This window comes from Bufo gargarizans, chromosome 1 (assembly GCF_014858855.1).
Source record: "Bufo gargarizans isolate SCDJY-AF-19 chromosome 1, ASM1485885v1, whole genome shotgun sequence".
Lineage (NCBI taxonomy): Eukaryota > Metazoa > Chordata > Amphibia > Anura > Bufonidae > Bufo > Bufo gargarizans.
This window is the reverse complement of record NC_058080.1, coordinates 459,912,097-460,200,454: the sequence shown is the minus strand read 5'-3', so window position 1 is coordinate 460,200,454 and position 288,358 is coordinate 459,912,097. Positions and strand designations below refer to the sequence as shown.

At 44.4% G+C, this 288,358-nt stretch overlaps 2 protein-coding genes and 1 pseudogene across 3 annotated transcripts in view; 2 read left to right on the top strand and 1 right to left on the bottom strand.

Annotated features, from left to right (window-relative positions):
* The window catches only part of ZFAND5 (zinc finger AN1-type containing 5), an 18,975-nt gene extending 9,405 nt beyond the window's left edge, over positions 1–9,570 (top strand). The window contains exons 3-6 of the mRNA XM_044272967.1: positions 2,915–3,026; positions 4,038–4,135; positions 5,706–5,831; positions 7,557–9,570. Coding sequence (XP_044128902.1) covers positions 2,915–3,026; positions 4,038–4,135; positions 5,706–5,831; positions 7,557–7,705 — 485 coding nt within the window. The 3' untranslated portion in view covers positions 7,706–9,570. The remainder of the gene's footprint in view (positions 1–2,914; positions 3,027–4,037; positions 4,136–5,705; positions 5,832–7,556) is intronic.
* A 45,189-nt stretch (positions 9,571–54,759) lies between these two features.
* Positions 54,760–198,631, bottom strand: GDA (guanine deaminase). Of its 2 annotated transcripts, XM_044272948.1 has the most exons (14): positions 198,450–198,631; positions 131,245–131,333; positions 118,155–118,326; positions 116,886–116,973; positions 115,619–115,724; positions 110,919–110,946; positions 90,198–90,305; positions 75,281–75,388; positions 73,848–73,945; positions 70,449–70,516; positions 70,065–70,316; positions 68,254–68,372; positions 62,366–62,393; positions 54,760–55,129 (listed from the first exon to the last, which is right to left on the bottom strand). In XM_044272948.1, the coding sequence occupies exons 1-14, from the start codon at positions 198,555–198,557 to the stop codon at positions 55,059–55,061; spliced, it is 1,443 nt and encodes a 480-aa protein (XP_044128883.1). In that variant the 5' UTR covers positions 198,558–198,631; the 3' UTR covers positions 54,760–55,058. The 2 variants fall into 2 exon arrangements, with proteins under 2 accessions (XP_044128883.1, XP_044128892.1); XM_044272957.1 differs by lacking the exon at positions 90,198–90,305.
* Positions 132,510–133,838, top strand: LOC122925198 (annotated as a pseudogene).
* Positions 198,632–288,358: the final 89,727 nt, after the last annotated feature.

The following is a 288,358-nucleotide window of genomic DNA, read 5'->3' as shown; positions in this document are numbered from 1 at the left end:
GGATCCGGCCTTGCGGCAAGTCTTCAGTTTTTTTGGCCGGAGCAAAAAGCGCAGCATGCTGCAGTATTTTCTCCGGCCAAAAAACGTTCCGTTCCGGAACTGAAGATGTCCTGATGCATCCTGAACGGATTTCACTCCATTCAGAATGCATTAGGATAATCCTGATCAGGATTCTTCCGGCTTAGAGCCCCAACTACGGAACTCTATGCCGGAAGACAATAACGCAGGTGTGAAAGAGCCTTTACTCTTACCTTCAGGGTTTAATGATCTAAGTTTTTCTCTCCTTCCCAAATAAAATTGTAATGTGCTAACACCAGTACATTTATCAGTTATTAATAACATACCGTTACATTGGGAATCTATATATAACAATCTATAGAGTTAAAACCATTCTATCTAAGGCCACTTTGACATGTGCGTTTTGAAATCTGGCAGGGAGTTCACCGTACCCAGCATAGCCAGATAATGCCTTAAACTGCCGAATCCCCGTAGACTAAAGTGGGGTCCAGCTGCTTTCAGACGGACAGTCTTGCACGCGCAACTTTTTGTCATGCTGAACATTTCTGCTGGAGAGAGGTCAGATCCTATTGTATTCTGTGGCCGTGTTCCACCTCGGTCATGATTTGAGAACATCCCACAGAATGAATACCTGTGGTAAGTCCTGATGCATTGACACTAGTGATATCTGAAAACCATGACCAGTAGGTGGGTCCTGAGGACTGGAGTTGAGGAACCCTGGTCTGTGGGGATCAGGTGGTTGGAGGCATTATCTGACTATGCTGGATACGGTGAACTATGCAAATGTAAAAAAAAAAAAAAAAGCCTAGATGCTAAATATACTAGATATTATCAATAATGCTGTCATATCGTAGGGTTCTTTTACACAGGCAGATATTCTGCCCCATAATGAGCTGATCGACTACATCAGCATGCTGTCAAACAAGGATCTTTGGTGCTGCAATCGCCTGACAAGCGAGTGTTTTGTCGGGTGATCAGCGGGACGTTTACATGGTGCAGTGGTCAGGTGGGTGAATCTTCCCAATTATTGGCCTGTGTAACAGGACCGAACCTGTCAGCATTCCAGGCATGTTTGTATATCCTTGTAGTCTCCATATTATAACAAGTGCGTAGCATCTTTTGAGAACTCTGCATTTTGTCCTGTTCTTCCTAGAAATGTATGAATACGTTGACCTGCAGAGCCACTGTCAGTGCTGATGGTACCAGACAGTGGAGAGACGCATTAACCCAGTTGTCAACTTATTCTTACATTTATAGGAGGAGTAACATGAGAATGGAACCACGGTGTAGGGTTCTAAAAAAAAGGATTCAGCATTTAAAGGGAACCTGTCGCCTGGCTTTTGGGTATAGAGCTGAGGACATGGGCTGCTAGATGGCCACTAGCACATCCACAATATCCAGTCCCCATAGCTCTGTGTGCTTTTATTGTGTAAAAAAAACAACTATTTGATACATATGCAAATTAACCTGAGATGAGTCCTGTCCCTGACTCCTCTAGCGTACAGGATTCATCTCAGGGACAGGACTCGTCTTAGGTTAATTTGCATATGTATCAAATCGGTATTTTTACACAATAAAAGCACACAGAGCTATGGGAACTGGGTATTGGGTTGCTAGATGGCCACTAGCACATCCGCATGTCCTCAGCTCTATACACAAAATCCCGGTGACAGGTTCCCTTTAACAAGAATACAAGTGTTTACTAAAGCATAAATGTCAGAAGTGTGTGCCATGTTCTCTTACAGGCACAATTTCAGCTATAAAATTTTTCCATAAATAGTATGGGTGAATATATAAGAAACTTTGTAATATATCTTGTTAAAGAAAAATGATTCGGTCTACTTTTTTCAGGCTGCTGTGCGCTTTCCTGCTTTTAACATTGACGTCTATGGAGAGAGGCGGCTGCTGGATGAGACTGTTTCCCTAGCTCTGCTACATGTCGCATTTTTGACTCCACCATATCTAGTAGGATAGGGCTCTACCACTGTTCAGAGTGAGCTAATAAATCACTTGCTAGCTGACAGCAGCCCCCTAATATCCCCCCCACCCGCCTCTCTCCATAGACTTGTTTTGTCTGTGAGGCTGAGTGAAGGGAAGAAAGAGGAAGCATACTTTACTAAAGATATATTACAAAGTTTCTTATAGTCACCTGTGCTATTCATTTTCTGAGGACTTGTTAATAATTAGACATACACTGTAGGCTACTTTCACACTTGTGTTTGGTGCGGATCTGTCATGGATCTGCACAAACGGATCTGTTTGTATTATCTTTAACATGGCCAAGACGTATCTGTCTTGAATACCATTGAAAGTCAACAGAGGACGGATCCGTTTTCTTTTGTGCCAGATTGTGTCAGTGAAAACAGATCTGTCCCCATTGACTTACATTGTGTGCCAGGACGTATCCGTTTTGCTCAGTTTCGTCAAATGGACACCAAAACGCTGCAAGCAGCGTTTTGTTGTCCACCTCCAAAGCGGAATGGAGGCAGAACAGAGCCAAACTGATGCATTCTGAGCGGATCCTTATCCATTCAGAATGCATTAGGGCAAAACGGATCCGTTTTGGACCGCTTGTGAGAGCCCTGAACGGATCTCGCAAACTGAAAGCCAAAACGTCAGTGTGAAAGTAGCCTTTCTATGCAAGTGAGCTTGGTTCTTTTACCCTTGATGGTCATTACTCAAATGCTGTTTCCTGTGGTAACTGAGTGTAATGAGTGAGCACACGTAAGCTAATGACGGCCTTTTGTGCTCCCTGTAAATGGTGTTCTGGATTGTGTGATAATCATTGTAACTGATTCAGTAGAGCGGGCCATCCATTCTAGACTCGCCACTCACGTATGCCAGGAGATGTGAACTAGCAATGGCCTGAAGAATGTGCCTTATTTGTTTCATCCAGGAGCAGCCAGTGGTTCAAGTAGTCCTACCGCAGAAGCTGCAGCCATACAGAGAGTAGAAACTGCATTAAACAACTGTGAGAGCGATGTTGGCAGCCCTACTGACAAATCCAGGTAAATGAGGAAACCTTCAGTCTTCAATGTGAGATAACTGGTGCCCACAGATGACAATGGACGCATGTAGCCTTGACCAGCGCAACGGGCATATCTGCAGTCTGCTTAACAAGCTTCCCATGTCAGATACTGTACAGCCTATCGCAGTGTGTGACATACTGTATAGCCTTCATCATTGTAACATAGGCTACTTTCACACTCGCGTTTGGTGCGGATCTGTCGTGGATCTGCACAGACAGATCCGCACTGATAATACAAACAGATCCGTTTTGAATGGATGCATGCGGTTGTATTATCTTTAACATCGCCAAAACTGATCTGTCTTGAACACCATTGAAAGTCAATGGGAGACGGATCTGTTTTCTATTGTGCCATGTTGTGTCCGAGAAAAACAGATCCATTCCCATTGACTTGCATTGTGTGTGAGAACGGATCCGTTTGGCTCAATTTCGTCAGACAGACGCCAAACGCTACAGGCAGGGTTTTGGTGTCAGTCTCCAAAGCGGAATGGTGACTTAACGGAGGAAAACTGATGCATTCTGAGTGGATCCTTTTCTATTCAGAATGCATTGGGGCAAAACTGATCCGTTTTGAGCCGCTTGTGAGAGCCCTGAACGGATCTCACAAACGGAAAGCCAAAACGCCAGTGTGAAAGTAGCCTTAATTTATGTAAATCTGCTTATTCATTATTCTCTAGAAAACAGTTCAGTTTGTTTGGGCTGCTCCTGTGTCTGTGTTTCAGCTTTTGAATGTAAAAAAAAAGAGATGTCTTACCAATAGTAAGGAACTGGAAGACGAAGTTGTCTAGTCAGTGAATAACCTTTATTGCATGGCACTGGAAACTCATTTGAATGAATGAGTTTTGTCTTTACAAATGTTGAATATATTTTCTTAGCTTCTCCAGTTTCATACACGTGATGCATCGAGTCCAGTCTGTCTCTCTAAAATCTGCCAATTTGAATGTGGCTACAGGACATTTCCTTTCACCTAATTCTACCCTTTTCCTTTTAGGAATGTCGCTGCTTTACCCGTGACCCAGCAAATGACAGAAATGAGCATTTCAAGAGAAGATAATGTGACTTCTCCAAAAACAGAATCCTTTGAGCCAGGTATGTTTCCAGTTTAGATCATGGCTTTGTCCCAGTGTTCATGGGCAGTGTTTACTATGTAATATCCTCAGACCTATGCTATAGGAAAGGCAGGACCTCATTGCAAAGTGACTTTACTCTATAGCAGGCATGGCCAACCTGTGGCTCTCCAGCTGTTGTAAAACTACAATTCCCACCATTCCCTGCTGTAGGCTGATAGCTGTTGGCAGTCTGGGCATGCTGGGAGTTGGTTTTGCAACATCTGGAGAGCCTCAGGTTGGCCATCCCTGCTCTACAGATTCCTTTGCGACTCCAATGCAACTAGATAAACTGTGGTATACAGTTTTAGGCTACTTTCACACTAGCGTTCGGGTTTCCGTTCGTGAGCTCCGTTTGAAGGAGCTCACGAGCGGACCCGAACGCAGCCGTCCAGCCCTGATGCAGTCTGAATGGAGGCGGATCCGCTCAGACTGCATCAGTCTGGCGGCAGTTCAGCCTCCGCTCCGCTCGCCTCCGCACGGACAGGCGGACAGCTGAACGCTGCTTGCAGCGTTCGGGTGTCCGCCTGGCCGTTCGGAGGCGTGCGGATCCGTGCGGATCTGTCCAGACTTTCAATGTAAGTCAATGGGGACGGATCCGTTTGAAGATGCCACAATGTGGCTCAATCTTCAAGCGGATCCGTCCCCCATTGACTTTACATTGAAAGTCTGGACGGATCCGTCCCAGGCTATTTTCACACTTAGCTTTTTTTTGCTAATATAATGCAGACGGATCCGTTCTGAACGGAGCCTCCGTCTGCATTATTATGAGCGGATCCGTTCAGAACGGATCCGCCCGAACGCTAGTGTGAAAGTAGCCTAAGCTACCCTTTTTAAATTAAAAAGGTTTTCCGAGACTTTAATACTGATTACTTGTCCTCTGAATAGGTCTTCAGTATCTGATTGGTGGGGGTCCAACACCCATGTTTGAGAAGGCAGTTGCACCTTGCCCTTCTTAGCTTTCCTTAGGCAGTGTGACATGTTCACCAGTCACGTGGCCAAGGCACAGCTCAGCCCTTTTGAAGTGAATAGGGCTGAGCTGCAATACGAAGCACAGCCACAATACAATGTACAGTGCTGCGCTCACAGGGTGGCCCCCACTGATCAGATACTGATGACCTATCCAGGGGATAGGTTGTCAGTATAAGGGTCCATTCACACGACCTTATCTGTATTTTGCGGATGAGAACATCCTGCCCTATGATAGAAATGCCTATTTTCTGCAAAAACGGACAAGAATAGGACATGTTCTGTATTTTTGCAGAATGGAAGTGCAGATGCCGACAGCACACAATGTGCTTTTGTATCCCTATTAAAATAAATGGGTCCGCATCAGTTCTGCAGAATTACAGAATGGATGTGGACAGAAAAGATAGTCATGTGAATGGGCCTTTAAAGTCTTGGAAAACATCTTTAAATCTGACCATTGATTTGCAGTGGGGCTCTGTCTAGCCCAAGGTGTCTCCTCACAGGGAACAATAGACTATAGGAGTATGATGCATCTGATATATAAAAGTGCCTGGAGTAATATATTTGTTTTATATTAATTTCAGTTGTGACTCAGCCAAGTGCTTCAGTATCTCAGCCCAGTACATCTCAAAATGAAGAAAAAACTCCAGAACTCCCCAAACCAAAGAAGAACAGGTGTTTCATGTGCAGGAAGAAGATTGGACTTACAGGTATTCTACTTTTTGCCTCCATATCATTATGCAGCAATTCAGATGTCTCTATTTGTTTATTATGTAGAGAAAGTTACTACAAGACACTAATGTACTGTGCTTTTCAATATTGTTCCTTTGCTGTCTGGATTCATTTTTCAATCTCATTAGCCACTGCTCTTATCCGTTACAACTAGAATTGCGCGAATCTATCTTCGAATCAGACTTGAAGTCTATTTGTTAAACTGTAATGCTGTTTCTATACAGCATTAAAATGTATGTGCTCTGTGTAGGGAAAACTCTGGCTCACCTGAAGTTCCGCGTGACTTCGGTATTTCTATCTGCCTATTTATTTAAAAACATTTTAAAATAGGAATCTGAAGTCAGCCATGGTACCAGCCAGTGCCAAAGCCCATTTCAGATTCCTTTTTTTTAGAATGTTTTTAAATACGCAGATGGGAATACCGAAGTCATGCAGAGCCAAAGTTTTCCTACACGGAGCACATACATTTTAACCCTGTACATGGAAACAGCATTTCAAAGTTTAACAAAACTACTTCAGATCTATGATCCGAAGCTTGATTCTCTCAGCCCTAGTTACGACCATTGAGGTGGCTGGGAGCTACTTGCATATGCATGCTTCCACAAACCTGGCCACCGGAGAGGCTTCCTATATTGTACAAGCACTGTGTCCCCTCCCCCCAATGCTGGATTGCAGGGTGGTTGTAACCCCTGGATGTACAAGCAGTGTATAATGTGTACATAAGTGACTTGTATTAACTTTCTCTACATGATAAATGATCTGTGGATAGGTCATCAATAGAAAATACCCGGACCACTTCTTTTAAAGGGGTTCTGCAGTTTTTTTTAAACTGATCTATCCTCTGGATAGATCATCAGCATCTGTCTGTGGGGGTCCAACACCCAGGACCACTGCCGATCAGCTGTTTGAGAAGGCAGCGGCGCTACTGTAAGCGCTGCTGCCTTATTAAACAGCTGTTCGCAAGGGTCCCGGTGTCAGACCCCTGCCGATCAGATGCTGATCTATCCAGAGGATAAACTGCAGAACCCCTTTAAACTGAATGGGTCAACTTAACACCCGTCTTGTGTAAGAGGTGTGTACACCCCAGGGTGGTGATTGACAGGCTACTGTGTGAATCCAGCACGTTTTAGAGTAAAATATGGTAATTCTTTAATGTGGGAGTCTATCAGGAATTTATGCCTAAAAAGCAGCATGCATCTGACAGGTTCCCTTTAATTAGCCCAAGTCTCGCCTCCTATACCAAAGCGACAAAAAAAATCCATGTAAGGGGTCGTGCATGCAGCCATAAGTGTTTTGTGGTCTGTAAAACTGATCCTGGCCAAGTGCATGCAGTCATTAATCTTCTGTAGAAATGTCTTCTCCTTGTATTAAAAAAAAAACCTATTTTGCGGGGGCTACAGAAGGTACACGCACAGTGTGCAGCCCCATTGAAGTGAATGGGTCCACATCTGATGCTCAAATAAATGCAGATCGGGTGCGGACAGAAACCACAGTCCTATGCATGAGCCCTAAATGTGTTGCTGCACATACATGTGTAGCTCCCACATGCACTTGTGCCATATCTAAAAGATGAATGGGTTTTGTGTGTTGTGGCATGGATTTAACAAAAAGTAGGTTACCTAACTGCTGCGGCAGTCGGCTGGCTGAATACTCCCCCTGTTCTACTTTACCTTTTTAATGGACCATCTCTTTTTTTTCTTTAGGTTTTGACTGCCGTTGTGGGAATCTGTTTTGTGGACTCCATCGTTACTCTGACAAGCACAACTGCCCTTATGATTACAAAGCAGAGGCCGCAGCAAAAATAAGGAAAGAAAACCCTGTTGTCGTGGCAGAAAAAATACAGAGAATATAAATCTACTATTTGTGAAGACTGACTTTATTACATAATTTTTTTTGGTTCTGATTTTAATATATCCTAGGGAAACATTAAAGAGCAGATGCATGTTTTTCTTTCCGATAAACTTTTTTTTTTTTTTTTTTGTGATGTCTAGTTTATTTTATTTTTTTCCTCTATTTTTATAGTATGTGTTGAGTGTTACAGGCAAAACTGAATGAATAGATGATACAGCCCCTCTTACCCCTTTTTTTTTTTGTGTTCCTGAGCTTTCAGAACTTGGACGTCTCCGTACTGGTTTCACCCCTCTTAGTGGAATGCATTAGGAAATGCTAACTGAATGTGCCAAAATGTAGGTCTAAAATCCGTACGGCTGCAGCAGAGATTACCAGTATTTAGTCTGGACTGTGAGCTCTGATGTGTGTGCACCACAGCTGCTTTTTTTTTTTTTTTTTTTTTTTTTTCTGTTTTCTTACTGAATGACTGCGTTCTTTCACCATTAGTATAAAGCAGGGATGCCCAACCTGCGGCCCTCCAGCTGTTGTAAAACTACAACTCGCATCATGCCCTGCTGATAGCTGTAGGCTGTCCGGACATGCTGGGAATTGTAGTTTTGCAACAGCTGGAGGGCTGCAGGTTGGGCATCCCTGGTATAGAGCATAGTTAAAACATGGCCACATGATTTATTAGATTTGTTTTATTTTTTCTTGATCTTGCCTTTTAACACTTACAATGAGCAATACTTTGTTTAGTATTTGACACTGGATTTTATTATACTTCAGTACATTTGGCAATTTAACAGCAGTTACTATTTCTGTGAAATAAGTATATATAAATTATTTTTTATTCCCCCCCCCCCCCCCCTCCTCCTCCAAATCTCCGTTTTCCAAAACCTAGGTTGCAGAGCATCGAATATGCGTTTGTTAAGCTATTGTGTTCTGATAAGTCATGGCTGTTTTGGTGCCCTGGTATTGTAATCCTGCAGGGTTTTAATGTGTTGTGAACCCTACAGTGCCTTTTCTGTTTGCCGTTGTTATAACTGAGGCAACCAGAAATTCTGGATGTGCAGGTTGTCAATTAATCCCAGCCCGAACTTTCAGTCCTTTGAAAACAAGAACTTGAACATTAGCTTGCTGCACACACCATCCTTTTTGTGTCTCTTGGATTTAGTAAGGTAATCTAATGGCTTGTACCCATTAAATGGAGGTTTTCCTATGTGATTCACTTGCACAGATTTGCATGAAAACCATACCTTACTTGGCTGCTGTAGATCCTCTTATTCTTATATAGGGTTGAGGTGTGTGTTTCATGTTAGTTCTTCCATGAGTTCTGCCAGGAACCACACTATGAGGAGCGGGGGCTGCTCAACTTTATAGTTTTCAATTGTAATTGGGTGTAGGACTGTAATTTTCTTGGTTTTCTTGCATGGGCTGCATTATCTACAGCTTTGTACAAAAACTACTCTAGAAAAGACAGTAAACTTCACTGATGCTTGTCTGGTAATATCACTTCTGTGTTATAATGGAAGGTTTGTATGAGACTTTTAAAATTTTCTTTGCTCTTTAGATGAGAGTTTTTTTTATTTTATTTTTTGAGTAGTGTTGTGGTATTGCCTGTTCTCATCTGTAAATAGTTTGTATGTATGTTCACTTACGTTAAGATTTGTTTTGTGTTCTGCCCTCAACTCATTTTACTGTTCCCAAGAATCAGTTTTTCTTTTTTTCTTTTTCTTTTTTTGCTCTACAACTTGTATTTCTGTTCTGAGTTACTAGATATGCAAATGTGTACAGATAGTTCATATTTATGTATTGCACATAATCCTGCTATTCAGCATTTATGCTATATTGTATTATGTAAATAATAAAAATGTACAGAGGGAATCATGTCTGTGCCATTGGCTTGAATCTTGTAAAGTTAGTGACCTTTTTGGAGATTCAGTGAAACATTTTTATTCTAATTTCTTGTCACCATACAGAGATGATGAAATAACATTATTTCGTAACTATGCCATGCTTTGTCGTATGTTTGCTTTTAAAGGGGATGGCCTATCACTAGGATAAGCCATCAGTGTCAGGTGCCAGTGCCATCTCCATAATGGGAGGGCCCCCCCAAAGTGAACAGCCACTACACTGGCACGACCAACCTGCTTTCGCTGCTATGGGAGTTCCGAAAATAGCGCTGATGTGCGTTCTCCATTCAATTCTATGTTTTATTTTTATTTATTTTTCCCCTCACCCATGCGACTAGGACCTCCCATCCAGGACAGGACACCTGAAGAGAGAAAATGGTTTACACCCCCACCACACCTCAGTTCAGGTTTCCTGTCCTCCATATAGGAGTTTCCTGAGGAGCTCTGGCTCCTACCGTTGCTTGGTTCTCACCTCTGGAGGCTGGGGAAACCGTGGCTACTACACTGTAAGGGGACCTATCCCTGACGGCGTCAGTCTCTTGGGGGAGCCACTGTCTGAGCCTGCTCTGCCTTCTCCCAAGCCTCATTGGGGAACTGCTGTGGCAGTGTTCAGGCGGCTCTTGGTTCATTGCAGTGGGGTGGGCATCTGGCTTCAAAGATGGCGGCGCGTGCTTCTCTGGTATTCTCAGCATGCACGCTGGGATTGCCCCTTCCGGCTCAATTATGTCATCTCCAGGCCCTGGGCCGGAAGAGGTGTGGGCATCTTTTATGCTTTGGATTAGGCGTTTCTTGGGCCTAGGGTTTAAAGAAGCCGAGGCGCGTCTCATAAATTGGCAGTAGGAGAAGGCTGCCAGCCTTGTGTGCAGGATCTGGGTTTCCACTAGTATGTCAGAACCAGGTGATGCAGGACGCCGACGGGCTATCTGGCTTAAATCATGGAAAGTGATCAGGGTTCCAAGTCTAGACTTTGCTCTCTTCCATGTGAGGGTTCTAGGTTGTTTAGTTCCTTGCTTGATGACATCCTAGAGAGGGCCTCAGATAAGAGGGGGTTTCCCGGTTCCTCAGAAAACTTCCTTTTTTTTGTAAATACCAGGCCAGGTTTAAAAGACATAGGAGTAGGCAAAATGACGGGAGAAACGGGGAGACGTTTCCTAAAAGATCTTATATATTTTTTTGTCCTCTCCACATTTGACCGGACCAGGCAGTGAAAATTTCACTGTGCCTGGCCCTGTCAAAGTGCAGAGGTTGAGGCAGTTGCAGGAAGAGCCAAGCCTCCAGGTGTAACACGACGCCCCCTAATTTCCATGTATTAAAGCATTTCTCTCAGTAATGCAGACACGTATGAACATGGGACCAACACAGATGCCTTCAGCTGCCAAGCGCACATGCAACAGGTCAGTCATTTTTATAGGTACAGGCCCTCAAAGTGATTCCAAATTTATATATTGTATTTTTCGCCCCATAAGGCCCCAATAAGACCACTTGGAACTGAACCAGAGTTCAGGGATTTTTATTTTTAAACAGTAGAAATCAATTTTATGAAGTTATGTAAAGTCTTGCGAGACTTGGCGAAGTAACAACTTCAGCTCATCGGAGCCATTACATTCTAAGGGTTCACTCACGACCATATAAATGGATCCGCATTCATTTCAATGGGGCTCGCAAAAGATGTGGACATTCAGGAAATCGCCTTGTGTGATTTATTTTATTTTTTTAAGAATTTATTTGTCTTGCAATGCTGAACATAAGTATTTGAACACCTGAGGAACAGCAAGAATTCTGGCTCTCAAAGACCTGTTACTATGCCTTTTTAAAAAGTCCACCTCTACTCATTAATCTAACTTAGTAGCACCTGTCTGAGCTCTTTAAATACTCCTGTCCACCCCACAGTCAGTCAGACATAAACTACTACCATAGGCAAGACCAAAGAGCTGTCAAGACACCAGAGACAAAATTTGTGGGCCTCCACAAGGCTGGAAAGGGCTATGGGGCAATTGCCAAGCAGCTTGGTGAAAATAGATCAACTGTTAGAGCAATAGTTAGAAAATGGAAGAGGCTAAAGACTACTGTCAGTCTCCCTTGGACTGGGGCTCCATGCAAGATCTCACCTCGTGGGGTATCACTGATACAGAAGTTGAGGCATCAGCCCAGAACTACAAGGGAGGAGCTGGTCAATGACCTGAAGAGAGCTGGGACCACAGTTTAAAAGGTCACTGTCGGTAGAACACTTTGCCCTCATGGTTTCAAATCGTGCATTGCACAGAAGGTTCCCCTGCTCAAGTGATCACATGTCTAGGCCCGTCTGAAGTTTGCCAATGACCATCTGGATGATCCGGAGGAGACATGGGAGAAAGTCATGTGGTCAGATGAGATCAAAGTTGAACTTTTTGGTCTAAACTTCACTCGTGTTTGGAGGAAAAAGAGGGATGAGTTGCATTCCAAGAACACCACCCCTACTGTGAAGCATGAGGGTGGTAACATCATACTTTGGGGGGTGCTTTTCTGCGACGGGGACAGGGCAATTGCACTGTATTAAGGAGAGGATGAATGGGGCAGATTTTGAGCAACAACCTCCTTCCTCCAGTCGGAGCATTGAAGATGGGTCGTGGCTGGATCTTCCAACATGATAACGACCCAAAGCACACAGCCAGGATAACCAAGGAGTGGCTCCGTAAGAAGCATATCAAGGTTCTGGAGTGGCCTAGCCAGTCTCCAGACCGAAATTCTATCTTTGAAAGGAGCTGAAACTCCATGTTGCTCAGTAACAGCCCGAAACCTGACAGATTCCCTTACGTCCAAACCAGTGGCACAGATGGGGTATTCTGCCCCTGTGGACTGGTTAGGACAGGTGGAAGTTTTAATGAAATTAAAAACATACACACACACACCCCCTCTCTCCCCCAATAAAGAGGGGGCGTGAACCCCAGGCCCTTGTGTTTTTTTTTCTGTCCTTTGGACAGTTAGGGGAAGTGATGTCACCTCCTCCACAGCCCTGCCGATAGCAGGCAACTTTTAAAACTTCTTCCCATATGATTTATGCGGCGCATTTTTTAGCTTTGGGGCAAGTTGCCCTACAACTTTTTCTCATATAGGGGCCTGTATAAGGCAATTTTAAGTTTTATGATAAGGTTAACCCTGCCCCTTCCGGGGCGGAGCCTAGTGTGTTTGGCGCCAAACAAGGCTATTTAAAGCTGGTGTTGCGCCAAGCTCAGTCTCCTGGAGCGCAGATTTATCGGTTTAACCTTGAGACTTTTGTGATCACTTGCAGGTTTTGCTTTCTTGCAAGTTTCTTGCGTGTTGCAATTAGCAATTCAAACCTTAGGATCTTCTGGGTAAAGATCCTGAAGCTTGCTGTTAATTGTCCGTTTTTTCCTCAGAATTTCACGGTTTATCCCTTCTTTTGTATTGCAGCCATGTCTTCTACCGGAGACGGTGACCGGGAGCCCACCAGAAAGAGTGCTGGCAAGAGGTGTCATCTGCAGTGCAATGACTGCCAGATTGTGCTGGAGGACAGCTACGCTTTTTCCAGATGCCCTCCCTGTAGGGCCAAAGCACTCCCCTAGCAGGAACCGACGGTCCATGACGTTGTCGACGGGGTTAAGGGCTACATGGAGACCAACCTTAGCCAAATGAACGCTTCTATAGAGGAATTGAAGCATGCCTTTGTCTCCAAACGCCAACGTCCTTCCTCTCCTCACCGGGCGATGGAAGTATCGGGGGCTCAGGATGTAAGTGAAGGATCGGCCTCTTCCTCCTCTGAGGACGAGGATGGCTTTGCTTATTTTTTTTCCTCCTGAAAAAGACCAGCGGCTGCTAAGATCCATCCGGTCCGGGGACCAGGACGTTGATCCGGGGGAAGCCTCATCTTCCGCCTCTAAGGGGCCTAGGGCCTTTAAAGTGGATATTTCCCTACTTTCAGTAATCAAAACTGAATGGAAAAAAAAAACAGAGAAGGGTCCCATATTGACCAAGAGATTCAAGGCGGTTTTTCCTGTAAAGAAGGATCAGGTATCATCCTGGGGGCCTGTCCCAAAGGTGGACATGGCTATTTCCAAGCTATCAAAGAGGACTTTAATCCCATCGGACAACGGATCAAGCCTCCAAGATCCGATGGATCGGAAGGCGGTTTGCGCCCTTAGGCGAGTTTATTCTTCAGCGTCTGCCTCAGTCGCTATTGCGTCTGCAGAAGTGGTGAATTTTCTTAGGTCAAGGTTCGCCCGGATACAGTTTGACCTGGACCAGGGGGTTTCCAGGGATGACATCTTGGCCTCTTGTAAGACGGCCAGTTTAGCCATCGACTTCTTGTGTTACTCGGCTCCGCAACAATTGAAGTTGGCGTCCAAGTCCATGGCGATTTCAACCGCGGGCAGGTTGGTCATATCCAGGACCAATGGGTCCTTCGCATTATTTCTCAAGGTTACCTTGTGGACTTCAGCAGTCCGCCCGCAGACAGGTTTGTCCAGACAAGGTTACTTCCCTGCAGGAAGCAAAGGGTTCTAGAGAGCTATGTTCTAGAATATCTTCAGAAGGGGGCTCTAGAGGAGGCCCCCCCCCCCCCCCCCCAGAGAAGGGAGCAGGTATCTATTCCCCAGTGTTTCTGGTACCCAAGAATACCGGAGGATGATTATAGATCTGAGGTACTTCAATCGTCTTATCAAACGAAAGAAATTTCGTATGGAAACTATCCAGTCAGCGATCAATCTTCGCATGCCGGGGGATTTCCTGGCAACCTTAGACCTCAAGAATGCTTATCTCCATATTCCCATCCACCCTGGGTCCAGAAGATTCTTAAGGATCGCGGTACAGATCGGGGGTCTTAAAACATTTCCAGTTTGTGGCCCTCCCGTTTGGGATTTCTTCAGCCCCACACACTTTTACCAAGGTGGTGGTGTCCGTGGTGGCCACTCTAAGGCTTCAGGGTCTGAGTATAGTTCCTTACCTGGACGATTGGCTCCTCAGAGCCCCTTCCCAAGCGATCCTGTCCCAACACATTCAACAGGCTGTTGCCTTCCTTCATCAGCTAGGATGGATAATCAACTGGGACAAGTCCCAACTTCTGCCAGCCACCTTGGTAAGGTTCGTGGTGGATTCAGTAAAGATGACTATTCATCTCACTCCCGAGAGAAGGCGATCCGTTCAACTAACAGCCTGTTCTCTCTCCGTACCACGAGAGGTAACAATTCTAACATTGATGAAGATGTTGGGACTAATGTCAATAACCGCAGAGGCGGTTCCTTGGGCATTATGGCATCTGCGTCCGTTTCAGTCCTCAATTCCGTGCACTCCCTGTCTTACCATGCCCGATCCTCTCTAAGATGGTGGTCTCACCTCGAGGACGGCAAGTCCCTGATCCAGCCCTCTTGGATCATACTTACTTCAGATGCATCCCTAGTAGGCTGGGGAGCTCATTTTCTGGACAAGACAGTCCAAGGAACTTGGACACCACAGGAGAAATCATTGTCATAGAATCTCCTGGAGATCAGAGCAATCAGACTAGCTCTTTTTCATTTTGCTCCCTTCATTAGAGGGAAAGCAGTGAAGGTACAGTCAGACAGCATGACCACTGTGCTTTATATCAACAAGCAGGGAGGCACGAGGTCACAAAGTCTCCTGAGAGAGATAGGGGTGATATTGGTTTGGGCAGAACTGAACCTCACCCACTTATCAGCCGTTCACATTCGCGGAGTTCACAATGTGATTGCGGATCGCCTGAGCCGAGGTCTTCCAACCGGAGAATGGTCACTTCATCCAGAGGTCTTCAAGGAGATAACGCTCAGGTGGGACATGCCAGAGATCGATCTCATGGCAACGAGGTTCAACACCAAGGTGGAGAGGTATTGCTCCCTTTACAGGGAGGACAACCCGGTGGCAATAGATGCACTGTCAATCCCATGGAGGTTCAGGCTGGCCTACATCTTCCCTCCAATTTCCTTGATACCAAGGGTCTTGATGAAAATCGGGCAGGACCAAGCGTCAGTCATCGCCATCATTCCATACTGGCCAAAGAGGGCTTGGTTTACCCAACTCTTCCAGATGAGTCGGGGTCAATTTTGGAGGCTTCCCCCAGAGAGAGTACTGGTGTCGGGGGACACTCAGATCTCCTCAAATCTTCAGATGTTCAACCTGACTGCCTGAAGGTTGATCAGTCCCTTCCAAGGATAGAAGGGCTTTCGGAGTCTGTCTTGAGAACCTTAGAGCACTCCAGATCGGAAGCTACTAAGTCCTACTCAAGGATTTGGAGGATTTTTTCATCATGGTGTTCTATGCATCAGCAGTCATCCACTGAAGCTTCCATTCTGGCAATTCTTCAATTTTTGCAAGACGGGCTGGACAAGGGGCTGTCCCCTTCTACCCTCAAAGTGCAGGTTTCAGCAATTTCAGCCTGTCTCAACAGGTCTATTTCTCAAAAGCCCCTCATTAAGAGGTTCCTGAAGGGAGCTTCAAGATTAAAGCCTACAGTGATTAGACCGGTCCCTGTGTAACAGTCCTACAGGCTCACCTGTGTCAGAGGACCGCTGGCTGGAGGTAGGAGTGGAGCCCAGTGGCAAGGACCGCAGGCAGATAGTAAGCGTGGTCAGACAATCCGGATGGCAACGGTGGTAGCAGTTCAGTAGGTAGGGATAAGGCAGAAGAGTAGTCGGTAGGCAGGCGGTGGGTCAGGGCAGGCGGCAGTAAGCGTGGTCAGACAATCCGGATGGCAATGGTGGTAGCAGTTCAGTAGGTAGGGATAAGGCAGAAGAGTAGTCGGTAGGCAATTCCTGGTCAGCAGTGGACTTCCAGCAGTAGCAAGAGCAACAGATGAGGAGAAGCTTGATCAAGGCTCAGGAGCTCAATAATCAGCAAGCTAGAGTGCAAGGGGCTGGACTTATATAGGGAAGTACCAGGTGTGGGGAATCAAGGGTGATGAGCAAGGCTTGGCAAGACTGAGGTTAACTAATAGGTTTCAGGGAGGAATGTCCAGAGAGGATGGTAGCCTAGTAAGCAGGGCTACTGCCTGGGATGTGGCTGGTCACGGGTTCGAATCCCGACAGTACTGCCCCCCCTTCCAAGGTGACCTCCGGGCACCGCAGGGGCAGGCTTACCGGGGTGCCGTTGGTGGAACTCTTTTACCAGTCTGGGGGCGTGGACATTCTCTTCTGGCTCCCAGGAGTTATCCTCGGGAGGGTAACCCTCCCACCCAATTAGGTATTGTAGTCTTCCCCGGTGGATCCTGGAGTCGAGGATCTTTGCGACAACGTATTCTTCTTCACCCTGTACCCTCACAGGTGGTGGTGGGGGCGAGTGGCGGCCTGTGAAGGTGTTCTCCACGTATGGCTTGAGGAGAGAGCAATGGAAGACAGGGTGCACCCTAATGGAGTCCGGAAGGTCGAGCCGGAACGTGACCTCGTTGATTTGTGCGGTGATCCGGAACGGACCCATGTATCTTTGGGCAAATTTTTTGGAGGGGACCTTCAATCTGAGGTTCCTGGTGGACAGCCATACCTTGTCTCCCACATGGAAGCCCGGGGTGGGTTTGCGACGTCTGTCTGCTCCCTGTTTAAAGCGCCTCTGGGCAAGCTGGAGGTTGTCTATAATGTTCTCTTGTGCCTCCTGTAGGGTTGTTAGGCGTTCGGCCACTGCTGGGAGGGTGGAGGCAACGGGTAGGTGGGGAATGAACACCGGGTGTGAGCCTGTGTTAGCAAAGAAGGGGCTGTGCTTGGTTGAGCTGTGCTCAGCATTGTTGAAGGCGAACTCTGCCGTGGGGAGATGATCAAGCCAGTCATCCTGCAGGTGGGAGCTGAAACAGCGTAGGTATTGCTCTAGGGTCTGATTAGTTCTCTCCGTCTGCCCGTTTGACTGAGGGTGGAAAGCAGAGGACAGGTTCACTTTAACCCCGAGCGCCAGGCAGAAGTTCTTCCAGAACTTTGAGGCAAATTGTACACCTCGGTCGGAGACCACGTCGTCCGGGATCCCATGCAGCCTGAAGACCTCTCTGAGAATAAGATCGGCCGTCTGTTTGGCTGTGGGTAGGCCTTTGTAGGGGATGAAATGGGCCATCTTGGTGAGACTGTCGACCACGACCAGGATGGTGTTCATCCCTTTTGAAGGAGGAAGGTCTACCACAAAGTCCATGGAGATCGAGCCCCAGGGGCGGGAGGGAATCGGGAGAGGTTGTAACAGACCCACGGGAGAGGAACGAGGAGTCTTATTGCGGGCACAGACCGTGCACGAGGAGATGTACCTCTTGATGTCCTCCCTGTATGTTGGCCACCAGAAGGAGCGGGAGAGAAGCTCCTGGGTCTTTCTTGTGCCAAAATGGCCGGCCACCTTGGAGTCATGGTTGAGTTTGAGCACTTCGAGCCGTGCGATTTCTGGTACATACAGTTGTAGGTCCTGATGAAACCAATGACCGTTCTTAAACGTAAGGCTGACATTGCCTGTGGGGTGGGAGAGGAAGGGGTCATTTTCATATCCTTCTTTGATTGTGCCCAGGAGTTCTTTAGAGTAGGTGGCCCCTACGACCCTTCTCTCGGGCAAGATGTTATTTTGGCCCTTGTTACTCTGTGAGGGCTCGGAAAACATTCTGGAGAGGGCGTCAGCCTTGCCGTTTTTTGATCCAGGGCGATAGGTGATGAGATAGTTGAAGCGGGAAAAGAATAGGCTCCATCTGGCCTGTCTGGCTGAGAGTCTCTTAGCGCTGCGGATGAACTCGAGGTTCTTGTGGTCAGTTAGTACAATTATGGGGTTGGTGGCTCCCTCCAGCAGGTGTCTCCACTCGGAGAAGGCATCCTTGATCGCCAGTAGTTCTTTGTTCCCGATGTCATAGTTCTTCTCAGAGGGGGACATCTGGCGGGAGAAATATGCGCACGGGTGTAATAGCATCCTCTCCCCTGTCCGTTGTGACAAAACTGCCCCCACCGCAGAGTCTGATGCATCCACTTCGACTGTAAATGGGAGCTCGGGGTTCGGGTGGATTAGGATTGGGGCAGAAGTGAAGAGGAGTTTCAACTTGGTGAAGGCCTCCTGGGCCTCGGGTGTCCAGGAGAAGGGGACTGCCTTCTTGGTGAGTTGGGTGATTGGTGCTATGACCTTGGAGAAGTTCCGGATAAACTTCCGATAGAAGTTGGCGAAGCCAATGAATCTTTGTATCTCCTTCTCGTTTTTTGGAACGGGCCAGTTCATCACAGCTTGGACCTTCCCCGGGTCCATACTTAGGCCCTCTGGGGAGATGATGTATCCGAGGAACTGAGTGGTGGTTCGCTCAAACTCGCATTTCTCTAGCTTGATATAGAGAGAGTTCTGTCTGAGCCTCTGCAGTACCCTGCGGACCTGTTCGCGGTGCTGCTCGAGGTCTTCAGAGAAGATCAAGATGTCGTCCAGGTAAACGACTACAAACAGATCCAGCATGTCCCTGAGGACGTCGTTAATGAAGTGCTGGAAGGTGGCGGGAGCATTGCAGAGTCCGAAAGGCATGACCAGGTACTCGAAATGACCATAACGTGTCTGGAAGGCGGTCTTCCATTCGTCCCCAGGGCGGATTCGGACGAGGTTGTAGGCCCCTCGAAGGTCGAGTTTGGTGAAGATCTTCGCTTCCCGGAGTCTCTCAAGGAGTTCGGAAATCAGTGGGAGCGGGTACCGTTTTTTTACGGTTATGTCATTAAGCTTTCTGTAGTCTATGCAGGGACGCAGGGAGGAGTCTTTTTTCTCTACAAAGAAAAAGGGGGCTCCCGCGGGAGAGGTGGAGGGCCGGATGAACCCCTTCCTCAGGTCCTCGTCCAGGTACTCTTTCAGAGCCTTGAGTTCAGGCTCTGAGAGGGAGTAGATACTGCCAAAGGGTATTTCGGCCCCGGGCAACAGTTCTATAGGGCAGTCGTAGGGTCGGTGTGGTGGCAGCTTGTCTGCGTTTTTCTTGTCGCAGACATCCTGGAACTCGCTGTATTGAGGGGGTAGCAGATCCTTGACAGATAGTTTTGAGATGGTGGAAGGACGGGTTTGTGGGAGCAATTTAGCGTGCAGAACTCGGACGGGAATCGTATGCAGCGGGTTTCCCAGTCCACCGAGGGGTTGTGGGTGGCCAACCATGGGATGCCCAAGATCACTGGGAACTTCGGGGAGGCGATCAGAGAGAAGTGGATCTTTTCACGGTGATCTGGTTCTATGAGGAGTTGTAGTTCGGTGGTCTCGTGAGTGGCCGGCCCCGAGGAGAGTGGGGATCCGTCGACGGTTTCCAGGTCAATGGGGGCTGCCTTGATTGTCAGTGGAATATTCTTTTCGCGGGCGAAGGTTAGGTCCATGAAGTTGCCTCCCGCCCCGGAGTCTAACATCGCTGAACAGGGGAGTTGTCGCCCCTCAATCTCGATGAGGATGGGGACGATGAAGTGGGATCCATGAGCCGCCGTGTTGTTATTTTCAGGGGCTGCTGGTGGGGTTGGAGTCTGTGGTTGCTCCTTTAGTTCCGTGACGGCAATAGTCTTTCGGATCTTATGAGGACATTTGATGGCAAAATGACCCGGCTCCCCACAGTAGAGGCAGAGGTTTTCGGCCAGCCGTCTCTCCTTCTCAGCTGTGGATAGAGACCTACGTAGAGCGTCGACCTGCATAGGTTCAGTTGCTGACCGGGGGTCACGCTGGGCGGTGGAAGAGAAGGAATAAGTGGGTCTGTGGTCCAAGGACCAGAGTCTTTCTTTCTTCCTCTCGGAGAGTCTTTGATCTATCCGGATGCATAACTGAATGAAGTCATCCAGATCGTCCGGGGCCTCAACTCTGGCGAGTTCGTCCTTTATTAATTCGGACAGGCCTCGCCGGAATTGGCTCCTCTGTGCCGCTGGGTTCTAGGTGGTGTCCGTGACCCAACGGCGAAACTCAGCGGTGTATTCGGCGACGGAGCGTCTCCCTTGCCGCAGACTATGTAGTCACGCCTCGGCTGTCGCACAGCGGTTGGGGTCGTCGAAGACTTGGCTCATTGCGGTGATGAAATTGTTTAGGTTGTTCAGGAGCTGACTGTTAGTCTCCACGTATGGTGATGCCCATGCTAATGCTTCATCCGTCAGGAGATTGACCATGAATAGCACCTTCTTCTTCTCGGTGGTGAAGGGGGCCGGGTACATCTGAAAATAGATGCGGCATTGGTTTAGAAACCCCCGATACTGACGTCTATCACCGCCGAATCTTGGTGGGAGTGGCATGCGGGCGTCTGCAGCCGTGCCGCGGACGTCCAGGAGTTGCCTCTGTAGTTCAATAATCTCGCTCTGTTGGCTTTGGACTACGACTTGGAGCTGGGCAAATTTCTCCTGATATGTAGTACCAAATTCTTGAAGTTCAGAGACCTGCTTACGCAGAGTGGCCATTGCGGACTCCATAGTGTGGCTGATTCTGTAACAGTCCTACAGGCTCACCTGTGTCAGAGGACCGCTGGCTGGAGGTAGGAGTGGAGCCCAGTGGCAAGGACCGCAGGCAGGTAGTAAGCGTGGTCAGACAATCCGGATGGCAACGGTGGTAGCAGTTCAGTAGGTAGGGATAAGGCAGAAGAGTAGTCGGTAGGCAGGCGGTGGGTCAGGGCAGGCGGCAGTAAGCGTGGTCAGACAATCCGGATGGCAACGGTGGTAGCAGTTCAGTAGGTAGGGATAAGGCAGAAGAGTAGTCGGTAGGCAATTCCTGGTCAGCAGTGGACTTCCAGCAGTAGCAAGAGCAACAGATGAGGAGAAGCTTGATCAAGGCTCAGGAGCTCAATAATCAGCAAGCTAGAGTGCAAGGGGCTGGACTTATATAGGGAAGTACCAGGTGTGGGGAATCAAGGGTGATGAGCAAGGCTTGGCAAGACTGAGGTTAACTAATAGGTTTCAGGGAGGAATGTCCAGAGAGGATGGTAGTCTAGTAAGCAGGGCTACTGCCTGGGATGTGGCTGGTCACGGGTTCGAATCCCGACACCCTGTTTGGGATTTATCGGTCGTGCTCGGGGGGGGTTATCATCTCCCCCCTTTGAGCCCCTAGAGGAGGTGGAATTCAAGTTCCTTACCTGGAAGATCACCTTTTTGTTGGCCATTACCTCTGCAAAGCGAGTTGGGGAACTCCAAGCTTTTTCTGCGTTTGAACCTTATACTAGGTTCCTCCAAGATCGGGTGCTACTCAGATTTCTGCCTACCTTTTATTCCAAAGGTGCCTTCGTTTCATAACATTAACCAGGTGATTTCCCTGCCGACTTTGGCTCCACCCCCCTCCTCTGAGGAAAGAGGGCTTCATACCCTCGACATTTCGAGATGTCTTAGGATTTACCTGGAACGCTCCAAGGTATTTAGGAGAGATGAAAACCTCCTTATCCTCTTTTCCGGTACCCACAAGGGGAGGAAAGCCTCTAAGCCCTCCATCAGTCGATGGATTAAAGAGGCAATTTAGGAGTCCTATATGTCTCAGGGTTCGGAGCCTCCTAAGTTTCTAAGGGCCCACTCCACTCGGGCAGTAGCCACTTCATTTGCAGAGAGAAGCTCGATTCCATTGGATATGATCTGTAAGTCGGCTTTTTGGAGTTCTCACTCCACCTTTATTTCACACTATAGAGTGGATTCTAAAATTCATAGCTATTCCTCATTTGGCCGGACAATATTAACTTCCGCCAGGCATGAGTACCCTCCCATGGGGGTTTCTTCTTGCTAAATCCCCATCTGTGCCACTGGTTAGGACGTAAGGGAATCGTTAATTTCTGGCGATAATTTGTTTTCCCTTAGTCCTAACAGTGGCACACAAATATACCCCCCTTAGTTATACTTTAAAGTTGTTATTTTTTTCTACTTGTAACTACACAAGGGCCTGGGGTTCACGCCCCCTCTTTATTGGGGGAGGGAGGGTATGTGTATGTGTTTAATTTCATTAAAACTTCCACCTGTCCTAACCAGTCCACAAGGGCAGAATACCCCATCTGTGCCACTGTTAGGACTAAGGGGAAACAAATTATCGCCAGAAATTAACTATTTAGAGGAGATCTGTGTGGAGGAGTGGGCCAAAATCCCTGTTGCAGTGTGTGCAAACTTGCTCAAGAACTGCAGGAAACGTTTGACCTCTGTAATTGCAAACAAAGGCTTTTGTACCAAATATTAACATGGATTTTCTCAAATACTTTCAAATACTTATGTTCAGCAGTGCAAGACAAATTAAATTCTTAAAAAATCATACAATGTGATTCCTGTTTTTATTTTTTTTATTCTGTCTCTGAGTGGGAGTGCACCTACAATGTCAATTTCAGACCCCTCCATGATTTCTAAGTGGGAGAACTTACAAAATCGCAGGGTGTTCAAATACTTCTGTTCCTTACTGTATGTATATGTATATGTATAAATATATATATATATGTATAGTGACACAGTGAGCGGTTTGGTCTGGGAAAACGGGTATTTTCCTCCCAGCATGGGCTGATTTTACAGCCAGGTGAGGTCAAATGCCGGACCGGATTTTAAATGCCGGTCCGGGTTTTGGCAGCACCTGGCTGTCCTTAAATAGGCAGCTGCGCTCAGAAGCCATGTCTGTGTTAGAATCTGGGAGCCTTGTGTCTGGATGAAGGCTTGCTACCTGTTTGATGTGAAAACGGGTTGGTGCTAGTATCAGCAAGGATTCTGAGGCAGAATTGCCGTATGGTGTGAATTACCACCAACACAGCAAGGTGACTTTTAGTTTGATTATGACGGCTTGTTTTGTCCCCTTCCAAAGAACTTGTTGTTGCCTTCATACTGCGTCCGCTAATCCTGTCTACCAGAGTGAGTCCCCACAAAAAATATATATATATAATTTTTTTATTTTCAAATTAGGAAAAAGGGGCAATTTGGATTTTTAATTCTTCAGGGGTTTCTTTCAGATTTTTACATTTTATTTTTTTTTTTAAACTGATTTTTACTTGCGATAGTTGAAGGGCTTCTACTATAGACTGCAATGGGTTGTCTGTGGTAAAATTACGGTGTTCTTATAAGCTGAATAGGAACTTTGCTATGGAAGACATGGAGTGTTCTCTTGCAATCTCGTCACTGGGGAAACTGGTCAACGGGAGCAGCCTGCTCCTGGTAAATGACCACTCAAATGCCGTGGTTGCGATTCACTGTGGCATCTGAGGGGTTAAATGTTTGTAATCAGAGTTTTCTTTGAACACCGAAACTACGAGTAGATGTTTGCTGTATAACACAGCAGTCACTGGACGGCTTTGGCGCCCCTTCAGCTCCTGAGTGGGCATCATGTTGAAAGCTCCAAATCCCAGTGTACTGTACATGTCATGCCATCTGAATATACACATATACACTAGCAGAAGGACCTGGCTTTGCATGGGTATATTTTATCCATTTAATGTTTCAATTAACAGTGACCTCCACAGTACCCCCCTCCTTTAAAGGGATTCTGTCACCAGAATTTAGGCCTATAACCTAAACATATGGCGAGGTCCGTACTAATACACGGAATCCTAAAGTGACCTTATCAAATGCGCCTGTGGCTCTATAATCATATAAAACAGGTTTATATAACCTGTCACTCATGTCACAATTGTGTCCAAGGGGACGTCTCACGATGCAATGTGCCCGGCTGCAGCCATCTCCTTTCAGTGCCCAGCGCCGCCTTCTGAATTGAAATCGCCGCCCTCCTTTTCATTAGATCCGCCTACCTCAGTCATCGCCGCCTCTCTAACGTCCGCTCTCCTCAGGCAGATCCCGCGCGTGCGCACTAGGTATCCCCTGATGCGCCCGTGCGGACTCCTGGCAGCGGCCTCGTTATGCAAAGTGCGCATTTTTGTGTAAAAGTTTGTGACTACTGCAACCACTGGTAGAATTCAACAGGGAAACCTGGTCCATGCAAGGTGCCCCATCATTCCCGTATACCTGATCTCTGAGCAGGCTTCACTAGTGCTTTGGGCTCATAACTGATCCAATAACTGAAGTGGGAACTTGGCCTTAACAATATTTTAGTCCAACTTTCAATTAACTGTTGTTTCCTGAGCCCATTCAGTCATTTGCAATGTGACAATTTTACTGTAAGTAACTGGGAAGCTACTTCAGAAGTGACATTCAATATGGCTTCACTTCCTGTTATCTGTACTATAATTTTTCTGTGGTGCGGTGGGGTGGAGAAAACACAATTTTAAGGGGCCGTTCACATAGCTGCGTAGTTTCTGTCTCCCATTCATTTAAATGAGGCAGCGCTGGGGGTCGTGGAGCAGTGGCTTAAAGCGGGCTGTCCTGGATTTTTACTAACTAAGGGCTTGTTCACACGAACGTAAGGGCTCCGTGCCCGAACTGCGGACCACAAATTGTGGTACGCAATGCACGGGCACAGACCGTGTGGCAGACGCATGTGGCTTGAATCACTTGAATGGGGTCTGCGATCCGTCCATTCCGCAAAAAGATAGAACAAGTGCTTCTGTGGAGTTCTGTTTCGTGCTTCCATTTCGTTCCGCACAACATCTCCGGATTTGCGGAGCCATTCAAGTGAATGGGTCCGCATCCGTGATGCGAAATGCACACAACTGGTGACCCGTGTATTGCGGAACTGCCGTATGCAGCCCGTAGCACGGGCGCGGAGCCCTTACGGTCGTGTGAACAAGCCCGAATGGTCATTAGTGTCTGATCAGTGGGGGTGCGACACCCCACACCTGCACCGATCAGTGCCATAACTACACAGATTCATCCATTGTGTAGTGGACTGATTACTGCAGCCCTGCTCTCAATGTGAACGAGAGCAGCATGACCGTAACCATCTCTGTCCACTACACAATGGACCGAGGTGTGTAGTTTTGGTGCTGAAACTACTGTGAAAAAGCTAATCATTAGAGTGTGTAGTACTTTTCGACCCCTGCTGATTAGATATTTATAAACTTTTATTTTTAAATTTTTTTGCTGTGTAAGGCCAGTTTCACACTGGCATTAATGGTCCAGACAGGGGAACAGCCTGTCGGATCCGTAACTACTGTGTGTTGCCAGAAGTCCGTCCAGCCCCATTCACTATAATGGGGAACTGGCGAAGATCCGGCTGCAGCACTGCAAATATGGCGGCCGACAAAAAACAAACAAAAAACAGCTGTGTGCAGCTCTTGAACAAGAACCATCTTTGAAGACGCGACTTTCGGAGGTTTGGAAGGAGTTAAATAAAGGTATTGTCCAGCTTCAGGAGGATCCTCCTTCAATAAAGCTAACAGACCCCACGGCTCTAGTTCTTCCATCCAGGCTCTGTTTACACAGCCATAGAGGTGACGTAACGCTGACAACCCGTGACTACTGAAGCCAATCACTAGCCTCGTCTAGTGCACTGACTGGATAACTGGAGGGATCTGTCAGGTAAGTGCTTGCCAGTTTTTTTATGCAAGTGGATCCTGAGGATTGTCTGCTTTCAGGACCCCTTTAACTCTGTGTGGGTTGTAATGGTGATTATCCAGTATCGATATGGTATGCAATGTTTACTGATCCTTTCTAATAAAGTTGAATTAATTTCAGAAAATTTTGTTTATCGTATCTTTTAAGGGTTAAATATATGGAAATGTTTCCAGTGGGCAGACTCCATTTTAAAGGGTTGTGTCACTTCAGCAAATAGCATTTATCATGTAGAGAAAGTTAATACAAGGCACTTACTAATATAACGTATTTTTCGCCCCATAAGACGCACCTAGATTTTAGAGGGGGACAATAAGAAAAAAAATATTTTTCATCAGATTTTAGATCAGGCCAGCAATCAGACCCCCAATGTTCGTCAAACCTCAGCTTACAGCCCCACTCAGACCCCCATGTTAATAAGACCCTCAATCAGACCTCAGATCAGCCGCCAATGCCTCAGATCAGCCCCAACCTTCAGCCATATGTCAGCCCCCAGCCTCATGTCAGCCAGCAGCCATCAGCGCAAATGAAACAAATAAAAAAACACATATCTCTTCTGCTCCTGGACACCACCGCTCCTCACCGCCTGCGCTCTCTCTTCCTGCCGCGGCTGTGCTGTGACGTGATGCGCACATCGTGAGGTCACAGAGCACCCTCATGCTGTGCGCAGCCTGCACAGCGGACAGCCGAGGACCAGGAAGCGGTGAGTACAGAGCCTTCACCACTTCCGGTACTAATGAGCGCTTCCATAATGGAAGCGGCTCATTAGTATTCGCCCCATAAGACGCAGGGGCATTTCCCCCCCCACACTTTTGGGGGAAGGGGGGGAAGGTGTCTTATGGGACAAAAAAATCAGGTATTGTTATCATCCATATTGCTTCCCTTGCTGGCTGGATTCATTTTTCTACCACATTATACACTGCTGGTTTCCATGGTTACGACCACCCTGCAATCCAGCAGCGTGGCTGTGCTGCATACTATAAAAAAAGCTCCAACGGTCCAGGTCAATAGAGAGACCGGCATATTTTTTTTTTCCTATAGTGTGTAAGCATGGCCACCGCTGCTGGATTGCAGGGTGGTCATAACCATGGAAACGAGCAGTGTATAATGTGATGGAAAAATGAATCCAGCCAGCAAAGGAGGCAATATGGACAATCAGAGTACATTAGTAAGTGCCTTGTATTAACTTTCTCTACATGATAAGTGCCATGTGCTGAAGTGAAACAACCCCTTTAAGGCTGTGCTCCGGTGATTGATCTGGCAGACAGAGCTGCTGTGCCTACATAATAAGTAGGGTGCATATGGATGTCCAGGTGCAGAAAAAGCTTCCCAATTAATGATGCGTCTAAAGGCTGGGTAACTCTGAAGCATTGTAGTCTCTGTAGACAGTTTGGATACTGACAAGTAGTGTTTTATTATCATCTGTTACTGTACAAAGAGCAATTACCAATTTGTTAATCAAAAATTCAGTTCTGCAGCAAGGTAATAGTGTAACTGTAATTGACCAGATTTGGAGAAAAAAATAAATAAATCAAAAACACTTGTAGCAGAAGCCAATTTTGTGCCATTTTTTTTTTACCTAAATACTGTTTGACCACTGGTGTTTTTTATTGGCAATTTTTTTTTTTTGGGCATGCCTCACATTTTTATATATGTACCCTCCTGTAATGTTACTTCCTATGTAGAGCAAAATGAAGGAAATGCATTGGTACCCAAAAAAATGCCACACAAAAACGCCATTAACACACAGGCACCTGTGGATGTCTATGGGACAAAAACACAAGAAAAGGAGGGGAAAAAATGCCAGACCCCAAGCACACACTTCAAGACTTAGAAAATGGCACTACAAAAATGCATGTGCTGTGTTTAATATTACCTACAGACCAGATAGTATGGCTTGAACGCTCAGATTTGATCTGTTTCCCACTTTAAAGGGTAACACTGATGTTTTCATTTAAAAAAAATCTATTTTAGCATATGTTACCCCTGCAGCAGCATTATGCATAAAGAAATCTTTTGTTTCTTTACTTACCATTGTTTTCCTTGAGTTTTTCCCTTAGTTATGGCTGTTTAAACATTTACAATATGAGGATCTTCTCAAGATGGCTCCTCTGCCAGTTCTCTGAGGCCAAAACTGCTTTCCCTCACTTGCCATACACACTTGCTGTAGCTAACGGCTCCCTGCCAGCCAATCAGATTGGGTTACTGGGAGACTTGCCTCCTCCCTCTGAAGCCTAATGCAGGCCTGCAATGTGAAGGACCGCCCCTCTGTCTTCTGTTTACATTAAGTTGGGAGACAGACAAGCCCTAGTAACAGTCTTTTAAGGGAGCAGTGGAAAGGGACAGAGGACATTAATGAAAGCTGTTATTATAAGTTAATTACAGATCTTTTGGCAATCATTGACAGACTAACTCAGTTATACATGCCTAGCTCTAATAAACTAGCAAATAAAATAAAAAATTTTACCCTTTAAAGCAAGTTATCGGAAGATGGTAATGAGGACCCTTACCATAATGTCAATGCTCTCTACTGCACTGTCTATAGAGACAATATAAGAATACACTACCTTCTGATTGGCCACAATTATTGCCTCTTAATAATTGTCATGCGTCTGTGTGCCAGCTAAGGAGCGGGTGTAGATTTCCACTATAATCTATGCTAAAGTCAGCCTGGCTGTCTTTTTGGAAAAGTGGCAAGCGGCGCTCTAAACCCCAAAAATGTCTCAAAATTTTGCATTACCGTGATATGCTCCAAACTTTGTGACTTTTCACAGCAATTTTTCTGGCATACAGAGGATAATGTCCCCTTAGGTTCAAGGGTATGGCTTCGATTGACTCTAATTGAAAATAAAAATATAAATCGGATTTTATTACTGTATATAGCCTGTTGAAAATCTGAGGTTACACATTTTAAGACAGTTGTAAATGTACAGTATACTGACATGCCAGTCAAATGTATGCCAAAAGGGCATTCTCTTGGCATGCTTTTGGCTAATGATAGTCTCTTGGCGCATTAGGATTTCTCAGTAAACCTTGAGGCCAAACAACCCCTGACACTAGCCTCAGAAAAATACATTCTCAGGGTGGGGAGATTGGGACAAGTTTCAGCGCAGTCACCTGGCCTTTACAATACCTGAATGCTGATCTTTAGACTGCAGATTTGACACTTGATGTCTGTAGGACATAGTAACAATGCACTTTTCTGCCAGGGAACAGTTATTAATTCACGATAAGAGGAGGAGAGCAAGGCGATCGCTAATGACTTGACATTTTGTATTTGACTCGTACTGTAGAAACTAACAATTCATGCTCTTATTCAGAGATAAAGGCCTTTCGTTTGACATCTGGTAAATGAATGGAGTAAAAAAAAAAAAAATTGCTGCCAGAAACGGCCCAAGCAATGTGAGAACTGGCAACTCTCCATCTGAAGCTGGAAAAGAATAAACCCGCTCATACAGGGCAGGCTTGGCTCTTTCTACACTTTAGGTGGTACTGTAAAAATCTTTTTAAAATACTATCTTAGGGCACTAACATACTTTTAAGTTCATTTTTCTCTTCAATTACTATCCCAAAATAGCTGTGGATTTAAGGAGATTGAAGACAGTAAAACTTAAACAAAAGAAAGTTTTCTTGAGATATGGCAGTTTTTACACTGGCCACTACCACCTCATTTAGTCATTGGCTGAGCTGGCAATTCTTGTGTGTCGAGACCAGGGAACAGTGGGCAGTGGGGTAACAGGAGTGGCAGAGAATCAGTGAGGTATGTTTTTTATTTTATTAGTTATTACTTAACATTCCCCATATGTCTACTTTATGTTGGCATCATTTTGTAAATGTAATTTCATTTTTTTAGGACGTTAGAAGGATTAGAATTTTAAAAGCAATTTTTAAAATTTTCAACAAAATTTCCAAAACCATTTTTTTTAAGCACCAATTCAGTTAAAAAGTGATTTTGAGGGGCTCACGTAATGGAAACCACCCATAAAAGACCCTATTTTAGAAACTACACCCCTCAAATTCTTAAAAACTGATGCTACAAACTTTGTTAACCCTTGAGGTGCTCCACAAAAATTAAAGGAAAATAGAGGTAAAATTTAATATTTTTATGTTAATCAATTTTTTCTTGCAACACAGCAAGGGTTAACAGCAAAATAAACCTCAATATACATTTCTCTCATTCTGCAATTTACAGAAATACCCCATATGTGGTGGTAAACTGCTGTCAGAGCACATAGCAGGCACATGGTAACCCTACAGTGGAAACCCTCAAAAAGTGACCCCATTTTGGAGACTACACTACTCAAAGAATATATTAAGAGGTGTACTGAGCATATGCTGTGAAGATACGAGATGTGCAGCACCTGAAACTACGGATACTGGAAGCCTGTGCTAGCATTTCTCCTGCGGTGTTGCATTGACAATCCAACACAATGGGCAGCACATTGAACACATTTTATAAATGGTCAGAAACTTGTAAATAACTCATGAAAGAATAAAGTTACGTTAAAACCAAGCACACCATTGTTTTTCTTGTTGAATTCCAAATAAGTTTGATGTGTCACATGACCCTCTTCCTACTGAAAAAACTAAATTTGGATTCAAAATGGCTGACTTCAAAATGGCCACCATGGTCACCACCCATCTTGAAAAGTTCCCCCCCCTCACATATACTAATGTGCCACAAACAGGAAGTTAATATCACCAACCATTCCCATTTTATTAAGGTGTATCCATATAAATGGATAGTATTGCTGTCATCATACATTTGTCATGAAGTGCATTTCTTTGTAAGTAGTTGGTACAATGACATTGTACCATTCAGATGCCACGTTCATACATGATTGCGGCATCTGAAATAAATAACACTGTGTAAAATAAAATTAAAAGAATTATACTTACCTGATCCATTTGTTCACGACAGGCAGGCTGCCACCATTTTGCTTGGAGATCTGACGCAAAATCTCGTGCAAGATCTTCAATCAAGATGGTGGCAGCCGGCCCGTCGCAAGAAAATGGATCACGTAAGTATGATTTTAGTTTTAGTTTTTTTACATTATTTCAGTTTAAATCAATTCGCTACCACGAAGCATGAGGAAATTCGGCTTTGCGGAAAATCAAATTTATCCTGAAATTCAGATTGAAGTCCATTTCGTGGACTTTGATCTGCTCACCACTAGATCCATCCTAAGTAACAGCCCACAATTGGACAGCAGCCCCTTCTTAGCTAAGTGCAGGGGCAGAGTAGTAAGATAGAAAGAGGTGAAAACCATACAGGCAAAACCAGGACCGGATCAGGATCCAAAATCAGATACAAACAGGCTTGGACTGGCCCACGGGGGAACAGAGGAATCCCCCCGGTGGGCCTCTGAGCAGGGTGGGCCCCTAATCCCCCACTCCTTGCACAAGTGCACATGGCACAGTAGACTTACTGCATTACATATAGGTAGGCAATGTATAGCATTTGAAGTAGCCTAATTATATAAAAACTGGGTAAATTATATAACAAACTACCTAATGCATTATTATAGATGCATCAGGTGGCAAGATGACTGGTAGGTACAGAGGCAGGCCAGCCAGTAGTATCCTTATATCCGGGATCTACCTTCTCAAAGTCACAGCAGGGGCCCCCATAATCAATCTTGCTGCTGTGTGAGCAGACATTATTTGCATGTAGTTGCACAGTGGGCCCCCAGAACAAATTTTACTAGTGGGCCCTAGAAACCCCAGTCCGACACTGAATACAAATAAACAGCAAAGAAAGACCAGGAGAAAATGTCAGAGTCAAAGTCATCAGGCAAAGGGTAGGTCACAACAGCAGAGACGAATATTGGGAGGTCACGTCAGAAGCAAAATCAGTAATCAGAAGCAATGTTAAAGAAACTGGCAAAGGTCAGTGATCCAGAGTAGCAAACACACAACTATCTAGTGAGGCTTAGAAAACCAATCACAGTCAACTGTGGGCAGCAGCTACCTGTTTAAAGGGGTTCTCCAGGAACAGAAAAATGGAAAATACTTAAATATTATTTTATAATAAATATATTCACAAATACCTTTCATTACTTAGAATGGCTTGTTTTGTCTAGGGAGCAATCATTAGGAGAAATAAAATGGCAGCCGTCCTATCAGTACATACAAAACCTGTTCTAATCACACAGGAGGACAAGTTACTTCACCATAATGAGCCATAGTGCTGCCTCATCCTCCTCTTTGCTCTGTTTATCAGGAAACATGATCCTGAATACATGTGAATCTTTGTGAGAATGGAGATGATGATGAGGAGGAGGAGGAGGAGGGCGAGGTGTGGCTAATGAGCAGCAGCACTTGTTTACAGTCTCCATTACCAAAGCAACACATTACCACAGCCTGTCCTGTCCATCCTCTCTGTACTTCATGTCTCCTCATGAACTACATTTTCCAGAGAATTAGCTAAAGTTCTTATCATCTGTATTCAGCATCATAATCCCTGACAAGCAGAGCAGAGAGGTGGATGAGGCAGCTCTTTACCTCAGTGATGTAAAGTGACTTGTCCTCATGTGTGATCAGGACAGGTTTTGTGTGAACTAAAGGGACAGCAGCCATTTTGTTTCCCCTGATGATTGCTCCTCTGACAAAACGAGCCATTATAAATAATGAAAGGTATTTGAGAATATATTTATAATAAAGCAATATTTAAGTATTTTCATTTTCTTAATTATCGGAGAACCCCTTTAAATAGCCCATCTTAGGAAGCATGTGACAACGACACACAGCCTAATTGGTCCGGCAACCTGGCTCCCTGATTGAGCAGCCCCATTTTCAGAGGAGCTGGTTGCTAAAGCAACAGAGTGACTCTGGTGCCTTATTGCGGCCGCACGCGGTAGCGCAGATAGGTAAGTGCGTGACACATAGTGACCCAGAAAATCAAATTAACAGATCACTTTTACTGCACAGGGAATGCTGTAAAATGAATCTAATGCCGTAAAACTATGGTGGAATTGCTAAAAAAAATTTTTTTACCAAGTCCACCCCATATTGTATTTTTCTAGCTTCCCATTACATTGAAGAAAATATTAAATAGTGCAATTAGAAAGTACAAATTGGCAATGGCTATGTGAATAGAGAAATAAAAAAAAGTTATAGCTTTGGGAAGGCAGGGAGTAAAAAACAAAAATTGACCTGGTCTTTAAGGGGTTAAAGCATGATTTAATAGATATTCATAACCTATCCTTAGGATAGGTCATCAATATCAGATTGGTGAGGGTCCGACACCCTGCATTTCCACCCATCAGCCGAAACTAACACAGAAAATGGTTCCGTAGTGACTGTTCCGGTTACTGCAGTACAGCTCCAGTCGGGCTGCTGCAAACAGCACTGTTCACTGTGTTCGTTTCTGCTCCGGTGGCTGTTGCAAATAGCTGATCGGTGGGAGTGCTAGGTGTCAGACCCCCACAAATCTGATATTTACGACCTATCCTAAGAATAGCACATCAATGTCTATAACCTGGAAAACCCCTGAGGTTCTGCTCCAAAGACTGAGATCAGAGAAAACTCTGATCTCAGTTGCTTAACTCTAATATGCTGGGATCAAAGCAAATCGCTGTATACAAGCGGAAAGCAAAGAAGGGACTCAGGAGAGAGTAATGGAGGTCCTAGGATGAGTAATGGAGGTCACAATATGATGGGGGCCTAGGCAATGGCTGCTTTAGTCTTAATCAAGCCCAGCCTCCTCACACATAGTATTTCCTTGACTTGATTTCCAGTTCTGAAGTAAATAACATTGGTATTATAGAACATAAAATAATACGTTTCTTTTATTACTTGGATAATTATAAAGCATCCACTCGAACCAATGTTTTCTTTTTAATTTGGAGAGATAAAAAGAATACATTAGAAAAAGACTCTGCGGTACCCAAATGAATAGAAGTCTACTGACGGCAGCATAGCACACGTGCATATTTATTGTATTCATGAATCAGTTATGTCAAAGTTTTTATGGATAATAAAATCGCTCTATTTTAGCAAGACTTTTTAATATTAATGCTGCTATTATAGAAAAGACCTGCTGTTCTGCTGATTATGACTTTACTTTTTATTTGGAAAATCTGTTCCACACCGGCTTAGCGCCCCCACTTCATGGTGTCTGTTGACAGCTATTTGCTGCGGACATTTTATACAGTTTTCCTTAAAAGAAAGTAATAAAAACCACATTACACTTTCTTATGGTTGTCAGCTAGATTTTAGAAATTAATAAATGCAGTGTGACAATGTAAAGGGGGCATGAGTCAATTGAGCAGCCTGATGAAAATTCCTTTGTGCTATGTCAGAGACCAGGGAGAACATGTGGGCAGCTGGCTCGCTTCCATCAAATATTTCCACTCCTTCTGGGTGAGTCTCAGAAATTAAGAATTACATCTCATTACATTCCTATAGCTGCACAAAAAAGTTTTTCACTGTACATTATCAAAATGAGAGATGAAAAAGTGACAATTGTCACCTCCATAGGGCCCACTACGACTTGCTACCTACAATATCTCCTCGATATTGCCATCATAATGGATGTCACTTACAGTAGCTCCTATGGCGTTGTACACACAGTGCCTTTCAATCGGTTGTCAGGTTTCAAGTCGAAATGGAATAATAATGAGCAATACAATAAAATAATGAAAACAATCAATGCTTGCCAACTAGATCCAGCAGTGCCACTCCCATTCTCTCTGAAGGCTTTGTTTACCTGGCTGCAGCAATGGCATCATATCAACATGTCACTGCTTCAGATCACTGGCATCAGCGGTGAGTTTCATTCATTCTTAGATTCCCTAATATTTACTTTGCAATCTGCCCCATTTCACACTTTTCTCATGTGGATGAAAGTGTTGAGCGAAGTGAAGCATCCGAAGTTGCTCGCACTTTATGGTAACTAATCAGTTTTCCATAAAATGGAGGCTGCATGTGTTACAAAGTGAGAGTATGAAGCCCAGGAACGCTAGATCACCCAGAATGCCTTGCAGCCAGCCAATCCGCAGATAGCCATCCCCTGTGATGTCACAGCCCTATAAAACCCTCATCCCGTGAGGTCTCCGCTATTGTCCTGTCAGCTGAGCATAGGGAGAGATGTGGAAAGCACTCATGTGCTAGGGACAGTGCTGCTGAAAACGATTAATAGAAGAATATTAGAGAGGGAGAGTGCAGGGAGACTTATTATGTGTCAGTTTTATTTATTCCTACATTTATTTATTCCTACATCATCCATAAATGTAATTTAATACCAATAAGATGGAAGTCTTTATAATTCCAGTGCCAGTGTGCCAACCAACACCATCCAGTCTGCACCCCTTAGGCTACTTTCACACTTGCGTTCGGAGCGGATCCGTCTGGTGTCTGCACAGACGGATCCGCTCTTATAATGCATACGATGGGATGCGTTCAGAATGGATCCGTCTGCATTATATTTCAGAAAAAATTCAGACGGATGGTTAGTCAGACGGATCCGTCCAGACTTTACATTGAAAGTCAATGGGGGACGGATCCGTTTGAAATTGAGCCATATTGTGTCATCTTCAAACGGATCCGTCTCCATTGACTTACATTGTAAGTCTGGACGGATCTGTTTGGCTCCGCACGGCCAGGCGGACACCCGTTCGGGTGTCCACCTGCTGAGCGGAGCGGAGGCCAAACGGTGCCAGACTGAGGCATTCTGAGCGGATCCGCATCCACTCAGAATGCATTGGGGCTGTACGGATCCGTTCGGGGCCGCTTGTGAGAGCCTTCAAACGGAACTCACAAGCGGAACCCCGAACGCAAGTGTGAAAGTAGCCTTAGAGTGGGCCAGGTCTTATTGAAGACCATCCTCATCTTTTGCTGGCTTTACTTCTTCCAAATCATACTTCAAAGTCTCCATGTCCTAGAAAAGTCAGTAAGATGCAGAGAGAGGAGGATCTGGATGATCCTGAAGACATATTCTCATCAATATTAGATGATGTGGAAAAGGAGGAAAAGCAGCTGGCAGAAGAAGCCAGCAAGGGAGCCCACCTGTAGGGCAAAATATTCTGTGTTTACTGTCAAATAACTTGCAGGAGATTGCAGGCCAGATCAGCAATAATGTACATAGTCCCCCCACCCAACCAGCCAAACCCCATACCAGCAACAGCCCCTGTTTAAAGGTGCTGCGTGACCATTAACAATGAAGAAGGACCATATAGTGTGGTCTTCATTATTAAAGGCAGCTGCAGGCTAATTGGCAGCCCGGTTCTTCAATGCAGCATGGTCGCTTCGTGTGGCCGTACCCTAAGGCAGAGTGGCCTGGGTTTACCTGATTTATAGCAATTCATGACAAAATAAGTCGTCATGAATCAAGTTTCTTGGCTAACTTAGGAAAAGATGCTGAATGGAATTGTTCAAATCTTTGCTCATCTCTAGTGGATGATGCAGAGAGATATCTCCCAAGAAAGAGAACCATCTCACCAGTGCCAACTATTAAAATGAAGACTATTTAGAAAGTTATTTAATTTTGTATTTATTAAGCTAATGAACTCTATACAACACCCTTCTGTCATTGCCCCCTTCCCCCTGCTCGCGAAGTGTCTGTCTGGCTGCCATAGTCACTGAAACTCAATTCATTGTGCCCGATATGATGACTCTTGTGTGTTTACCAACCAAGTGTGTGAATGTCACTGCTGTTTCAGGACTGCTGAGAAAAAGCTGTGGCACCCTATTGAGCTTTCACTCTGCTGATCGTTGTACCAGAAGAAACCTCACCAATCATTCACTGATTAAGTTGTTGCTCCAATGACCTGGTATACCCCAGACTTCTTTAACTATCTAACAAAACCTTTTTATTCATTCTGGGACATGTACTGTTAGGTCTGATGTAAGGCACCAATGCATATGAAGACATCACAGGTATGAAATGCCTCATGTTTCACTCTTAAGGCCACATAATGGGCTGTGATGTTAGAACTGGTGAGCGCAGGTGAATGTCACTAGAGGTGCCAGCACTATAAATTAATGGCTAGGACCTGCAGCTGTTGTAGCTACACCCTTAAGCAGGGTAGCCCATACTCATAGCTTGATGTTTTCCTTTTAAAGTGTATTTGTAATTTCAAAAACTGTTTAACATGTCACAGTGACATGTCAGATGTTTTGATCAGTAGGGGGTCTGGGTGCCGAGACCCCATTGATTGCTTAAATGAGGATACAGAAACGCTCCGCTCAGTGCTGTCTCTCTTCACCAGCTGAAAGAGGGTTCTGGGACAAATCAAAATCTTTTTGAAATGACAGCTACACTTTAGGGCTTTATACTGTACTAGACATTAAGCCCGTTACAATAACAGGCGCTAGAACAGTAGTGCATAAACATTAGTAGGAACAGTCTATATTAAATGGCAAGGAAACTTGACCACACTGACTGGTGGCTGTGGCTGGTGACCAAGACTGGTGGCTGTGGCTGAGATTGCTGGCTGTGGCTTGTGGCTAGGACTGCTGGCACTGAGTGCTGGCTGTGGCTGAGACTGCAGACTGTGGCTGAGACTGCTGGCAGTGGCTGGTGACCAAGACTGGTGGCTGTGGCTGAGATTGCTGGCGGTGGCTTGTGGCTGAGACTACTGGCACTGAGTGCTGGCTGTGGCTGAGGCTGCTGACTGCGGCTGAGACTGCTGGCACTGACTGGTGGCTGTGAATGAGACTGCTGGCTGTGGCTGAGACTGCTGGCACTGACTGGTGGCTGTGGCTGAGACTGCTGGCTGCAGCTTGTGGCTGAGACTGCTGGCACTGAGTGCTGGCTGTAGCTGAGAATGCTAGTGCTGACTGGTGGCTGAGACTGGCGGCTGTGGCTGAGACTGCTGGCACTGACTGGTGGCTGAGACTGGTGGCCGAGACTAGTGGCTGTGGCTGGTGACCGAGACTGGTGGCTGCGGCTGAGATTGCTGGCTGTAGCTTGTGGCTGAGACTGCTGGCACTGAGTGCTGACTGTGGCTGAGACTGCTGACTGCGGCTGGTGGCTGAGACTGCGGCTGGTGGCTGAGACTGCTGGCACTGACTGGTGGCTGTGGCTGAGACTGCTGGCTGCAGCTTGTGGCTGAGACTGCTGGCACTGAGTGCTGGCTGTAGCTGAGACTGCTGGCACTGACTGGTGGCTGAGACTGGTGGCTGTGGCTGGTGGCACTGACTGATGGTTGAGATGGCTGAATGACATGTTCATATAAACCTCAGGATCAAGCAACAGGAAGGGTTAAAAGAGTACATGACTGTAATAAAAACATAGTAGAACCGCGCTCCAGTGGTTCCCCAGATGTCTATCATGGAAAAAACCCTTTTAGAGATGGCACAGCAGAGACATCCCATGCACAGCTGAGGACAGTGAATAGCTGAAGCGGTGACCTGTCAAAGAACATCATTACTACAGCCAAGAGGATGACATCAGCAGCAGAAGGATCGGCGCACAGCGCTCAAAGAAACAAGGAAGAAAACAAGTGACTATCCATTGATTTGTTATTTTAGGCTATATTTGCCCAAGTTTTTATAGAACTGGAACAACCCCTTTAACAAATTACTTACTGAATTAGTGACTCATTATTGTCACCTCTCAGGAGATGCTGTAGAACCAAACAACTGCAATTAAATTGTTACATTTAATAAATATGTATATGCATTTCACGTCTTAACCTTATTTACATGGGGCAGTAGCAAAATAGAAATCTCTAAAGGCCCCTTTACATGGACAAATGATCTGGGCAATTATAGGAATAGAACATTCCTAGGAATGCTTCTTCCTTATAATTGCCCTGTGTAAAGGTGTCACTGACAGCATGGCTGATGTGGTCACCTAAATCATCATTTCTGGGCAGTAGATTGTGCTATGTAAATGGGGATCTGCTTCCCAGAAACAATTATTCTCTATGGGGATGACATGTAAATGCAGTTTTCATCTCCTCTGATGAGGAGGCAATTATCGGGAATGAATGGATCTTTCTGGATAATTTTCTGCTGTATTTGCCCATGTTATCGGCCATGCCTTCACATGCGGCAGATCTTGTAACGAAAAATATATCAACCTGAAAAACAGTTCCATTCATATGAATGGGGCATGCAGAAATCTTGGGTTCAGGGGTTGGGATCACTGGATGATTCTCTGTTACTGTGGTGGGCCAGTTTTTGGAAAAATGGAAGCCATGTGTAATGACCGGCGTCACGCACAGGGAGGAAAAGGGAAAGCCCTGCCCAAGGGAGAGGGAAAGGTGGTGACCCCTGACTCACCTTGCGGCTGGCACCTGACTGCCCTGACGTCCCTAGACGGGTTCCTCACCCGTGCGGCGATCACGTGCCTAAACCCTGGCTTTCCCTAAAATGAGCCCTAGATAGTGGGATCGCTAGTCCGCACCACTGACACTAAGAGGAAAACACCAGGGAGAGGACAGACAATACAGACAAATACATAAACCCAGTTGGGCGACCACAGCAGACCACAAAGGTCCAACAGGGATCCGGAGGGAAACGTTCTGGACCAACAACCAGAGAACGCAGGAACACAACTCCAGTGGGTCAGTATAGAAGTCCAGGCAGGAAGCTCTATATCTGGCAACCACACAAGTGTGAGAGGGGAATATAAGGAGGTTGGGAGTGCTGGACAAGGAACAGCTGAGGAGAAGGAGCTACGGATCCCTGAGTGAGCCAAAAAGGGTTTGTAAAGCAAACCCAGAAAGCTACCATAAGGAAAACAGCCCTATCTTACTACATAGAGCGCGCAGCCAACCACTGCGACTTCCTGACCCCGGGTATAAGAGAGTCAGGTGTGGTTCTTGACACCCTCGTTACACCATGATTGCTAGTGCGAACAAGTATTATTTTTTTGTTAATATTTTTATTAGCAGTAGTTTTAGGCTATGTTCCCTCTGATGTCAAAGCTTTTGTTCATGCTAAATGCTATTATGATGTGTCAGGTCCATGGGTGTAGCTATAGGGGGTGCAGAGGTAGCAGTCGCTACCGGGCCCAGTAGCCTGAGGGGCCCAAAGACTCTTGTGCCGCATAAGAAGACACCTAGTCAAGTTACACCTCTGCCTGAAGAGAAGAGGCTAGGTCAAAATTTTGGAATTGGGAAGGTGGGGTGCTGTTTCAGTTTTTGCCTCCGGCACCATGAAGTCTATGTGCTTCGCTGCCTCTCTCCACAAAGCACAGAGGGAACGGGGGTCCAAGCTGAACTCTTTCACCAGGGCCATGAGCCTTTACTACGCCCCTTAACAGATCCAAACAACTGCCAGACATCAATGACTTATAATGGGGTCTGCTGGTGGTCTGCCCAAGATTCTATAGTTTTGACTGCACTATTCACACATGACTTCACACATGAATTTGCTTTGGTGTTTATTATCACAAAAAAATCCTGTGTTTTATGAATCTATGAGTGGAGTTTTTTTTTTCTTAGGCCTCTTTCACACAACCGTATTTTTTTTCCGTTTTGCGGGCCGTTTTTTGCGTTCCGTATACGGTCCGTATACGGAACCATTCATTTCAATGGTTCCGCAAAAAAAACAGAATGTGTTCCGTATGCATTCCGTTTCCGTATTTCCGTTTTTCCGTTCCGTTGAAAGATAGAACATGTCCTATATTTGGCCGCAAATCACGTTCCGTGGCTCCATTAAAGTCTATGGGTCCGCAAAAAAACTGAATGCATACGGAAATGCATCCGTATGTCTTCCGTATCCGTTCAGTTTTTGGCGGAACCATCTATTGAAAATGTTATGCCCAGCCCAATTTTTTATATGAAATTACTGTATACTGTATTTGCCATACGGAAAAACTGAACCACAACGGAAGCAAAAAACGGAACAACGGATCCGTGAAAAACGGACCTCAAAACACTGAAATGGACATACTGTCGTGTGAAAGAGGCCTTAACGTGGGTGAATTGTGTTTCTTATGGCTTTTTTGAAAATATCTTTTTGGTTTTGCCTCAAAAGATGCACCAATAAAAGCTATAAAACATTAATGTAAAAAATGGAAAACACCTTTAAAAATAAGCCTAAGGCCTCTTTCACACGAACGTAAGGGCTACGTGCAATACACGGGTCACCAGCCGTGTGCATTCGGCATCACGGATGCGGACCCATTCACTGGAATGGATCCGCAAATCCGGAGGTGCGGAACGGAAGCACGGAACCCCACAGAAGCACTCTGTATTGCTTCTGTGGGGTTCCGTGTTCAGTTTTGTGCTTCTGTTCCACAAAAAGAAAGAAAGTGTTCTATCTTTTTGCAGAACGGCCGGATCGCGGACCCCATTCAAGTGAATAGGTCTGCTATCCACATGCGGCTGCCCCACAGTCGGTGCCCGTGCATTGCAGAGTGCAATTTGCGTTCGTGTGAAAGAGGCTTTAAAGAGATAGAACACCGCTGTGAACACAGCGTTAGAAAGTCACCTGGTTAGATACGCTGTCTAGTCTAACCTGTCATTTTGGTCAGGTTTTAAGGTACCTTAGGCAAATTGGTTTTAGGGAACAGTAAATCAAAGTAAACCTGCTTCCTGCATGTGTTGGAATGTGAAATAATTACGGTCATTCATTTAATAGACGACAGTTTAGCAGCTACTCCCTTAATGCACAAATTAGTTTGATAGGTAAAGAAATAGCTGTATAATTATAAGCTTTGATCATAATATCATGGGGATCATTAAGAATGAGGTTTGTAGAGAACAAAAAAAAGTAACAAAAAAAGTATAAATTAGACCTACCTAATTGTTGTCAATCATAAACCTTTTCAAATTCAAACATAGTTTTTTACATTTTTGTTGCAAAAATGCCAATTCCAGATGTTAGCTGAAAGGGAATGGGAATTATGAAACACAGGACACACAAGTGTTTCTATTATAGTGGCGTTTCTGTAAATTGCAGGGCATTTTTTGTGTTAATGGCACTCTTATTTTAACGTGGCATGTTGTAGCAATTGTAGCAATGATGGTTTTTTTCAGGCTTTTTTCAAACCTTTCTCTATAGAAAAAATAGGCAACTAACACTTGAAGATAAAAACGCTACAAAAAAAAAAAAAAAACATAAAAACAAATGTGATCTTTTTAGCAGCAAAAAAAGCCCGTGAAATAACCCTAAAGGGATTATCTGGTTTGGACAGCCTCTCTTCAGACAGCAAACTCTCAAACTGAAGGCTGGTTGAGGATTTACTGGGAATATAGAACTTATTGTTTGCCATAGAATAAGATAGATAGGATATACAGAGACAGAAAATAAAATTAGGTGAGCACAGGTTACCTGACGTGCTGTCAATGTACCGACCTATTGCAGACAGCAGAGGGCAGTGATGAGCAGTAAAGTAGGGAGGCAGCGTCAAGTAGAAGAAACTGCATGTGTGCCATACGGTACATGTGCTGCAGATAGAAATAACGTAGTCTTTTCCTGTGATCATGTCTGTAAGAGGAAAAAGGATTCAAAATTAGGTATCTGTCAAAATGTCTGTATCTGCCAGGTGTTAGCCAGAGAGAGCAACAGCAATGCACAGGGAGATCAAGCATGCTGTGCAGTTAAGGTCGCCACCTTTCCCAACAAAAAATAGTGTCCAAGTTTACTCGGTTAAAAAGAGGGTGTGAGTTTGGGGTCATGGTGATATTTGGCACTAATGGTTTGATCATATTTAGAATTTTTTAAATAAAACAAATTTTCCTGTTGTTTTTAAAGGGAATTGCAGTGACTTGATTACATGTCCTCGGGTCACTGCACAACCCCTTTAATCTAAAATGCTGTGTCAACCTATTGTGTGAACAGGTATAATGAATGAATCAATCTTAAGTAGAAGATAAGTCCACCTTGCGCTCCCTACTGGTGGGTCTGTGAATAATCAGTAGAAACTGACTCCGCTGCTAAGTGTCGGAAGGAGCTGTTGTCCTCCTTCAATTTCAAGATGAAAGGAATACTGAAGTCACCCAAAAGGTAACGTAGGACACCAGCGCTGGAATAACAGAGCCCAACCACTGCCACTTTCTATGTCTGGATTAGTGCAAAAGTATTGGTATGAGGAGGAGAGGAAAGGGGCAGATGGTGGGATTGGAACGAAAAAAAATATGTAAATATATGGTAGAGAGAGAGGCTGCCTGATGCACTGGTCTAGTCTGTTATATTGAGTTCAGGGAAAAAAGGCAGGTTCAAGCAAGGATAATTCTCACAGTGTGCGGTGTATAATACAATGTATAATTTATACCTGATAGGATCCTACCTGATGACAGTCTGTATTATGTCCTCTCCGGTTAGTTTCTTTCTTTTTAAAGTCCAATAGATGTGCTGTAAAAAGTCCGTCCTGTGTGCTCACCTTCTAGCACAGACGCTGCCCCGGCCGGAAGCAAGCGTGGTGCGAGGGAGCTGGTTGTTACCGTCGTCCTGGAGACCACTGCGGTGACGTCACCTGTATAGGTACTGTAGCCGTCGTAGGACAAAAACCTCCAACGCGTTTCGGAGCCTATCGGGCTCCTTCGTCAGGGAGTGGTGAATGAGTTCTAATGGTGAAGATAATAATCACAAAGCCAAGAAAAAGCCATCCGCTCCACCAGGGGTGTTGCTAGGGTCTCAAAAGATCCGGGGCCCAAGCCCCAATGCATATGGCCCAGTTCTCTAAGTCCCCCCCCCCCACACACACACACACACACCCCGCATTTTGCTCTACTTGCTACTTCTAGGTGTAGGTCTTCTCCGTCATCATCTTCTCCATTTGGTCCGTACAACTTCTTTCAGCCGCGCCTCGTCTGCAAAGTGTGACACAAAGACATCTTAGGTTCCTCACATTTCTAACATCATCACCACAGCCTGAAGTCCCCACTGTGTTATCCTGCTGTTTGCTGTACCCCCCAATATCCCCAAATACTATCCTGAAGAAAAAGGAGTGCCCCCCATAGCAATAGTGCTCCTCATAGTCCCACCAATAGTAATTCCCTCCTAGAATGCTCTCATTAGTAATATTGCCCCCTACAGTGCCCCCAACAGTGATAATGCTCCCCAAGAGTGCCTCCATTAGTAGAAGATCCCTCCAGTATTAATAATACCCTCACACAGCCCCCAGTAGAAATTAGGCCCCCCTATTGTTCCCCCGGTGGTAATAAAGCTATCTACAGACCCCTCAGTAGTAATAAGGCCCCATAGTGCACTCAGTAGAAATAAGGCAGATCTATAAGTCCCTCCTATAGAGCCCCACGTAGTAATAAAAGTGCCTACAATGTCCCCTGGATTTATAATACCCCCACAATGCCCCGAGTATTTATACTGCCCCCTACTGTTATAATGCTCACCCTAAAGTGCCACCAGTGTTTATAGTGCCCCCTGCATTTATATTCCTTCATCCACCTTACAGTCCCAGGTAAATAACATCACACCATCTCTCCTGCCCCCTCCAAAATGCAGTCCTATGTAAATAACATCACTCCCCTCCCTTCAGCCCCTCCAATATACAGTCCCATGTAAATAACATCACCTCCTCCCCAGCTGCCTTCAACATACAGTCCTGAGTAAATAATATCACCCCCTCCCCAGCTGCCTCCAACATGCAATCCCATGTAAACATCACCCCCTCAACATTCAGTCCCATGTAAATAACATCATTCCCCTCCACCAGCCACCTTAAACATACAGTCCCATGTAAGTAACATCGCCCCATCAACATTCAGTCTCATGTAAATAGCATCACTCCCTCAGACCCCTGTAACATTCAGTCCCATGTAAATACCATAATCCCCTCTCACAGCTGCCTTAAACATACAGTCCCAAGTAAATAGCATCACCCTGCCCCAGCCCCCTCCAACATTCAGTCCTATGTAAATTACATCACTCCCTCCCCCAGCCCTCTCCAACATACAGTCCCATGTAAATAACATCACTCCCTCCTACAGCCACTATCATCATACAGTCCCATGTAAATAACATGACCCCCTCCCCAGCCACCATGAACACACAGTTCCATGTAAATAACATCCCTCCCTTCAGCCCTAACATACAGTCCCAGTTAAATAACCGCAACTCCCAGCATTGTTTTGTCTCTCCCTTCACTTACCTCTCCTCATGTAGCAGACATCACCACAGCTTCTTCCCCCAGGACATCACTGCCATCCTCTCCTACACTGGTCACATGATGGTGACATCATTGCAGGTTCTTCTCAACCACTGCCTGTTTTACTTGGTCACATGACCTGTGATGTCATCACAGGTCCTTCAGCTCTTCCAGTGCATTAGATTCATTTGTACAGTTGTATCTAGCAGGCAGGCAGGAAATTCGGGGCCTGGGACAAAAGATCAGGGACTTAGCAACGCCCCTGCCCTTTACCCATTTCACTGCTGCCCCTGAACCATGCATCCCTAGGCAGGAGCCCAGTTTGCTCTTAGGATACTTTCACACCAGCGTTATTCTTTTCCGGTATTGAGTTCCGTCATAGGGGCTCGATACCAGGAAAAAAAAAGGCTTCAGTTTTATCCTAATGCATTTTGAATGGAAAGCAATCCGTTCAGTATGCATCAGGGTGTCTTCCGTTCCATCCCTTTTACGGTATTTGGCCAGAGAAAATACCGCAGCATGCTACAGTCAAAATTCTGGAACACTTGCCAGAATGCCAGATCTGGCATGAATTCCCATTGGAATGTTTTAAAGCTGGATCCGGTACCAAGTGTTCCGGAAAATCTGCGCATGTGCAGACCTTCAAAAATGCGAAAAAAATAAATACCGGATCTGTTTTTCCAGATGACACTGAAGAGACAGATCCAGAATTTCAATGCATTTGTCAGACGGATCCGCATCCGGATCCGTCTAAAAAATTATACCCTTTTGCATACGGATTATCGGATCTGGCATGCAGTTCCGTCGCTGGAACTGCCTGCTGGATCTTCACAACGCAAGTGTGAAATTACCTTTAGTTTATCACACTGGTTTGCTCTGTAAAAGTAATAGAAGACAATGGTTTCTCAGTCAGTGAGAGAAAAATGACTGTTCTGATGTAAGCCTTCTCCATCTGTCCTACCTTTCTAGTGATGGTTGCTATTACCGCAGAAGTGCTCCACAGGTTTTACACTAACAATCCAGTATGGACTGGAGGACAGTGTAAGTGTGGGTTCACATCACGTTTTTCTCATCCATTTAACGTATACAAAAACGTATACGTTAAATGGATGCCTCAGATAGACACCATACACTGGCATCCATTCACCGTAGAGTTCCATTGTAAAAAAAAAAGTATATGTTAACGTATAGTTTTTCTTTTTACCGGATTCTGCATGATAGAAAAGTGTGGTGTGCTGCGTTTTTGTATCCTTTTCTTTTCCAACACATACGTTAAACAGTTGGGAAAAACATGATGAGAGCCCACCCTAACATGGAGTCTATACTGATACGTATGTGACTAATCTGATACTGTTACCCAGACTTTTATAAATGTCTGGATTGTGGTGTCAACAAAACAGCCTCATTAGGCGCAGAGGGGATTAGGCGACGAGTGGTTGTCATCACATTGCTCATCTGGAAAAAAAAAGACCCCCATATGTGGCCATCAGAGAGATTACATGCAAAAAAGCCCCTGTTAGGTTTTGCTCACATACTGTATGTAGTGGAGGATCCGTTGGGAGCTTCCATTGCAGATTCCAGCAAAAATATGGGACAGAAGAGCGTAGCATGCTGCATTTTCTTGTTAGGTAAAATGCTGGATTTTCAAATGGAAACCAGAGCCTATTAAAGTCTCTGCTTTGATTTGGAAGAGTTGGTGTGTGGACCTTACATGTGTTCCTGCTTATCCATTTTCTATAAGATAAGTTGTACTGCTCTTTGTATTTGGTTGTTTCCTTGTGCTTATTTTTTCTAGGCCTCAGGGAGACACTAGTTCGTTCACCTGGGAAGGAACCAGTAGTCTCATTCCCTGTCACTACCTCTAGGGCATTGCAGGGCTCCTAGGGTGTAGGTTCCGGCGTATGTATTTTGCCACCTTCAGGGTCTATACATACTGACAGGAGTCAGGGCCAGTTCTAGGGGTTTCCTAGGAGGTGACCTTTCCCCTCTCCCTAGCCTTGAGGCCTAGTTCTTTGTCTTTTCCCTTCAGTTGTCATTCTGGCGTCCCTCCCCTCCCCATTATTTGCGACATTATCACAACCACCCATAAAAAAAAACACGCCATTTTGCAATGGATCCTATTTCTGTACTGGTCGGACAACTCCAGGGGGTATCTGACCTCCGCACGACTGTCTCACAGATCCAGAGACCACAGGCGGCTGGTTCCAGCGGGAACCAGGCCTGCCCTGAACCCAAGGTGGCTCTTCCGGACAGATTTTATGTGGGACGTGACAATTTTAGTAGGTTCAGGGAGTCGTGCAAATTATATTTTAAATTGCGTCCACTCTCTTCTGGGGATGAGAGTCAAAGATATAATCATTTCTTTGCTAAAAGGTGACGCTCAGTCTTGGGCTTTTTCGTTGCCGGCTGGATCACAGTCCCTCCAGTCAGGTAGATTAATTTTCCAGAGCTCTAGGGCTTATCTATGATGACCCAGATCGGATCTCCCTGGTTCAGACCAAGTTGCGTGGCTTACGGCAGGGAGGGCGTTCTGCGGCAACCTATTGCTCTGAATTTAGGAAATGGGCTACGGATACGGAGTGAAATGATCCAGCTCTCCGTTGTCAATTCTGTCAAGGGCTTACCGAGAGCCTGAAGGACACGAATATCCCGAGTCATTGGAGGCGGCTTTGTCCCTTGGTGTACGTATTGATAGACGATTGAGGGAAAGATCTAAGGTTCCTCACACTCAGGACGTACTATCATATAAGGTGGCAGCCTCTTCCGACACTTTGGGTAAAGAGACACTTCCGCAGACTTTAAAGATTCATAATGTTTTCCACAAATCATTACTGAAGAGATATGTCGAACCTGCTGAGCCGTCCTCCCTGCCACCCCCTCCTGTCAGGGTGGACGGTAATCTCAAATTTCAGATCACCAGTATAGTGGACTCCCGAATTCTCCGTAGATCCCGCCAGTATCACGTTCACTGGAAGGGTTACGATCCAGAGGAGAGAATGTGGGTTCCAACAGCCAGTCACGTTAATGCCAGTTGCCTTGTGAAAGCCTTTCACAGGGCTAATCCAGATAAGGTTGGTCCTTGGTGTTTGGAGGTCACCCGTAGAAGGGGGGGGGGGGGGGTACTGTCACGGTACCTTCTGTGACAGAGGTTAGAAGATCTGAGAAACTGACTGCACGTGAGGTTAACTGACAGTCTCTTTGATCTAAAATGACAAATTACTGGAAAAAGTGTACTTTTCTTCATCATGACCCAATTCTAATACATTTTATGAAACACCTGTTGGATTTCACTGCCCACTTCAGCCACAGGTAAATACTATGAGATGCACCACCTCTTACAAGAAAACAATTGTGCCATGTACTTACATTAATGTATGATACGCCATGTTTGAAATGTAGCGGGATAAGTTACATATGTGCTGTGTGAGTCTTATACTGCTAGGGTACCAAAAGGGAAGGTACTGCACTAAGGAGGGTAAAGCACCCTATGTACACAGGGCCTGGATATAGTTGCCTAATGGTGGGAAATGTCGCAGGAAGTCTCTGAGGCAGTTATACATCTTGGGCAGGATTTGATGGATATTGTAGATTTACTTCACTGGTAAAAACATACTGCATAAATGGGATTTAATATACTGTATAATGCATTATGATATAAATATATGCTCTGTAAATTGCTGTGTTATAGGCATGTGTTACGGATCATGTATACAGATAATGGTCGTGGAACCATTGTCCATTTGATATTGGGCCAAACCCAAATTATTCTGGTGCCTCCCCAGTATTCACCTTCTATACAGGAATGTGGACTTTGCTGAAGGTTAGAGACAAGACCACTACCTCCTGGGATGGTCTCGGTATACTTGGCAGCCGACCTTCAGACTCCGGAACTGTGGTGCAAGCACCAGGACCACAGGCATGGCATGATACAGAACCAGAGCACAGGCAAATCCAAGAGAAACACAAATGCAGGCAACAGACAAGACATAGACCACAGGCAGATTAACAAATCAGGAACCCAAACACACAGACTATATGCACTAGGAGACAGGGATTACAGAATGGACTAATGAAACTAGGACTCTGTACAGGCATAGCAGACTTGGCAAGATGGACATCAGGAACTGGAACATAGTTCAGCCATAGCAGATATGGCAGAACATGCACTAGGACACTCAGACAGACTGAAGCTCCATAAACACTAGGGCAGTGGTGGTGAACCTATGGCACGGGTACAAGAGGCGACATTCAGAGCCCTTGCACCCTGGAAAAAGTCTATGGTGTACCAATATGCCTTACACTTGTCCTGCAATTCATCAGCGCAGGCGCACTATGAACCGCACAGGCAGCTCACTGAATGCAGACAGGCTTTTATAGTTAAATGGTAAAGTACATTGAAGATATACTCAGGTTGGTATTCAGGTTAAATTGATGTGTTGGCATGTTGCGGTAAATAAATGGGTTTTGGGTTACAGTTTGGGCATTCGGTCTCTAAAAGGTTTACCATCACTGCACTAGGGCACTTGCTATGACAAGGACACAGACAGATTCCAAACTGATCAAGGCAAGACATGGTACAACAGACAAGAAAGACATGGCATGACATGAATGCAAAAACTTGGCAGGTCATTGCACTCAAGAAACAAATCCAAAATTTACACAAAACTCAGGAGCTAATAAAGCATACTGAAACAAGCAAAAGAGGCATTAACCCCTAAAAGGCACACAGAAGGAAATACAAACACAATAGACCTCTTCACACCACAAGTATCCACAGCCAGTACGCACCATATGGCATCCAGCCCACTCAGCATACAGTGGTACACCGAGAAGTATTTGTGGCGAGTACACACAAGACAGAGATGATGTGCACTACCATACCGACATATGACCCTAGATACACAACTATGCATCACCGAGGTTAAGCTGCCATCTATTGACCAACTGCATTAAAGTTTTTAGTCATCCGATTTGATTCACATAAGGTCATTATGCTTTGATGTTATATGGAGTGCATATGGCAATGGGATTATAAATCGAACTACAAGAAATCCACATTTCCATAAACAGGAGTGCCTGAGAGTGAGATGAAGCTGTCGCTGGAAACAAAGTCAGCATAATTCATCCAAACTAGCAAGATAGTGGAGGTGACTGGTATTAGTAATAAGGGTACAACACGTCAGCGACTAAATAGGGCATCATTTTTACCCCAGAGCAGGGTACTTGCAAATTGTTCTTTTTTTTGTTATTTAATCTGTTCATACTTTGTATTATGCTTTGTATGTATTCCCAAAAGTGGTCCGTAGGTGGCACTGTTTAGTTAATTATACCCTGACTCAGCAGAAGAAATTAGGCTGCCCATGATCTCAAAGCTGTGCGTATTAGTAAGGTATTCGCTGTTTATGGCTGTAGACTTTGTTGCTTGTGGAAACATTAACCGTTATCAGCACCTTTCACACTTATATAACAGTTTGGCTGACCGTTTGATGACATGCATACCTTGGTTCGTAAATTGCAGAGCAGATTGTGAGACTTTTTCCACGTGTATGGTTTGTAGTCCCTGGTGCCTACCACACTTTCTTGCTATGTGTGTGGATAGTTTGCAGTCTGGGATGCCTACCAAATTTTTTAGAGTTTTACATGTCTGTGATCATCTTGTAAAGGTTGCAAAGTGTTTAGAAGGAACTTAGGGGGGTATTATCTCTCCTTAGGAAGAGAGCGTCTAAATCAGTGTGAGGAGACTTATAGGCCATACTCTGGAATTCTGTGAGGAAAGGGATGCAAATGAGCTCTTAACAAGCTCTGCCTCTAATGCCACCAGATGTAAGGCAGCTATCCTATAAAAGTCAATGTTCAGCTCTTTAACTAAGCCTTGAGACATGACTTGGATATTAAATAAGCGAGCACCTCATCTGCAGACAGCTGTTTCGGGGTGATTGCCCCTCATCAGTGCAGAGCAGAGAGTATTGGCTTGACTGTGTACTCTTTGCTCTGCACTGATGAGGGGCAATCACCCCGAAACAGTTGTCTGCAGATGAGGTGCTGGCTTATTTAATATAGTCATGTCTCAAGGCTTAGTTAAAGAGCTGAACATTGACTTATAGGATAGCTGCCTTAAATCTGGTGGCATTAGAGGCAGCGCTTGTTAAGAGCTCATTTGCATCCCTTTCCTCCTAGAAGGAACTTAGGCACTACTACTTCTATTATCATCATTGTTGCTGCCTGCCTAAATGCAGCTATTGGGAAAAGACTGCATTGTGACTTGCTATCATTGGATGGACTACAACTCCTAGTCTGCACTTTAGTAAGGAGAGACTTGTTTATTCTCTACAGTTGACCTGGTTACTGACTTCAGCATATGCCAACCAGTGCACAAAAAAGAAAAAAAGAAAAAGGGAAGAAATGTCATTAGGACATAGTAAATCAGGAATGTCACTTAGATGGAACGTTTAGTGTTGACGTCAACTAAATAGTGACTTGATGTTAAGTAGAATTTCAATCATAAATGTTCCCACTTTGTGGGGAAAATATCAACCGATTGCAGGTATATATACTTTGTAATAAAACTTGATAGTTCCATCTAAGTGACATTCCTGATTTACTATGTCCTAATGTCATTTCTTCCTTATTTTTTTTCTTTTTTGTCCTGAACAACATTTCAGTGCACTGAATTTGTATGCATAGTTTACCTAGTGGTTTTCCTGTTTGTGAGATAACCTTATGCATACTGATCAATCTACAATTGTGTATCTTTAGATATTATTGTTTACTTTTATATCCAGCTTTACTGTATTACATATATTCAGCGTACACTGAACACCTTATATATCTTATTTGCCCACAGCACTGAATATATTCAGCTTATTTATAGCCTTGTACCCAGCCTCCGTTTAGAACTTATTTTAGTGTCCCACTAGGTAAATGTGGGCACTACACAAGGGTCAATTGGGCCACGTTGTTCCCCTCCTTCTGTGGGACAGGGTCATTGTATTTTATATGATGCTTTTATGTGTATTTTTCCTGTTTTCACCTGTGCCAGGCCTGTTAGGGGTAGTTCCTCCTCCTAGACAGTAGAGGGAGCTAGGGAACCCCTTAGTATATATAGTCAGGTCCAGCTCAGGGGGAGTCAGTCTGTGTGTAGTCAGAAGTCAGTGTGGACTTTAGCCAGAGGACAGCTGAGGAGCAGCTTCTGACATACAGCTAGATAGCCCAGGCTGAGAAACCAAGTTCCCTTAAAGGTGCAGTGCAGAGCCAAGTTGTTTTCCAGCCGAACAGAGAGCTGAAGGGCAGAAGGATATTCTACAGCAAGGAGACATATACCAGAGGAAGGTTTCCTCTACCCAAGGATAAAGCCAGCAATAGGGCATACGGGCCTTGGAGTAAGTCAGACAGGAACTGAGGAAAAGTGCAGCCTGATCTGTAAGTGTTATTCCCTCTGAGTATCTTGCAAAGACTTTGCCTGCCGTTTTATATGAAGCCTGCCTGTATTCAACCTTTTTACATGTGGAACCAATCAAAGACTGTAAATAGTTGAACTGTTTCAGTAAAAGGATGTTCTGGTTCACTGCAACTTGTGTTCCTCAATTATTCCTACAATAAATTGGTGTGCCACCGTTACCGGCACTGGCGTCACGAACTTAAAGGGATCTTGCCACCAGCACATTAAACCTGCAACACCCAGGGCACCTCACCTACCATCCGGCCTGGTCCCTATACATAGAGAGTGCCCCAGAGGACCCCTGTGCCAGCCTCTCCATCACTGCTGTACACCTGCCCAGGGTATACATAAAAACTGTGAGTACCAAAAACACCCTCGGTTAGTAACTACCCCTGTGACCTCACCATTCGCCTCACCCTGCAGGGCTGCGTACTGCATTATCACTTTTACTTATTTGCAGCACCCAAGTGTATTTAGCTTGCATATAGCATTCTAATACATACCATTTTTATATATATAGCACTTTAGTGTATCCAGCCTGCATACAGCACTTTAGTTCTTGGAATCTATCAGCTATTTACCCAGCTACAGTAATATATATATCCAGCATGCTCACAACACCTGACTATCAACTATAAAATCATTTAACCAGTCTATCAAATAGTTTTTATACCAAAAGTATAAATAAATACATTTTTAAATACAACAACCTATTTCAGTTTATACCAGATGAGAGTGTGCCACCACAACTACTTTTTTACTGTTTAATTAAATACCCCAATGTCTCTGACTAAGGCCTCATGCACATGGCCTGGCGGGTCCGCAATACTCGGGCACAGGCAGTGTGCACCCCGCATCACAGACACTTGACTGGGTCCGTAATCCCGGAGATGCGGTGCGGAACAGTAGCATGGATCGAAATCCCATTGAAGCTCTACGGAGTATTTCCGTGGTGTTTCTGTCCATGCTTCAGCACCGCAAAAAAATAGAAGCCTGTGCACTCTTTGTGAGATGATAACCGCTGAGTCTGTTGCCTGTCAATAGACTGTTGTAGCTATAAGCTTGTTGCCCCATGAGACACTTGTAAAAACCTATAGTGGGGGTTGGGAGTGTGGCCAGGGGTTTGGCACTATAATTACTGAGGCCACAATGGGGGTAAATTGTACATAAGGGGGGAACTAAGAGGGCAATTACTTATACTGGAGGGCACTATGGGGAACATTCTTTATAATGGGGGATCTTTGGGGGACTTTTTTTTATACTTGAGGGCACTATAGGGGTCATTCTTTATACTGAAAGGCACTATGGGAGCCATTCTTTATACTGGGGGCACTATAGGGGCCATTCTTTATACTGGGGAGCACTAAGGGGGCCATTGGATGTCCAGGAAGCAATACGGGGACATTATGTATACTGAGGACACTGCAGGGGTTACATGCACACGACAGTAAAAAACGAATGAGTGATGGATGTTTATTTAACAACCATGACAAGTCCATTTTAAGAACAATGGTAGTCTATGGGGTTATTTACAGAGCTGTTTTTTTTTTATGGCTAGTGAATAACGGACGTAAAAGAATAGGACATGGTCTATCATGTCCGTTTTTTAACTGACAGACAGAACCACACAATTGAAGGTTTTTAGGGTTTGTTTCTCAGAAAGGCATCAGTAAAAAAAAAAACGGCAGTTAACAACTGACAGTTTAGGCTACTTTCACACTGGCGTTTCTGGGTCCGCTTGTGAGATCCGTTCAGGGCTCTCACAAGCGGCCCAAACTGGATCAGTTTAGCCCCAATGCATTCTGAATGGATAAGGGTCTGTTCAGAATGCATCAGTTTGCCTCCGTTCCGTCTCCATTCCGCTCTGGAGGCGGACAACAAAACGATGCTTGCTTACAATGTAAGTCAATGGGGACAGATCCGTTTTCACTGACACAATATGGTGCAATTGAAAATGGATCCGCCTCCCATTGACTTTCAGTGTAAGTCAAAACAGATCCATTTGCATTATCAGGAATAAAAAAATAAAATACAATTTTTGTTCATGGTAATGAAAACGGATCCGTTCTGAACGGATACAAGCGTTTGCATTATAGGTGCGGATCTGTCTGTGCAGATACCAGTACCAGACGGATCCACACCTAACGCAGGTGTGAAAGTAGCCTTATCTGTTTTTAACTGATCTTTTTTACTGTGCATGCAAAATGGCCCTTAAAAACTGATAAACCGCCAGGAAATGAATCACACACTGATGCAAAATGATCATGAAAACTAACATTTTATCTGTTTTAATCATCTTTTTTTTTTTTTTTTTTTTACTGTTGTGTGAATATACCTTAAAAATTACTCAACCCCCTGAACTAGAAGCCATTGCCCATGAGGAAAAATAATGCATACAATAATGAAGACAAATGATAAAATATTATTTATTGACTTATTTGTGTGGTATTATCCAATTTAGAAGTAGAGGATTTCAGCCTTTGTTTTGCTATGAAGCATATCTATTGGTTATTTTATATTTTTTTATTTTGTTGTGAAAAAGAAAATTAATGCAATATAACAATAATTTGCAGACGAAAATATATAATAAGTCTCTGATCTGTAAATATCTCCTTTAAGAATATTTAAAAATGTGTATAGAACAGTAAATTAATATTTTAATAAAAATTTATTATTCTTAACTCAAATAAACTGTTAGTTTAATTCTAGTTATTGCTAGTAAATGGAACCACACATCTTCCAGCCACATAAACAGCTTTGATGTTCCTGTCGTCACCTAAAGAAAATAAAAAATGATAAAGTAGACAATTCATGTGAAAAATACAGCAATTAATTCATATCAGTCATAGAACAATAATATTACTACATTGAACAATGTCCAAAAGTAAATTACATTCCCATCTGGCATAAATGAAAACAACTATACTACAACGTGGTTGTCTGAGATAATCAAAAATCCTGGTAAAGCCTTCCAACAGCTTGAAATAAATCATGTTATACTTACCCCTTTCTCCAGCACTGCTCTCTGCAGCACTGGTCCATTCTTCCTGCTGTGGCTTGTTTATAAGCTGCAGCGATAATGTGATGGTATATGGCATTTGACTGCTGCAGCCAATCACTGTCTTCAGCAGTCTACCACTGAGCGCTTGAGCAGTACACTTCCACTTCACCAGCATGTCCATTTTCGAGCAGGTGTACTGCATGTGACTGCTGCAGGAAATCACTGTCCTTAGCAGTCACATGCCATATATGCTAGCAACGCTGCAGTGGCCAATGTACTGAATGCAGCGGTCACTTGTATGTAGTGGAGTCCAGCCTTACCTTAGCTCAAATTATGTTACAGACTTTAATTCCTCATGAAACAAATTCAATACAATATTGCAAAATACTACCAAAACCATGTACAGTGGTGCTTGAAAGTTTACAAACGCTTCAAAATTTTCTATATTTCTGAATATATTTGACCTGAAACTACATCAGATTTTCACACAAGTCCTAAAAGTAGATAAAGATAGCCAAGCCAAATAAGTGAAAAATAAAATATTACACCTAGTCATTAATTTAATGAGTTAAGTAATCCAAAATCGCATGTCTGTGAGTGGAAAAAGTATGCAAATCTTTAGGCGACCTGTTTTATTTAAAGAACAGCGATTTATGAAAGTCTGATGTTCAAAGCACATGTTTGTGGAAGCATGAATGAACCAGTGGCGTAACTCTAAGGGGTATAAGATGAATAATGACATCCCACCCCTAAAACAGGCGTAGAAAATGATGAATGAGACAGGCCTGCTGACTCGTCCCCTTCTCTGCCCACATCACACCCACTTTTTTAGATCTTTGTGCCACAATCTGATGTTCAAAAACACACCGCACCGTCACATGTGTTATGCTTCCAAAAATTGTCCCTTATCGTTATGGAAAGGGTACAGATATAGTGGCATGCGGACGCAATAGTAGAGGCAGCAGAAGCAGCATAGCATGGAACATGCAAGGCAGTCGGCTGTCTATGGGTAGTAGTAGTAGTAATAGTAGTAGTGGTAGTAGTGGCAGATGCTTCGCGTTAATAGTCGTGGCCATGGCGATGTCACTCTGAAGTCACCTCTAAGTCATCCTGCTGCGACTGAGAGGAGGAGTGAGCCAACAAATCAACAATCTCATCCTCTTTCTCCTCCATAATATTGTGCCTTTCAGAAGCCAGCAAAGACAACATTGGCCTACTATGACTAATACTTCTGGCCAGATAGCTGGTGCTGCTACTACCCACATTCTGGGTCTTTTGTTTGGAACCTTTCAGTAGCCCTGACATATTTTGGCCTCAGAAAATATTGTGTGCTACCCTGTGTATTGATGCAGTAATCACATATATGATGGTTTTAATAATTTCAACAATCCCCCCAAAAAATTGACACTGTGTGGAGATAGAAATTAAGGTAAACGAATTTAGGCCTACATTTGTTAACGCCTACAGGTAAATTGCCCTAGCCGGTGTACTGATCAGCTATATGCTGATTTAATTAAATTCAACTAGTCCCCAAAAAAGTTAGACTGAAATGGAGGATTAAGGCTCCACACTCAATTTCACTTTAACATTAACAGGTAAATTGTTGCCCTAGTCTGAGTACTGTATTAGTTTACTCATCAGCTATATGCTGGTTTCATTAAATAGAACAAGTCCCCAAAAAATTTAATTCCAACCATGTGGATATAGAATAAACGGAAACGGATGATTGAGGCCTGCCTGATGCTCAATTTCACGTTAACACTCACAGGCAAACTGTTGCCCTAGCCTGGTGTCATGTTCTAGTGAGGATCAAACCAACCCCTAAAACATCTCTCAGGCATAATACACCAAAGCAGGGAGAGACAAGTCAAAGACCAATACGAATACTTTATTCACAGATACTAGATAACAGATACTGGTCACACCTCCAGGATGGTTCCAGTGCACTTGGCCTCTTACCTGCAGACTGATGGTGCAAGCACTAACGGTACACAGAAACAAGGACTGGAACCCAGGCACACAAACTGGAACCCAAACAACCGCACAGGACATAGTTCAGACAAAACAATGGCAACCAGAACACAAGCAGATGCCTGGACCCAATGTGAAGCAGATGAACGGCGGTCACAGGCAGAGCTGCTTACACAGACAGACAAGCAGATGCCTGGACCCCATGCGGAATGACATATGGCGGTCACAGGCAGAGCTGCCCACATAGGGAATCGGATGCCTAGACCCCATGCGGAATGACAAATGGCGGTCACAGGCAGAGGTGCAAATAGACTAGATGTTCTCCCTCCGGAGAACCCAAAAGCCCTCTCACCGAAGGCATAGACTCATACTAGCAGATGCCTGTTCCCCATGCAGAGTTAGTCCATGGGTGAACAGACAGAGCTGCACACAAGAGATAGAATCAGACTAGCAGATGCCTGATCCTCATGCAGAGTTAGTCCATGGGGGAACTGACAGCCACACAGACAGGGCAGATAAACTATCCCCAGGTCAGGTGCATAGCTCCTGCACCCAGCGAAGCTGGAGACAGACTGACTCAAACCCACAGCACACAGGATGTTATAACAGGGTAATTAGGTCATCGAACCATCCAGCTAACACATCTAGAAAGAACAGGGAACGTTAACCTCACCATAACCGAGACAACAGGGAGGGGAGCATGCAAGCACAAGGAGCAGTTCACACACAGGCTGCCGCAACTACACATAGGTCATAGCAACCAGCCTACATAGAATCCACCCCTGCCACAACGCCAGATAGCTATTAAAGCGAGTACGTACAGCAACCCGTGACACAGTGAATTACACTGTGACACTTGTGTACTGTTGTACTAATCAGCTACATGCTGGTTGAATTAAATTGAACAAGTCCCCCAAAAAATAAATTCAAAACAAATGGACAATTAAGGCCTGCCCGATTCTCAATTTCACATTAACACTCACATGTAATTTGTTGCCCTAGCCTGTGTATTGGTGTACTGATCACCTATATGCTAGATTAATTCCATTCAATGACAACCCCCGCAAAAAATTGGAACTCTGTGTGTGTGGAGATAATAAATGGATTAAGCTCTAATATTTTGTTCTCACTCACTGATTTATACTGTTTTTCAAACACTTTTTTTTTTTAATATGTGAGATAACCTGACAGAGTTCTCACTAGTATTCTATATGCTATGCTAGGTTGATGGTAGAACACATGTTGTACAGTTTTCACTTAATGCATCCCCGACCCCCAAAAAAGGATTTCTGTGAAAACAGGGGAAAAATTTAAGGATTTCCTTGCAAGTAGCTGCTTTTGAGGTTTGCAGCAGCTGCAGTTGTTCTAGCAGGCACAGCCAACCCTAGATCCTCTCTTCTCACTCACTGGCTGACATGTTCCCTGCCTCCCTATTCTACACACAATTCTCCTTCTTCTTCTTCTTTGTAATTTTAGCCTTTCCCTTCAATGACCCTGGCAGTACAATATAATTGAATTGATTGATTTCTGACTGTCCATGAATTACTCGTTTTTCTGGCAGACACTGCTACACCTAACCACCTTCATTCACAGTTCAGCACAGAGTGGCATTCTGCTTGATAAGCTAGGGCACCTCCCTTGTGCTCTTGCTACCTACTAAGTCCAGCTACCTTGTTCCTATTATCTGTCTCCCTCACTTAGCCCTTTCTTCTTTCACCCACAGATTGGGCCCCATCCTTTCGATACAGGTTTGATTCCTTGTAGTTTGGGTCTCATTGCGCAGCAAAATAGCTAGAAGGAATAGTATTTTATATGTGTTCTTCTCACATCTGTGTAGAAAGTAACGTATCTTTCACATGTCATATTTTAACAGCCTCTACATACCCTTCTGACAATAATGGAGCCCATTGGGTTTTCAGCACCTTATGCAACAAAATAGTGCAGGTTGCTGCTCTATTTTGGCTGCCATTTTTTACAGAACCTCTGACAAAGTCTCCAAGATGTAAATAGAGGCTAAGACCTTGTTTTTTTTATTTTTATTAATGTGTTCACTGGGGGCCCATTCAAAAAGTTTGCTATGAGGACTTAATTTTGCTAGTTACTCCCCTGGTATGAACAAATTAGATTTCTGAGCATCTCAGAAGTTGAAGAGCTGTTGATGCTCATCAGACATTATCCACAATCAGAGAGATGGTGTACAAATGGATGAAATTTAAGACCATTTTTGCAACTTCAAAATGGTACTTTGGGTCCCATGTTATAAATATGGTAACAAAATTACTTAGATAGCCTAAAGGAATTTCTATTAAGTATTAAATTCTGGTAGCTGCTTATGGCCTAAAACTAACAAATAGGTAGACACTCGCCTTTTAAATCATTCCAAATTGTAATGGTAAGGTTGAAAGGTGAGTAGTTACCTTTTTGTTGCTACACTAAATGGACAAAAATATTATGACACCTACACATTATAGCTACAAAAGTTTTTGTAACATCCCATTCTAAAAACATGGATATTAATATGGAGATGGTTTTCCATTTGCTGTAAAAACAGCTTTCATTCTTCCGGAAGGTCTTTCTACAAGATTTTGGAATGTGTCTGTGGGAGATTTTTCTCAGTTATCCAGAAGATAATTTTTTTAGGTCAAACACTGACGTTGGATGAGAGGACTATTCTCACAGTCTCTGTACAATTTCATCCAAAAGGTGTAGGGTTGAGGTCAGGGCTCTGTGCTGGACAGTCAAGTTCTTCCACATCAAAGGCACCCAACCATGAACCTTCATGGACCTTGATTTGTACATGGAAACACAGTCACAGAAAAGGGCCTTCTTCTAACTGTTCCCACAAAGTTGGAAGCATACAATTGTCCGCAATGTCGAGGTATACTGAAAACTTAAGATTTCTACTAAAACTAAGGAGCCTAGCCACCAAACCTTACAATAGGCACAATGTACATAGGCAGGTAACTTTCTCCCGGAATTTGCCAAACCCACACTCAACCATCAGATTTCCAGATAGAGAAGCGCGATACATCAGTTCACAGAACATGTTTCCACTGCCTCAGAGTCCAGTGTCAGCGTGCTTTACACTGCTCCATTTGATGCTTGGCTTTGTGCTTGGTAATGTAAGTTTTGCATGCAGCTGCTTGGCTATGGAAAACCATACCATGACCTCCTGGTGCACAGTTTATGTTCTGATGCTAATGCCAGAGGAAGTTTGGAACTCTCCAGTTATTGAGTGAACAGCACGTGGATGACTAGAGATGAGTTAATTGATTCTATTTTAGAATTTTTGGCAATTTAATTTGGGACAATTTTAGGAGAGAGAGAAACCAGAATGTATCAATAGCTTCCACTTTACAACAATACCACTCACAGTAAATGGTGGAAAATCTAGGAGGAAAGAAATTTCATGAACTGATTTGTTGCAATTGTGGCATCCTAATATAGAACCACACTGGAATTCAGTGAGCTCTTTCGAACAAGCCATTGTTTCACAAATGCTTGTAAAGGCAGACTGCATCACTACGGGCTGAATTTTATACACCTGTGGAAATGTGACTGAATGAAACAACTTAATTCAATGACTGTCACGACCCTTGGTCATGGTCGTGACTCCTTGGGAGCCGCATGCAGTTGCTCGCGGTTTGGTGTTGTGTCAACCGCAGCTGGGGGCACTTAGTGGTTTGCCTCAGGTGTGGTTGCCGCGGACTACAGGCATGCGTGCGGTTGCCCTTGGCAACGTGTGTTTGTGTACACTTCCTTTGTCTGTTTGTTGTGCACGAGGTCATGTTTGTATGCACTTAGACACCTCCCTTCACTTGCAGTTGTCCACGGCAACGTCTGGTGTTGTGTGCATGTGGTGGCAGTGTCTCGGCCTGCTGGCTGTTCTTCAGGACACGGTTGCCACGCATGCCGTTGCCGGCGGTAACAGGTGAGTGTGTTTGTGTGCTTTTCCCTTTGTGTGGCTTCACTACCTTTCCTGGTGTTGGAAGGGTTAACTTCCTTCCTAGTGTGTGTGAACCCTGGGTGTGTCTGACTGTGGGTGTGGCTACTTGGCCCTATATAGCCTCAGTGTAAGGCAGTAGTCAGAGAGGGTGCTTCAGCCATGCTTGCTGGAGACATCCTCCTGCCAGTGGGGGCCACCCTTCTGGTCATAAAATATTGTTACCAGGTGTTAGCAAGGTGTGTGTGGGGTTTCCTTATTATTGCAGCTTATGGTCCTGGGTTCCTGTGTGATGTCTGGTGTGTGCTGTGTTCGTTGGTGTTCTGAACTGCAGCACCTGCACATGGGTTCCAGGCTTTGTTGTCTGTGGCAGGTGAGTGATGTGTTGGTTGCATTTGCCTGTCACAGCCATAAGTTGTTTCTGTTCCCCTTGTAGCTTGGCCACTTTAGACTCCTGTTTCTCCGTGTCCAGGAGGAACGGGCTGTCTACCCAGCTCCTATCTCAGGGAACGACGGAGGGTCAGTAGGGATCCGAGGTTCCTGAGTATGGGCCCTCCTACCTTTAAGGGCGGCCCATGCAGCTAGGAGTCAGGGTCAGATTAGGGAAGCGCTAGGAGGTGACCTGCTCCCTAATTCTGTGGTTCTGGCCAAGTAGCAACCTTACCATCACCTGGCACCGCACGGCTGAGGGTTTTCCCCATCCTCAGCCATGACAATGACTAGGAGTTGTGTCCCAATACTTTTGTCCATAGAGTGTATTTTTTGCCATACTCAGATATTGTTCCAAATCAGTTTTTTTGTCATTCATTCTTCTTTTTTCAGTATGCTGAGAAATTATTTTTCACTTCAAGGGGTTTTCTGGGCTTCCTGTCTGCTGTTGTCTATGGCAAAGACCATAGACCACAGCAGCGAGCAGAAAGAGAGAAGGGAGATGGAACGTGTGCACCGTGTGCACGTCTCCTCATACAGGTAATTGGCCGGGGTGCCAGGTGTTGGACCCCCGCTGATCTGATATTGATGTCCTGTCCCGAGGATACATCATCAATAGTAAAAGCCCGGACAACCCCTTTGAGTTAAATAAATATTTACATACATACCAAGGTAAATGAATCGTTGCAGCACTTCCTATAAAACAAAATGAGAAATTAAACGAAAATTACACTTTGTCAACAGAATATTCTTGTTTTCGTATTCTTGAGTTCTAAATGCATTCCTCTGTGACAGGTGGTGTTTTCTTCTACTTTTACATTTAAGACTGCAGTAAATTCAGTTAACAGGGAGGCATTGTAGATGTTTAGCAAGAAGTCATAGAAATAGAAGACATTAGACCATGTCGGACAGTGGAATGGAGCTAAAATGCTGTCTGTTTCCAAGGGCAAAAGGCAGAATTTTGCAAGGAGCTATGATAATAAATGATGACATCAGTATTAGATTTTACAAAGCACTCCAATCACTAAATGCAACACCCCTTACTGGAGCTCCAATGGGTCAGCCTGCATTGCCCCCTGATAGACTTACGTTCTTTTAACTTGTTTAGGACGTAGGGCGTACCGGTAAGCCCTGATGTCCCGATCCTTATGGACACAGGACGTACCGGTATGTCCTATGTATTTCCGATCACCGCCGCTCGGCGGGCGGTGATCGGAACCCGCGGTTTGCTGTGTTTACGGGTTATTCGGGTCTCTGGGGACCCGATAAGCCGGAACAGGATGGTGATCGGTGGTGTGATAATACACCACCAATCACCATCCTGCGATCCTGAGAGGTGATGTGACATCACCTCTCAATATCGCCTGCTATTGGTCGGCACGGCGGGCGAGAGGTTCAAATCATCGCAGCGCTCCTCTCTTCCTGCACGTGTCTCAGAGCCAACACCCCCCCCATCTGTGAAGAGATCAGGATACAGCCAGCACCCCATCTGTGCCCCAGCACCCCCAGGTATTTAGGGAAAGGCTAGGGACAAGTTAGATTAGGAAGGGATATTTAGGGAAAGTTAGTTGAAAAAAAATAAATCAAATTTTTTACTGATTGCATCACCCTAAATCGGGTGTCTGGGGTCCACAGCACAGTTGTGTGACCCTAGACTCCCCAGGGGTGCTGCAGCTTGCCCGCTTGCCCCCCTGCCCCCCCTCCACAACTTTTTTGGGGTGCAAGCATTTTTTTAATTTATTTTTTTGTGCATACACTGACTGTGGTCGGCACTCTTAGCGCATCACACACCCCACCGCTGATCAACTTTGGACGGTTGATCAGCGATTTAGACATTTTTTTCTATATTTTTTTTGTTTTGTCTGTTAGCTATAGGGCAAAGTTTGTGAACACCTGTGCCCCCACACACACGCACACTGAATAAAGATTTACATACACGCAGACACACACTCCCCTATGGCCCGCCGGATGTTCTCGGCCGAGGAGGCATACGCCCAGCTTGCCTCCGACTCCGAGAGTCCCAGTGAGGACGAGGATGACCCAACTTTCCTTTTGTCATCCGCGTCCTTATCATCATCTAGCGATGATGATGAGCCCCCCAGAGACGCCGCCAGGCGGAGCAAGGGGACCACCATGCTAGGGACCCTGTGGCCCACCCTAGTACGAGCAGCTCTGGGACTTGTACTAGTTTTCCGGCCCACCAGTTAAATCCACCGGAGCCCCCTGCCGGTGAACTTGTCTGGTGTACCCCAGAGCGTTTTGAGCCCATGATTCATGATTTTGTAAGCCAACCAGGAATCCAGATTTCCACAGTGGGCTTCACTGAATACAACTATTTTAGTCTTTTTTTCAGTGACCACTTTGTAAATCTAATGGTAGATCAAACAAACCTGTACGCCCAACAGTTTGTTGCTCAACACCCGGGCTCCTTTTTGGCTAGGTCCGGTGGCTGGACCCCGGTCAGTGCAGCCGAGATAAGGACATTTTGGGGCCTCATGCTGCACATGGGCCTAGTCAAGAAACCTAGTGTCAGGCATTACTGGAGTGGGGACGTCCTCTACCAGATCCCATCCGGAAATGCCTGCATTATACAGATAATGCAGCATGTCCCCCCCCCCAAGGTGATCCTGCCTATCACCGCCTGTACAAAATCAGGCCGGTCATCGATCACTTTGGGGCCAAATTTGTACAGTGCTATGTACCTGGAAGGGAGGTCGCGGTTGATGAGTCTCTCATTGCGTTCAAGGGGAGATTCCTTTTCCGCCAGTATGTTCCCTCTAAGCGTGCGAGGTATGGCGTAAAGCTGTACAAACTTTGTGAGAGTACCTCAGGGAACACTTACAACTTTCGTGTGTACGAGGGGCGAGATTCCCGTATTCAACCCCCAGAATGTCCCCCCACTCTAAGTGTTAGCGGGAAACTTGTGTGGGAACTCTGCACCCACTGCTAGATAAGGGTTACCACTTGTACGTGGAAAACTTTTATACTAGTATCCCCTTGTTCCAGTTCCAGATCCACGTCCGCTTGTGGGACCGTGCGGAAAAATCAACGTGGCCTCCCTACCCCCCCTTCCAGTTACCTATCCCCAGAGGTGAGACCCGTGCCCTTACCAGTGGAAACCTGTTGCTGGTAAGGACAAGAGTGATGTCCTTGTACTGTCCACAATTCATGGTAACGGCATCACCCCTGTCCCTGTGCGAGGTACTGCAGAAACGGTTCTCAAGCCCGATTGTATCGTCGACTACAATCGGTATATGGGAGGAGTTGATCTCTCTGATCAAGTCCTCAAGCCCTATAATGCCATGCGCAAAACCCGGGCATGGTACAAAAAAGTTGCGGTCTACTTGGTACAGGTTGCCATGTACAACTCTTTTGTACTATCCCGAAGCGCTGGCAACACAGGGACATTCCTTCAGTTCTATGAGGCAGTCCTCAAGGCCCTGATCTTCTCTGACCAGAGAGCAGGCCGGAATACCTCAGGAACTGGAGGCGCCCGGATCGTCCCTGGCCAACACTTTCCAGGTGTGGTCGCCCATACTGGAAAGAAAGGACGTACCCAAGAAAAGTGCAGAGTGTGTCACAGGAGGGGGATACAGAAGGACACCACTACACAGTGTGACACGGGCCCCGATCATCCGGGCCTCTGCATTTTTGGTTGCTTCAGGGAGTACCACACTTCCATGGAGTACTAAATTTATATCCCAATCGGATTAAAAAACTAAAACAAAAAATGTTTTTTTTCAAAAATATTATTTAGTAAACCTAAAATAAATTTAATAAAGTTGACATATTAGGTATCACCGCATCCGTAATAATCTGCTCTATAAAAATACCCCCTAACCCCTCAGATGAACACGGTCAATTTTTTTAAAATAAAAACGGTGCAAAAAAAAGTTTGTTTGTCACCTTACATCACAAAAATTTTAATAGCAAGCGATCAAAAAGTCATATGCCCCCCAAAATAGTACCAATAAAACCGTCCTCTCACCCCGCAAAAAATGAGCCCCTACCTAAGATAATCGGCTAAAAACAAAAAAAAAATGAATCTTAGACTATGGAGATACTAAAATGTTTTTTTTTGTTTATAAAAAGATAATGTACCGTAGTGTAAAACATAAATAAATAAATAAAAAGTAGACATATTATGTATCTCTGCGTCCGTAAGAATCTGCTCTATACAAATACCCCCCCTGACCCCTCAGATGAACACGGTCAAAAAAATAAAATAAACTTTTTTGGGCAAATTTTCCATTTTAATCCATTTTTTTCCAATAACAAAGCAGCCAATTAACAGCCAAACAAAACTAAATATTTATTTCCCTCATACTGCAATTTACAGAAACACCCCATATGTGGTCCTAAACTGCTGTATGACCAAACGGCAGGGGCAAAAGGAAAGGAACGCCGTATGGTTTCTGGAAGGCAGATTTTGATGGCCTTTTTTTTTTTGGCACCATGTCCCATTTAAAGCCCCCTGATGCACCCCTAGAGTAAAAACTCCATAAAAGCGACCCCATCTAAGAAACTACACCCTTCAAGGTATTCAAAACTTATTTTACAAACGTTGTTAACCCTTTAGGTGTTCCACAAGAGTTAGGCTGGGTTCACACGGGCGTGACGGATTGGCTCAGGATGCGTTCAGGGTGCGTTCAGTTAAACTCGCACAATTTTGCAAGCAAGTTCAGTCAGTTTTGTCTGCAATTGCGTTTAGTTGTTCAGTTTTTTTCCGCGCAGGTGCAATGCGTTTTGATGCGTTTTTCACGCACGTGATAAAAAACTGAAGGTTTACAAACAACATCTCTTAGCAACCATCAGTGAAAAACGCATCGCACCCGCACTTGCTTGCGGATGCAATGCGTTATTAACGCATCCCCATTCATTTCTATGGGGCCTGTCCTGCGTTACAAACGCAGAATATAGAACATGCTGCGATTTTAAAGCATTGCAGAAGTGATGCGTGAAAAAAAAACGCTCATGTGCACAGCCCCATTGAAATGAATGGTGCCGGATTCAGTGCGGGTGCAATACGTTCACCTACTGCATTGCACCCGCGTGGAAATCTCGCCCGTGTGAACGCAGCCTTATTGGAAAATTTCTGGTAACCTTGCCTCACAAAAATGTAATATAGATAAACCAAAAATCATATGTACCCTAAAAATAGTCCCAACAAAACTGCCACCTTATTTCCGTAGTTTCCAAAAAGGGGTCACTTTTATGGAGTTTCTACTCTAGGGGTGCATCAGGGGGGCTTCAAATGGGACATGGTGTAAATAAACCAGTCCAGCAAAATCTGCCTTCCAAAAACCATACTGCGCACCTTTCCCTCTACGCCCTACTGTGTGCCCGTACAGTAGTTTACAGCCACATATGGGGTGTTTATGCAAACTACAGAATCGGGGCAATAAATATAGCATTTTGTTTGGCTGTTAACCTTGCTTTGTTACTGGAAGAAATTAATTAAAATGGAAAATTTGTCAAAAAATGTAAATTCTCAAATTTCATCCCCATTTGCCAATAACTCTTGTGCAACATCTAAAGGGTTAACAAATTTTGTAAAATCAGTTTTGAATACCTTGAGGGGTGTAGTTTCTAGAATGGGGTCATTTTTGGGTGGTTTCTATTATGTAAGCCTCACAAAGTGACTTTAGTCCTGAACTGGTCCCTAAAAATTGTGTTTTTGAAAATTTCTGAAAAATTTCAAGTTTTGTTTCTAAACTTCTAAGCCTTGTAACGTCCCCAAAAACTAAAATGACATTCCCAAAATAATCCAAACATGAAGTAGACATATGGGGAATGTAAAGTAATAACTATTTTTGTAGGTATTACTATGTATTATAGAAGTAGAGAAATTGAAACTTGGACATTTGCAATTTTTTCCAAATTTTTACTTCTTTTTACGAGCGTCATGAAGTACAATATGTGACGAAAAAACTGTCTCAGAATGGCCTGGATAAGTAAAAGCGTTTTAAAGTTATCACCACTTAAAGTGACACTGGTCAGATTTGCAAAAAATGGCCTGGTCCTTAGGGTGAAATATGGCTGTGTCCTAAAGGGGTTAAAAGCAGCCCTATGCATCTATCACTGTTAAACCGTAGATTCCATCCAAAATGCATTTTCAAAAGTTAGTCATCTCATTGGGAAGAAGAATGATCCAAACAAACCAAAATCATAGCACGTTGCTAATAATGACCAATGTCCACATGCAGTGGAGCCAGGAGCTGTTCCCATTTATGATCCCAGCTGAGTTACTAGTGAAAATATGTTTAGAACAGAATTTTAGGGTAACCTTTAGGCGTTTAACAGGGTTAGATGCATGTTACCCTAGGGACCATACCTCTACCACTGGGGTTAGGTGCCAGTTCCTCCCAGCTTGATGATGGAAAACAAAATGCATGTGCGATCATGATCCTATGTTGATTTTGGTACAGATGAGTCTGTTCAATGAGCCTTTAACATTGTCCGTGACTCTTTTTTTTCATTTTGGCTGATCATTATAGCGTAATGTTTTTTAACTGGTAGAAATCTACAATAAAATATACAAATATTTGAATAATACCTCTGTAGAGATAGGAGTAAATACTTCAAATGGGCTGTCTTTAGCATCATTGTTGATGAGTAGTGCATCAAATTCCTTGCCAACTTCAAAGTTCCCTGTTATGTGGTCAATGCTCAAAGCTGTGAAGAAATTGTGAAGGTTGCAAGAATCTTACCCAACATTATTTAAAACATAGCAATATACTGCTGAATAAATATATGATCTAAGAAAGAATTTCATGCGGAAAACATGAAAAAGTGTAGACAATGCTTTAAAACCGGCTTGTGGATGGCAAACAGGCAAATAGAATAGTATTAGGCTAGTTTCCTATATAATACATATAGGAGTTTATGTATTAGGCTAGTTTCACATTTGTGGTAAGAGAGTAACCCTGGGTTCACACCTGAGCGTTCCTCAAACGCGCGTTTTACGCGCGTTTTTGTCGCGCGTTTTTATGCACGTTTTTTGTAATAGTAAACGCGCGTTTGACGCGCGTTTGTGTCATTGACTGCAGTGTCCTATGGCCACAAACGCGCGTCAAAACGCCCCAAAGAAGCTCAAGTACTTGTTTGAGTGTCGGGCGTTTTACAGCGCGTTCGTACGCGCTGTAAAACGCCCAGGTGTGAACCCTTCCCATAGGGAAGCATTGGTTTTCATGTCTTAAGCGTTTTACAGCGCGTTTGAACGCGCTGTAAAACGCTCAGGTGTGAACCCAGGGTAAGAGAGCCCTCTGGATCCTGCATTGCCAGACGGTTCTGGAATGCTCGCTGGCCCCATTTACTATAATGGACTCCAGTTGAGATCCAGCTGCTACCTGACAAATATGCAGAGAATCAACCAGACAAAACATGCTGCAAATTTTAAACCAACCTTAGAGGTTTAGCAAGCAGCATTGTTTACTATTTTTTTATATACATTATGTTGTGAACAAGAGAATTTTGCTACTCATTAATATACTTTTTTAACGCAGAAATTTTCTATTGTATTATTTTTATTTTTTACTCCCTGCCTTCCAGGAGCCATAACTTTTTAATTTTTCTGATCACATAGCCGTATGAGGGCTTGTTTTTTGCAGGACAAGTTGTAATTTCTAATGGCAACACATAATATTTCATATTAGTGTGACGTGGGAAAAAAAAAAAATCCAAATAGGGGGGGAATAAAAAATAAAAATAAACGCAATTCCACAATTTTTTTTATGATTATTTTTTTTGGGATGTTTCCTACACAGTAAGGTCTCATGCACACAGCCGTTACCCGGCCGTGGCATATTGCGGCCCGCAAACAGGGTCCAAAACCGGAGCTGCAGTGCGTAACGGAGGCACGGAATCCCACAGAAGCACTATGGAATGCTTCCGTGGTGTTTCTGTCCGTGTCTCCGCACCGAAAATAAAAATAAAAAAATAAATAAAAATAATCTAACATGGTCTATTTTTTTGTGGTGCTGACGGATAACGGACCCATTCAAGTGGTCCCCAATGCAAATTGTGGTCCCCAATGCATGGAACGGCCGCACAACGGCCGTGTACATGATGCCTAAAACTGATATGTTAACCTCAGGGTTAGTACGATTAGTGCACTACAAAATTTTTAGCATTTTTCTTATAGTTTAATACTTTTTCAAAAAGTAAAGCCCTGTGTAAGGGTTCATTGTGGGGTGTAGTTTTTATTGATACTCCAGCTCTAGAGCACTGCCCCAGGATTTTTATCAGAAAAAAACTGAGCTCCAACCTCTATAAACATATCTAAAAAAAATTATCAGCACAAAAAAAGTACAAAAAATTATTTCTGGGTAAAGGGTATTCAAGTTGTCTGTTAAATGGTGAACTTACCTTCACTTCCTCCAAGAGTTGCTAGTCGGAATGCTTCCTTGTAAGTTAAAACGTGATGACTATTTTCAGTTTTTATTGGGTCATTTTGTGTATCTCCATTTATTCGATTTGGTGTAATCTTTCCTTTCTTCTTGCTTTCTATAACATTATTGTCCTGTTCTCTTTTTGATCTTTCCATGAAAAGAATTTTTGAAGTTTCAATTGCTTTCCGGATAGTGTCAAGTAACGATATGGAATACCCACCTGCAATATCTAATGGAGAGATTTATATTTTTATCTGTTTTTACAATAATTCTTTCATGTCTGCATAAAGGAAAAGATATAAATCAATGTCAATAGTATATCTTTTAGAATTTCCATAAAAATCATATCTAGGACCCTTACCAGTCCCAAGCCCCACTTTTACTTTATGATTTAGAGCATTTCGAACATCAAGGTGACCACTGCACAATCTGAAAGAAGCAGAAAGGATATATGAATAACTTTCCCAGTCAAAAGTTCTAGCCTTATATCTTGCTAAACTACATTCTTGCCAGAATAGAACAAAGCTGGGGCTAACAAATATACATTTTTCAAAATGACAATGTCATCATTTTAATACAAAAAATAACTATGTACCAATTTCCTCCCTTGCTGTAAGGGCTCGTTCACACAAACGTGTGCTGCCTTTTGCCCTATTGTGGACCGCAATTTGCGGTCCACAGCACGGGCATGGGCTTCTCACGTTTGTGTGAACGAGCCCTAAGGCCTAGTTCACACGAACATTTTTTTGCGTTTTTTTGTGTTCTATATACGGTCCGTATACGGAACCATTCATTTCAATGGTTCCGCAAAAAAAACTGAATGTGTTCCGTATGCATTCCGTTTCCGTATTTCCGTTTTTCCGTTCTGTTGAAAGATAGAGCTTGTCCTATATTTGGCCGTAAATCACGGATCGTGGCTCCATTCAAGTCAATGGGTCCGCAAAAAAAACGGAACACATACGGAAATGCATCCGTATGTCTTTCGTTTCCGTTCCGTTTTTTCTGAACCATCTATTGAAAATGTTATGCCCAGCCCAATTTTTTCTATGTAATTACTGTATACTGTACATGGCATACGGAAAAACGGAACAGAAACGGAAACACAACGGAAACAAAAAAACGGATCCGTGAAAACCGGACCGCAAAACACTGAAAAAGCCATACGTTTATGTGAACTAGGCCTAAGGCTGGGGATGTGTGTCTCATGACATTGCATCTAATGATTTTCCATGGTGTCACAGTGCGACACACAACATGTCATGGCTGCGACGCAACAATCGCACTCGTAGACAATGCAAGTCAAGTGCAACTGCGACTTGCCTGCGACTTTGTGACTTTCATACTTAAAATTAAATTAATACTTTCTGTTTTCACAGTTAGAAATTGAAAAAATATATACTTTTGTTGTTGATCACAGAATTTCTCATGAAGTCTTGAGGCAAAAACTACAGACAGATACTTACACCAATCTATAGTTTACTTAGGGTGCTTCCACACTTTATTTATTTTTGGGGTGGCGTTGTTCTGGCTTGTAAAAATTGCCATGTAATTCCTGCATTGTTTACAAGCATGCATTTTTTAAACAATTTTTTCCTATATAGAAGTCTATGCCTATTCCTATACACCTAAAAAAAAGGCCACAACAAGCTTCAATTAAAAAATAATAATAATAATAAAATGGCTTAAAACATAACTACAAAAACACAGTGGGGAGATTTATCAAAACTGCGGCAAGGAAAAACTGGCTTAGTTCCCCAGATTCCAGAGCTCTTTTAGAAAATGAAAGGTGAAATGAGATTGGTTCCTATGGGCAACTAAGGCTGCTTTCACACTAGCGTTCGGGTTTCCGTTCGTGAGCTCCGTTTGAAGGAGCTCACGAGCGGACCCGAACGCAGCCGTCCAGCCCTGATGCAGTCTGAATGGAGGCGGATCCGCTCAGACTGCATCAGTCTGGCGGCGTTCAGCCTCCGCTCCGCTCGCCTCCGCACGGACAGGCGGACAGCTGAACGCTGCTTGCAGCGTTCGGGTGTCCGCCTGGCCGTGCGGAGGCGTGCGGATCCGTCCAGACTTACAATGTAAGTCAATGGGGACGGATCCGTTTGAAGATGCCACAATGTGGCTCAATCTTCAAGCGGATCCGTCCCCCATTGACTTTACATTGAAAGTCTGGACGGATCCGTCCCAGGCTATTTTCACACTTAGCTTTTTTTAGCTAATATAATGCAGACGGATCCGTTCTGAACGGAGCCTCCGTCTGCATTATTATGATCGGATCCGTTCAGAACGGATCCGCCCGAACGCTAGTGTGAAAGTAGCCTAAGCAAGTTGTCCTTTACACCAGTTTCGATAAGTCTCCCTCAGTGTTTTAGGGTGTTTTATAATTCCTGTTAACCATGTTCTTCTGACTTTTTTCCCCTATAAAGATGATGTTAAAACCCAAGAAAAATACCAAAAGCTTTAACAATTAAAAAAAAACACCAAAACACCACCTAATTAACAAAAATGCTAGTAGCAAAAAAGAAAAACACTTTTGTATCCTGCGAACACAACAGATGTAGCCTGGGTTTTTACAGCAAAAAGAAAAAACACAAAAAAAACACAAAATAAAACAGCTGCTAAAATGGAAAAAAATGCACTATACTACATTACCATTAAAAATCTGTGTGAACCCACCCTTAGGGCTCATGCAGAGGACCATAGTCTGTTTTGCAGTCCGGAAAACATGTATACCGGCTGTGTGCGTTCCGCATTTTGCAGAACGTAGCATCCTGCCCATAATAGAACTGTCCTATCCTTGTCCATAATGCGAACAAGAATAGAACATGTATATTTTTGCAGGGCCACAGAATAGAAATACGGATGCAGACAGCACACGGTGTGCAGATCAGATGCGGACAGCTCATGGTGTGCGGATCGGATGCGGACGAAAAATACGTTGATGTGCATGAGCCCTTATAGTATGGCAAGCTACAGGAAAATTGCAGCGAACGTTCTTCTTTTGCAGATTGCCTGCTGTAGTTCACGATCACTAATAATTTATTCATATTCGCATTCCCCATGTAATAATTCATTCATAACTCCTAGTAGTAATAATAAAGTAATGGCACATCACAGTCATAAGAATAGATGCTCCGTTATTGTTGTTTAAGGGGGAATGCAAGTAGTTGATATGACATACATGTCAGGGTAAGGGCTCATGCACACAACCCTACTGGCTCAGTGCCCATTCTGCAGACCGCTATTTGCACGGTCACCGGTCGCGTGCACTCCGTATTGTGGTGCGGTCCCATTGACTTGAATAGGTCTGCGATCAGCAAGATATGGCAAAAGATAGAACATGTTTTATCTTTTTGCTGTGCAGAGGCATGGACCTAAAAGCCCATGGAAGTACTTTGTAGTGCTTCCGAAGGCTTACAATCCGTGCATCCACTCTGCAAAAGATAGGCAAAGTCCTATCTTTGGTCAAATCTTGCAGATAGCGGACCCATTCAAGTCAATGGGATCGCACCACAATTTGGAGTGCATGCGACCGGTGACCGTGAAAATAGCGGTCTGTAGAACGGGCACTGAGCCAGTACACTTGTGTGCATGAGCCCTTACCCTGACATGTATCTTATAGCAACTACTGTTTACGGGCCACAATACTAGCACCACAGCCATACGGTCGTGTGCATGAGCCCTGAAGTCCTCTTTAAATGTTTAGATTGAATTATATTACTTATACATTGCTTGTAAATTCCATATACTGAAATGAACTTACGAAATATTTGAATTAGGACAATGGGATATTGCCGTACCCCTTTCTCTAAACACATGTAGCTCCTCATTGGTCAGGTAGCAGCCGTGAGCCATAACTGTCTAAAATAACAAACCAAAAGGAAAAGAAAATGTATCCATAATATACATATCAGGTGGCAATGACTACACTATATTGATTAACAAACGAATACTCTTTTTCAGTAGCACAACACAATGGAAGAACACAATGGCACACTTTTGACTCCACTTTCACAAACTGATGTGCGTGGTGCAAATGGCCATAAATTCCAGTGCAAATAGCTAATAAATATGTTGTACTTTAGATATACTATTTTTGGTAAAATGCTCCAAAAGGGGTAAAATGCAGTTATAAATGTGAGATAGTGTTTTGACACCCTTACTGAAGCATTGATAAAAGTACCAAATTATTATTTAGACCAGTTAGGACCACACCAGGAGCCAGTGGTAAAATAGCATGCCCAAAAAGAGGGAGTGGTGTGGGACGGCCCCCAGGCTAGTCTCATTTATCATTTTCGATGCCTGCTTTAGGCCTCATGCACATGACCGTTGTGTGCATCCGTGGTCATTGTGCCGTTTTCCGTTTTTTTTCACGGACCCATTGACTTTCAATGGGTCCGTGGAAAAATCGGAAAATGCACCGTTTGGCAGCCGCATCCGTGATCCGTGTTTCCTGGCCGTGAAAAAAATATGACCTGTCCTATTTTTTTCACGGCCAACGGTTCACGGACCCAGTCAAGTCAACGGGTCCGTGAAAAATCACGGATGCACACAAGATTGTTATCCGCGTCCGTGATCCGTGTCCATTTTTTCCTATCATTTTAATGGCAAACTTGACTTAGATATTTTTTTCAATTTTCATGTCCGTGGATCCTCCAAAAAACAAGGAAGACCCACGGACGAAAAAACGGTCACGGATCACGGACCTACGGACCCCGTTTTTGTGGACCTTAAAAAAAAACGGTCGTGTGCATGAGGCTTTATGCGTGGAAAATAGTCAAAATTTAAGCCAGCAAGGAAGCTGGCATAGATTTAGACCAGCCTTGGATGCACCGAAGTAATGTAGAGGCCAGCGCCTCTTCATAACTTTGGCGGATCCACCGCCAGCGCACGTCTTAATAAATTCCCCCTAAGAGTTGCTGTACTTTTCCATTACAGTAAAGATATTTTTGGCATCAGTTGGTATTACTCTTCTTCCTTACAAGAGTCTATTTGATTTATGCTATCAATGAGTAATGCTTCACACTGAAATAAAATTGAGAATTAATAATTAAACTGTAGCTTTACTTGCTAATTATCTTCAGTTAACTGAACTACACCTATCAAATATTGCATTGCTATTTGGGTAAAAATGACGTTAAGCGTTGTGGGGCAGTTAACCCAGAAAACAGGAAAGGAGACAATATTTCGACTTACCTTATTTGTCAGAAGTTTATTTCTATTATACACCTCAGTATAATTTTTGTAATCGGGAAACAGTTTCAGGACCTCTTTAATTTCTGCAGGACTCTCACTGATGTGACTCTAAGAGACAATTTAGAAACTTAACAATTGGTGAAAGTGTAGCATCTTTATAAAATTAGATAACTATTAGGCCTAGTTCACACAAACGTATGGCTTTTATAGTTTTTTGTGGTGCGTTTTTCACGGATCCGTTGTTCCGTTTTTGAGTTCCGTTGTGTTTCTGTTTCTTTTCCGTTTTTCCGTATGCCATGTAAAGTATACAGTAATTACATAGAAAAAATTGGGCTGGGCATAACATTTTCAATAGATGGTGCTGCAAAAACGGAACGGATACGGAAGACATACGGATGCATTTCCGTATGTGTTCTGTTTTTTTTGCGGACCCATTGACTTGAATGGAGCCACGGAACGTGATTTGCAGCCAAATATAGGACATGTTCTATCTTTCAACGGAACGGAAAAACGGAACTACAGAAACGGAATGCATACGGAACAGATTTCGTTTTTAATGCGGAACCATTGAAATGAATGGTTCCGTATACGGAACACAAAAAAAACGACCTGTACATTCGCAAAAAACAACTGTTACGCCCAAGGATCACAGTGGGATCACATTGTAGCGATGCTAGAGTAGAAATGAATGAGGTTGCTGCAACCACAACCCCAGAATCACAAAAAATTGCAGTGCTGAGACCCCATTCATTCCTATGCCAGCATCATTACGCCTCATTCACTCATCAGTGATATCCGTCAATGATTGTGAGCCAAAACCAGGACTGGAGCCTCCACAGACATAAGGTATAATGGAAACCTCTGCTCCTGTTCTGTGTTTAGAGCTGCACCTGGTTTTGGATGGAAATCACTGACCAAACACTGAGGTGTGAAGGAGGCATTACACTGCTTTCCCGCTGTGATCCTTGGGTGTGACAGCTGTTGCATGAACAAGATCACCGTATAGCCGAATCCTAAAAATAATGTAATTTACGCTGCTTTCACACAAGCCATGCCAAACAGGTGCTATCTGAGTTTAGAATAAACAGTACATGGACCCATTAAAGTCAGTGGGAGTTATTTATCAAGGGACTTGCAACCGGGAAACAGGTATACATTTTGGAAGAAAAACTACCCCTGCCAGGGAAATGCCCCTTATTTATGACAAGTTGCATGCATTGCCATACATTATCTGAATCTTATAGCAACTTAGAGGGGAATCTAAGGCCATAAGTCACTGAGAAAGGTGCACCACAATGAATTGCAACTGACAACACTGGCTAATCCCTCAAGCTGATGTTAAGAACTGAGACTTTAGCCAATGTATTCCTGTTACTGTCAAGGTATCTCAGTGTGGCATGGGTTCCTACCACTAGACTACCTACGGTGTGTGAACACGGTCTGAGAGGTGCTAAGATACAACCTACAGCCAAGCTCCCACATACCTCCATAGTGAGATCCCTCATGTAGCGGGAGAGATGATAAGGCTGTGAGCCCCACCTATAACAGGCCATGTGACACAGGCTACCAGGTGCAACAGAATGCTACCAGCAGTACGCAATGGCACATTCTAAACATATCAAGAAAAATAACTGAAATAAAGTGGCCTGAGGCTAGGTCTACACGACGACATTTGTCGCACCAATGTCGCGCGACAATTTTTATAATGGCAGTCTATGGTGTCGCACTGCAACATGCGACATGCTGCGACTGCGACGCGACAGTCGCAGAAAATCCATTCAAGATGGATTTTTCTGCGACTGTCGCGTCGCAGTCGCAACATGTCGCATGTTGCAGTGCGACACCATAGACTGCCATTATAAAAATTGTCGCGCGACATTGGTGCAACAAAATGTAGCGCGACAACTGTTGCGCGACTTTTTGTCGCGCGACAAATGTCGTTGTGTAGACCTAGCCTAAATGGGAGGAAATGCTCAAAAAACTCAAGCACTGTGGTGTGTTTATAACCGGGGGAGCAATTCCTCCGCATGTGATCCGTCGCTAACGTCAATCCCCAGCAAAAATGCATACAATGGAGGATGTCGGCAGTGGACCACATGCACCACAATGGCATCCTACACAAGATGGGATAATGTGTGGATGCAAATATAAAAATACATAAATCACTGCGAAAGGTCCACCACAATGATATACAACTGACAACACTGGCTAATCTAAGGCCACCATAAAAAGCCAGTCTTAGTAAATGACCCCCAGTGGGTGAACTCACATATCTCATATGTTTTTTTCCACTAACCATCTGACAGATCTGAGAATATCACAACGTGCTCTATTTTGCTAGTTTTTCACATTGGACTTGTCTATTTAAAGAAAACATATCAACAAAAATTTGATCTGCCAGTTAACCCCTTAAGGACCCTGCCATTTTTCACCTTAAGGACCCAGTCATTTTTTGCAAATCTGACATTGTCTTCTTATGTGGTGATAACTTTAAAACGCTTTTACTTATCCAGGCCATTCTGAGATTGTTTTCTCATCACTTATTGTACTTCATGACAGTGGTTAAACTGAGTAAAAAAAAATGAATTTTTATTTATAAAAAAATTGGGAAAAATTAGCAAAATTTCCAAATTTCAATTTCTCTACTTTTATAATAGATAGTATCACCTCAAAAATGTGTTATTACTTTACATTCCCCATATGTCTACTTCATGCTTGGATCATTTTGTGAATTTTATTTTTTGGGGACCTTAGAAGGCTTAGAAATTTAGAAGCAAATCTTGAACTTTTTCAGAAAATTTCAAAAACCCACTTTTTCAGGACCAGTTCAGGTCTGAAGTCACTTTGTGAGTCTCACATAATAGAATGTTTTTTTGACATCATGTCCCATTTAAAGCCCCCCTGATGCACCCCTAGAGTAGAAACTCCAAAAAAGTAACCCCATTTTGAAAACTACGGGATAAGGTGGCAGTTTTGTTGGTACTATTTTAGGGTACATATGATTTTTGATTGCTCTATATTACACTTTTTGTGAGGCGAGGTAACAAGAAATAGCTGTTTTGGCACCGATTTTATTTTTTGTTATTTACAACATTCATCTGACAGGTTAGATCATGTGGTATTTTTTTAGAGCAGGTTGTCACGGACGCAACAATACCAAATATGACAAAGCATTTTTGAAAAAAAAAAGATTTTTTAGTGTCTCCACATTCTGAAAGCCGTAGTTTTATTTATTTTTTGGGTGACTGTCTTGTTTTGATTGGTACTATTATAAGGTGCATATGACTTTTTATCGCTTGCTATTACACTTTTTGTGATGTAAGGTGACAAAAAATGGCTTTTTTTTAACGGTATTCACCTGAGGGGTTAGGTCATGTGATATTTTTTATAGAGAAGGTCATTACAGACGTGGCAATACCTAATATGTATACTTTTTTATTTTATTTAAGTTTTACACAATAATATCATTTTTGAAACAAAAAAAAAATCATGTTTTAGCGTCTCCATATTCTGAGAGCTGTAGTTTTTTCAGTTTGGGCGATTATCTTAGGTAGGGTACCATTTTTGTGGAATGAGATGACGGTTTGATTGGCAGTATTTTGGGGAGCGTATGACTTTTTTATCGCTTGCTATTACACTTTTTGTGATGTAAGGTGACAAAAAATTGCTTCTTTTACACCGTTTTTATTTTTAAAAAATTACGGTTTTCATCTGAAGGGTTAGGTCATGTCATATTTTTATAGTGCAGGTTCTTACGGACGCGGCGATACCTAATATGTATACTTTTTTTATTTACTTAAGTTTTACACAATAACAGCATTTAAAAAAAAAAATATATATATATATATATATATATATATATATGTTTTAGTATCTCCATAGCCATAGTTTATTTTTTTCTGGGCGATTGTCTTCGGTAAGGTCTCATTTTTTGCGGGATGAGGTGATGATTAGATTGGTACTATTTTGTGGGGCATACGCCTTTTTGATCGCTTGGTGTTGCACTTTTAGTGATGTAAGGTGACAACCCAAAAAATTTTTGCACAGATTTTATTTCATTTTTTGGACGGTGTTCTCCTAATGGGTTATGTCATGTGATATTTTCATAGAGCTGGTCGATACAGATGCGTCGATACTTAATATGTCTACTTTTCTTTTTTTCCCTATTTTTTAAAATTTTTACAATTTTACAAATTTAAGTCAATGGGTCAGTGAAAACAATACTGCACAGAAGCCATCCATGTGTGGACCTTTTTTCACTGATGGAGTGTAAGGCTGAGTTCACACGAGCGTGACAGATTTGGTCCGGATGCGTTCAGGATGCGTTCAGTTAAACTCGCACCATTTTGCAAGCAAGTTCAGTCAGTTTTGGCTGCAATTGCGTTTAGTTGTTCAGTTTTTTCCGCGCGGGTGCAATGCGTTTTGATGCGTTTTTCACGCGCGTGATAAAAAACTGAAGGTTTACAAACAACATCTCCTAGCAACCATCAGTGAAAAACGCATTGCATCCGCACTTGCTTGCAGATGCAATGCGTTATTAACGCAGCCCCATTCACTTCTATGGAGCCAGGGCTGCGTGAAAAACGCAGAATATAGAACATGCTGCGATTTTAAAGCATTGCAGAACTGATGCATGAAAAAAAACGCTCATGTGCACAGCCCCATTGAAATGAATGGGTCAGGATTCAGTGCAGGTGCAATGCGTTCACCTACTGCATTGCACCCGCGCGGAAATCTCGCCCGTGTGAACTCAGCCTTAACAGGTGTGCAATCCAGTTTTTCTCCCTGATGTGAAAAACCGATGACATATTGATGCCACACTGAGGGAAAAATATAGTAATTGAACGCAGTCGCAGAAAAAAATTTAAAAGATTGGAACCTGCTATGGGATTTGCGAAATCGGTACACAGACTACAAGAAATAGATGTGTGCATGACCCCAAAGCAATGTGCAATCAGTGAAAAATACAGATAACATAGGGAAAAACCCATTGTGTGCATGAGCCATTAGACAACTGGCTGGAGAAGGACCTTCCCTTTCTGGGATGTCTGCGGTAAGACAAAAAGAATGCTAATGTCTCGTTCACATCTCCGTCCAGCAGATCCTGCCCGATGGATTCTCTAATTGACTGCCAGATCCCCATAGACTTTAATGAGGTCCGGTGGCGATCTGGCAGCTTTCTGGCATAAATGCTGTTTTCAGCTAGACAAAAACCATGGCATGCAACGATTTTTGTCCAGCCAACAGATGGCATTTTTGCCGGATCAGGCAGCCAGATCTGCTTGATGTAGATGTGAACGAGGCCTAAGCCTGAACCTTTGGCAAGCTCGGGGGCGGATTGGGAACTTAAAGTGGCCCTGGAAAAAATACTAAAAGTGTCCCCGTTTTGTCCAAATTGATGGAAGGGAGGGCCAACACAAGTAGGCAGGGCCAGCAATACCATAAATGCGGCACATTATAACACGCCAACAGAGCCAAATATCACAGTCTATCACAACATACTGCCAGCAGCACAAAATACATCCCCATAAACTTCCACTGGCCGGCCATGAGGAGGGCTCAGACGGCCCTCTTGGGTATCGGCCCACCGGGAAATTCCCCTGTAAGGTCTATGGATAATCTGCCCCTGCTTGAACTTCTCAGTTTCTAGACGAAAATGGAACAGATCAGCAGGGATTAACCTTTGTGCAGGATTTCATAGCCTTTTATTTCAGCAGAAAATCCTGCAGGATGACAAACTCCGGAGAAAGATTATATCCTGTTTAAGGTTCATGCACACAACTATTGGCTGTTTTTATATGGTTTCCAGTGGCTCAAACCTCACTTCAACACAGTACGGTGCACACTCCAACAGACACACCCCTATGTCTTTGTGTGAAAAAAATCTATATTGTAAACAATAGCTGGTTGGCACGCAATATCTGGGGTTGCATAGATCACTCCATTTATAGTTCTTAAACTATCTATTTTAAAAAAAAACTCTAAATATGCATTATTAAACAACAATAAAACAAAATATCCAATACTGCGCAGTATTCAATTAGACCACCAGGTGTCACTTTGGTATTTTCTATAGATGGGTTTATCTAAGAACAATATTCCTAAAAACAGTTATATTATTAAAAACCATCGTCCTCCATTAGTTAACTCCTTGTTGTCTTGCATTCATAATCTTTGCTTAGTGGTCAACAGCGCTAACAAACTTGCATCACTTGGTAGTCAGTTAGTATTGTTAGTCTCTTTGTTACATACAAAGTGCAGAAAGTGCTTGAGACACACTTGTTCGTTTCAGTACGTTGCCCACTCCTATGTCTGTGCTGGGCTCTTAGCCGATGCTGCAATCTCCTCTCTCGCTCTGCTCTGCTCCAAAACAACGAGCAGAGCGAGAGAGGAGATTGCAGCATCGGCTAAGAGCCCAGCACAGACATAGGAGTGGGTAACGTACTGAAACGAACAAGTGTGTCTCAAGCACTTTCTGCACTTTGTATGTAACAAAGAGACTAACGATACTAACTGACTACCAAGTGATGCAAGTTTGTTAGCGCTGTTGACCACTAAGCAAAGATTATGAATGCAAGACAACAAGGAGTTAACTAATGGAGGACTATTATGGCTTTTAATATTATAACCATTGGCTGTTTTGCAGTCCCCAAATTGTGAATCCGCAAAACACGAATACCTGACATGTGCATTCCGCATTTTGCGGAACAGATGCGGACCCAAACCACACTTCAGTTATTTGGTCAGTTATTTCCATCAGTTAGGGCTCGTTCACACGAATGTATTTTGCATTCCGTATACGGGTCGTTTTCTGCGTTCCGTTTACGGTCTGTATATGGAACCATTCATTTCAATGGGTCCGCAAAAGATGCGGACAGCACTCCGTTGCTCCGTTCAGTAACCCCACAAGAATTATGAGTCCTGTCCTATTTTTTCCATTTTGCCGACAAGAATAGGCATTTCTATAATAGGCCTCCTGTTCCATTCCGCAAATTGCGGAAGGCACACGGGCGCCATCCGTGTTTTGCGGATCAGCAATTTGCAGACCGCAAAAAACGGCACGGTCGTGTGAACGAGCACTAATTGTGAGCCAAAACCAGTAGTGAAGCCTGCTCAGAGATAAGGTATAATGGAAGGATCTGCTGTTCTGTATATTTGACCCGCACCCGATTTTGGATCACAATAATTGATGGAAATAACTGACCAAATAACTGAAGTTGCACATTTAGCCATTTCCGTCTTTTTGAAAAAAAAAGTCCTGCATGCAGTAAGTTTGAACTCAGCTCAACTTTTATTCATTTATAGATTTACTGTTCCTTTAACCCCTTCAAGACCAAGCTAGTTTTTACCTTCAGGACCAGGCCATTTTTAGAAAATCTGACATGTGTCACTTTATGTGGTGATAACTTTAAAACGCTTTTACTTATCCAGGCCATTCTGAAATTGTTTTCTCGTCACATATTGTACTTCATGACAGTGGTAAAATTGAGTCCAAAAAATTGCATTTTTATTTATAAAAAAAATTAAAAATTTACTCAAAATTTTGAAACATTTCCAAATTTCAATTTCTCTACTTTTATATTAGACAGTAAAACCTCCAAAAATAGTTATTACTTTACATTTCCCATATGTCTACTTCATGTTTGGATCATTTTGTGAATGACATTTTAGTTTTTAGGGACGTTAGAAGGCTTAGAAGTTTAGAAGCAAATCTTGACATTTTTCAGAAAATTTCCAAAACCCACTTTTTAAGGACCTGTTCAAGTCTGAAGTCACTTTGTGAGGGGAGGGGTTGGAGGGGTTAAAAAAAATTATAAAAAATATAACTCACCTCATCCACTTGTTCACAAAGCCCGACTCATCTTCATTCTTCTTCTTTGAGGACCTGGGAGGAAAAGGACCTTTGGTGACGTCACTGCACTCATCACATGGTGATGGACCATGTGATGAGCGCAGTGATGTCACCAAAGGTCCTTTTCTCCCAGGTCCTCAAAGAAGAAGAAAGAAGACAAGCCAGGCTGCGCGAACAAGTGAATGAGGTGAGTTAAATTTATAAAAAAATTTTAACCCCTCCATCCCTAATTTACTTAGCATTCTGTATTAAGAATGCTATTATTTTCCCTTATAACCATGTTATAAGGGAAAATAATAAAATCTACACGACCCAAACCCGAACTTCTGTGAAGAAGTCTGGGTTCGGGTCTGGATACCAAACACACATTAAAACGCTTTGCACTTGCGTGAAAAAATAGCGCATTTTCCCGCGACGCACCCGCATCCTATCTCGCCATCACACACGACGCCCGTGTGAAAGAGGCCTTAGATTGATACTATTTTGGTGGGGAAACACCTTTTTGATCGCTTGGTGTTGCACTTTTAGTGATGTAAGGTGACCAAAAATTTTTTTTAGCACTGTTTTTATTTTACTTTTTTGACAGTGTTCACCTGAGGGAGTTAGATCATGAGATATTTTTATAGACCTGGTCTATACGAATGTGGCGATACGTAGTATGTCTACTTTTCTTTTTTTAATTTTTTTTTTTACTTTATTTTGAAAAAAGGCAGCTTTTTTTTTTTTTTACTTGAAACGAAAAAAAATTATTATAAAAAAAAACTTTTTTTTGCCACTTTATTTTACTTTTTATATTTGTCCCACTTTGGGACTTCGCCTTTTCAGGGTTTGATCCCTGTTTCAATTCAGTACAATACATTCTGTATTGTACTGAATATTTTTGTATTGTACTGAATTGAACTATCAGCGCCTCACACAGAGAGACGATGACAGTTGCCTAGGAGACCCAGCGCTCAGGCTGGATCTCCTGGGCTTCCGTAGGCTGGCAGCTCCAATGCCTGTGTAAGGCATCGGGGCTGCCATGGCAACCATCGATCCCCTGCCAGCGCAGTGCGGGGGAGGGCGATGGAGTCAGAGGGAGCCCCCTCCCTCTGTATACCCCGCACATGCCGCGGTCAGCGCTGACTGCCGCATGTGAAAGGGTTAATCCGCCGGCATCACTGCACACAGGGAAGGGGTTTAGTTCCCACTGATTTAAAGGGCTTTTTCGTTTTAGAAAATCCTTTTTGTTAGAAGGGTTCCCCTGGCAACAAGTTTTTGAAGGCTAAGGAGTTTTTCATTGTTCATTTCCTTCCTAATTGCAATTTTCTAGAGTCATAATTAACAATTCCCTATCATTTTGCTTCTGCAGAGTGCGGATAACTCCTTCGCCTAGATGCTGTGCTGCTGAATTAAAAAAAATCCAACAGAGCACTGCTCCTGTCTCTGATTACTCTCTTCCCTCCCCTCCCTTCTCCTATAGCCCCTTTACATTGCCCGATGCTCAGGCAGATTACAGCTAACGAGCGTTTGTACAAGTACTCGTTAGCGATAGTCTGCTGCTATAAAGGTGCCCAATTAGCTGATAAACAGGTGAAACGCTCATTTATTGGGTAATAGGAGGGGCAGACTGACCATTCGGGCATGGACCGAAGGCCCGCGGCCACTAGGGGTCCCGCTCACTCCTGCAGCCAGAGGTCGCAATAACTTTTACTCAGTGGCGTAATAAGGGGGGAGGCGCGGGGGGGCGGTCTGCCCCAGGTGCTGGCTCTTACAGGAGTGCCAGAAGCAATGAGCCTTCCATCAATATTGATGAAAGCGCTCATTGCTGGAGCGCACCGCTCAGCTCCCTGCGCTCCTCCCCTACTTCAGGCCGGTGGAGCTCTAAATGGTAGAGCAGGAAGACTTCTCCCTGCTCCACCATTCAGCCTGCAGATACGGATCGTGCTGCCGGCCTGTGTAGGTGGAGCCTGCAGACTGCAAATCTGAATAAGCCCGCCCCCACACAGTGCTGCGGGGCAATCTGTGCCTGTAGGGGGGAGAGAGGACTGTGAGCTTTAGGAACCGTACAAGGTTAGTAGTTACTGTGTTTTTGTTTTGTTTTATGTTTTTTTTTAACACAGAGGGGGCACAATGGGCATTTCTTCTCTGGAGGGGGCACAATGGCATTGCTAATGTGAAGGGGGCACAATGGGCATTACTGTGAAGGGGCACAATGGGCATTATTACTATGAAGGGGCACAATGGGCATTATTTCTGTGAAGGGGGACAATGGGCATTATTACTGTGAAGGAGGCACAATGGGGATTATTACTGTGAGTGGGGCACAAAGAGGGCATTACAACTGTGAAGGGGCACAGAAAGGGCATTACTATTGTGAAAGGGCCACAGAGAGGGCATAACTACTGTGAGAGGGGCACAATGAGGGCTTAACTACTATGAAGGGGGCACAATGAAGGGATAAGTACTTTAAGGTGGCACAATGTGGGCATAATGACTGATAGGGGGCACAATGTGGGCATAACTACTGTTGGGTGGCACATATCTGTACAAAACTACTGTGAAGGTTGTATAATGAGGGCAATACTACTGTGAGGGGGTACGATTTTTTAAAAAGTATTGGGGGGCAGAAAACAGGACCCGCCCCGGGTGCCAAACAACCTAGGCACGCCACTGCTTTTACTAAATAATACATTTTACTCCCTGGAAAAAGTCCCCCACATTCATCAGCGCAGTGAGCACTGTGAACAGCACGGGCAGCGCAGCGATGCTGCCTGTGCCTGAAATAACCAATAACTAAGCTTGGAGCTTTGTTATTGGTTAGGTATTTGGCGATACAGGTCGGGTCAGGCAGGAGAAGCCGGCGAGAGCTGGAAGGAGGAGGGGCCGACTCCCGGAAGTGGCTGTATTAAGGAGACCGGGGCACGCTGCCCAAGGGCATTGGGGAGCCGCGGACTCATGTGACTGGACTGGTCTGAGAGAAAAGCTGACCCTGTGACCCCCCGGCCGTGTTTTTGTGGCAGTGAAAAGCCCGGCCTGTCAGTCTTCAAGTAAGTAATTCCCCCCTCCCCAATCATGGTTCCGTCCAGTTTCACAGTTCTCTGCTCCCCCCTCCTCCTGTCACTCCACTAGTGACCCTGCTCCCCCCTCCTCCTGGAACCCCACTAGTAACCCTGCTCCACCCCCCAACTAGTGACCCTGCGTGTTCCTGTATAAAGAGGAGCCTGGCTGGAGTGTGGTGAGGCCTAGCTGTGTGTCTGTCCCTGTGTGTGTGGGTCTCTCCCTGTGTGTGTCCCTGTGTGTGTGTCTCCCTGTGTGTGTCTGTCCCTGTGTGTGTGTGTGTCTGTCCCTGTGTGTGTCACCATCACCATGCCCACAGTGTTCCTATGTCTTGACGCAGCTGCATCAGGATGTTCTGTGCGGGGCAAGAAGAAGAAGATGGAAAAGGAGGCAGCGCCGCCATCATGGAGTCCGTGGGAGAGACACAGGGAGGCACACTAAGGACGTAGGTAACACTACCACATTATCAGGACTAGTGTTATCTGTGTTTTCACATAGGACTCCAGATAACACTACCACATTATCAGCACTAGTGTTATCTGTGGTTTTACATAGGACTGCAGGTAACACTACTACATTTTTGTACTCAGAGAGTACACTGTATAGGGGGGCCACTGAGACTTTATCGCCCAAGGGCCCACATGAGCCTGGAGCAGGCACGGTGCGATATGTGGGGGTTGCTGTGTGTGGGTGTGGCTTGCCCGGGGGGCGGGGGCCCCATGAGTTGTCAGTCCGCCACTGGCCACTGCTGCTGACAAACAATGATTGTGTATGGGGACAAACTATGGCATTAGCAATCACTCCCCATACTGATGAGCAAGCGTTTGTCAAGAAGGAAAACTTCCTTCCCGACAATATTCTGCTCCATCAGGCTATGTAAAGGGGCCTTTAGTGTCATAGATAGCAGTAGGAAGTTGTATACAGCTGATGTATTCGGAAGAAGATATCCAAGGAGGACAGCTAAAACATGCAGTCCTGGCCAAAAGTTTTGAGAATGACACAAATATTAGCTTTCACAAAGTTTGCTGCTAAACTGCTTTTAGATCTTTGTTTCAGTTGTTTCTGTGATGTAGGGAAATATAATTACACGCACTTAATACGTTTCAAAGGCTTTTATCGACAATTACATGACATTTATGCAAAGAGTCAGTATTTGCAGTGTTGGCCTGTCTTTTTCAGGACCTCTGCAATTCGACTGGGCATGCTCTTAATCAACTTCTGGGCCAATTTCTGACTGATAGCAACCCATTCTTTCATAATCACTTCTTGGAGTTTGTCAGAATTAGTAGGTTTTTGTTTGTCCACCCGCCTCTTGAGGATTGACCACAAGTTCTCAATGGGATTAAGATCTGGGGAGTTTCCAGGCCATGGACCCAAAATGTCAACATTTTGGTCCCCGAGCCACTTAGTTATCACTTTTGCCTTATGGCACGGTGCTCCATCGTGCTGGAAAATGCATTGTTCTTCACCAAACTATTGTGGAAGAAGTTGCTGTTGGAGGGTGTTTTGGTACCATTCTTTATTCATGGCTGTGTTTTTGAGCAAAATTGTGAGTGAGCCCACTCCCTTGGATGAGAAGCAACCCCACACATGGATGGTCTCAGGATGATTTACTGTTGGCATGACACAGGACTGATTGTAGCGCTCACCTTTTCTTCTCCGGACAAGCCTTTTTCCTGATGCCCCAAACAATCGGAAAGAGGCTTCATCGGAGAATATGACTTTGCCCCAGTCCTCAGCAGTCCATTCACCATATTTACTGCAGAAGATCAATCTGTTGCAATCCTACAGGTTCACCTGAGTCAGAGGACAGCTGGCTGGAGGTGGGAGCCCAGTGGCAAGGACCGCAGGCAGGTTGTAGTTGCAGGAAGTCAGGCAGAGTCGTAATCGGTTGGCAGGCGGTGGGTCAGGGCAGGCGGCAGTGAGCATGGTCAGACAATCCGGATCGGGAACGGTGGTAGCAGTTTAGTTGGTAGGGACAAGCAGAAGAGTAGTCGGGGACAATGCCGAGGTCGGCAGCAGTCGAGTTTGTAGCAGTAGCAACAGAGGAACAGCGGTAGATGCAGCAGGATCAAGTCCAGAAGAACAATAACCAGCGGGGATCTGGTGCAAGAGGCTGGGCTTATAAAGAGGAAGTAGCAGGTGCAAGGAATCACAGAGATTAACAAGGCAAGGCTGGAACAAGGTAAATCAAAGAGTTCAGTAGAAGGAAAAGTCCAGAAGGGTTGGTAGTCTAGTGGCTAGAGCTACCGCCTGGGACATGGCCGGTCACAGGTTTGAATCCTCACACAATCTGTCCCTGATTTTTTTGGGGGAGAGAAGTGGCTTCTTTGCTGCCCTTCTTAACACCAGGCCATCTTCCAAAAGTCTTCGCCTCACTGTACGAGCAGATGCACTCACACCTGCCTGCTGCCATTTCTGAGCAAGCTCTGCACTGGTGGCACTCCGATCCCGCAGCTGAATCCTCTTTAGGAGACGATCCTGGCGCTTGCTGGACTTTCTTGGACGCCCTGAAGCCTTCTTAACAAGAATTGAACCTCTTTCCTTGAAGTTCTTGATGATCCTATAAATTGTTGATTGAGGTGCAATCTTAGTAGCCACAATATCCTTGCCTGTGAAGCCATTTTTATGCAACGCAATGATGGCTGCACGCGTTTCTTTGCAGGTCACCATGGTTAACAATGGAAGATCAATGATTTCAAGCATCACTCTCCTTTTAACAGGTCAAGTCTACCATTTTAACCCAATCAGTCTGACATAATGATCTCCTGCCTTGTGCTCGTCAACATTCTCACCTGAGTTAACAAGACGATTACTGAAATGATCTCTGCAGGTCCTTTAATGACAGCAATGAAATGCAGTGGAAAGGTTTTTTTTAGGATTAAGTTAATTTTCATGGCAAAGAAGGACTATGCAATTCATCTAATCACTCTTCATAAGATTCTGGAGTATATGCAAATTGCTATTATAAAAACTTAAGCAGCAACTTTCCCAATTTCCAATATTTATGTAATTCTCAAAACTTTTGGCCACGACTGTAGAGCGGCACAGCACAAAACAAAATAAAAAAATTACAATGAAAAAGCGAATTAAAAAGGGGCGCGCACACCTCCACAGAGGCAAAATCCAAATCCTCACCAGATGACAGATAAACAAGGAGAAGACAGCACTCCAAAAAAATAGAAGCTTTATTTACCCAATGTCAGCTATTGGCTGAATAAAGCTTCGATTTTTTGGGCGTGCTGCCTTCTCCTTGTTCATCCATGGAGGGCAGCTCACACAAGCTGTACATAGGGAGGAAAGCACACAATAAATGAAAATAAATGGAGGAATGAGGATTGCAGTCTAAATCTTCGTACAACCTTTGTACAACTCCCAGGTGTTCCTCTTTTGGAGGGACAGACCCTATTTTTGACCCAAGTCCCTCTGTCCCTCTTTGCTCCTTAAATGCCCCTCTTTTTCATCTGAGGTATAGAATTGCATTATTACATTTACAATATTGATCCAGAATGTGTTTATCTGGTTCCTGTCTATATATTAGACCATACCTTGTATATTATTTGATTATTTGATGCAATTTGGATTTTAGAAATTTCTATATTTGATCATTTTTGCATTATTGTATGCTAAGAAAATTATTAAATTGTATAAATATGCAGGAAAAATGGATCTTTCACACAATGAACCATAAGTGTCCCTCTTTGACGGTCCAAAAAGTTGGGAAGTATTCAAATGTGTCCGTGGCCTTTCATTTCCATCACAAAAGAAATATAGTATTACAGGTAACTCATCGAAATCAGTGAACTGCCCATGTAATGCACAGAGTGCTGGGTCCTCAAAAGGAAAGAGACGTTCTTTGTCGCCATACTTTGGTTTCATATAATTGATGGATTATAATGGATGTATTATGATTCCCTAAGGGTATTTGAAGAGGGTTTTCTAAACCAAACAACACCATTGACTACATTCTGATGAATTTGACTGCAAAAATACACGTATTGTATCCTGTAGTTTACATACTTATACCTGTATATGTAGGTCCTGCTCATCAGCAAACTTGCCAAGCTCCTTCAGTAACTTTTCACTGCAGGATATTGCAAACCGAGGAGTTATAATGGGTTTTACTCTGTTATGCTAAAAAAAAAAAAAAAAAAAAAAATAAAAAAAAAAGCCACAAAGATTACATTATTGAGATAATTACGGTATATAAAGAAGGTTAATTTGAAATGATGGGGTTGTCAGAATCTGTGTGCGTGGCATGCTTGGTATTGAGGCTTCATGGTTTTCAAATTGGCTTTATTTAGTCCCCCTTAAAAAAACAATGGTAGCAAAGTTGAGCATACATTTTTAGTATATAGCACATGGAATAAAAACTAAAATACCTGCCCATCAAGACTCTAACTAAACACAAGCATTTTTTTTTTCACATACAGTATAGAGCCAAAATTTTCAATTGAGGAAAAACACATCTTCTCACAAAATCCAATGTTTCTTTATTTCAAAATATTAAAAGCATCAGGAAGTCAAATACAGATAATGACACATTTCCGATAGATCAACCCGTCCTATTAATCATATCCACAAAGTCTGAACACAAGCACAACTTGAAAACACTAGTCCTTCCTTATCACAGTTTAGTGCTGCCATCTAGTAGCCTGAACTGGGATATACTAACAATGAGCCTGAAGGGATTGAGTTTAAAACAATGCTTTAGTTCCTCACATTTTTATGCAATAATTTTGTTCAACCCACTGAATTAAAGCTGAAAGTCTGAACACCTGCATCTGAATTGTTTTGTTCAAAATCCATTGTGGTAATGTACAGAACAAAAATGAGAAAAATGTTGTCTCTGTCCAAATATATATTGACCTAGCTGTATATTGCAAATTAAGAGCAATCATACCATATAATTTCTTCAGAACTCGTCTAGATAAAATCCAAAGTTTCTTCATTTCAGAATATTAAAAGCATCAGGAAGTCAAATACAGATGATGACACATTTTGGATAGATCAACCCATCCCAAAAAAAGCCACAAAGATTACATTATTAAGATAATTACGGTATATAAAGAAGGTTAATTAGAAATGATGGGGTTGTCAGGATCTGTGTGCGTGGCATGCTTGGTATTGAGGCTTCATGGTTTTCAAATTTGCTTTATTTAGTCCCAAAAAAACAAAACAATGGTAGCAAAGTTGAGCATACATTTTTCAGTATATAGCACATGGAATAAAAACGAAAATACCTGCCCATCAAGACTCTAACTAAACACAAGCATTTTAATTTTTTTTTAAATGCCGAGGCGGAATTTCAGTCCCAGTCCGGCGCTGTTGACATGCATTTAGGGCCCAGCCAGAGTCAATCTCATACTAAAATACAGTATATTTCCAGGTATTCCTCACTAGAGATGGCCTTGCGGTTCGCCCGGCGGTCGTTTTGCAGCGAACTTTCGCTGAACATGCGAACATATGGAGAAATTCAGGCCCGCCATATTCTTTTACATTATGAAGAACTTTGACCCATGACACATCCATCAGGTGGTACAGGACAGCCAATTGAGACATTTCAGCACATGGACATACCCCCTACCTTATAAATAAATCTGATCTTGCCGCCATTTTACATTCAGTGTTTTGCCAGTGTAGGGAGAGGTTGCGGTGTGGAGCAGGGACAGACTGTTAGGGACACCAAACGCTAGCTGATAGGCCTACGAAAGTCATTTTAAGGACTGGTATAGGTGTGCTATCTATATGTGTGATACACAGAGGGGTGCGATATACTTATAATATACTTTTATAATGAGTCAAAAAAACATAGATCTATATAGTGATCACCTGGAAGTCAGGGGCCTAGGGGCTAGGGGCTTACTAGGGCCATTTTTATATATGGTAAGGTTCCGGACGGGGTCGCTCTTATCAGGGCGGGTGGTCTGTGGTTAGGCTATCAGGGCCAGAATAGCACCCCCCTGTAGGGCAATATAAGGGACAGTTTTTTGCCCACCCTGTCCTTCAATACCACATCATCATCTAGCCCAGGGATAGATGGTTTTTGCTTTCCCTCCAGGATTCATGAATGTGCACTGGAACCCCCCGGATTGTGGTAGGACATATGGTTTCTGATTTGGTGCCGCTGAACACCTGATTTAGTGCCGCCGAGCACTTGTTATTGCCTACCACATCCATGCTTTTTGCTTAAAGGGGTTCTGCACTTTGTTTTAACTGATGATCTATCCTCTGGATAGATCATCAGCATCTGATCCGCGGGGGTCCGACACCCGGGACCCCCGCCGATCAGCTGTTTGAGAAGGCAGCGGCTCTCCAGCAGCACTGCGGCCTTCTCACTGTTTACTGCTGGCCCAGTGATGTCACGACTAGTATCAACTAGCGTGGGCGGGACTAAGCTCTGTTCACTTGAATGGGTGCCGGACCCCGGCCGATCAGATGTTGATGATCTATCCGGAGGATAGATCATCAGTTAAAACAAAGTGCAGAACCCCTTTAACTTTAATAATTTTATTTATTTTCATTTTGAGGGATATCTTTTCCATTCACACGTCCGCAAAATGAGTCCGCATCCGTTCCGCAATTTTGCGGAACGGGTGCAGACCCATTCATGTTCAATAGGGCCGGAATGTGCTGTCCACATCCGCATTTGCGGATCCGCATACGCATTTGCGGATCTGCACTTCCGCATCTGTGCTTCCGTTTCCGGAAAAAAATAGAACATGTCCTATTCTTGTCCGCAAAAGTATATACCAATATATTTTCTTTATAGTGCATTTGAGTACTGTATGGTGTATTTGCGCATGTGCGTACGCGAAAATTATATTGCCGATATTTTGCATTGAAAAAAATTATAAATGGAGATCGCAAATTCGAATAATACATCTGGTATGTCACTGTCCATGTTGTGGGACTATTTGTGCACTTCTAATAATTATTTCTTGGCTGCAAATATGAGCTGAAGGTTTTTCAGGTTCGCCTGCTATTAAAATGAATGGGACCCGTGGCAAACTTGCAGTTCGCGAACATTTGATCACTATTCCTCACTCTTCACCTCCTGTAGTAGTCCAGCTCTCAAGCTAATATCACGTCCTCTCTGAAATTGAACCTTTTAAAAGCTGAATTTTTGCATTCTACATCAACTAACCTACCTAAGGCCTCTTGCACACGACCGTATGGCTTTGGGCTCATGCACATGAACGTATTTTCTATCAGTGCCCGTTCCGTTTTTTTTTTTTTGCGGACCGTATACGAACCATTCACTTCAATGGATCCGTAAAAAAAACTTAAGGTACTCCGTGTGCATTCCATTTCCGTATATCCGTATTTCCGTTCTGCAAAAATATAGAATATGTCCTATTATTGTCCACATTATGGACAAGGAAAGGACTGTTCTATTAGGGGCCAGCTGTTCCATTCATGTGCATGAAGCCTTTTTCAGTATTTTGCAGTCCGAAAGAATACGGATGATGTCTGTGTGCATTCAGTGTTTAGCGGAACGGAACAGCTGGCCCCTAATAGAACAGTACTATCCTTGTCCGTTATGCAGACAATAATAGGACATGTTCTACCTTTGAACGGAACGTAAAAACGGAAATACGGAAATGGAATGCATACAGAGTACCTTCAGTTTTTTTGTGGATCCATTGAAATGAATGGTTCCGTATACGGAACGCAAAAAAACTGAATGTAAACGGAAAAACGTTCGTGTGCAAGAGGCCTAAGGCCTCATGCACACGACCGTTGTGTGCATCCGTGGCCGTTGTGCCGTTTTCCGTTTTTTTTCACGGACCCATTGACTTTCAATGGGTCCGTGGAAAAATCGGGAAATGCACCGTTTGGCAGCCGCATCCGTGAGCCGTGTTTCCTGGCCGTGAAAAAAATATGACCTGTCCTATTTTTTTCACGGCCAACGGTTCACGGACCCATTCAAGTCAATGGGTCCGTGAAAGAACACGGATGCACACAAGATTGGCATCCGTGTCCGTGATCCGTGGCCGTAGGTTAGTTTCATACAGACGGATCCGAAGATCCGTCTGCATAAAAGCTTTTTCAGAGCTGAGTTTTCACTTCGTGAAAACTCAGATCCGACAGTATATTCTAACACAGAGGCGTTCCCATGGTGATGGGACGCTTCTAGTTAGAATACACTACAAACTGTGTACAAGACTGCCCCCTGCTGCCTGGCAGCACCCGATCTCTTACAGGGGGATATGATAGTACAATTAACCCCATCATATCCCCCTGTAAGAGATCAGGGCTGCCAGGCAGCAGGGGGCAGACCCCCCCCCTCCCCAGTTTGAATATCATTGTGCGGCCCCCCCCCCTCCCCTGTTGTTAACTGTTGGTGGCACAGTGTGCGCACCCCCCTCCCTCCCTCTATTGTTTTAATACATTGGGGCCAGTGTGCGCGCGCCCCCCAACCCCCCCTCCCTCCCTCTATTGTTTTAATACATTGGGGCCAGTGTGCGCGCGCCCCCCCAACCCCCCCTCCCTCCCTCTATTGTTTTAATACATTGGGGCCAGTGTGCGCACCCCCCCCCCAACCCCCCCTCCCTCCCTCTATTGTAATCATCATCGGTGGCAGCGGAGTAGAAGATTTTCATACTTACCTGGCTGCTGGCTGCTGCGATGTCTGCGTCCGGCCGGGAGCTCCTCCTACTGGTAAGTGACAGGTCTGTGCGGCGCATTGCTGTCACTTACCAGTAGGAGGAGCTCCCGGCCGGACGCAGACATCGCAGCAGCCAGCAGCCAGGTAAGTATGAAAATCTTCTACTCCGCTGCCACCGATGATGATTACAATGGGGGGAGGGAGGGGGGTGGGGGGGTGCGCACACTGGCCCCAATGTATTAAAACAATAGAGGGAGGGAGGGGGGGTTGGGGGGGCGCGCGCACACTGGCCCCAATGTATTAAAACAATAGAGGGAGGGAGGGGGGTTGGGGGGGCGCGCGCACACTGGCCCCAATGTATTAAAACAAGAGAGGGAGGGAGGGGGGGTTGGGGGGCGCGCGCACACTGGCCCCAATGTATTAAAACAATAGAGGGAGGGAGGGAGGGGGGTGCGCACACTGGCCACCAACGAGTTAACAACAGGGGAGGGGGGGCCCACTGGCCACCAATGAGTTAAAAACAGGGGGGGGGGGTCTGCCCCCTGCTGCCTGGCAGCACCTGCCAGGCAGCAGGGGGCAGTCATGTACACAGTTTTTTTGTATATTCTAACCTGAAGCGTCTCCATCACCATGGGAACGCCTCTGTGTTAGAATATACTGTCGGAAATGAGTTTCACGATGTAGCTCATATCCGACAGTATATTCTAACATAGAGGCGTTCCCATGGTGATGGGGACGCTACAAGTTAAAATATACCATCGGATTGGAGAAAACTCCAATCCGATGGTATAACAGAACTCCAGACTTTACATTGAAAGTCAATGGGGACGGATCCGTTTGAAATGGCACCATATTGTGTCAACATCAAACGGATCCGTCCCCATTGACTTGCATTGTAATTCAGGACGGATCCGTTTGGCTCCGCACGGCCAGGCGGACACCAAAATGACTTTTTTTTCATGTCCGTGGATCCTCCAAAAATCAAGGAAGACCCACGGACGGAAAAACGGTCACGGATCACGGACCAACGGAACCCCGTTTTGCGGACCGTGAAAAAAAACGTCCGTGTGCATGAGGCCTATACCTGATATTTTCCCCTCAGTTTTTGGTGCTACCATAACTCCTAGGCAGTTGTCTCACTGACACTGATCTTTCTTTTGCCTCCTGTATACAATACAAGTACTTGCCTGCTCTTGATGCAATCATCTTAACCCTTTCTATCCCAGGCCAGTTTTTGCAAATTTGACATGTGTCACTTTATCTAGTAATAACTTTGGAACACTTTTACTTATCCAATAAATTTTAGTCAATATAATTCACCTTTATTTGTGAAAAAAATCCAGAATTTACCAAACATTTGGAAAAATTCACAATTTTCAGCATTTCAATTTCTCTGCTTCTAAAACAGAAATTGATACCTCATAAAATATTTATTACGTAACATTCCCCATATGTCTACTTTATGTTGGCATCATTTTGAAAATATAATTTTATTTTTTAGGACGTTAGAAGGCTTAGAATTTTAAAAGCAATTAAGAAAATTTCCAAAACCCACTACTTACGGACCAGTTTAGGTCTGAAGTCACTTTGTGGGGCTTATATAGTAGAAACCACCCATAAATGGCCCCATTTTTTAATCTACACCCCTCAAGTTATTCAAAACTGATTTTACAAACTTTGTTAATCCTTTAGGTGTTCCACAAGAATTAACGGAAAATTGAGATGAAATTTAACTTTTTTGGCATATGTTCCATTCTAATCAATATTGTCCTGTAACACATCAAGGGTTAACAGCCAAACAAAACTCAATATCTATTCCCTGATTCTGCAGTTCACAGAAACACCCCACATGTGGTGGTAAACTGCTGTAAGGACACATGGTGCAGAAGAAAAGAAGAGCCGTATGGTTTTCGGAAGGCAGATTTTGCTGGACTGGTTTTTAGACACCATGTCCCATTTTAAGGCCCCCTGATGCACCCCTACAGTAGAAACTCCCAAAAAGTGACCCCATTTTTGAAACTACGGGATATGGTGACAGGTTTTTTTTGGTATTATTTTGGGGTACATATCATTTTTGATCACTCTATATAAAAATTTTTGTGAGGCAAAGTAACGAAAAAAATGGGTGTTCTGGCACAGTTAAAATTTTATTGTTTTTTACAATGTTGATCTGACAGGTTAGACCATGTGCTATTTTTATAGAGCAGGTTGTTACAGACGTGACAATATCAAATATGTCTACTTTCTTTATTTGTTTTACTTTTACACAATAAAGCATTTTTGAAAAAAATATGTATTTTGTGTCTCCATTTTCTGAACACAATTTTTTTATTTTTCTGCTGATCGTTTTGTGGAGGGGCTCATTGTTTGCAGGAAGAGTTGACGTTTATATTGGTATCATTTTTGGGTACATATGATTTTTTGACCATTCATTATTACACTTTATCGGGCAAGGTGTTTTGGCACATCTTTTATTTATTTATTTTTACAGCCTTAACCTGTGGGGGTAGATCATGTGATATTTTTATAAAGCAGGTCGTTACGGACATGGCAACACCTAATATGTATACTTTTTCTTATTTATTTGTTTTACACAATAAAAGCATTTTTGAAACAAAAAAAAATATGTTTTAGTGTCTCCATAGTCTGAGAGCTATAGTTTATTTTTTTGCTTGGCTGATTGTCTTAGGCAGGGTCTCGTTTTTTGCAGGATGAGGGTATGGTTTGATTTTGGGGGAATATGCTTTTTTGATCGCTTGGTGTTGTACTTTTTATGATGTAAGGTGACAAAGAATTGCTTTTTTGGCACTGTTTTTATTTTATTTGTTTTACAGTGTTCACCTGAGGGGTTAGGTGATGTAATATTTTTATAGAGCTGGTTGTTACGGACACAGCGATACCTAAATTTTTTTTTTTTTTTTTTTTACTTTAAAACAATACATTTTACCTCAAGTGATACCACCTTCCTATATGCTTCTACTCAGGGTTTACAGTATATATTTTACCTCAGCAGATACCACCTTCCTACATGCTTCTGCTTCTCAGGGTTTATACATTTTACCCCAGCTGATACCACCTTCCTACATGCTTCTGCTTCTCAGGGTTTATACATTTTACCCCAGCTGATACCACCTTCCTATATGCTTCTACTTCTCAGGGTTTACAGTATATATTTTACCTCAGCTGATACCACCTTCCTACATGCTTCTGCTTCTCAGGGTTTATACATTTTACCTCAGCTGAAACCACCATCCTATATGCTTCTGCTTCTCAGGGTTTACAGTATATATTTTACCTCAGCTGATACCACCTTCCTACATGCTTCTGCTTCTCAGGGTTTATACATTTTACCTCAGCTGAAACCACCATCCTATATGCTTCTGCTTCTCAGGGTTTATACATTTTACCTCAGCTGATACCACCTTCCTACATGCTTCTGCTTCTCAGGGTTTATACATTTTACCTCAGCTGATACCACCTTCATACATGCTTCTGCTTCTTAAGGGTTTATACATTTTACCTCAGCTGATACCACCTTCCTACATGCTTCTGCTTCTCAGGGTTTATACATTTTACCTCAGCTGATACCACCTTCCTACATGCTTCTGGTATTCTCTATGGCTGGCTTGAGGGTTTAATTTAATTATGGGCTCCTTCCACAGCTTCATCAAATTTTCATTATAAACTTAAAAAGGCTTTTAGTGGATTTACACCACACAATTGTCAGTCTGATTATAGGGAACAAACTTTACAACGAATGCTCACTCCCAATAATCTGTCCATGTAAAGGTATGGCTGATCACCTGATGAATGAGCAAAATGTTCGTTCATTGGGTACATTTATCATTTATGCAGCACATTAAATCATTGTTTCTGGACAGCGGTTCATCCGCTGTAAATAGCAATCTGCTGCTGAGAAATAATGAATCTGTATAGGTACCAGCAATAGCACTAGCCATCACTCATCCCCATACAAGAGGAGGTAATTGCTACATGTAAATGCAGCTCTTACCTCCACTGACGAACAGGCAGTTATTGGGAAGGAATGGTTCCTTCACGGTAATTGCCTGCTCATTCGGTGCTTGTAAATGCTCCTTTCGGTTTTCTTGGTTTGTGCACTTTGTAGTCTACTTTGGCCTTGCCACTTTGCCAAGAACTTGTTTTCTACTGTGGCACTAAGATCGTGACTTTGGGGTACATTTATCAAATATGGTACTAAAAGGAAAACTGGCTTAGTTGCCTATAGGAACCAATCAGATGGATCCTTTCACTTTCCAAAGTTTTCCGTAGCACCGGTTTTGATATGTCTCCCTTTGTCCTTAGGATTGAAGTTCCTGATTTTAGCAGGCTGATTGTCGACGCTGTGCCTCTTATGTCCTCTGCAGGGTTGCTTTGCAATGGGCATCACTATAGCGATACAATCTTACATTTGTGCTACATGCTCTGTTACACTTTTGTATAGAGGAGACTCTGTTTCCTATGTTTCTTTGTCTATGCCAAGCAAACCCCATGAATAATGACCACAGACTAGAGATGAGCTAATCGAAGCTGACAAAGTGGAATTCAATGCGAATTTCAGGAAAAATTTGATTTGCACGAATGTGAATTTCCTTGCGCTTCGTGGTAACAAATCACATTTTTCCTAATTTGGCTGCTGCACGTGTGAGGACATGGAGAAAGGAATTGTGAAAAGGCGGGATCACCCATACTGACATGCATGCAGCCAATCAGCAGCCAGCCAGCCCTGTGATGTCACAGCCCTATAAATACGGCAGCCATCTTAGATTCTGCCATTCACCAGCGTACCTAGTACAGGGAGAGACGTGTCTGCAGGTGCTAGGGACAGGGATAGAAAAAACGTCATTGTGCTAAAAAAAAAACTATTTACAAGTGCAGGAAAAGATTATTCAAGGTGTAGGGAAAGTATAGGGAGGATTCATTCCACTGCATTTCTGTTGTACAGGGTTCAGTCGGGAAGATAACAGCCTAGGTAACATTCCTATTACACCTTGCAGCACTGACTGGGCACCCAAATGGCCATTATATAGCTCTGTAATTCCAGCAAACCGTTCTTATTAGGGAGCAGGTGCTGTTTGATACAGCCATTAACAGGGTTTATTACAAGGAAATATTTATGCGTTTTATTTGCCCTTGTGCGGTGCAGTTATATGTTCTAAAGCAGGCATGCTCAACCTGCGGCCCTCCAGCTGTTGCAAAACTACAACTCCCAGCATGCCAGAACAGCCTACAGCTATCAGCCTACCGCAGGGCATTGTGGGAGTTGTAGTTTTACAACAGCTGGAGGGCCGCAGGTTGAGCATGCCTGTTCTAAAGCATTTTTTGGCTTGTAATATTGGGAAAAAGGGCTTATTAGCCGTTGTGTAGTGAAGTGCAAAACTTACAGTCCTTTTTGTAGTGCATTAGTGGCAAAAGTAAAAGATATTTTCTGCCTAGCTGTGCACTTATCTGTTTTAAAGCCATTTTTTTGTGTGTATTACTAGAAAAAATAAAAATATATTTGCCGCTCAGCGGTGCAGTTATCTGTTTAAAAGCAATTTTTTTTGTGTATTAGTGGAAAAAGGAAAAATATCTTTGCCGCCTAGCGGTGCAGTTTATCTGTTTTAAAGCCCTTTTTTTCTTGTATTAGTGGAAAAAGGAAAAATATCTTTGCCACTCAACGGTGCAGTGAGATATTTTACAGCCCAGTTTGCCGTGTATTACTGGCGAAATGCAAATATATTCGCCTTTCATAGTTGCACTTATCTGTTGAAAAGCCTTTTGTGTAACAATAGAAAAAAATTAGGGCCTATTTGCCGTATTTTGCCACAAATAAAAAAAGGTCACACACTCTAATATTTCGTTGGACCGCCTTTAGCTTTGATTACGGCACACATTCGCTGTGGAATTGTTTTGATAAGCTTCTGCAATGTCACAAGATTTATTTCCATCCAGTGTTGCATTAATTTTTCACCAAGATCTTGCATTGATGATGGTAGAATCTGACTACTGCGCAAAGCTTTCTCCAGCACATCCCAAAGATTCTCAATAGGGTTAAGGTCTGGACACTGTGGTGCCCAATTCATGTGTGAAAATTATGTCTCATAATCCCTGAACCACTATTTCACAATTTGAGCCCGATGAATCCTGGAATTGTCATCTTGGAATATGCCTGTGCCATCAGGGAAGAAAAAATCCATTGATGGAATAAACTGGTCATTCAGTATGTTCAGGTAGTCAGCTGACCTCATTCTTGGAGCACATACTGTTGCCGAACCTAGACCTGACCAACTGCAGCAACCCCAGATCATAGCACTGCCCCCACAGGCTTGTACAGTAGGCACTAGGCATGATTGGTACATCACTTCATCTGCCTCTCTTCTTACCCTGATGCGCCCATCACTCTAGAGCAGGGTAAATCTGGACTCATCAGACCACATGACCTTCTTCCATTGCTCCAGGGTCCAATCTTTATGCTCCCTAGCAAATTGAAGCCTTTTTTCTGTTTTGCCTCACTGATTTTCTTACGGCTACACAGCTGTTCAGTCACAATCCCTTGAGTTCCCTTCGCATTGTGTGTGTGGAAATGCTCTTACTTTCACTATTAAACATAGCCCAGAGTTCTGCTTTTGTTTTTCTTCGATTTGATTTCACCAAACGTTTAAGTGATCTCCCATCACGATCATTCAGGATTTTTTCCCGCCACATTTCTTCCTCGAATACGATGGGTCCCCACTATCCTTCCAGTTTTTAATAATGCGTTGGACAGTTCTTAACCCAATTTTAGTAGTTTCTGCAATCTCCTTACATGTTTTCTCTGCTTTATGCATGCCAATGATTTGACCCTTCTCAAACAGACTAAAATCTATTCCGCGACCACTTTTGACATGGTTGTTTAAGAAATGAGAAGCAACTCATTGCACCAGTTGGGGTTAAATAACTTATTGCCAGCTGAAAGATAATCACCCAAGCAGTAATTATCCAATAGGAGGCTCATAACTATTTGCTTAGTTAAATCTAGGTGGCAACTTTTTTTTGGGACAGGCAGTGTATTTTACAGCCCAGTTTGCCATGTATTACTGGCGACCAACTCCTTGCTCCACCACGACAGCTTCCACCCACGAAATGTGAAAAAAGCCGTACCTTACGGACAGTTCATTGAGACAAATAAACAGTAGGGATAGTGGATACCACAGACAGGCATCTGATTTAAAACAACGATTATTGGAGAGAGGGTACTCAGAAAAATCACTCAATAAGGATATGAAAAGAGTAGAGGAGGGCTTCTCCCAGAATGAACTGCTTATGAGCAGCAGTTATAGATACAAACAGACTAAGACTAATACTGGGGGTGCAAGGTTTGCATTCTCCTTTAAATACAGTCCCATGGCAGAGCGTATTCGCTCAGTAATACTCAAGAATTGGGACATTTTAAGGAGAGATGCAACCCTGAGTGAACTCACAGAACAGAAGCCACTCTTATCTTTTAGAAGAAACCACACGATCAAAGACAGACTTGTGAGAAGCAAGTTTCAATCCACTAAAAGTAATAATTGGCTCAAGAGTAATATACCAAAAGGGAATTTTAGATGTGGCAGCTGTTCACTATGCCCCCACAATTCCCAAAAGAAATATATCGAGTTTGCAGGCACCCAACATGGAATCAATAGTTTCATCAACTGCCGGAGCACGTATGTGGTGTATTTACTACTGTGCACCGGCGGGCGATTCTATATTGGGAAAACAATCAGGTGCATGTTTGAAAGAGTGAGGGAGCATTTCAAATCTGTGAAAACAGGAAAGGGTTGCCCTAGATTTATAGATCATATAAGAAATGCTCATGGAGGTAACGTGGACTGTATCTCTTTTACAGTGCTAGAGATTGTATCCGCCCCTCTGCAGGGAGGGGATAGACACCACCTCCTCCTGCAGAGGGAAGCAAGGTGGATTTTGCGGACCCAAGCTCTGGGTGAGCTTGGATTGAATGATAGGAATGATCTAAGCCCTTTCTTATAGTTATATGTTATACACATTATTGTCATATGGAAGTGTATTGCCCGGTATTTATAGTTGTCATGTTACATGTATACATTTTTGTATCTTTTCATTTAACCTTCAACGCGGGCGCAGCCTTGTTGTCTGTTACCATGACAACGGGCAACGCCGGCATTTAAAAGGGTGACGCGAATGTACTTGCTGACGCACAGCCCGAGGAAACGCTTGTAGCGCGAAACGGCCGTCGCTGTTTGATGCGTGACCAAGAATTGTCTGCCCCCTGCTACATCTGATTTATGGAATAAAAGTACCGTAATTGTTTCAACACACTGGTGAGTGCCGCTGTACATTTCTTCTCCTACATTGTGATTACATGCACCTTACTTACTACGACCAGCTGTGCACCACCGTCAGTGTGTATCCTCATCAGCCCTGAGAATCGTCTGGCTACTCTTGCGGATTGTTTGTGTGGCTGTGCCGCCCCTCTCTTAATCTATACAAATATATTAGCCTTTCATCGTTGCACTTATCTGCTGAAAAGCGTTTTGTGTAAAAATAGAAAGAAATTAGGGCCTAATTGCTGTTCAGCATTGCAGTGAGATATTTTACAGCCCAGTTTGCGGTGTATTACTGGCGAAATAAAAAATATATTTGCCGCCCTGCTTTACACTTATCTCTTGAAAAGCCTTTTGTGTAACAAAGAAAAAATTAGGGCCTATTTGCCGTTTAGAGGTGCAGTGATATATTTTACAGCCCACTTTGCCGTGTATTACCAGCGAAATACAAATATATTCACCTTTCATCGTTATCTCTTGAAAAGTCTTGTGTAAAACTAGAAAGAAATTAGGGCCTAATTGCTGTTCAGCGGTGCAGTTATATGTGGTGAACCACTTTTTTCTTTATGGACCTAATTACGTATTGGTGAAATTTGTTTAGTGAAACAGGCTGTTTTTGGGAAAATTGATGGCTGCAAGTAGACTTTCTTCTGTATGAACCGAATTCCATTATCCTGTAATTAGTGAAATTTTTTATTTCAACCATATTTTATTTGGAAAAATTGATGGGTGATTGTACACCTCCTTTTGCGGTATGGACCGAATTATGTCGTCGTGGGTCCTGCAGTAAACATAATGAAGACGCTGATGACAACACACCAGCAGACTTTGCTATTCACAATTAACTCAAGCAGCTTCACTAGGTTGTAAACATTCATGTGTTTTTATCTGCTCCGTCTGCATTCAATCTCCACAGCACACAAGACATGACAGGACAGCCTCTGCTTTGGAGTCCAAGTCCAGTTTCTTAAGATCAGGAGTTCCATCAGAATTGTGCGTAACAATCTTGCTCCTTGTGCAAAGCCATAACAAATGGACTCCATAGGCATACACATCAGAGGAAGCTGAAGCTGGTTGCCCCAATTTTAATTCAGGAGCAGTAAACAGCAGGACTCAAATAGAGGTGGCTGAACTCCACTGCTCTGTATCTCTTGTGAAGTCAATGTCTTCAGCAATACCCCTCTCACGATTTACAGCAAATACATTATTTTCATGTAGAGAATGAGATTCAAGAATTATGTTGGAGGCATGTAGTGTATGCAAGCCATGTGCGACCCTCTCAATTAAGGGCCTACTTGCTGTTCAGCGGTGCAGTTATATGTGGTAAAGCCCTTTTTGCGGTCACATTTTTTATGTGACACTGGGCTTTTCTCTGAAAATGTATGGGTGAATGTACACCTCTTTTTGTGGTATGGAACGCCTTCCTTAGTGGTGAAATTCTTTATGTGACACTGTCTTTTTTCTGTAAATGTATGGGTGAATGTACACCTCCTTTTGCGGTATGGGCTAAATTACGCAGTGTTGAAATTTTACATTTCTAAGTAAACACCGCTGCTCTGTATCTCTTGTGAAGTCAATGTCTCAAAATATGCCCCTCTCGCGAATTTACACCAAATACATTATTTTCATGTAGAGATTCAAGAATTATGTTGCAGGCATGTAGTGTATGCAAGCCATGTGCAACCCCTCTCATCACTCTCAACCTAAAAGCCAAATGTTCTTGTTTACCTGGACTCAAAGGAAAGGACAGAGATCCACTGGCTCTGCTCATACAGATTTCATCAAAGCCTCCACTCACCAAGGCAAGCACAGAGGACTGTATTATGTGGTTGGTTCTGCGGGACATACACAGAGGACGATCTATTGGAGGTGTTAACAAAGACATTTACTTGCCTCCTGCTCTTCCTGTATAACAGCTCTGAGGCACTCACAGCTATTGTAGAGACGTGGTACCCAAAAAACTTTGACTGTTGTTTGGGTAAGCTGGTAATCAGTTCTCAAGACCTTAGATGGCTAGCAGCGATGTGGACCAGGTATGACATGTCTGGATCAGTGTCGCCTACTGAGCTTGCTTTCTTTATGCCCGTTGAACCTTGCATGGACATTTGTTATGCAATCCACGCAGAGGACTTCAAGACTTTATGGAATTATATTCATAAATCAAAGGACGAGGTCACGTTGGAGGAAGTGGACAATTTATTCCAATGTATTTACTCGCATTTCTTCAGAATCCACTTATCAGCAACCCAGCTCGTCAAGGTGACAGCATTTGTGGCATCAGCGTGTTGTGAAGGAAAAGTGAAGTTCTTCAGTAAGGACTACCTAATCTGAGTGCTGGGATTCATCACAGAGCTGGCCATCAATAACATCCAGTATTGAACACATGGATGACTCTCATCTCCGAACTTGTCCACAATGTTCTGGCCCCCCCCCGGACATCTTACATGCCTTATAGATGATCCCTGCAGTGCTTACTATATGTTATACAGCTTCTTATCATTATGTTACAGCAGCTGTAAGACCTGCACATACTAAGGCTTATTTATGAAGTTTTTTGGGTGTTACCTATACCGACCAGTTACCTTCGGGCTGTGATTATGTAGCCTGCACTGTAGAAATGAGCTGGAGTTGGCTTATTTGCTGGACTGTCCTCCAGTTATCAGCCATAACCCCATACATTTATTGATCCGTATGCATTACCATCTTGGTCACTCCAACACTGGTCGTCAATCCATTCTTGTTGATGAAACACTTTGTTTTTCCAGTTTATCTTTTAAATCTTGTGGTTTTGCCCCTTCTATGTTGCATTTTATGTGTATCCTGTTTGTTAAATAAATGCAGTTTTTTCTCCCTCGTTCAAAAATAAATAAATTGGCTTGTGATTTGGTAGCCAAAAGCAGGTGTGGGTACAAACCACAGAAGACATGCTATTATTCCGTTCACGTGTCATCTCTGTTTTGGATCCAATCCTGTTTTTTGGCATTAGCAATACTGATGGCTTTCTGACCAAATGGCTGACCAAGTGAAGGCAGATGCTCCACAGACAGGATCCATTTTTTGGGGGTTATTGTTCTGACGGATCAGAGGAAGGGCAAAATAATCAGTCAAAACAAACTTACTGCTGACACCTTCTCCATTCTGTCGGGGAGCTCTACTTGTATGTGTTTAATAGAAAAGGGTCTGTAGACATCTATGTGGAATCAGCTGTTGGCGGTTTAAAAGGAGTGCGCTAACATTGAACTGTAAGGCCGAGTTCATACTTGAGTTATTTGGTTAGTTTTGGCCCCATGACTGCCCAAATAAATGAAGTGTGCAGTGATTCTAAGAGAGACCCTTGTCATCTGCATGTCATACTGACTCACAGTATTATTTCACTACCAAAGCAGACTCCCTATGCGTGTTACTACAAGGCACAGTGTTCTAAACCACTATAAAGGCTCTCTGCAGCCAGGAAATAGATGTTTTTTAACGTAATTCGCTGCAAATTTATTCGGATCGAACCACATTTTTCCCAAAACATTCGGCGAATCGGCAAATTGCATTTTTGAAAAATTCACTCATCTTTACCACAGACCAACTGAAAAGCAGAAAAACATGCAGAGGCTTGGCCAGGCTGTAACCGGATAATCGAGAGTCTCTGCTTTCAGCTTTGCATAGCCATTGACATACTACTCACTGAGATCCTAATATGCTTTGTGAGGTTCAGTTATTATATAGGGAGCAAGAATCTCTGCCTATTCAGCAGCTGGGAGTTTGTGTTTTTTCAGCAACAAACAGGTAGACCTTTATGTCATCATCAGGTGTCATCTTTTGTAAGATGTTGGATAGTCCTCCTCGTGTTAAAATTGACCAGAGAACTTTCCTCCATGTTTTTTGTTTTTTTTTGTTAAGCCTTAATAGTCTCTATAGGCACTGCAACTGTTCCAAAATCAAACTTAGGCCACATTGTCACAACCGTGTTTTGCATTCTGAAAACTGCAAATCCGCAAAACATGGTTACTGGCTGTGTACATGCGGCATCACAGTGCAGACCAATTGGCTTTAATGGGTCCATGCTCTGAATGTTCTGGCTAAGTATAAGACATGTCCTACCCCTTGTGGAGCGTCCGCACGGATGCAGAAGCGGACCACAAAATGGATGAAGTTTTTCAGTCTTCACAACAAATATTTTGTCAATCTGTTGATCCGAACAACATGCCTGCACCCTTTCCCAATTGTTGAAATCTTTGGATGTGGGGTAAAGTCCAAACGTTTTTAAGCATACAAAAGAGAAAAAAGTGGTCGGCACATCAACACCATCAGAGTCCAGTTCAGCAAAGGGCAACACAAAAGGGCGGTGCTCGGTGGTAAAAAAAAAAAAAAAAAAAGCTAATGTGAATATAACTGCTTTTAGACTATCTAATCTTAGTTTGCACTTTAAGTCTGCTTCACTTTATATAGAATTTACAGATTTACTGTTCACACTTAGATTAGACAGTCTAAAAATGTGCCAGATTTATTAATGTGGATGATGCAAGATGATTTCTAGCGTCAGATCTCATGGGATGACGTTATGACATTCGTGATGTCATCGCGCAAGACCCAGAGCAGGGGAGTATGGTGATGTCATCACAACTGCCTACCTAAGAGCAGAGGAAAAGCAGAGTAAAGAGTGGAGTACAAATGGAGTGGGGCAGGACATTTTACAGAGGGGGTCCATTCTAGAGATGGGGGCCTTTCTATGGATGGGACCATTCTATGGAGGGAGTCCATTCTACAGGGGGAGCCATTCTACAGAGGAAGGCCATTATACAGAGGAGGGACATTCTACAGAGGACCTGATAATAACCTTAATACAGTTCCTATGTTTGTATGTTAAAGACAGGGGCAGAGTTATTTGCAGTGACTTCATATTTGGATGCCTTTAAGATTCATTATATAATGTAAGGTAAGTCTTGAACAATCACAGCCAGCCTCACACACAGCAAGAGTTTTGACCAATCACAGCCAGCCTCACACTCAGCCTGTGTGGGAAATTCCCCTAGCAGGAGCTGCTAAAATCATTACACCAGAGGAGAAATGCTGAACAGACATCCACTCCACTAAGAGCTATGTTTTATGGAAGCAGAGAGGCCAAAAAAGGTATTTAAAACAGTTATATACACTCACCTAAAGAATTATTAGGAACACCATACTAATACGGTGTTAGACCCCCTTTTGCCTTCAGAACTGCCTTAATTCTACGTGGCATTGATTCAACAAGGTGCTGATAGCATTCTTTAGAAATGTTGGCCCGTATTGATAGGATAGAATCTTGCAGTTGATGGAGATTTGAGGGATGCACATCCAGGGCACGAAGCTCCCATTCCGCCACATCCCAAAGATGCTCTATTGGGTTGAGATCTGGTGACTGTGGGGGCCATTTTAGTACAGTGAATTCATTGTCATGTTCAAGAAACCAATTTGAAATGATTCGAGCTTTGTGACATGGTGCATTATCCTGCTGGAAGTAGCCATCAAAGGATGGGTACATGGTGGTCATGAAGGGATGGACATGGTCAGAAACAATGCTCAGGTAGCCCGTGGCATTTAAACGATGGCCAATTGGCACTAAGGGGCCTAAAGTGTGCCCAGAAAACATCCCCCACACCATTACACCACCACCACCAGCCTGCACAGTGGTAACAAGGCATGATGGATACATGTTCTCATTCTGTTTACGCCAAATTCGGACTCTACCATTTGAATATCTCAACAGAAATCGAGACTCATTAGACCAGGCAACATTTTTCCAGTCTTCAACAGTCCAATTTTGGTGAGCTCGTGCAAATTGTAGCCTCTTTTTCCTATTTGTAGTGGAGATGAGTGGTACCCGGTGGGGTCTTCTGCTGTTGTAGCCCACCTTTCTTTCCCATTCTGACATTCAGTTTGGAGTTCAGGAGATTGTCTTGACCAGGACCACAACCCTACATGCATTGAAGCAACTGCCATGTGATTGGCTGACTAGATAATCGCATTAATGAGAAATAGAACAGGTGTTCCTAATAATTCTTTAGGTGAGTGTAATGTTCCTACTGTTAATATAGTGATCAGAACTGTATAGTGAACCAGTTATATGTGTGTTTACTTACAGTTCCACCAATTGCAAACTACAAAGTTCACAATCCAAATTCAAATTCCATATTGCAATCCAAATTGCATACAACCATACCAGATCATACTCAACCAATCTGCAAATAGTTACTGCTAACTGCATACTGCAAATTGCAACCAAATTCAGCAAGTGAACTATTAGTTAGACCTCAGATATACCTCTCAGAGAGATCATAAAGTGCTTAAATAACTTAAAGTGAGAGTACAGATACTCAAGAGAGAAATATATCCACCATTTTATGTTGAATGACAAGATTGAACAGTTGAACCACCATCTTATGCATACTGCCATTTTGTGATACTTTATTGAACACATGTTTTGTACATGGACTATCTGCTGCGGAGGCGGAATTGTTATATGAAGAAAAGTTGAAGTTAATAAAGAAGTTATTTCAAGCATTTGGTGTGCTCTTTAAACCTACTGTTTCCATAGAACGGCGCTAGAGGAATTACAGAGTAATAGACAGTCTGGTTAGACTAAAAGTCAGAGATATCAAAATTCTTCTAATGCCACAGCGCAAAAGGCACTTCATAGTGCTGCGCCTGCCACATTCTATGTACTCCAGTGGGGGGCATCGTACATACTACAGAGTGGTTCATTCCATATACTACAGAGGGGCCATTCTATATACTACAAATGGGGTAATTATACTACAGGGTAGGGGTGAGAGCATTATACATATAAGCACTACAGGGTGCATTATAATACAGATGGCATTATACATATGGGCACTACAAGGGCAATTATAATACAGGGAGCACTGCAACAGTGCATTATAAATACTGGGGCCACTATAGGAGACATTATTACTACTGTGGGCTGTATAAGGATGGCTTATAGATCAGCCTTATTACTACTGTGGGCTCTAAAGAGGTGTCTTATAGAGGGGACTTGTTATTGCTGGGAGCACTATAGGGGAACTTATTTCTACTAGTGTCCCAATGTGGGCATTATTAAGATTTGGGTGCTTTAATACTTGGCATAATACAGAGGGCATTACTACTAATGGGGTTGCTGTAGGGGGCACTATTACTATTGGGGGCAGTCTGGGAGCACTAGTACTATGGATGGACTATCTGTATGGTACTTTAATACTGTATATTTGGGGGCATTGGGGAGCACAGTAGGCATAGTATTGGGGGTAGTAGCAAAATGAAAATATTGGGGCACCAGGAGGGGAAGGATGATAAAAAAGTGAGGAACCTAAGATGTCTGTGTGTCAAACTCTACAGAGACAAGATGTGGCTGAAATACTCTACATCAGAGGAGACATTACTGTATGTAGGATGTATATGGTGCTAGAAATGCTGGGGCCATTTCAATTTTCACCTCAGGAAGCAGTAGGCTAGAATAGGACCTGATATTGCTAAGCAATCGCCTTGCCCTGATAGTAATATGACAGAAAGAACCATGATAGATAGATAGATAGATTACATCAATTGAACTTTCTATTTGTGCAGGGGGCTAAATATGGAGTTTTGTATGGGGCCCCATGATTTCTCCCAATGTGGAGTGAATGGAAGTGCCAGGTCCTCTCCTTTTATTTTTAGGGGAGATAAGCCACAGCCAGAGATATCTTGCAGCAGTTTACTCCATTCCATTCAGGACACATTCAGGATTTACCAATAACACAAAAGCCAAAATAATATTTAATATGCTTTATGTGGCATACTCACTTTTTTCTTTTTCAGAACGTCAACAAACCTGTGAAAATATAACGATACATAGATTTACAATTTTCTTTCAAACTCATAATCTACAGTAATACATTTATATTCATTTTTAGTCCATGGTTATCATAAAAAAACATATTTAGGGTTGGCTGATTCTATCAAAATCAACATTAGGCCAGGGACACATGACGAAGCCGTAAGGTGAAACGCGCGTCGAGGTTGTGCGCCCAGGGTCCGACCGTCCACTCACCACCATGTCCTCAGGTACGTTCTGAGTTAGTATCGTTTCACACCGTTGCTTGGGACTTCTGTATACATCCATAGTGAGTCCCTCAACACACCCATGGTGCATATTATCAAGATTCTTACTTCTATCCGAGTACTTGTTATTTCCATGGTCTGCTTTAATTGTTCAAGTACTGTGTGTAGTGTGACAAAGCTCTTTTGCTTACCTGGTATGGTCATTTGCATGATTTGTGCATAGTCCTACTGCGGTGACACTACATCTGGCCATCCAGGTAATCCCTGAGCTTTTACTATCATTAAATGGACTGTACCTTTCTGTGTGTTATAACCCACAGATACATTGGTGTTTTTGTGGTACCTGTGACCCTGCGCTTCTCTGTATCCTTGCATTATCTGTAGTTGTTCCATCCTTTATACTTTATAATAAATTTATACTTTTATACATCATTTCCACTTGTTCGTTTTGGTTTACCTTAGATGTTTTATGAGTGGTAATCGTAGCTGTCTGGTTGACAGGTGGCCTTCTGTAGGTTAATAACAGGGACACATGTAACAGAAAATCCATTGGGGAAAAAAAATGCACAAAAAAACCCACATGGATTAGATGAGGTTTTTGCTGCAGAAAAGCCAGCATATTTCACACTCTCCATTGAGAAGAGTAAAATGCGCAAGAGAAATCCGCTGTATTAAATGACATGCTGCGGATTACAAACTGCAATACTGCATTTTTTCTGCCTGTTTTTTTTTTACGCAGCATGTGGATGAGAATTCAGAAATGTATCCACTGTGCTGATACTATAGGGGGGTGGGGAACCTTTTTGCTGTCGAGGGCCATTTGGATATTTGTAATTATAATTTGCGGGCCATACAAAATTTTGGCTCAAAATCACTGATGGAAATCACATACCAAACACTGACTGTATGAATAAGGCCCCATGCACACGGCCGTGTTTCACAGCCGTGTGCGGGCCGTGGAACCGCGGCCTGGATCCCTCCTGAGAGCAGGAGCGCACGGCGTCACTGGTTGCTATGACGCCGTGCGCTCCCTGCTGCCGGCACAGTACAGTAATACACTGGTATGATCTATACCAGTGTGTTACTGTATTGCGGCGGCAGCAGGGAGCGCACGGCGTCATAGCAACCAGTGACGCCGTGCGCTCCTGCTCTCAGGAGGGATCCAGGCCGCGGTTCCACGGCCCGCACACGGCTGTGAAACACGGCCGTGTGCATGGGGCCTAAGACATGACTGTGTGCAGTGTCCCGCATCTCTCTTCACCTTCTCATTGCATTTTAGTCCTCTTACAGCTGAACTTCAAAACTTGAACTTTCATCACTGATGAAAACTATTTACATTTCAAAATTTAGGTTTATTGGACCCAATAAACAGTCAGAATGACTGACTGTCAAAATGTCAGCATCACTTGGCAATCCTGTGTAATGAGGCATCCTCTTTCTTTTAGGCTAGGTCTACACGACGACATGTGTTGCGCGCCAATTTTTATAATGGTAGTCTATGGTGTCGCACTGCGACATGCGACATGCTACGACTGCGACGTGACAGTCGCAAAAAAATACATCTTGAATGTTTTTTTTTTGTGACTGTCGTGTCGCAGTCGCAGCATGTCGCAGTGCGACACCATAGACTACCATTATAAACATTGTCGCGAGACATTGGTGCGACAAAATGTCGCCCGACAAATGTCGTCGTGTAGACCTAGCCTCAGATCCAAACCAGCATCTAACTCAGGGCTCAGGATTAAGCTCAAGTGATTGAGGATTGAGCTCAAGTGAAGGGCCTTCTGAGCTCATTTGGATTAGATCCTCCCGTGTAGAAGTATGAATTGATTGCATACTTTTTATTTAATTCTGTTTTGGGCAGATAAACCTTCGTTCACATGGGATTAAGTTCTGCTTTTCAATATTACCATCTTGGGGTATATATAATTTATTGATCAACTTTTATTAAAGCAGTTCTCTGGGCTTTTAACATGCTCGCTGCTGCTATGTCTATGAGCAGCGCTCATGAAGAGATACGGGAGGTGGCACTTGCACACAGCTGATCGGCAGGGGGTGTCGGGTATCAGACCCCACCGATCTGATATTGATGATCTATTCTGAAGATAGGTCATCAATATTAAAAGCCCAGAGAACCCTTTTAACCCTTTCTTTGGGGAATAAAAAAAACAAACAAACAAATCTTTCCACACCTACCACTTCGAGCACCGATGGGGGTTGCATAGCATTATATTGATTTATGATGCTATGTAACCCTGACAGTTCTGGATTTAACACTGACATAATGCTGTCAGTGTTATACAATACATTCCAGAAATGCAAAGGTTACATAGCATCATAAATCAATACAATGCTATGCGACCCCGGCAGTGCTGGGAGGTCAGGATGGGTGTTCTCGCTAACACGAGCTGCGAGTTCAATGTGTGGACCTTGCTCATGTGAAAGGGACCTAAAAGGAAATATATAATGAAGGCAAGGTTGCAATAAACCCAATGTTTATTGTTTCCTTATGTGTCCTCCTGCTCTTGTCCAACCATTTGTCTGTGTATACAGGACCTCCTTCTTCTCTTGTTCCTTGGTTCAGCCCTTCTGTGTTCCCTGTGGTGCTTTATGATCCCTGCTTCACAGCAGCCTGCTGCATGATCTTCGGTAAGGGCCTGTCTCCTGTGATCCGGCCTCCACGTTGTCTGCACTGAAGGTAGAAATCTTCAGAGCAGCGTGGTCTCCACAAGAAGAGGCAAGGAAGTGTGCCGTGAAGGGAGGAAGCCGGGGAAGGGGAACAGCACAGGGACCTCCTGATAATGTATACGTTATAGTATACAGTCAGACTACCCAATTTACTATGTGGATGCCGAAGTGTTTAGGAAGGCAGAGTATTGTACTTGTGTACTCACAAGCTTGCCGTCCTCGCTTCCTGTTCCTCGCTGGCTGGCGGGCTGGATGTCAGGGGATTGGTTCTTCTAACAGATGTGCCTAGCGTGGTGCGTCTGCTGAAGGAAGTTTCCTTAAAGCTGCAGCGCATCGGTGGGACAAGTCGCAAATGGCGAGAAGACTTTTAAATTCCTGGTCGCATTGGCGAGTCTGATACCCTATACTGTGCCCCCTACTTTGTACTGTGCCCCCTGCCGCATACTGTGCCCTATACCCTGCACTATTCCCCATAAAAAACTCAGTAGGAGGCACAGTACAGGGATATAAGGGGATACCCCTGTACTGTGCCTCCTAAGCTCTACTATTCCCTCTTATACCCTATACTGTGCCTCCTAACCTTTACAATGCTCTCTTATACCCTATAGTGGGCTTCCTAACCTGTGCTATGCCCACTTATACTCTGCATTGTGCCCCCATACCCTGTACAGTGACTCTAGTCATAACATGTATTGTGCCCTCTTACACTCTATACCAGGGATGCCCAACCTGCGGCCCTCATACTGTTGCAAAACTATAACTCCCAGCATGCATTGACAGCCTACAGCTATCAGCTTACAGCAGGGCATGATAGAAGTTGTAGTTTTACATCAGGTGGAGGGCCGCAGGTTGAGCATACCCCTGATCATATACTGTACTGTGCCCCTTATACTCTGTTATTCGGTCACTGTATGGTGGTGTTATCTAGTCACTGTATGGGGTGCTATCCAGTCATTGATTGGTGGTGTTATCCAGCCACTGAATGGGGGTGCTATCCTGTCACTGTATGGGGGTGCTATCTAGTCACTGTATAATAAAAAATAAAAATCTTACTTGTGTGTATGGCAAAACGGCCTGATGTTAAAAAAAAGTTATAGCTAAAAAAAAGTGTCAGTTGGTCAGCAAGGGGGAAAAGGGGGGAGGCGGGCACACAGTTTGCCTGTATGTGGCTCTGAAATTCCTGATGGCAGCCCTGGTGCCACTTGACTTACTTTCATATTCAATTAAGAAAATACAGATTTATGACATTAGTGAAGAGCATTCTGGTTGCTTCAACCACAAAATGGACTTCGGTAAGTCGGTAAGTCACATCAGATGCTGGGTAAAGTTGTAAAACCAGAATCTGATTTGAAATACTATACTAATCCTAAATACATATAGTAAACTATCTGTAAAACTTATAGCTTTCATATATTTTTGATCCTTTGGTCATGATAGCCTATAATTGCTCTAAAGCACCGTCTATCATAAAGAAACCAGAGACTTGTAATTTCGAATTTAGATTTTTTTTCTTCAATTCAGTGTAAAGTCATTAAAGTCCTATATGGTCAGAGAAAAACTGTTTTTGTTGTCCATAGCAGCCTATCTTTGTTTTACATTATGCTGTGCTGTGATTAGGAAAAGATTTCTTTTACACAGTTTTCATAAATCTACCTCATTGATTTAACTATAGTTATATGAATTTTACAGCAGTTCCACTAAAACATTTGACCATCTCATAATCAGCTATAGAATAGGCAATGTTTTTATAGTACCTTTCTGTTTCCCTGATAGATTCTTCAGTAGTTTCACTATATTTCTCACATATATCATTACGATCCATGCAAACCTTTCCAATAAATGCCCTTTGACCATACTGACCTGTGGGAAAATAGAAGAAAAAACTAATATTCATTATCTGCCCATTTTAGCCCCTTGTGAGGCATGCCTAGCTACAAAAGGACATCTAAATTCAAAACCTCCAAATTCCAGCACTCTGAACTGTAAACTATGCATGGTACGATGATGGAGTTTGGTACTACAAAACACTAGAATAAGCCTCCAAGGAATGCATGATTTACCCCACTTGTATTGGACCATCAGTGGTCAGCACATCTGGAATGTAACTGTGACCCTTATCACATTCTTTCTTCCAACTGCGTTCTACAAGTCATAACTTTTTTGCTTTTTCTATTCTCATAGAGGGCTTGTTGTTTTTTTGGGGAAAAGTTACATTCACAATAGCACCATTTAACTTGCCATATCTTGAATTGAAAAACAGGAAAAAAAACTGAACAGGGTGACTGAAAGCAAAGAATACAATTCCACCACATTTTTTGAGGGGTTTTGTTTTTGTGGCTTTCACTGTGCTAAAATAAAAAAGACAAAACAACCTTATTCCGCATGTCAGTACAATTACAGAAATACCATATTTAGTTTTTTATTAATTATTACTATTTGATATTTAAATAAAACTTTTGAAAAAATGTTTTTGCCTCGCCATATTCTGACACCCAGAACCTTTCGATATTTCTGTCCTGTGAGTAGGGGAACATGTTTGATCAAAGGGGGCCTGACTGTTGGGACCACTAGCAATCAAGATAAGGGGGTATTGCAAGTGTCGCCACACTGCTCAACGAGAATGGAGTAATGGTGCACATGTGTGTCCTCTGCTTCATTCACGTCTATGGGACGGCCACAACCACTGCACTTGGCAGTTCCACAGAAGTGAATTGTGTGGAGGATGCATCAAGGCTTCATTCTCATGGGGCAGTTTGGTGGCACTTGCATACCCACGTTCTTGTGATCTCTGGGGGTCCCAAGCGATCAAACACTTATCCCTTGTCATGTGTATAGGAGATAAGTGATATTAGTGGCACAACCCCCTTAATAGTGGTACTGACCAGAATGTCTCCAAGATCATTTATAAACTGTTGATAGGACCCATTACTCTTTTTTGTGGCACTTCACCTAGAATGACTACCTCAACTTAACACGTATGTGAACTGAATAGAATTCAGAAGGTAGAAATGGAGTTCTTACTTGCAATGTCAGCCAGCAAGATGGAAGCATCGGTATGTATGGTAGCAAAGTAACAAGCTGTTGTTGTGCCATTTCTCAACGTTCTTCTCTTAAAAAACAAAACAAAAAAACAATAATGCATTAACATCTCAAAGCATGATTTCCAGGAATGTCAACATCTATAGGGTATGTATTAAAGAGTATAATATACAGTACATGTATTGATAGATCTCAGCAGATGTTATAAGTTACAGTATTTTGTAACATATTTTATGAGGTAGTAAAGCTCCATTGAGCTCCCTCTAGTGGCAGCCTTGTGCTTCAGAAATGTATGCATGTGACAAGTCAGTGAACCCATAAAGAAATATCTACACACAAGAAACAGGCCTGAGAACTCTATCAGAATATAGCATTAAATAACTCTGGGTAGGCTGGCACATTAATTTATGTAATTAAATGTACATTGTTCGCAGCAGCCACGTGCCTGTATGGAAAATTATCACTAGCAGGGGCCGTCTTTATCCCCCCACAGACCACGCAAATATGTGGGGCCCCAGAGATCACAGGGCCTCTGCTATGCACTACAGTCAGCTGTATTGGGGGTAATATAGGGGTGCCTCATTACTACTGGGGCTTTAGTAAGGGTATTATATGGAGTCCTTATTACTACTAGGGTCACTATATGAAGGCTTTTTTTCACTACCGGAGGGAATACTGGGGACCTTATTACTATTAGGGGCGCTACAGGAGGGGCTTGTTACTACTGGAGGCACTGTGGTGGACTTTACTACTACTGGGGATTTTATTAATACAGGAACAGATAGAAGCTAGCTGATGGGGCAACTTTGCTTAGGGTCCCCAGAATGCCAAATCTGCCCCTGCTTGTAAACAAAGATCAGCGGACAGCCATTGAAGCATCAAGCAAGAAATTTAAAAGCGGAGGTGTGTTTTTAATTTTATTTTTATTACATTTGCTGCTTTTTGGACAACACCCATAAGTTCTCTGCCAGGGGACCGTGTGAATAATTCTATTGAGTTTGGTTGTTAGAGGTCAAAGTGAGAAAATACCAAAATATTTTTTCTATAGGTGAGAGTCTAATGTAAAATTAAATCCATACAAAGTAGATATGATTTATAGGTATTTTCTATACTAAATATTGCAACTACCAATAAAATTGAGAAGTACAGAAGAAAGCTCTGATTTGCTCAGTTGCCCAAAAATAACCAATCGTACTTGCAATGTACTGAAGCAGTTAAAACATAGAAAATACATTACTTAAGCAGACCTACCACGACGGCATTGTATATATTCCTAGCAATTTCTACATCTGAGAATATATCTTCTGTTGGAAATGTAGTACATGCCAGCCACTCCAGAAGAGGCCTTTCCATTCCTGTTCCAATAAACATATACTGGGGTGCATGGATATGGGTATCAATCATTCCTGGCATAAAGAATTCACTAAAATTATAAAGCATGATACATTAATACAAAAAGGACCTGAGTTTTTGACCAGCTTATCAATAAAACTGTAGACATTAACAGGGAGTATCATGGAAGTTTTTTTTTATTACCCTCCCCTTGTAATATTGGAGAGGGGGGCAGACAATTATCTCTATGATGGAGGTTTTCTATGAAGCTGGCCATACACATTTGAAGCTGAAAGCATCAATTTCAGCTGTAACAGTCAACCATCTAATAAATACGGGGGGGGCTTCCTGATTCTCCCTCAATGGAAGATGTCAGGGACGAGAAGAATCATGCTGGTGGATTTTTAACATTCCTGACCCTTTTGTTCTCAGGGGAGATAGTTATGAGGCGACATTGTGGCATTCACAATCTCTGATAGTTAGCAAAGGCTAAATGACAGCCTTGGTTGCCACCTGGTCAGTAAACCTGGTCTTGAACCCAGGACCTGCTGTATGGAAGGCAGTGAGCCACAGGGTCTGACTAAAAACCTCAATTCTTCACATGCATAGTGTACTGATATCTACAGACAGATCTCTATATAGTAACTGCAAAATCTTTAATGGCACCAAAAAAATTGCAATGACCACATTTTTGGATTGCACTTTATGAAATAAATGTCACAAAAACATCCATGATAGGAGCCGAAGAATGATTATTATAAAGCTGTGTTTCCATAAATTGAATGCCACCTGATGGACCTCACTGACTATAATAGGATTTGGTTTCCATCAGTAAACCCAGCATTTTATGAGACAAGTGTTACATGCAGCACTATTGTCTCATATTTCTGAAGGAATCGGCAATGGAGGTTCCTCCAATACAAATGTGGACAGAATCGAACATAGACTTGTGTGCATGTAATCAGTCAGATCATATTTGCTCTCTGGTGGTCACATACATATAGGAGTAAAAAGGTGATCGCTCGCTCATCTAATCCCCTCAGCAGATCATTAGGCCATTTTACTGATACCGCAACCCAGACATTTTCCAGCGTCCAGATCACAATGTCAGATTAGTGACACTGAACACACGTCGGTGACGTCTTCATGTTACATTGTCTTCCTGTCCATACTAGATCTTTAGGGTACAAATGCAGATCACTTCTGTACCAATACCCATTACACACTGCAGTAATAGTGATAAGGACTATCCCTAGAGAGGAATATTAAATATATTTCTGACAGAGAAGGTTTCCGCCAGTCAGAACATTTTCTCTCACTGAATGTCACCATAAACAGACTGCGCAGACTAACCAGTTGGAGCTTAGGCAGTGTAAAATGCCAGTTTTAGGCTCTGATTTCCATAGTGGAGATCAGGGCCTGAAATCTCCATTTCCCCCTTTGTGCTCCTGATGTCCCTTTGTGCCCCTGATGCTGATTGTTCCCAGTGTTCCAAATGCTCCCTGTCCCCCTGTTGCTCCCATGCGATCCTCCATATGTATGCAATTGGGGCTCAGGAACAGAGCAGCCGCCATCAGCAGCGAGTCATCCAGACTTGCCATGTATCTAAGCCTGATCAGACCCTGAGAATCTGATCAGGCTTAGGGCTAATTCACACGAACGTGTGCTGCCCGTTGCCATATTGCGGACCACATTTGCAGATCCGCAATACACGGGCACCTTTCCATGTGAATTCCGCATCACGGATACGGACCCATTGACTTCAATGGGTCCACAAATCTGGAAATGCGGAACGGTAGCACGGAACGGAACACTATGGAAGCACTACAGAGTGCTTTCTGGGGTTGCGTTCCATGCCTCCGCACCGCAAAAAGATAGAACATACTCTATATTTTTGCAGAACGGAGGGATCGCGGACCCATTCAAGTGAATAGGTCCACGATCCCCATGCGGCTGGGCCGCGGTCGGTGCCTGTGCATTGGGGACCGCAATTTACGGTCCACAGCATGGGCACAGGCTTCACACGGTCGTGTGAACGAGTCCTTAGTGTCAGTGTAAAACTAACAGTACTATCCTCTGTCATAGAAGCGTATAGCAGGGTATAGTACAGCCATCAGCCCCACTAGATCTTGAAGAAAAAAACTTGCAAATATGAAAAATTAGAAAAAAAATACAATTTAAATAAATAAAATAAAAATTTAAAAAATAAGATAAATTGCCGTTTCTCTTATTCACTAATTTATAATTGCTTAAAAAATAAACTACACGTAATTGGAATTGCAGTGTCTGTAACAACCGCATCTATAAAAGTCATGTTACTAATCCCGTGTGGTGAATTCCATTAAATTTTTTTTAAAACAATGACGAATTGCTGTTTTTGTTAACTCACCTCCCCCAAAAAATTGTTATAAACGTGATCAAAAAGTCATATGTATCCAAAAATTATTTCAATAAAAACTACAGCCCCTCTTTCAAAAAACAAGCCCTCCCACAGTTACATTGGTGAAAATATATAAATGCTATGGATGTTAGTATATGGCGATAAAAAATATAATTTATTTTTCATACAAAAGTGATTTTATGCTGAAAAAGTAGTAAAACATAAAAAACTATATGAATTTGGTATCTCCATAACTGTATCAACCCACAGAATAAAATTATCATATTAACCACTTAAGGACCACAGGTTTATACCCCCCTAGTGACCAGGCCCTTTTTTACAAATCGGCACTCCACAACTTTAGCGGTTTATTGCTCGGTCATGCAACTTACCACCCAAATGAATTTTACCTCCTTTTCTTCTCACTAATAGAGCTTTCATTTGGTGGTATTTCATTGCCGCTGACATTTTTACTTTTTTTGTTATTAATCGAAATTTAATGATTTTTTTGCAAAAAAATGACATTTTTCACTTTCAGCTGTAAAATTTTGCAAAAAAAACGACATCCATATATACATTTTTCGCCAAATTTATTGTTCTACATGTCTTTGATAAAAAAAAATGTTTGGGCAAAAAAAAATGGTTTGGGTAAAAGTTATAGCATTTACAAACTATGGTACAAAAATGTGAATTTCCGCTTTTTGAAACAGCTCTGACTATCTGAGCACCTGTCATGATTCCTGAGGTTCTACAATGCCCAAACAGTAGAAAACCCCCACAAATGACCCCATTTCGGAAAGTAGACACCCTAAGGTATTCGCTGATGGGCATAGTGAGTTCATAGAACTTTTTATTTTTTGTCACAAGTTAGCGGAAAATGATGATGATTTTATTTTTTTTATTTTTTCTTACAAAGTCTCATATTCCACTAACTTGCGACAAAAAATAAAAAATTCTAAAAACTTGCCATGCCCCTCACGGAATACCTTGGGGTGTCTTCTTTCCAAAATGGGGTCACTTGTGGGGTAGTTATACTGCCCTGGCAATTTAGGGGCCCAAATGTGTGAGAAGAACTTTGCAATCAAAATGTGTAAAAAATGACCGGTGAAATCCAAAAGGTGCACTTTGGAATATGTGCCCCTTTGCCCACCTTGGCAGCAAAAAAGTGTGACACATCTGGTATCGCCGTACTCAGGAGAAGTTGGGGAATGTGTTTTGGGGTGTCATTTTACATATACCCATGCTGGGTGAGAAAAATATCTTGGTCAAATGCCAACTTTGTATAAAAAAATGGGAAAAGTTGTCTTTTGCTAAGATATTTCTCTCACCCAGCATGGGTATATGTAAAATGACACCCCAAAACACATTCCCCAACTTCTCCTGAGTACGGCGATACCAGATGTGTCACACTTTTTTGCTGCCAAGGTGGGCAAAGGGGCACATATTCCAAAGTGCACCTTTCAGATTTTGCAGGCCATTTTTTACACATTTTGATTGCAAGGTACTTCTCACACATTTGGGCCCCTAAATTGCCAGGGCAGTATAACTACGCCACAAGTGACCCCATTTTGGAAAGAAGACACCCCAAGGTATTCCGTGAGGGGCATGGCGAGTTCCTAGAATTTTTTATTTTTTGTCACAAGTTAGCGGAAAATGATGATTTTTTTTTTTCTCTTTTTTCCTTACAAAGTCTCATATTCCACTAACTTGCGACAAAAAATAAAAAATTCTAGGAACTCGCCATGCCCCTCACGGAATACCTTGGGGTGTCTTCTTTCCAAAATGGGGTCACTTGTGGCGTAGTTATACTGCCCTGGCAATTTAGGGGCCCAAATGTGTGAGAAGTACTTTGCAATCAAAATCTGTAAAAAAATGACCGGTGAAATCCGAAAGGTGCACTTTGGAATATGTGCCCCTTTGCCCACCTTGGCATCAAAAAAGTGTCACACATCTGGTATCGCCGTACTCAGGAGAAGTTGGGGAATGTGTTTTGGGGTGTCATTTTACATATACCCATGCTGGGTGAGAGAAATATCTTGGCAAAAGACAACTTTTCCCATTTTTTTATACAAAGTTGGCATTTGACCAAGATATTTTTCTCACCCAGCATGGGTATATGTAAAATGACACCCCAAAACACATTCCCCAACTTCTCCTGAGTACGGCGATACCAGATGTGTCACACTTTTTTGCTGCCAAGGTGGGCAAAGGGGCACATATTCCAAAGTGCACCTTTCGGATTTTGCAGGGCATTTTTTACACATTTTGATTGCAAAGTTCTTCTCACACATTTGGGCCCCTAAATTGACAGGGCAGTATAACTACGCCACAAGTGACCCCATTTTGGAAAGAAGACACCCCAAGGTATTCCGTGAGGGGCATGGCGAGTTCCTAGAATTTTTTATTTTTTGTCGCAAGTTAGTGGAATATGAGACTTTGTAAGGAAAAAAGAAAAAAAAAGAAAAATCATCATTTTCCGCTAACTTGTGACAAAAAATAAAAAATTCTAGGAACTCGCCGTGCCCCTCACGGAATACCTTGGGGTGTCTTCTTTCCAAAATGGGGTCACTTGTGGCGTAGTTATACTGCCCTGGCAATTTAGGGGCCCAAATGTGTAAGAAGTACCTTGCAATCAAAATGTGTAAAAAATGGCCGGTGAAATCCGAAAGGTGCACTTTGGAATATGTGCCCCTTTGCCCACCTTGGCTGCAAAAAAGTGTCACACATCTGGTATCGCCGTACTCAGGAGAAGTTGGGCAATGTGTTTTGGGGTGTCATTTTACATATACCCATGCTGGGTGAGAGAAATATCTTGGCAAAAGACAACTTTTCCCATTTTGTTATACAAAGTTGGCATTTGACCAAGATATTTTTCTCACCCAGCATGGGTATATGTAAAATGACACCCCAAAACACATTCCCCAACTTCTCCTGAGTACGGCGATACCAGATGTGTGACACTTTTTTGCAGCCTAGATGCGCAAAGGGGCCCAAATTCCTTTTAGGAGGGCATTTTTAGACATTTGGATCCCAGACTTCTTCTCACACTTTCGGGCCCCTAAAAAGCCAGGGCAGTATAAATACCCCACATGTGACCCCACTTTGGAAAGAAGACACCCCAAGGTATTCAATGAGGGGCATGGCGAGTTCCTAGAATTTTTTATTTTTTTGCATAAGTTAGCGGATATTGATTTTTTTTTGTTTTTTTCTCACAAAGTCTCACTTTCCGCTAACTTAGGACAAAAATTTCAATCTTTCATGGACTCAATATGCCCCTCACGGAATACCTTGGGGTGTCTTCTTTCCGAAATGGGGTCACATGTGGGGTATTTATACTGCCCTGGCTTTTTAGGGGCCCTAAAGCGTGAGAAGAAGTCTGGAATATAAATGTCTAAAAATGTTTACGCATTTGGATTCCGTGAGGGGTATGGTGCGTCCATGTGAGATTTTATTTTTTGACACAAGTTAGTGGAATATGAGACTTAGTAAGAAAAAACAAAAACAAAAACAAACAAAAAATTTCCGCTAACTTGTGCCAAAAAAAATGTCTGAATGGAGCCTTACCAGGGGGGGGGGGGTGATCAATGACAGGGGGGTGATCAATGACAGGGGGGTGATCACCCATATAGACTCCCTGATCACCCCCCTGTCATTGATCACCCCCCCTGTAAGGCTCCATTCAGACATCCGCATGATTTTTTACGGATCCATGGATACATGGATCGGATCCACAGAACGCATGCGGACGTCTGAATGGAGCCTTACAGGGGGGTTATCAATGACAGGGGGTGATCAGGGTAATCAGGGTGATCACCCCCCTGTCACTGATCACCCCCCCTGTAAGGCTCCATTCAGACATCCGCATGATTTTTTACGGATCCATGGATACATGTATCGGATCCACAGAACGCATGCGGACGTCTGAATGGAGCCTTACAGGGGGGTTATCAATGACAGGGGGTGATCAGGGTAATCAGGGTGATCACCCCCCTGTCACTGATCACCCCCCCTGTAAGGCTCCATTCAGACATCCGCATGATTTTTTACGGATCCATGGATACATGTATCGGATCCACAAAACGCATGCGGACGTCTGAATGGAGCCTTACAGGGGGGTTATCAAGGCCCGGGGGTGTGCCGGGTAATCAGGGCGATCCCCCCCCTGTCACTGATCACCCCCCCTGTAAGGCTCCATTCAGACATCCGCATGATTTTTTACGGATCCATGGATACATGGATCGGATCCACAAAACGCATGCGGACGTCTGAATGGAGCCTTACAGGGGGTTATCAATGACAGGGGGTGATCAGGGTAATCAGGGTGATCACCCCCCTGTCACTGATCACCCCCCCTGTAAGGCTCCATTCAGACATCCGCATGATTTTTTACGGATCCATGGATACATGTATCGGATCCACAGAACGCATGCGGACGTCTGAATGGAGCCTTACAGGGGGGTTATCAATGACAGGGGGTGATCAGGGTAATCAGGGTGATCACGCCCCTGTCACTGATCACCCCCCCTGTAAGGCTCCATTCAGACATCCGCATGATTTTTTACGGATCCATGGATACATGTATCGGATCCACAAAACGCATGCGGACGTCTGAATGGAGCCTTACAGGGGGGTTATCAATGACAGGGGGTGATCAGGGTAATCAGGGCGATCACCCCCCTGTCACTGATCACCCCCCCTGTAAGGCTCCATTCAGACATCCGCATGATTTTTTACGGATCCATGGATACATGGATCGGATCCACAAAACGCATGCTCACGTCTGAATGGAGCCTTACAGGGGGGTTATCAATGACAGGGGGTGATCAGGGTGATCACCCCCCTGTCACTGATCACCCCCCCTGTAAGGCTCCATTCAGACATCCGCATGATTTTTTACGGATCCATGGATACATGGATCGGATCCACAAAACGCATGCGGACGTCTGAATGGAGCCTTACAGGGGGGTTATCAATGACAGGCGGTGATCAGGGTAATCAGGGTGGTCACCCCCCTGTCACTGATCACCCCCCCTGTAAGGCTCCATTCAGACATCCGCATGATTTTTTACGGATCCATGGATACATGGATCGGATCCACAAAACGCATGCGGACGTCTGAATGGAGCCTTACAGGGGGGTTATCAATGACAGGGGGGTGATCAGGGAGTGTATATGGGTGATCACCCGCCTGTCATTGATCACCCCCTGTAAGGCTCCATTCAGACGTCCGTATGCTTTTTGCGGATCCGATCCATGTATCCGTGGATCCGTAAAAATCATACGGACGTCTGAACGGAGCCTGACAGGGGGGTGATCAATGACAGGGCGGTGATCAATGACAGGGGGTGATCAGGGAGTTTATATGGGGTGATCATGGGTGATCAGGGGTTTATAAGGGGTTAATAAGTGACGGGGGGGGGGGGTGTAGTGTAGTGTGGTGTTTGGTGCGACTGTACTGACCTACCTGAGTCCTCTGGTGGTCGATCCTAACAAAAGGGACCACCAGAGGACCAGGTAGGAGGTATATTAGACGCTGTTATGAAAACGGCGTCTAATATACCTGTTAGGGGTTAAAAATTCGGATCTCCAGCCTGCCAGCGAACGATCGCCGCTGGCATGCTGGAGATCCACTCGCTTACCTTCCGTTCCTGTGAGCGCGCGCGCCTGTGTGCGCGCGTTCACAGGAAATCTCACGTCTCGCGAGATGACGCCTATTGGCGTTAGTGTGACCTGGGAGAGCCGCCGCGATGACGCCTTTCGGCGTTAGCGTGGCGGCAAGCGGTTAAATATACCGCATGAGGAACCCCATAAAAAAATTTAAATGAAAAACACTGACAATTGCAATTTTTGCCCACCTCACCTGCTAAAAATGGTATAAAAAGTGATCAAAAAGACATATGTACCCCAAAATAATACCAATAAAAACTACAGCTCGGACTACAAGCCCTCACACAGTTGCATTGGAGGAAAATCACTATCTGAGAAATTCTAATTTAGAAAATCACAAGTGTTTTAAATTTTTCATTTTATTTTTTTTTATCCTTAAAGGTAAACATATCACCTCAAATTCACCACTAACATGAAGTACATTGTATCACAAGAAAACAGTCTTAGAATTGCTTGGATAAGTAAACATTTTCCTGAGTTATTACCAGATAAAGTGACACGTCAGATTTGAAAAACGGGGCTTAAGCATTTGGTCCAAACTGCATTTTGCTGGAAGGTGTTAATAAAAAATGGCAGAAAACTCAAAATATGATCGAACCATTGGAATCAACACCCTGTGTTAAACCGTGCTCCAAAACCAAACCCACTTTTTACTCGTACAAACTTGGCCAGTTTTTTATTTCCATTTGAAAGGGTGGCAATGCTAATGACTACCGATGTGGAAGATGTAATTGTAACCATATTGGTAGTCATCCACAAACTAACGAATGGTTGAATTGATAACTCACCTGTGATTTAGACTTTTCCTTTTTTTGCTCAAAATGCCTTATGACATGCAACAATGACAGCATGGAGAGACAAGAGATGTGCAGTTTCAGCCCAAAGAAAGACACTATAGGCTATTCCCAGATAGATCTTTTGGGGTTATGTAACACTTAAAGGGGTTGTCTGGGTTCAGAGCTGAACCCGGACATACCTCCATTTTCACCCCGGCAGCCCCCCCTAACTTGAGCATCGGAGCAGTTCATGCTCCGGTGCTATCCTTTGCCCTGCGCTAAATCGCACAGGGCATAGGGATTTCCAAGAGTTCTGGTGACATACCGGGCTCTCCATGGGGCTGCCAGGAAGCCCGGCTACGTCACCGGCATTGATGGGCAGGCTTTATCGCTGCCCTAGGCAGTAAAACGGCTAGGTCAGCGCTAAAGCACACCCATCAGAGCCGGTGACGTCACTGAACACAATGCCGGGCAGAAGCTTCCGCCCGGCAGTGTGTTATTGTAAACAAAAGAGCCCGTAGCCTGAGCGAACTAGCGCAGGGCAAGGGAGCGCATCGAAGCATGAGATGCTCCGATGCCAACATCAGGGGTGCTTCCTGGGTAAAAATAAGGGTATATACCCCTTTAATGCTTTTTGATATTTGCATGACACATAAATTCATTTTCGGTCATCAGCACCCCAATTTGTGTAAACAGGAATGTGCTAACACACAATCTGTATGGGGATCAATGATTGCACTAGCAAGCAAACGTTCAGCCCATACAGAAGGGATAGTGCATCTGGAAAGTCTTCAGACCAGTGGCGTGCTAAGGGGGGAAGGGGAGGTCCAACCCTGGTGCTCACTGTCAGAGGGGTGCCAGAGTCCAGAAGCAATGAGCGCTTCCATCAATACAGATTTAGATTTAGGTGTTTTTTTTTTTGTTGCAAACTCCAGGCAGGATTTCATGTGTATTTTACTAAGGAGGGGCTTCGCTCTGTTGCAGTGTTGGTTAATCTTCTGGAAGTTTCTCCCTTCTGCACGCAGAATCTTTTGAGGTCAACCAGGGTGACCATTAGGTTCTTGGTTAACTCTCTTCACCCCTGATCACTCGGTTTGGTGGGGTGGGCAGTTCTAGGAAGAGTCCTGGTTGTTTCAAAACTTTTTGCATTTAAGAATTATGGAGGCCACTGGGTTCCTGGGGACTTTCAGTGCAGCAGAAATGATACCCTCCTTCAGATTTCTGACTCTACACAATCCTGTCTGTGAGCTCAGTTATGCATTGTCAGCTGTGAGATCTTATATAGACAGGAGTGTGTCTTTCTAAATCATGTCCAATCAACTGAATTTACCACAGATAAATTGTGTCATAGCAAAGGGTCTAATTACTTATATCCATGCATCATTTTAGTTTTTCTTTTTTAATAAATTAGCAAAAATTTCAATTTTACGTTCTCATTATGAGTACTGATTGATGTTCGAAAAACATTTTTTTTTATTTTAGCACGAGGCCACAACATAACAAAATGTGAAAAATGTGAAAGGGTCAGAAGACTTTCCAAATGTATTGTATATAATGAATGTCAGTGACTGAGGGATGGTGAGAACTGTCCATTAATTAACCCTTTCATGACCAAGGGTCATTGATGCCCCAGTGTCCAGGTCAAAATTAACAAATCTGACATGCGTCACTTTATGTGGTAATAACTTTGGAACACTTTTACTTATCCACGGCATTCTGAGATTGTTTCCTTGTGACACATTGTACTTCATGATAGTCATATATTTGTCAATATAGTTTACCTTTATTTATGAAAATATCCCAAATTTACCAAAAATTTAGAAAAATTCACAATTTTCCAAATTTCTATTTCTCTGTTTCTAAAACAGAAAGTGATACCTAATAAAATATTTATTACTTAACATTCCCCATATGTCTACTTTATGTTGGCATCATTTTGGAAATGTCATTTTATTTTTTAAGGACGTTAGAAGGCTTAGAAATTTAGAAGCAATTCTTACAATTTTTAAGAAAATTTCCAAAACCCACTTTTTAAGGACCAGTTCAGGTCTGAAGTCCCTTTGTGGGGCTTACATACTGGAAACCCCCATAAATGACCCCATTATAGAAACTACACCCCTCAAGTTACTCAAAACTGATTTTAAAAACTTTGTTAACCCTTTAGGCGTTCCACAAGAATTAAAGGAAAATGGAGATGAAATGTAAAAATTTCACTTTTTTGGCAGATTTTCCATTTTATATATTTTTTTTCTTTAACACATTGAGGGTTAACAGCCAAACAAAACTCAATATTTATTACCCTGATTCCGCGGTTTACAGAAACACCCCACATGTGGTCGTAAACTGCTGTACGGGCACACGGCAGGGCGCAGAAGGAAAGAAATGCCATACGGTTTTAGGAAGGTAGATTGTGCTGGATTGGTTTTCTGAACACCATATGTTTTTTATTTTTCTGCCGATCGTCTTGTGCAGGGGCTCGTTTTTTGCAGAAAGTGTTGAGGTTTTTATTGGTACCATTTTTGGGTACATAGGATTTTTTGATCATTCATTATTACACTTTATGGGGCAAGGTGACCCAAAAATTAGCTGTTTTGGAACAGTTTTCATTTATTTATTTTTACAGCGTTCATCTGAGGAGTTAGGTCATGTGATAATTTTATAGAGAAGATCGTTACGGACGTGGCAATACCTAATATGTATACTTTTTCTTATTTATTTAAGTTTTACACAATAATAGCATTTCTGAAACCAAAAAAATGATGTTTTAGTGTCTCTATAGTCTGAGAGCCAAACCTTTTTAATTTTTTGGGCGATTGTCTTAAATAGGGTATCATTTTTTGCGGGACGAGGTGACGGTTTGATTGGTACTATTTTGGGGGTCATAAGCCTTTTTGATCGCTTGCTGTTGCACTTTTTGTGATGTAAGGTGACAAAAATAGCTTTTTTGGCACTGTTTTTTTAATTTTATTTTTATGGTGTTTATCGGACAGTGTCCATCATGTGATATATTTATAGGGACGGTTGTTACCGACGCTGTGACACCTAATATGTGTATTTTATTTTATTTTTTCATTTTTTTTATAGGAAAAGGCAATGTCTTTTTTTATTTACATTTTTATTTATTTATTGATTTATTTTTACTTTTATTATTTTCACTTTTTTTATCAGTTCCCTCTTGGATCTTGAAGATCCAGTGGGGCTGATAGTTGTACTATACTTTGCAATACTCTTGCATTGCAAAGTATAATACTTCCAGATTGCCTGTAGGTGGCAGCACTGGACGCCTTTGCCATGACAACCGGACGCTTTTGCTCCCTCCCTCTGTTAACCCCATGGATGCCGCAACCGCAGCATCTATGGGGTTACAGGAGAGTGTCAGCATAGAGCTGACACTCTCTGCTGATGGCGGCGGCTCAGGAATGGAGCCGCCGCCATCACACACAGAATGGGGAATCGGGGGCAGCGCTGGAAGGGGGGGGCGGGGGGGGGTACAGACTACAATGGGGCAGGAGGGCGGCTAGAAAATTAATGCATGGGGCTGGGAGGGGGCGGATCGTATGCCAGGAAGGAGATGAGCAGGAAGGAGATGAGGGCACAGATTGGTGGGGCACAGATCGGGGGGGGGGGGCACAGAGGGGCACCATGGACTTAGAGCGGCACAGATTGGGGGGGGGGTTATGAGGAACACTATCGGCTTTCAGGCTCTGATCTGCATACAGGGCTTTGCAGCGCTTGGATTAAAGAGCTGCCAGAACGTATATATACGTGGTAGCTGCACGGAATATGTGCAGCTATCACGTATATATACAGATTGTGGTCGGGAAGGGGTTAATTAAAGTCCTTGAATCTCTCTACCTGTCAGAGTAAAATTCTTTTGTGAACACTGGCGACGAGCAAAGTTTTTAAAAATTCTATTTGGCTGCTTTGCTGGTTTTTACAAAAAAATTGGCTCTGTGACGAATTACTTTGTCATGAAGCACTATGTTACTCAAATGGATGAGGTGAGTATGATTTTTTTTTTACCGCCATTTCAGGGAAAATTGATTCATTAACACGAAGCACTGGGAAATTCAGCTTCACAACAAATTGAATTTTCCCTGAAATTCGGATCGAAGTCCACTTCGCTCAACACTAGGGAACACCTTTGCAAAACTGTTATAACCCGTTAAAAATTACAGATATTTACTTCTTGCCAAGTTCTTGAATGTTGCTTTCATCAAATCCCCACTTCTGAGCCAATCTTGTCTGATTCTGGGCATCTTCAAAGAACAAAATCTGTAAAAATAAATAAATAAAGAAAAACACATTAGGCATATGAACTTGTGGCATTAGTTTCAGATTATTTTTTCTTTCTTCTACATGGATAATGATCAATCTGTAGACCACATTTTTATTCTGTACCTACATATCTAAATTAAGTGTACACATTCCTAAGCACACACAAGGCTGAATATATAATATTAATGTATATTTTTGATGAAACATACTTTAAAGTGAATGTGCCGCCTATATTTTGTTCTGCCAGTTAAAAGGAGGGTGTAGATCAGCTTTTACAATCACCTATTGTGAATGTTGGATTATGTGTTATCTTTGTGTAGATGATATCTGTCATTGTAATCCTATCTGTGATGATAATGAGATAACTGCTGAAAAGTGATCTCTACATAACAAGAAGTGGTATATTATTAGACTTAGTGGCCTGTGCAAAAAAGCAGGGTTTTAGGATTATTTTTATCTAGATACTTACATGGAAAATTAAAAGCGTTTTCCAAGTCTTTACAAACGATGAACTTTCTTCAGGAGAGGTCATCAGTATCTGATCAGTGGGGGTCCGACATCCAAGACCCCTGCCGATCAGCTGTTTAAGAAGGCACCAGTGTTTCTGTGAGCGCCGCAGGCCTCTTTTAGTTTACCAAGCACAGGGCCATAACATTGTATAGAGGCTGTGCTTGGTATCGCAGCTCAGCCCCAATCACTTCTATGGGGCTGAACTGCGCCTAGGCCATATGACCACTGATCATATACTGATGACCTATCTAGAGGATAGGTCATCAGTTGTAAATTCTCTTAAAAACCTCTTTAAATATCACGAAAAATTATTTAAAAATATATAGTTTAGCATAAAAACTTGATTTAAACAGAAGGTCATATTCTGGTACATTCCATTTAAGAACTTGCACTTGTTTGACCACTACAGTGCAAAATGAACCTAGATCTGTCATGGTTAAATGCTGTACTATCTGCAGGCATTATGTTATAAACCAGAGCCGAGGAGCTCAGAAGATTAAAGAGCACCTGGTAAAAGGATCAGATACATATATAGAAGATTATAGATTTGTAGAAAAAGCTTCTATATAGCTTTTAATTTATTATTAAATCTATCTGATCTAATACCCTACTACTATTAACCTGAAGGGTGCTTTCACTCAGTGGTTGACAGCCTTTGTATTCATGTATTCTTTAAAAAAAAAAACAGTAACAGAAGGCTATAAAACTGTTACAACGGGGAAAGAGAAAATCCCCATTAACCTCATGGACACTGGTCATTTCAGCTCCGGGAAATCCATCACTACCAGGCACCTGACCTAAAAATGCGGTGTAATCCATAAGAGAACTATTGAGAAGTTCAAGAAAGAAGCAGCTGAGATGCCCAGGTGTTGGACAGATTGACAGTTGAGCAGAATGTGATCTCACCATTGACATTTCCCTATAGAAGTTTGATACGGGGAAGTACTACATTACCATCACTGATGTTCCTGGGCATTGTGACTGCACCAAGAACATGATCACTGGCACCTTCACTGATGGACTGCCATGTGCTTATTGTGGCTGCAGGTTTAGGGGAGTTTGCAGCTAGAATTTCCAAGAACGGACAGGCTTTTGAGCACGTCCTTTTCACTTTATGTTGATAGGCAAACAGCTCATCATTGTTCAGTGTATGAACAAGATGGATTCCACAGAACCTCCAAACAGCCAGAAGAAGTTTGAAGAAGTAACAAAGAAAGTTAACACCTACATTAAGAAAATTGACTACAATCCAGCGACAGTTGCTTTTGTTCAAGTTTCTGAGCTGGAAGCTAGCAGTAATATGCCATAATTCAAAAGCTGAAAAACTGAAAAGAAAGAAGGAAATTCCAATGGATTTACTCTTCTAGAAGTACTGACCTCAATTATTCCCCAACCACTAAGAAAACCCTTTGCATAATCCTCTGCAAAATGTTTATAAGATTGAAGGTATTGGAAGACTTCCAGTGGAAAGAGTTGAGACTGATTTCCTGAAGCCGGGAATGGTGGTAATATTTGCACCAGTAAATGTAACCACAGAAGTAAAATCTGTAGAAATACATCATGGAGCTTTACTGGAAGCTACACCTGGAGACAACATGAGCTTCAATGTTAAGAATATTTCTATTAAGAACATCATGAGAGGCAATGTAGCTGGTGATAGCAAGAATGACAGCCAATGGGGGCTGTCACTTTCACAACTCAGGTAATTAGCAGGTAATCACTCAGGCTTGGACACCCTTAGAAGTTTGCAGAGCTTTGCAGAAAATGGAGGACAGCTTCAGGAACTTAAAATCTGGGGATGTAGCCATTATTGAGATGGTTCCTTTGAAACCAATGTATATGGAGACCTTTGCTGAATACCATCTACTTTGCCAGTTTGCAGTTTGTGATATGAGACAAATTGTGTCTGTTGGAGTCATTAAAGCTGTGAGTAAGAAGGCAGAAAACACTGCTATGATAGTAAAATTTGCATTGAAAGCTACCAAGATGTGATGCTTCTCATTATGTAAGAAAGCAACTTATTTTTGCTGTAGATACCTAGTTCAACAAGAGCTGATGAGTTTGCCCTGAAACACCCCTATCACTACTGAGCCCTATCTGCAGTGGAATAGCCACCCTGTTATGAGTGATCCAGCTATCAGTAACCTAAGTAGATGACCTGGGAGGTTCCTGTGGGTGGACTGGAATCTGTGTTCACTGGGTGGCTGCTGGCAGGTGGAGCGAACAGGTCAAGTAGTCATACTAGCTTGGGTCAAAAAACAGAGAGGTCAAAAGTAAAAGCCAAAACCGTATCAAAAGTCAATGTCAGAAACAAGCCAAGAAAAACCAAGAGAGACAAAAGGTAAAAAGATGCAAAGGCAGAAGAATGGTCACTGAAAAGTCTGGGGTCAAACACAGTAGTGGAAGAGAAGGCAAAAGAGATGAAAGAGCAGTTGGGGAAAAAGCTGGGTCAGAAGCACAAGAATGCTCACTGTACCTTACAGAACTAACAACACAGGAACCAAGTGGCACGTGCAATAACTGACAAAAAGCAGTCCCAGGTGCATCATTACATAATTTAGCCTAATGTCAATCCCCTGGTCCAAATAGCTCTGAGCGTTAGTGTTTATCTTTATTTTTTGTTTTAGATGGTGGACTTTGTCCTGATCCTGCCTTGCCCCTTTTTTTTATACGTCCAGCCGAGCCATCTTGTGTTCTAAGGGTTATATACTCTCTGATATAATCTATCTGCATCTGTTATTACTAAAGTCTCGCGAGACCATTTTAAAACAGGAATCTGAAGTCAGTACCTGACTGGTACCTTAGTACCAAACTCAACTTCAGAACCAAGGGGTACATTTATTAAAAGCAACGTTTTAAACACCAATCTTAATAAACCCCTAAGCTGGCGGTGGATCCGCTGAAGTTATGAAGAGCTTCCTAGCTACCTTTTTCTATGCCTAAAACATTTCTGTACTATATCAACTTTACTACAAGCACTTACAATACTCATAGCCAACCCCACATCCTACATTTGTTAAGGATAACAGGGGTGTATCTGAACTTTTCTTTTGTCTCTATTCTTAAAAAGCAGTCCCAGAGCAGGATTTAGAGTATAAAGCTCACTGATTGGCTCTCGAGCCAAGTCTGCTTCTTTGCTCCAGAACAGGTAAACTAATCAAACTACACCATTTCCTACTGTTACAGACTGTTACAGATATTTGGTGCAGATGGAAAGGTATTTTGTGCTGCATTGTGGTATCTGGTGCTGCTCGGGGAGCTATTTAGTGCTGCAGAGGAGGTATTTTGTGCTGCACTGTGCTATGGTATTTGATGCTGCTGGGGAACTATTTAGTGCTGCAGAGGAGGTATTTTGTGCTGCACTGTGCTATGGTATTTGATGCTGCTGGGGAACTATTTAGTGCTGCAGAAGAGGTATTTTGTGCTGCACTGTGCTATGGTATTTGAAGCTGCTGGGGAACTATTTAGTGCTGCAGAAGAGGTATTTTGTGCTGCACTGTGCTATGGTATTTGAAGCTGCTGGGGAACTATTTAGTGCTGCAGAAGAGGTATTTTGTGCTGCACTGTGCTATGGTATTTGAAGCTGCTGGAGAACTATTTAGTGCTGCAGAGGAGGTATTTTGTGCTGCCCTGTACTATAGTATTTGAAGCTGCTGGGGAATTATTTAGTGCTGCAGAGGAGGTATTTTGTGCTGCACTGTGCTATAGTATTTGAAGCTGCTGGGGAACTATTTAGTGCTGCAGAGGAGGTATTTTGTGCTGCACTGTGCTATGGTATTTGAAGCTGCTGGGGAACTATTTAGTGCTGCAGAGGAGGTATTTTGTGCTGCACTGTGCTATGGTATTTGAAGCTGCTGGGGAACTATTTAGTGCTGCAGAGGAGGTATTTTGTGCTGCACTGTGCTATGGTATTTGAAGCTGCTGGGGAACTATTTAGTGCTGCAGAGGAGGTATTTTGTGCTGCACTGTGCTATGGTATTTGAAGCTGTCTTAGCTGTATTAGCGGAAGCTCCACCCAAAACTTTGTTTGAATACTGTACAGAGATTCAACCCCTTTAGAACTGGCGAAAGATCCACCGAAGCTATGAAGAGGCCGGCGCCTCTTCATAACTTCAGAGGATCCACCGCTAGCTAAGGGTACTTTCACACTTGCGGCAGAGAGATCCGGCAAGCAGTTCCGTCGCCGGAACTGCCTGCCGGATCAGGCAAAACGTATGCAAACTGATGGCATTAGTAAGACTGATCAGGATCCTGATCAGTCGAAAAAAAAATGCATTGAAATGCCGGATCCGTCTTTCCAGTGTCATCCGGCAAAACGGATCCGGCATTTATTTTTTTCACCTTTTTTTCAGTCTGCGCATGCACAGACCGGAAGGACGGATCCGGCATTCCGGTATTCTGAATGCCTGATCCGGCACTAATACATTTCTATGGGAAAAAATGCCGGATCCGGGAATTCAGGCAAGTCTTCAGTTTTTTTCGCCGGAGATAAAACCGTAGCATGCTACGGTTTTATCTTTTGCCTGATCAATCAAAATGACTGAACTGAAGATATCCTGATGCATCCTGAACGGATTACTCTCCATTCAGAATGCATGGGGATATGCCTGATCAGTTATTTTCCGGGATAGAGCCCCTATATCGGAAAAGAACGGAACTCTGTGACGGAACTTTATGCCGGAAAAGAAAAACGCAAGTGTGAAAGTACCCTTAGGGGTTTATTAAAACTGCCATCTAATATGGGCACTGGCCGTGTGCACATCGTATCACGGATGCGCACCCATTTATTTCAATGGGTCCGGACCCATGTTCTATTTTTTTGCGGTGCGGATGGATCACAGACCCATTCAAGTTGAATGGGTCTGGATCCGTCTGCAGCTACAGCACGGATGGTGCCCGTGCATTGGGGACCGCAAATTACTGTCCTCAATTAATGGAACAGCTGGCACACATTTGTGTGCATGAGCCCTAAGGGACAGCTATATTATTTGCAACTTCTGAAAAGCATTTCAGATCCATGACTATAGTCCACACTATCTTGCTTTTTATGATTTGCCTTTCAGAATACAGCTATTAATAACATTTCAGAAATGTCATTTAGGCTTTTTTGAGTGTATTCACACATGCAGAAATGTTGTTGCAGTAATGTCGGAGATTGTTTCATTCATCTGAAAGGGATTTGCAAAAGTCCATGCACAGGATGCAGAAACAAGCCTATTCTGCCATGTGTGAATGTTTTCTTACACTAAGGCTACATGCACACAAACGTTGTTTGTTTCCGTGTCCGTTCCGTTTTTTTTGTGGATAGGATTCATTTCAATGGGTCCGCCAAAAATGTGGACAGCACATGGTGTGCTGTACGCATCAGTATGTCCGTTCCGTAGCATTGTTACAATGGATCCGCAAAAAAAAAACAGATGGCATACGGATGTCATTCGTTTTATTTTTGCAGATCCGCAATTTGCGGACCGCAAAACACATACGGTCGTGTGCATGTAGCCTAAGGTTCATCATAAAAAAAAAAAAAGCGGAGCGGCATTGATCGTGCGCACGGGAGCGCACAGCATCATAGATTACAATGATGCTGCGCACGTGATCTTATGAGTGTTGGACAATAGTCCCACGGGCGGCCCGACGTGCACAGCATCATTGTAATCTCAGAGGGCATCCGGTCGTGTGCAAAGGCCCTAACCATGATTAAGCAATCAGGTTAGCAGATCTATTTATGTTTTATGTTATTCCTAAGTCATTATTCACATCAGTGACTCACAGCATGTGCTGCCCATGTTAGGGCTCATGCACACGATCGTTGGATGTTTTGCAGTCCGCAAATTGCAGATCCGCAAAACACGGATTTTGCGGAATGAAACCTCCGGCCCCTAATAGAACAGTCCTATACTTATCTGTAATGTGGACAAGAATAGGACATGTTCTATAATTCTGCAGACAGATGTGCTGTCCACATATTTTGCAGCCTCATTGAAGTGAAAGGGTCCATTTCAGATCCACCAAAAAAGTAGATTGGATGCAGACCACAGTTGTCTGCATGAGCCCTTATCCACAGACATCACAGATATCCTTTTTCATGACCATAGGTCAGTGGAAGAACAATGGAAGCATACACTGTTTTGGTCCATGTTATGGACCAAACAAGTCCACTGACATCTATGGGTCCATGAAAGCTACATGCAGAACACAGTTGGCATCACTGTATTGTTAGTGGTTTTTACTGAACATTGGTAGGAGATGCTCTGGAAATTCTCTTTTCAATACTGATGATACATGGAGGGCAAAAGACATACATATGAACCAAACAAGGACCTGTCACGGATGAAACACTGAGCATGTTATCACATTGTCACCGAGACAGATATGTGCATAGGGCCTAAGAATTATGCAGTTATAGAGTATTATGTTTTAAAAAAAATGTAAAAATATGTGCCAATTATATATATATATATCTATATACTGTATATATATAAATATTGTTGGGTTTCGCTCTGGTAGATAGGGTAAGTGGGCGCAGTACAGAGGAAAATATAAGTTCTTAACTCAAAACGTCAGTGTTTATTCACACTTGAGGCAATTGCACAAAACAGCAAGTAGCTTTGCAGTCTTGGTGTTAATTCACACACAATGGAAAGTTCATATAACACAAGTCACCTTGATGGCAGTTCTGCCTCCAGTAGTCCACAGCAGGCTTTAGGGGGCCTGTTTCCCCAGCTTGCGTCTCTCAGCTCTCCTGCACGGCACAAAGCCTCAGATCCCCAAAACAGAGACATCTCTGCTATGCCCAGCTGCCTATTTGAAGGGGTTGTCCGGGTTCAGAGCTAAAAGCCCGCCCATCAGGGCCGGGCTTCCTGGCAGCCCCATGGAGAGCCCGGTTCGTCACCGGAACTCCTGACAATGCCTTTGCCCTGCACAATTTACTACAGGGCAAAGGAGAGCATCGGAGCATGAACTGCTCCGATGCTCAAGTCAGGGGGGCTGCCTGGGTGAAAATGGAGGTATGTCCGGGTTCAGCTCTGAACCCGGAAAACTCTTTTAATGACAGCCAGGTTCTGCCAAAACCCGGACCAGCACTTAAACTCTGGTCCGGTATTTGACCTCACCTGGCTGGAAACCAGCCCAGCCACACATGCTGGGAGGAAATACCTACCTTGCCAGACACAAACCCTCACTGTGTCATAATATACTGCACACACAACAGTTTTAGGCAGGTGTGGAAAAAGTGCTACAAAGTAAAAACACTTAAAAAATTGAAGTTTAGTTTTTTTAGTTTATTTTTATCCGTTAACAAAATGCAAAGTGGAAGTACAATGGAGAAATCTAAATCAAATAAATATTTGTTGTGACCACCCTTTGCCTTCAAACAGTATTAATTCTTGTAGGTGTACTTGCACACAGTTTTTGAAGGAACTTGGCAGGAGGTTGTTTCAAACATTTTAGAGAACTTATCACAGATCTTCTGTGGATGTAGACTTTCTCAAATCTTTGTCTTTGCCTCTTCATGCAATCCCAGACAGTCTTGAAGTTGAGACCAGGGCTCTGTGGGGGATTTATAATCACTTCCAGAATTCCTTGTTCTTCTTTATACTGAAGATAGGTCTTAATGACATTGGCTTTATGTGTGGGGTTGTTGTCCTGCTGCAGGATAAATTTGGAGCCAATAAGACACCTCCCTGATGGTATTGCATGATGGAAAAGTATCTGCTTGTACTTCCCAGCATTGAGGGCACCATTAATCCTGACAAAATTCCCAACTCCATTTGCTGCAACTAGAGATGAGTGAAGTCTTGAAAAATCGCTATGTTAAAACCCAATTCAGCCTATCAATCAATGGGACCATTTTTAGCAGCCGCTTAGACAGAAGTGCACCTATCTAACGACTAATATGGCCTTGATACCACCACATGATCACTCTGGGAGAGCGCAGTGACATCATCACCCTCAGCACAGGTTCTTCGGTAGGTCTTTTTCAATCAAGAGAGGAGCGGACTGCCTCTGAGTGAGCAAGTGGAGGAGGTGAGTATTTTTTTTCCCGTTCTTTCTAAGACAACTCAATTTTAGGAAAAATTATTCGTTACCATAAAGCACAAGGAAATTTGGCTTCATTTAGAATCAAATCTTTACTAAAATTCAGACCGAATTCCACTTTGGATGCTTTGCTTTGCTCAACACTAGCTGCAACAAATAAAAGAGACATCATGCTTTCTTCCCTTTGAAATTGGAAGATGTCCAGCAGTGCCATCAGCTCCAAACTGGTGGAAACCAGTGGGACCCAGGTACACCCATCTACTGTTCAAAAATGTCTGTCCAGAAGTGGTCTTCATGGAATAATTGCAGCGGAAAAAGCAATGCCTTTGGTGTGGAAACAAGGCCATGCAAATTAACCTATGCATAAAAACATAGGAACAGGAGTTCAGGAAAATGGCAACAGGTTCTCTGGACTGAAATTTGACATATTCGTCTGTAACAGAAGGCAGTTTGTTAACCAAAGGCCTGGAGAGTGGTACAATAAGGATTTTAAAACACAGGCATATACTTATCCTTTATGCAATACCCTCAGTGAGACATCTAATTCGCTCCAAATGTATTCTGCAGCAAGATAACGACCCCAAACAACCAATATATATACTGTATATACAGTATCTCACAAAAGTGAGTCCACCCCTCACATTTTAGTAAATATTTTATTATATCTTTTCATGGGACAACACTGAAGATATGACACCTTGATACAATGTAGTCAGTGTACAGCTTGTATAACTGAAATTTGGTGTGCTCTTAAAATAACTCAACACACAACCATTAATGTCTAAACCGCTGGCAACAAAAGTGAGTGCACCCCTAACGAAAATGGCCAAATTGTGCCCAATTAAGTGTGTTAAATTTGGTGTTATTGCTCTCACACTCTCTCATACTGGTCACTGGAAGTTCAACATGGCACCTCATGGCAAAGAACTCTCTGAGGATCTAAAAAAAAAAGAATTGTTGCTTTACATAAAGATGGCATAGGCAATAAGAATATTGCCAACACCCTGAAACTGCATAATGGTGGCCAAGACCATGCAGTGGTTTAACAAGACAGGTTCCACTAAGAACAGGCCTCGCAGTGGTAAACTAAAGAAGCTGAGTGCACGAGCTCATTGTCATATCTAGAGGTTGTCTTTTCAAAATAGATGTATGAGTGCTGCCAGGGGTGTACTCACTTTTGTGAGATACTGTAGATATATATATATATATATATATATATATATATATATCCATAACAAAAGGTCAGGCAGCACTCCTTAGTATGCAGCTGAAGCTGTAGCGGTGCCCGCAGTGATCCCTCGATCCAGGACCAGCAATATAACACAGAAAAAACTGCGGCACTCCTTAAAGTAGAAAAATGTGCAATTTATTCACACATGTCAGCAGAGACAACGTTTCGGTTCTCTCTCAGAACCTTTTTCAAGTCAAGTGAACATAAAAAGTGCATATGTGCATATATAAATACATCATCACTTGGTGCCTAATTGATTCAACAACCAATGCAATAGCAGTGCACTCCCCTTGGGGGTAAGCTACAATTCATGTGGTCAATTCCTAAAGTTAACATGGATACCAATCTATCCTAAATACATGTAGGTGAAGTTTTAAAAAAATATATATTTCATTGAAATCCTCATAATTGCGTACAGGTGCATATAATAAAGTGAACAGTGCAATTAAAATCATGACTGTAATACCTTCTCAGAGCAAGTTATGGAGAGAAATATCGGGAAAGGCGTCTTCACTTGTATGGAGGCTCGCGCCACTGTTCCGCGTCTGCTACTCCCCACTGCGCATGTGTCAATCCTTCTTCCCTCGTGACGCCGTACATAACCACCCTGCGTCACATCTAGGCGGAGTCCCACATGATGACGCTCGATCGGCCGCCCCAGCACTATCCCCGCACGCGCTGCGTGCGACAATAGGCTGCGTCAGTCGCACCGAGCCACATCACTGGTCTATAACCGCCATCTTAAATCAGGGCATTCATCTGGGCAAAATATTACAACTCTGTTTTCCCATAGTTCTTCTCCAAACTTATATTCCGCCATAGGCAACAGTCAACATAACATTTTAAACAATGCCTACAGACAATTAAGCCACATGTTTAACATGAACATGACCATAGCTTCTATTAATTCACTATATACAGTATACGATACACATCAAATCACAGGACTGTGAAGTTGAGATTAACTGACCATTTCTCCCGTTACCCTAAATTCAACGTTTAGCCCTTTTGGTTTCAAAGTATCTAGTCGAAAAATCCACCTGAGCTCAATTTTCTTTAATATATTTAATCGATCCCCTCCTCTCACCAAAGGTTTAACGTGGTCAATGACCATAAATCTCAAGTCACTCTCCTTGTGATTTTTTTCTACAAAATGTTTCGATACAGGCAAATCAGTTCTTTTACTCCTGATGGACTGTCTATGGTTATTCAACCTGGTCTTTAAATCACATGTCGTTTCACCGACATATAGCCTTTTGCAAGGACACCACAGTACATATATCACCCATGACGAATCACAGGTGAGATAATGCCTTATGTTAAAGATCTCTCCCGTGTCTGGATGTGTAAACCCTGATCCTTTCACCATCAGTTTGCAGTTCACACATCCAAGACACGGGAAGGAGCCCGTGCGCCTTGTCTTCAGAAACGTCTGTCTTAATTGTCCCTTTTCTGGTACTCTGGAGTGTACAACCTTGTCCCTAATGTTCCCTGCTCTTTTGTATGCCATCATAGGCGGATTCTTAAAGGCTGCAATATTCGGGTGTCCACTATTCAGTAGCCCCCAATGGCGCCTCACTATATTTTCAATATTAGGGCTCAACTCATTATATGATGATATAAACGGCAATCTATCATTCGCCTGTCTTTGTTTGGGGGCCAACAGCTCCTCTCTTGAAGTTTCTCTAGCTCTGTCCGCATGTTTTTTCACTAACCTTCTAGGGTAACCCCTATCAACAAAGGCTTGTTCCATCTTATTCATTGCCAAATTCATGTTCTCTTCCTTATCAACTATTCTCCGTACCCGGAGTAACTGACTGAACGGTAGAGAGTCCACCATCCTCCGTGGGTGACCACTTGTAAAATGCAATAATGTATTCTTATCCGTGGATTTAATATTCAAATCCATATGCAGCTGATCATCCTCAATATATACCTGTGTATCTAGGTACTGCACCCGGTCAGCCGATGCCGTTAACGTAAATTGGATCTCTCCTATGAGAGATCCAATTTACGTTAACGGCATCGGCTGACCGGGTGCAGTACCTAGATACACAGGTATATATTGAGGATGATCAGCTGCATATGGATTTGAATATTAAATCCACGGATAAGAATACATTATTGCATTTTACAAGTGGTCACCCACGGAGGATGGTGGACTCTCTACCGTTCAGTCAGTTACTCCGGGTACGGAGAATAGTTGATAAGGAAGAGAACATGAATTTGGCAATGAATAAGATGGAACAAGCCTTTGTTGATAGGGGTTACCCTAGAAGGTTAGTGAAAAAACATGCGGACAGAGCTAGAGAAACTTCAAGAGAGGAGCTGTTGGCCCCCAAACAAAGACAGGCGAATGATAGATTGCCGTTTATATCATCATATAATGAGTTGAGCCCTAATATTGAAAATATAGTGAGGCGCCATTGGGGGCTACTGAATAGTGGACACCCGAATATTGCAGCCTTTAAGAATCCGCCTATGATGGCATACAAAAGAGCAGGGAACATTAGGGACAAGGTTGTACACTCCAGAGTACCAGAAAAGGGACAATTAAGACAGACGTTTCTGAAGACAAGGCGCACGGGCTCCTTCCCGTGTCTTGGATGTGTGAACTGCAAACTGATGGTGAAAGGATCAGGGTTTACACATCCAGACACGGGAGAGATCTTTAACATAAGGCATTATCTCACCTGTGATTCGTCATGGGTGATATATGTACTGTGGTGTCCTTGCAAAAGGCTATATGTCGGTGAAACGACATGTGATTTAAAGACCAGGTTGAATAACCATAGACAGTCCATCAGGAGTAAAAGAACTGATTTGCCTGTATCGAAACATTTTGTAGAAAAAAATCACAAGGAGAGTGACTTGAGATTTATGGTCATTGACCACGTTAAACCTTTGGTGAGAGGAGGGGATCGATTAAATATATTAAAGAAAATTGAGCTCAGGTGGATTTTTCGACTAGATACTTTGAAACCAAAAGGGCTAAACGTTGAATTTAGGGTAACGGGAGAAATGGTCAGTTAATCTCAACTTCACAGTCCTGTGATTTGATGTGTATCGTATACTGTATATAGTGAATTAATAGAAGCTATGGTCATGTTCATGTTAAACATGTGGCTTAATTGTCTGTAGGCATTGTTTAAAATGTTATGTTGACTGTTGCCTATGGCGGAATATAAGTTTGGAGAAGAACTATGGGAAAACAGAGTTGTAATATTTTGCCCAGATGAATGCCCTGATTTAAGATGGCGGTTATAGACCAGTGATGTGGCTCGGTGCGACTGACGCAGCCTATTGTCGCACGCAGCGCGTGCGGGGATGGTGCTGGGGCGGCCGATCGATCGTCATCATGTGGGACTCCGCCTAGATGTGACGCAGGGTGGTTATGTACGGCGTCACGAGGGAAGAAGGATTGACACATGCGCAGTGGGGAGTAGCAGACGCGGAACAGTGGCGCGAGCCTCCATACAAGTGAAGACGCCTTTCCCGATATTTCTCTCCATAACTTGCTCTGAGAAGGTATTACAGTCATGATTTTAATTGCACTGTTCACTTTATTATATGCACCTGTACGCAATTATGAGGATTTCAATGAAATATATATTTTTTTAAAACTTCACCTACATGTATTTAGGATAGATTGGTATCCATGTTAACTTTAGGAATTGACCACATGAATTGTAGCTTACCCCCAAGGGGAGTGCACTGCTATTGCATTGGTTGTTGAATCAATTAGGCACCAAGTGATGATGTATTTATATATGCACATATGCACTTTTTATGTTCACTTGACTTGAAAAAGGTTCTGAGAGAGAACCGAAACGTTGTCTCTGCTGACATGTGTGAATAAATTGCACATTTTTCTACTTTAAGGAGTGCCGCAGTTTTTTCTGTTATATATATATATATATATATATATAGTAGGAAAGCGCAAGGGGCCGTCATTGACGGAAGATATGTGTCACCGAGGTTCCTGGCCTCAGTGAGGTAAGAGCCGGTAATTTTAAGTGTCAGCGGCAGCTAGTGCTGACTGACACTATTTGTTATTTAGTGTGGCTGTAAAGCCGATCCGGGGCGGCTCTTACTGGGAGCAGCCAAAGTGCAGGGTGGGTGGCTGTTCCCCACGTTCCAGGCTGGGTTTTGGTTAGGGATATAAAACCCAGCCAGCAGTCTCAGCTGGGTGTGGATTATCCTCCATTTCACAGTGAATCTGTGGAGTCTCTGTGGTTTGAGATCTGCATGATGTGTGCCGTACTAAAGGGCTGAGAGCCGCATTGCTGGGAAGCAGGCCCTAAAGCCTGTTGGGGACTGCTATTGCCAAAACCGCTGACAAGGTGAATGCTTTTTGTTCTGTGCATTTGCCATGGTGTGAATGAACACCAAGACAACTAACTTTCATTTTTGTTTATGTGTGAATAAACACTGCATTATTTAAGTCAAAGACTTTGTTTTTGCCTCTGTACTGCGTCCGCTAAGCTGCCTACCAGAGCGAATCCCCACAAAATATATATATATATATATATATATATATATATATAGTAAGGGATCGCCTTCTTTCAGGGGGTCACTGTCATGGTCTTACCTTCTTACTGTTCTCCTTCGTTTGACATGTGCTGGCGGCCATCTTGGTTTCTGGGTTTCTTGTAGCCTCCCACCCTGCGGCTTCTCCTTCCCACTGGGAGGAGCTGGATGCCTAGCTCATATATATAGGAGGTCTGTGGCTTCAGTTCCTTGCTTGGTCCTCCTGTGTTCACATGCTTCTAAGACTGCTGCTGCTTCTGGTTCCTGATCCTGGCCTCGTCTGACTACCCCGTTGGTTCCTGATCCTGGCTTCGTCTGACTACCCTGCTGGTTCCTGATCCAGGCTTCGTCTGACTACCCTTCTGGTTCCTGACCTCTGTCTACGCAAGACCCTGCTTCGGTTTAGCCATCCGTTTGGACTTTTGCTTACAGCTTGACTTTCAATAAAGCCTTCTTATTTCCACCTATCTCTTGTTGTACGTCTGGTTCATGGTTCCATGACATTAGGACCAAGCCATGAATTTTGACGGTACAGGGCCATCCTCGCTACCTACGCTGGTTGCCAGACTTGATCAGCAGGATCACCTGTTGGGTCGGTTCGCTGTGGCGTTGCAAACCCTGCTTGAACGCACGGCTCATTTCGCTTCCGTTGCCGATGGGTCGGTTGTCGCTCCTGGGCCCGCTCCTACTGCCGCTCCGGTTGTTGCGCCAGAGTCTACTCCGACACCTGTTGCTGCGCCTGCGGTGTCTCGGGGTATGACCGGTTCTGCCCCCCTTCCACAGCGCTTTGGGGGAGAGCCAACTCAGTGCCGAGGTTTCCTTAACCAGGTGGGCATTTATTTCGAGTTGCTGCCACATGCCTTTCCCACTGAGAGATCAAAGGTGGGCTTCTTGATCTCGCTGCTCTCGGACAAGGCCTTGGCCTGGGCCAGCCCTTTATGGGAGAACAACAATCCGGTGGTTGCCGAGTTTTCCGGTTTTGTTGCTTCTCTTCGGAAGGTATTCGATGTGCCGGCTCGTGCTGCCTCTGCTGCGAAGCTCCTTATGTCCATCAGACAGGGTGCACGATCCGTAGCCGAATACGCCATTGAGTTTCGTACCCTGGCAGCAGAGGTGGGCTGGAATAATGAGGCTCTGGTCGCTGCTTTCTCTCATGGTCTCTCGGATGCCTTGAAGGATGAGGTTGCAGCTAAGGACCTACCAGTGGAGCTCGAGTCTCTTATTTCTTTCCTGATTTTGATTGACACCAGACTCAGGGAGAGACCTTCCTTTAAGGAGAGCCTGCGGAGGTCTTCTAACAGATTGGCGCCTACGTTTGCTGTCCCACCCGTGCCTCCCTCTCCTCCCACGCCTCCTGGGGATGACTCGTCTGGGGGTGAACCCATGCAGCTGGGGTTTGCTCGCCTGTCCGAGGGGGAGAGGGTACCCCGGAGACGCGAGGGCCGATGCATGTACTGTGGTCTCGGTGGGCATTTTCGGTTGGCATGTCCGAACCGTCCGGGAAACGCTCGCACCTGAGATCCTGTCGGGGGCAGATCTTGGGTGGAGTCTCCTCGTCCCCGGTTTCACGTGTTGACAAACCGCTGATCACTGTTGTCCTCTCCTGGGTCGGGGGCTCGGTGACGACCCAGGCGTTGGTGGACTCTGGTGCTGGTGGTTTGTTCATTGATAGTGTGTTCGCTGCCGCCAATTCCATTCCTCTGCAGCCTCGAGGTTCCCCACTGGCTCTTGAGGCGATAGACGGCAGACCCCTTCTGCCGCCACACGTGACTCATGAGACCCTTCCAGTGGGGATAGCCATTGGTGCCGTTCACAGAGAGTCGGTCTGTCTCCAGGTGATTTCGTCTCCACACTACTCGGTGGTCTTGGGGTACCCCTGGCTCCAGAAGCATAATCCGACTTTCGATTGGAGATCGGCCGAGATCCTCTCGTAGTCACCGCAGTGTGGGGCTAGTTGCATCCATGGGCCTGTCAAGTTGCTGTGTACTTCCTCGGACTCTCTGTTGCCTCCTGAATACGAAGAGTACCGGGATGTATTCGATAAGGTGCGCGCGGTTGCCCTACCTCCGCACCGCCCATACGATTGTGCCATAGAGTTACAATCTGGTGCCGTTCCTCCTCGTGGCAAAGTCTATCCACTGTCGGTAGCGGAGAATGAGGCCATGGAGGAGTACGTGAGGGAGGCGCTTTCACGCGGACACATTCGCAAATCCTCGTCCCCGGCAGGGGCTGGATTTTTCTGTGAAAAAGAAGGGCGGTGAGTTGAGGCCTTGCATCGATTACAGGGGTCTCAATCGCATCACGATCAAGAACGCTTACCCGATACCCTTGATTTCCGAGCTGTTCGATCGCCTCAAAGGGGCCACGGTCTTTACCAAACTCGACCTGAGGGCGGCATATAACCTGGTAAGGATCAAGGCGGGCGATGAGTGGAAGACCGCGTTTAACACCAGGACCGGTCATTATGAATCCTTGGTTATGCCCTTTGGGTTGTGCAATGCGCCCGCAGTCTTCCAGGAATTCATCAACGATGTTTTCCGTGACCTGTTGCAGCAGTGTGTGGTGGTCTATTTGGATGACATCTTGGTATATTCTGAATCCATGGAGGCCCACATTATGGATGTCAGACGAGTGTTGCAACGGTTACGAGAGAACAGGCTGTTCGGTAAGCTTGAGAAATGCGAATTTCACCGATCCCAGGTAACCTTCTTAGGTTACATCATTTCCGCTGAGGGGTTCTCCATGGATCCTGAGAAGGTTTCGGCTGTCTTACAGTGGCCCCAGCCCAGTGGTCTCCGTGCCCTGCAGCGCTTTTTGGGCTTCGCCAATTATTATCGGAAGTTCATCAGGGACTTTTCTATGCTAGCCAAGCCTCTCACGGATCTGACCAGGAAGGGCAGTAATTTCCAGGTCTGGCCGCTCGAGGCCATCCGAGCTTTTGAGGCTCTAAAGTCCGCCTTTGTGTCGGCTCCGATTCTGTCGCATCCCAACCCTGGGTTGCCCTTTGTCCTCGAGGTGGACGCGTCTGAGACGGGAGTAGGCGCCCTTCTGTCTCAGCGTAGAACACCAGAGGGTCCTCTGCTTCCTTGTGGGTTTTACTCCCGGAAACTGTCTTCCGCGGAGTGCAACTATCAGATTGGTGACAGGGAGTTATTGGCCATCGTGCAGGCCCTTAAAGAATGGAGGCACTTGCTCGAGGGTTCGGTGGTTCCGGTTCTCATCCTGACGGACCACAAGAATCTGACCTACCTTTCTGAGGCCAAGAGATTGACACCACGTCAGGCCAGATGGGCTCTGTTCTTGTCACGTTTTAATTACGTGGTCTCCTACCTACCCGGTTCCAAGAACATCAGAGCGGATGCCTTATCACGGCAGTACTCCGAGCTGTCCGGGGAGGAGTCGATTCCGACTTCGGTCATACCTCCGAATCAGATCCTGGCCGCCATTCGCACCAGCCTGACCTCTCCCCTGGGTGAGCAGATTTTGGCGGCTCAATCTGGTGCTCCCTCTGGGAGACCCAACGGCAGGTGTTTTGTGCCTGAGGAGTTGCGCACTCGGTTGTTGCGAACCTACCATAACTCCAAGGCCGCGGGGCATCCTAGAAAGAATCAGCTGTCCTGGGCTGTTTCACGTCTGTTCTGGTGGCCTTCTCTACGTTCCGACATCGCCGCATATGTAGCGGCATGCTCCGTTTGTGCCCAGAGTAAGTCCCCTCGGCACCTTCCGTTGGGCCTTTTGCAACCCGTAGCCACCGGGGAGCGCCCATGGTCACACCTGGGGATGGATTTCATTGTGGACCTCCCTGCATCCCGAGGCCATACGGTCATTCTCATGATTGTGGATCGGTTTTCCAAAATGTGCCACTGTGTTCCTCTCAAGAAGTTACCCTCTGCACAAGAGTTGGCCACGATTTTCGCCAGGGAGGTCTTCCGGTTGCACGGTTTGCCCAAGGAGATTGTGTCGGATCGGGGGAGTCAGTTTGTGTCCAGGTTCTGGCGCGCCTTTTGCTCCCAGTTGGGGATTCATCTCTCTTTCTCCTCGGCCTACCACCCTCAGTCCAATGGGGCCGCAGAACGATCCAATCAGGCCTTGGAGCAATTCCTTCGTTGCTATGTCTCCGATCACCAAGACAATTGGGTTGACCTCCTGCCTTGGGCTGAGTTTGCCAGGAACACGGCGGTGAACTCTTCCTCTGGGACGTCTCCCTTCATGGCCAATTATGGGTTCCAACCTGCCGTGTTACCGGAGGTATTCTCTCCCCAGGATATTCCGGCTGTGGAGGATCACCTTTCCGTCCTACGTGCTTCTTGGGTACAGATCCAGAGGTCCCTTGAGGTCTCTGCGCAGCGCCAGAGACTCCAGGCTGATCGCAGACGAGCGCCCGCTCCTTCCTACCAGGTCGGAGACCGTGTATGGTTGTCCACCCGCAACCTCAACCTTCGAGTGCCCACTCCCAAGCTGGCGCCTCGCTTTGTTGGTCCCTTCCGAGTGCTTCGCAGGGTAAACCCGGTAGCCTATGCCCTTGCGCTTCCTCCTGGCATGCGGATCTCCAACGTGTTTCATGTCTCCCTGTTGAAGCCATTGGTGTGTAATCGTTTCACTTCCTCGGTTCCTCGGCCCCGTCCGGTCCAAGTGGGCAATCGTGAGGAATATGAGGTGAGCAATATCCTGGACTCACGCCTGGTCCGCGGTCGGTTGCAGTTTTTGGTCCATTGGTGTGGTTATGGTCCAGAGGAGCGTTCCTGGGTTCCCTCCGCAGATGTCCATGCTTCTGCTTTGCTTCGAGCCTTCCACGCACGCTTCCCTCAGAAACCGTTCCTTACTCCGCGGAGGAGGGGCCCTTGAGGGGGAGGTACTGTCATGGTCTTACCTTCTTACTGTTCTCCTTCGTTTGACATGTGCTGGCGGCCATCTTGGTTTCTGGGTTTCTTGTAGCCTCCCACCCTGCGGCTTCTCCTTCCCACTGGGAGGAGCTGGATGCCTAGCTCATATATATAGGAGGTCTGTGGCTTCAGTTCCTTGCTTGGTCCTCCTGTGTTCACATGCTTCTAAGACTGCTGCTGCTTCTGGTTCCTGATCCTGGCCTCGTCTGACTACCCCGTTGGTTCCTGATCCTGGCTTCGTCTGACTACCCTGCTGGTTCCTGATCCAGGCTTCGTCTGACTACCCTTCTGGTTCCTGACCTCCGTCTACGCAAGACCCTGCTTCGGTTTAGCCATCCGTTTGGACTTTTGCTTACAGCTTGACTTTCAATAAAGCCTTCTTATTTCCACTTATCTCTTGTTGTACGTCTGGTTCATGGTTCCATGACAGTCACACTCACAGATATTTTCACGGACATCAGGATTTAAGGGCCAAACTGTGTTTTATTGCGGCACATCCGTGTAAACAAAACCAGTTTTACAAAGTAAACTCCTGCCCGGCTGGGCTCTACCTAAACAGAATGATGATTTCCCTGACTCACCTATAATCTGAGATTTATGCTCAGGGTCTCAGGCTCCAAGCCTCAGTCAGTCCATAGTCTTGTGGCCCCTCAGTCCCCCAGACTGAGACCACCCACAGAGCCTCTGCTCCAGGTTCACACACACTTCCCCAGACTGACACACTGGGGGTGGATTTATGCCAGACTGATTAGGGTAGGCTTCACCTGCACTCACCTCAGGTATGAGGGAATACCCGTGCTGGAAGTGTGTGGACCGGCAGCTCCCACTACCAAGCCTAACTGCCAGTCCAATTAAAATCCAGCCCAGAATACAATGTAAACAAAACTGTCTCAGCAAACTATGCTTTGCTGACACCACTGCACACTTCTGGATTTTAGTTATCTCACCCAGCTGAGGTATCTGGGTGAGATATACACGCTCTCCTGCACTGTACACCTTGCGACTATATATGTAAACTCACAAAGTTGTGACAATTTATAATAAGTGTAACTTGTCAGCTTGGGAGATAGTTGAGTGGATAGACAGAGGGGAGGAATATGCTGGGTGTGTTTCTATTGTCCCATTGTTCTATTGTCCCATTGTGTGTTTAAATGGTGATGTCTGTCCTGTTGTCTCCACATGTGTATTGGCGATTTCACTTTGTCCTGCGAGATAATTGGATTGCTCCTCGGTTGTCTCCAGGGCAGAGAGGAGGAAACCATGATGCATTGTGGGGATGTGTGGTGTCTGTATCCTGAATTGCTACATATCTGCCCTGTGTCGCAGTCTCCCTTCTGGTCCCCTAGGGGCGTGAACGATCCATCTCTCCTCCAAACTTTGATGCGGCCATCATTAGTACCAAGTCAGAACTTGCTTTCATCTTTGAACACTATTGTTTGCCATTGATGGCTGCCTCAGGGTTTGTATGAGGGTTGGAGAGTGCCTACAGCTATCATGCATAGGGCGGAGACAAACAGGACCGACACCAGGTGTCATGGTGTGGAGCACCATTCGCTACCATGGCTGTTTCCATCTGGTATTCATAGAGGGAAAATTGACCGGCCTTCAGTATGTTCAGGACACTGTGGAAGTCAGGCAGTCAGGTGGTAGATGGCAGCTACTCTTTGTGTCAATAAGGCTTCCAGTCTCACTGATGTCACACGTCAGTATTTTGGTCAATGATTTCCATGAGTGATTATGAGTCAAAACCAGGTGTGGCTCTAAACACAGAACAGGTGCAGATCTTTACCTTATACCTAATGTCTATGGAGGCTCCAATCCTGGTTTTGGCTCACAATCACTGATGGAATTCACTGACCAAAACACTGAAGTGTGAATGAGGCTTTATGGTGCAAGTGATGACAGACAAGATGTCACACCTCTCGTCCACAGTGGACTGAAAGCAGACAGCGCTGCAACTGAAGTGCTTAAAGTCGGCGCTGTAACTGAGCTGCTTAAAATAAGTAAGTGTCTTTCTTTTTGTATACATATTTCACCCACTATTTAATTTTGATTTAGGGGTCGGACAACCCCTTTAAGTTCCAAATGTTTATTACTTTTAATGCCCAGTAAAAGAATTAAGAACACTTTTAATGCCGTAAACATTAGGTTTATTGTACGTTTTAGGTAAGCTCAGTTTGTTTGCTTTTCTGCTATACAAATCAAACTGAATTTAAGCTAAACATGTCTTATTCATTTACCTTCTTCATTATACAAACCTGCTGATAGCAAGGTGACTGTGGGACCAGGGACAAGCTGTATTTTTAATGGCACCATTTAGGCTACTTTCACACTTGTTCGGAGCGGATCCGTCTGGTGTCTGCACAAACAGATCCGCTCCTATAATGCAAACGATGATATCCGTTCAGAATGGATCCGTCTGCATTATACAGTATTTCAGAAAAAAGTCTAAGTCCAATTTGTAGTCAGACGGATCCGTCCAGACTTTATATTGAAAGTCAATGGGGGACGGATCCGTTTGAAATTGCACCATATTGTGTCAACGTCAAACGAATCCGTCCCCATTGACTTACATTGTAAGTCTGGACGGATCCGTTTGGCTCCGCACTGCCAGGCGGACACGAAAACTCTGCAAGCAGCGTTCGGGTGTCCGCCTGCTGAGCGGAACGGAGGCCAAACGGAGCCAAACTGATGCATTCTGAGCGGATCCGCATCCACTCAGAATGCATTGGGGCTGTACGGATCCGTTCGGGGTCGCTTGTGAGAGCCTTCAAACGGAACTCGCAAGCGGAACCCCAAACGCAAGTGTGAAAGTAGCCTTAATTTCCTATATCATATATGAAAAAAGGGAGACAAGTATGTGTGGGGTGAAATTGAATAAAAAAAGGAATTCCACCAGTGTTTTTTGGGTTTGGTTTGGATTACAGTGTTCACTGTGTGCTAAAATTTAGGTGATACCCTCTCCCCCAAACAATCCCAATTAGATCAGGAAGAACATACTGTGAGACAGTGACAGGTCTCACGCAGGTTAGAGGCAAGGAAGGGGTGGATAGTTCGGTCCACACCCCTATTCCACCACAGGTGAGACCAGCTGGAAGTAATCAGGCTGGCACAATCCAACTCCCAGGGTGTCAGCAAGGGGGGAGTGTGTTGCCTGTGCACAGAGGCCTGGAGGCTCTGTGTGGTCCAAGCCAGGAGGGCTGAGAGACCACTATTCCCCATGTGTGCTGAGACACTGGACTGGAAGCAGTGGGCGTACTGTGTTCTGTACAGCCAGGAGGCTGTGGGACATTGGCTGAGAAAGCTGCTTGTGTTCACAGGGTGTGAACAGGGACTTAGGTGAGTCAGGAAACTCTGTGTTAGTTAGAGCCTAGCCGGGCAAGTGTTTATTATTTTATGTGGATGTCACATATGTTAGATGAATCTGCGACTTCATGATAACCTGTATTGGTTGGAGTGTGCACAATAAATGCACGGTTTGGACCTGAAACCTGGTGTCCTAAAGTCGTATCTGTGAGAATGACCTCCAAATAAGAGGCGATCACTTAAAATTGGTGTCGGATGCGGGCAAGTTGTCCATGAGAGAAGGGCAACGGTCGGTTGCTAGGAGCAACGATGAGAAAGAGCAGGTGCTGCTGAATCCTGCTGTTCTGGAGTTAAAGGGCTGGAAGCCTGTTTGTTCAGTGGAGCATGGGCTGCTCATGCTTTTGTGGACTATTTTGCTGTAGTGCAAGTAAAACTGTAGTGAATTAAAGGGCCAGTAGCCCAGCAAAAGTGGACTTGTGGCTGAAAGTTTTTCCTGCTACCATGGGTCTCGGGGAAGAGCACGTCCGGCGGCGCTGGCGCATACAGCAGGCAGAAGAAATGGCCATAGCAATTGGCTACACTAAAAAAAAATTGGCGAAATTTGATTCAGAGCGAGAGGCTTTGGAGGCGCACTTGCAGCTGGCCTTGAGAAATGGGTTCTCAACACTGTATGGACCCTGTACAAAGTTCCAAGAGGTTGGTGGTGTGCCGGGGCTATCGGGGAGAAAAGCAAAGATATGCCGTTGCCAAGGGCAACCGTCGGGAAGATAAAGAGGGGGAGAGCGGTTTGGCTCTCAGGAGGTCAAGTGTTCCCTACCAGTGGAGACAGAGTCCTAGAAAGGATGTGCCGAGGATCTGCGAGGCAGTTTCTAAGGGCGACCAACCACAACAACGTGTGGCTGTCCAGCAGTTATGGAGCGGAGCAAGTGGCTCATATTCTGCGGCTGGAGTATCCTTGGCTCCCAGGACTGCTAAACCCGTGACATCGCTGGGTAAGATTGTTCCTGTTATTGATTATGTGGCAGACCCAGTGACAGTGAGCCGGCGGCAGTTGATACCTGTCGGGCCGGTAGGTGATAAGTCGCGGAGGCAAGAAACTATTGCGAAAATGTGTGATAACATGGAAAAACCTGTGTCTGAACAGGCGGGTAAGCTTGTTGTGATTGCTCCCTTGCAGGAATCTGCAGGGGAGAATGTTCTTGTGTTACCCAAAATGCCCGGAATCAAGGCTAGACATGGGATGACAAGGATCCGGGATCCCATGCTTGCCTGGGTAAGAGGTAGCACAATATTGAAACCTGAGACTGGTAAAATAATAAAGGTGCTGGACAGTCGTGCGGATAAGGACTATCCGCTGATTTTCACTGAGCGTGAGACTCCAATGAGAACAGGGACTTATGAATTTGATGTTACAGATACGCTCATGCATGAGGGAGTATTGGGCCATGATATCTGTTTGTTGCTGTGGGGTAAGGTAGACACTTCTGCAGATAGTGACGAAACTCCTGCAGAACCTGTACCTGTCCCTTTAAGTGAGGATCTAAGGGAGCTGCACTTTGACCTGAATGGGGAAAGAATATTGACCATTGGAAACAATGGTGCTGGTCAAGTCCCCTGGTGGTAACATTTTTAAATGATGATGAAACTTTATTTTCTGCAACTGCTATGTTTCATGAAGTGCGATATGACTTAATCAAAAGGTTTGAAGACATGCATATAAGTAGTGTGGAGCAAAGCCCAGCTCCAGCTCGGTGTTTGAAGGTGCAGGAAAATATGGTCGGGTAGAGGGTGCACCGCACGTACCAGAGGTGGAAATGCAGTCTCCACAATATTGGTTGGTTACTAAGGAAGTGTCCCAGGTGGGGATTAGCTCATCGGTGCCCCTAGAGGTCAGAATTAATAATGACACGAGCGGTATAGGTGACATGTGCTATGACCGATAGCAACTCAGAGAGTGAAGCTATCATGTCAAGGTCCTGCGAAACAAAGGTGTTTACTAGTAGCGACCAGACAGTTATATCTGACGAGATGAGAATTAAGTCGGCTGACATCAGCCTAAGGTCTGAAGCCCATATCCAGACAGTTGTAGGTGACCTGACTCGACAGTACAGCTGCAAACAGGAGGATGCTCTCCCTCTACCTCAGAGCCGAGCAAGGAGCAGCTGGAACCAGAGGCCCAAAAGCGGGGCACTTCCCACAAGCTTGTGCAAAAAGCTGAAAAGAAACTGCTGAAAAACATGGAGTTGGTGGTTCAGCGCCTGGAGAAACAGGGTGTGACATACAAAAAGGTGGAGAAAACCAAGAACAAACTTCGGCGAGGATTGGATGATCTGATGGTGGACCTGGACCACCAGAAGCAAGTTATGTCTAATCCAGCATAGAAACAGGAGAAGTGTGACTGCCTCCTAGCTGAAGAGAAATACATCTCAGCTCGATATGGTGAAAAACGTGACCAAACAGAGACTGATGCTTGGGAAAAGGAGACCAGGGCCCTCTCATTGGCTAGAGCCCTGGAAAAAGCGCTTGAGGAGCATGCTGAATTGGAGAGGCTGAACAAGCAACTCAGAGCAGAGACGGAGAATCTCATGAGCTTAAAAGATTGGTTGGAGAAACCTAAAGAGGAGAGTTCTCTGGAAGATGTCAAGAAGCCAGAGCCTGTTAAAAATGGGACTGGAGAGGGTGGCACTGTGGTGCTGGCTGTGGCAGAGAAGATGGAAGATGCTTCTGCTAAACCAGTTGATGGGGCTGATGTGGATGCCGAAGACCACAGACCCGTGGTAATGTGTAGCCTAGGCCTGGAAGACGTCCCCTCTGCATACAAGGCCTTCCAAATAGCCAGCAGGCTGCTGGGGAAGAAGTACGAGGAGGTGAACGATCAGTTTTCGGATCCGGGCTATTACAATAGTCTGTATCTCCTGACTCCTCCACAAAAGGAGAACAGTGTCCTGGGTGAGCCTCTGGAGAAAATAAAGGAGGACGAGGAGTCTGCTGAAGACCCTGGTGCCTCCTGCCTCGATGAGAAAGAGGGGGAGGGGTTAACAGGGCAAGTGTATGGTGCCATGTCCGAGAAGGAGGTCAAAGAGACTGGAGACTTCAAGAAGACAAAGACTGAAAAAGTTAAGGCCGATGTGTTGGTTGACGTGAAGTCCCCAGGTTCCTCAGAGACCAAAGTTAAGCCAAAGGGAGCCGCGGCCATAGTGGAAAAAGCCACTAAAGAAGCAGAGGTCTCTAAAACTGCCATAGTAGCTGGGGTAACTACTGCTGGAAAGAAGGAAGAAGTGACCCAGATGCACGTAAAAGAAGCAAGTAGGGGCAAGCATGCTCTGCTGAAGGAGCCCTGCAAAGCAAAGGAGAAAGTGTCTGGATATGACCATGACTTGGAACAGTTCAGGCAAGAGCTGCAGCAGTCCAAGAAAGGACGTGAGGTGCATGTACAAGAGCCAGAGGATCTAAAAAGAGAGAGAGATCAAAATATACGACAGCGCATCATTATCACTCAGGAAAAAGTAGGAAAAGAGTATCTGGTCATGAGATGGGCACATGAGGCCTTAAGGCAGTTTCAGTTAGGCAAGATGTTGGTTTTGGTGATAAACCAAGCGCTGCTGGCATGGGTCTGGCAGAACAAAGGGAAGGTACGTGTCACCGAGGTTCCTAGGCCTCTGTGATATAAGAACCGGTCATTTTCTGTGTCAGCGGCAGCTAGTGCTCGCTGACACTGTGTTACTTAGTGTGGCTGTAAAGCCAATCTGAGCCGGTTCTTATTGGGAGCAGCCAAAGAGCAGGGTGGGTGGCTGTTCCCCACGTCCAGACCAGGTGGATGCCCTCTCACCAACCTCCCGTGGTTATGCAGGTGTTCACCCTCACGGGCTTGAACAAAGGGGGGGGATATGTGAGACAGTGACAGGTCTCACGCAGGTTAGAGGCAAGGAAGGGGTGGATAGTTCGGTCCACACCCCTGTTCCACTACAGGTGAGACCAGCTGGAAGTAATCAGGCTGGCACAAAGCACCTCCCAGGGTGTCAGCAAAGGGGGAGTGTGTTGCCTGTGCACAGAGGCCTGGAGGCTCTGTGCGGTCCAAGCCAGGAGGGCTGAGAGACCACTATTCCCCATGTGTGCTGAGACACTGGACTAGAGGCAGTGGGCATACTGTGCTCTGTACAGCCAGGAGGCTGTGGGACATTGGCTGAGAAAGCCGCTTGTGTTCACAGGGTGTGAACTAGGACTTAGGTGAGTCAGGAAACTCTGTGTTAGTTAGAGCCTAGCCGGGCAAGTGTTTATTATTTTATGTGGATGTCACATGTGTTAGGTGAAGCTGCGACTTCATGATAACCTGTATTGGTTGGAGTGTGCACAATAAATGCACGGTTTGGACCTGAAACCTGGTGTCCTAAAGTCGTATCTGTGAGAATGACCCCCAAATAAGAGGCGATCCCTTATAATACTTTTGGACTGGCTCTCCTCCCCAGCAGCTCTTCGTCTTATAAAGCAACTGTTGAGTGTAAATGGTTCAAAGGTTCCCCACAAGTTCTCTTTCAGATACCACTGGGTGAACTGAAAGGCTTCCATAAACTTGTCAATTTCAACTCGTGACCGATGTTTAACTATAAATGGTTTCAATCTAGTGAAAAACTTTTTAGCCTGAGATTCCTTATGTCTGGTTGTATCTATAAGCTCCAGGCTCAGTAATTTTGGGGGTTGTGAAGTAATACCTGCAATAGAGGGAGCAGAAGAAAAGAGCCAGTTAAGATATACCTTTTTCACCATCAATAAAATGAGGTGGATAAATGGGGGGACTCCATGCTATTTATTCTTCTAACCCACATGGTGCATTGATACAGACTTGAAGATCAGTAACATAAGGTCACGCGCTAATTTTATTTTGCATAGGTTATCGATATATGCAATCACCTGATCCCAGAATTATGTGATATGCCATGCCACATAACTTAAGAGGGGGTACCACATCTAGGGCATGTAGTCAACTTTTGATGGTGAGAGGGGGATACTGCAGGGTTAAACCCATATATAACAAGTGTGCTTCCCCCCTGTTCTCACACACTACATGTTTATAGACCAGTTCCTAAACTGTTAACATCCTGTCAGGGGCATCGGAAGAATCTAAAAGAGTAGCCCATTCTTTTTTAAAACAGGGAAGAGGGGTACATTTTTAACAGATGATCTTGGAGAGCCAATTCGACTTGCCCAATATCTCATCAAAAGAACTGGTAGCCATCTCTTTATCTATCAACCGCAGTTGTGTACGACAAAAGGATGAAAATGCATATATTGCAGGAATTAAAGGGAGTCAATATAAATAAACCAACTCTTTGAAGGTGTACCAGCGAAGTTGTTCTTTATTCATCAATTGCAGGGGGTGACCTACCCCTTGTCTTTTCAACTGGAAAGAGCTTTCTCTTAGGGTTGCAGGGGCTCAGGGTGATCCCCAAAAGGTACGTATTTGGAAAGCAAGAAGGACAATTTGAAGAGCCTCCTGATCTTCTTCCATCTTGCTCTAGTATCTATCAGAATAGTAGATGTTTTACTGAATGAGGTAAACAAGTGTTATTGTGTATAAAGCAGAGATTTTCAATTCCATGGGACAGCTAATGCTGTTTCGAGTGGGAGCCAGGAATAAAGGCTTGTCTTTTCTTTGCAATTTCATTAGGGTTGTCCTCAAACAGGAGAATTTTAGCCCCTCTGAACTCCAACAGTGTCGTCCGGCGGCAGAAGGCCTGAGTGTCACCACATTGTCATTGTAGTCTAGGAAATGCATGATGACTTGCCTAGGGAAATTGTGTTTCAATGACTGGGAGCATACTTCATTTGGGGAATTGGGAATTGGTTAGGTTAGGGTCTAGCCCCACTCTGTGCTTCCTTTCCCCAGGACCGCAGGTAGATCTTCTTTGCAGAGTTGTTGTAGATCTCCAGGCTCCACTTTTTCATAAATGCCCACCACCTGAAGGTTTTTGCACCTAGATCTATTTTCTAAGCTAACAAGTTTTGCCAGTATACATTTGTTCTCAGAGACAACCCGGGTTAATTGGGCCAGCAGAGCTGTATTTGCCTTAGGTATTGAAGGACCAGTGCCTTGGGTGGCACCCTGCAGGGGGCACCAGCCACTAGTAATAATAATGACCCTTTTTTTTTTTTTTTACAACCTGTCTCTTGCCACAGGCCAGAGTTTCTATTAAATCTCATGTATTTTCTGTGAGGTGTGGGTACATGTCAGTAAGACAGAGCAGATAGAGAAAAGAGCAGTCCACTGCAGGGCAAAGTGAGTGCTGGAGCTCCACTAATCTACACTCTTTTCACACTGCACATACATAGCCCAGACCAAGGAAGAAACACCAAGTCACACCACCCTCCCGAAACACAGCCACAGAAAGCTGAAAGCAAAGTTGTTTGTGTACTCACTGGAGCCTCTGTATGTTAACCCCTTAGTGACCACTCACATTTTTTTTAAATTACATTCCAAGAGCTATAACTTTTTAGTTTTTTCATCAATGTACATGTATGAGGTCTTATGTTTTTCAGGACAAGTTATAGTTTTAATGCACCATTTTAAGTACATGTAATGATTGATTCAAGCAAGCTGTTTAGCTAAAATCCCCTTTGTTTACGTCATTAAAAACGTGTAATAGTGGTCACTAAGGGGTTAATGCCCATAATAAAGGAAGGAGGGATCATGACAGTCTTCTGTCTGTTCTACTCCACTGTGATTAAGAGAGGACATAAAGCTCCTGTGATCACTCAGCAGTCAGAGCAGCCAGTATCTATGCAGCCATGTTATCACGACCGGCGTGCCGATCACATACGTGACGCAAAGGGAGGGAAAAGGAAGGCCATGTCCAAGGGAGAGGGAAATATGGTGACCCCTAACTCACCTTGAGGCTGGCACCTGACTGCCCTGACGTCCCTAGATGGGTTTCTCACCCGTACGCCGATCACGTTCCTAAACCCTAACTGTCCCTAAGATGAGCCCTACGTAGTGAATAGGGCAGTGGGAACACTAGTCCGCACCAATAACACTAAAGGGAAACACTAGGGAGAAGACAGACAATACTGACAAAACATATAGTCCCAGTTGGGCAAACAACCAACAGGGATCCGGAGGGTAATGCTCTGGTACGACAACCAGGGATAACAGCAACTCAGCTCCAGTGGGTCAGTATAGAAGTCCAGGCAGGAAGCTCTATATCTGGCAACCAGAGAAGTGGGAGAGGGGAATATAAGGAGGTTGGGAGTGCTGGACAAGAAACAGCTGAGGAGAAGAAACTACGGATCCCTGAGTGAGACAAAAAAGAATTGCAAGGCAAACCCAGAAAGTTACCATTAAAGCGCTTCTGTCACCCCACTAAACTTTTTTTTTTGGGGGGGGGGGGTATTTATAATCCCTATCCTGCGATATAGCTATACATTATGTTATTAATCATTTTCATTCTGTAGATATGTAAAAAAACGTACTTTTATAATATGCTAATTACCTGTCTACCAGCAAGTAGGGCGTCTACTTGCTGCTAGCAGCCACAAAAAAACGCCCCCTCCTCCTGTTGATTGACAGGGCCAGCCGCGATCTCCTCCTCCGGCTGGCCCTGTCAGCATTTCAAAAATCTCGCGCCTGTGTTGATTCTGCGCAGGCGCTCTGAGATGAGGAGGCTCGCCTCCTCAGCACTCCCTCAGTGCGCCTGCGCCGATGACATCACCGAAAGAGAAGACGTCATTGGCGCAGGCGCACTGAGGGAGTGCTGAGGAAGCGAGCCTCCTTATGCTGACAGGGCCAGCCGGAGGAGGAGATCGCGGCTGGCCCTGTCAATCAACAGGAGGAGGGGGCGTTTTTTTGCGGCTGCTACCAGCATGTAGACGCCCTACTTGCTGGTAGACAGGTAATTAGCATATTATAAAAGTACGTTTTTTGACATGTCTACAGAACGAAAATGATTAATAACTGTCACAACCAGACAGCTGAGAAGCTCTGACAGAGGCCTTTCAGAACCTCCTCCTTGAGTTTCTGTGTTGTGGTATTCAGCTCCTCCTCTCGTCAGCCTCTCTCAGCTGTCATGTGTTGGACTAATTGCTTCCCTTTAAATTCTTCCCCAGAAGGCTTTTCTGGGCGGCTTATACTACTTCCTGGAGTGTGTGTGCACGCTGACTCTGTCCTCCTGTTTGCTTCAAAGCTAAGTGTTGTACCTTTATCTGTTATTATCTGTTTGCTGGATCCCAGGTGACCCTGACTCCCTCCGTATCTTGTGTAGGGAGCCGGTGGTCGTGTCCCCTCACTATTGTAGGGTGCTCAGGGCTTTATAGTCAAGGTTCGTGGATATGCAAACCTCCACCATTCGGATCTTTGCATAGGCTGAGCAGCCAGGGAAAGTGCCAGGTCTTCTGCAGGGGTCTCCCTTGGTTCCTTCGTTTTTGGATCCAGCGAGTCGTTTATACATGTTGCTTTGCCTTGTTTCCTGTACACCGTCCGTGACATTATAAGCCGCCATAACCGTCTCAAGCATGGATCCGGTTTCACTTTTGGCTGAACGCTTCCAGGGTCTTTCATTGGAGGTAGCTGATCTCCGTAAGACTTTTTCTCAGCTTCAAGTGACCGGTTCAGCTTGCGTTCATGGAGTTTGTTCTGAGCCTAAGATCTCGCTCCCGGATACGTTCTCCGGGGGTAGTGAGAATTTTGTGCGTTTTAGAGAGGCTTGCAAACTCCATTTTCGCCTTCTTCCCCACTCCTCTGGTGATGAGGAACGGAGGGTGGGGATCATTATATCGCTGCTCAGAGGTAACGCTCAGTCCTGGGCCTTTTCGCTGCCGGAGGGGGTACGGCCTCTCCGTTCAGTGGATGAATTCTTTTTAGCCCTGGGTCAGATATATGATGATCCGGATCGTATTGCTCTGGCTGAGTCTAAACTACGTCTATTATGCCAGGGTAAACAATCCGCAGAAATATACTGCTCAGAATTTTGGAGATGGGCAGTTGATACTGGTTGGAATGATGCTGCGCTCCGAAGTCAATTTTGCCATGGTCTTTCAGAGGGATTGAAAGATGCATTTGCCTTTCATGAGAGGCCTATTTCTTTGGACTCTGCTATGTCTCAGGCCGTTCGTATTGACAGGCGTCTTAGAGAGAGAGGAGAGATGTCTCCTTCCTGTCATACGCAGTCCCAGGACAGTGCAGTGGTCCCGCTCTGTGCGCAGGGGTCTCAGTCGCCGTCAGCCCCTTCTGAGCAGGAGCCCATGCAGCTGGGGTTGATTGCTTCTGACAATAGAAGATTCAGCTTGCATGGGAGGGTTTGTTTTTGTTGTGGAGGTATAAATCATTTGGCAAATATTTGTCCCTCTAGGAGATTCAGGCAGTTTTCTGGGAGTAATAAAGAAACAAACAGGAAAAAATCTTTTAAAAATGTTCCGTCTGTTACTATTGGCAGGGTTGAGGCGGAAATTGAAGGTTTTCCATTTGCTTGTAGTTCCCGTTTTGTCCTGCCGGCTAGGGTGGCGCTAGAGAGCAAGAAAATTTTTTGTGAGATTTTTGTGGATAGTGGAGCAGCGGTTAATCTCATTGATAATCAATTTGCGATAACTCATGGTTTCCAGGTGCGCACTTTGGGAAAGGATATTCCTGTTTTTGCTATCGATTCCGCTCCACTTTCTCAAAAATCATTAAAGGGCATAGTTCACAATATCTGTTTAATTGTGAGTGATGCTCATGTTGAGGATGTGTCATGTTTCGTCCTTAGCGGTTTACCCACCCCTCTGGTGTTGGGGCTGCCCTGGCTCACTAAGCATAACCCCACCATTGATTGGCAAGCGAGGCAAATAAATGGTTGGAGTGACTTTTGCAGAGAGAATTGCCTCATGACATCTGTTTCTGAGGTTGCTACTAAGACTGTACCATCTTTTCTCTCTGAATTTTCGGATGTCTTCTCTGAGAGTGGAGTTCAGGATTTGCCCCCGCACAGGGAGTACGATTGCCCTATTAATCTCATCCCAGACGCCAAGCTGCCTAAATCTCGTTTATACAATCTTTCCCAACCTGAGAGGATCGCTATGCGTGCTTATATCTCTGAGAGTCTGAGAAAAGGACACATACGACCCTCGAAGTCACCTGTTGCCGCTGGTTTTTTCTTTGTTAAGAAAAAAGATGGTTCTTTGAGACCTTGTCTGGATTTCAGGGAGCTGAACAATATCACAATTCGTGACCCTTATCCGCTTCCTCTGATCCCGGACCTATTTAACCAGGTTGTTGGGGCTAAAGTCTTTTCCAAATTAGATTTAAGAGGGGCATACAACCTGGTCAGGGTCAGAGAAGGTGACGAATGGAAGACGGCCTTCAATACCCCTGAGGGCCATTTTGAAAATTTGGTTATGCCTTTTGGTTTGATGAATGCCCCAGCCGTTTTCCAGCATTTCGTGAACAGCATTTTTTATCATTTGATGGGAAAATTTGTATTGGTGTATTTGGATGACATTTAGATTTTTTCTCCCGATTTCAAAACTCATAAGGAACATTTACGTCAGGTCTTGCTCATCCTGCGGGAGAATAAATTATATGCGAAACTGGAAAAATGTGTGTTTGCGGTTCCAGAAATTCAATTTCTGGGGTTTCTTCTCTCCGCTTCTGGTTTTTGCATGGACCCTGAGAAGGTCCGCGCTGTGCTTGAGTGGGAGCTTCCTGAGAATCAAAAGGCACTGATGCGTTTTTTGGGCTTTGCCAATTATTACAGGAAGTTCATTTTGAATTATTCTTCTATTGTTAAACCACTCACTGATATGACCAGAAAGGAGGTAGATTTTTCTTCTTGGTCAGTAGAGGCGCGTAAGGCTTTTTCTGATATCAAGGAGAGTTTTTTGCTTCCGCTCCCATCTTGGTGCAACCTGATGTTTCTTTACCCTTCATAGTTGAGGTTGATGCTTCTGAGGTGGGTGTGGGGGCGGTCTTGTCTCAGGGTTCCTCTCCTGCCAAATGGCGACCGTGTGCCTTTTTCTCAAGAAAACTCTCCTCCGCAGAGAGAAATTACGATGTGGGAGATAGGGAATTGTTGGCCATCAAGTTGGCTTTTGAGGAATGGCGCCATTGGCTAGAGGGAGCCAGACACCCTATTACCGTATTTACTGACCATAAAAATCTGGCCTACTTGGAGTCAGCCAAGCGTCTGAACCCGAGACAGGCCAGATGGTCGTTGTTCTTTTCTAGGTTTAATTTTGTTGTCACGTTCCGCCCTGGAGTTAAGAATGTGAAGGCAGATGCCCTGTCACGTTGTTTTCCGGGAGGCGGGAATTTTGAAGACCCGGGTCCCATTTTGGCTGAAGGTGTGGTGGTCTCTGCTCTTTTTCCTGAATTGGAGGCAGAGGTGCAGGCAGCCCAGTCAGAGGCTCCTGATCTTTGTCCTCCTGGGAGGTTGTTTGTGCCTCTCGCTTTAAGACACAAGATTTTTAAAGAACACCACGATACGGTCCTTGCTGGGCACCCGGGGGTAAGAGCCACACTGGATCTCATCGCTCGGAGATTCTGGTGGCCTGCGCTTCGTAAGTCGGTTGAGGGTTTTGTGGCAGCCTGCGAGACTTGCGCTCGTGCCAAAGTCCCTCATTCACGGCCATCAGGTCCTCTCCTTCCCTTACCCATTCCTTCCCGTCCTTGGACACATCTGTCCATGGACTTCATAACGGACCGGCCTCGTTCCTCGGGGAAGACTGTGATTCTGGTGGTGGTGGACCGTTTTAGCAAAATGGTGCATTTCATCCCTTTTCCTGGTTTGCCCAATGCTAAGACGCTGGCGCAGGCATTTGTTGATCACATTGTCAAATTGCACGGTATTCCTTCAGACATAGTCTCTGATAGGGGCACGCAGTTTGTTTCCAGATTCTGGAAGGCTTTCTGTTCTCGCTTGGGGGTTCGGTTGTCATTCTCTTCTGCTTTCCACCCGCAGTCGAATGGCCAGACAGAGCGCGTCAATCAGAATCTGGAGACATATCTGCGTTGTTTTGTGGCGGAGAATCAAGAGGATTGGTGTTCTTTTTTGTCCCTTGCTGAGTTTGCTTTAAATAACCGTCATCAGGAGTCCTCTGATAAGTCACCATTTTTTGGTGCATATGGGTTTCATCCACAGTTCGGGACTTTCTCGGGAGAGGGGTCTTCTGGTTTACCTGATGAGGACAGATTCTCCTCGTCTTTGTCATCTATTTGGCAAAAGATTCAAGATAATCTAAAGAGCATGAGTGAGAGATATAAGCGTGTGGCTGATAAGAGACGTGTGCTTGGTCCGGACCTGAATGTTGGTGATCTGGTGTGGTTGTCTACCAAGAATATCAAATTGAAGGTTCCCTCCTGGAAGTTGGGTCCTAGGTTTATTAGGCCTTACAAAATCCTGTCTGTCATCAATCCTGTTGCATACCGTCTTGATCTTCCTCAGACTTGGAAGATCCATAATGTTTTTCATAAGTCCTTATTGAAACCTTATGTTCAACCCATTGTACCCTCGCCTTTGCCTCCTCCTCCGATTATGATTGATGGGAATCTTGAATTTCAGGTCTCTAGGATTGTGGATTCTCGTCTTGTCCGCGGTTCTCTTCAGTACCTTGTTCAGTGGGAGGGGTATGGTCCTGAGGAGAGGATGTGGGTCCCAGTGACGGACATTAAGGCCTCTCGTCTCATCAGGGCTTTCCATAGGTCCCATCCTGAGAAGGTGGGTTCTGAGTGTCCGGAGTCCACTCGTAGAGGGAGGGGTACTGTCACAACCAGACAGCTGAGAAGCTCTGACAGAGGCCTTTCAGAACCTCCTCCTTGAGTTTCTGTGTTGTGGTATTCAGCTCCTCCTCTCGTCAGCCTCTCTCAGCTGTCATGTGTTGGACTAATTGCTTCCCTTTAAATTCTTCCCCAGAAGGCTTTTCTGGGCGGCTTATACTACTTCCTGGAGTGTGTGTGCACGCTGACTCTGTCCTCCTGTTTGCTTCAAAGCTAAGTGTTGTACCTTTATCTGTTATTATCTGTTTGCTGGATCCCAGGTGACCCTGACTCCCTCCGTATCTTGTGTAGGGAGCCGGTGGTCATGTCCCCTCACTATTGTAGGGTGCTCAGGGCTTTATAGTCAAGGTTCGTGGATATGCAAACCTCCACCATTCGGATCTTTGCATAGGCTGAGCAGCCAGGGAAAGTGCCAGGTCTTCTGCAGGGGTCTCCCTTGGTTCCTTCGTTTTTGGATCCAGCGAGTCGTTTATACATGTTGCTTTGCCTTGTTTCCTGTACACCGTCCGTGACAATAACATAATGTATAGCTATATCGCAGGATAGGGATTATAAAGACAGAGCGCACAGCCACCCGCTGCAACTTCCTGACCCCCGGTATGACGTAGTCAGACGTGGCTCTTGACACCCTCGTGACACATGTCCTGTTAGTTGGTTTCCAGAAGGTTCTAATAGTGTTTGTTCTGATGTTTCAATATGCCGGGCCCAGACCGCAGACCGGAAGCAGAGCCCGACCCCTGTGTCTGCCGCCCGCCGTCATGACCGATGCAAACAGCCCTGAGAGGACTTGAGGAGCCGCAAATACTGGGGGTAAGAAGGGGCCAGGCTGTGCCTACATGTGACTGTGCGGGCTGTCAGGGTTATGTAGTGTATATTATTTACATACAGTCCTATAAATTTTAAGACTGTATGTACACTAATATACACTACATAACCCTGACAGCCTGCACAGTCACATGTGGGCACATCCCTGGCATCCAATATACCGTATTTTTCGCCGTATAAGACGCACTTTTATCCCCCCAAAAGTGGGGGGGAAATAGCAGTGCGTCTTATACGGCGAATGCAGCTTATCTAGCGATTTGCGAATTTTTGTGCGAATTTTTTGCGCAAATTTTTGTGCGAATTTTTTGCGCACATTTTTGGCGGAGTACTTACAACTACAAACGCTCGCCGAGAGGAGGGAGGAGGCAGGCTTGGAGGATGGGCGCTGGTGTGTGAGTCATACGTCACGCGCCTGCGCCGCCCACTTTATGAATGAAGCAGCCGGCGTGGGCGCATGACGTATGACTCACGCTGCCAGCGCCTGTCCTCCCGGCCTGCCTCCTCCCTCCTCTCGGCGAGCGCTTGTAGTTGTAAGTACTCCGCTCATTATGCAATTATGCACATAACTATTTACTATTAGACATACGATTATACAGTGAGCGGGGCCCGTGTAGTAGAATAGTCACTGCACGGGCCCCGCTGTCATTATAAAGCCCCGCTGTCATTATAAAGCCGGCCCCCAGCCCTGTATTGAGGGTCATTCACTGCAGGGACACTTATGGAGGGGATCTGTGGATGACACATAGCATAAGATGCTATATATGTGTCATCCACAGATCCCCCCCATAACTGTCATACACAGAGACCCCAATAAGAGCCACCCACAGATCCCCCATAAGTGTCACCCGCAGATCCCCCATAAGTGTCACCCACAGATCCCCCATAAGTGTCACCCACAGATCCCCCATAACAGTGCGTCACCCACAGATCCCCCATAACAGTGCGTCACCCACAGATCCCCCATAACAGTGCGTCACCCACAGATCCCCCATAACAGTGCGTCACCCACAGATCCCCCATAACAGTGCGTCACCCACAGATCCCCCCATAACAGTGTCCGTCAGCCACAGATCCCCAGTAATAGTGCCATCCACAGACCACAATTAGTTCAAAACCCACCAAAAGCACACCTTTTGGTTCAAAATATTTTTTTTATTATTTTCCTCCTCAAAAACCTAGGTGCGTCTTATAGGCCGGTGCGTCTTATACGGCAAAAAATATGGTATATCACAGAGAGCTATACTGTGCAGTATAGCTTATAATGCACAGTATAGCTCTCTGTGATATGTATTGGATGCCAGGGCTGTGCCCACATGTGACTGTGCAGGCTGCCAGGGTTATGTAGTGTATACTATTAGTTTACATACAGTCTCCAGTTTACAGTAATCTCCAGGAGTGGCATCGGCTGGGCAAATCAGCTTCTAGGATCTGGGCTCCATGGGCACTCTGTACCCTCACATGCTTCTTTATGCATCACAGCAAGGAGATTGGGGCAGTTGACAGCAGGGCTCTGGCTGGAGGTAGCACTTTGTGAAAGGTTGTCACACAGGTTGTCAGGGGCTGGGAGTGGAGAACATTTTGGTGTGTAACCTGGTGTCACTGTGCTGTACAAAGGACCTGCTGGGCATGGTGCCTCCACAGAGGGCAGGGAATCAGATTGACTGAGGAGGGCTTGTACTTTGGAGAAGAATATGTTGCTTCATGTGACAGAGCAGAGGAATCGCACAGAAGAGTGTGTGGATGAGGATACGTCGTGTCTCCAGGAGCTCTGCCCCTGACATCTCCAAGTGACAGACCCTGCTGGACCCCCCTGGCACCCTGCACACATTATAAATGCACAGTATAGCTTTCCCTGATATGTATTTGATGTCAGGGCCATGCCCACATGTGGCGAGTGGCGGTGCATTATACACAGCAGCACGGTGTCCGGTACTCACAAAGACGTGGTAGACAAATGACCAGCCCCGGGGTCTCTCCAGCACGTTGCACAGGTAGTTATGCAGCCTCCGGTACTTCACGTTCCTCCGGCAGCTCTGGCTGCTGTTGTACGACAGCGGCTTCCCCAATAAGCTCATGCGAGCTCCCTGCTTCCCACGGCGGCTCTCCTGCAAGCCCCCTCCTGGTCCCACACCGCTGCCCCTGCCAGTGTCACCGGTGCCCAGGAGAAGCAGCCCATCCCCTCTACTGGAGTTCAACAGCACCCTGTTGCCCCGACTCCACATCTTTCGTGCCGTAGTAACGGTCCCTGCCCCTGCCTTTACCTCCAGAGCTGCTTTATATCCAGAGCCCAGAGCCTCCCACATCACCTCCACTATGGTTGCGGGACATGGCATCACCGGCGTGGGCACAGAGGGCTCTGGGTGCATGCACAGAGCAGACCTGGGGACAGGGTGGCAGCGCTTCCTGGCTTCAGACTGTCAGATCTGATCACAAGTTGGCACCAGCCATACATACAGGAAGGCTCTGTGTGCAGGGTGCCAGGGGTGTCCAGCAGTGTCTGTCACTTGGAGATGTCAGGGGCAGAGCTCCTGGAGACACGACGTATCCTCATCCACACACTCTTCTGTGCGATTACTCTGCTCTGTCACATGAAGCCACATATTCTTCTCCAAAGTACAAGCCCTCCTCAGTCAATCTGATTATCTGCCCTCTGTGGAGGCACCATGCCCAGCAGATCCTTTGTACAGCACAGTGACACCAGGTTACACACCAAGATGTTCTCCACTCCCAGCCCCTGACAACCTGTGTGACAACCTTTCACAAAGTGCTACCTCCAGCCAGATCCCCGCTGTCAACTGCCCCAATCTCCTTGCTGTGATGCATAAAGAAGCATGTGAGGGCTACAGAGTGCCCATGGAGCCCACATCCTAGAAGCGGATCTGCCCAGCCGATGCCACTCCTGGAGAGTCCCTTGCTGCTCTCTGTACAGGAGGCGACAGTGATCACACAGCTCTCTGCATCCAGCATGCTGCTCAGCCTCCACACAGGCAGCTCCCAGCAGTCTACTGTGCCTTCCTACATAGAAGCCTGGAGGTCACTTCCAGGCAGCTGAAACTCCATGCATGATGGACAGAGTGGCTGTGAGAAGCTTGGAGCCCACCACCTCCAGGCAGCTGCACTTCAACAACTTTTCCAGGAGAACCCAGCAACTCTGTGACAGCAGGAAGGGGTTGCCAGTCACTCACTTGTCCCTGTGCAGCCTGCAGCTCCAGTCCTTCTCCTGGTGCTGCTGCTGACATACATTCAAGGGGGACAGAAGGGGAAGGGGGTGAGGAAGAGGAGGACAGAGGGGGAAGGCCAGGTACTTACAGGAGGACTATATCTGAGTATAAATTAAAGGGGTTGTTCGGGTTCAGAGCTGAACCCGGACATCCCTCCATTTTCACCCAGGCAGGCCTTCTGACTTGAGCATCGGAGCAGTTCATGCTCCGATGCTCTCCTTTGCCCTGCGTTAAATCGCGCAGGGCAAAGGCATTTTTTGAAGATCTGGTGACGTGCCGGGGCTCTCCATGGGGCTGCCAGGAACCCCGGTGACGTCAACGGCACTGATGGCTGGGATTCAGCGCTGCCCTAGCCAGTAAAACGGTAATATGAACAATGGGGTTCTACAAAAGAGCTATTGTGGGGCAAAGTTCATATTCGTGTTTACACACGTGTTTTAAAATGAATGCTTTCCCCTTTTATAAACAAGTAAATAATGACGCAATGCTGTGGGGCTGGTGTGCAACTTTTTCCAGGGCTGGTTTTTATCCCCAGTCCGGCCCTGCACTGGAGAGTAGGCACAGATGTCCTGTAAACCATATATAATGTATAAAATGCAGCAATGCCATGATCCAATATATCAATGTCTAAGATAGATTTTTCACATTTCTTCCACCTGTCACATTTTGTGGTTTGTCCACATATCACAGGACAGTTTCTCAATCTAACATAGTAACATAATTTATAATGTTGCAAAAGACATATGTCCATCCAGTTCAGCCTATTATCCTGCAACCGTGATCAAAAGTTGACTCTATCCTGCAGTACTTGGTCAAGGGTATGTGTTAGTGAAAATGTTTTCTGCCAGTAAAAAACTGATAGTAACACATACCTGTTTTTCTAATCTTTTTTTTTTTTTTTTACTGATTGTAGATTTTTTTTATTCTATTTTCTGAACATTATTATTAGAGATGAACGAATTTCTCAAAAATTAGACTCGGTTGGTTCGCTGAATTTTCCAAAAAGATTTGATTCGATCCAAATTTATTTGTGGCGAATCACGTTAAAAAACAACTGTTTCCTGGCTGTAGAGAGCCTGTATAGTGGTGTACAACACTGTGCCTTGCAGTAACACGCATAGGGAGTCTGCTGTGGTAGTGAAACAATACTGTGAGTCAGTATGACACACACATGACAGGCGTCACTCTTAGAATCACTGCACACTTCACTTATTTGGGCAGTTACGGTGCCAAAACTGCCCAAATAACTCAAATGTGAACTCTATGTTAGCGTCAAGAAGAAGCGCACTCTATTTACACAGTCCTCAGCTGATTCCACATAGATGTCTACAGAACCTGTTCTATTAAACGCTTATACAAGGAGAGCCCCCCGACAGAGTGGAGACGCTGTCAGCAATAAGTTTGTGTTGACATCACTGATTATTTTGCCCATCCTCTAATCGGTCAGAACAATAACCCCCAAAAACTGATCTTGTCCGCCTTCACTCGGTCAGTATTTTGTCATTAATCTATCAGTATTGCTAAAGCAAAAAAAAAAACAGAAGTGGATCCAAAACAGAGATGACACATGAATAGAATATTGTACCCACTCCTGCTTTTGGCTACCAAATCATAAGCCAATTCTGATGGGACCATACAGGCCTTACAGCTGCTACATAGACAGGATCGATTGTGCGTCTCATTTTTCCTTCCTTCTGACAGATCAGAAGAAGGGTCAAATAAATGATGATGTCAACCAGGCCAAAAAGGTAAAATAGTAAAGTGGCTGCCGCATGAGGAGACTACAGAGTGGTGAGGTGGACACAGCATGAGGAGACCACAGAGTGGTGATGTGGCAGCAGCATGAGGAGACCACAGAATGGCCCAAGAGACATAGTGTTAAGGTGGCAGCAGCATGAGGAGACAACAGAGTGGCTCAGGGACATAGTGTTGAGGTGGCAGCAGCATTAGGAGACCACAGAGTGGTGAAGTGTCAGCAGCATGAGACCACAGAGTGGTGAAGTGGCAGCGGCATGAGGAGACCACAGAGCGTCCCAGTGACATAGTGTTAAGGTGGCAGCAGCATGAGGAGACCACAGAGTGGTTGAAGTGGCAGCAGCATGAGAAGACCACAGAGTGTCCCAGTGACATAGTGGTGAGGTGGCAGCAGCATGAGGAGACCACAGAGTGGTGAGGTGGCAGCATCAGAATAGTAGCTGAAGCAGGTAGCCAGAAGAAACAGGTCTCTTTTGTCGTAGTGTCGGTGTAGCACCATGAAAGATCTAGTCTAATGCATCAGGCATTGGTGTTTGAAAATCCTGGCTGATCTACGCCTGATTAATTTTCACAAAGGTCAGTTTCTCTATATTTTGGGTGGACAGGTGAGTTCTCCTTGGGGTAACTATGGCCCCCACCGCACTAAACACCCATTCTGATGCCACACTGCAGGCCGGGCAGGAAAACTTGTCCAGGGCAAACTCTGCCAGTTGTGGCCACAAATCGAGTTTGGCTACCCACTAGTCCAGGGGATCTTCGATGTGGGGTAGCAGGGTGCACTCCAAGTATGCCACAACCTGCTCTTTCAGGTTCAGACTTCAGGAACCGATTTACAACCAGAATGAACACGTGCGCCATGCAGGACGCATGGCTCAGTCTTCCTTGACGCAGTGCCGACACCATGTTCTTCCCGTTGTCAGCCACCATTGTTCCTATTTTGAGTTTTCGAGGATAAAGCCAGGATATGATTTCTTGATGAAGGATGCGGAGCAGTTCCTCCCCTGTGTGACTCCGATCACCCAGGCAAACTAGGTGCAGAACAGCATGACACCGCCGTGTCTTGCACATGTGGTATGCTAGTGCGGCACTGTGAATTGTCCCTGCAGTGGAGGTTGAGGACATGGTAGAGGATGAGGAGTCAGAGGCGGACATTGTCGCAGGACCAATGGCGTGAGAACATGGAGGCGGAAGCGGCATCACCTGGCTAAGTTGCTGGTGTGACTGCATAGGAACCACATTTACCCAGTGGGCCGTAAAGGACATATATTGTCCTTGCCCGTAGTTACAGCTCCACATGTTGACGCTGCCGTGCACTTTGGCAGACACCGACAAGCTCAAGGACTGGTCCACCTTCTGTTCTTCATATGTGTCCAGGGCTGGTACTGCCTTTTAGGCAAAGAAATTACGGCTTGGGACTCTCCACAAGCTGTCAGTTCTCTGAAAGGTGCAGAGTCCACCACTTGGAAAGGAAAGGGCGGGACTGCAGCACCAGCAACTTGGCCAGGAGCACGTCCAGCTTCTGCGCCGTTGGGTGAATGCACGCATACTGTTGTCTCTTGGCAATCGCTTCGGTGATCGATTGCTGACGGAATGACTGACAAGGGGTAGGAGGAGCAGGAGCATCAGAACTAGCAGATGATGGGAAGGACAGACAGCTCACTTCGGCTGAGGTGGTGGAGCCCTGACTGCATGAAATTGGGTGCTTGCCACTGGGTCATGCAGTGGTTGCTGCGGCAGGCTGGACCACCACATCGGAGCCACAGTTCTTCCAGGCCACTTTATGGTGACGCTGCATGTGTTGACGCAGGGCCGTGGTGCCAACATTGGCACTCTGGCCACGCTTCACCTTCTGCCCACAAATCCAGAAAATGGCGATGTTCACCTCTTCCGGCAGCCTAACAAAAAATTGCCACACCTCCAAGTATGGCATTTTCACACAAACACTAAGCGCTGACTGCCTGCTACCGCAGCCTCCGTGAACCACTGCATCGCTATTTTACTGGCCGGTAGGTTCCTGTGCTCCCACTGCTGCCACCCTGCTGACTCACAGCCACACTGCCACCCTGTTGGCTCAGCAGCTGCCTCACGAGCAAGCTGCCACCCTCTTCTCCTGATGATGAAGCCCCTTCTTCACCCGCCTCGCAAGTGCGATTGGCTACATCATCATTATCCGCTACCGTCTGCACATCACTGATGTTCCCCTCAATAGTCTCAGGGCCAGGAGCCTGACCTCTCGCAACACCTGCTCCCACACGACTCTCTTCATCACTACTTGCCCGCAGATGTCTCCTCCAGATCTTGGCTGGGCAGTAGCTGCTGACTGTCCTCTAGTAACTCGTCCTCTTTGTAAAGTAGAGCCAAGCCTATAGCATATAATACTCCTCGCGCTGATGGAACTGAAAATGACAGAGGAAGGTTCAGGACAGGTGGGGGTAGGTGCTCCCAGGCCATGCCAACTAAGCGTCGTGTCAGAGGAACCCACTCTTGGCTGGGGGTGTCTGATGTCACTTGCAACAAACTCGAAGACCGAGTCATCCATTCAAGCTCCGCTTGGTTGCTGGTCAAGACACGACCACTGGATGACACTGGGAGCTCAGGCCTCTCGCTGGGACTCCTGCTGCCACCCCCACTTCTTCTGCTGCCTGTGACAGAACCATTTTGGCCACTGCCCGTTCCCTTTGAAGGGCCTGTCAACTGTCTGTCTGACATACTGTTGCATAAAAGAATTAAATTTAAATAATGCCACCCTAAAAAAAGCTGTAGTACAATGTTATTTCATAGCTGAATGGCAATTAAGACATATATATATATATATATATATATATATATATATATATATTTTCCTCTGATTAATAAACTCCCCACCCCCAAAAAAAACACAATATACTGCAGAATGACAATTAAGACGTATTCTTTTTCCTATTTCTACACCCCAAAAAAATGAAATATAACAATCACAATTCACTGCAGAACGGCTAATGGGACGTACGGATCTTTCCTATTAATACACCTCGTAAATGGCTGTAGTACAATGTAACTTCACCACTGAATGATAATTATGACATAGATTTTCTCCTTTTTTTTCCTATTTCTACACCCCAAAAAAGAAATATAACAATCACAATTCACCGCAGAACGAGTGATGGGACGTACGTATATTTCCTTTTCCTACACCACGTAAATGGCTGCAGTACAATGTAACTTCACTGCCGAATGGCACTTATGTCATATATATATTATTTTTTTTCCTATTAATACACCCCCAAAAAAATTAAAACAATGTAAAATCAACGCAGAATGGCTAATAGGGTGTACGTATCTATCCTATTAATACACCCCGTAAATGGCTGTAGTACAATGTAACTTCACTGCTAAACAGTAATTATGACATATATTTTCTTTTTTCCTATTTTTACACCACAAAAAAAATAACAATCACAATTCACCGCAGAACGGGTGATGGGATGTACATATATTCCCTTTTTCTACACCACGTAAATGGCTGTAGTACAATGTAACTTCACAGCCGAATGGCACTTATGATAGATATATATATATATATATATATATATATATATATATATATATATACAGTGTGTGTATATATATATATATATATATATATATTTTAATTATTTTTTTCCCCCATTAATACACCCCCCAAAAAAGTAAAACAATGTAAAATCAACGCAGAAAGGCTAATAGGACGTACATATCTTTCCTCGTAATACATCGTGTAAATGGCTGTATCACAGAATTTGCACCCCAATCACAAGCAAGGTTTGCTGGAATTAGTGATGTATCATATAGTGCAAACAACCTAAAAGCAATTTGGATCCCCAATAGGTAAAGCAAGGTGTAACAGAATTGCTCCTATTGCACCCTGTTCTCCATTTATAGCATAGATAATGCCTCCTTATCTTTTTCCTACACTTTGACTAATCTTTCCCTGAACTTGTAAATCTTTTTTTTTAGCACAATGAGGTCTTTCCTACCACTGTCCCTAGTGCCTGCTGATGTTTCTTCTTGCACTAAGTACACTGGAAAATGCCAGAATCCAAGATGGCTGAGGCTATTTATAGGGCTGTGACATCACAGGGGCGGGCTGGCTGCTGATTGGCTGCATGCATGGCATTCTGGGTGATCACTCATTCTCAGAGTTCTTTGCTCCATGTCCTAACACGTGCAGCAGCCATTTTAGGAAAAAATGTGATTCATTACCACGAAGCGTGAGGAAATTCGGATTTGGTGTGAATCAAATGTTTCCTGAAATTCGGATCGAATTCCACTTTCTCAACTTTGATTCGCTCATCTCTAATTATTATGGGAATGCCATCTTGCCTAAGATGTTCTTAACATCATTTAGAAAGCATTAATAATAACATTACTTTACGGCAGCCAGATGGTCCATAGACACAATGGTCAGGAGAGGACCTAATTGCCTTCTATGGGAGAGTTTTCTAGACATGCTCTATGATCTGAGGTCATTGTACAAGGAAAGATTAGATAAGATTTGAAAATCAATTATTGTGAATGGTAGATCCTGCCTTATCTATATACAGAGGTGGTATCATTACAGGCAGGATTCCAATGACAGATAAGTAGATACAGTGGCATGCAAAATTTTGGGCACCCCTGGTCAAAATTACTGTAACTGTGAACAGTTAGGTTGAAGATGAAATGATCTCCAAAATGCACTTTTTAGGATGAAACACACTTTTCAACATTCTAAGCAAAACCAGTGTGTTATTTTGTATTGTGCTTTTTCATGGGCGTATAACATTTATATCTAAATATCCTAATTATATTGGATTATATAAGAGGCCATATTGTGATATATTCACATTTTCGTATGTATTTTAAAGTTGTCTGAAATGGGTTCATGGAAAGGACACAGTTCATATAATTTCTTCTCTGTCGATGTGCCAGTCTAAGAACAGTCATTCTTGTCTCCTTATAGATTTATGACTGAGATAAGGATATTCTCTAGTCTAAATGCATCTGGTACTAACTTATCCCTACGTTTTAATGACTATTGATGAAGCAGAAAAACTGTGATATATGTATACACGTATAGTGAACTTTAGTTTTTAGTATAAGATAATCAATAGGACACATGAATTGTTCTATGTTTTTGGATATTATGAAGGATGTCAATGAATCTATTATCTTATATATTTATTACTAGGAACGCATACAATCCTAAAGCATGACGAGAAGAATTTTAAGTGTAAACTTTGTTAGTAAGATAGTGTTATTTTAACTAACAATCAATCAACTGTTGGAGTAACAGAGGAGACACACGTCTGTGATAGCACAAGGTACATTATATTCTTATCAGTACCATAAATTTAGTAGCTTGTGAAATGTCTTAAATCGTACCCAAACCTCTGTGTTTTAATTGGTATATGTGTCAAAGATAATCCCTTAGCTGATTTAGGAATCCTTTTGTGATGTGTATGGAATGTAAGACGAAATCAGACCTGAACATTTAACCCTTACTAGTATGATGCTAATAGCTTATGCAACTGCAGTAGCCAGACCCGCAGGGTATTGCGATTGTGAGGTCACAGTTACCGGGCAAGAGAGGGTTACTCACAGTTTTGTAGGAAAACCCTGGGCAGGCATACGGCAGTGAAGGAGAGGCTGGCACAGGAGACCTCTGGGGCACACTCAGTATTTTGGGACCAGGCCTGATGGTGGATGAGGTGCCCTGGATGTTGAAGGTGTTTAATGTGCTTGGGGCAAGGTCCCTTTAAGAAACGTGACACAAGTGCCGGTAACGGTGGCACACCGATTTATAGTTGTAGAAAATGAGGAACACGATGGTATGGTGAACCAAACTTTTCTTTACTGGTGAAACAGTTCAACTTTGTACAATTGGGTGTCAATACAGTTCCATATATCAGGTTCACTTCACAAGCAGGCTTTCACAATAATGGCAGGTATACTCAGAGGGCAACGACAACACACTCAGATCAGGCTGTACCTTCTCCTCAGAAATAGTGTACACTGTTCATTAGAACTCCTGTCTGCTCTTATCCCAAGGCCCGGATGCCCTAATACGGGCTTTATCCTTGTAGAAATCTTCCTCCCGTATTTATCCTTGCTTTACTCTTATAATCCTTCTGCCCTTCAGCTTACTTGGTTAGCTGGTACACTGGCTCTGCTTGGCTTGTGGGAACTGCAGGTTTCTCCCAGGAGGCAAACTCTTCTCATGGGGTGACTCTTCTGAGTTAACATAGGCTCAGGGGAAACTTCAGGCAGGCTAGACTTCTGCACTAGCCTCGTGGTGGCAACTAGAAGCCTGGGCTGTCTAGCTGCATGTCAGGAGGGGGCCCTCAGCAGATCTCTGGCTGGTACTCTCTCACCTCTGTCTTCACAGACTCCTGACTACAGACTACTCCTCCCTGTCTGGGCCTGAACATTTATACTAGGGGCTCTCTATCTCCCTCTAGTGTCTAGGATGCTACACTACACCCTAATAGGCCTGCTGCACATATCACAGGGGAACAATATACATAAAAGCATATAGAAAATACATTAAAATGGACGGTTAAATATACTGCCACTGTCCCTCAGGAGTAGGAGTACAACGTGGCCCAATTGACCCTTGTGTAGTGCCCACATTTGCCTAGTGGGACACTACACAATAGTGCCACCTAGGTATAAATAGGTAACATTGCACCAATAGTTGAAATGCATTTTGGGTGATATAGTGACATCACAGTCATTATCATATGTACACACCTAACCAACATTGATTGGAAAACTTCAAGTTAGGTAGGGGTGTCTAACTGATAAGTTTGCGATCATAAACCACACACACATGAAGGGGGAGAACACAGAAACACAGAGAAACAAAGAAAGAAAGGAGAGACCCCAGGAGAAAAATCCCAATGACCAGAATTTACTTTACTTCTATTATGTGTAGTATTGATTGAAATATTTGGCCTGATATTTAGTAACTCCCCGCTTTAGTGTGGATGTATAATGTTAAAAGTGCTACATCAATATTATCATTATTCAGCAAAGATGCATATTACTGAATAAAAGATCTAATATTGATATCGGAGAAATTCTCTGATTGGAATATTCAATTCCATAGCCAATATCTGGCCTGATAATTTATAAGTTGTGTAGCAATACTACCCGTTATCCGAGATTGGTCATAGTTTGAGCAGAGCAAGGGTTCGTATCTGTCCTCATCACTATTGAGCTTTATATCGCATAATTGTGATCGAGCTGGTTGTATTACATTTTGTTTGAGAGGTAATATGGAATGTTGGTATTCGTGTTAGAGCCATCTAGTGGTGAATTTAGGGCACTGCATATCACTGTGTTATTGCATATTATTGAGTTTTTTTTCTATTGATTAAGCTTTGATTGTGTTTTAAGTTATCGTATAATACATCATTAAAATTTTTGCATAGATGCTTGTACCATATTTTACAGATTTTACAATATAATTTAAATTAACGACGATCTCTTTTTAAGGTGTAATATATGTCCACCTCCAGGATCAATTCCCTTTGAAATTTTCTGTTGATCCATTCTTTTATATAATGCATTTGCTTTATATCCCCGACATTTGGTCTTGTACAATGTTAGAGTGGATAAAGGAAAGGAGTACCTTTCAAAAGTATGGGAACCCAAGGAGAATTGAGTACTCAGATAACTTTGACCAAGGTCCCTACATGTGGCTGCTGCCTGCTGATCGCGGACGTTTAACCTCTATTGGAGTCTATGAGAATAGCAATCCAATGATTACTTGTTATAGTTCCCTATAATAACTATAAAAAAAAGTGTGAAAAAATGTTGTTGGTTTTTTGTTTGTTTTTTAACTTTCTTTATTAAATTTCCAATAATAACAGCCAAATAATTTTTTAAACATAATAAATAAATACATATATATATATATATATATATATATATATGTACACATATATATTTATATTACCTTCATTTTCAAACCTCATATAACCCAACCCAGACCCCTCCCCATCCCACCCCCAGATGTGTCCTCCTTCGGCACCAGTCCTCCGTAACCCGACCGAGGAATGATGTAGAAGGATGGAGAGCGAAGGCAAATCTATCTATTCCAATTTCTCCAGATTTTACTCCATTTTATTTCAATATCTCTTTGCTTATACAGGATATGTTCGTATCTTATTGGTATCTACCAATTTTAACCATGTATTAATACTTGGAGCCTCTCGTGCAAACCAAGAGCGTGCTATTAGGAGTCTTGCCAGGAACATTATCTTAAGCAGAAGATTTTTTTTATATTGATAACAAGTCAACCTGGCAAGATCCCCCAATACCCAAAAATCAACCATAAAAGGAATCCGCACATTCAATTTTCTCTGGATATAATCATAAATAGACCACCAATATTTTTTCAACTTTGGGCAGGACCAAAACATATGCAAATAGTCTGCATCCGGAGCCTCGCACCTAGGACAATTGGCATGACTCCTAATACAACAAAAACAAAGACAGGTGCACTCTGCGGTCTTACTAACCCTCGTAATGATGTAAAATTGAGAATTAGCCAACATATCCTGCTTGGAGGACATGTCTGAGCCCGAGCACTGCGCCAAGGTCTCTCAAGTAGCTCGGGAACCTAACGCTAAACCTACCTGGGCCGTATGGGCAATACCAGGAGCCAGTGGGCGAATTACAGGTGCGCAAGGTCCAACTCAAAGCAATCTCCCAGTAACCTCCAGCATGTGACCATGCGTACAATGGGAGGAGGCAGAGAGCTCTGAGCCCCACCCAAGACTGGCTGATATAGCCCGGGCCTCACATGTGCACCAGAATGCTGCCTGTGGATGGAAATTAAGGCACATTCAAACTAGGAGTTTCTACACCTCCAAAAATTCTAAATACAAACTACAAATCGGCGTGATATTAAAAAGCAGGAAGTGCTCAACCCCATATGCAGTGGTGCATCTATACCGGGGGGGGGGGGGGGAGGGGGGGCAGATCCTGCACTTGCGGCCCGTTGCTAATGGCAATCCCCAGCAAAAATGCATACAATGGAGGATGCCTGCAGCGGACCACAAGTACCACAATGGACATCCTACACAGGATAGCAATGGTGTGGATGTGATAAGCAATCAAAATAACATAACAAAAACAAAGACAGGTGCACTCTGCGGTCTTACTAACCCTCGTACTGATGTAAAATTGAGAATTAGCCAACATATCCTGCTTGGAGGACATGTCTGAGCCCGAGCACCGCGCCAAGGTTTCTCAAGCCCGGGCTATATCAGCCAGTCTTGGGTGGGGCTCAGAGCTCTCTGCCTCCTCCCATTGTATGCATGGTCACATGCTGGAGGTTACTGGGAGATTGCTTTGAGTCAGACCTTGCGCACCTGTAATTCGCCCACTGGCTCCTGGTATTGCCCATACGGCCCAGGTAGGTTTAGCGTTAGGTTCCCGAGCTACTTAAGAAACCTTGGCGAGGTGCTCGGCTCAGACATGTCCTCCAAGCAGGATATGTTGGCTAATTCTCAATTTTACATCAGTACAATGGTTAGTAAGACCGGTTCGGGTGTCGCATCCGCACTTTTCCCTTTTCGAATATTGTCCAGGGCTGTATGGAACCGCTCCAAATTTTCAAGTTCCCTGATAGTTTTCTCCCGGCGGGGAAGCTCAGGCGACGGGTAAGGGCTTACCCTCTTCTCCAAGACTGTGGGCTGCCAGAATACATTCGGGCCAATGAAAGAGCCCCTTTCTTGGAAAGTGTGGCGGGCCGGTTGTGGGGAACGCTCCGGGTCGCGTCCCGGCTGGCAGGCTCTTCTGGCTCCTCCCAGTCTTCTGATCGCGGCTTCGGACAGGTCACGGCAGTTGCGTAGGGGCCTCGCAGGCCCTCGGCAGGGGTGAACTCTACCTCCTCTCCCTCACGGAGGTTATGTAAATGTTCGGGGAGGTAGCTCCGTTTGACAGATCTGCGATTCACATATAGATCCATGCCGGTCGCATAGTCCTTAATGAAACCGAAGCCTCGGTTCTTGTCGAAGGCCACTACCAACCCCATTCTACTTTCCAGGCGGGGTTGGTTGTCGGTGTGGAGTTCATATACATTCTTCGCCAATTCCTCAAAGTAAATTTTGGTTCGAGTAGTCTTTTTAATCGCGGCCTCTCGCACTTCTGCCATCAGTGCAGTCAAAATAACATAACTTCTGCCATCAGAGCAGTCAAAATAACATAACAAAAACAAAGACAGGTGCACTCTGCGGTCTTACTAACCCTCGTACTGATGTAAAATTGAGAATTAGCCAACATATCCTGCTTGGAGGACATGTCTGAGCCCGAGCACCGCGCCAAGGTTTCTCAAGCCCGGGCTATATCAGCCAGTCTTGGGTGGGGCTCAGAGCTCTCTGCCTCCTCCCATTGTATGCATGGTCACATGCTGCAGGTTACTGGAAGATTGCTTTGAGTCTGACCTTGCGCACCTGTAATTCGCCCACTGGCTCCTGGTATTGCCCATACGGCCCAGGTAGGTTTAGCGTTAGGTTCCCGAGCTACTTGAGAAACCTTGGCACGGTGCTCGGGCTCAGGATATGTTGGCTAATTCTCAATTTTACATCATAACGAGGGTTAGTAAGACCGCAGAGTGCACCTGTCTTTGTTTTTGTTATGTTATTTTGACTGCTTATAACACCCACACAATTGCTATCCTGTGTAGGATGTACATTGTGGTACTTGTGATCCGCTGCAGGCATCCTCCATTGTATGCGTTTTTGCTGGGGATTGCCATTAGCAACAGGCCACAAGTGCAGGATCTGCCCCCCCACTCCCCCCCCCCCCGGTATAGATGCACCACTGCATATGGGGTTGAGCACTTCCTGCTTTTTAATACCACGCCAATTTGTACTATGACTCCTAATACCACATCTCCTAAGCCATCGCGGAGTAACATACAATCTATGTAGAATATTAAACTGCACCAAAACGTGATTAAAATTATGTGAAACCACTTTAAGATCCTGAAATACCTTCTCCTGATCCTCCACGCGAGTCATTGAGCAATCATTTTGCCAAGCCCTCTGACCAGGATACAAAATATCACCAAATCGTACTATAAGTAAACTTTTATACAGTTGAGAAATCTTCATCCTTTGCACCAAGTTCTCTACCAATTCATTAAATTGTTTAAAAGCGTGAATTTCAAGCCAATTTTATTCTTTAATATAGTGCTGACCTTAACTGTAGGTACCGGAACCATGATAGTTTGTGTACATTTTGTCTTTGTGATAATACCATGAATGAAACTATATCCCCATTTCCTACTACCTGTGTCAAATACAAAATATTACCTTTTTGCCAATATAAATCTCTATTTAATTAAGCTAAATTTTGAAAATGCTTATTATGCCAGAGCGGAGTACATCCAAATGAGCCTTTCACTCCATACCAGAGTCTGATCGAACATCATGACTTCATAAAGAGGTTCCTGGCGGATTTAAATTCTCTATCGGAGTTGGTCAATTGACCAGTCTCCAATAGTGTGAAAAAGTTGTCATAAGGAAATCTATTAACTAAATACTTACAGAGTGGGCTATCAGTCCACTCACGAAAAAAACTGAAATGTGCTGCTAAAAAGTAACCCCTGAAGCAGGGGAGGTTAACTCCTCCTCTCTCCAAGGGCTTATACCAATGCTCTAGTTTAAGTCTTGCGTGTTTCCGCCCCTAGAGTAGATCCCTAATCATTCTTTCTATTTTAAAAATTCTATCCCCAATCCAAACTGGAGAGTTCTTAAAGAGATATAATAACTGGGGGAGAACCACCATCTTAATTAAGGATACTCTGTCAGCTTTCGATAAAGGTAAGCAAAGCCAAGTTGTTATTTTAGATCTTAGCTTGTTTATCAATGGAATCAAGTTGAGCAGGATAAAGTCTTCCACCCTTGGAGAGATTATAATTCCTAAATACTCAAAGGAATCAGCAATTTTTAAAGTATTAATCGTGGCTTCAATTTGGAAAAACGGGTTATCTAAAGGCATATTCCTATTGTCCAAGGGCATGAAAGTAGTTTTTTCCCCAGTTTACATCCAGACCCAAAACCTCTCAAAACTGATGTTTCATTTGAATAATGCTCAACAGCGTGAATTGTGTCTGCTGCACATAAAACAAAATATCATCTGCGTAGAGAGAAATTCGGTCTACGATTCCTAGTATCCCGAACCCCAAGATCCTAGGGTCCTGTCTAACTCTAGCAGCCAAAGGCTCAATATGAATGTAAACTAAAAGAGGAGAGAGCGGGCATCCCTGGCGAGTGCCTCTAGTTAAAGAAAAACTTCTTGTCAGATGACCATTTATATTCAATCTTGCAGTAGGATATCTGTACAGAACTTTTATCATATTAGTAAACCTAGGGCCAAAGCCCATCTTATGAAGCACTCTCTACAGGAACGATGTAGATGTAGATTATAATGGGTCCCTTTCTTAGGGATAAAACCTGTTTGGTCTGGGTGCATAATTGATGTCATAACAGTAGATAACCTCCTGGCCAAAATATTAGAAAAAAGTTTAACATCTGTATTAAGAAGAGAAATAGATCTATATGACCCCAAATCCTTAGGGTCTTTACCCTTCTTTAACTAGGACCATCCCTCCCCCACCCCCTCAGCCAGACCTCCAAAAAGAAGAAAAACAGATTTTAAACATTGCTCCGATCTAGCTAGTCAGTGGCCACTTATAAATAAAAAAATAATAAAAAATATAAAAATTCAAATCACCCCCTTTCCCCAAAATAAAAAAATTATAATAATACACATAATGGGTATTGGCATGTGAGAAAACACCCATACTATCAAAATATTAAAGTATTTATACCATACGGAAATGAAAAAAGTGCCAAAATGGCCGATTTGCCATTTTTTATTTCTCCTCCTACAAAAAATGAAATAAAAAGTGATCAAAAACTCATACACACCCCAGAATGGTATCCGTGACAAGTAAAGTTGTCCCCACAAATAATGAGCCCTCACATGGCTCCGTACACTTAATTACAAAATGTTTTAGGGGTCAGAAAATAATGATAAAAAAGGGGTTTTTTTTCAAGTTTTTTTTTTCAGTATCAAAACGCAAGAAAAACTTTACATATGTGTTATCACCAGATTTGTACTGATGTGGAAAATGAAGAGTTAGTGTACACGGGAAAAAAAATAACAAAAGTAAAACTGTGGCAGAATTGAGTTTTTTCTCCAATTCCATCCCATTTGCAAAGTTTTCCCCACTTCCCACTACATCCTATGCAATATTAAATGGTGTAATTAAAAAGTACAGTAATGGTGCAATTAAAAAGAAAATTGCCTCAGGAGCTTGTTCATAATCATTAGTAGGAAAGGCCAGGTGATGCAAATTTAAAAGTTTTATAAATACCCCAAATCTTCTAACTTTGTTCCAAAAAACAGCAGCCATGGGTTCTTCTAAGCAGCTGCCTAGTGCCTAAAGCTCTAATAAAATGGTTGAGACCCACAAAGCAAGAGAAGGATATAAGAAGATAACAAAGCTTTTTCAGGCTGACATTTCCTCAGTTCGAAATATAATTAAGAAATGGCAGTGAGGTTCAAGAGAAGATCTGGAACACCAAGAAAAATTTCATAGACAGCTTTTCGTAGGATTGCTAGAAAGGCAAATCAGAACCATCACTTGACTGCAAAAGACTTTCAGGAAGATTTAGCAGACTCTGGAGTTGTGGTATAAGTATATTGTTACTACTGTTCAGCGACATCTGCACAAATATGGTCCTCATGGAAGAGTCATCAGAAGAAAACCTCTTCTGCGTCCTCACCTCAAAATTCAGCACCAGAAGTTTGCAAAAGAACAACTAAACATCGAAACAAGTCCTGTGGACCGATGAGGTTAAGCTATGGCCACAAAGTATGTTGGGAGAAAAAATGTATTTCATCAAAAGAACACCTCTCCAACCATTAAGCATGGGAGTGGATTAATCATGCTTTGGGGGTTGTGTTATAGCTAATTGCACGGGGAACATTTCACAGGGAGGGGAGAATGGATTCAATTAAATTCCAGTAAATTCTGGAAGTAAATATAACACCCACTGTAAAAAAGCTGAACTTCAAGTGGATAAGGATACTAAACCCCAGACATGGTATGGTGGTTTTATCCCATCACAGTATGCTAGTATGGTAGTGTTATCCTGTGACGGTATGGTGACATTCTCCTGTCACAGTAGGGTGGTGTTATCCGGGAACCACATAGTGGTAATATTTGGCTGTGTAAATGTTACTGAGTGGCATTTACATTGATCAATCATGACACTAATAATTATTTTTACAGTATCACAATTGATAGTAATGATAAATGTTGTCATTAATCATCTCCTTTGTTAATTCTAAGCGTTTATCATCATGATTGCTCAGAAATGATCCAATCACGACAATAATTGCCTAGTGTACATGTGCTTGTAATGGAGGCATATTCAACATGAGCTGTAAATACAGCCCTGTGAAACAATAACTTTTTTTTAAATGTCACCCTAAAATAATGCATACTGTTATGTAATAACATCACCATACCATGCCTGGATAACACCAATACAGTATACAATGCTTGAATGACACCAACATACCACCATACCATGATGGGGTAACACCACTATATCATGACTGTATAACATCAGCATACCATGCCTGGATAACACCAATATACTACCATAGCGTGATGGCATAACACTGCCATATCATGCCTGGATAGCACCACTATACTGTTCCTGAATAACACCACCATACAATACTGAATAACACCAACATACCACCATACCATGATGGGATACCACCACCATAGCATGCATCGATAACACCGCTATACTGTTCCTGGATAACACCACCGTAATGTTCATGGATAACACCAACATATCATGCCTGGATAACACCATAATACCACCATACCGTGATGGGATAACACCACCATACCGTGAGAGGATAACACCACCATTCCATGCCTATATAACACCAACATACTAGTATACTGACATCCTTATCTTTATAAGTTTTATTGTCCTGATGAAGGGGGCAGTCCGCCCCTGAAACGCGTAGACCTTTTGAATAAAAGATTACCTTTATGGTAACAATTTAATTACGGAGTCCATCTTCTGCATCAGCGCCGCTTGTAATTTGGTCTGATTCTCTCCTTTCAACTATACCTGTGACATCTCTTTTGACCGTGAGCGACGGGAAAAAGAGCATAGACCAAGGCAGCAGACGCAGATTCAATTCCCGTAAACTGGACGGGATCTTTTTCCAGTAAGGCTCAACATAGGTGTTGTGACTCATCACAACCACGCATGGTAAGCACAATCAGTGTATTATTGCATTATTGTCTGTAAGGTTCCACACACGAGGCGCTGCCTCCTTCTCTTTTTTTCCTTTTCTATAGTATACTGACATGGGATACTACCACCATATCATGCATGGATAATACCACCAAACTGTGACAATATAACACCACCATGCCATGCCAGTATAACACCAACATACTAGCTAGCATACTGTTACGGGATAACACCATACTGTGACTGGATAACACAATTCCAGGTGACCATATGAGGCACTGTATTAGGTATTTTGCCATGTATGGCTATTTAAAGGGGTTGTCCATTTCCGACACTGATATTAGGACCCGCTGCTAGCTCCAAAATGGGGCCCAAAGTGAGCAAACTATGTAAGCACAGCCACCCTTTATTCACCACTATGGGAGTTCGGAAAGTACCTGAACGAGTGCGCTTGGCTATTTTTGGAAGTCCCATAGCAGTGAATAGATGGTGGCTGTGCTTGCATGCCAATCATGACACCAATAATTATTTTTCTAAAATCACAATTGATGTTAATGATAAATGTTATCATTGATCGTCTCCCTTGTTAATACTAAAGGGGATGTGTCATCAGAAAATGACCTGCTGTTTTGAAATCATTTTTGATGATTGTTTTTTAAATTTTCCATGTCACTTTTTATATTTAAACTACAGTGTAAAACCAAAAACCCTGCAGTTTTTGCACTGCCCACGATGTCTACTAATTGGCGCCTCTTCTTGGTTTGTACAGATCACTTTACTGCAGTTATATATTATTCTAATCCTGCCTGTAACGCTACCACCTCTGTGTATAGATAAGACAGGATCCCCCATAGAAGTCAATGCGGTCCCCTCCTGACCATTGTGTCTATGACCCATGGGGCTGCCATAAAGCAATTTTCTTGATGTTTAGTTCACTAATGCTGTTAAGAACAGCTCAGGCAAGATGGCCGCCCCCATAATCATGTTAAGGAAATAAACTAAAAAAATCTACAATCAGAAAATAAAAACTGAAAAAAGTATATGCGTCACTATCTGGTTTTAACTGGAAGATAAAAAATAAATTGTTGACACAATTCCTTTACTATTTATTATTATGATTGTCAGATAATAATTGCCTATTGTAAGTGTGCTTGTAATGGAGGTATCTTCAGCCTGTAGTGCCTAGGGCAACGTGAGCTGTAAATATGGCCCTGTGAAACACTACATTTTTTATAAATGTCACCCGAAAATAATGCATACTGGAAATGGACTAAAAAGATAACAAGGAATTTATACGTAAATCCAACAAATTCATGGTATCATATAAGGGGTCTATGTAACTTCTTGCAGCTGGAGTCTTTCTTTGACCCCCTTTGCATGCAGTAAACAAACAGTTCATGGTTTTTTAGTTAGAAATTATTAACTTTTATAATCTGGACATGACATACCTTGGTTGAAAGAATTTTGTCATATTGACTTTGTTCTGCTGTACTTTGCTTAAAGTGCAAAATAAGTTGACATTCTCTACAGTTCAAGAGAAGACACTATAGCTAAAAATACATTCGGGTAGCTTGTTTCCAGAGTCTGGCGCTTATCATGTGTTCTTGGTTTATGAATAGTGCACAATTAATATGAACTGCTCCTAAACTCTTTTCTGTCTTTATTATGAGATGCTTTAGATTACAGTATTTCTTTCATTGTCCGTTCATTGCCAAGTATAGTAAGTTATTCTAGCTCCTGATGATGGAAATACAAGCAATGTTATTGAAGTATACCATGGTCACTATGTAGTGTGTTGGTGCTGTCTGGCAGGTTGCAATGTCACACGTAATCTTGTCTTTCATAAAAGCACTCACATAATTATTTTATTCTTTGGTCCATTTGCAAGGAACATGATGTATCTAGTAGTTAAGGTAATCTGCTTACCTGCCAATCTGCAGTGACTTTATTAGTGAGGTATGAGGTTGCTCCTGGTCCTCCACTGTTTCTAAGACTCTGAGGTATTGGTATAATATGGAGTGGGCTCAGGAGCTGAGCCCACCCTATACAAGCAGGTGTTGGCTGTGTTATACAAGTGACATGTAGGTAGTGGAAAAACAGTTAATAGGTAATCACCGTTTCTGGTCAATCACAAGAAAAAGCAACAATCTCCTTGTAAATAGATATGCAAAGAAAAGGGGGGTTAGTCAGCACCTCCCAATGCGCAGGTGCACGCTGCCATGGCTGAAAACAGAGTAAAAAAAAGGGGGTAATGCAGCAGCACCCTGCTAACCAGATAAAGTACAATAATGCCATAGTCACAAAAAATATTATAGTTCTAATGCTAAGCTTATTTAAAAAGTGAGATGCTTGGCAAATGCATTTTGTACAAAACCATCTGAGCCCGTCTGCCAAACGTCAAGGCGATCTCTGTAAGACGGGTCCTAACACTAAATACTACCTGTTATGCGCCATAATGGCCGCCATAAAGTTCAGGAAGTGTTGGATCCACATGAATGCTGGGTCCACTATGCCTTTTACCATTTTTGGTGCCACAATGGCCTCCATTACTTACAAGGGATGCAGTTACCAACATGCATGCCGAGCCCACTCCATACCTTTCCTTGTGCCAGACGGCTTCCAATGAATGTAGTGAGAGCAGGCCACAGATTTATACTGAGACTGATAAAAATCAGCCTATGGGGCAGACAGGCTAATCAGGAGTGCACGACTTGCTAGGCTTTTTTTTGGTGCTGACTAACCCCCTTTTCTTTGCAGATTTACAGTGTTGGAGTTGTGGCACTCCAGTGAGTCGTGCACTCATGATATTGCCTTGATGTTCGGCAGACGGGCTCAGATGGTTTTGCACAAAATGCATTTGCCAAGCATCTCACGTTATAAATAAGCGTAGCATTAGCACTATAATATTTTTTGTGACTATGGCATTATTTTACTTTATCTGGTTAGCAGGGTGCTGCTGCATTCCCCCCTTTTTATCCCCTTGTAAATAGATAGATACGACACAGTGAAATAGCCCACAATGTTATTATCTGTGGAGAGTGATGTCAATAGACAATACCACATAAATGGTGTCCAAGCAAAGGTGATGACCCACAACAAATCAGCAAGTAAATAAATATGTGAGTGAAAAATAGGGTTACCGAGGCTCATCGGTTGGGTACTATGGACAGAGGTGCACTGTCAACGGTACACCCCAAAAAAACGTGTAAAATGGAGTATATAAAAAGATATAAATGTGACAGGCACACTCATCAGAGGCGACGTGGAACACAAGAATACGTTTATACTAAATACACCATTTTATTAAAATAAATATGTAAAAACATGTACTTATAGGCTATTGGGTTACGGTAACTCTTCACCTTTCAACATATAAAGTAAAGTAAAAGTAAAATAAATCCCTCCTATATAAAACGTAATACATAAAAATTATGCATATAAAATATTAGTACAAAAGTATACCAATTTCTATTTGATAGATTAAATAGATAATGATAACAATGTCCCTGTTGAGGAAAGGTTCAGTGATATGTAATGACGGAGGTACCACAAATGCCAAATTTGGTAGTATGTATAGTATAGTTTGTCAACATTTATGGTAATTGTTCCTGGAAAGATCTTCCTATATACTTTTATAAAAAGGATTGTTACGATTTGTAAGAGTTAATTTGCATATCTTGAAAAATTGTTGTTGGTGATTAATACGCATTGCTTGTTTTAGGTGCTGTTGCTGTGCGTAGCGATATATCAATCGGTTGTAGGACCTAAATAGGCCGAATGTATAGACCAAGTATATGTTTCATAAAACAGTTGCTAGTAGGGTAATACTGTGAATGTTGCACGATAGTTGCTATATATATATAATAATATAATAATATAGTGGCAGTGCAATATATATTGCTTATGTATTCCTGCCACTCTTTAGCGAATATATGGTGATTGGGATATTATATTGTTATTACCGTTGCAAAGTCACTGAAAATAATGGTAACACATGTACTCGTGTTCATTTAGTACATTACCACTCCGACGGTATGAGGCTTCTCACGACAAGTCTGCTTGTTATGGTTTTGCTGCCTTCCGTGTCTCATAAAGAGGTCATCTGTCTGCCTGGTTAGTGCATCTTGTTCACTATCCTTTCAGAGTGGATGAAGGACCTGTGATTGCGCTCTGTTTGGCGTCCCACGTGGGTATTAGATGTAGGTGTGGCTTGTCTTCCTCCCGTTCGGTCCCTGTACGGCAGGCACTTCAAAGAGGACTTACCTTGAGTTTTTTTTAAAATAGGGCAAAGTCCTCTATAATGGTATATGATAGATGAATATCTTATAAAAACCAAACGCGTTTCGGAGCTTAAACCTTGCTCCTTCTTCAGTGGCTAATCATATATTGACATGTTACAGGTAGGTTGGCCTGACGAAGCACAAGTTAGCGCAAAACGGCTGTCGCCGCCAATTTCATCTGTGTACATCCGCACGTTATGCTCTAGCCCAAAGATTTTATACATGAATGAATAAAGCATCGTTTTATCTACACTGGTGAGTGCCGCCTTTTTTATTGTTTTCCACATGGTTACTGTACCTATTTTTCGAGGCTGTGCACCACTTCATGTGTTCTTAAAGAGACAGGTGGTTGAGGACCTGGTGTATATGTTAGTGACGCTTGGCAGTGCCGCCTTATCTTCTGATTTCTCTACTATTGTCTATATAGGTAGGTTTATATATACTTGGCTTTAGGTAGTGACTGATAATTATGTTGGCATCAAGTTAATCCCGTACTGGATTTTTCAAGGTGGTTATTTCTTTCACAAAGTGTGTCTTGTTGTACAGTTTTTAAAAGAATGACATATAGTATAATGAAAGGAGAGGATACCAAAAGTATAAACACCATAATAGAAACTAAATACATGCACAGTACTAAAAATAATATAAAAATCATGTAAAAACGCTTGGAAAAACACAAAAAATACGTCTGCATTTCTGGTGCGTTTCGAATGTGTTTTTTTCAAATTATTACATAAAATAATTCACTGTAATCTATAGATGTATATGCCATAATATAATTTATGAGATAATTTGGAAGGTGAATATCAAATATTATAAGTATTGATAGTATTGATAGTATTTTAAATCATTCATGTAGGATCAATTGGCAGGAAGTACTGTCATTATGGGGTATTGAGGGCAGAATTATGAGGAAGAACTTTTTTTTTTTTTTTTTTTAGCACACGGCCACAACATAACAAAATGTGTAAAAAACGGAAGGATCTAAAGGCTTTCTGAACGCACTGTATATACTTGTAGAATACCTTAGAGTTTGCTATATGTTTCACCCCACCCATAGTCCAATAAACTCAGCAAATAATACATGCTACATTAAGATTCACACCACAATCTCAGAATTTCGATTGATATTGACATTTTCTGTTGTTGAATACAGTCTTTTAAACTTCATTGTTTATGGCATACATTCTGTGCACACCTAAATTACGCAACAAATAAGTATTGTGTTAATATGGCCTTTGACTCTTGCCAAGGTGTAAATATGCCTTTTGAGTCTTGCTGAAGTCACTGTTATATGACTAAGCATTTGTTTAACTTATAGAACAAATGTCATATGCCGGCAACCCAAAGCAGACCTCCGGGACATCATGCAAACAGGACACAGGCAAAGCAGAGCAAGGACCCACAGAGAACTTTATTACAAGTGTAATAAAAGCACAGGACAGTAAGCAGGTAGGCAATAGTGGTAGCACTACCACAGACCCAAGTGCACCGCCAGACCAGAGGAAAAACCCAGAGAGCAGAGAGACAGTGAGCCCTGTTCTTCATAGAGCCCCTGGTGGTGGGGATTAACTGGTCAAGGGCTCACTGGTCTCACCTCCAGTAAGGTCCCGGTGCACTTGGCCCCTACCTGCAGAAACCACGCAGGCACAAGCACCAGTGGAACAGACAGCAAAAGAACTGGAACCCATACAAACACAGCACATGGAACAGACAACAAGACAAATGGGAACAGCACAGAAGCAGGTGCCTGGACCCCAATCGGGATGGAAGAATGGCGGTCTTAGGCAGAGCTGCACACAGACTAGAGATTACACAGACAAGAGATTCACACAGACTAGAGATCCTCCCTCCAGAGAACCCAGGGGCCATCTCACAAAGGCAGGACAAACACGGGATAGGAACAGAAGCAGAAAGGAACTACAGGCAGACAAGAACAGACAAGCATAAGCAGTAGGCACTGCCAGGCAGGACATGGGACAGGACTACAATCAGAGGCAGTTTAGCACTGCCAGGCTATCAGATGCAGTAGAGCACTGCTAGGCTTAACAAGAAACAGACAAGGATAACATAAAGATCATACAGGACAGATACAGATCAGACAAGGACATAACATCAAACACCATCATAGAACAGGTAACAACAACATCATACCAGGCGACACCACACAGAAGGGTAGACTGGACACAGAACAGAAGATAGACAAGGTGCTACACCCAGCAAGACACAACAAAGACTGACCCCAAGCCCCACAGCTCACAGGTAGATATAGCTGCTTAATGACGGCACCTGAAAGCCACACCCAGGCACAGATCAGGGGAAGTTAACCCCATCAGAACAGAAGGGAGTACCAGAACCACTAAACACACAGGCTGCAGTACAGGAGCCCCTGGCAACCAGCATACATGGAGTCCACCTCAGACAGTACCCCAGAGCACAAACAACCCGTGTCACAGTGACAAACAGAGAAGCATCCAATTTCAGACCCAGTTCACACACAAGGCTGCAGCCAGCACGCATCGCAGAACCAGCATGCATAGGAAAACCCACAGCCAGTACACAAGGCGCATGCAGCCAGCCTGCACGGGACCAGAGACATGAGCCACACAGATGCAGACACAGGAATACACAAACAAAGGACTCGGTTCACACGCTACACCGCAGCCAGTATGCAGTCCCACGCAACCAGCATACACAGCATACACAGCCTGGAGCCATTATGCAAGGGAGCCTGCAGCCAGCCTGCAAGGCAACAGTGATAAGAACTGCACAGAGAAACAGACAAGGGGAGTACACACATTCACAGGCATAGTACACACAAGACACCGCAGCCAGCACACAGCCCCAAGCAACCAGCATACACAGGAGTCAGCCTGCAGCCAATACATGAGAGGGCATGCAGCCAGCCTACACGGCCAAACTGTCACAGTGAACCGCACCATGACAAAAAGCTGAGAGACTATATTAAAGGAACAGTTTTAAAAATGGAATATTAATAGCTGTGCAATTTTGCAAGTAGAGGGCTATTTTATCCAGAAAGCCACATGGGCATTAAAAATAAAAAATACAAATCCCAATTTACATTAAAACACATGCTGGTGTGGTTTTCTTCCTAATGGTACATGTGAAGTTACCATCATACATAATTACTAATACCCCAAAAAGTTGATTGATTCATTGACAGAACATTAAATTATGATCACCTACTCTAAACTAAGACCAAGAGCTACATGTAATTGCTTGAATATTAATATATAATGGAAATGAGTTACCCTTTAATTATAAAAACTACAAACCAGTATTATCAGAATAGATTATTCCAAAGCATGAAGCAACAAACTACATCCTTAATCCAATCACAGGTCATAAAAACTTTGTGAGTTCCAAATTATCAGACTGTCCAGACTGCGTGTCTGCATGTTAAGGCTTCGTTCACATCTTTGTTTACTAATCCAGCCTTGCCAGATCCTCCATTTCACCACCGGATCCCCATTGACTGCAAAGGAGTCCAGGTGTTATCCGGCCTGTTTCCTGCAAAAATGCCAGGTTTCAGCCAGACATAAACCGCTGCATGTAATTGTTTTCTTCCAGCTGAAACCTGGCATTTTTGCCGGAAATCATCTTGATCACCTCTGGACAACATTGCAGTCAATGGGGATTCAGCTGTGAAATAGAGGATTCGGCATGCTGCTATGTGCTGGAACAGCCTGCCAGATCTACAAACGGAGATGTGATGAGGCTTAGGCCTTATTCACACGTCAGTGTTTTCCATCAGTGTTTGTGAGCCAAAACCAGAAGTGGAGGCTACACAGATATAAAGTATAAAGGAAAGATCTGCATCTGTTCTGTATTTAGAACCGCACCTGGTTTTGGCTCCCAATCACTGATGGAAAACACAGGGCATTATTCTGCAAGGATCTTCTAGAACATCCTTGATGAGCCTGCAGCTACAGAAGGAGGCCAGTTGTCACTGACAGCCAGACTGCCCATAAAAGCGGCAGGGATGGTTTACTACAGTCCCTGCCTACCTATCTCTGGAGGTTATTATTGCATGATTGGTGGGTAACTGTAGGAGATTCTGAGCCTTAGCAGACCCAAATAAGCTCTGCAGTGAGTCTTCAGAGATTGTATTTACCATGTAACTTGGTCTTGTATGATATTATAAGGGCCAAAAAGAAAAAAAGTAAACCAATATATAATTATAAAAAATATAATTAAAAAAATGTCAATAGTAGCCCACTCCACAGGTACTTAACTGTATTTTATGTTATTAAAATAGAAAAAAATGAAAGCACACTTATTTTTATTTTATTTTGCAATATATAAAAAATACAAAAATTAAGCCTCGTGTATCACTGAAAGAAAGATGCTAAATAATTTGAATAACAAAAAAAAAGTTATTGCTTTTGAACAGTCCTGTACTTCAAAATACCTAAAATGTGTCAGATCATGATTGGTTAATAATACAGATAATGCAGAAATTCAGAATGATGTGCCCCCTTCATTCCCCAGATGCATCATATGTACCACTTTCCACCCACCAATAAACGGAAGAATAACTTGCAGGAAATTAATTTTATATGTTCACACAATGCTTTTTATAAGGACAGTTCCAGAAGATTGCTTTCTTCAGCCCTACCATCTTGAAAAATGTACTTTGAGAAAATGCCTTGAGACAACCCCAATAAAAAAAAATCTGGTCTTGTAAGGCTACTTTCACACTAGCGTTCGATCGGATCCGTTCTGAATAGATAGATAGATAGATAGATAGATAGATAGATATGTCTGGGGCCCAGACATATACCCAGACCGGGCAAAGTGGGACTCTGGGCCAACAGAACTATTCCACCTAGAACTCTGCAAACACTTTCTCCAGGTCCACAGGAGCACCTCAAACAGTGCCTGTCGAGCAGAACTGGGCAGATTCCCACTCTACTTTGCTGTCCAGAAGAGGGCGCTATCATTCAGAGCCCATCTTCATAGCAGCAGTCCCAGCTCCTACCATCACAAAGCCTTCCTACACCAAGAAGCACCCTGCAACAAGTCACCAAAACCCAGCCTGCCCAAGCCACCAACCAATATAGCCTGACAAAGGGCGAAATCCAGAGGACGAAACACAAATATAAAGAGGAGTATATTAGCCTCTGGAGGAACGACATAAGAACAGTATACCAGAGCCTGCAGAGGGAGTACAAACTGGCCCCATATCTGGAGAAACTCCCCAATCCAAAAGACCGACAGATCCTGAGCCGGTACAGACGGAGCGCCCACAGCCTGTTCATTGATTCCGGGCATCACCGACAAAGGTACATGCCCAGGGAGAGCAGACTGTGCCAGCAGTGCGGACCAGGAGGCCGTGGAGGATGAGGCTCATTTCCTGCTGCGGTGCCCCAAATACTCAGTAGTGAGGGAGACTCACTTCAGGAGACTGTCTGATCTCTGCCCAGACTTCCTCTCCATGGAGGAGGAAGAGAGACTCTCCATACTGCTGGGGGGAAGAGGAGAACACAGCGGCCACAGCAGCACAATATATTACTGCCTGCCATAGACTGAGAGGAGCCTGATATACCATGGACTCCTATACCCCCACCCTGTATATGTCCCCATCCCCCAACCCTACCCAATTATTTTCCACTTGCTTTGGCAATGCTAAAATGTATTTAGTCCTGCCAATAAAGCTGATTTGATTTGATATTAGAGATAGATAGATAGATAGGATAGATATGAGATAGATAGATATGAGATAGATAGACCAAGATAGATAGATCGATAGATAGATATGAGATAGATATGAGATAGATATATAGATAGATATGAGAAAGATAGGCAGATAGATAGATAGATAGAATAGATATGAGATATATAGATAGATAGATGGATAGATAGATAGATAGATAGATAGATAGATAGATAGATAGATAGATAGATATGAGATAGATAGACCAAGATAGATAGATATGATGTAAACTTCCGTTTTGACGCTGCTGGGGCCAATCACTGGGCACAATAGTGGCCTGCTCCCCTTGCGTCATGACAAATGGTCAGGGCAAAGCCAGGGAGAGAAGAAGAGAGCCAGCACCAAGAAGCAGGTAAGTATGCCTCCCTTCACAAGGCTGCTCAAAAGGGGGGTTTGCCAAACCACCAAAGCCCCCCCCCCCCCCCCCCCAAAAAAAAATACAAATAAAAAAATAAATAAAGGGGTTGTGCTATATATATATATATATATATATATTATTTTTTTTTTTTTTTTAAGTATTGGTTATTATTATATATAGTTATAATAATTTAAAAAAAACTACTAAAAGATATGTCAATTTAAGTTGAAAACACCTAAACAGAAAATAGCATGTACACAATGCCTACTTAATGTAGCAAATCTTACTTGTATTTTTTATTTCTATTTTATCTATTACATGGTAGACACACCTATAGCCATTAGTACTTGTAAACTCTCATAAATAAGTATTATTGAGGAAGAGCATACTTACTTTGCCAGAACTGTCTGTACCCAGGATGTGGTTCTCCTTTACCTCACAGTCACAACTAGAAGATGAATGGATGAAAGTCCCCTTGAAGACATGTTGCACAGCATCCATAGCAGCTCAGCAGTAGAAGCAGCAGGATGACTCCGGCCTCTGCAGCACCGAGTAGTCTAATGCCTCTTAATAGCCTTGCTGTATGAGCAGTCATACAAGGAGGAGACTGAGCTCCCTGCTCTGCACCAATGACAGCTGCCACTGTTTTACCTCTGTCACGCGTCTAAGAGTTTCACATTATAATATAATCCTACTACTCTCTTCACAATAAGCATTGGCTACAAAGCCTAACCCCCATCACGCATTGGTGTCCGCTTCTGTACATTTATCTGCACATTGGAAAAAAGGAAAAGGTCATGTAATAGTTGTACTGTAATGCAATAAAACTGAATATCTCTGAAGTTCAAAGAGCAGGTGTGAGTATTTGCTTAGTCTACTGTAAATTACAATGCTTCTATTCTGGCTTGGCCACCTCCATAGGGCTGCGGAACAGTAGTACAAACAGTGTGAGGCTCACGCTACAGTTTTTATATTGGGACGAACGGACTTGGTAAATGGCAGCTGGACATAGACATAACACTATTAGTGTATGAGGGTTTGTGGTGTGTTTTAGTTAATAGCTGATTATTTTCCACATAAACAATGAGGTTGAGAAAATGAATTTCAATCATAGTAAACATGGGGTTTACTGACTGCCCATAGACTATAAACGTCCTGGATTCTGGGATTTATCTCTGAATGGGTGTTTTAGAATATCCATTAAGAGATCACAGCTGCACGCTAACTGTTCCTCTGTGTCCCTGCTTTCCAGATCACAGTGCTGGGAATGCTATGCTCCTTCCTTTTCTGGCCCCAGCGATCATTTTATCACTAGGGGCGAGAGTCTGCAGGAGCTGCCGGGCCTTCCTAGACCTCAATCGGCTATGCAGTGAGAGCCTGTACAGTGCTGTATAGCCTCTCTGGGGGCTATTATGGCAGCTTCAGTTACAGGAGAAATCAGTAGTAAAAAAGTTATATTAAATGTCCCCCAAAGTGTAAAAAAATAAAGTACATATAAAAAAATAACAGTTTCAAGTGTAAAAAAGCCCCTTTTACTTCAGTAAGCCATTTATTATATATTTCGTATTGCTGAGTTTGTAACAACAAGCTCTATGACAATATTACATAATATACCCCCAGGTGAACGCAGTTAAACAAAATAAATATAAATGGTGACAAAACAGCCATTTTGGTCACTTTTGCCTCACAAAAAGTGTAATAGTGAGTTATCAAAAAGTACTACATGCCCCAAAATGATGCCAATAAAAACGTCATCTCATCCCACAAAAAACGAGACCTGACACTAGGCCATTGACAGAAAAAAAAAAATCTGGCTCTCAAAAAATGGAGACACAAAAACAATATTTTTTGTTTTTCAAAAATGCTTTTATTGTCTAATGCTAAATAAAAAAAGAAACCTAGACATATTAGGTATCGTCGGGTCTGTAATGAACTGCTCTATAAAAATATTACATGATCTACCACATCAGTCATGAAAAAATAAATAAATACTATGCCAGAAGTGATTTTATGAAACAAATGTAGTAAAACAAGAAAAATGATGTACATTTGGTATCGTCATAATCATATCAATTCACAGAATAAGGTTATCATATCATATATACTACATTGTGAACCCCATAAAAAAAAACACTGACAGAATTGCAATAACTGCCCACCTCACTTCCCCAAAAAAATCTGATAAAAAGCTATCAAAAAGCCAGATGTACCCCTAAATGGAGCCAATAACAACTATGGCTTGTCCTGCAAAAAATAAGCCCTCACACAGCTCAGTCAAGAAAAAAGAAAAAAGTTATGGCTCTGAAATGGCTTCTGTCAGTAGAAATAACAGTTTTAGGGCTCATTCAGACGACCATAGTGTTTTGTGGATCCACAAAACACTGATGCTGGCCCGTGTGCGTTCCGCAATTTGCAGACAACACATGGCAGGCACTATCATAGAAAATGTCTATAATTGTCCCAATTGTGAACAAGAATAGGACATGTTCAATCTTTATTATCTGGGCCGCGGAACTACGGATACGTACAGCACATCGTGTGCTGTCCGCATCTTTTATGGCCCCATTGAAATGAATGAGTCTGCGTCCATTCCGCAAAATTGCGGAACGGGTGCAGACCCGTTCATACGGCTGTGTGACTGGGCCCTTAACCTGAATGACATTAGCGATGTGCTAATGTCAGCTGAACCTAAATAGCCTAGTCTAGTTTTAATACATGGCCTCTTTACTGCACAAAAATAACTTTTATTATATGCCAATTAGCCTCTAGGAGCAGGGGGGGCATTGCTCCTGCTCCCAGAGGGTCCGTTCTCCCACCTCTGTCCACGCCCCCTAGACTTGATTAACAGGGCCAGGCAGCGTTCACATCCTCTTGCCTGGCCGTTTACCCTGCGTAGCAGACATAGTAAAGGAAGGACGCTTGCGGGCTGCTGACCTCCTTACTGAGCCTATGCCGAATACATTACAGTACACCTGGATGAAGACACCAGCCGGCATCGCTCTGTAGAGCAGGTTAACAAAAAAATCTAAAATCAGTTTTTAATCATTTGAGGGGTGTAGTTTGTAAAATGCCATTTATGCATAGTTTCTACTTTTTCTACGTTTTTTTTTTTGCAAAACCATTGAAATGAATGGTTCCGTATACGGAACACAAAAAACGGCCCGTAAACGGAAAAAAAAAAGTTTGTGTGCAGGAGGCCTTAGTCTGTGTATTCACAGTGCTTATACATTAATTGGTAAATGAGTACACCATCCACCCATGTTTTGTCAATTAAAACAAATCAGAACACCTGTAAGGCTAGGTCTACACGACGACATTTGTCGGGCAACATTTTGTTGCACTAATGTCGCGCAACAATTTTTATAATGGCAGTCTATGGTGTCGCGCTGCAACATGCTGCGACTGCGACGCAACAGTCGCAGAAAATCCATTCGAGATGGATTTTTCTGCGACTTTTGCGTCGCAGTCGCAGCATGTTGCATGTTGCAGTGTGACACCATAGACTGCCATTATAAAAATTGTTGCGCGACATTAGTGCAACAAATGTTGCGCCCTATCTGTCGCGCAACTTATTGTCGCGCGACAAATGTCGTCGTGTAGACCTAGCCTAAAGGTGTAAACTAACTTACAGGATCATCGCTACGGAGGCATGTGTCTCAGGTATCAATAATTAGTTGGTGTTCACTGGTTAGCACTGCACATACTCCATCTCCCCTGGTGAGCTCACTGGAGAGACAAGGAGCTGCGCATGGGGGCATGTGCCGTAAGTAACACAATATGATAATGACCATCATGCTACGTGGTGAGGTAATAGCGACGTAACTTACTGGCATTGATCATACATGAATCATCATGTTAACTACAATGGATGTAAGGCACATATAGGGTGATGGCTATTAAATCATAAAAATGGAAGAACTGTGCACTGCCATAAGATTAGTACAAGATTCACTTGAACAAGTCTAGTTAGAGGTATAAATGACTAGAGTCAAGGGTTATTAATGAGTCACCAGTAAAGGTACTAAGGGTCCAAGATCAAAAGAATTTAGACTAGGACCTTCAGAATCACAGGTGCATATCCATGAAGCAAACATGATTATAAAAAAGAAAATGGCTGCACACCATTATAAATACAAACAATAGAGCTAATAAATGGGAATCATTCTAAATAAAAGTGGTACAATACCGACTATAAATGAGTAATGGAAGCTCTTAGCGCACTTATGTGTCGGGCCCATCTACCAGGCGTCAAGGTGGCTTCCGCAGATGGGTCCCTAACACTAGTATACTGCCTCTCTTGGACTTACCGAAGCCTACAATATTCAGAGCAGTATATTTAGTGTTAGGGACTAGGGATGAGCGAACTCGAACTGTATAGTTCGGGTTCGTACCGAATTTTGGGGTGTCCGTGACACGGACCCGAACCCGGACATTTTCGTAAAAGTCCGGGTTCGGGTTCGGTGTTCGTCGCTTTCTTCGCGCTTTTGTGACGCTTTCTTGGCGCTTTTTGAAAGGCTGCAAAGCAGCCAATCAACAAGCGTCATACTACTTGCCCCAAGAGGCCATCACAGCCATGCCTACTATTGGCATGGCTGTGATTGGCCAGAGCACCATGTGACCCAGCCTCTATTTAAGCTGGAGTCACATAGCGCCGCCCGTCACTCTGCTCTGATTAGCGTAGGGAGAGGTTGCGGCTGCGACAGTAGGGCGAGATTAGGCAGATTAACTCCTCCAAAGGACTTGATTAACTGATCGATCTGCAGCTGTGGATCATTGAGCTGCTGATCCTCAATTGCTCACTGTTTTTAGGCTGCACAGACCGTTTGTCAGTCTCATTTTTCTGGGGTGATCGGCGGCCATTTTGTGTCTTGTGGTGCGCCAGCACAAGCTGCGACCAAGTGCATTTAACCCTCAATGGTGTGGTTGTTTTTTGGCTAAAGCCTACATCAGGGTGAAGCTGTCACACCAAGTGCATTTAACCAGCAATAGTCTGTTCATTTTTTGGCCATATACAAAATCAGGGGCAAGCTGCGCCTGTCACCAAGTGCATTTAACCCTCAATGGTGTGGTTGTTTTTTGGCTAAAGCCTACATCAGGGTGAAGCTGTCACACCAAGTGCATTTAACCAGCAATAGTCTGTTCATTTTTTGGCCATATACAAAATCAGGGGCAAGCTGCGCCTGTCACCAAGTGCATTTAACCCTCAATGGTGTGGTTGTTTTTTGGCTAAAGCCTACATCAGGGTGAAGCTGTCACACCAAGTGCATTTAACCAGCAATAGTCTGTTCATTTTTTGGCCATATACAAAATCAGGGGCAAGCTGCGCCTGTCACCAAGTGCATTTAACCCTCAATGGTGTGGTTGTTTTTTGGCTAAAGCCTACATCAGGGTGAAGCTGTCACACCAAGTGCATTTAACCAGCAATAGTCTGTTCATTTTTTGGCCATATCCCAGTCTAATTCTGTCACTAAATCCATACCGGTCACCCAGCGCCTAAATACTAGGCCTCAAATTTATATCCAGCTAAATCTGTCCCTAGTGCTGTAGCTGGGCGAGTTATTTAGTGTCCGTTCAAGCACATTTCTTGTTCTGGGTTGAAATACAATTCCCAATTTAGCAATTTCATAATTTAGTGGTTCCTGCTATATCAGAGCTCTTTGAAATCTATCCCAAAAAGGGTATATAATATTGAAGGTGCACATAGGGTCATTCAGAGTAACTTCACACACACCCGCTACTGTGTATTTCCAAGTCTAATTCTGTCACTAAATCCATACCGGTGACCCAGCGCCTAAATACTAGGCCTCAAATTTAATTCCCTCTAAATCTCTCGTTACCCACCGCTGTACTGTTGTTGCTGGGCAAGATATTTAGTGTCCGTCAAAGCACATTTTTTGTTCTGGGTTGAAGTACAATTCCCAATTTAGCAATTTCATAATTTAGTGGTTTCTGCTATATCAGAGCTATTTGAAATCTATCCCAAAAAGGGTATATAATATTGAAGGTGCACATAGGGTCATTCAGAATAACTTCACACACACCCGCTACTGTGTATTTCCAAGTCTAATTCTGTCACTAAACCCATACCTGTCACCCAGCGCCTAAATACTAGGCCTCAAATTTAAATCCCTCTAAATCTCTCGTTACCGTTGTCCTGTTGTAGCTGGGAAAGTTATTTAGTGCCCGTCAAAGCACATTTTTTGTTCTGGGTTGAAGTACAATTCCCAATTTAGCAATTTCATAATTTAGTGGTTCCTGCTATATCAGAGCTCTTTGAAATCTATCCCAAAAAGGGTATATAATATTGAAGGTGCACATAGGGTCATTCAGAGTAACTTCACACACACCCGCTACTGTGTATTTCCAAGTCTAATTCTGTCACTAAATCCATACCGGTGACCCAGCGCCTAAATACTAGGCCTCAAATTTAATTCCCTCTAAATCTCTCGTTACCCACCGCTGTACTGTTGTTGCTGGGCAAGATATTTAGTGTCCGTCAAAGCACATTTTTTGTTCTGGGTTGAAGTACAATTCCCAATTTAGCAATTTCATAATTTAGTGGTTTCTGCTATATCAGAGCTATTTGAAATCTATCCCAAAAAGGGTATATAATATTGAAGGTGCACATAGGGTCATTCAGAATAACTTCACACACACCCGCTACTGTGTATTTCCAAGTCTAATTCTGTCACTAAACCCATACCTGTCACCCAGCGCCTAAATACTAGGCCTCAAATTTAAATCCCTCTAAATCTCTCGTTACCGTTGTCCTGTTGTAGCTGGGAAAGTTATTTAGTGCCCGTCAAAGCACATTTTTTGTTCTGGGTTGAAGTACAATTCCCAATTTAGCAATTTCATAATTTAGTGGTTCCTGCTATATCAGAGCTATTTGAAATCTATCCCAAAAAGGGTATATAATATTGAAGGTGCACATAGGGTCATTCAGAATAACTTCACACACACCCGCTACTGTGTATTTCCAAGTCTAATTCTGTCACTAAATCCATACCGGTGACCCAGCGCCTAAATACTAGGCCTCAAATTTAATTCCCTCTAAATCTCTCGTTACCCACCGCTGTACTGTTGTTGCTGGGCAAGATATTTAGTGTCCGTCAAAGCACATTTTTTGTTCTGGGTTGAAGTACAATTCCCAATTTAGCAATTTCATAATTTAGTGGTTTCTGCTATATCAGAGCTATTTGAAATCTATCCCTAAAAGGGTATATAATATTGAAGGTGCACATAGGGTCATTCAGAATAACTTCACACACACCCGCTACTGTGTATTTCCAAGTCTAATTCTGTCACTAAACCCATACCTGTCACCCAGCGCCTAAATACTAGGCCTCAAATTTAAATCCCTCTAAATCTCTCGTTACCGTTGTCCTGTTGTAGCTGGGAAAGTTATTTAGTGCCCGTCAAAGCACATTTTTTGTTCTGGGTTGAAGTACAATTCCCAATTTAGCAATTTCATAATTTAGTGGTTCCTGCTATATCAGAGCTATTTGAAATCTATCCCAAAAAGGGTATATAATATTGAAGGTGCACATAGGGTCATTCAGAATAACTTCACACACACGCTTCTGTGCATTTCCAAGTCTAATTCTGTCACTAAATCCATACCGGTGACCCAGCGCCTAAATACTAGGCCTCAAATTTAATTCCCTCTAAATCTCTCGTTACCCACCGCTGTACTGTTGTTGCTGGGCAAGATATTTAGTGTCCGTCAAAGCACATTTTTTGTTCTGGGTTGAAGTACAATTCCCAATTTAGCAATTTCATAATTTAGTGGTTTCTGCTATATCAGAGCTATTTGAAATCTATCCCTAAAAGGGTATATAATATTGAAGGTGCACATAGGGTCATTCAGAATAACTTCACACACACCCGCTACTGTGTATTTCCAAGTCTAATTCTGTCACTAAATCCATACCGGTGACCCAGCGCCTAAATACTAGGCCTCAAATTTAATTCCCTCTAAATCTCTCGTTACCCACCGGTGTACTGTTGTTGCTGGGCAAGATATTTAGTGTCCGTCAAAGCACATTTTTTGTTCTGGGTTGAAGTACAATTCCCAATTTAGCAATTTCATAATTTAGTGGTTTCTGCTATATCAGAGCTATTTGAAATCTATCCCTAAAAGGGTATATAATATTGAAGGTGCACATAGGGTCATTCAGAATAACTTCACACACACCCGCTACTGTGTATTTCCAAGTCTAATTCTGTCACTAAACCCATACCTGTCACCCAGCGCCTAAATACTAGGCCTCAAATTTAAATCCCTCTAAATCTCTCGTTACCGTTGTCCTGTTGTAGCTGGGAAAGTTATTTAGTGCCCGTCAAAGCACATTTTTTGTTCTGGGTTGAAGTACAATTCCCAATTTAGCAATTTCATAATTTAGTGGTTCCTGCTATATCAGAGCTATTTGAAATCTATCCCAAAAAGGGTATATAATATTGAAGGTGCACATAGGGTCATTCAGAATAACTTCACACACACGCTTCTGTGCATTTCCAAGTCTAATTCTGTCACTAAATCCATACCGGTGACCCAGCGCCTAAATACTAGGCCTCAAATTTAATTCCCTCTAAATCTCTCGTTACCCACCGCTGTACTGTTGTTGCTGGGCAAGATATTTAGTGTCCGTCAAAGCACATTTTTTGTTCTGGGTTGAAGTACAATTCCCAATTTAGCAATTTCATAATTTAGTGGTTTCTGCTATATCAGAGCTATTTGAAATCTATCCCTAAAAGGGTATATAATATTGAAGGTGCACATAGGGTCATTCAGAATAACTTCACACACACCCGCTACTGTGTATTTCCAAGTCTAATTCTGTCACTAAATCCATACCGGTGACCCAGCGCCTAAATACTAGGCCTCAAATTTAATTCCCTCTAAATCTCTCGTTACCCACCGGTGTACTGTTGTTGCTGGGCAAGATATTTAGTGTCCGTCAAAGCACATTTTTTGTTCTGGGTTGAAGTACAATTCCCAATTTAGCAATTTCATAATTTAGTGGTTTCTGCTATATCAGAGCTATTTGAAATCTATCCCTAAAAGGGTATATAATATTGAAGGTGCACATAGGGTCATTCAGAATAACTTCACACACACACGCTTCTGTGCATTTCCAAGTCTAATTCTGTCACTAAATCCATACCGGTCACCCAGCGCCTAAATACTAGGCCTCAAATTTATATCCCGCTGAATTTGAATACAATACATTGGGCCAAATAATATATTTGTTGTTGTGGTGAACCATAACAATGAGAAAAACATCTAGTAAGGGACGCGGACGTGGACATGGTCGTGGTGGTGTTAGTGGACCCTCTGGTGCTGGGAGAGGACGTGGCCGTTCTGCCACATCCACACGTCCTAGTGTACCAACTACCTCAGGTCCCAGTAGCCGCCAGAATTTACAGCGATATATGGTGGGGCCCAATGCCGTTCTAAGGATGGTAAGGCCTGAGCAGGTACAGGCATTAGTCAATTGGGTGGCCGACAGTGGATCCAGCACGTTCACATTATCTCCCACCCAGTCTTCTGCAGAAAGCGCACAGATGGCGCCTGAAAACCAACCCCATCAGTCTGTCACATCACCCCCATGCATACCAGGGAAACTGTCTCAGCCTCAAGTTATGCAGCAGTCTCTTATGCTGTTTGAAGACTCCGCTGGCAGGGTTTCCCAAGGGCATCCACCTAGCCCTTCCCCAGCGGTGAAAGACATAGAATGCACTGACGCACAACCACTTATGTTTCCTGATGATGAGGACATGGGAATACCACCTCAGCATGTCTCTGATGATGACGAAACACAGGTGCCAACTGCTGCGTCTTTCTGCAGTGTGCAGACTGAACAGGAGGTCAGGGATCAAGACTGGGTGGAAGACGATGCAGGGGACGATGAGGTCCTAGACCCCACATGGAATGAAGGTCGTGCCACTGACTTTCACAGTTCGGAGGAAGAGGCAGTGGTGAGACCGAGCCAACAGCGTAGCAAAAGAGGGAGCAGTGGGCAAAAGCAGAACACCCGCCGCCAAGAGACTCCGCCTGCTACTGACCGCCGCCATCTGGGACCGAGCACCCCAAAGGCAGCTTCAAGGAGTTCCCTGGCATGGCACTTCTTCAAACAATGTGCTGACGACAAGACCCGAGTGGTTTGCACGCTGTGCCATCAGAGCCTGAAGCGAGGCATTAACGTTCTGAACCTGAGCACAACCTGCATGACCAGGCACCTGCATGCAAAGCATGAACTGCAGTGGAGTAAACACCTTAAAACCAAGGAAGTCACTCAGGCTCCCCCTGCTACCTCTTCTGCTGCTGCCGCCTCGGCCTATTCTGCTGCTGCCGCCTCGGCCTCTTCCTCCGCCTCTGGAGGAACGTTGGCACCTGCCGCCCAGCAAACAGGGGATGTACCACCAACACCACCACCACCACCTCCGTCACCAAGCGTCTCAACCATGTCACACGCCAGCGTTCAGCTCTCCATCTCACAAACATTTGATAGAAAGCGTAAATTCCCACCTAGCCACCCTCGATCCCTGGCCCTGAATGCCAGCATTTCTAAACTACTGGCCTATGAAATGCTGTCATTTAGGCTGGTGGACACAGACAGCTTCAAACAGCTCATGTCGCTTGCTGTCCCACAGTATGTTGTTCCCAGCCGGCACTACTTCTCCAAGAGAGCCGTGCCTTCCCTGCACAACCAAGTATCCGATAAAATCAAGTGTGCACTGCGCAACGCCATCTGTAGCAAGGTCCACCTAACCACAGATACGTGGACCAGTAAGCACGGCCAGGGACGCTATATCTCCCTAACTGCACACTGGGTAAATGTAGTGGCAGCTGGGCCCCAGGCGGAGAGCTGTTTGGCGCACGTCCTTCCGCCGCCAAGGATCGCAGGGCAACATTCTTTGCCTCCTGTTGCCACCTCCTCCTTCTCGGCTTCCTCCTCCTCTTCTTCCACCTGCTCATCCAGTCAGCCACACACCTTCACCACCAACTTCAGCACAGCCCGGGGTAAACGTCAGCAGGCCATTCTGAAACTCATATGTTTGGGGGACAGGCCCCACACCGCACAGGAGTTGTGGCGGGGTATAGAACAACAGACCGACGAGTGGTTGCTGCCGGTGAGCCTCAAGCCCGGCCTGGTGGTGTGTGATAATGGGCGAAATCTCGTTGCAGCTCTGGGACTAGCCAATTTGACGCACATCCCTTGCTTGGCGCATGTGCTGAATTTGGTGGTGCAGAAGTTCATTCACAACTACCCCGACATGTCAGAGCTGCTGCATAAAGTGCGGGCCGTCTGTTCGCGCTTCCGGCGTTCACATCCTGCTGCTGCTCGCCTGTCTGCGCTACAGCGTAACTTCGGCCTTCCCGCTCACCGCCTCATATGCGACGTGCCCACCAGGTGGAACTCCACCTTGCACATGCTGGACAGACTGTGCGAGCAGCAGCAGGCCATAGTGGAGTTTCAGCTGCAGCACGCACGGGTCAGTCGCACTACAGAACAGCACCACTTCACCACCAATGACTGGGCCTCCATGCGAGACCTGTGTGCCCTGTTGCGCTGTTTCGAGTACTCCACCAACATGGCCAGTGGCGATGACACCGTTATCAGCGTTACAATACCACTTCTATGTCTCCTTGAGAAAACACTTAGGGCGATGATGGAAGAGGAGGTGGCCCAGGAGGAGGAGGAGGAGGAGGAGGAAGAGGGGTCATTTTTAGCACTTTCAGGCCAGTCTCTTCGAAGTGACTCAGAGGGAGGTTTTTGGCAACAGCAGAGGCCAGGTACAAATGTGGCCAGCCAGGGCCCACTACTGGAGGACGAGGAGGACGAGGATGAGGAGGAGGTGGAGGAGGATGAGGATGAAGCATGGTCACAGCGGGGTGGCACCCAACGCAGCTCGGGTCCATCACTGGTGCGTGGCTGGGGGGAAAGGCAGGACGATGACGATACGCCTCCCACAGAGGACAGCTTGTCCTTATCCCTGGGCAGCCTGGCACACATGAGCGACTACATGCTGCAGTGCCTGCGCAACGACAGCAGAGTTGCCCACATTTTAACCTGTGCGGACTACTGGGTTGCCACCCTGCTGGATCCACGCTACAAAGACAATGTGCCCACCTTACTTCCTGCACTGGAGCGTGATAGGAAGATGCGCGAGTACAAGCGCACGTTGGTAGACACGCTACTGAGAGCATTCCCAAATGTCACAGGGGAACAAGTGGAAGCCCAAGGCCAAGGCAGAGGAGGAGCAAGAGGTCGCCAAGGCAGCTGTGTCACGGCCAGCTCCTCTGAGGGCAGGGTTAGCATGGCAGAGATGTGGAAAACTTTTGTCAACACGCCACAGCTAACTGCACCACCACCTGATACGCAACGTGTTAGCAGGAGGCAACATTTCACTAACATGGTGGAACAGTACGTGTGCACACCCCTCCACGTACTGACTGATGGTTCGGCCCCATTCAACTTCTGGGTCTCTAAATTGTCCACGTGGCCAGAGCTAGCCTTTTATGCCTTGGAGGTGCTGGCCTGCCCGGCAGCCAGCGTTTTGTCTGAACGTGTATTCAGCACGGCAGGGGGCGTCATTACAGACAAACGCAGCCGCCTGTCTACAGCCAATGTGGACAAGCTGACGTTCATAAAAATGAACCAGGCATGGATCCCACAGGACCTGTCCGTCCCTTGTCCAGATTAGACATTAACTACCTCCCCATAACCATATATTATTGGACTCCAGGGCACTTCCTCATTCAATCCTATTTTTATTTTCATTTTACCATTATATTGCGAGGCTACCCAAAGTTGAATGAACCTCTCCTCTGCCTGTGTGCTAGGCCTAAATATATGCCAATGGACTGTTGCAGTGGTGGGTGACGTGAAGCCTCATTCTCTGCTATGACATGCAGACTGATTCTCTGCTGACATGAAGCCAGATCCTCTGTTACGGGAGCTCTCTCCTCTGCCTGGGTGCTGGGCCTAAATTTATGACAATTGACTGTTGCAGTGGTGGGTGACGTGAAGCCTGATTCTCTGCTATGATATGAAGACTGATTCTCTGCTGACATGAAGCCAGATTGTCTGTTACGGGACCTTTCTCCTCTGCCTGGGTTCTGGGCCTAAATTTATGAAAATTGACTGTTGCAGTGGTGGGTGACGTGAAGCCTGATTCTCTGCTATGATATGAAGACTGATTCTCTGCTGACATGAAGCCAGATTGTCTGTTACGGGACCTTTCTCCTCTGCCTGGGTTCTGGGCCTAAATTTATGAAAATTGACTCTTACAGTGGTGGGTGACGTGAAGCCTGATTCTCTGCTATGATATGAAGACTGATTCTCTGCTGACATGAAGCCAGATTCTCTGTTACGGGACCTCTCTCCTCTGCCTGGGTGCTGGGCCTAAATTTATGACAATGGACTGTTGCAGTGGTGGCTGACGTGAAGCCTGATTCTCTGCTATGACATGCAGACTGATTCTCTGCTGTCATGAAGCCAGATTGTCTGTTACGGGACCTCTCTGCTCTGCCTGTGTGCTAGGCCTAAATATATGCCAATGGACTGTTGCAGTGGTGGCTGACGTGAAGCCTCATTCTCTGCTATGACATGCAGACTAATTCTCTGCTGACATGAAGCCAGATTGTCTGTTACGGGACCTCTCTCCTCTGCCTGGGTGCTGGGCCTAAATTTATGACAATGGACTGTTGCAGTGGTGGCTGACGTGAAGCCTGATTCTCTGCTATGACATGCAGACTAATTCTCTGCTGACATGAAGCCAGATTGTCTGTTACGGGACCTCTCTCCTCTGCCTGGGTGCTGGGCCTAAATATATGCCAATGGACTGTTGCAGTGGTGGCTGACGTGAAGCCTCATTCTCTGCTATGACATGCAGACTAATTCTCTGCTGTACATGAAGCCAGATTGTCTGTTACGGGACCTCTCTGCTCTGCCTGTGTGCTAGGCCTAAATATATGCCAATGGACTGTTGCAGTGGTGGGTGACGTGAAGCCTCATTCTCTGCTATGACATGCAGACTGATTCTCTGCTGACATGAAGCCAGATTGTCTGTTACGGGACCTCTCTGCTCTGCCTGTGTGCTAGGCCTAAATATATGCCAATGGACTGTTGCAGTGGTGGGTGACGTGAAGCCTCATTCTCTGCTATGACATGCAGACTGATTCTCTGCTGACATGAAGCCAGATTGTCTGTTACGGGACCTCTCTGCTCTGCCTGTGTGCTAGGCCTAAATATATGCCAATGGACTGTTGCAGTGGTGGGTGACGTGAAGCCTCATTCTCTGCTATGACATGCAGACTGATTCTCTGCTGACATGAAGCCAGATCCTCTGTTACGGGAGCTCTCTCCTCTGCCTGGGTGCTGGGCCTAAATTTATGACAATTGACTGTTGCAGTGGTGGGTGACGTGAAGCCTGATTCTCTGCTATGATATGAAGACTGATTCTCTGCTGACATGAAGCCAGATTGTCTGTTACGGGACCTTTCTCCTCTGCCTGGGTTCTGGGCCTAAATTTATGAAAATTGACTCTTACAGTGGTGGGTGACGTGAAGCCTGATTCTCTGCTATGATATGAAGACTGATTCTCTGCTGACATGAAGCCAGATTCTCTGTTACGGGACCTCTCTCCTCTGCCTGGGTGCTGGGTAGTGTTGAGCGCGAATATTCGAAAAGCAAATTTTTTTCGCGAATATCGCAACTTCGCGATTTCGCGAATATTTCGAATATAGTGCTATATATTCGTAAAAACGAATATTCGTTTTTTGTTTCCCCCCCCCCCCCCACAAAATTACAGTACACATATAATTGATTGTTTCCCAAAGGTCCAACAGCTCAGATCTTACTCACATTGCCTAGAAAGTGATTGAGGCGCGAATCTTCGTAAGGCGATTTTATTAGCGCACATGCGAATATCGGCACGTCCCAGAACAGAGGCAAAGGGCTTTGCATTCATACATTAGTGAATTGAGTTGCGAATCTTCGTAAGGCGATTTTATTAGCGCACATGCGAATATCTACACTTGTCCCAGAACAGAGGCAAAGGGCTTTGCATTCATACATTAGTGATTGAATTGAGCTGCGAATCTTCGTAAGGCGATTTTATTAACGCAAATGCAAATATCTACACTTGTCCCCAGAACAGAGAGGCAAAGGCCTGTGCATTCATATAGTATAGCACCATATTCGCGAATACGTAGAACTTCGTAAAATTCGATTTACGAATATTCGTATTTTTTATTTTACTTTCCACCTTACAGATTACATTGATCTGTACTCTGTCAACTACTGTCATCACCCCCCACTGTATCTCGATTGATTCCCAAAAGTCTCACATTCCCTAGAAAGTGATTGAGGTGCGAATCTTCGTAAGGCGATTTTATTAGCGCACATGCGAATATCTACACTTGTCCCAGAACAGAGGCAAAGGGCATTGCATTCATACATTAGTGATTGAATTGAGTTGCGAATCTTCGTAAGGCGATTTCATTAGCGCACATGTGAATTTTGCATAGCATATGTATTATGCGATAATTCGAATTATCGCATATGCGAAATAATAACGAATTTGAATAATCGCGAATATTTTACGAATATTCTTTCGAATATTCACAAAATTTCGCGAATTCGAATATGGGACATGCCGCTCAACACTAGTGCTGGGCCTAAATTTATGACAATGGACTGTTGCAGTGGTGGGTGACGTGAAGCCTGATTCTCTGCTATGACATGCAGACTGATTCTCTGCTGACATGAAGCCAGATTGTCTGTTACGGGACCTCTCTCCTCTGCCTGGGTGCTGGGCCTAAATATATGCCAATGGACTGTTGCAGTGGTGGCTGACGTGAAGCCTCATTCTCTGCTATGACATGCAGACTAATTCTCTGCTGACATGAAGACAGATTCTCTGTTACGGGACCTCTCTCCTCTGCCTGGGTGCCGGGGCCTAAATATCTGAGAATGGACTGTTCCAGTGGTGGCTGACGTGAAGCCTCATTCTCTGCTATGACATGCAGACTAATTCTCTGCTGACATGAAGACAGATTCTCTGTTACGGGACCTCCCTCCTCTGCCTGGGTGCTGGGCCTAAATATATGCCAATGGACTGTTGCAGTGGTGGCTGACGTGAAGCCTCATTCTCTGCTATGACATGCAGACTAATTCTCTGCTGACATGAAGACAGATTCTCTGTTACGGGACCTCCCTCCTCTGCCTGGGTGCTGGGCCTAAATATATGCCAATGGACTGTTGCAGTGGTGGCTGACGTGAAGCCTCATTCTCTGCTATGACATGCAGACTGATTCTCTGCTGACATGAAGCCAGATTCTCTGTTACGGGACCTCTCTCCTCTGCCTGTGTGTGTGCTGGGCCTAAATATATGCCAATGGACTGTTGCAGTGGTGGCTGACGTGAAGCCTCATTCTCTGCTATGACATGCAGACTGATTCTCTGCTGACATGAAGCCAGATTCTCTGTTACGGGACCTCTCTCCTCTGCCTGTGTGTGTGCTGGGCCTAAATATATGCCAATGGACTGTTGCAGTGGTGGCTGACGTGAAGCCTCATTCTCTGCTATGACATGCAGACTAATTCTCTGCTGACATGAAGACAGATTCTCTGTTACGGGACCTCCCTCCTCTGCCTGGGTGCTGGGCCTAAATATATGCCAATGGACTGTTGCAGTGGTGGCTGACGTGAAGCCTCATTCTCTGCTATGACATGCAGACTGATTCTCTGCTGACATGAAGCCAGATTCTCTGTTACGGGACCTCTCTCCTCTGCCTGTGTGTGTGCTGGGCCTAAATATATGCCAATGGACTGTTGCAGTGGTGGCTGACGTGAAGCCTCATTCTCTGCTATGACATGCAGACTGATTCTCTGCTGACATGAAGCCAGATTCTCTGTTACGGGACCTCTCTCCTCTGCCTGTGTGTGTGCTGGGCCTAAATATATGCCAATGGACTGTTGCAGTGGTGGCTGACGTGAAGCCTCATTCTCTGCTATGACATGCAGACTAATTCTCTGCTGACATGAAGACAGATTCTCTGTTACGGGACCTCCCTCCTCTGCCTGGGTGCTGGGCCTAAATATATGCCAATGGACTGTTGCAGTGGTGGCTGACGTGAAGCCTCATTCTCTGCTATGACATGCAGACTAATTCTCTGCTGACATGAAGACAGATTCTCTGTTACGGGACCTCTCTCCTCTGCCTGGGTGCCGGGGCCTAAATATCTGAGAATGGACTGTTCCAGTGGTGGGTGACGGGAAGCCAGATTCTCTGCTATGGAACCTCTCTCCAATTGATTTTGGTTAATTTTTATTTATTTAATTTTTATTTTAATTCATTTCCCTATCCACATTTGTTTGCAGGGGATTTACCTACATGTTGCTGCCTTTTGCAGCCCTCTAGCTCTTTCCTGGGCTGTTTTACAGCCTTTTTAGTGCCGAAAAGTTCGGGTCCCCATTGACTTCAATGGGGTTCGGGTTCGGGACGAAGTTCGGATCGGGTTCGGATCCCGAACCCGAACATTTCCGGGATGTTCGGCCGAACTTCTCGAACCCGAACATCCAGGTGTTCGCTCAACTCTATTAGGGACCCATCTGCGGAAGCCACCTTGACACCTGGTAGATGGGCCCGACACACGTTTGATCAAATATGTGCGCTAAGAGCTTCCATTGACTCATTTATAGAGGTATTGTACCACTTTGATCTGGAATGACCCCCATTTTTTTAGCTCTATTGTTTGTATATATAATAGTGTGCAGCCATTTTGTTTTTTATAATCATGTTTGCTTCATGAATATGCACCTGTAATTTTGAAGGTTCGAGTCTAAATTCTCTTGTGGTATATATTGAGGGTAGCGCCTCTTTTAGACTGAACACATCCATCTACCTGGGACTTCTCAGCAGAGTACGTATGTAGCTGTTTCCTACACTGCCCTGAATATTGTAGTCTTAAGTAAGTCCAAAGTGAGGCAGTATATTTAGTGTTAGGGACCCATCTGCGGAAGCCACCTTGACGCCTGGTAGATGGGCCCGACACGTATGTGCGCTAAGAGCTTCCATTGACTCATTTATAGTAGGTTTTTATACTTTGAATGACCCCATTTCTTAGCTCTATTGTTTATATGTAGAATGGTGTGCAGCCATTTTTCTATTTTATAATCATGGTCCAAGATCAAAGGCGCTCATTAGTCTAATATGTTGAGGTTGCCACTATGTCTATCCAGCCACCTAGAGGCACTTGTCATTGTCAGTGACCAAAAGGTACCGCCTGTGGTGATGTGACCAGACAGCAGCACTGTCCATGTCACTGCTGGTTGCATCAACTCTATTGGGGCTGGTGTACACTATCATGGCAGGATAAAATCACAGGCGGAAAGCGTCCGCCTACCATATGTGGGTTTTGTATTACAGTAACATAAATTATAACAATATTCTCCACAATTAAAGGCAGTACATATTGGGATGAGAAAAAGCCCACCTGGTTTGTGTGCGTCCACATTACATTAGAGCATATGGTTAAAATAAAGTAGCAAATGAAGAAAAGAAAAAAACAAGAGACAAACACTACTCCATTGGGATGATCCTGATAGGTGTTGCTTTTATCCAGAAGTGGTAATATCTGAAAATAAATTCATCAAAATCATAATAATACACACGTCACCTCTCCTATCCAGAGATAGATCTATTATATGGACACAACGGAGGCACAAGGAGTACAAGCAAAATTCCCTACCCACTCCAAAATATTGTCTAGCATGTTCCCAGATTGAAATCTACGTTGAGACCATTCGGTTTCAACGTCTGTAGTCTATGGATCAACTGCAGTTCTCTGTGTCGTAGTATTCGTTCTTTGTTCCCTCCACGTTTAAGTGGTGGAACATGATCAATTATCATATATAAACGATTAGAGATGGCCTTGCAATTCGCCCGGCGGTCATTTTGCGGCAAACATATGGAGATGTCCGCCGGCGCCATATTCTATTACATTGTGAAGAGCTTTGACCCATGACACATCATTCAGGTGGTACCGGACAGCCAATTGAGACATTTCAGCACATGGACACACCCCCTACCTTATAAATAAACCCGATCTGGCCGCCATTTCACATTCAGTCTTTTGCCAGTGTAGGGAGAGGTTGCATTTTGGAGCAGGTACAGTTAGGGACACCAAACGCTAGCTAATAGGGCCACAAAAGTCCTTTTTAAGGACTGGTATAGGTGTACTATCGATAGGTGTGGCATACTGAGGGGTGTAATATACAGTACTTATAATATACCTTCTAACATAGAAAGTATATTATAGTGCATTTGTATTGTGTGCGGTTCTGCAGCGATACCGCAGCTATACAGAGAGACAAACGCTATTGGAATAACTAATTGCAACTAGTGTAATATACCAGTTGCCCCCCGAAAAACTGATTGAAGCAGGGGTGTTATATACCAATTATATACTTTCTATATAGTGCATTTAGGTAGTGCAGCATTTGTTTGCGGTTTAACTGCGTTACCTCAGCTACAGATAGTTACAAACGCCATTGAAACAAATAATTTCTACTGGTGTGAAATACCAGTTGCCCCCCAAAAACACTGATTGAAGCAGGGGTGTGATATACAAATAATATACTTTCTTTATAGTGCAGTTGGGTAGTGCAGCATTTATTTGCAGTTTAGCTGCATTACCTCAGCTACACAGAGTGACAAACGCTATTGGAACAACTAATTGCAACTGGTGTGATATACCAGTTGCCCCCCCAAAAAAACTGATTGAAGCAGGGGTGTTATATACCAATTATATACTTTCTATATAGTGCATTTAGGTAGTGCAGCATTTGTTTGCATAATTTTTGGGGCCTGTAGTCGACTGGCCTGCTGGAAAATTGATATCCAATGACCGTGTAATCTACCTCCAGCCACATACTTTCACACTAGCGTTATTCTTTTCCAGCATAGAGTTCCGTCAAAAGGGCTCTATGCTGGAAAATAACTGATCAGGCATATCCCAATGCATTCTGAATTGATAGAAATCAGTTCAGTTTGCATCAGTATGCCTTCCGTTCACTCACTGTCAGGCGTTTTGGCCGGACATAATACCGTAGCATGCTGCGGTATTATGTCCTTCCAAAATGCCTGATCAGTTGCGGGAATGCCTGATCCGTCCTTCCGGTCTGCGCATGTGCAGACCAGGAAAACTGTGAAAAAGACTGCAAGATGGATCCGTCCATCCACATGACAAGCAGAGAGACGGATCCGTTCTTGCAATGCATTTGTAAACAGATCCGCACCCGGATCCGTCTACAAATGCTGTCAGTTGTCACACGGATCAGCGGATCTGGCAGGCAGCTCCGACAACGGAATTGCCTGCCGGATCACACTAACGCTAGAGTTATGGCCGGACTGGGGGGCGCAGCCTTAGGGGAGGACATCATGACGGGGGGGTTGGTTTAGGGAGACCCCAGGTAATGGGAGGAGTTTAGAGGGGGTAGGATGAGGAATCTGTAGTAAAGGGGGATTGGGTGGTTTAAGTGCAGGAGGTGTTGTTAAGGGGTTAAATAGGCGAAGCTAGGAGGAGAAAGGGGCCATTTTGTTTGAGCTGGAAAAGAGCCAAGAGGTACCTGTCATGGAGCAGCTTGAGGAGACCATCACCCGGCTGAGGGCAGCAGCAGAGGTTTGCGGCGCCGATTGGATAGAGGAGCAGGTGCTTCAGGGGAAGGCTGAGGCTCCAGCCGGGCCTCAGCCTAGACTAAACCGGCCGTGGCGGGCCAGGCTGTCGGCGCGCTACAGCCCACAGGCATCTCAAACCCCCCCCCCCCCCCTCGGGGGCTCAGCGCTGCAAACGGAGCCCCTCAAGGGACCCTCCACGCCGGGGGTCGGCGGGGACAGCTTCTTCCAGTACTCCCCGGCGTGGGAGGAATCCGACCAGTAGGCAGAGCCTGCGAGGTGGTCGGGCCCGGTCACCTCGGTCTTCAGTGACGGACGGCATGGGAGAGGGACCAGGTGCGGGGGTCTCCAGCCCAGGATCGCAGGTTGATACCCCCCAGCGTTTGCAGGACAGCGGAAGGAGCTGGGTTGCTGCAGTCCCAATGGCATCCGGCAGCAGGCTCCTGTCTTCAGTTGTCATGCTGCAGGAAGGAAGAAGCTCCGCCCACTCTGTTACAGCCCGGGAAGATGGAAGACCTAACGTCTCTAGCCTGGCTAGGGGACTTGAAGAAGAGGCAGCGACGCGGAGGATCGATCTGCTGGAGTCAGGATCTGCGGCTGGTGGGGACACAGCACCCAGGCAGCCAGGTGAGGCCTCTTGGGGGACGTTAGCGCAGATTGTCGGGAGGGGGCTGGGGGTGTTGGGGGGCCCCCGTTAGATCTTAGCATCGGTTTAGGGCAAATGTTAGGGGGGCTGGCGGGTTTGCTTGCGGGGTGGGGTATGGGGGGGGGCATCTCCGTTGCCGGCGTGGGGGGTGTCCGGGCCCTCTGTGGGAGCGAGTGTGGTTGGGGGGGCCAGACGCAGGCGGGTGGCGCGGCTGAAGAGGAGATGGTTTGGATGGACGATAGGGCGAGAGGGGAGGTCTACATTTGTTTTGAGGGCCCATTGGGGGCGCATTTAAAGCAGGAGATGAGGGAAAAGATTTGGAGGGGAGAGTATGTTAAGATTATTTTTTTGCTCCCGTTGGATAAATTTAACCTGGATAGGGTAAGAAGGGAGGAGGGTAAGAAGGAGGAGGAAGAGAAGCGGAGGTATTGCCTGATACCACAGACGTTTGCGAACTGGCTGCAGGCGTTCGCGATAATGGCGAGCGTGATTGGGGAGAAGGCGCCAGAGTGCTGTTCAGCGTTGTTCTGTTATTTGAATGGCGTTGGTGAGGTGTAAAGGGTGTATGGGGGGATAGCGTGGCTGCGGTACGACGAATAGTTCAGGCAGCAGAAGGCGGTGCGTCCTGAAATAAAGTGGGATCATAAGGATATTGCCTTGTGGTTGAAGGTTACCGCGCCAGTGAGACAGGGCCAGTCCTCTCAGGGGGACGCGGGAGGCGGAGGGCAGTCCAATGTGGCATCAGCCTCAGCGAGGAGGCCTTTGTTTCGCATTTAATGATGGAACGTGCAAATTCGGAGCAAAGTGTAAATTTAAACACGAGTGCTCGGTTTGTGGAGGATCACACGGGGCGGCGCGGTGCTTTAGGGGCAACAGACAGGGGGGGGGATTTAAATAGCAAAGGGGGAGACGCCGGTATGTCTGGGAAGGATGGCCCCGTTTCTAGACAGGTATCCGGATAGGGAAGCGGCAGCGTATTTGAGGGAAGGGTTTTCGGTTGGGTTTAGGATCCCGTTTGTTCAGAGTGAAGCAGTGTTGGTTAAGAAAAATTTGAGGTCGGCATTGGAGCATCCGGAGGTGGTGGCCAAGAAATGTAGCAAGGAGGTCAGTTTAGGCAGGATGGAAGATTTTTGGACCCACCATTGCCGAATTTACGGGTGTCACCGTTGGGGGTGGTTCCGAAGAAGGAGAGGAATAAGTTTCGGCTTATTCATCATCTGTCTTTTCCAAAGGGCTCGTCGGTCAATGACGGTATAGACCCGGCCTTATGTTCGGTGGTTTATACCTCATTTGATGCGGCAGTGCAGTGGGTTAAAAAATTTGGGAGGGGGGCGCTGTTAGCAAAAACTGACATTGAGGCTGCATTTAGGTTGCTGCCGGTACATCCGGATTGTTTACACTTGTTGGGGTGTTTTTTTTTTGGGGGGGGGCATTTTTTGTGGATAGGTGTTTGCCTATGGGCTGTTCCCTGTCCTGCGCGTACTTCGAAGCGTTTAGCTCATTTTTAGAGTGGGCGGTGGCGGATTCGTCGGGTTGTGAATCCATCATTCATTACCTGGACGATTTCCTATGTATTGGTCACCCGGGGTCTAGGGTGTGCGCATTGCTGTTACATACATTGGAGTCGTTGTTTGGGGTTTTTGGGGTCCCGTTGGCTACGGATAAGACGGTTGGGCCGGTCTCGGAGTTGAGTTTTTTAGGGATAGTGATTGACACGGATAGGATGGAATGTAGATTGCCCTTAGATAAGTTAGGGGATTTGAGGGGGGAGGTAGCGAGGGCAATTGCGGGAGCTTCAGTCGCTCCTTGGTAAACTCAACTTTGCGTGCTGGATTATGCCCATGGGGAGGGTATTTTGTAGAAGGTTTGCAATGGCGACGGCGGGAGTGTTTTCGCCACATCATTACGTTTGTTTGGGGAGGGAATTGAGAGCGGACTTGAAGGTGTGGAGTTCTTTTTTGGAAAATTATAACGGTCGCTCTCTGTTCATGGGTGATGTGGTAAATTAGTTTGATTTTGAGTTGTTTTCAGACGCGGCGGGGAGCGAGGGCTTTGGGGTCTATTGCGGGGGCAGTGGTGTGCGGGAAAGTGGCCTGACAGCTGGGTGGAAAGCGTCAATTTTGACGTAAATTTGTTTTCCCTTAGTCCTAACAGCAGCACAAGTGGGGTATTCGCCCCTGTGAAGCTGGTCAGGACAGGCGGAATTTTTGCTGAACAAAATTCTGCATCTCTAGTAATTAATTAATTAATTAACTCCCCCCTCCTTATATAGGCCGCCCTCCACAGGGCTAGTTGCTTTTTTGACAAGTAAACATAACAGCATAGAGGGAGGGATATTTGTGTGCTGCTGTTAGGACTAAGGGAAAAAAAATTACGTTAAGATTGACGCTTCCCTTTTGTCCTAACCAGCAGCACAAGTGGGGAAGTAGCAAGGAACCTCACACAAATCTTGGGAGGGCAAAGGACTAGCACTAAGTAGCTGAATAATCCCACAGGAGTTAGAGAGCTGACCTATGGACGAGCAGCATCTAACACGGACCGTCCAAAGGCTGTTCCCTCAGAACGCCTATTCTCTAGGCGGTAATGGGCAATAAAGGTGTTTTGCGTGCTCCACGAGGCAGCCGCACAAATTTGCTCTAAGGGGATTAGTTTCCTTTCCGCATATGACGTAGAAACTGCCCTTGTAGAATGGGCAAATAAGAAAGATAGCGGTGGTAAGTCTTGGGACGTAAAAGCCAGCTTAATAGCGTCCTTAATCCATCTGCTCAAGGTGGGCTTGGAAACCTCGAGCCCTTTATTGTTCCCCGAATAAGAGATCAGCAGATTTTCTGATCTCCTGAACTCTTCCGTTCTATTCAAATAAATTCTAAGGACTCTTGGGATGTCCAAGGAAAGTAATCTCTCCTCCTCAGGAGAGTTAGAGGTAGGAGACAACACCGGCAGTGTTATCGTCTGGTTGGTGTTCGCAAACGAAGGAACCTTTGGTAGAAAGGTAGGCAGAAATCTTAACAGGACCTTATCCTGCAGAAAACTTAAGTATGGTTCCGCTGCCCCCAAAGCCTGGAGCTCCCCAACCCTCTTGGCTGATGTTATGGCCAAGAGAAAGGTAACCTTGAGGGAAAGGTACTTTAAGTCTACCTGTTCCACTGGCAGCTCCCACTCAGGGATGCTGGGCCTAAGCCTCTGAGCACCCTTAAGGAACCTCTTAATTAGGGGGTCCTGAGAAATTGGCTTACCAAGGCAAGCTGATAAGGTAGCAACGTGAGCTCTCAATGTAGATGGGCTTAGACCCTTGTCTAGACCATCTTGCATGAATTGCAGAATCTCAGAGAGAGGAGGATCTGAGGAAACTACCTCTCTATCCGTGCACCATCGCATAAATATCTTGAATATGCGAGAATATTTCTGATTCGTAGAATCCGCTCTGCAGTGAGAGATTGTTCTCAGGACCTCCACCGAAAGCCCTCTAGCTTCTAGAAGGGACCGGTCAGTCTCCAGGCTGTCAGACTGAGCCTCCTCAGATCTAGACAGGGACCTGTGTCCTGATACACAAGGTCCTGTATTAGGGGAAGTCTCCAATAATTGCCCTGACTCATCTGCATGAGCTGGGTGAACCAAGACCTCTTCGGCCAGAATGGGATGATGGCTATCACTGAGGTCTGGTCTTGCTTGATCTTCATCAATACCCTTGGTATCATGGAAATTGGAGGCAATACATAGGCCAGCCTGAACCTCCATGTGATGGACAGAGCATCTATCGCTACCGGATTGTCCTCCTTGTACAAGGAGCAGAATTTGCTTACTTTGGAGTTCAGACGGGTTGCCATCAAATCGATCTCTGGAGTCCCCCAGCGTTGGACTATCCTGGAGAAGATGTTGTCGTTCAGGGACCATTCTCCTGATACCGGAAGGCCCCGACTTAGGCGGTCTGCTACTATATTGAGATCCCCTCTGATGTGAACTGCCACTAGATGAGATAGATTGCTCTCTGCCCAAGATAAAATCAATCCCACCTCCCTCAGGAGGGTCCGGGACCTCGTACCTCCCTGTCTGTTTAAATAAGCCACCACAGTCGTGTCGTCGGTCCGTACTCTCACGGCTTGACCCTGAATGAGAGGTGAGAAGTGATTGAGGGCTAACCTCACCACCCTTAGCTCCCTCAGATTGGACGACAGGAGTCTCTCCTGAGGCTTCCAGGTATTCTGAACTGTATTGCGTCCCAGATGGTCTCTCCCCACGGCGTCCGTGGTCAGGATCACCCAAGTAGGTTGGGTTAGAGGCATTCCATCCACTAGGTTCTTCCACCACCTGAGGGAGGAACGGACTTCTGCAGACAGGGAGTGATTCCGATCTAGGTCTCTGGGTTTGCGATTCCAAACCGCTAAGACTTCCTCTTGTAGTGGCCGAAGATGCCACAAGGCCCAAGGTACTGCCTCTGCAGACGCTGACATGTGGCCTAACATCCTCATGAGAACCCGAATAGACACCCGCCTGGGGGGTAGGAGAAACTCTGCAGCTCTTATTACTTTGTCTCTCCTCTGTGGAGATAGATATAGGGTCAGAAACCGCCTTGTATTAGAGGGGACCAACTCTGATTTGTCCCAATTCACGAGCCACCCTAGGTTCTGCAGAGTGTGGAGAGCTTGTTGAAGCTGGGCTTGTAAGATGTCTGCGGACGCGGCTTTTAAAAGCCAGTAGTCTAAATAAGGGACGACCTCTAAGCCGAGGACCCTTAAGTGGGCGACCACAGGAGCCACAACCTTTGTGAAGGTGTGTGGAGCAGAGGAGATGCCAAAGGGCAACACAGCAAACTGGTAGTACTTCACTACCTCTTTTATGCAGACAGCAACTCTGAGAAATTTCCTGTGGGCCGGACAGATAGGAACATGAAGGTAAGCGTCCTTCAGATCTATCGTCACCATCACGTCTGCCGGGTTCAGGATGTTGAGGACTGAGCGAATGGTTTCCATCCGGAAACGCTTCTTTCTGATGAACCGATTTAGGTAACGCAGATCGATAATCATGCGCCAGTCTCCTGATGGCTTTGGAACGAGAAAGATGGGAGAATACACTCCCTGACCGAGCTCTTGAGGAGGAACCTCCTCTAAGGCCCCTTTGACAATGTACTGGAGTACAGAGTCTTCCAGGATCAGTTGTCTGCTGGGTGTTAGACATCCTGTGAGGACAAACCTCTCTTGAGGTTGGGAACTGAAATCGATCCTGTAACCGGTGCTGATGACCTGCAGCACCCAAGGATCTGGAATTATTTTCTCCCCAAAATTTCTGAACAAAAATAAATGACCTCCTACTGGAGGATTCAGGCAGGGAGATTTGTGTGGGAGTGAGGGGGGTGGGGATGGGGAGGTGACGGGCTGCCGAGAGTCATTGATCAGCCCTGCGGTTCCCGCGACCGCGACCTCTACCTCTCCTGTTATTTTCGGAACGTCTCTGGTTCCTCTCTCTTCCCTGGAATCTTCCCCCTCTGCCTCTCCCACGTCCTCGAAAGGATTGCTGAGGGAGTGATTTTCCCTTCTTGTCTGCTAGACTCTCCATGAGGCGGTCTAGCTCGGAGCCGAACAACCTGCCAGGCTCGTAAGGGAGGGAGCACAAATAAAATTTTGATATGTTGTCCGCGAGACGTCATGACTCTAAGAATTCTGAGCAACCTAGAACCTTCTGATCAGAGTAGGTACTCTCACGGCTTTAGCACTGGATCAGCAAAGTCAAGGTCAGCTGCACACAGGAACTGAGTGCAACACTGAGCCTGCCAGCAGCCTGGCCTTATATAGCAGGAAGGGGAGGGCCAGGGGGAGGAGGAGCAACAGCTCCTCCCCCAAAAATCTCCAGGCTCCCCACTGAGGGACCCACTTATAAAAAACGAAGTTTTATTAACAACTTAATCGAATTCGCTCCTCCCCCCCCTCCTCCACAAGCACCATCAGCTAATTTGCGCAAATTTTTATCGCGGCGGCGATTAAAGTTGCGGACCGGAAGTGACAATGACGCACTTCCGGTCTCGCGTCCGATACACCGGAGCTGAGACGATCTCAGGGCCGGTCGCAGATTACAGAGGAGGTAGGAGGGGAGCGGGCAGGAGCGGAGCGGAGAGGAGACAGGGGGGAAGGGAGCTCGCAGCTCCGCTTACTGAGTACACCCTGTCTGAACTTACCGGCTACCTGCAGCCAGACCGCCCCATACTTACGCTCCCAGCCAGGCAGGAGACAGCCGTTCTACGCCAGCACCTGTAAAAGAAAATTGTAACATTAAGACAAAATAAAAGTGCAGAAATTCAGCAAATTTCTCCCCTAACTACTGAGGGAGAGACTCTGAATAGAGTCAAGCCTGTCAGACCAACACACAGGACAAAATAAAAGCAACTAGCCCTGTGGAGGGCGGCCTATATAAGGAGGGGGGAGTTAATTAATGAATTAAAGGGGTATTCCCATCAATATAATCATGTCTCATTCAATTACAGCCCCCCAAATAAACTTTTTACTAAATACAACTAATTCAAAAAAACCTACTTTTCTTTTATAAATTCAAAATCCCAAATCCCTAGTTTATAAGCGCTGCCCTTGGATACGGCCGCCGCTCGCCGGCCGCATCCAATGGCCGCGCTTGCGCACTCCTTCCCTGGTGATCTAGCGGCGGCTGTACTGATTCTCAAGAACGCGCACGTCGCCGGGCGGTCCGCGCATGCGCAGATCTATTTTCCTTTTAGCCGCGATCTGCGCATGCGCGGCCGATTACTTTGTGGAAGGGAGAGAGGACTCAGAGAGCAGACGGCGTGGGAGAGACAGCGTGGTGAGTATATGTTATATATGAGATTGGGGGCTGATGGAGGCACTTGAGGGGGCAGACGGACTGACTTTTGGGGCGGATGGATGATGGGGGGGCTATTGAGGCTAATGGGGTAGGGCTAAATGAGGCTAATGGGGGGGCTATCTGAGGCTGATGGGGGCATATGAGGCTGATGGGGGGCATATGAGGCTGATGGGGGGCATATGAGGCTGATGGGGGGCATATGAGGCTGATGGGGGCATATGAGGCTGATGGGGGCATATGAGGCTGATGGGGGCTATATGAGGCTGATGGGGGCTATATGAGGCTGATGGGGGCTATATGAGGCTGATGGGGGCTATATGATATGAGGCTGATGGGGGCTATATGAGGCTGATGGGGGGCTATCTGAGGCTGATGGGGGCTATATGAGGCTGATGGGGGGCTATCTGAGGCTGATGGGGGCTATATGAGGCTGATGGGGGGCTATCTGAGGCTGATGGGGGCTATATGAGGCTGATGGGGGCTGTATGAGGCTGATGGGGGCTGTATGAGGCTGATGGGGGCTGTATGAGGCTGATGGGGGCTGTATGAGGCTGATGGGGGGCTATCTGAGGCTGATGGGGGCTATATGAGGCTGATGGGGGGCTATCTGAGGCTGATGGGGGCTATATGAGGCTGATGGGGGGCTATCTGAGGCTGATGGGGGCTATATGAGGCTGATGGGGGCTATATGAGGCTGATGGGGGGCTATATGAGGCTGATGGGGGCTGTATGAGGCTGATGGGGGCTGTATGAGGCTGATGGGGGCTGTATGAGGCTGATGGGGGCTGTATGAGGCTGATGGGGGCTGTATGAGGCTGATGGGGGCTATATGAGGCTGATGGGGGGCTATCTGAGGCTGATGGGGGCTATATGAGGCTGATGTGGGCTATATGAGGCTGATGGGGGCTATATGAGGCTGATGGGGGCTATATGAGGCTGATGGGGGCTATATGAGGCTGATGGGGGCTATATGAGGCTGATGGGGGGCTATCTGAGGCTGATGGGGGCTATATGAGGCTGATGGGGGCTATATGAGGCTGATGGGGGCTATATGAGGCTGATGGGGGCTATATGAGGCTGATGGGGGGCTATCTGAGGCTGATGGGGGCTATATGAGGCTGATGGGGGCTATCTGAGGCTGATGGGGGGCTATCTGAGGCTGATGGGGGCTATATGAGGCTGATGGGGGGCTATCTGAGGCTGATGGGGGCTATATGAGGCTGATGGGGGCTATATGAGGCTGATGGGGGGCTATATGAGGCTGATGGGGCTGTATGAGGCTGATGGGGGCTGTATGAGGCTGATGGGGGCTGTATGAGGCTGATGGGGGCTGTATGAGGCTGATGGGGGCTATATGAGGCTGATGGGGGGCTATATGAGGCTGATGGGGGCTATATGAGGCTGATGGGGGCTATATGAGGCTGATGGGGGCTATATGAGGCTGATGGGGGCTATATGAGGCTGATGGGGGCTATATGAGGCTGATGGGGGCTATATGAGGCTGATGGGGGCTATATGAGGCTGATGGGGGCTATATGAGGCTGATGGGGGCTATATGAGGCTGATGGGGGCTATATGAGGCTGATGGGGGCTATCTGAGGCTGATGGGGGCTATATGAGGCTGATGGGGGGCTATCTGAGGCTGATGGGGGCTATATGAGGCTGATGGGGGCTATATGAGGCTGATGGGGGCTATATGAGGCTGATGGGGGCTATCTGAGGCTGATGGGGGCTATATGAGGCTGATGGGGGCTATATGAGGCTGATGGGGGCTATATGAGGCTGATGGGGGCTATATGAGGCTGATGGGGGCTATATGAGGCTGATGGGGGGCTATCTGAGGCTGATGGGGGCTATATGAGGCTGATGGGGGCTATCTGAGGCTGATGGGGGCTATATGAGGCTGATGGGGGGCTATCTGAGGCTGATGGGGGCTATATGAGGCTGATGGGGGCTATATGAGGCTGATGGGGGGCTATATGAGGCTGATGGGGGCTATATGAGGCTGATGGGGGCTGTATGAGGCTGATGGGGGCTGTATGAGGCTGATGGGGGCTGTATGAGGCTGATGGGGGCTGTATGAGGCTGATGGGGGCTATATGAGGCTGATGGGGGCTATATGAGGCTGATGGGGGGCTATCTGAGGCTGATGGGGGCTATATGAGGCTGATGTGGGCTATATGAGGCTGATGGGGGCTATATGAGGCTGATGGGGGCTATATGAGGCTGATGGGGGCTATATGAGGCTGATGGGGGCTATATGAGGCTGATGGGGGGCTATCTGAGGCTGATGGGGGCTATATGAGGCTGATGGGGGCTATATGAGGCTGATGGGGGCTATATGAGGCTGATGGGGGCTATATGAGGCTGATGGGGGGCTATCTGAGGCTGATGGGGGCTATATGAGGCTGATGGGGGGCTATCTGCGGCTGATGGGGGCTATATGAGGCTGATGGGGGGCTATCTGAGGCTGATGGGGGCTATATGAGGCTGATGGGGGGCATATGAGGCTGATGGGGGCTATATGAGGCTGATGGGGGCTATATGAGGCTGATGGGGGCTATATGAGGCTGATGGGGGCTGTATGAGGCTGATGGGGGCTGTATGAGGCTGATGGGGGGCTATATGAGGCTGATGGGGGCTATATGAGGCTGATGGGGGGCATATGAGGCTGATGGGGGCTATATGAGGCTGATGGGGGCTATATGAGGCTGATGGGGGCTATATGAGGCTGATGGGGGCTGTATGAGGCTGATGGGGGCTGTATGAGGCTGATGGGGGCTATATGAGGCTGATGGGGGCTATATGAGGCTGATGGGGGCTATATGAGGCTGATGGGGGCTATATGAGGCTGATGGGGGGCTATATGAGGCTGATGGGGGGCTATCTGAGGCTGATGGGGGCTATATGAGGCTGATGGGGGCTGTGGCAGAGCAGAATATACAGATTTTCTGCCATAGTTATAGTGGGGAAGGGAATAGACAGATGTATCAGAGCTGTATATGTGGCGGGTCAGCATCAATGATGGTGTTATAGAGAAAACGATGTAGCATGGCCGAATATGCTGCTGTTCGAACACCGTGCTGGTTGAAGAGATAAATGGACAGATGTAGCAGAGCTGTATATGAAGCTTTTCAGACACAGTGCTAGTGGGGGAGTAGAATAAAGATGTAGCAGGGCTGTTTAGGAAGCCATTCAGCCAAAGTAATCTTATGGGACTGGAGAAGACACATGTAGCTGAGCTGTATATGCATCTATAAAGATACATAGTGTAAGGTTTATACACAACTGGAGTACAGCTGTAATGAAAACAAATCTGCATCAGTGGTGGGTGGGGGTTGTTCAAACTTTGGAGCTAATCTATAATGTGAATTTATAGGGACAAAGGAACGGCCATTATGGGATGTAATTTTAGTTACTGGGATATATGGTGGACAGAAAGGATTTATTTGAGAATGGAGAGGCCTGGAATGGATGGAATATGATTCACAGGTATATATGTTGTACAACATGGATTTTATAGGGACAAAGCAAAGGACACTTGAATATTTATTTATTTTTTATTTATTTATATATATATATATATATTTTTTTTTTTTTTTTCCAGTATACGATTCTGGAGATTCCTGCTTGCATTACAGCGTGTTATCTCGACTCTTGAAATCCAATTTAGTAACATCTATTCCAGGAAATAGTACGCCTGTTGACTGATTTGAACGGTAAGAGAGCATGTTTTGTTTTATTTTACATATATATATATATATATATATATATATATATATGATATATTTTAATGCTATATTCAAAATATTAATATTTATCTAACCCCATTTGTTGATTGTTGTAGTTTCGATTGGTTTGGTAGAGGCCAACAACTTGTATTTAGTTTTGGTATACGTAGATGAGGTGTTCCTCAAATTTAACAACTTTTACCACCTCTATGATTGATAAGCGGATCTATCGGTCTGCAAACCACAATTATGATCTACTATGAGAAAAAGCTAATTTCGATCACAATTTTTTAAATTTTTTATTGTTTGTGGTATTTTGAATTTGATATATTTCTAATGAAGGCTATTTTATCAACCTTACAGATCACTAAATTTGGAATTTCCAACATGCCCTCGTGCATTATAAAGGGATGTACCCACACCTGGAAAAACAAAGATAAAAATATCATAATGCATGTCTTTCCAAAAGATCCCAGAATAGTCCGAAAATGGCTTGAGCAGGCTCCTGACCATTTTCCAAACGTGGACGAATGGCTTGAAAAAATCTTTGAAACACAAAAAAAAAATGATAATTATCGATTGTGCTCAAAGCACTTTGACTATTTTTCATATGAGGAAGGAGGATTGCGTAAAAAATTACGTCGTGATGCTGTGCCCACCATTTTCCCACCAAAAATTAGCAGTACCCTGGATTCATCGGATGCAACTACTGAGACGGAAAGTCAGACAACTTCGGAATCATTGGTTAGTTCAGAATCGCGCTCCGCTACTCCGTTAGGAGATGTTTCCGGAGAACTCGTTGGAGAAACTAAAAGTTCCGATGGAACATTGCCAACAATAGCAGCTACCCCATGTGTCAAAAGAAAACAAAAAAGAAGAAGGGTATCAGAACGTCCAAACACACAAGTTGTGTCACATCCGGTTGGTTCAAGTGGGAATGTCGTTCTACACGGTGAAATTAATCTCCTGGGAAGCACGATCCAACTTCACCTGCCAATTACTGCAACTGTTACAGACACCAATGTTTTACTTCCTACTTATAGCTTGCCAACCATGGTTGATCAGTCAACAAATACAGACTTATATTGGTCTAAGGATCATAAGACATTTGTCCTTGATACGAGTTATGTTTCAAAAGTCAATATTGGTATCCAGACCAAAAAAATAAGATATCGTCAACGAGGAACACAGTGTTGTCTATTGAAGGACCGTGTAAAAAGTGCTAAAGTATCTTTTTCTGGCAAAAAAAAAAAAAAGGAAAAACATGTGAAAAAACATCACTCGCAAGTGGCAAAGTACAGCTGAACGAAGATGAAAGTTCAGATAATGGCCAAATAGACCTGTTAGAAGAAGAAATTGAACCATCCAAGCATTCTGACAATGATAATATACAATTCAGTGAAGACATTGAGATGTCACAAAGTTTATTTTATTCAACACCATTGAGCGCTGCCAAACTGTGCAGCAGATTAGAAATAAACGAACTGTCACCATTGAAGAAAACAAACATTAGAGATTGTCATACAATTCAACTTACAAGTATAAATTTATTGGAAGAAGAAAATGATGCTATAGAAGAAGAACCTGATTTATCGCCTGGGGTAATTATGGAATCTGATGAAGAGGAAGACGAAGATTTATCTACATTCCTAGAAGACTTTGAGGATGAGATAGAGCCTCTAGATCAAGTAACAATCGATGGGAACCAAATGGATATAATTGGAGGTGATATCAAAGACCCTGTTAGTGAAAAAAATTTATAGTTTTCGAAAGTTGCCTGGATAGTCTGATCAGTATGATTCCATGCCAATATAGGAAGTCATGTGGGAGTCGACTAACTCATAAGAAGATTAGACAGATCGGATCTGCGATTAACTTGGATGTGAAATGTGTCCGGGGTCACATTCAACTACTATGGACCAGCCAGCCGAGAGTAAATCGCATTTCCGCCGGCAACCTACTCTTGTCTAGTGCAATAGTGCTTAGTGGGAATCACTTCCTCAAAATAAAAATGTTTTTTGATATAATAAATATTTTTATGATATCTCGTTCAACCCATTACCGTTACCAGCCAAAATACATTTTTCCAAGCATACACGAAGAATGGCAACAAGAACGTGCAAAAATTGTCTCTGCACTAGGAAGATCACCTGTATGCTTGGCGGGTGACGGTCAATCTGACAGCCCTGGATTTTCAGCTAAATATTGTATATATACAATGATGGAGACTGACCAAGGAAAAATAGTCGACTTTAGTGTTGTACAAATAATTCCTCCGGCATCTTCAGTTAGCCTAGAAAAAAATGCTTTTAAAGAAACAATAGACCGAATTATAGAAAAAAATATAAATGTTAGAATAGTGGCAACCGATCGCCATGTTTCAATACGGAAACTAATAAAAGATGAATATCCACGGATAATCCATCAATTTGATGTTTGGCATCTGGCAAAGTCAGTTGGCCAAAAAATTCTAACTGCTTCAAAAACCCAAAATTGTTCTGCCCTCTCACCGTGGATATCATCCATAAAAAACCATCTATGGTGGTGCGCTAGAAATTGTGATGGCAACCCTACAAAATTAGTGATAAGATGGAAGTCCGTTCTAAAACATGTTTTAAATATACACGAATGGGAAACAGAAGATGAATACTCACGGTGCCATCATAACACAGAAATACAAGATAAAAAGTGGCTCCTTGATCACTCTGCCGCATATGAAAAGCTGAAAAGTATTGTTGAAAGTCAAAAACTTATAAAGGACATTGAACATCTTTGTTTTTTTTGTCATACAGGAGATTTAGAGGTTTTCCACTCCTGCGTACTAAAGTACCGACCTAAACGGGTGCATTTTTATTTCGATGCCATGGTAGCTCGTACAACACTCGCTGTTTTGGAACACAATACAAATGTTGGCAGAGTACAGGCAGTTTTCCAAGAAAGGACTGATGCAGAGGGTCAGGAACAAGCTAAAAAATATAGATTTGAGTACAGTAAAGCACGCAAAGCCTGGGTGGTCAAGTTACTGTACGAACCACGGTCTCAAGAATTTTTGAAGCCAATATTCATTAGAATTATTGAACTTGCTGAGGGAAAATTTGAATCCACATGGGAATCTGCCTTGCCCAGTTTACCCCGAAACATAGCACCAGTTGAAAGGCCACCTAAAGAAGATCTGGTGCGAAGACATCTCTTTAGAAAATAAATTTTCTACAATGATACTACTAAATTTTGTTATTATATTGTTTTATTTACATTTACTTTACTAATGCATATTATGGTTATCCTTCTTGTAAATGTTGTATTAAATTTTTTCATTTCTTGTAATTATAACATCGTTTTACATGTACATGTTGCAAATGTTAATTAGTTTTTGTTATTAAAAAAAAATTGTTCAAATATCTTGCTGAATTTTTATACAATTTTTCTAGTTGTTCAAGGTGAAACCCACTGGAATTCTGTATTATAAATTTAGTAAATAAAATAAATTGCAATACTTAAAATTATTAAAACCTTTCATAGTAAAAAAACTTTTTAAAAATGTATTTAAAATGTTATATTAAAAAATGAATATAATACAACAATTGCAATTTAATAAATAATATTGATATAAAAAAAATTGGATAAATGAAAATACCAAAATATTAATATTTTGTTTAGCAAAAAATACTAAATATTGTAAATCTAAATTATCAAAAATCATGGAAACATCCGAATAGTATTGGAAACCGGTATATTGTCATTCATGGTCAGGAAAAGGCTCTCTAATATTTTTGTTACACATGAGGGAATTGGTATCCATACATGTTTGCCTAGAAATCTATAGATCCAGGTTGTAAACTGACGATATGCTGGAACTCGTAGACAACTGTAAAAAACAAAAAAATAAAATAAAAATATGCATTTATCTAAATTGCAGACTATTTTCAACGTTAAAACTATATGTAGCAGAGCTAGGTATGCGCTGGAACATTCTCAGTGATTGGTGAGGTGGGGATTATCAATATGTCATATAAAGAATGGTGGAGAGATATTACAGGTGTAGGACTGAGATAAAATGCATATGTAGCAGAGCTAGGTATGCGCTGGTACATTCTTAGTGATTGGTGAGGTGGGGATTATCAATATATGTCATATAAAGAATGGTGGAGAGATATTACAGGTGTAGGACTGAGATAAAATGCATATGTAGCAGAGCTAGGTATGCGCTGGTACATTCTCAGTGATTGGTGAGGTGGGGATTATCAATATATGGCATATAAAGAATGGTGGAGAGATATTACAGGTGTAGGACTGAGATAAAATGCATATGTAGCAGAGCTAGGTATGCGCTGGTACATTCTCAGTGATTGGTGAGGTGGGGATTATCAATATATGTCATATAAAGAATGGTGGAGAGATATTACAGGTGTAGGACTGAGATAAAATGCATATGTAGCAGAGCTAGGTATGCGCTGGTACATTCTTAGTGATTGGTGAGGTGGGGATTATCAATATATGTCATATAAAGAATGGTGGAGAGATATTACAGGTGTAGGACTGAGATAAAATGCATATGTAGCAGAGCTAGGTATGCGCTGGTACATTCTCAGTGATTGGTGAGGTGGGGATTATCAATATATGGCATATAAAGAATGGTGGAGAGATATTACAGGTGTAGGACTGAGATAAAATGCATATGTAGCAGAGCTAGGTATGCGCTGGTACATTCTTAGTGATTGGTGAGGTGGGGATTATCAATATATGTCATATAAAGAATGGTGGAGAGATATTACAGGTGTAGGACTGAGATAAAATGCATATGTAGCAGAGCTAGGTATGCGCTGGTACATTCTCAGTGATTGGTGAGGTGGGGATTATCAATATATGGCATAGAAAGAATGGTGGAGAGATATTACAGGTGTAGGACTGAGATAAAATGCATATGTAGCAGAGCTAGGTATGCGCTGGTACATTCTTAGTGATTGGTGAGGTGGGGATTATCAATATATGTCATATAAAGAATGGTGGAGAGATATTACAGGTGTAGGACTGAGATAAAATGCATATGTAGCAGAGCTAGGTATGCGCTGGTACATTCTCAGTGATTGGTGAGGTGGGGATTATCAATATATGGCATAGAAAGAATGGTGGAGAGATATTACAGGTGTAGGACTGACATAAAATGCATATGTAGCAGAGCTAGGTATGCGCTGGTACATTCTTAGTGATTGGTGAGGTGGGGATTATCAATATATGTCATATAAAGAATGGTGGAGAGATATTACAGGTGTAGGACTGAGATAAAATGCATATGTAGCAGAGCTAGGTATGCACTGGTACATTCTCAGTGATTGGTGAGGTGGGGATTATCAATATATGTCATATAAAGAATGGTGGAGAGATATTACAGGTGTAGGACTGAGATAAAATGCATATGTAGCAGAGCTAGGTATGCACTGGTACATTCTCAGTGATTGGTGAGGTGGGGATTATCAATATATGGCATAGAAAGAATGGTGGAGAGATATTACAGGTGTAGGACTGACATAAAATGCATATGTAGCAGAGCTAGGTATGCGCTGGTACATTCTTAGTGATTGGTGAGGTGGGGATTATCAATATATGTCATATAAAGAATGGTGGAGAGATATTACAGGTGTAGGACTGAGATAAAATGCATATGTAGCAGAGCTAGGTATGCACTGGTACATTCTCAGTGATTGGTGAGGTGGGGATTATCAATATATGGCATAGAAAGAATGGTGGAGAGATATTACAGGTGTAGGACTGACATAAAATGCATATGTAGCAGAGCTAGGTATGCGCTGGTACATTCTTAGTGATTGGTGAGGTGGGGATTATCAATATATGGCATAGAAAGAATGGTGGAGAGATATTACAGGTGTAGGACTGAGATAAAATGCATATGTAGCAGAGCTAGGTATGCGCTGGTACATTCTTAGTGATTGGTGAGGTGGGGATTATCAATATATGGCATAGAAAGAATGGTGGAGAGATATTACAGGTGTAGGACTGAGATAAAATGCATATGTAGCAGAGCTAGGTATGCACTGGTACATTCTCAGTGATTGGTGAGGTGGGGATTATCAATATATGTCATATAAAGAATGGTGGAGAGATATTACAGGTGTAGGACTGAGATAAAATGCATATGTAGCAGAGCTAGGTATGCGCTGGTACATTCTCAGTGATTGGTGAGGTGGGGATTATCAATATATGGCATAGAAAGAATGGTGGAGAGATATTACAGGTGTAGGACTGACATAAAATGCATATGTAGCAGAGCTAGGTATGCGCTGGTACATTCTAGTGATTGGTGAGGTGGGGATTATCAATATATGTCATATAAAGAATGGTGGAGAGATATTACAGGTGTAGGACTGACGATAAAATGCATATGTAGCAGAGCTAGGTATGCGCTGGTACATTCTCAGTGATTGGTGAGGTGGGGATTATCAATATATGGCATAGAAAGAATGGTGGAGAGATATTACAGGTGTAGGACTGACATAAAATGCATATGTAGCAGAGCTAGGTATGCGCTGGTACATTCTTAGTGATTGGTGAGGTGGGGATTATCAATATATGGCATAGAAAGAATGGTGGAGAGATATTACAGGTGTAGGACTGAGATAAAATGCATATGTAGCAGAGCTAGGTATGCGCTGGTACATTCTTAGTGATTGGTGAGGTGGGGATTATCAATATATGGCATATAAAGAATGGTGGAGAGATATTACAGGTGTAGGACTGACATAAAATGCATATGTAGCAGAGCTAGGTATGCGCTGGTACATTCTTAGTGATTGGTGAGGTGGGGATTATCAATATATGGCATAGAAAGAATGGTGGAGAGATATTACAGGTGTAGGACTGACATAAAATGGTTATGTAGCAGAGCTAGGTATGCGCTGGTACATTCTTAGTGATTGGTGAGGTGGGGATTATAAATATATGGCATATAAAGAATGGTGGAGAGATATTACAGGTGTAGGACTGACATAACAGGGATATGTAGCAGAGCTAGGTATGCGCTGGTACATTCTCAGTGATTGGTGAGGTGGGGATTATCAATATATGGCATATAAAGAATGGTGGAGAGATAGGGTAATACACTGATATGCAGCATAGTTGAATATGCACGTTATTACTCTAATGTACTACAGCTCTAATGGTAACAAATCTGCATCTGTGCTGTTCAGTGATTTTTTTTATAGGAGACAAAAAAACTAATCATATGGATACTAGCAGACATGCATTTGGGCTGCAGTAAATTACAGTTTCTGCTGCACAGATAGGCTTTGGAATAGATATGAAAACTTTTATGTGTAGTTAGTATTCAGGTCATCTAAATGGTAGTCAATAAAATCACTGACCATTGCTCCACGGACTGATGTGAGTCCACAGCAGGAGAGATAAGCTTCACAGACACTTACTGGTGCCAGCCAGACTGGTGAGTCATACTTTTCACATGAACGAGCACGTAGGAATCAGCTCTCAGTGTGATGTCATAAGGAGGCGTGGACAGGCTTCAGTCTAGCTGCCTAAGCCCGCCCAGCCTTAGAAACAGAAAAACAGGAAGTGATTTGTGAAGTAACTGCAACTCTGGCTGATTTTGCAAGATGGGAATACCCCTTTAATTACTAGAGATGCAGAATTTTGTTCAGCAAAAATTCCGCCTGTCCTGACCAGCTTCACAGGGGCGAATACCCCACTTGTGCTGCTGGTTAGGATGAAAGGGAAGAGGTTGGGTAAAGAACGTGGCTTTGTTGGAACTTTTTCCCATCGTGGCAGCGGTGATGTTGTGGGGGGAAGTATTCCGGGACAGAAAGGTACGGTTCCACTGTGATAACTTGGGGGTGGTGCAAGCAATAAATGGGTTGTCGGCTTCGCCGGTGTTGATCAATGCGTGGGTGGTGGCGGTTCATGTGCCTGGGGTTGATAATGGCATAGCTGACGCTCTTTCTCGTTCGCAGTGGGACCGTTTCCGGCAGTTGGCTCTAGACGTGGAAGAGTTGGGGAGGGAATGCCCGAGTTGTCTATGGGAGGTACTGGAAGAACGGTAGCAAGTCTCATTCAGGTATCGCTGGCGCCTAGGACGTGGGAGGCGTACTTAAAAGTGTGGCAGTACTGGGAGGATTGGTGCAGTAAGTTGGGGGTTGGGGATGGGGAGTTAGAGGTTCCAATGCTGTTGTTTGTGGGTCACTGTAAAGAGGAAGGTTGGTCCGTGGAAAAAATTATTAGTTGCATGGCCGGGTTGGTGTTTGGGTTTAAGTGTAGACAGCGGCCGGATGTGACAAAGTCATTTTTGGTGATGTAGGCGTTGAAGGGGTGGCGCAGGGCGCGGGATGATAACAGGAGACCTGTGTCCTTCGGGTTACTGTTGAAGCTGGGGGAGCAGTTGGGGGTGGTTTGTAGTTCCGCCTCGGAGGTACGGTTATTTTGGTTGGCCTTTTCATTGGCGTTTTTTGGGGCTTTACGTGTTCGTAGGGCAGGGGGGTTACAAAGGGCGGATGTGGAGTTATTCCAGGACAGGCTGGAATTCGTTATTCGCTGCTCTAAGACAGATGCGGAAGGACAGGGGCGGAGAGTAGTGTTGTTTGGTGTTCCGGATTGCTCTGTGTGCCCGGTGCTGAGTTTGCGAGACTACTGGGGGATAGGAGGAGCGGGATGTTGCCGTTGCTAGTGCATAGGGATGATTCCTTTTTGTTTGGAATTGTTTGGTTCCGTTGGGATTGGGGCCTGAAGGGTACTCGAGTCATTCTTTTAGAATCGGGGCAGCAACGGAAGCAGCGAGGTGGGGGTTGGGCGACCAGATTATAAAAAGGATTGGGTGATGGGAATCTATTCAGTTCAGATCCTACATTCGCTTGCATAGTTTGTAGGGGAACGGCCGGGGGGCTGGTAGGAGGGCGGTTAAGTATGTAATGTCATTACTGGTTGTTCTTGGTTTTGTTTTTTCGTTACAGATGCGGTGCCGGCCCTAGTTTGGATCCTCGGGCATTCTTATGTCTTCTGGGGGCTGTCCGGGCAGCGGTTCAGCCGGATGGTCAGCATTTGGGGTTCTTGAGGTCCGTGGCGGTGGTGAGATGGCTAAGGCGTAGAGGTATGGTTTGAGCAGGGGTGTTGCCGGAGATTCACAGGTTTGTAAGGAAGGATAGGGCATCCGAGGTGTTGGTACTGCACGTGGGCGGTAATGACCTGGCGGCGCGGCCGTTCCGCAAGATATTGCAGGGCATTAAATTCGATTTGCTGAGGATATGGGCGTTGTTCTCATGGATGGTGACAGTCTGGTTTGATATAGTTCCTAGGATGGTGTGGAGGGGTGCCCGTTCAGTGGAGGGTGTGAACTGGGCTCGAGTTAAGGTGAACCGGGCAATGGGTCGATTCATGGCCAGGAATGGGGCGGTGGCAGTGCGGCACATGGAGCTTGAGAAGGGTGTGGGGGGTTTATCCGGTCTGACGGTGTGCACTTAAATGCGGTTGGTCTGGACATGTGGAGCTTAGCAATTCAGGAAGGGATTGAGGTGGCCTTGCGGTTCTGGAGGCGGTCAAGTCTTCACGTCAGTGGTGGGGGGGAGGTCCTTGAAGTTAGTAATATTCACAGAGGAGGATGCTGGGAGGGCTCCATGGTTGGGGCTGGACTCCCAGTGGTGGCGGATTTAAAAGGGGCTATTCAGTGGTGCTTCTGAGCTGAAGGGCAATGGCTGGAGGCAAGATGGCTCACCCGGTGGGGTATTTGCAGTTGTTTGGGGGGGGGGGGGAGAATTGTTATTTAATATATATTATGTTCTATATGGTAATAAAAGACGGCTGCTGTGGCCGATTTATTCCAAGCCCGGTGTCTGTGTTTCATTTGGGGCGTGTTAGAGATGAGATATGGGTGGAGGTAGCTTATGGGATTGGGGAAAAGGGGTGTTTTAGGGGTCGGACGATAAATAACCAATACCACCGTCAAGTTATGGCCGGACTGGGGGGCGCAGCCTTAGGGGAGGACATCATGACGGGGTGTTTGGTTCAGGGAGACCCCAAGTAATAGGTGTTAGGAGGAGTTTAGAGGGGGTGGGATGAGGAATCTGTAGTAAAGGGGGATTGGGTGGTTTAAGTGTAGGAGGTGTGGTGAAGGGGTTAAATAGGCGAAGCTAGGAGGAGAAAGGGGCCATTTTGTATGAGCTGGAAACGAGCCCCCGCCCACCCTCCCTTTGTTTATGGGGTTGGTGGAAAAAGGTCTAGGGTGGAGGGGCGCAGGTGAGGTTGCTTAGGTTGTCACGGTGGCCGTGGCGGGGGGAGGTCCTTGAAGTTGGTCATATTCACAGAGGAGGATGCTGGGAGGGCTCCATGTTTGGGGCTGGACTCCCAGTGGTAGCAGATTTAAAAGGGGCCATTCAGTGGTGCTTCTGAGCTGTAGGGCAACGGCTGGAGGCAAGATGGCTCACCCGGTGGGGTATTTGCAGTTGTTTGAGGGCTTCAAGGACCTCCCCTTGGGGGGGGGGGTAATTGTTATTTAATATATATTATGTTCTATATGGTAATAAAAGACGGCTGCTGTGGCCGATTTATTCCAAGCCTGGTGTCTGTGTTTCATTTGGGGCGTGTTAGAGATGAGATATGGGTGGAGGTAGCTTATGGGATTGGGGAAAAGGGGTGTTTTAGGGGTCGGACGATAAATAACCAATACCACCGTCATGTGAAAATAGCCTTTACTTGTTCTTTTCTGTACGCTGAATGAATAATTATTGTGGCATCGGAGGAATTTAACACCAGTGATGATCACGTGTTATCAAATTTCAACTATTTTATGATTAGGTTTTTTTTCAAGAGGGGGGATTTCGTTAGCCACATTTTTAATCCAATTTTATATATTTAGTTCTTTTAAACATATGTATTTGACCTGTATTTGTACTAGCCTGCAGTAAAAATTGATATCCATTGACCGTGTAATATACCTCCGGCCACATAATCACTTGATGTTTTCTGTCCGGTGAATGCCTAATGTTTGGGGCCTGTAGTCCAGTGGTCTACAGTAAAAATTTTATCCATTGACCGCATAATGTACCTCAAGCCACATAATCAGAATTTCTTTTATGTCAGGTGAATGCCTAATTTTTAAGGCCTGTACTCCCATGGCCTAAAATAAAAATTTTCTAGGCTCCAACAGGGCACATTTCAGAGAATTTCCCTTTAAGACACATAAAAATGTCCCCTGATTAAGATACATATTTTTTGTTGGAATTTTTGTCATTGATCCCCCTCTAGTATGTCACTGTCCATGTTGTGGGACTATTTGTGCACTTCTACTAAGTATTTGGTGGCTGCAAATATGAGCTGAAGGTTTTTCAGGTTCGCCTGCCATTAAAATGAATGGGGCCTGCCGCGAACTTGCGGTTCGGGAACATTTGATCGTGTTCGTGAACCACCCCGGCCGATGTTCATCCATCACTATCTACAATCTTTCTCTCTGTGGCCCATCTCCGTAAAATTTTTAGGTACAGAGAGATCCTTACGTTTTTGTCGTATAGTATACCGATGTATTAATCTCGTTTTGACATGTAGTGTGGTCTCACCTACATACCAGAGATTGCATGGACACAAAATATAGATCACATAATAAGAATTGCATGTTAGATAGTATTGAATCTTCCCTGGTTGTAGGGTGAATAAATCTGTCACCTTTCAGCATGAAGAAACAGTTAACACAAGATAGACAGGGGTAGCAACCCAACTTCTTTTTTCCAATGTAACTTTGAGTCATCTCTGTATTTTGTGTACATTCAGCACTCACCAATTTGTCTTTCAGATTACATGCCCTGTGGTATGACATAAGAGGATGGTTCTGTAATTCTGGGATATGTGGCAGTCTATTTGATAAAGTAGACCAATGTTTACGTATGATCTTGGCTATGTCCCTAATTTGTTCAGTGTAGGCAGAAATGAAGGGGATACGATTACTTGCCATAATTTTATTAAACTGTGTATCCGATGATGGACCATCCCTGATAAGTCAATTTACTCATGTTTTTGTGGTACCTAACCAGTTTTTTGGGATAGCCTCTATGCTGAAAACTGATATCATCTAATCTTTGCTCTTGAAAATTACAATCTTGCACTATCTTCTGCGTTCTCAGGAGCTGGCTAAAAGGTAAGGAGTTGACCATTGGACATGGATGTCAGCTATCAAAACTGAGTTTACTGTTATAATTTGTCGGTTTGACAAATAGATTCGTGATTAAGCCCTTATCCCTCACCTATACTGTTGTGTCCAGAAATTGAACAGCCTCATGTGATTTTACCAAGGTGAACCTGATGTCAGGGTCTATAGTGTTCAAATAAGAATGTAAGTTGTCTAGATCAATGTCCATCTCCTTCCAGATGAGGAGGATATTGTTTATGTATCACCACCACCCCAAGACATTTCTGAAGTGGTGCAACACATAGACAAACTCCTCCTCCAAATGTGCCATGTGGATGTTTGCATATGTTGGGGCCACATTGGACCCCATGGCTGTCCCCCATAATTGAATATAAAACTGATTGTTAAACGCAAAGTAATTCTTGTACAGTATAATCTCTAAAAATGCCAGTAAAAATTGGTTACACTCTGCTGTCAAAGAACCTCTCGATAGACACTTTTGGACTGCCTTTATACTTTGACTGAGATTGATCGAGGTGTTCACCTTGGTAAAAAATCATAAAAAATCTAATAAATAAAAATAAATCATACCTACCTCATCCTTCTGAGCACGAAGAGGCCACGGCAGCCATCTTGCTTGAAGATGCAGCTAGAAATCTAGCATGGCACATGATGACTTTATCACGTCGGCCAGAGTGGTGATATCATACGTCACCATGCACAAGATTTTGCATGGAATCTTCAAACAAAATGGCTGTGGCAGCCTCTTCGCATTCAAATGGATAAGGTAAGTAAGATTTTTATTTCTACCACCATTTTAGGGAAAGACGATTTGTTACTACGAAGCAAGAGGAAATTTGGATTTCCTTGAAATCCAGATGGAAGTCCACTTTGTGAACTTTGGTTCGCTCAACACTAGTTTTTACCACAAAGTGACATATGTCAGATTTGCAAAATTGGACATTGGGGAGGGTAAGGGGGGTAAATTGCCAAGTTCATCCTTCAGTTATTTGGTCCGTTATTTCCATCAGTTATTGTGAGCCAAAACTAGTCAAAAACACAGAACAGGTGCAGATCTTTCCATTATACCTTATTTCTGAGTACGCTTTACTACTGATTATTGCTCACAATAACTGATGGAAATAACTGATCAAATAACTGAAGTGTGAACCTAACTTGAATAGGGACGTTTCATCACCCTGTGGTATAAAAACCGCATTGTCTATAAAATAACGCCAGAGGACCAGGTTCAGCTGCCATTTGATTTAGTTTGATTAAGAAGTGTATGAGCTTAAACAGACGTTTGAGGTCAGAGTTTATGATAGGGAGCATGCATATTTAACACCTAGGATACCGGAGGTTTTTTCATTTTTGCATTTTCAGTTTTCTTCCCTGTTTTCCCAGAGCCATAACTTTTTTTATTTTTCAGTTCACATATCCGTATAAAAGGTACCATACCTTTATACGGATATGTGAACTGAAAAATAAAAAAAGTTCACTGCACGCGCAAGCAGGCGCCATGTTTAAAGCATTTTTTTTCATTGTCGCCTTCCAAGAGCTATAACTTTTTTATTTTTCTATATATGTAGCTGTATTGAGGCTCGTTTTGGCTCGGACAAGTGTTAGTTTTTAATTGTTCTATTTTGGGGTACACAAAACTTACTGATTCACTTTTATTAACTTTCTGATAACTTAATTCTCTGAGTCAGTATAATTAGAGCAATACAAAATACATATATTTTTTTTTACATAATAAACCCCTTTTTCTAAAGATAATGTTTTAACATCGCTGTATCCCAAGACCCATAACTTGACGACTAGTAAATATCATCTGTATCATGTCGGGGTACATAACACTTATTAATCACTTTTTTTATTCCAGCAGCAGTGCTGGTATTTTTTTTTCATGCTTTTTAATGGAGTTCAACATAAAAACAGTATGATATTTGTACAGTATACTGCCAATCGGTGGACGCGGTGATACCAAATGTGAGGAGATTTTATTTTTGCATTTTTTTCAATTGAAAAGCGCTTTTTTCATTGGAATTATTTTTAGTTAATAAATAATTTTAATAAATAATTGGTGATCTTTAGTTTGCTTCTAAAATACATTGTACTATTCCTATTGTCCAATGCATTTTAATGTCAGTGCTATACTGACATTGACCAGCAGGCTGCGTCACTACGATGTAGGATGTTGCTGAAGGGTGACAGGTTGACCATTGTTGTTGCTTCACCCGTGGCAGTTCTGTATTTGTCAGGACCAACACTGAATCTTTTTTGGAAAATTTTGCAGGCAATTTGCAAACTGTGCCATGGCAGATGGATGGTCTCTTATGGTGCAGAGTATTGAAATCCACTGCAATGACTCGGGTACTGCGCTTCCTGGAGATCAACAGAATCTCTGAAATCTCCTTGCATGTTAATAACTTTGGCATGACTAAAGGTATGTGGCATTTAAGCACAGATTTGGATTCATCAAATTCTCTACCGGATACATGTGTCACATGCACCCCTTCCCATTTGAAAAGCTCCAAAGTGGCTTCAAAACGGTCACCGTGTTGGACGTTGCCCCTCACAGATTTTCCCCCTCCCCTTAGCAACATGCCACACACAGGAAGGCGTTCTCAACCACTGTTTCCCATTAATTCTGGTGTCTCCATACTTTTGGACCACCCCGTACAATGCAAAAACAAACATAGTGCATCCTATAACGCTAAACAAATGTGCAGGTCAAAATATAACTATATATATAAATGTTTGCTGCACTTTTATTTGCCAGTGAACACTTCTAAGGGAACTTTCACACTAGCGTTACAGTTTTGCCTGTATTGAGTTCCGTCACAGGGGCTCAATACCGGAAAAAAACGCTTCAGTTTTCATTCAGTTTCCATTCTGAATGGAAAGCATTTAGTTCAGTATGCATCAGGATGTCTTCAGTTCAGTCCCTCTTACGGTATTTGGCCGGAGATAATACTGCAGCATGCTGGGATATTTTCTCCGGCCAAAATTACAGAACACTTGCCGGAATGCCGGATCTGGCATTAATTTTTATTGAAATGTATTAATGTCGGATCCGGTACCAAGTGTTCCGGAAAACCAGATACGGTTTCCCGGTCTGTGCATGCGTAGACCTTTAAAAGTGCGAAAATATAAATACCAGATCCGGTTTTCCAAATGACACCGGCGAGACGGATCCGGTATTTCAATGCATTTGTTAGACTGATCCGCATCTGGATCCGGAAACTAATGCTATCCGTTTGCATACGGTTTCCCAATCCGGTGGGCGTCTCCGGCAACGGAACTGCCTGCCGGAATCCTATAACGCAAGTGTGAAAGTACCCCAAGTCAGACCAGAAGGGTTGTCAGTTTTATTTCCGTAATGACTACATGTGTATATTCCCTTTAAAAAGTAAGCAGTCGACTGGTTCAACACTTTTTACACAGTTAACAGAGGACTTTGAACCATTTTCACCTTTTGTTCTGCAAACTGTTCACTAGTTTTGGGGAATTTTACACAACTGAAGCAGTGACCAAAAGGTCATGTACTTTCCCCTTCTTCAACTGTAGAAAATCACTGATTGCAGGGTTCTGTTCATTTTTAGGTTTCCATGAACTGTGTGGATTTTGCTTTTACCTTTTACCTGTAAGTTAGCTAAAAAGAATATATATATATATATATATATATATATATATATATGTGTGTTATGCTTCTAAAATATTTACTAGAGATGAGCGACGTTTTAAAAAATTTGATTCGTCGGCTTCTCTGAAGTTCACCAAGAAATTTGATTTGTTCCGAATTAATTTGTCACAAATCGCTATAAATCTGGTATACCCAGCACTATCTTACTAATCATATTCTTCCCACTTGGTGGCCCAATCTCAGTGTAAAAGCTTGGAAGTTAAACTGCAGAGAGAGTGCAGGGAGAGTGTAGAAGATTGCTGAACTACAGAATCGGGTACAATTTATCACCGTGTATATAACTGTGCAGTGCACCATTATTTAAGTAGTGGCCCCATGAGTGGAGAGGGTAGCAGCAGCAGTGGTAGTAGCAGTGACAGAAGTAGTCTCATGAAAGAGTGGGGAAAGTGGCAGCAGTGGCAGTAACAGTGACAGTAGTGGCACCATGCTAGAGTGGGGAGGGTGGCAGCAGTAACAGTGAAAATAGTGGCCCTATGACAAACTGGGGAGGGTGGAAGCAATTGCAATAACAGTGACAATAGTGGCCCCATTACAGAGTGGGGAGTGGGGTCAGCAGAAGTGGCATACAGCACAAGATAGTAGTAGATCACAGTAGTAGCAGAACCCAACAACAGCAGTGTTGGTACCCAATGGCATGCATATATTTTCAAACATTTAGCAGGCCAAGAAGCACCATTATAGAAATGGCAACATGTGACCAGAAGTAATGGACCATTTTGCACAATATTCCAGTGTGTAAGCACACTACAGTATGATCACTAGTGGCAGAATAATCTATTCTGTTGCATGAGGCATTGGTGTCTGGAAATCCTGATTGACCCATGCCTGATTCATCTTTATGAAGGTTAGTCTCTCAACATTTTGGAAGGAAAGGCGAGTTCTCATAGGGGTACCTATGCCCCACTGAACAACACCCGCTCTGATGCCACACTACTAGTCGGGTAGGAAAGCTTGTCCATGACAAACTCGGCCAGTTGCGGCCACACAAGTTTGTCTGCCCAGTATTCCAGGAGATCTTCCTCCTCCTCCTCCTCTGCCAGTTTAATGTCCTCAGAGCTCAGGTGGCTGTGAGATATAGGCAGCATGTCTCCTGTCCCCTGGCCAATCAGATTTCTCAGCATCCCCTCTAGGATATGAAGGAGTGGAATGACATCATTCATCCCATAGTTCTGCCAACTGGAGATTTTTAACAGCTCTTGCAGTTCAGTGGAAGACTTGAGGAACCAGGTGAGTGGCGCATGGGTCAGTCCTCCCTGATGCAGCGCAGACAAAATGTTCTTCCCTTTATCACTAACCATGGTTCCTATATCCAGTTGGCAAGGAGAGAGCCAGTGTTCGAGTTCTTTATTGATAATTCCAAGCAGTTCCTCCCTGGTGTGACTCCGTTCACCAAGGCTCACCAGGTGCAGAACCATGTGACAACGCCTAGCTTTGCATAGTTGATATGCTGGAGGACCACTGTGAACTGTACCTAGATGGGAGGGTGATGACAAGGTAGAGGATGAGGAGAAAGAAGAGGACATTGGCGCAATAATCCCAGCATTACAATGCAGAGGCCATCACCTAGCCAAGTTTCTGGTGTGCCTGGGCCATAACCACATTTACCCATTGGGTTGTGAATGATATATATTGTCCTTGACCAAAGTAACAACTCCATACATCAGCGTAAACTCTACTAGACACGAGAGGCCCAAGGACTGGCCCATCTTCTGTTCAACATACATATGCAGGCTTGGGACTCTCCACCTTGGGTTGGCACAAGCTATCAGATCTCTGAAACATGCTGCAGAGCCAACTGCATGGAAAGGGAGGTACTGTACTACCAGAAACTTAGCCAGGTGCCCGTTCAGCTTCTGTGCCATTGGATGAATTGCTGGTTAGATTCATTTTTCAACAAATTTACACTGTTCGTTTCCACCCTGCAATCCCATCAGTGGTGCTCGTGCTTGCACACTATGGAAAAAAGTGCCAACCTCTTTGGTGGCTGGGACTGTAGGAGCGCACATAGGCTAGTGCTTTTTACTATAGTGTGCAAGCAAGGCCACCGCTGATGGACCGCATGGTGGTCGTAACTATGGAAACGAGCAGTAAATAATGGGATGGGAAAATGAATCCAGCCAGCAAAGGAAGCAATATAGATAATAACAATACATTAGTAAGTGCCTTGTATTAACTTTCTCTACATAATAAATGCTATTTGCTGAAGTGACAAAACTCCTTTAATCTGAAAAGTTTTACCTGTACTGTATGAAGTCGCCCTTTGTTGCTCTTTGTATGCTATGTATTTACAGAACAGGCATCTTGGACTGCCACATAAGAGCCGCAATCACCTTGACATACGGTAATAATACCCCAAGGTGTACTAACCACCTGAAGCTCCTAATGTGCTATTATGTTAAGGTGTGGGAAGGGGTTAAACTAAGTGTTTTCATTCATGTTGCACACACAAGCATGGCAACCTCTCCATGGTATAAAGATTATGGCGGTTGGGAACAAGGTCCAGGGGAATTCCATTCTTCCGATGGGTCCCAGAGATGGAATTTTGGTATATATATATTTATATATATATATATACTATGGGATGGGATTACCCTTTAAACAGCTGCTACCAGCTCCTCTGCCCGCACAATCACTGTGACAAAATAAAGGCAGTTTGCAGAAAGGTAAACTACAACTCCCAGCAGGTCCTGAAGTTCTGCAACTGTAATGGCGTGCTTGAAGTTGTAGTTCTTACATGGAAAGAAAAGGATTTGGAAATGAAAAAAATGTATTCAAATTTTATTAAAAACACAGTCAAACATAAAAATAACATACAAGAAAAAAAATCTGAGTATACATTATCCTCAAGGGAGGACAGAAATTAAAATAAAAAATACAAAACTATAACCAATAGCATGGTGCTATATAGGTACAGAAATACAGTACTGCACAGTTTTATTCGCTGTCTATTATTATAGAAAGCAAATATCATCTAACATAAGTTTCTGGTAGCAGATAATAAGGTAAGACATGCCATCGTCTGAGAGATACATTCAAAAAAAGAATTAGTCGCTATTAGATCATTAAAGAGGGTTTGAAAAGAGGTGCACCACACACTCCGCACCCGCTGGCATTTAATGAGTCATCCATGGTGTTTACAACCTATTCTTTCATATGGAGGCACACTATTCACCAGGTTCGAGGCCTTTGTGCCATCCGTCTCATAGCAATAGCTTTCCTGGAGTAAAATAATACTCCTCGCAATAGGATCTGTTCATAATAGGACCAAACATAATACCGTAACACTCAGGAGGCTGATCTCAAGTAACTGTGGAACCAGTTTATCTAGTATCCATTAATAACTGTAATATTTCCATCCAAAAGGAGGAACCATAAGGGCATAACTAAATAATATGGGCAAAGTCTATATAAGCCGCAGCACATCTATGGGAATCCTGCCCATATGAAGCAGATGAATAGTGGCAATACAAAGTTGTATCATTTTATTATTTGTGGCAGGAGATACTCCTAGGTCAGATTGCTGTGCTGTTACTCAATCCACGGAGAAAGAAGGAATCAGCATTTTTCATTTAGATTCAGCTATGGTAGGTTCATATAGCAATTTGCCAGATAGCAGGTGGGTGTATATGAGACACCAAACCCCTCAGACCTAATGAGCGAAGCATCCCAATCAAAGGGTAAAATGATATTTCTTTCAATGGGGGTGGGAATTGAGAAAGAAGAGCATGATGTAATGGAATACATTTGAATACTTCGCTAAACAGGTATTGAAAACAAATCCTTAAAGGAGTATTCTGATTTGCATTTTAAAGTGTATTTGTTTATATAATAGGAACTTATACCATTTTCAAATATACATGTATTTAAAATTTGGCTTGCATATCTTTCTTATAAATCACAGAAAAAATGCACCACACGGATATGCCACTGACTATACTGGCTAGTCATAAGTGCAGATATTAAAAGCTGAGACTTTTGCCAATATATTCCTGTCAGGAAGATATCGGAGCCCCAAGCACCACGTCACGGTTCTCAGCATGGCAAGGGGTCCTACCACTACGCTACCTATGGTGTGAACAAGGTCTGAGGGTGATGTAATCCAGCTCACAGCCAGGCTTCCACACAACCGCCTAGCAGGACAACTAATGCAATGTGAACAAAGCCAGACTGTAAGCCACACCCATATCAGACTATGTAATGGAGGCTACCAGGTGCAAGGAGTGTTTGAATGCCAGGTGAAGGCACATACACTACATATAAAACAAGACAAAAACACAGAAATACATAGTCTGATATGGGTGTGGCTTACAGTCTTGCTTTGTTCACATTGCACTAGTTGTCCTGCTAGGCGGTTGTGTGGAAGCCTGGCTGTGAGCTGGATTACATCACCCTCAGACCTTGTTCACACCATAGGTAGCGTAGTGGTAGGACCCCTTGCCATGCTGAGAACCGTGACGTGGTGCTTGGGGCTCCGATACCTTCCTGACAGGAATATATTGGCAAAAGTCTCAGCTTTTAATATCTGCATTTATGACTAGCCAGTATAGTCAGTGGCGTATCCGTGTGGTGCATTTTTTCTGTGATTTATGATTATATTTTCATCCGCACAATGCTCCGTTTTGTGTAGGATGCCTTTGTGGTGCATGTGGACCGCGCCGACATCCTCCACCGTATGCAAAATATTTTTTGCTGGGGATAGTCGTTTGCTGCGGTCCACATGCGGTGGGGCTGCTCCCCCAATGAAAAACACGCTACAGTGTTAGGGGTTGAGCAGCTCCCTCAGATTTGCCACTATATTTCTGTGTTTATATCTTTCTTATATCAGGTTGTTGACCCCTATCTGCACTCAGTCAGTCCTGTGTAATGCATCCATGACCTAACGGAAACATGCAATCAATCATGTGACACCCCACAGTAAGCAACAGTGTTACATGACACATATGTTCTGTGTCAGCAGACAGGACACTACCATAGGATAACTACATAGGACTAATCGTGGAAACCATTGTGGCTATTACAACTACTTCACTGTGTGTGTGTTTACCTGGCTGCCTGTTTCCAAGTGATTTGTAAAATGGCTGCCCGTCTCTAGGTGATGTTGTTAATAAAGTTAGGGCCCTTTCACACTTACGTTGTCCGGATCCGGCGTGTACTCCACTTGCCGGAATTACACGCCGGATCCGGAAAAACGCAAGTGTACTGAAAGCATTTGAAGACGGATCCGTCTTCAAAATGCGTTCAGTGTTACTATGGCAGCCAGGACACTATTAAAGTCCTGGTTGCCATAGTAGGAGCGGGGAGCGGGGGAGCGGTATACTTACAGTCCGTGCGGCTCCCGGGGCGCTCCAGAATGACGTCAGAGCGCCCCATGCGCATGGATGACGTGTCCATGCGATCACGTGATCCATGCGCTTGGGGCGCCCTGACGTCACTCTGGAGCGCCCCGGGAGCCGCACGGACGGTAAGTATGCTGCTCCCCCGCTCCCCACTACACTTTACCATGGCTGCCAGGATTTTAGTGTCCCGGCAGCCATGGTAACCATTGAGAAAAAGCTAAACGTCGTATCCGGCAATGCGCCGAAACGACGTTTAGCTTAAGGCCGGATCCGGATCAATGCCTTTCAATGGGCATTAATTCCGGATCCGGCCTTGGGGCAAGTCTTCAGGATTTTTGGCCGGAGCAAAAAGCGCAGCATGCTGCGGTATTTTCTCCGGCCAAAAAACGTTCCGGTCCAGAACTGAAGACATCCTGATGCATCCTGAACGGATTTCTCTCCATTCAGAATGCATTAGGATAAAACTGATCAGGATTCTACCGGCATAGAGCCCCGATGACGGAACTCTATGCCGGAAGAAAAGAACGCAGGTGTGAAAGCCCTTAAGGATCATCTAACCAAGGGCGGATTGGGAATTTAAAAAACCTAGAAGTGGCCCTGTGTAGTAGGCAGGACTGAATTGATAGACTGGGTAAAATCAGTAGGCAGGGACAACAGAAGTAGACAGGGCCTGAAATACCATAGTGCAGCACAAAGTAAAGACCATAGCAGCAGGTTCCAGGAAATACAACATTTTAGTAAGGACTATCATTTTCAATGAGTTAATCCTCTAGTTACAGAAAGAAGTAACTTAGGCTACTTTCACACTAGCGTTTAAATTTTCCGGTATTGAGATCCATCATAGGGTCTCAATACCGGAGAAAAACTCTTCCGTTTTGTCCCCATTCATTGTCAATGGGGACAAAATGTAACTGAACAGAACGGAGTGCTCCAAAATGCGTTCTGTTTGGTTGCATTCCCATACCTGAGAGCAAACCGCAGCAAGCTGATGGATCCGTCATGGGATACGGAGCAAAATGGATCCGGCATGAGCCACAATGCAAGTCAATGGGGACGGATCCATTTTCTCAGACATAATAGAAAACTGATCCGTCCCCAATTGACTTTTAATGGTATTCATGCCGGATCCGTCATTGCTATGTAAAAGATAATACAACCAGATCCATTCATGTAAAGGGGAATATTAAATTATTAAAATTTTGGTTAATCTCACTAATTAATATTCATAAATCGGCGGGAATAGTCTAGAGATGACTCCGCCTATTTATACTATAAAATAGGAATATTGGCTCTATGTTAATTAGCTAATTGTCTAGCTAACTAACTACCTCTGTTGTATACACACTACACGGAACAACGTGCGACTCACTACTACGGCAGCGACCATAAAAGACTATACACTGTATGTTATGAACAAAGAAATATTTATTACACAATACAAATACAGTCTATTACGCTATATCTATATATATATATATATATATATATATTGTGAGGCAGTGACATGCCTCATGGTTGTTAGGGGAGATATATGGCAGGATTTGCTGTGTCTTCCCCCAGAATCGCCAGGTCTGAAGAAAGACCAGGTGCAGTAATCACCTGGGGATAAAGGAATCCTCAGAGTGAGAGGGGGTGGGGACTTGCACACAGAAGGCTGGAGTGGCTCTGTGTGGTCTGAGCCGAGAGGGCTGAGAGACCACTATTCCCCAAGAGACCCTGGTGTGGGAGCAGCCTGGAGACTGCTGGAGGTTGGGCTGGGAAAGCCGCATCTCATCACGGGTGTGAACTGTGGTACAATTTAGGTGAGTCAGGTAAACCTATGTGTTTAGTTAGGGTCCAGACGGGCAAGGTATTTTATTTTGGCTTTGTGTCTTTCTTTATGCTGTGTGCCACAATAAAGCACAGTTTGGCCCCTAAATCCTGGTGTCTGTGAAGAAGTGTGTGATTGCAACCACCGAAAAAGAGCTAATCCCCCACAATATATATATATATATATATATATACAGACGTGGACAAAATTGTTGGTACCCTTTGGTCAATGAAAGAAAAAGTCACAATGGTCACAGAAATAACTTTAATCTGACAAAAGTAATAATAAATTAAAATTCTATAAATGTTAACCAATGAAAGTCAGACATTGTTTTTCAACCATGCTTCAACAGAATTATGTAAAAAAATAAACTCATGAAACAGGCATGGACAAAAATGATGGTACCCCTAACTTAATATTTTGTTGCGCAACCTTTTGAGGCAATCACTGCAATCAAACGCTTCCTGTAACTGTCAATGAGACATCTGCACCTCTCAGCAGGTATTTTGGCCCACTCCTCATGAGCAAACTGCTCCAGTTGTGTCCGGTTTGAAGGGTGCCTTTTCCAGACTGCATGTTTCAGCTCCTTCCAAAGATGCTCAATAGGATTGAGGTCAGGGCTCATAGAAGGCCACTTTAGAATAGTCCAATTTTTTCCTCTTAGCCATTCTTGGGTGTTTTTAGCGGTGTGTTTTGGGTCATTGTCCTGTTGCAAGACCCATGACCTGCGACTGAGACCAAGCTTTCTGACACTGGCTAGTACATTTCTCTCTAGAATTCCTTGATAGTCTTGAGATTTCATTGTACCCTGCACAGATTCAAGACACCCTGTGCCAGACGCAGCAAAGCAGCCCCAGAACATAACAGAGCCTCCTCCATGTTTCACAGTAGGGACAGTGTTCTTTTCTTGATATGCTTCATTTTTTCGTCTGTGAACATACAGCTGATGTGCCTTGGCAAAAACTTCGATTTTTGTCTCATCTGTCCACAGGACATTCTCCCAGAAGCTTTGTGGCTTGTCAACATGTAGTTTGGCATATTCCAGTCTTGCTTTTTTATGATTCGTTTTCAACAATGGTGTCCTCCTTGGTCGTCTCCCATGTAGTCCACTTTGGCTCAAACAACGACGGATGGTGCGATCTGACACTGATGTTCCTTGAGCATGAAGTTCACCTTGAATCTCTTTAGAAGTCTTTCTAGGCTCTTTTGTTACCATTCGGATTATCCGTCTCTTAGATTTGTCATCAATTTTCCTCCTGCGGCCACGTCCAGGGAGGTTGGCTACAGTCCCATGGATCTTAAACTTATGAATAATATGTGCAACTGTACTCACAGGAACATCTAGTTGCTTGGAGATGGTCTTATAGCCTTTACCTTTAACATGCTTGTCTATAATTTTCTTTCTGATCTCTTGAGACAGCTCTTTCCTTTGCTTCCTCTGGTCCATGTCGAGTGTGGTACACACCATATCACCAAACAACACAGTGATTACCTGGAGCCATATATATAGGCCCAATGGCTGATTACAAGGTTGTAGACACCTGTGATGCTAATTAGTGGACACACCTTGAATTAACATGTCCCTTTGGTCACATTATGTTCTGTGTTTTCTAGGGGTACCATCATTTTTGTCCATGCCTGTTTCATGAGTTTATTTTTTTACATAATTCTGTTGAAGCATGGTTGAAAAACAATGTCTGACTTTCATTGGTTAACATTTATAGAATTTTAATTTATTATTACTTTTGTCAGATTAAAGTTATTTCTGTGACCATTGTGACTTTTTCTTTCATTGACCAAAGGGTACCAACAATTTTGTCCACGTCTGTATATATATATATATATATATTTATAGATCAATGGTTATAAATATCAGCTACACTATATCAGGATATAACCTACAAACCGGATTCCAAAAAAGTTGGGACACTAAACAAATTGTGAATAAGAACTGAATGCAATGATGTGGAGATGGCAAATGTCAATATTTTATTTGTAATAGAACGTAGATGACAGATCAAACGTTTAATCCGAGTAAATGTATCATTTTAAAGGAAAAATACCTTGATTCAAATTTTCATGGTGTCAACAAATCCCCCAAAAGTTGGGACAAGTAGCAATAAGAGGCTGGAAAAAGTAAATTTGAGCATAACGAAGAGCTGGAAGACCAATTAACACTAATTAGGTCAATTGGCAACATGATTGGCTATAAAAAGAGCTTCTCAGAGTGGCAGTGTCTCTCAGAACCCAAGATGGGTAGAGGATCACCAATTCCCACAATGTTGCACAGAAAGATAGTGGAGCAATATCAGAAAGGTGTTACCCAGCAAAAAATTGCAAAGACTTTGCATCTATCATCATCAACTGTGCATAACATCATCCGAAGATTCAGAGAATCTGGAACAATCTCTGTGCGTAAGGGTCAAGGCCGTAAAACCATACTGGATGCCCGTGATCTCCGGGCCCTTAAACGACACTGCACCACAAACAGGAATGCTACTGTAAAGGAAATCACAGAATGGGCTCAGGAATACTTCCAGAAATCATTGTCAGTGAACACAATCCACCGTGCCGTCCGCCGTTGCCAGCTGAAACTCTACAGTGCAAAGAAGAAGCCATTTCTAAGCAAGATCCACAAGTTCAGGCGTTTTCACTGGGCCAGGGATCATTTAAAATGGAGTGTGGCAAAATGGAAGACTGTTCTGTGGTCAGACGAGTCACGATTCGAAGTTCTTTTTGGAAATCTGGGACGCCATGTCATCCGGACCAAAGAGGACAAGGACAACCCAAGTTGTTATCAATGCTCAGTTCAGAAGCCTGCATCTCTGATGGTATGGGGTTGCATGAGTGCGTGTGGCATGGGCAGCTTGCATGTCTGGAAAGGCACCATCAATGCAGAAAAATATATTCAGGTTCTAGAACAACATATGCTCCTATCCAGACGTCATCTCTTTCAGGGAAGACCCTGCATTTTTCAACAAGATAATGCCAGACCACATTCTGCATCAATCACAACATCATGGCTGCGTAGGAGAAGGATCCGGGTACTGAAATGGCCAGTCTGCAGTCCAGATCTTTCACCTATAGAGAACATTTGGCGCATCATAAAGAGGAAGGTGCAACAAAGAAGGCCCAAGACGATTGAACAGTTAGAGGCCTGTATTAGACAAGAATGGGAGAGCATTCCTATTTCTAAACTTGAGAAACTGGTCTCCTCGGTCACCAGACGTCTGTTGAGTGTTGTAAGAAGAAGGGGAGATGCCACACAGTGGTAAAAATGGCCTTGCCCCAACTTTTTGGGGATTTGTTGACACCATGAAATTCTGATTTAACATATTTTTCCCTTAAAATGGTACATTTTCTCAGTTTAAACTTTTGATCCGTGATTTATGTTCTATTCTGAATAAAATATTAGAAGTTGGCACCTCCACATCATTGCATTCAGTTTTTATTCACGATTTGTATAGTGTTCCAACTTTTTTGGAATCCGGTTTGCATACTAGGGGGTTCCCTAGCTCCCTCTACTGCCTAGAAGGAGGAACTACCCCTAACAGGCCTGGTACACAGGAGATAACAGGAAAATACACGTCAAAACACCATATAAAATACAATGACCGTGTTCCACAAAAGGTGGGGAACAACGTGGCCCAATTGACCCTTGTGTAGTGCCCACATTTACCTAGTGGAACACTACACTAACACACTCCATATCAGCAGTTGGGGCCGGTTGTTGCGGCGAGGTGACAAAGCTTTTCCACATGTCGGCCATGCTAACCCTGCCTTCTGAGGTGCTGGCGCTGACACAGCTGCCTTGGCGACCTCTTCCTCTTCCCCTGCCTTCGCCTTGTGCTTCCATTTGTCCCCCGGCATCAGTCGGGAATGCTCTCAGGAGCGCGTCTACCAGCGTGCGCCTGTAGTCGCGCATCTTCCGATCACGTTCGAGTGAGGGATCTAAGGACGGCACATTGTCTTTGTAATGGGGATCCAGCAGGGTGGCCACCCAGTAGTCAGCACACGTTAAAATGTGGGCAACTCTGCAGTCGGCATGCTCTCAGCATGTAGTCGCTCATGTGTACCAGGCTGCCCAGAGGTAAGGACAATCTGTCCTCTGTGGGAGGCGTATCGTCTGCGTCGTCAGTATCCCCCCAGCCATGCACCAGTGATGGGCCCGAGCTGCGTTTGATGCCACCCCGCTGTGAACATGCTTCATCCCCATCCTCATCCTCCTCGTCCTCCAGTAGTGGGCCCTGGCTGGCCAAATTTGTACCTGGCCTCTGCTGTTGCAAAAATCCTCTTTCTGAGCCACTTCTAAAAGACTGGCCTGAAAGTGTTAGAGATGACCCCTCTTCCTCCTCCTCGTCCTGGGCCACATCCTCTTCCATCATCGCCCTAAGTGTTTTCTCAAAGAGACATAGAAGTGGTATTGTAACGCTGATAACGGCATCATCGCCACTGGCCATGTTGGTGGAGTACTCGAAACAGGGCACACAGGTCTCGCATGGAGGCCCAGTCATTGGTGGTGAAGTGGTGCTGTTCCGCAGTGCGACCCACCTGTGCGTGCTGCAGCTGAAACTCCACTATGGCCTGCTGCTGCTCGCACAGTCTCTCCAGCATGTGCAAGGTGGAGTTCCACCTGATGGGCACATAGCATATGAGGCAGTGAGCGGGAAGGCCGAAGTTACGCTGAAGAGCAGACAGCCGAGCAGCGGCAGGATGAGAATGCCGGAAGCGCGCACGGATGGCCCGCACTTTATGCAGCAGCTCTGACATGTCGGGGTAGTTCTGAATGGATTTCTGCACCACCAAATTCAGCACATGCGCCAGGCAAGGGATGTGCGTCAAACCGGCTAGTCCCAGAGCTGCAATGAAATTTCGCCCATTATCGCACACCACCAGGCCTGAGGCTCACTGGCAGCAACCACTCGTCGGTCTGTTGTTCTATACCCTGCCACAACTCCGGCCTATCCCCCAAACACATCAGTTTCAGAACGGCCTGCTGACATTTACCCCTGGCTGTGCTGAAGTTGGTGGTGAAGGTCTGTCGCTGACCAGATGAGGAGGTGGTAGAAAAGGAGGAGGAAGCCGAGTAGGAAGAGGAGGCAACAGGAGGCAAAGAATGATGCCCTGCGATCCTTGGCGGCAGAAGGACGTGCGCCAAACAGCTCTCAGCCTGGGGCCCAGCCGCCACTACATTTCCCTATTGTGCAGTTAGGGAGATATAGCGTCCCTGGCCGTGCTTACTGGTCCACGTATCTGTGGTTAGGTGGACCTTGCCACAGATGGCGTTGCGCAGTGCACACTTGATTTTATCGGATACTTGGTTGTGCAGGGAAGGCACGGCTCTCCTGGAGAAGTAGTGGCGGCTGGGAACGACGTACTGTGGGACAGCAAGCGACATGAGCTGTTTGAAGCTGTCCGTCTCCACCAGCCTAAATGACAGCATTTCAAAGGCCAGCAGTTTAGAAATGCTGACATTCAGGGCCAGGGATCGAGGGTGGCTAGGTGGGAATTTACGCTTTCTCTCAAAGGTTTGTGAGATGGAGAGCTGAACGCTTCCGTGTGACATGGTGGAGATGCTTGGTGACGGAGATGGTGTTGTTGGTGGCACATCCTGGTCATGCAGGTTGTGCTAAGGTTCAGAACGTTAATGCCTCGCTTCAGGCTCTGATGGCACAGCGTGCAAACCACTCGGGTCTTGTCGTCAGCACATTGTGTGAAGAAGTGCCATGCCAGGGAACTCCTTGAAGCTCCTTGGCCAGTAGCAGGCGAACTGTTTTGGCGACGGCTGCTCTGCTTTTGCACCCTGCTCCCGCTTTTGCTACGCTGTTGGCTCGGTCTCACCACTGCCTCTTCCTCCGAACTCTGAAAGTCAGTGGCACGACCTTCATTCCATGTGGGGTCTAGGACCTCATCGTCCCCGGCATCGTCCACCCAGTCTTCCTCCCTGACCTCCTTTTCGGTCTGAACACTGCAGAAAGACGCAGCAGTTGGCACCTGTGTTTTGTCATCATCAGAGACTTGCTGAGGTGGTATTCCCATGTCCTCATCGGGAAACATAAGTGGTTGTGCGTCAGTGCATTCTATGTCTTCCACCCCTGGGGAAGGGCTAGGTGGATGCCCTAGGGAAACCCTGCCAGCAGAGTCTTCAAACAGCATAAGAGACTGCTGCATGACTTGAGGCTCATACAGGTTCCCCGATATGCACAGGGGTGATGTGACAGATTGATGGGTTTCAGGCGCCACCTGTGCGCTTTCTGCAGAAGACTGGGTGGGAGATAATGTGAACGTGCTGGATCCACTGTCGGCCACCCAATTGACTAGCGCTTGTACTTGCTCAGGCCTTACCATCCTTAGAACGGCATTAGGCACAACCAAATATCGCTGTAGATTCTGGCGGCTACTGGGACCTGAGGTAGTAGGTTCAGTTGGACGTGTAGCTGTGGCAGAACGGCCACGTCCTCTCCCTGCACTAGAGGCTCCACCAACACCACAACCACGACCATAACCGCGTCCCTTATTAGATGTTTGCCTCATAGTAAGCGTTCACAAAGCAAAGTAAAAAGTGGCTAAGTATGTTATAAAATAATTAATCGCCAATATAAACCCTGATGTAGGGTATTGCACTCTATTTGTTTTTTTTTAACTCTATATGACAGCAGTATTTGTGGCCTAAATGTGACACTCAATTATGCACGTCTTATCCCAGATGTGCAGTATATCAGAGGGTTTTTTCACCCCAGTAACCAAAAAGCCGTATTTCTGGCCTAAATGTGACAGTCACTGATGCTTGTCTAATCCCAGATGTGCAGTATATTAGAGGGTTTTTTCACCCTAACAAAAAAGCTGCATTTCTGTCCTAAATGTGACAGTGACTTATGCACGTGTAATCCCAGATGTGCAGTATATTAGAGGGTTTTTTCACGCTAACCAAAAAGCTGTATTACTCTCCTAAATGTGACAGTCACTTATGCATGTGTAATCCCAGATGTGCAGTATATCAGAGGCTTTTTTCACCCCAGTATGCCAAAGCCGAATTTATGGCCTAAATGTGACAGTCACTTATGCTTGTCTAATCCCAGATGTGCAGTATATTAGAGGGGTTTTTCACCCTAACCAAAAAGCTGTATTTCTGTCCTAAATGTGACAGTCACTTATGCACGTGTAATCCCAGATGTGCAGTATATTAGAGGTTTTTTTCACCCTAACCAAAAAGCTGTATTTATGTCCTAAATGTGACAGTCACTTATGCATGTCTAATCCCAGATGTGCAGTATATTAATGTGTTTTTTTTCACCCTAACCAAAAAGCTGTATTTGTCCTAAATGTGACAGTCACTTATGCTTGTCTAATCCCAGATGTGCAGTATATTAGAGGGGTTTTTTCACCCCAGTATGCCAAAGCTGTATTTCTGGACTTGCAGATAACCTATGCTGGTGCACTATCATTGCATAAAATGGCTGCCGATCATGTATTGATATTGACTAACTGAAGAAAAAAAGTTTGTTTTCAGCAGTAGTTGGCTCAGGGCAGGCTTAAAAAAATTGTGCACTGCACCCACAAAACACTCTTTCTGTAGATCGCTGAGTACATAAACCAGTTCTTGATAAGATTTCTCCCTGATCTCTCCCTCACAGCAGCTGCAGCCTCTCCCTACACTAATCTGAGCAGAGTGACAGGCAGCGCTACGCGACTCCAGCTTAAATAGAGGCTGGGTCACATGCTGCAGTTGGCCAATCACAGCCATGCCAATAGTAGGCATGGCTGTGATGGCCTTTTGGGGCAAGTAGTATGACGCTTGTTGATTGGCTGCTTTGCAGCCTTTCAAAAAGCGCTATAAAAATCGCCGAACACAAACTTTTACATAAATGCTCGGGTTTGGGTCCGGGTGCCGAAAACCCTAAAGTTCGGTACGAACCCGAACTTTACAGTTCAGGGTTCTCTCAACTCTACTCTTCAGATCACCCCACAGATTTTCAATCTGACTCAGGTCTGGGCTCTGGCTGGGCCATTCCAAAACTTTAATCTTCTTCTGGTGAAGCCATTCCTTTGTTGATTTGGATGTATGCTTTGGGTCGTTGTCATGCTGAAAGATAAAGTTCCTCTTCATGTTCAGCTTTCTAGCAGAAGCCTGAAGGTTTAGTGCCAATATTGACTGGTATTTGGAACTGTTCATAATTCCCTCTAGCTTAACTAAGGCCCCAGTTCCAGCTGAAGAAAAACAGCCCCAAAGCATGATGCTGCCACCACCATGTTTCACTGTGGGTATGGTGTTCTTTTGGTGATGTGCAGAGTTGTTTTTGTGCGAAACATATCTTTTGGAATTATAGCCAAAAAGTTCAACCTTGGTTTCATCAGACCATAACACCTTTTCCCACATGCTTTTGGGAGACTTCAGATGTGTTTTTGCAAAATGTAGCCTGGCTTGGATGTTTTTCTTCGTAAGAAAAGGCTTTCGTCTTGCCACTCTACCCCATACCCCAGACATATGAAGAATATGGGAGATTGTTGTCACATGTACCACACAGCCAGTACTTGCCAGATATTCTTGCAGCTCCTTTAATGTTGCTGTAGGCCTCTTGGTAGCCTCCAAGACCAGTTTTCCGTCTCGTCTTTTCATAAATTTTGGAGAGAAGTCCAGTTCTTGGTAATGTCACTGTTGTGCCATATTTTCTCCACTTGATGATGACTGCCTTCACTGTGTTCCATGGTAAATCTAATGCCTTGGAAATTCTTTTGTACCCTTCTCCTGACTGATACCTTTTAAGATCCCTCTGATGCTTTGGAAACTCTCTGTGGACCATGGCTTTTGCTGTGGGATGCGACTAAGAACATTTCAGGAAAGACCAACTAGAGCAGCTGAACTTTATTTGGGGTTAATCAGAGGCACTTTAAATGATGGCAGGTGTATGCTGACTCTCATTTTGAAAGTCATTGCTCAATTCTGAACACAGCTACATCCCCAGTTATAAGAAGGTGTGCACACTTATGCAACCACATTATTATTATTATTTTTTGTTTTCTTCCCTCCACCTAAAATAATTCAGTTTGTTTTTCAATTGAGTGGTACAGTTTATAGGTCTCATTAAAGGTGGAAAAAGTTCTGAAATGATTTATCTTTGTCTCATTTTTTACAGCACAGAAACATGACATTTTAACAGGGGTGTGTAGACTTTTTATATCCACTGTTTATATAATATTGTCTGAAGTAAGAAATCAGAGAAGATAAGTGCAGATAAAAAATATCGAGATATTATGGAAAAAGGTTTAGACAGTAACAAATAAGTTGTTTTGAAAGTTATAGGGCAGAATGGAATGTCACCAAATGGGGTTGTCTTACTTCAGCAAATAGCTTTTATTATGTAGAGGAAGTTAATCCAAGCCTTCTACATATTGCCTCCTTTGCTGGCTGGATTCACTTTTCCATCAAATTATACACTGTTTGTTTCCATAGTTACGGCCACCCTGCAATCCATCAGTGGTGGCCGTGCTTTAGTGGCGTCGCTAGAGGGGGGCGAGGGGGGGCAATTGCCCCCCCTATGTTGTCCCTTGCCCCCCCGGGTGCCCCCCCGCTGATTCCCCAGAGTGAATACTAATGAGCGCTTCCATTATGGAAGCGCTCATTAGTACCGAAGGACCAGGAAGTGGTGAACGCTCTGTACTCACCACTTCCTGGTCCTCGGCTGTCGGCTGTGCAGGGCTGCGCACAGCGTGAGGGCGCTCTGTGACCTCACGCTGTGCGCGCCAGTTTAGAGCACAGTCGACTGAGGAGAAAATGGCAGGCGGCGTCCGTCCAGGAGCAGGAGAGGTAAGTGTTTTTATTTTTTATTTTATAGAAAATGTGGCTGCTGGGGGCTAATTGGAGGCATATGGGGCATTTGGAGGCATATGGGGGCTAATTGGTGGCATATTTGGGGGATAATTGGAGGCATATTTGGGGCTAATTGGAGCCATATTTGGGGCTAATAGGAGGCATATGGGGCTAATAGGAGGCATATGGGGCTAATAGGAGGCATATGGGGCTAATAGGAGGCATAATGGGGCTAATAGGAGGCATATGGGGGCTAATAGGAGGCATATGGGGGCTAATAGGAGGCATATGGGGGCTAATTGGAGGCATATGGGGGCTAATTGGAGGCATATGGGGCTAATTGGAGGCATATGGGGGCTAATAGGAGGCATATGGGGCTAATAGGAGGCATATGGGGCTAATAGGAGGCATATGGGGCTAATATGAGGCATATGGGGGCTAATAGGAGGCATATGGGGGCTAATAGGAGGCATATGGGGGCTAATAGGAGGCATATGGGGGCTAATAGGGCATGGGGCTAATAGGAGGCATATGGGGGCTAATAGGAGGCATATGGGGGCTAATTGGAGGCATATGGGGGCTAATAGGAGGCATATGGGGGTTAATTGGAGGCATATGGGGCTAATTGGAGGCATATGGGGGCTAATAGGAGGCATATGGGGCTAATAGGAGGCATATGGGGCTAATAGGAGGCATATGGGGCTAATAGGAGGTATATGGGGGCTAATAGGAGGCATATGGGGGCTAATAGGAGGCATATGGGGCTAATAGGAGGCATATGGGGGCTAATAGGAGGCATATGGGGGCTAATTGGAGGCATATGGGGGCTAATTGGAGGCATATGGGGTCTAATTGGAGGCATATGGGGCTAATAGGAGGCATATGGGGCTAATAGGAGGCATATGGGGGCTAATTGGAGGCATATGGGGGCTAATTGGAGGCATATGGGGGCTAATTGGAGGCATATGGGGGCTAATTGGAGGCATATGGGGGCTAATAGGAGGCATATGGGGGCTAATAGGAGGCATATGGGGGCTAATAGGAGGCATATGGGGCTAATAAGAGGCATAATGGGGCTAATAAGAGGCATAATGGGGGCTAATGAGGCATAAGGGCTGATATGGGGGCTAATGAGGCATAAGGGCTGATATGGGGGCTAATGAGGCATAAGGGCTGATATGGGGGCTGATATGAGAGGCATAATGAGGGCTAATGAGAGGCATAATGTGTCATCCACAGATGCCCCCATAACAGTGTGTCTTCCACAGATCCACCATAACAGTGCGCCTGTGCACTGACGAGAGACAGAAAGAAGGGGAAAGAATCCGTGGAAGCAAGCAGAGGACGGCACTGCAGACGACTGAATAGCTTCTTTTGTAAGTAAATTGCTTTATTATAACTGTATCCCTGCATATCGCAATTCTCTCGTATTTTGTAATCTTATTGATATATACTTATTTTGTTTGTGCCCCCCCATTTTTGACTGTGGTATCTTTGTGCCCCCCCTATATATTGTTCCTAGAGTCGCCACTGCCGTGCTTGCACACTATAGAAAAAAGCACCATCCTCTGCGAGTTCCCACGGTTCCAGCCACCAGAGAGGCTGGCGCTTTTTCCTATAGTGTGCAAGCATGACCACCACTGATGGATTGCAGGGTGGACGTAATCATGGAAATGTGCAGTGCTTAATGTTACATAGTTAATACGGTTGAAAAAATACATAAGTCTATCAAGTTCATCCCAGAACGAAATGGGACTCAGATTTCTACACATTTTCATAAGCATTAATGTTGTTTACTTTTAAGAACTAAACCCTTTTTAAAACTGCCCACTGTTCCTGCTGTGACCACGTCCTGAGGAAGTCTATTCCACAAATTCACATTCCTTATAGTAAAGAAGCTTTGATGCTTGTGTAGACTAAACCTTTTCTTCTCCAGTCGGAGGCAGTGCCCCCTTGTCTTTTGAGGGCATTTTACATGGAACAGTTTTTCACCATATTTTTTGTATGGCCCATTTATATCCTTGTATAGGTTTATCATGTCCCCCCTTAGACGTCTCTTCTCAAAACTAAATAAATGCAATTATTTTCATCTTTCTTTATAACCAAGCCCCTCCATGCCCCTTATCCGTTTAGTCGCTCTCCTCTGTACTTTTTACAGCTGCAGTGCATCCTTTCTATGGACTGGTGCCCAGAACTGAACTGCATATTCCAGATCAGGCCAGACCAACGCTTTGTAAAGTGGTAATATTACATCCCTGCCCCGCGAGTCCATGCCTCGTTTAATGCATGACAATATCCTGGTGGCCTTAGAAGCAGCTGATTACATTGTATGCTGTTATTTAATCTACCATCTACAAAGACACCCAAATCCTTCTCTTTAAGTGACTCTCCCAGTGCTACATCACCTAGGACATGGATGGGCAAACTGCGGCTCTCCAGCTGTTGTAAAACTACAACTCCCATTATGCCCAGTCTGCCTACAGCTATCAGCCTACAGCAGGGCATGATGGGATTTGTAGTTTTACAACAGCTGGAGAGCCAGAGTTTGCCCATCCCTGACCTAGGACATATGAAGCACAGAGATTATATATTACTACCAAAATGCAGAACTTTACATTTATCCACATTGAACCTTATTTGCCAAGTTGATGCCCAATCACTCAGAGTGTTCAAGTCAGCTTGTAGTTTATGGACATCTTCCATAGACCGTACAGTTCTACACAGCTTAGTGTCATCTGCAAAAATAGAAATGGTGCTATGAATCCTGTCCTCAATATCATTAATACATAAATTAAATAATAGAGGAGCCAGCTGTAGATGGAAGTCAGGTGGGCGTATATATAGATATATATATATTTATCTGCCCCTTCATTGATATGCAGGGGCGTACATAGAAATCATTGGGCCCCATAGCAAGAATCTGAATGGGGCCCCACTAACTCTGCCCACTAACCACCACTGGCCCATCCCACTACATGCCCTGGCCATACTCCCAGCAGTTGCAGCCGTGTAGGCATTAGGAGCGACGCCAGGGCCGTCTTTGCCGCTAGGCAAAAGGGGCAGCTGCCCCGGGCCCAGTTGCTCCTGGGGGCCCAAGGGAGCTCCGTTTCCAGAGTCCCGACTCGTGACTCCAATCCATTCACAAATTTTATGCAGCAGGCAGCAGTCTTCAGAACAACTTACAACTGCGCTGCTTAGTTGGCAAGCACGTCGGCGCCCAGCCGTCACACACCCATTTTTACCACGTGACGGCAGGGCGCCAACGTGCTTGCCAACTAAGCAGCGCAGTTGTAAGTTGTTCTGAAGACTGCTGCGCTGCTGCCTGCTGCATAAAATTTGTGAATGGATGGGAGTCACGAGTCGGGACTCTGGAAACGGAGCTCCCTTGGGCCCCCAGGAGCAGCCAGCAGCAGGGACTAAGTCTCCGCCTCCGGTCCGGAGCTAAAGGGATTGGGTGGTGAGTCACGGCCTCATGTGACCAGACCACCAGTGACTCACTCACCTTACCTTACATAGCCAGACCAGACCTGCCACTGCCGCACCAGGAGGGGAGGACTCGGTAGGTAAAGCAAAAAGCTTTATTTTATAATAATTAACCCCAGATCCATAAATTAGTGGGGGATTATTATAGAGACAGACGGCCCCAGGAGACATAAGGGGTTGGGTTCTCTCTGTCTGCTGCTGAACTGCCACATTTACTAATCTTTGCTCAGGGGGTGGTATGGACTGGACTGGTCATTTCCACTAAGGAATATAGTTTAACCATTTAGGGCCCCTGCACACGATCAGGATTGCGTGCGGATTTTCCGCGCGGATTTGCGTGCGGAAAATCCGCACCGTAGGTCATGTACATTGTATTCTATGAGAATTTGAAATTCTCAATGCACACGATGCAGATTTTTTCCGCGCGGATTTTGACCTGCGGTGCGGATATTAAAATCTGCGACATGTCAATTAATTTTTTTTTTTCCTGACCGGATTTTCTTAAGTCACTTAGTGAAATCCGCATGCGGAAAATCCGCACCAAATCCGCACGCAAATCCGCATGCAAATCCGCACCAATTAATGCGGATTGACCGCACGGATTTGCCTGTGAACACCTGCGGATTTCAGTGCGGATTCTCCGCACATGAATCCTGAACGTGTGCATGTAGCCTTATGTGCAGAAGAGAAAATAAGAAGTCAGCTCCAATCAGATATCTGCACATAGACCAAGACTCTGGGTCTATGCAGATATCTGATTGGAGCTGACTTAGTGACCTCTTTTTTTCTCTTTTGCACATAAATGGTTATGCACATAAATGGTTAAACTATAATCCTATAGTCTATGTAGTATTTTCTTAAGGGAGTGGCACCTTCAAGTGTGAATGCGCACCTATTATCTTGGGAGTAGCATTCCTCTGCACTTTTGCCCCCCTCCCCTATCCAATAGAGCGCCTTGATTAGGTGGTACATATGTCTGTGCTTGCTCCTCCTCCCATTGGTTGCTTGATGCACATGGAGGTTACTAGGAGCAGCACACCATATGTGCGGCGTCTGCGCTCCTCAACATAGAAGCCCAACGGCTTAGGTAGGTTTAGCGTAGGACCCGCCTGACCTGAGACCACCTTGGCGTTCGGTAGGCGGGCTTAGATGTGTTTTGATCAAAATATATTGGCTAAGTGTCTCAGATATTATCATATCAGAGTGAGGACTTTGTCCCTATATAGTGCTTGCATCTACTTTACTAAGTGCATTATTATCTTATTTCTGTGGTTTTCTTCAATAATATGGCCAGGGACATCCGCAAATTTGTATCATATCGTGCAGGATGTTTTTATCTTAGTTTTTCTTTTTCCCCTTATGAACTGTGCCTGCTAAATAAGTTGCCATTGAGGGGTTAAAAATTATAATTAACTCAGTGTGTCACATAAAGGTTTGCATCTAAAGTCTTAAAGGACAAATTAACTATTATAAATCTATGGAGCTCAGGTATAAAATGAAAACAAAAAAACGTTATTAGTTATTACTAATTAAAATGTGGCTAGCTGCCAAAAGTGAATATATCTAGATGGTGCCTTTCACCCAGCTATGGATACTGTGAAGCATACAGTTATAGCTGCTATAGCTCAGTGATATACACTCACCTAAAGAATTATTAGGAACACCTGTTCTATTTCTCATTAATGTGATTATCTAGTCAACCAATCACATGGCAGTTGTTTCAATGCATGTGTAGTGTCCCACTAGGTAGGAGTGGGCACTACACAAGGGTCAATTGGGTAGCGTGTACTTCTACTCACAAGGGACAGTGATATTGTATTGATCTATGCATTTAATGTAAATTACTGTGTGTTTTACATGCTATGTTTCCCCTGTCATATGTTTATCAGGCCTAGTGGGGTGTAATTTAGCCTCCCAGACACTAGAGGGAGATAGGGAGCCCCTAGTATAAATGTCCAGGCCCAGACAGGGAGTGGGGAGGTCATAGTCAGGAGTCTGTGGAGACAGAAGTGAGAAGGCACCAGCCCAAGATATGCTGAGGGCCTCCTCCTGACATGCAGCTGGATAGTCCTGGTTTCTAGCTGCACCAGGAGGCTAGATGGAGTACAGCCTGCTTGGAGACTGAGTGTATTCCGGGGGACTAGAGGAGTTACCTCGTCAGCCTGAAGCTCCTGAGGCTAATGATAGCTCAGTTGAGATACCCCAGTGGTAGGACAGCACCTCCTGGGAGGAACCTGCAGTCACCTGTCAGCGGAAGCAGAGAGAGATACAGCTAGGAAGCAAAGGTATTTGTAACCTTAAGCAAGCGCCAATACTGGAGGAAGGAATTCATACCAAGGATTTAAACCAGCGAATAGGCATCCGGGCCTTGGGATCCAGCCAGCTAGAATAGCTGTGGGGATAGAGCAGCATAGTACTGCCAAGCAATAATTATATACCCTCCAAGTATCTTGCAAGATTGAAACCTGCTGTGATAAACCTGCTGTGCTTTTGGAACTGTAAAGGACTGCATTAACCTCTTCTGTACTGCATGTATAAAGTTGGACTGTCACAAGTAAAGCAACGTTTGGTTCACTATACCACCTGTGTACCTCACTTATTCCAACTATAAACCGGTGTGCCACTGTCACAGGCACTGGCGTCACGAACCTTAAAGGGACCTTGCCCCAGGCACTCAAAATACCCGTAACATCCAGGGCACCTCATCCACCATCAGGCCTGGTCCCTACATACAGAGTGTGCCCCAGAGGAACCGTGTCTACCTCTCCTTCACTGCCACATGCCTGCCCAGGGTTCTCCAATACAGTGAGCAACCCTCGTTAGCCCATAACCGTGACCTCACTTCGCTATACCCTGCAGGTCTGGCGTGTTGCACATGTAGGGTCCTGGTCAAGATAATCTCCTGACTCCAAAGTGAATGTCAGAATGGGAAAGAAAGGTGATTTAAGCTATTTTGAGCGTGGCATGGTTGTTGGTGCCAGACGGGCCGGTCTGAGTATTTCACAATCTGCTCAGTTACTGGGATTTTCACGCGCAACCATTTCTAGGGTTTACAAAGAATGGTGTGAAAAGGGAAAAACATCCAGTATGCGGCAGTCCTGTGGGGGAAAATGCCTTGTGGATCTTAGAGGTCAGAGGAGAATGGGCTGACTGATTCAAGCTGATAGAAGAGCAACGTTGACTGAAATAACCACTCGTTACAACCGAGGTATGCAGCAAAGCATTTGTGAAGCCACAACACGCACAACCTGGAGGCGGATGGGCTACAACAGCAGAAGACCCCACCGGGTACCACTCATCTCCACTACAAATAGGAAAAAGAGGCTACAATTTTCACAAGCTCACCAAAATTGGACTGTTGAAGACTGGAAAAATGTTGCCTGATCTGATGAGTCTCGATTTCTGTTGAGACATTCAAATGGTAGAGTCCGAATTTGGCGTAAACAGAATGAGAACATGTATCCATCATGCCTTGTTACCACTGTGCAGGCTGGTGGTGGTGGTGTAATGGTGTGGGGGATGTTTTCTGGGCACACTTTAGGCCCCTTATTGCCAATTGGCCATCGTTTAAATGCCATGGGCTTCCTGAGCATTGTTTCTGACCATGTCCATCCCTTCATGACCACCATGTACCCATCCTCTGATGGCTACTTCCAGCAGGATAATGCACCATGTCACAAAGCTCGAATCATTTCAAATTAGTTTCTTGAACATGACAATGAGTTCACTGTACTAAAATGGCCCCCACAGTCACCAGATCTCAACCCAATAGAGCATCTTTGGGATGTGGTGGAACAGGAGCTTCGTGCCCTGGATGTGCATCCCTCAAATCTCCATCAACTTCAAGATGCTGTCCTATCAATATGGGCCAACATTTCTAAAGAATGCTATCAGCACCTTGTTGAATCAATGCCACGTAGAATTAAGGCAGTTCTGGAGGCAAAAGGGGGTCAAACACCGTATTAGTATGGTGTTCCTAATAATTCTTTAGGTGAGTGTATATCGAGACACTGTCCCCCATTTGTTGGAGGGTGGGGATGTCAGGTCGCCTTATTGAGATATAGCACCACTGCTATTAGCATTCAGTAATCCCCTGAGCCTAACATACGACTCACGGGGGTCCCGGCTTTGAGGTGTGCTATACAAAGAGGTACCACCTGCTTAACAATCCCTGTACCCCCTTTGAGGCTGGCTACAGATAAACTGATTCCCTAACTTGCATCCTGCTCAACGCGTTTCTCTGCTAGACATAAGCCAGCAGTTCCTCAGTAGTCAAGCGCAGGGAAAAGCACCAAACAAACTATAAATGGATGCTGCACGCTGCTATTGAGCGTACGTGGCCTGCCTATATGGGCAGTACGCCACTGACCTCAGCTGATGCAGAACTTCCTAATACACACCTCAGCTGCTGCAGAACCTCCTAATACATACCTCAGCTGCTGCAGAACCTCATAATACATACCTCAGCTGATGCAGAACATCATAATACACACCTCAGATGCTGCAAAACCTCATAATACATACCTCAGCTGCTGCAGAACCTCCTAATACACACCTTAGCTACTGCAGAACCTCCTAATACACACCTCAGCTGCTGCTGAACCTCCTAATACACACCTCAGCTGCTGCCAGTGGCATACTGCCAATATAGGCAAACCACACCGTTGCTATGGGGCCCGTGGCACAGGGGGGCCCGGAGCACATGGAAGGCTCCGCCCCCTACTTTGCACAAGACAGTGACAGTTTATTCATAGTTTGAGGCGGCGTTCTTGAACTTCTCACTCCGGCTCCAACCCCCTCCCCCCCATGATTCAGGCTGCGGCTCCCTCCAGGACTGTACATGGGGTGCAGTGTAATATACAGGACTATACATGGGGTGCAGTATATTATATACAGGACTGTACATGGGGTGCAGTGTAATGTACAGGACTATACATGGGGTGCAGTATAATATACGGGACTGTACATGGGGTGCAATGTAATATACAGGACTATACATGGGTGCAGTGTAATATACAGGACTATATATGGGGTGCAGTATAATATACAGGACTGTACATGGGGTGCAGTATAATATACAGGGCTATACATGGGGTGCAGTATAATATACAGGACTATACATGGGGTGCAGTATAATAATACATGTTGGGGAAAAATGTTGGATCTTTATTCACCCATGCAACGTTTCAGTCCGCTTACTGGGACCTTTTTCAATATACTGTATACTACAGAGGACAGTATACTATATACATAATACAGAGGACAGTATACTGTATATACTGTAAATATATCACAGAGGACGGTATACTGTATCTATATACGACAAAGGACAGTATACTGTATATATATATGTACTACATAGGACAGTATACTGTATATATACTACAGAGGTCAGTATACTGTATATATACTACAGAGGACAGTATACTGCTACAGATGGATCTGGATAGTTTGGACTATTGGGCAGAGAAGTGGCAGATGAGGTTTAACACTGACAAATGTAAGATTATGCACATGGAAAGGAATAATGCAAGTCACCCGTACATACTAAATGGTAAAACACTGGCTTACACTGACATGGAAAAGGACCGAGGAATTTTAGTGGACAGCTTTCCGTTTCTGAGTTCCATCATGGGCTCTCACAAGCGGTCCAAAACGGATCAGTTTTGCCCTAATGCATTCTGCATGGAAAAGAATCCGCTCAGAATGCATCAGTTTGCCTCCGTTCAGTCACCATTCCACTCTAGAGGTGGACACCAAAACACAGCCTGCAGCGTTTTTCTGTCCGCCATGTGGTGTGGAACGAGATGGATCATGACACAATGCAAGTCAATGGGGACGGATCCGTTTTCTCTGACACAATAGAAAACGGATCCATCCCCCATTGACATTAACTGGTGTTCAAGACGGATCCCTCATGGCTAGAGTTGAGCGAACCCGAACTGCAAAGTTCGGGTTCGTACCGAACTTTGCGAGTTCGAGTATCCAGAGCCGAACCCGGACTTTTTCACTGAAGTTCGGGTTCGGTGTTCGTGTGTTAATAGCATTATTAAAACAGAATGCTAAAAAAAATGTCTACTGAGAGGTTAAAAATAAAATAAAAACTCACCTCATCCACTTGATCACGCAGCCGGTATCTTCTTTTCTTCAAAACCTGCAAAAGGACCTGCTGAATCAAGATAGAAGGACCTGCGGTGATGTCACCGCGCTCAACATGGGAAAATAATAAATTGAAGTTCGGGTCCCCATTGTAACGGACCGTTTCAGCAGACAAGGGGTTAAAATCCGTTTAGGAAGATATGCCCCTTTCTGAGAGACAGGCACAGCTACTGCAGAACACCAAACTCCCGAACTGGATACAAAATAGCACTCCAAACTGGAACCTCGCGAATAGCTGCCGGCAGACGAACAGGAAAAGCGTACAGTCAGCTTACACTCCTGGCAATCAGTCTCTAACAGCATATAGGGAATCCCCCCAATAACGAGACAAGGCTCCGTCTTGAGGGTCAGCAGTGGTCTCACTGTACTTCAAGTACAGCCTCTTTTATTCATAAGAAACATACATAGTACTGCCCACAGGGTTTTGAAATCCAACCAATCAGTAATTCACAACACACACAATGTAAATACAGCAACCAATCGTTCACGCCCCCAGAGGACCAGAAGGGAGACTGCGACACAGGACAGATACAACATATCCCCACAATGCATCATGGTTTCCTCCTCTCTGCCTGGGAGACAACCGAGGGCAATCCAATTATCTCTCATGACAAAGGGAGGTCACCAATACACATGTGGAGACAACAGGACAGACATCACCATTTAAACACACAATGGGATAATGGGACAATAGAACCACACCCAGCATATTCCTCCCAAGCTGACAAGTTACACTTATTATAAATTGTTACAACTTTGTGAGGTTACATTGTCCATACATATAACTTACATCAATTTAAACAGTATAACTTGGGGACAAACCTATCCAAAATTCACTTAAATAGGTTCAGGGGTTTAAAAGTTAGCATGGGCCATAATCCTGAGGCAAGAGGCCTTCAAACAGCCCCCTCCAAAACACTGTGGCGAGGTTGGTTTCGCCACACATCCCCCCCCCCCCCAGGGAAGACAGATACCTGACCTCACGCCGGTCGGTACCTGAGTTAGTCTGGCAGCCCACCCACAACCAAATACTGGACCTGTTGAATTTAGTAGCCTGTCTCTGTCCAGTGAATCCACCAAGGTTATATTGGTAACTGGTACTCCCGGTCTCTGAGTTGCTCCCTCCCTTGGAGTGGAGGTTGCTTTGTTGGCAAGGATCAGCGGGACTGTGCTCTGGTACCAGCGCTACCATGGAAGAAGCCTGGTTGGAGTCTGGTTGTTGGAGGGGGAAACCGACTGTCTCCCCTTTGGCTAAACAGCCCTGTTGCTGGGGGACAGGAACAACTGTCCCTACCCCCTGTGCTGTAAGTGCAGAGACCACGGTCCCATCTGCACTGTTGTGGGGCTTACTGTCTCCCCCTGGTGCATTAAGCTGCCGCTGGGGAGAGGGGGTAACGAGCTCCTCTCCCATACATACTTCCAGCCGCTGGGGAGGGCGACCGACCGCCTCCACTCCCAAAATAGTGTCCTGCTGCTGGGGAAAGGAGACTGGGCTCTCTATTCCCTGTAGGACACTCTGCCGCTGGGGGACAGGACCGACTGTCTCTGCCCCCTGTAACTCCACCTGCCGCTGGGGAATGGAGACTGGGCTCCCAATTCCCCAAAAATCATGCTGCTGCTGGGGGGCAGGAACAACTACCTCTGCCCCCTGTAACTCAGCCTGCCGCTGGGGAGGGAGGCCGCTGCTCTCCCCTCCCTGCACTTCACACTGCCGCTGGGGAATGGAGACTGGGCTCCCTCTGTCCCGCAACTGTAACTTCCGATGGAGGTCCACCCAACATGGCAGCTGACCGTCACCTTCTGCCCGGTATAGTAGGGTCTTGAACACTAGACTCCTCACGAACTTCACGTATTTCTCAGCTGGATTGGGTCCGAAAAAGTTCAGCCGCAACCACATCATACGGTCAAATTCCTCAACAGAGTATCTGTACTCCACTGCTGGTTCCATCCTGATGCTTTTAGGGTCGCTGTACTGAGACATGCGTTGCCCTTAAATTGAAGAATCCACAGAAATTGTGTCTTCTGTAGCTGTCCTTCTGGCTGTAGGAACGATCCCGCTGCTTGCCACCAATGTAACGGACCGTTTCAGCAGACAAGGGGTTAAAATCCGTTTAGGCGATATGCCCCTTTCTGAGAGACAGGCACAGCTACTGCAGAACACCAAACTCCCGAACTGGATACAAAATAGCACTCCAAACTGGAACCTCGCGAATAGCTGCTGGCAGACGAACAGGAAAAGCGTACAGTCAGCTTACACTCCTGCCAATCAGTCTCTAACAGCATATAGGGAATCCCCCCAATAACGAGACAAGGCTCCGTCTTGAGGGTCAGCAGTGGTCTCACTGTACTTCAAGTACAGCCTCTTTTATTCATAAGAAACATACATAGTACTGCCCACAGGGTTTTGAAATCCAACCAATCAGTAATTCACAACACAAACAATGTAAATACAGCAACCAATCGTTCACGCCCCCAGAGAACCAGAAGGGAGACTGCAACACAGGACAGATACAACATATCCCCACAATGCATCATGGTTTCCTCCTCTCTGCCTGGGAGACAACCGAGTGCAATCCAATTATCTCTCAGGACAAAGGGAGGTCACCAATACACATGTGGAGACAACAGGACAGACATCACCATTTAAACACACAATGGGACAATGGGACAATAGAACCACACCCAGCATATTCCTCCCAAGCTGACAAATTACACTTATTATAAATTGTTACAACTTTGTGAGGTTACATTGTCCATACATATAACTTACATCAATTTAAACAGTATAACTTGGGGACAAACCTATCCAAAATTCACTTGAATAGGTTCAGGGGTTTAAAAGTTAGCATGGGCCATAATCCTGAGGCAAGAGGCCTTCAAACAGCCCCTTCCAAAACACTGTGGCGAGGTTGATTTTGCCACACCCATTGACTTAAATACCCGGCAAACGCGAACTCCCATGGGTTCGCTCAACCCTAGTCATGGCTATAGAAGACATAATAAACCGGATCCATTCATGACGGATGCATGAGGTTGTATTACTGTAACGAAAGTGTTTTTGCAGATCCATGATGGATCTCGAAAAAATGCTAATGTAAAAGTAGCGCCATTCAGTTTAAAAAAAGATGACTGAGGGGAGATCTAATTACTATGTAAAAATATGTCAGGGGTCAGTACAGAGATCTATCCCATCATCTAATTATCCCCAGGACTGTGACTGTGACGAGGGGACATCCTCTGTGTCTGGAGGAAAGAAGGTTTGTACACAAACATAGAAGAGGATTCTTTACGGTAAGAGCAGTGAGACTATGGAACTCTCTGCCTGAGGAGGTGGAGATGGTGAGTTCACTAAAAGAGTTCAAGAGGGGCCTGGATGTATTTCTGGAGCGTAATAATATTACAGGCTATAGCTACTAGAGAGGGGTCCGTGATCCAGGGAGTTATTCTGATGCCTGATTGGAAGGAATTTTCCCCGCTAAAATAAGGAAAATTGTCTTTCACCTTATAGTTTTTTTTGTCTTTCTGTGGATCAACTTTCAGGATAACAGGCTGAACTAGATGGACGTATGTAGCACATGGCCGTTGCCAGGCGTGAACCCTTATGGCGGTCCACAAACAGCAGGTCCGCAATATGCGGGCACCGGCCATGTGCTCACCGCATCACGGATGCAGACTCATTCACTTGAATGGGTCGGCAATCCGGAAGGTGTGGTGCGGAACGGAGGCACGGAACCCCATGGAAGCATTATGGGTTTTCTGTCCATGCCTCTGCGCCGCATAAAAATAGAACTTCACAGACCCAATTAAGTTGAATGGGTCTGAATCCATCTCGGGAGTCGCACGGAAAGTGCCCATGTCTTGGGGACCTCAAATTGCGATCCCCAATGCATGGAACGGCCGTGTGCATCAGGCCTTAGGCTGTGGCTACACTGCAACTTTTTGTTGCGCGACTAATTTATTTTAACTATTGAACTACAGCTCCAATCCAAATGAATGCATTCAGTTGAATACAATCTTGTGGACTGCAGCTGTCATTCAATAGTTACAATCAATCAGTCGCGCTACAAAAAGTCGCAGTGTAGCCCTAGCTGTACACACTATACAGTATTACTATGTTATTAATGTATGGGGGTTGTACTTATCTTCCTACAGTGGTCTGTTAGTAACAGTACGGTGGGAATATTCAGTCACTATTTAGCTGTATTACTAGTAGTCATGGTGCGGCATTATCTGGATTGGGGGCCACTCAGGTGACGGGTGCTGACCCCCTATCTATGCCCTGCAGTCATGCCACTGATTATGACACTCAGACTCTGTAGCCGATGACATCACAGATAGTGTTTCTAAGAAAAAAAAGAAGCGTTATCGTGCCAGGATTCTAATGGTGACATCACAAAAAGTGTAACCATGCCAATGATGACATCACAAAGTATGGCGTAGCATCAGAGCGGCCATCTTGAATGTAATGGGCTCACACTTTATTAACATACCCTTAATGGAGATGAAATTAGTGGATGGAGTATTAACTGGGGGATCAGTTATTTTGAGACTTGTACTAGTTTTCCGGCTATAATAAAAGTCACAAACTTTAGCACATGCAGATTGTGTGACTTTAAATATAACGCTTTTAAATATTGGTAACACGCCCCTTCAGGATCCAGCTCTGAGCTTACTTAATATACCCTTAGGATACCCATAGAAAATAGATGCTGAGTACGATTTATGCAATTTGATAATTAAGAGAAATAAAACACAATTTTTTCTTTAAAAAAAAACACTATTTTTATTTGTAAAAGGTTTTAAATTATTCTTTTGCAGCTCTGGCTCCGTCTTCAGGATTGGCTGGATTCAGGTCCGCTAACTTGTAGAGATGAGGTCGGGGGTCGCACCTCTGGCAGATTTTTAAGGGACAGAATATTGTCACCAGAGGTTCCTGATGTTATTTTGTAGTCGGATCCTAGAAGAGAAAATACCCAAATAAAAAAACGGTTTACAAAACCACAAGGAGAAGACGGAGGGAAGCGGCCAAACTTACTGGACCTGGTGGTGCTCTGCTCGTCTTCACTGGAATTTCAGATGGTTTGGATGGCAGAAACCATCTATAGATGGTAAGTGGGCCCCAAGGGGTAGATGGTAAGTGGGCCCCAAGGGGTAGATGGTAAGTGGGCCCAAAGGGGTAGATGGTAAGTGGGCCCAAAGGGGTAGATGGTAAGTGGGCCCAAAGGGGTAGATGGTAAGTGGGCCCAAAGGGGTAGATGGTAAGTAGGCCCAAAGGGGTAGATGGTAAGTGGGCCCAAAGGGGTAGATGGTAAGTGGGCCCAAAGGGGTAGATGGTAAGTGGGCCCCAAGCTGCAGATGGTAAATGGCCCCAAGCCGCAGATGGTAAATGGCCCCAAGCAGCAGATGTTATATGGTGGCCAAGGGGCAGATGGTATAGTAAGGGCCTATCGGCAGATGTTATAGCCGGCGGCAGATGATACAGCTTGGCCGCTTTCTCTTCCGTGTACTTAAGGCCCTGATGTTACTGGTGTTCCCCGGAAGGTCCTCCATCTCCACATCGTCCGGATATTGGCGAGGGCCAAAATCCATTTTCTCATCATCACCGTGATCAGACTTCATATCAACATCATCGGGATACTGTCGAGGGCCGACATCCATTTTCTCTAAAGCATTCACCACAGGAATCGTCTTTGGCACCAACCTCCTCTTCTTCCAGGACTTCCCCATGGTGAGAGACAGCTAGAGATACTGACACTGCTGTAAGAGCGTGACCCCAATTTATAGAATTAGACCACACCCCCTGATTATTATGTCATAAGTAAATGAGTCATGCCCATTATGACATCACAAGTAAAAAGGTCATGCCAGAGGAGGGGGGGCCAGGGGGACAAGCATCTATTGATGACATCACAAGAAGTGCCTTAGCATGAGAGCGGCCATATTGGATGTACTGAACTCACGTTTTTAATATCACATCATGTACATACATGTTCTTGTCTAAAAATTTTCTTCATGTTTTTTCATTCTTTTCACATAGATTTTGGGATGAGGGGTGGGATATATGACCCCAGAGGACTTTGGTCCCTGTAGCAGCCAATCACAGTGCAGATTTAATTTCGTATTCCGCTCTTGGAAAATAAAAGCTGCGATGTGATTGGTCGCTATGGGCAACAAGGACTGTTTTTCTTTTTGACCATTTCACCACATCTGTCCCATCTCCATCTAAATCTCTCAACCTCTCAGTTTTCACGAATAAAATTGCTTTAGACAAATGAAAGCAGCGCTGTGATTGGTTGCTAGGGACTGTTTTACTGTTAATCTGACCTGATTTGTGAGATGATGGGAGTGATAGATTGTGTATGAGAAATAGATGACGGGAGTGATACATTGTGAGATGGTGGGAGTGATAAATTACATACAAGATGATGGGTGTGACATACATTGTGTGTGAGATGATTACAGATATTTAACTATAATGTAACATTTTTACAATAAAACATTTTAAAGATATTTCTCATACAGTGGATTATTGTGTAATATACAGAACTATACATGGGGTTCAGTATACTATATAGGACTATACATGGGGTGCAGTATAATATACAGAACTATACAGGGGGTGCAGTATAATATACATGACTATACATGGGGTGCAGTGTAATATACAGGACTATACATGGGGTGCAGTGTAATATACAGGACTATACATGGGGTGCAGTATAATATACAGGACTATACATGGGGTGCAGTGTAATATACAGGATTGTACATGGGGTGCAGTGTAATATACAGGACTATACATGGGGTGCAGTATAATATACAGGACTATACATGGGGTGCAGTATAATATACAGGACTGTACATGGGGTGCAGTGTAATATACAGGACTATACATGGGGTGCAGTATAATATACAGGACTATACATGGGGTGCAGCATAATATACAGTACTATACATGGGGTGCAGCATAATATACAGTACTATACATGGGGTTCAGAATAATATACAGGACTATACATGGGGTGCAGTGTAATGTACAGGACTATACATGGGGTGCAGTATAATATACAGGACTATACATGGGGTGTAGTATAATATACAGGACTGTAAATGGGGTGCAGTGTAATATACAGGGCTATTCATGGGGTGCAGTATAATATACAGGACTGTACATAGGGTGCAGTGTATTATACAGGACTGTACATGGGGTGCAGCACAATATACAGGACTATACATGGGGTACAGTGTAATATACAGGACTATACATGGGGTGCAGTACAATATACAGGACTGTACATGGGGTGCAGTACAATATACAGGACTGTACATGGGGTGCAGTACAATATACAGGACTGTACATGGGGTGCAGTACAATATACAGGACTGTACATGGGGTGCAGTATAATATACAGGACTATACATGGGGTGCAGTATGATATACAGGACTATACATGGAGTGCAGTATAATATACAGGACTATACATGGGGTGCAGTACAATATACAGGACTATACATGGGGTGCAGTATAATATACAGGACTATACATGGGGTGCAGTATAATATATAGGACTATACATGGGGTGCAGTGTATTATACAGGACTGTACATGGGGTGCAGCACAATATACAGGACTATACATGGGGTACAGTGTAATATACAGGACTATACATGGGGTGCAGTATAATATACAGGACTATACATGAGGTGCAGTATAATATACAGGACTATACATGGTGTGCAGTATAATATACAGGACTATACATGGGGTGCAGTACAATATACAGGACTATACATGGGGGGGCAGTATAATATACAGGACTGTACATGAGGTGCAGTATAATATACAGGACTATACATGGGGTGCAGTATAATATACAGGTCACAGGGGCGTAGCTAAAGGCTCATGGGCCCTGGTGCAAGAGTTTAGCTTGGGCCCCCCATCCCTCATTGCTTTGTGGCCAGGGGCAGGGAAGCACATTGTCTTCCTGCTGCCTGAGGCAAAAAATTTAACTGCACCCCCCCCCCCCCCACCATGCCACCTTCCTTCCAGCCAGAGGTGTAACTTGACCAGCATGCACCTTCTATAAAATAGTTGTCTTCTCATGTGGTACAAGGGTCTTTGGGCCCCCTCAGGCTCCTGGGCCCGGTAGCGACTGCTACCTCTGCACCCCCTATAGCTACGCCCCTGCCTCCCAGCATATTCCCCCCAGTTCCAGGTGCCCCCCCCCCCCCCCCCCCCAGCTGAGGAAAGGCCGACAACTGGACAATTATGTGAAGTTTCGGCCACTTCAAAGGACAGAGGATCAATAAAGATCCTCTGCCTTTTGATAACATCTCCGGCAGCGCCGGAGATGTTATGCATAACTGGGACAGGATAAGGCTACTTTCACACTAGCGTTCGATCGGATCCGCTCTGAACGGATCCGATCGTAATAATGCAGACGGAGGCTCCGTTCAGAACGGATCCGTCTGCATTATATTAGCAAAAAAAGCTAAGTGTGAAAATAGCCTCGGACGGATCCGTCCAGACTTTCAATGTAAAGTCAATGGGGGACGGATCCGCTTGAAGATTGAGCCATAGTGTGGCATCTTCAAACGGATCCGTCCCCATTGACTTGCATTGTAAGTCTGGACGGATCCGCACGCCTCCGCACGGCCAGGCGGACACCCGAACGCTGCAAGCAGCGTTCAGCTGTCCGCTTGTCCGTGCGGAGGCGAGCGGAGCGGAGGCTGAACGCCGCCAGACTGATGCAGTCTGAGCGGATCCGCTCCATTCAGACTGCATCAGGGCTGGACGGCTGCGTTCGGGTCCGCTCGTGAGCCCCTTCAAACGGAGCTCACGAGCGGACACCCGAATGCTAGTGTGAAAGCAGCCTAACAAAGAGCTTCCCTGCCCCTGTACGCCGCGTACCTCCGGCACTGTAATTACAGCGCTGGGGGTATGCGATATCTCCACAGGCGGGAGGATCAAAGGAGCGCGGTCTGGTGCGGTGACATCATATCACCGCACCAGCCCACATGGACCGGGCTGCAGGCGTGCGTGCACAAGCCTGCAGCGCAGGAAAACGAGCGCCATTTAAATACCCCATCAGCACTGCGCTCAAGAGATCTTCAGCCCCGCACCCCCCCCCCCCCCACCCCGGATGTGAAGAGAGCGCGTGCAGCGCTCAACTCTCAATACCCCTACCCCCCTCCTGGAAGATGCAGAGCGCTGTGCTGGGCTCAGGAAAGGAATCCTGAACCCCCCAGCAGCCCCAGAAGAAAGCGCAGGCAGTCATCCAGGCTGCGCTACGCTAGAGAGAAGATTAGGAAGAGCGCAGGAAGCGCTCAGGAGTTAACCCCCACAGCCCTGCCCAGAAAGGAGAGCACAGGTAGCGCTCAGACAGAGCAGCAGCGCTCAGGAAGAGGCAGAGCTGCTCTGGAGGACCGAGCAGCCAGAGGGGGAGGCATCACATGGCTAAGTACCCTTCCCCTGCATTAACCCCTGCCCCAACCCATTTACCCCTGCAGCCCTGTATCCCATACTCTCCATATTAAGCCTGCATTGCCCTGTGATCCCGGTGCCCTGCATTCCCACTGCCACAAGTCCCTGCCTATCCCCTGTCCTGCAGGCTATTAACCCCTGCATTCCCCATTATCCCCTACCCTGACTGAACTGCCCCTGCCTTGTACCCCTACAGCAGTGTGTTAACCCCTTCACTGCTGATCTATACCTGCTGTACTCCTGTATCAGCCACACTAACCTGTAACTCATGGCTACATCCCTGGCCTGCAAGTATTAACCCTTGCAGTGCCACCATTTGTGTTTTACCCCTTGTACCCCGTAGGGACAGTAAGTAGCCAGGCGGGTGGGTTGCTGGTATTTATATGTGTGTGAGTGTAATGCATAGATAGTGTGTGGGGTGGAATTGGGAATTGAATTGTGTAGTGCTGTTAGGATTGTGTTTACTGTAGTGCTATTACTGTACTGTGGTGTGTGCATCTATATGTATATATATATATTTATAACCATTGATATATATATATATATATATATATATATATATATATATATATACAGACGTGGACAAAATTGTTGGTACCCTTTGGTCAATGAAAGAAAAAGTCACAATGGTCACAGAAATAACTTTAATCTGACAAAAGTAATAATAAATTAAAATTCTATAAATGTTAACCAATGAAAGTCAGACATTGTTTTTCAACCATGCTTCAACAGAATTATGTAAAAAAATAAACTCATGAAACAGGCATGGACAAAAATGATGGTACCCCTAACTTAATATTTTGTTGCGCAACCTTTTGAGGCAATCACTGCAATCAAACGCTTCCTGTAACTGTCAATGAGACATCTGCACCTCTCAGCAGGTATTTTGGCCCACTCCTCATGAGCAAACTGCTCCAGTTGTGTCCGGTTTGAAGGGTGCCTTTTCCAGACTGCATGTTTCAGCTCCTTCCAAAGATGCTCAATAGGATTGAGGTCAGGGCTCATAGAAGGCCACTTTAGAATAGTCCAATTTTTTCCTCTTAGCCATTCTTGGGTGTTTTTAGCGGTGTGTTTTGGGTCATTGTCCTGTTGCAAGACCCATGACCTGCGACTGAGACCAAGCTTTCTGACACTGGCTAGTACATTTCTCTCTAGAATTCCTTGATAGTCTTGAGATTTCATTGTACCCTGCACAGATTCAAGACACCCTGTGCCAGACGCAGCAAAGCAGCCCCAGAACATAACAGAGCCTCCTCCATGTTTCACAGTAGGGACAGTGTTCTTTTCTTGATATGCTTCATTTTTTCGTCTGTGAACATACAGCTGATGTGCCTTGGCAAAAACTTCGATTTTTGTCTCATCTGTCCACAGGACATTCTCCCAGAAGCTTTGTGGCTTGTCAACATGTAGTTTGGCATATTCCAGTCTTGCTTTTTTATGATTCGTTTTCAACAATGGTGTCCTCCTTGGTCGTCTCCCATGTAGTCCACTTTGGCTCAAACAACGACGGATGGTGCGATCTGACACTGATGTTCCTTGAGCATGAAGTTCACCTTGAATCTCTTTAGAAGTCTTTCTAGGCTCTTTTGTTACCATTCGGATTATCCGTCTCTTAGATTTGTCATCAATTTTCCTCCTGCGGCCACGTCCAGGGAGGTTGGCTACAGTCCCATGGATCTTAAACTTATGAATAATATGTGCAACTGTACTCACAGGAACATCTAGTTGCTTGGAGATGGTCTTATAGCCTTTACCTTTAACATGCTTGTCTATAATTTTCTTTCTGATCTCTTGAGACAGCTCTTTCCTTTGCTTCCTCTGGTCCATGTCGAGTGTGGTACACACCATATCACCAAACAACACAGTGATTACCTGGAGCCATATATATAGGCCCAATGGCTGATTACAAGGTTGTAGACACCTGTGATGCTAATTAGTGGACACACCTTGAATTAACATGTCCCTTTGGTCACATTATGTTCTGTGTTTTCTAGGGGTACCATCATTTTTGTCCATGCCTGTTTCATGAGTTTATTTTTTTACATAATTCTGTTGAAGCATGGTTGAAAAACAATGTCTGACTTTCATTGGTTAACATTTATAGAATTTTAATTTATTATTACTTTTGTCAGATTAAAGTTATTTCTGTGACCATTGTGACTTTTTCTTTCATTGACCAAAGGGTACCAACAATTTTGTCCACGTCTGTATATATATATATATATAGATATAGCGTAATAGACCGTATTTGTATTGTGTAGTAAATATTTCTTAATTATTCATAATACACTGTTTATAGTCTTATGTTGTAGCCACCGTAGTAGTGGTAATTCGCACGTAGTTTGGTTAAGTGAAGTATAAGGCAATCAGAGAGTATTTTTATTTTAGGTATAAAAAGGGCGGAGTCATCAATAGACGACTCACGCCTATTTATGAATAGTAATTATTGAGATTACCCTAAATTTCAATAATTAATATTTCCCTTTACACCAGCACTGAACCTGTTAGGACAATCAGAAAACTTTTTGTCTCCCCAATAATATTGATCTAGGTGCGCAGGTCCACCCAAGCCATCCAACAGATGTGAAGTAACTTTGAGGCTTACTGGCTCTCAGTCGGATAAGAGCTGGTTTGGAATGTCTCATAGTGCACAAGGCTGCCATTGTAAGATATGCTGACTAAGCCTGTTATCTGTCACGGGTGAAGTTGCAGATAGCTGGAACTTATAAATAAACGACCAACTGGCTTGATCCCAAACTAAGGAGCATAATGGTGAGCCCTTTTTAACCTAAGAGCTCTCCCTGACTGCTATGCACATGCAAGGGTCTCAATGGTAGACAATTGCATGCCCACGTACCTAAGACTGTGTGACACCTGAAAACCCTATAATAGTGAAGGGACACGACCACAGGTTCCCTACACTTAATACGGACGGAGTCAGGGTCACCTAGAATCAAGCCAGCAAGGATACACAATAAAGGAAAAGACTTATCTGAGCAAACAGCAACAGCAGCCTCCAGCAGTGAACACTTCATCCAGGAAGTAGTATAAACCGCAAAGTGAGGCAGTATGGGAGGGAATATAAAGGAAGACGATTAGTCTAAATAAGTGACACCTGGTAGAAGGAAAGGAGATGACAAACTGAAACCAAAGCAAAGAACGTCATACAAGAGGTAGAGAAGAACGTCTGCCAGACCTTCTCACAGAACTGGCGGGGACAGTACCCCTCCCTCTACGGGTGGACTCCGGACACTCAGAGCCTACCTTCTCAGGATGAGACCTATGGAATGCCCTGATGAGACGAGTGGCCTTAATGTCCGTCACTGGGACCCACATCCTCTTCTCAGGACCATAACCCTCCCAATGAACGAGGTACTGAAGAGAACAGCGGATAATGCGAGAATCCATAATCCTAGAGACCTGAAATTCAAGATTACCATCAACAAAAATTGGAGGAGGAGGCAAAGAGGAGGGTACAGTGGGTTGGACATAAGGTTTTAATAGGGACCTGTGAAAAACATTATGGATCTTCCAAGTCTGTGGAAGATCAAGACGGAAGGCAACGGGATTGATGACGGACAAGATCTTGTAAGGCCCAATAAACTTAGGACCTAACCACACCAGATCACCCACATTCAGGTCCGGACCAGGCACACGTCTCTTATCCGCCACACGCCTATATCTCTCACTTATCCTCTTCAGATTGCCCTGAATCTTTTGCCAAATAAATGACAAAGATGAAGAAAATCTCGCCTCATCAGGTAAACCAGAAGACCCCTCTCCTGAGAATGTCCCGAACTGCGGATGAAACCCATATGCACCAAAAAATTGTGACTTATCAGAGGACTCCTGGCGACGGTTATTTAAAGCAAACTCAGCAAGGGACAAAAAAGAATACCAATCCTCCGGATTCTCCGCTACAAAACAGCGCAGATATGTCTCCAGATTCTGATTGACGAGTTCGATCTGACCATTCGACTGCGGGTAAAAAGCAGAAGAGAACAACAACCAAACCCCCAAGCGAGAACAGAAGGCCTTCCAGAATCTGGAAACAAATTGCGTGCCCCTATCAGAAATTATGTCTGAAGGAATGCCATGCAATTTAACAATGTGATCAACAAATGCTTGCGCCAGCGTCTTAGCATTGGGTAACCCAGGAAAGGGAATGAAATGTGCCATTTTGCTAAAACGGTCCACTACCACCAGAATCACAGTCTTCCCCGAGGAACGAGGCAGGTCTGTAATGAAGTCCTTGGACAGATGCGTCCAAGGACGGGAAGGAATGGGTAACGGGAGGAGAGAACCCGATGGCCGTGAATGAGGGACCTTGGCACGAGTGCAGGTCTCGCAGGCTGCCACAAAACCCTTAACCGTCTTACGAAGAGCCGGCCACCAGAATCTCTGAGCAATGAGATCCACTGTGGCTCTACTCCCCGGGTGCCCAGCAAGGACAGTATCGTGGTGCTCCTTAAAAAGTCGTAAAGCGAGAGGCACAAACAACCTCCCAGAAGGACAAAGATTAGGAGCCTCTAGGATAAAGAGCAGAGACGACCACCCCTTCAGCCAAAATAGGACCCGGGTCTTCAAAGTCCCACCCTCCCGTCAAACAATGTGACAGGGCATCTGCCTTCACATTTTTAACCCCAGGGCGGAACGTAACAACAAAATTAAACCTAGAAAAGAACAAAGACCATCTGGCCTGTCTCGGGTTCAGACGCTTGGCCGATTCCAAGTAGGCCAGATTCTTATCGTCGGTAAACACGGTAATAGGGTGTCTGGCTCCCTCTAACCTATGGCGCCATTCCTCAAAGGCTAATTTGATGGCCAACAACTCCCTATCTCCCACATCTTAATTTCTCTATGCAGAGGAGAGTTTCCTTGAGAAAAAGGCACACGGTCGTCATTTGGCAGGAGAGGGACCCTGAGATAAGACCGCACCCACACCCACCTCAGAAGCATCCACCTCAACAATAAAAGGTAGAGAGACATCAGGTTGTACCAAAATGGGAGCGGAAGCAAAACTCTCTTTAATACTAGAAAAGGCTTTAAGTGCATCTACCGACCACAAGGAAAAATCCACCCCCTTTTTAGTCATATCAGTGAGTGGCTTAACAACAGAGGAATAATTCAAAATGAACTTTCTGTAATAATTGGCAAACCCAAAAACCGCATCAGCGCCTTCTGATTCTCAGGAAGCTCCCAATCAAGCACAGCGCAGACCTTCACAGGGTCCATCCGAAAACCAGAAGCAGAGAGAAGAAAATCAAGAAATTAATTCTCCGGAACCACAAACACACATTTTTCCAGTTTAGCGTACAGTTTATTCTCCCGCAGAATCAGCAAGACCTGACATAGGTGGTCCCGATGAGTCTTGAAATCAGGAGAAAAAATCAAAATGTCATCTAGATACATGAGTACAAATTTCCCCATTAAATGATACAAAAATGCTGTTCACAAAATGTTGGAAGACGGCCGGAGCATTCATCAAACCAAAGGGCATAACCAAATTCTCGAAATGACCCTCAGGGGTATTGAAGGCAGTCTTCCATTCGTCCCCTTCCCTGACCCTGACCAGGTTGTATGCCCCTCTTAAATCCAACTTACAAAAAACTTTAGCCCCAACAATCTGGTTAAACAGGTCCAAGATCAGAGGAAGTAGATATGGGTCACGAATCGTGATACGGTTCAGCTCCCTGAAATCCAGACATGGTCTTAAAGAACCATATTTTTTCTTAACAAAGAAAAAAACGGACTCTCAGAGATATAAGTACACATAGCGACTCTTTCAGGTTGGGAGAGATTGTATAATCGTGATTTTGGCAGCTTGGCGCCTGGGATGAGATTAATAGGGCAGTCGTACTCCCGGTGAGGGGGCAACTCCTGGACACCACTCTCGGAAAACACATCCGAAAATTCAGAGAGAAAAGATGGCACAGTCTTGGTAGAAATCTCTGAAAGAGACGCCGTGAGGCAATTCTCTCTGCAAAACTCACTCCAACCATTTATTTGCCTTGCTTGCCAATCAATGATGGGGTTATGTTTAGTGAGCCAGGGTAGCCCCAACACTAGAGGAGTTGGCAATCCGCTTAAGACGAAACATGACATATCCTCAACATGAGCGTCACCCACAGTCAAACGGATATTGTGAACTATGCCCTTTAACGATCTTTGAGAACGTGGAGCGGAATCGATAGCAAAAACAGGTATATCCTTTTCTAAAGTACATGCCTGGAAACCATGCGTTGTTGCAAATTGATTATCAATGAGATTGACAGCTGCTCCACTATCTACAAAAATCTTACAAACAATGTTCTTGCTGTCTAACGCCACCCTGGCAGGTAGGAGAAAACGGGAACTACAAGCAAACGGCAAACCTTCAATTTCCGCATCAACCTTGCCAATAGTAGCAAATGGAAAGTTTTTAGAGTTTTTTTTTGTTTTGTTTTTATTACCCTCAGAAAACTCCATGAATCTCCTAGAGGGGCAAACATTAGCCA

Bases quoted from the DNA above. Each gene is read 5' to 3' on its own strand.
- GDA (XM_044272948.1), bottom strand. From the start codon at position 198,557: ATGGATGCTGTGCAACATGTCTTCAAGGGGACTTTCATCCATTCATCT. The intron at 118,327-131,244 runs GTAAATATCTGT...TTATAATTTTAG, and splicing joins ATTCAAGAACTTGGCAAGAA to TGAATTCTTTATGCCAGGAA. The intron at 73,946-75,280 runs GTAAGTCGAAAT...TTGTTATTTTAG, and splicing joins ATAAACTTCTGACAAATAAG to ACAGTTATGGCTCACGGCTG.